This window comes from Uloborus diversus, unplaced genomic scaffold (assembly GCF_026930045.1).
Source record: "Uloborus diversus isolate 005 unplaced genomic scaffold, Udiv.v.3.1 scaffold_13, whole genome shotgun sequence".
Lineage (NCBI taxonomy): Eukaryota > Metazoa > Arthropoda > Arachnida > Araneae > Uloboridae > Uloborus > Uloborus diversus.
This window is the reverse complement of record NW_026557987.1, coordinates 6534179-6822536: the sequence shown is the minus strand read 5'-3', so window position 1 is coordinate 6822536 and position 288358 is coordinate 6534179. Positions and strand designations below refer to the sequence as shown.

General features: G+C 33.3%; 5 protein-coding genes across 5 annotated transcripts; 3 read left to right on the top strand and 2 right to left on the bottom strand.

Moving 5' to 3' along the window:
* Positions 1-56383: 56383 nt before the first annotated feature.
* LOC129232585 (protein lethal(2)essential for life-like) lies at positions 56384-59723 on the top strand. Its single transcript, XM_054866717.1, has 2 exons — positions 56384-57010; positions 59354-59723. Exons 1-2 carry the CDS (start codon positions 56691-56693, stop codon positions 59577-59579), a joined length of 546 nt encoding a protein of 181 aa, XP_054722692.1. The 5' UTR covers positions 56384-56690; the 3' UTR covers positions 59580-59723.
* Positions 59724-64813: 5090 nt separating this feature from the next.
* On the bottom strand, positions 64814-139332 carry LOC129232650 (centrosomal protein of 120 kDa-like). The gene is made up of 21 exons (XM_054866781.1): positions 139293-139332; positions 135064-135252; positions 134126-134397; positions 131563-131883; positions 125137-125328; positions 119609-119728; positions 116092-116178; positions 112390-112564; positions 110047-110281; positions 106970-107119; positions 102160-102274; positions 101207-101271; positions 94583-94691; positions 93170-93301; positions 88084-88173; positions 84676-84768; positions 81885-81997; positions 78865-78913; positions 74046-74162; positions 70476-70720; positions 64814-65296 (listed from the first exon to the last, which is right to left on the bottom strand). Exons 1-21 carry the CDS (start codon positions 139330-139332, stop codon positions 64897-64899), a joined length of 3309 nt encoding a protein of 1102 aa, XP_054722756.1. The 3' UTR covers positions 64814-64896.
* A 4521-nt stretch (positions 139333-143853) lies between these two features.
* LOC129232649 (ero1-like protein) lies at positions 143854-190585 on the top strand. The gene is made up of 14 exons (XM_054866780.1): positions 143854-144135; positions 145669-145788; positions 154623-154706; positions 156248-156304; positions 161276-161349; positions 166292-166365; positions 167177-167297; positions 167878-167924; positions 168038-168130; positions 171186-171432; positions 179071-179140; positions 182285-182371; positions 187002-187126; positions 190516-190585. Exons 1-14 carry the CDS (start codon positions 144010-144012, stop codon positions 190583-190585), a joined length of 1395 nt encoding a protein of 464 aa, XP_054722755.1. The 5' UTR covers positions 143854-144009.
* A 14813-nt stretch (positions 190586-205398) lies between these two features.
* On the bottom strand, positions 205399-223988 carry LOC129232648 (translin-associated protein X-like). The gene is made up of 5 exons (XM_054866779.1): positions 223967-223988; positions 214647-214854; positions 213866-213999; positions 211921-212030; positions 205399-206203 (listed from the first exon to the last, which is right to left on the bottom strand). Exons 1-5 carry the CDS (start codon positions 223986-223988, stop codon positions 205835-205837), a joined length of 843 nt encoding a protein of 280 aa, XP_054722754.1. The 3' UTR covers positions 205399-205834.
* A 458-nt stretch (positions 223989-224446) lies between these two features.
* LOC129232593 (V-type proton ATPase subunit D-like) lies at positions 224447-261387 on the top strand. Its single transcript, XM_054866726.1, has 7 exons — positions 224447-224579; positions 234420-234537; positions 242324-242471; positions 247024-247068; positions 249296-249466; positions 252018-252096; positions 261141-261387. The coding sequence occupies exons 1-7, from the start codon at positions 224539-224541 to the stop codon at positions 261280-261282; spliced, it is 744 nt and encodes a 247-aa protein (XP_054722701.1). The 5' UTR covers positions 224447-224538; the 3' UTR covers positions 261283-261387.
* Positions 261388-288358: the final 26971 nt, after the last annotated feature.

Below are 288358 nucleotides of genomic sequence, written 5' to 3'. Positions count from 1 at the left end.
CTTAAAAAATCCCTAGTCCTTTGAATGTAGAAACTCTTCCTTCATTTCAACCAGTTCATTATTTATCATTTAAATATTCTAGATCATGTTTGACAATTCATGAAAAAAACTTAAAGCTAATTTTTTTTTTTTTTTTTTTTTTCAAATTAGGGAAATTTATTAAGAACAAAAAATTGGAAGAAATAAACTGTAAAGTGAGAGATTCAGCTGAAAAGTGGGGAGTTTCTGGTTAAGATCAGAAGAGCTGGCAACTCTGCAATGCTATTGTTTTGCAGTCTCCAGTTTTAGAAACCAAAATGACGTACTAAGCAAAATTTTAACATTTTCTCTTCTTGTACGATAATAAAACAAAGGTAGAAATCAAAACTTCTTAAACTAAAATAAAATGCACTTTTTTTTTTCCAATTCCCAGGTAAAAGGTTTAAAAAAAAAAAAAAAACCAAGTTATTTTTTATTCTCTAAGAAAAGTGTCAAGAATAATCATTTATAATTGCTGAAAAAAAGCATTTCAAATTAGATAACGAGAACCAGAAATATCCAACCCAGAAGAAATTACCGTAAGAAATAAAGTAAAATCAAATCTAAAAACATGTGAAAAAAAATTTTTTCTGCAAAAAAATCTAAAAGATTTATTGTTAATAAATAAATAGCAAGTGACAGATTTACGATCTTGAAGTTCTAAAAAGGAGCATAAAAAATAAATTTCATTGTTCTGTCTGTCTCCGGGGGCCCCGAAACTGTAAACCTGCGACTGTAAAACAATGTGCTATCTATCACAAAGACAATATAGCGGGGGGGGGGGGGGGCGATAGGGAATGGTGATTTGCCCTGAATTGAGTTATGTTATTATCAGAGCAGGTTTCAAAAGTATTCCAACTCACAAATCTGCCCCAATATAATAACCCCTTCCTCCCCAAAAATACTAGTTAAACATGGTCTCAAGGTCATAGATCAACTTATCAGAGCTTCACAATGGATTAAGAAACCCTAAGCCCAGGGCCCAACAAACTAAACCTGGGCCTACTAAAGCAAGGCCGAAGGCCCACAATAATTTGGAGGCTGTCACTTTTAAGTCGACGCAAAATAACTTTTCCGCAGTGTCAGTACTCTAGCCCTTGCAGTCGCACTGTTTGCCCATGCCCATCACCACTAGTGCTTTTTTATATTCATTCAATAACTTAGTACTTTTATAGTTCAATAGTAAAGAGTATATTCCCCCGAAAACAAATATTCAACGGAAAAAATTGCTCATTTAGCAAATATTTTTTTTCCAATTATCAAAAGAGATTTTTTCAAATTCATAAATCATTGATTTTTCTTACTATTTTCTTTAAAATACACGATTTTGTAAGGCTATGCATAAGTTTTTCAAAAATTTGCAGCTCCTTAAAAGTATGGGGCCTCAGGCCTATGTGCTAATCAGGCCCTAAGCCCCCATCAAAATAGTTATTAAGTAATCTTGATCGCTGTAATAAAAAAAAAAAACTAATAGGTGAAATGGTTTATCTTCGTGCAGAAGCAATGCAGTTTTATGCAGTGGTTAATTCTTGTAACACTGAGCAGAGATTCTCAATTGCTTTTTGAAAGCAGACAATATATTTCAGTGCTTAAGCACAATAATAATAGCGTCGCTGTCGTACTCACAGCGACGTTTTAACTGTGTTTGGCCCATACGATTGGTCACTTGGCAAACCTTACAAAATGTTTTGGAATAGTTACCTGAGTAACATAATATAAAAATTGAGACTTAGAAAATAAGTGAGGTTATCACTGTTCTTGCGTACATTCAGTTCCCAGTACCTGCAAATTGGCCCTCGGTCCAAGTTAATAAACACGCATATGTTCAAAGTACATGCTGACTCTATTCTGTCCTATTCATTTTGTTACTTGGAAAATAATTTAGGTCTGGTTGCCACAATGACAAGCATTTTGTTTTTTGTACCATGTAATCAAATTAATAGGCAGTTTTTAAAAAAAATCAAGGAGAGTCTGTGAAAATTAAAGAAATAAATAAACCATGTTTTCGAACAACTCAATTCAATTCAATTCAATTTATTTCAATCAGGGAAATATATATACATATATATACACACATATATATATATATTTTACAAATATGCATTTCACATATAAAATAAAAAGAAATTACAAACAGAAATATATTTCTCTCAGTCGAATTGAGAATCCCTGATTGAGTAGATGGGAGTAAAGGCTATACAATAGCCTGACTAGCTCCCACCACTCAGAGAAGAGCTTAATTTAGAGCCTGTTTATAACATAATATAAAATTAACAAAAAATAAATGCATAATCATACAAAGAACACATAAACACAACACAAGTAATTCAATTAAAGTACGTCTAATTTTATAACAGAACCGAGGCATACTATTACGAATATGCTGCTTTATCCTAAATTGACTGCAGTAGAATTGAGTATAAATTTTTTAGCCTATTCTTAAACAAATTTCGATTATTAATGGTTTTTAAACAATTGGGTAAGGTGTTCCACAATCTTGGTCCGTAGGAGTTAATGCCATTAAACAATAGATTTGTTTTTGCGTTTATAGGTACAATATTTTCACGGTTTCTAGTGGGGTAGTTATGAACCAATTCACGGATTGTTACTATTTCTGAATTCAAACCATTTGTTACTAAATCATGCATAAAAATACCAACATTATATTTATAAATTTGTTCCACGGTCTTTAAAAAGCTCCTATTACTGTTACCCACAATATTATCTCTATTAATTATTTTGTGAAATCTTTTTAATAAAATATTTATTCTATTTAGATTATTTTTAGTTGTTTGGCCCCAAGCAAGAACACCATAATTGAGAACTGAATACATCAAAGAAAAATATAAAATAAACAGAACATCAACAGGAAGGAAATTAGACACAAAATTAATTAAACCTAAATTACGAGAAATCTTTTTTGAGACAAACTCAATGTGATTGTCCCACCGTAAGTTATTTTGAAGATTTACCCCCAAAAAATTTATATTCTCAACATGTTGATAAGTTTTTCCAATCAATTTTAGTTCAAAATTGTCAATTTTTTTATTTTTCCAATGAAAAACAATGTAATTAGTTTTTTCATAATTAATAAATAATTTATTGGTTAAAAACCATGTCATGACTTGCTCTAAAATTACCTGACATTTATTATATATAAGGAAACTACATCTTTTTCTCCAATAAAAACAGATGTGTCATCAGCATAAGACAGTATTAATGAGTTATTTGCAATATAGAAAATGTCGTTTAGAAAAATAATAAATAACAGTGGGCCCAAAATTGATCCTTGAGGAACACCATGAGTAACAGTAAGTAATTTCGATTTTGTATTTTTAATATAAACATATTGTTTTCTATTTCTTAAATAACTCTGGAACAATTTAAATGGCCCCCCTCTTATACCATAAAACTTTAATTTGTGCAGCAAAATATTGTGATCAATAACGTCAAAAGCTTTTGTGAGATCTAGGAAAAAACCAAGTACAATATTTTTTTTAATATCAATCTCTTTCTGAATATAATCAATTGCTCGAACTATAGCTGCTTCTGTTGATTTATTTTTAGTGAAACCATACTGGTTATTAAATAATAACTTGTTATTATAAAAGTAGTTCCAAATCCTTGTATAAATTAATTTCTCAAGAATTTTAGTAAATGTGCAAGCAATAGAAATTGGTCTATAATTTTTAATATCCTTAGGGTTACCTTTTTTTTTGAAAATGGGAACAACTTTACAAATTTTTAAATTATTAGGTATATTAAACTCAGAAAAAACATTATTAAATAATATAGTAAGTACAGGAGAAATCTCATTATTAATGTATTTTATCACTCTAGGGTGTATTCCATCATGACCTGCACTTTTTGAAGCATTCAATTTATTAATTGTCATATATATCTCAGTAGTAGTAATTTCATAAAGATAAAAGGAGTCCGACTCCTTTACCCCAAAATCAGTCCGACTCCGTCTCCACAGCCCTGGATTTTACCATGGTGAAGTAAGTAGCACGTCTGCGGCCAAAACAAACTATGCATTAAGACCTTAATCAAGCCTTGTAAAGGAAAATATTCAAAGAAATTACCATAAGAAAAGAAAAACTTATTTTAAAAATATTCAAAGAGAAAAAAAATAATCGATTTGTTTTTGTACTCTTATGGGAGGGGGAGGGGGCTTTATTTTAAACAGGAGCTCTAATGCTCAATATTTTATTTATTTTTTCTTTCTCTTTAAAGCACGAGAAAATTTACTGAAAGAGACGCCATTGGCGGAAGAAAAAAATCAGAATTCAGAAGAAACGGCCCCTTCTCTCCATTTAGATATTTGCAGCAAGAATGAAGAATTTGTAACATACCGTTCGGCAACGGAATCATTTTGTTGTTCACTACGGTTGCGTCGAGCGTGTTTACGGCGTAGTCTTTTGAAAGAGGTTGTGGTCGTTTGAAGTAATTTTGCTTTTGCATTAGTTTTGACAACTCGCAAAGGGTTTTCTTTGATTGGAGATCTGATATTTTCCCTACAACTAGCGTGTGATCCCAATATGCTTCTCACCAAGCAACAACTATCCGACTCGCCGAGCCGAAGAGCTGGCATAACAGAGAAGAAAGAGCTGTTTTATAGACAGCAATCGGCGAGCTTCATCCAGGATATCGGTCTAAAACTACAAATGTATCCTTTTTTAGTGGTATAACCTTGTTATGTGGTGATGTTGTTTTGTTTTGCAGTTTAATTTATATCTGGGATCATAAAAGATTTTACTTTTAACAGTATTTCATGTGTTTTAAAACACGTGGCGATCTCAAAGACGCCATTTTTATAGTCTAGTTTCAACTGATATTGTAATGATAGTGTTATATTTATTTAATTGTTAGCTGCATTCTTTGAAACATATTTAAAGTTCCCATTAAATAATCGCAAAGATTTAGCGTTGTAGTTTAGTCAATGTTTTACTCTAACGCGTTTGAGGAAAAAAAATGGCTATGCACCCATGAGGTCGAAAATCATATAATTAATTTTTTTGGAGTCAAGGGATGTTCTAGTAGTTGCATCAAGTAATATGCATCCTCAATCAACCTAAGATTATATTTGTATGACCCCATTTGCATTTATCCTGTAATAGTTTAGTTTTTCTGTTGAAATTCAATCATTCTTTATTAAAGCTACTGGGCAAGGGAGTAGTTAATTTAACTGCAATTACAATAACTTTTATTTGGAGTGCATTTACTGAAGTTCAAACATGGGACAAAGCTTTAATTTATTTTGAAGTGTGTTGATTTAATCAATTCCATTTCATTGTGTAACATTTCCAGTTCATAATTTTTGTATGCTCCTTAACTCTGAAACAGATCTCAATTGTGCATCAACACTGCAATCCTGTACATGCACAGGTTTTTCACCTTCCACTCTTTTACTGAAGTCGAGCGATTCGTAAGTATTTCTTCCAATTTTTTTTTATTTCAACTTTTTAACTAAAATGGTATTTAAATTTTTTTGTTATTAACTCTAAACTCTCTTCGGAGATTCTTTGTTCATTTTTATTTCGAAGCATTTTCATTCGCTTGCTTCTAAGAAAGAATAAGTTTCAGCCCCCGAAGCAGAATACCTGCCGATGTTCTGCAACATAAATTGGTTTGCCTAAAATTGTTCTGCTAGTGCTTCAAGCATTGTATACATAAGCTACCAACGTCACCTTTTCCACAAAACGGGAGTCCTAAATCAAAATCGTTTCGTACCGGATTTTTTTTTTTTTCTTTTTTCCAGATCCTATACATTTCTATAGAACCTAAACCGATTGAGACTTTCCAAAAATATTTTATATTCTTTCTAAAATGCATCAGCAAAGGTACAAAATTTTATAAAAATCCGAATCTAGGTGCCAAACCACTTTTTTTTTTTTGATTAATTTTACATAACATGAAGGAGCTTAATGTTAATAAATAAATAAATTATTAAAATAATAAATAAAATGAGTCGAGTTAGGGTAGCATATAGTTAAGCACTTCAAAACTTTCTACATAATTCTAATATTTTCAGGATGCAGAAGGATTGAAATTTCAAACAAGATACGCAATTTTCGCAATGGACATGTTTCAATCATTATTGTTTTGTTGCCATGTTTCCAAAACATACGGAGGAAGATCGAATGGGGGAAAACAAAGAAAAGGGGAACCAAAAACGCTAGAAAAGTCAGAACCTTTTCAGGTTTAAAAATGAAATTTCTGCAGAAACGGCCATTTTCTATCAATATCTTCCAACTCAAGATAGAATTTTGCACAAATCCTGCCAATTTCTTCAAAGTTCAAAGTAAATCGAAAGTTCCTGCAGATGACTTCTCGAATTCAACATTTTTCGTGAGGTTTCTGCCGAATTATTGTAATTTCTGAATGTTTTAGATTTTTTCTAATTTAAAGAAATCTGCAGGATTTGTGCAAAATTATGTCTTGAGGAGAGATATTTGCAGAAAATCTGCAGTTTCTGTGAACATTTCATAGAAAACTAGAATTTCTGCAGGAATTTTGTCTGAGTTCCTCTCACATTTCGACAGAATTGTTCTGCAGCTCAGGCATCTGTTCTGCGACGTGCGGGGTTTCAGCTCTTATTTTTTTCGTTGTAAATCAGCTGCACTATTTTTTAGTGGTATTGAAATTCGATTTGTGAGGTTTTAAAAAAACTAAATAAAATTTTAAAGGTAAGTTTTCAAAAATATAAAGATGAATTATCTGGCATAGTTAAGTAAGTGATTTGGAGAAGAGATGTTTGTCTGTCAAAATGGATAAGTTGATTCTTAAACCAGTATGAAGCTTCTGTTAATTTTTTTCCCCCATTAGTACCCCCCTTTATTACCCCTAATTAAAAGAGGTCGCCCCCCTTTTATTTAAATTGAAATCAAGCATATCTAAAAAAAGGGTAAGGAGGTTTTACTTCATAAAGTGTGTAAATTTTTAGTATGAATTAGATAAGAAAAGGTCTGCCCAGGTCACAAATATTACTAGCCGAATGCATTGATGAATAAAAAAATTAAACCAACCTTCAAGAACCTTTCTTTTTTTGTAACTTGAATATTCATTGTGTTAAAATTTTTACATTTACAGCAGTATAACTTTTTTTAGGCAAACCACACATACTTTGTTAATGGAAATTTATCGTAGTTAGCTTTGAAATTTTTTTTCGTTATGTGTTAAATTTTTTCAATTTTTCAAGAACTTTTCCACGGCTGCTCTGTTCCTGGCGATAAAAGTGGAAGATCAAGTGAGGAAGCGAGATGTGGTCATCAGCTCTGCTCAGGTCATCCAAGCTGCTCATGTGGTGTATCATAAACATGCCTCGCCCCTCGATGTCAGGACGGATGTAAGTATTATTATTGATTAAAATAATTAATTTCAATCAGTTTTTTTCTAAACAATATTATTTCATATGATGCAACCTTTTAGAAATTACAGTACTACAAAAACTAATATCCAAGTGTTTTCCTTTTTATTTTAAAAATATGCAATTAAAGTTCAAGTCGAATAAAATCGATTTATAAATATTTATCACTACTTTACATTATGATTTATTTTTTTCTGGTTAGGTTATCGTATTTAAATGAGTTTGTAATATTGGGCTAATGTAATAGGTTATTTGATTCGAGAAAAATATAAAAGCAACAAAATTTAAATTTAACATCTGAGTGTTTTCTCATACATTGAAATTACTTTGAATGTGATAAAGTTAATGTCTAGCATTTGAATTATTTTCGTATTGTAGTACTTTGCTGTAACTTTCATTCAATGTGTAAAACTATATGTTTGTTTACCAATTATAGACCATTTAAATTTGTTTGCTATTTAGCTTGTCTGTCAAGTATGCAGTGTACAGAATCCTTTTGATTTTGGGTCTTAAATCCCTTCCCCGATTTAATGTGAAATATCTTGATTTTTTTCGATGTACTCATGAATGTCTCGTAAAGTTTCCCCCCTAATTAGAAACTTAACTTTATTAAGTATAATACATAATTCAATCTACTGGCTCAAACTTTGGTGCTGCAGTTGTTAATGTATGAATTGATCAAATCAAAATTTTAGATATAAGTGTACTTTAAAAGGGGATTGCAAATAGAATGATAATATTTTTGAAAAAGTAGTTCTGGTTATAGTTTTTGTGTAGGGTCCATTTTAGCAAACACAAAGTATCCTTGGCTTATTTGTTGATTTTTTTTAGTATCTTCATTTCTGTAAATATGATGTCATGGTTCTGTTTCATTATCAAAAGTACTGATGCAAATAGTATTTACTCCCACATATTGCTTGTTTTTTTTTTCTCGAGAGCACAAATAATTTTCGATAAATGATGATTTTATGCTTTCCTGTTATGATTTCGTCTACGTGTATCAATTTTTGGCTCCATTGCTGTTGAAAACAATCATTTGTCTTCTCTTGATAATCGGAAATGTATTTTAAGATTTTGACTCAGAGATGAAGTATTCATTTAAAATTAAGCTTTCGGCCCCAAAATTATATCTGGTGGTGTTACTTGAAGTTGTTTGATTTCTTGATGACATTAACCATAATAAACTCCTTCTTTTATCATCTAACAATTTGTATGTAACACGTTTTGGTTGATCTAATGATGTGTGTTAATTGTACTCATCGAGTGCTAAACACTATATAATCTGAAAAAGAATCAATGCCATAACCTAAAATCATTTTTATTTCTTTATTCTGTGTATTCATTTATTTTTTGAGTTTTGTTGAGTTTTTATTCATTTTAAATCAGTAGAGCTATTGATTTTTGTGATATATTTTCATCACATTCCTAATTCTAACTATTATGTAAAGAGTGAAAATGAATCATGGACATGGTCTAATTTACATTATTAGAAATCATTTTACTTAATTTATATATATTTTTTAAATGTATTCATTTTTTTTTTTTTTTTTTTGCATTTTTATTCTGTAAAGCTATAGATTTTTGTGCTATATTTTTTCCCTTACTTCATTTTAGAGGTAATAAGTTTTGGTTATGAATAAAATTGGGCTTGTTTCTGGCAAAATAAATGTTGTCAGAACAGTATAAATAAAAGAAAATACTCTTCAAAATAAGAGTTGAATTTTGGACAATATGCATTTGCTGCAAAAGTGTTTGCTGCATTTGTTGGCAAAGGTTCATTTTGTCCCCCAAAGAATGCTCTAAAATGAATTAAGTAAAGAAACAACAAATAAAAAATGTTTAGAATGTTATATCTTATTATATTCCAAAAATGTCATATTTTGCCATATAAAATGTGTCAATGTCAATATATTATTATTATTATATTGCATAATTTCTTGTTGCTCTTTCTGTGTTACCAAGGTCTGTTCTGCTCTCATGTTGCAATGAAAAGGTTCAGCTTTTTCATGGCTGCATGTCGAGTCCATAAAGATAACATTCTCTGGATCTCATTCCAGCAAAGAATGAAATAAAAACTGGCCAATCGTCAGTAATAATTATCCCGTAATCAGTGAATTTAATAATGGGGCTATCGAGCCCTACTAGGCCTACCACAGTTTACCTCCCAAACGATTCGGATGTTTTTAATCCACCGAAAAGGGTGATTTGTCATGACTTCTTTCACACAGCTCTTCAAACGCCAACTCCAAGTCAAAGCTGAAGCCGGTATCTCTGACGAAAATTTGGCTCCCGTAAGAAAATATCCTTTGCATCATGAAGCTCGGCACTTTTCCGCATTCTGCTCTCCAGTCCATATTTGGGGCCAGGACTCCAAAAATATCCGATATTTTAATATATTTCGGATATTTTGATATCTATCCGATATTTTCAATCGGCACAAACTAAAGCCTTCAAAATAGTAAATGCACATCCTCAAACCGCTCTTTATCTTCTTATATTATTACAATATGTAGACTTAAAATTAAGCTTTCTTTCATTACTCATATCTAATATTTAATTTTACATTTTTATCAATTTTTAATGGAGTTAATTTAGCATATTTGCTGTTTTACTCATTTCTCTTCTTTACACAGTTGTATGATTCAGAAATAAAAAATATGCATTAGTCGTTGCACAATCATAAGACATTTTTTTTTTTCTGACCAATGTTTAATATTTAATTAGGCACTTTTAATAGGAATTACAATTGTTGCATTGCTAATATATTTATGAACATAAAATGAAAAGGAATATCACAATACTTTGTCACATTAATCATGGATTAATCTATCATAAAAATACAGTACATAACTTTTGGTTATTTTTAATAAAAATAAACGAAATTACTATGATTGATAATTTTTATATTAAAAAAACGGTTGTTGAAAAAATAAATATCGGATATATATATCGGTGAACCCGGGTTGGGGCAAACTTAACCTGGCAGCACTGTGAAGGCTACACAGCTCCTGATCACAGCATTTCAACGCAGCAAGGTTACGTTTGCTCCAACTTTCTGACAGAGACCTACTCACGCCGACCGAACAGATCGAACCGAAACTAATTCTCCCTTACTGTCTTCCAGAAACCGATGGTCTAGAGCTGCCGAAGAGCTTTAAAGGCTGAAAGCTTTTAAATCTCTTCCGATCTGCTCGACCGACTCCGAAATGATGAACCGATGGCATGCGATAGATTTGCCCATCTGAACCGAAGATAACCATGAGCTGATGATATGTGGCAGATTTGCCCGTCGGCCAAACCGATGATTGGCCACCGGCCATGATGTCATTTTCAGACTGGGTCCATCGACCAATGTGGCGATTCCCACCGCAAGTTTGAATATTGAGAAGATATTGGTGAAGTAAGTTGATTATTAATATTAATTGGAATTTGTAATTAAATTTAACATTATCGTTTTAGTCAACAGGTTAGGTATCTCAGTTCATTAAAATCTCATTACAGCGAATTCCTATTCTTTAATTTTAGCTCAAACTCTCTTTTAATTTGTACTCCGCACTTAGTTTGTCTCTAAGATGTCTCAACTATGGGTAGTAAACTTGACATACCATGGTTCCTATGCGAATGATTAGATGCAGGTTGGCGTTTTGGCTGGACAAAACCCATTTTGGCCATGGGACTGGCAAAAACCGGCAAAAACTGGATTTAGCCATCATAGAGGTGGCCAAAGCTGTATTGTATAAAAGCACACTAATATCATAGAGTTTGTATGCATAATGTTGCACATTTCAATGCATAATTAAAATAAATAAGATGTCTATTTATCATAATTGAAATAATTTTTAAAACTGATTTTTTGGTTTAAATGCAACACTTCTATTAAAATTAAAAATTGTTCACAACAAAGACAAAGGCATACTTTCCAACTCTACTGTTTTTAACGGGAGACTCCCGTTTTTTGCTTCTATCTCCCGATTTCCCGTTTTTTACGATTTTCTCCCGTTTTTGTAGTTTTTTCAGTCAATCATCAAAGAGTTTCACTTTCTTCTCAATAGTTGGCGCCCTTTTCTAGTTTACCAATGTCAGGGAATAATAATTTTTCCAATTAATAACTCATTTAGTAAAAATTAATTTTTTAGAAGCTTTCCACATTGCATGTTCGACGAGGCACGTGCTTTGCCGAAAATTGCAGCAGATTTCAATCCTTTTGCATCTTGAAATTATTTCAATTATTTTTAATGTTTGAAATTATTTTAGCATGTGCAACCCTATACCTACTTATTTTATTTGTATTTTCAATATATATTAATTTCCTTTTTTTTTTTTTTTTTTGGATTTTAGTAATTAAATTTTTGTGGCTACTTTTCTGGTAGAGACTTGAGAATGTACGAAGCTTTAAGGAAATTCACTCCTTATTATTCAGTTTTTCCTGTGCAGTATATTTTTCTTGCTGCTCCCAATTTGCTTACATCTGCAAAAAAATCCCCATTTTACTTTAAATTTAGTATTCATGTTATTAAAAAGCGTAATTTAATAATTCTGTAGCGAGGATATGTCGATGGTGAAACACCTTTATACCTCTAGTAAAATCTCCTGTTTTTTTTTCCTTCGAAGGTTGGCAAGTATGCAAAGGACACTCGTTTATTAGGACTATGTCCCAACTACGGATAGTAAACTTGACATACAGTGGTTCCTATATGAATGATTAGGCATTACATAAATGATATCACTTCTGTGACATCTTGTTCGTCCGGTCATTTTATCATGTGAATTCTGCATTGTTGTATGTTATACTAAGGACATCCAATAATTTTATTTGAATATCAGTAAAAGCAAATTGAAATCTAAATGTGCCTGGAAATTTCTGTATCTTCTTGACTGGGATGTTCAGCCCATTGCACGTCATTTTTTACATGCATTTGGAAAGTTTTCATTTGCAGCAATGCATAACTCGTTGTCTTTTGTATATAATTAATGCTTTTTGCTTAAAATTGCAGGAGTTACCACTTTTTTTACTGTCGGATCCGAACTCGTGACTTTAGAGCAGGCTGTATGGTGTACGATTGTCACATGGAGATTGTAATGCGTCTCCATCTGTGCTATAAATGAAACCAAAGTGCAGCAAACTGTTACGAGAAATGAACCTAGATCACGTGATAAAGCTACAATTGGAGAAAAACATTGTTTCAAGATATGGCTTGCTGCCACTCAACATTCAAGTCTTTTTTGAGGAAGCCAGTAATGATCTGTACTTTCCGCCATTAGAATTTGCACCAATGTAGATTGTTTTCTACTGTTATATTTTCTAGTACCGTTAAACTGCTGGCTGTATTTTCTGTAGTCTTATCACTGAACAGAGGTCTTATAATAATTTCCTTCTCATGTCAAAATTTTACCCTCAATCTTCTTAAAATTTTGCTATCAAAATTATGAGTGGAAGAAGTACAACTTTTGTCCCCATGCAATTTGCATTTTTTCTCCAACAGATAAACTTTTTTTGCGAATGTATAAAAGTTCATTCATCAACTGGCTGCTGTAGATATTTTTAAATGATATACAGTATTATTATGTATGCGACAAAATTGTGTGTATGCAAGGCCGCTACTAAAAGTTCTACTAGTATTAAACAAATCATTGTGGTCAATAAGTTGACCGCATCTCCTTTTATCTGCTATGTATTCTGTGGATATACTACTATATTTATCTGACAGTACTATGCAATTGTTGCATAAAACTGTACTATGCAGCATTGAATGGAATCCACTGAGAAATACTTGAGTAAAATTAATTGATTTCTTTGGTTCAAGTGACGTCTATCTTAGAAAAAATGGTGGTAAAAATAATAAAATTGAAAAACAATGTAATCAAGCACACTAATATGAAAATCCTTTCACTTCTGGACTATATAAATGATTTCCCCCTTTCAATTCAAACTGATATGAAAGTTTTTTATGCTTATTTTAAGTTTTTTAAAAATAGTTATTTGCTAAAATCTACTTTACAGCAGTTTTGAAGTATTGGCAATTTCCCAAAAGCAGCATATTTTAATTTACGCCCATCTGTTGCTTAATATCAACAGTATTAGTGTTGGTTGTTCATATAGCAAACGTTGTTCCTTATGGCAAAAAAGTTGCATTATTTTTGATTCTTGTTGACGTAATTAAAGTTGTTTTCTTTTCAGGTCTACAAGGATAAACAGTTCGAAGTTATTGGCTATGAAAATGCTCTACTGCAGACTTTAGGTATCTAAAAAATCTTTGTTCTTTTAGTCATTGAAAAGTAATAATGTTTCGTTAATTCCGTGTAGTGCTTTGACTCAGGGGTTTAATCATTGGTTGGTCGCCCAATGAGATTTTTTTCACTGTCGATTGGATGAAACAAATACACGTTTGCTGATCAGTTACAGTTGTTGCCAATCCCTAAGAATAACTTTGTATGCAACATTAAATTCTCTCATAAAAATGAAAATTATCCACCAAATAAATATTCAGTCATTAATAAGCGCTAAAAGTTTTGCGGAAATGTAAAAGAAGCATAATGGCAAAGTAAACAATTAAAAATAAAAAACCTCATGTCGTTGAACGTAGATGAAAGGGGAACTGAGAAATTTGACCTACGTTGAAAAGTTTCAGCTCAATGAACTGTTTTCAAATTTTTTGACCAGTTAAATGTTTAAAAGCAAAGATGACAATGAGACTCATTTCTTATCTTCAGATAATCAGGCATGCATAGCATGTGTGAGTTATTTTTAATAACCAGGAATTTTTGTGTACTTATAAACCTAGTTTCAGTTATGAAAATATTGGTGTCGGACGTAGAAATTTTTCTGACCATTAATTGAAGCAAAACTTGTTTTGGGATTTTAATTTAAGTGGTTATTTTTAATTACATATAAAGTCATTAGTTGCAGACAAGATATTTTGTAAAAATCTCCTCTCAGTTTTAAATAATATAAACTTTCAGCCAATTTGGTGTTGGAGGTAGAATTACGGAAATGCCTTACATAAAAAAATCCCAAAAGATTCAGTTTTGCAGTTAAAGTGTAATTTTCTTTTGAATATAACTCTTCTAGACAGTTCTAAGAAACATATTTATGAGGGAATATTTGAAAAATGCCACTCAAACTGCCCTTCTTAAGTGGCATAAAAAAAGTAGGAACATGTTTATAACGACCTGATTTCAAGCCTCGGAACTAATTTTGCTTTTTGCTGCATATTTTTGTTATTTCCATATACTTCAGATAATTGCCTTTCCATTGATACCAAATTTGTGGGGAAAAGATTAATTTAAAATTTTGCCACTTTTCCCCCTCTCCTGTGGAATGGCCCATTCATAAAATATTTTAAAGCTCAAGTAATTCTCAAAGTTAGTTTGCCACTTGCCAATGACCCACCGAAGTAGCTCTTGTGCAGTATTAAGCCCTATAAATTTAAACCAACACACTTCAACAAAGTAAAAATATCTATATCTTTTCCTACTATCCATGAGTTGTAGATGAAGTGGTTTAATTTAGCATTTTTACCAAGCAGTGAGGTGTTGAGCCTGAATTAGTACTTTTCCTTTAATTCCTTACTATTTGCTTGTCCATATTACTATTGCATTAGAGTGTATTTTTTAAAGAAAATTAATTTATTTCTCAAGAATGAAAATTATGAAGTATGGTCTAAATTAAAGAACCTTAATTTTTCAGGTTTTGATCTCAATATATTGCATCCTCACATGTATATTGTGCAAATGTGCAAGATTATCAAAGGTAAGTTGTGTTTCTATTTAAAACTACATCGCGTGAAATGTGATATTCCTTGTGTTGAAAGTGAAATGGGTCACCAATTTTCATTATTGTTTTTGGAGGGGTTAAATTCGGAGATAAAAATTATCAAGTTTATGTGCACTTCTATTCTATTTCAAGAGCACTATATATTATGACTTTTTTTGGGTTTGCAACTGATACAACTGTTCATTTTCATGCTTCAAATCTGATATGAAAGTTTCGTTTATTTGATGTAAATCTGATACAAATGTTCATTTTAGTGCTGATACAAATAAAAAAAAACTTCAGAGTGCTGTGGTCCCTGCATTACAAGTCTCTTCGTTATAATCATCTCCCGTTAGTGTTTCATCAAACAATCCCTCCAGAACTACTCTTATCTTTAGGCACTGCCCCTTGTAATGCCAGGGATAAGATTCTTTAGATTTTTATGTGAGAGAACCTAAGGTGAAGGGATGGGTCAAGGCAAATTATTTCCCACTTTCCCCTTTTATCTTTCTATTTGTCATGGTTAGGGTATGATGGCCGATTCTAAAGCAAAAAAAAAAAAAGATTTGCAGTTCATTCAGTTGCGGTAGCGCACTTTTGGGGGTGAAAGCACCCCCCCCCCCCCCAAGAGGCATTGGTTTTAACATAGATGCAATTATAATACTGTAGTTTATGCATATATGAAAGGGCTGTTTTGGTCTAAAAGACCCCTTCAGAAGGTATTTTTGATTTAAAAAAAACCTCCATTTCTGGCTGTGCTAGTGGATCAGTGCCTAACTGTGACACTGAATTAAACTTCATGAATTTTCAGTTGATTGTTCGAGATCTTGGATTTCTCGTCATTTAGTTTTTATTTTCTGTTTTTTTCTCCTTCCAGCCAACAGAGACCTCTCGGATGCTGCTGACGTATTGGCTACCGCTAGGTATGTTGGTTGATGTTTTATTTCCTGTTTTTTTTTTGGAATCAATTAGTATCCTTTCCTTGTATTTTATTGCATAATGGTATGATTGCTATAGGGTATTAAACAACAGAATGTACAGAATTACTTTTTAAAATCTTCCAGTTAAGCATGTGAGTTACCTGACGGAAGAGAAAACAATGACATTGTCTGACAGGCAATGTTAATGAGAAGATTAAAAATAAATAAATTAGAGCAATATGCATGGCAATAACGAGATAATTATTAAGGCTTCAAGTGAAAAAGTGGCTACTCTTTCAGAACAAACAAGTGTTCAAGGTTGCCATGCCCCAGGGAATTAAAAAAACTGGAATTATGTAAGGAATCTTGAAAATTTCCTTAATTATCTGGATAGTGCAGGGAATGCAGAATATATATACAGTAATTATCCAAATCAACAGACCCTGTTTGGATAATCAAAAAGTAGGATAATTGGTTTTATTTGGCCATACATCTTGAATTTTATGTTAATTGAATTTAGAGAGCATGAGATCAGTCATCAATATTTATTATCTGCTTAACTTTTAAGGTCCAAGTAAGAAAGGAAGAGTTTATTTTTTTTTTATTTTAATGAAAAATTAAATATAAATATTCACTCAACACACCACTGTTTCAGTTTTGATGTGAATCCTACTCTACTTTCCCTTATTTTTATTTAATTATTTTTTCCCACTGTGATGGTATTGACATTTTATTTGACTATTGCATTTATAAATGTAATTTAACTAATAACTGAAACTGTCCTTTCAAAAAAAAAAAAAAAAAAAAAAACACCAAAGAAATTGATTTAAATTTTTTAAAAGATGAGGATAACTTTTTTTTTCTTTTTTGAAAAAAAATCACAGAATACACTGGAGTCTCGACTTGTGTGCTGTGAGACCCTCATATATACTTAAACCTTTCTTGCAAAAGAAACGAAATTAATACTGTATAAAAAAACAAAAAATCCTGCTTTGTTCAACACAAAGTACTGTTGCTGTGCACATAATCAATGATCAATAGGGGAGAGAGACTTAAGTATGTTCAATACTGTACGCACAGTATACAGTAAAAACGAGGAAAAATGTCAACACATCAGCACTGTAGGGATTTTTTAAGTTATACGATTACAATGAAAAAAATTTACAATATAATGATTGATTTATTTATCTTTGTAAAATAACGGTGTTCATTTATCTTTTGCATTTATCGTAAGAGTATTTATTTATTACACTCAATATATTGAAAAATATTATACTAAGCAATATATATTTTAAAGTGTGTGTAAGTTGATGTCTTTGTGGTTTTTGCAGCTTGATCTTGACTACCATGTGTCTGCAATACAAGCCAGCCTTAATTGCGTGCGTATGCATCCACCTGGCATGCAAATGGACCGGTTGGAGAGTAAGTATTTAGTATTTCCTTCTGTTTTGTATGATAGCCCCCCCCCCCCCCATCAAAATCTTGAACGCAATTTTTGTTATATTAGGAATGGAAGTGAGAGATTTTATTACAGGATGATCTTTAGTCTGGTTACTAGAAGAAGTGTATGGGAATTTATTTTGAATGTGGGGCCCCAGTCGTGTGTTATGAGGAATTTCCAAATTTAAAGTATTGAGATCCTTATTCACAATGAGCGGTTTCGCACTTATTTAGAGAGGGGCTCGGGCCCCTTCAAATATGCCCTGAATTGTTTTGAAAAATTTATACTACTAATGCATTATGTATAATAAAGATAAACAACAAAACTTACATAAATTATATATTTGTTTAAAGATATTTATATAAATTACCTAATTAAAATGACTATACAAATTAATATTTTGCCATGTCATTTTTTTTTTTTTGAAAAAAGAAGGATATAAAGCGTCATTGAAACTCTATAGCAAAGTTGATTCATTCGAGTTGTTCATCTGTAGAATTCGAGTTCTAAATGAGGAATAGTCTTAAGATGACAGGAATAATGAAATGTGATCTCCCTTCTAGTGTCAATTAAGTGTGCAACTTAAACAATAATCTTTACATGGATCTCTGGAACAGTTCAGTCTGATTGTTATTATCTGCATTGCTCATCTAATAATATCTTTTCTTTTTTTTGCAGATTGATCCCTGTTCCCGAGGCAAAGAGTGGTATTGCTATCTTGATCCGACGGCAACATTAGACATGATTGAAAGTGAGTAAGAAATAAATAAATAATGAGCATTTTGAGTTTTTTACAGGATGCAACTATACACTGGTTGTGTATGCATTCAATTACTTTAGGAAGTTTTTAAACCATATAATATTTCAATATATTTTACCTGTGCTTGGTGAATTCAATTGGTATGTTCCAATGGTATGTTCCATGATTTTTGTTTCCATCTCCCGATTTCCCATTTTTTTTTGTCAATCATCAAAAAGTTTCACTTTCTTCTCAATAGATGGCACCCCTTTCTATTCTACCAATGTCAGGGAATAAGAATTTTTCCAATTAATACCTCATTTAGTAAAAAATAATTTTTTGGAAGCTTTCCACATTGCATGTTCAACGAAGCACGTGCTTTGCCAAAAATTACGGCAGATTTTAATCTTTTTGCATCTTGAAAATATTTCAATTATTTTGAAAGTTTAAAGTTATTTTACCATGTGCTGCCCTATGCGTACTTATTATATATATTATTTTTATTATATATTGATTTTTTTTTTCGGATTTTAGGAATTAAATTTTGGTAGCTACTTTTCTGGAAGAGACTGGGGAATGTACGAAACTTTTAGCAAGTTCACTACTTATTATTAGGTTTTTCCTTTGCAGTATGTCTTTCTTGCTGCTACCAATTAGCTTACATCTGTAAAAAATCCCCATTTAGTGGAATCTCCTGTTTTTTTTTCTTCGAAGGTTGGCAAGTATGTGTATATGTCATTGGCATAGCACAGAACTTTTCTAATGAAATAATAATAATAATTATAAATAAAAATATATTTTAGGAAATAAATAAAATAAAAAAGGGAGCTACTAAATAAAAAAAAAGGAAAGAGGGTTGAGGAAAATGGGGGGGGGGGGGGGGGCAACCCTGCTCATATCAGGAAAACTGGAATTTTACTTACTAACAAAAATAATGAAAGAGGTAAAAGATAAGACCTCAAACAGCATGAAATACTTTCAAAGACATTTTCTTCATAGGGGATCTTAAGGAGAGGAAGCTTTGAGCTTCAGTTTGGTGAGAATGATAAAGTTGTGGGAATATAACTCTGGTCTTAGTATCTTCCTGAATTAGACAGAGCTTCAGTGATTGTCATTTTGCGAAGGAATCTGTCTGAGGATGGGCTTTTTGTTTAGGCGTTTTAGTTGGTGCGGGTCACATGATTACAGGGGTGCCCACGCCCCTAAGAGACCCCGCCCACCAAAAGAGAAAAATAGCCCTAAAAATATCCCCCCTACTAAAAATTTCAACGGTGCAGTCTGCGCCATGATCCCCCTACCCACCTTTGGTGGATACCCCTGTATGATTATAATGGACAATAGTTTTGTTTACGATTTCTTTCAGTTTTCCCTTTGGGTCTCTCTTGGTGCAGTGCTCGATTAGACCAAGGGAGAATGGGATTAAAGGGTTCAGTTAATTGGAGCCTTGGTGATCTTGAGATCTTTGACCTTTCGATTTGCAGTATAACTTTGATTTAATGATTTCTTCAGTTTAATTATACTTTTCGTATTTAACTATTAAGTGTCTGTGTTCCTCGATTTAACGATATCCTTGATGTAACAATAACTTTTTCCAGTCCCTTGACAATCCTTAAATCTAGGTTATGCTCGATGTTTTCTTTCATATTTTCACCAAATACTGACGAAGATGATCTCTTCAGTCCTATTTTTTGATTCCAGGTATTCATTGTTCAGTGTGGTATATTAAAGTTAATAATTGCTTTTTAATTTCTTTTCAGCTCTCTCAAAGGACTTTCTTACCATTTTTGAAACCAGCGACGCCAAGTTCGTTAAAAGGTTCAAGAATGCCCAAGAGGTTAGTGACCTTTCAATTTTGTTATTTATTGTCCAATATGCCTTTGATGTCGCTTGTTTGTGCTGTGGGATTCTTGGAAATCTTTTCCAGGTTGAATGTTGTTGCTTTTCATTAGGGATGCACCAATTCATCAGCAGTAAACTGTAATTGCCTGTTAATTAAAATTGGCCAATTTGTTTTTGCCCTTACTATAAGGGATAATTTTTTCTGTTTTGTTTTGCTGTTTGTTTTGCTTGTATATGGCAGGTTTGGTTTCCTCTTTTATGCTTTTAATTAATTTCCTTTTCAAGAACTTTATTGAGAATTTAATTTGTAACTGAATATATCTCTGACATTAGTTTTTCAGTGATACTAAAATGTATATACACAAGCAAGCAAGAATTTCTTAAAAATTACACATTTTGTCAAACAAACAAAAGGAATGAACTGAAATGACTAACAGAAGCTTGATTTTTGGAATAGTTTTATTTGGTATCGTGATACTTTTTTCTTTTATATGTGAGAAATAGTACTTTTTTTGGAAGTAATGATAATTTTGGAATAAAACGGAAATCAAATCGTCGACCTAAAATTCATTTCTAAACCCCCACGATGCATTGTTTGCTTTCAAATTTGTCCAAACTTTGAGGATGGTTAAATGCAAGTTTGAGAGGTGTATAAGGTTGTGATATTTGAGAAGCTTAGTCTCACGTACCTTCTGTCTGCTTTGAAAATTTAGTGCCTTTACTCACGGAATGAACTAGTGATTTTTAATGATAAATGTTTGTTGAAAATTATTTTAAACGTTTCCTCCTTCTTTCAGAAAATAAACAGCCATCGGAAAAATGACGACTCGGATGTCTCCGATGGAATGCGGCAGAGTTTGGAAAACAAAACTGCTGTGAGTAAGGATGATGCTCCTGGCAGCCTCGATCCAGCTGTTCAAGCAAAAATTCCAATGGCCTCTACACAGCAGAATATGCACAACAAGATTGAGGTGGATACAGAGAATGTTTCTTGCAGACTCGATACATGTGGTGAAGAGAAAGTCCCAACTCCCCCGGTCAAGCAATCCATATCCATCTCGGATTACCGGAAGAGACTTCAGCAGAAGGGAGTCTCGGACCCACGCATCGGCAGATTGCGGAAGTCTCCCCCGAAAGGGAATCTCTCCCTCCCTCTGCCCCCCTTCTCTCGATCTCGCAAGAGGGCCCTTGGCATAAAACAGGGAACATCCAGAGAGCCGCCTTCCAAGCTTCTTAGGATGGACTGTTCCGGCAAAGACCACAGGAGTGACGAAAATACGCCTCCCAAGTCTTCGAGGGCAGTCCCTGTGCCAGCAGTCAGGGAAATCCAGTCTCTCAACTGTATATAGAATCTTACTGGTTAAGAGATGTTAAAGATGTCTCAAGAGCAAGCTCGAGGTCCTTGATGAAAGTGTGCGACTCCCCAAACACCCTCTGGAAAGGGTCTGTTGGTCTCTTTGGCGCTTGTCAATGCAAGCAACAGTCAAGACAGGAGATGAATTACAACGCCTGTAGTCAGGAAGAAGGGCCGAAAAATCCTTGCGGCAACTCAGCTTGCCGTTGCAGAGAGTCACTATGAAGACCGAACCGAAAGAACTGCGCTTAATTTTCCTTTAAGTTCTAGATGGAAAGCTGCATTATGCAACCCAACTTGGTCAAATCTCGGAGGAGTGGCTGCAGATTTTATTCATTATACGTACACCCAGGGTTCAAAAATGTCATGATATTTTGGAAAATATCTGATATATATCGGATGTTTTGATATCTATCTCATATTTTCAATTAGCACAAACTAAAGTCTTCAAAATAGTAAATGCATTCTCAAATCACTCTTTATTTTCCTACATTATAACAGGGTTCTTACTCCTCCTGAAATTTAATTTTTTCTTCTAAGGACTCTTTAAACTCCTGAATTTTTGTTTTAATCTCCTGATTTTCCCCCTCTCCTCCTGAAAATAATCTTTACTGGTAAAAGTGCTTCATCAATCTCAAAATAAAGCTTTAACAATCGCTAATTTTAGTTCAATGTTGTTAGGCGGCCGTATCAAAAATCTCGTATTATACAGAGCACTCGTTGCTTTTCGCAAAGACATGGAGAATACTGACCGGTTTCTCCGTTCAAACGTTACGTTTCATGATCGTAACACCGTCCTAGGTTTTGCGTTAACTGCTATTGAGCGTTTTTCTTTATTGCCAATTAGTAGTGCTGTCGCAATTTTGTAGTATATTTAGCATTGATAATGCATAATATACGAAGTACTGTATACTAAACATACTAAAATTCGTTCATGTTATTACTCCTGAAAATTCTGCTTTTGACTCCCGAAAACTCCTGAAATTCATTTTGTCCGGAAGAGTACGCACCTTGTTATAATTACAATTTGTAGACTTCAAATTAAGGTTTCTTTCAATATTTATGTGTAATATTTCATTTTACACATCTATCACTTTTAATGGAGTTAATTTAGCATGAGCTGTTTTACTCATTTTGCTTCTGTTAATTACTTTTACAGTTACATGATTCAGAAATAAATAATATGCCTTAGTCGGTGCACAGTCATGAGACTTTTTTTTTTTAATCTGAGCTACGTTTAATATTTAACTGGGCACTTTTAATGTGTATTAAAATTGTTACATTACTAATAATTTTATGAATATAAAAGGAATATTATGTTTCTTTGTTATATTAATGCATTAATACATTATAAAAACATAGTATATAACTTTTTGCTAATTTTTAATAAATGAACAATATTACTATGATTAATATACTTTTTGTATTGAAAATACCATAGTTAAAAAAATACATATCAAAAATATCATGATAATTTCAAAATAAATATTGGATATATATCGTGACATATATCGGCGAACCCTGCGTACACCGTAGGACTTTTCATACACAAATCGTTTTCAGCCACGATTTCTTTGTATGTTGTTCCAGCATTGTTTTGTTAGTTGAAACCTTGTATGCAAATGAAAGTTGTTCAAATAAAATTGGTATTTGTTAATGAATAACTGTTTAATGAAGTATATGCTTTGTTTAGTATACTTAAAAGGCGATATATTGCTTCTATTCGTTAAAAAAACACACACAGACACACACACACAAAAAAAAATACTACCTACAAAGAAAAAAAACGTACAAAAAAATAAATAAATTGCAAGCAGTTAAATGTTCCTAAATCAAAGGTTGGAGGTATATTCATCCATTCTGATAAACCCCATTGAACCCTTAAAATCAACACTAAATTAACTGCTTGTTTCTGCGTTTTTATACACATATTTCTTTTATTAACTTTTTCTTTTTTACAATTATCAATGTTGAATTCAAATTTTGAAAAAGAAAAAAAGGTAAATTCAAAAAATAAGTGCAGCCTCTAAAATATTTCCAATACAGATATAAATCAAAAAGAAAATCATATGCAAAAATATAAATTTGAAGGTTAGAAAAGAATTTGCAAAACATTTGGTGATATTTCAAGTACCAATAAGGGAAAAGTACTCAACTTGCATAATGGTGTACCTTTAACTTAAAAAATCCCTAGTCCTTTGAATGTAGAAACTCTTCCTTCATTTCAACCAGTTCATTATTTATCATTTAAATATTCTAGATCATGTTTGACAATTCATGAAAAAAACTTAAAGCTAATTTTTTTTTTTTTTTTTTTTTTTCAAATTAGGGAAATTTATTAAGAACAAAAAATTGGAAGAAATAAACTGTAAAGTGAGAGATTCAGCTGAAAAGTGGGGAGTTTCTGGTTAAGATCAGAAGAGCTGGCAACTCTGCAATGCTATTGTTTTGCAGTCTCCAGTTTTAGAAACCAAAATGACGTACTAAGCAAAATTTTAACATTTTCTCTTCTTGTACGATAATAAAACAAAGGTAGAAATCAAAACTTCTTAAACTAAAATAAAATGCACTTTTTTTTTCCAATTCCCAGGTAAAAGGTTTAAAAAAAAAAAAAAAACCAAGTTATTTTTTATTCTCTAAGAAAAGTGTCAAGAATAATCATTTATAATTGCTGAAAAAAAGCATTTCAAATTAGATAACGAGAACCAGAAATATCCAACCCAGAAGAAATTACCGTAAGAAATAAAGTAAAATCAAATCTAAAAACATGTGAAAAAAAATTTTTTCTGCAAAAAAATCTAAAAGATTTATTGTTAATAAATAAATAGCAAGTGACAGATTTACGATCTTGAAGTTCTAAAAAGGAGCATAAAAAATAAATTTCATTGTTCTGTCTGTCTCCGGGGGCCCCGAAACTGTAAACCTGTGACTGTAAAACAATGTGCTATCTATCACAAAGACAATATAGCGGGGGGCGATAGGGAATGGTGATTTGCCCTGAATTGAGTTATGTTATTATCAGAGCAGGTTTCAAAAGTATTCCAACTCACAAATCTGCCCCAATATAATAACCCCTTCCTCCCCAAAAATACTAGTTAAACATGGTCTCAAGGTCATAGATCAACTTATCAGAGCTTCACAATGGATTAAGAAACCCTAAGCCCAGGGCCCAACAAACTAAACCTGGGCCTACTAAAGCAAAGCACAATAATTTGGAGGCTGTCACTTTTAAGTCGACGCAAAATAACTTTTCCGCAGTGTCAGTACTCTAGCCCTTGCGGGGCTCTTTGCAGTCGCACTGTTTGCCCATGCCTATCACCACTAGTGCTTTTTTATATTCATTCAATAACTTAGTACTTTTATAGTTCAATAGTAAAGAGTATATTCCCCCGAAAACAAATACTCAACGGAAAAAATTGCTCATTTAGCAAATATTTTTTTTCCAATTATCAAAAGAGATTTTTTCAAATTCATAAATCATTGATTTTTCTTACTATTTTCTTTAAAATACACGATTTTGTAAGGCTATGCATAAGTTTTTCAAAAATTTGCAGCTCCTTAAAAGTATGGGGCCTCAGGCCTATGTGCTAATCAGGCCCTAAGCCCCCATCAAAATAATTATTAAGTAATCTTGATCGCTGTAATAAAAAAAAAACAACTAATAGGTGAAATGGTTTATCTTCGTGCAGAAGCAATGCAGTTTTATGCAGTGGTTAATTCTTGTAACACTGAGCAGAGATTCTCAATTGCTTTTTGAAAGCAGACAATATATTTCAGTGCTTAAGCACAATAATAATAGCGTCGCTGTCGTACTCACAGCGACGTTTTAACTGTGTTTGGCCCATACGATTGGTCACTTGGCAAACCTTACAAAATGTTTCGGAATAGTTACCTGAGTAACATAATATAAAAATTGAGACTTAGAAAATAAGTGAGGTTATCACTGTTCTTGCGTACATTCAGTTCCCAGTACCTGCAAATTGGCCCTCGGTCCAAGTTAATAAACACGCATATGTTCAAAGTACATGCTGACTCTATTCTGTCCTATTCATTTTGTTACTTGGAAAATAATTTAGGTCTGGTTGCCACAATGACAAGCATTTTGTTTTTTGTACCATGTAATCAAATTAATAGGCAGTTTTTAAAAAAAATCAAGGAGAGTCTGTGAAAATTAAAGAAATAAATAAACCATGTTTTCGAACAACTCAATTCAATTCAATTCAATTTATTTGAATCAGGGAAATATATATACATATATATACACACATACAGTGAAACTTCGATAAGTCGAACTTCGATGAGTCGAAAACTTCGACAAGCCGAAGTGGTTATTAATTCCCGTCCAACTGAACGAAGAATGCATGTTAATTATTTTCGATAAACCGAATTTCGTTGAGTCGAAATATTCGATGAGCCGAATTTTTCCCCCTGACCTTGTCAAATTTTCCATGCTAATGTAATTCTATAAGTTGAAATCGTTTTTTTTCTTCTAGTATGAACAAAAAGAAAAAAGCTGGCGCCACTGCATTGCATCAAAAGGCGTCTAGACCAAGTAGATCTAATAAATAGGAATTCAATATTTTGTAGGTAACCTTGTAAATGTTTTATCTTTTTTTTTCCTAAAGGTATTGTTTGCTTCATTTTTTTTTTCTTAAAAAGGAAAACCTGCACAGGGGGAAACCAAAGCTCTGACTTTGCGGAGCCCGGGACAGAAAAAAATAGAGAAAGGGGGGGGGGGGCGGTATATTTAGGACTGAAATATCCACTTTTGGGGAAAAAAGGTCGGGCGGGGACTGTTGTCTCGACAGAAGGGGTTCTTTCTCGAATTAGCGTTTTGTTCTACAAAGCTGTAAGGTCGTTCTAAATTTGCTGGTTTTCTTTATGTGTTAAAGAAAGCGTGTGATTGAGGGGCTGTCTCGCTTATCCCTCAAAGTTTAGACCTTAAAGAAATGGCTAAGAGAAAACTTAAAATTTTAAATTTGCAAGAAAAAGTTGAGCTGATCAAAGAAGTCGATTTAGGCATAGCAAAAAAGAAGGACATTTCATTGAAGTTTGGTGTGCCTCCAAGTACGCTTTCAACATTTTTAAAAAACCGAAATGTCAACCTCCAAGCGGTTGCTGACAAAAAATTTAATGCAAAAAGAAAACGCCTTAAGGATGGAAGGTATCCAGAGCTTGAAGAGGCCTTAGTAAAGTGGATGCTAGTAGCGAGAGAGAAAAATGTTCCGTTATCTGGACCAATCATACGTGAAAAAGCAGAAACTTTCGCAAAAAATATCGGCATTTCAAATTTTGAAGCTAGCGCAGGTTGGCTAGACAAATTTAAAACTCGACACAACATTGTGTACCGAACCATTTGTGGCGAAAGCGCAGTAGTGGATGAAAAAATTTGCGAAGAATGGAAAGAAAAAGTATTAAAAACTATTCTAATGGAGTACAATGAAAATGATATTTTTATTGCAGATGAGACGGGACTTTTTTTCGAATGTCTCCCTGACAAAACTTTTACTATAAAAGGTGACACATGTTCGGGTGGAAAGCGGAGCAAAGAACGCATAACTGTTATGGTAGCAAGCAATATGTCAGGCACAGAGAAGCTGCCTTTGCTTGTTATTGGTAAGGCTAAGAAGCCGAGATGCTTTAACAGCATCAAGTCTTTGCCAGTCGATTACACAAGCAATAGTAAAGCCTGGATGTCTTCAGAGGTGTTCAATTCTTGGCTTAAAAAAATAGATAATAAATTTATCTCAGCTGGAAGAAAAATTGTAATGTTTATTGATAATTGCCCTGCACATCCCAAGGCAGCGGCAAATAACTTAACTGCAATTAAATTGGAATTTCTTCCTCCGAACACAACTTCTATCATGCAGCCTATGGATCAGGGCATCAAAAAAAATTTAAAGGTTCACTACAGAAAACGTGTTGTATTAAAAATTCTACAGTGTCTGGAAGAGAATTCGGTTCCTTGCATTACTCTGCTCGACAGTCTCCGGGAACTGCGGAAAGCATGGAGTGATGTTACACAATAGACAATTGTTAACTGTTTTTAAAATGCTGGTTTTGTAAAAGATACATCTTGTTTGGAGCTAGATAATGAATCCGAAGAAGACGAAAATATGGTCGATATAAATTTTCAAAGTGAGTGGAGCGTTTTACAAAATAAAATGAACATTCCTACCGACAGAGATTTTATTGATTTTGTGTTAGTTGATGACGGAGTTTTAGTGACTGAATACCCGACAGATGAAGAAATTTTATCAAGCATAATGGAAAAAAGCGAAAAAGATTCTGGTGATGAAGAGGTAGAAGTATTTGAGCCAGTGATAAAATTACCTTCGATTCAAGATGCAAAACGAGCAGCAGATATATTGCGCGTTTTTGTAGAATCGCGTCGGAATGTTCCAGACTCTCTCTTTGACGCATTAAAAGTATCCGAAGATTATTTAGTGAAAGAACAAATATCCGCGCAAAAGCAATGTTTGATTACAGATTTTTTTAAAAAATGATACCTATGTCATTTTTGGTAAGTTAAAAAGTTGTTCATTATGCATACAAATTTAAATTTGTTTTTCAATCTACATAAATTCTTTAATTTTTACAATTATATGTTAATTATGTCATGTATGTATATAGTATCACTGGTACATTATTTTATCACTTTTTTGAGCATGTTATAAAGTTTTTGAGTTTTAGTGGTATCATTTTCTTTTTCTTCTATAGTTTTGGTTTTGTTTTCGATCAGTCGAATTTTCGATAACTCGAAATTTTTTGCGTTCTCTGCAATTTCGAGTTATCGAAGTTTCACTGTATATACACACACACACACACACACACACACATATATATATATATATATATATATATATATATATATATACATATATATACATATATATACACACATATATATATATATTTTACAAATATGCATTTCACATATAAAATAAAAAGAAATTACAAACAGAAATATATTTCTCTCAGTCGAATTGAGAATCCCTGATTGAGTAGATGGGAGTAAAGGCTATACAATAGCCTGACTAGCTCCCACCACTTAAAGAGTGGAGAGCTTAATTTAGAGCCAGTTTATAACATAATATAAAATTAACAAAAAATAAATGCATAATCATACAAAGAACACATAAACACAACACAAGTAATTCAATTAAAGTACGTCTAATTTTATAACAGAACCGAGGCATACTATTACGAATATGCTGCTTTATCCTAAATTGACTGCAGTAGAATTGAGTATAAAATTTTTTAGCCTATTCTTAAACAAATTTCGATTATTAATGGTTTTTAAACAATTGGGTAAGGTGTTCCACAATCTTGGTCCGTAGGAGTTAATGCCATTAAACAATAGATTTGTTTTTGTGTTTATAGGTACAATATTTTCACGGTTTCTAGTGGGGTAGTTATGAACCAATTCACGGATTGTTACTATTTCTGAATTCAAACCATTTGTTACTAAATCATGCATAAAAATACCAACATTATATTTATAAATTTGTTCCACGGTCTTTAAAAAGCTCCTATTACTGTTACCCACAATATTATCTCTATTAATTATTCTGTGAAATCTTTTTAATAAAATATTTATTCTATTTAGATTATTTTTAGTTGTTTGGCCCCAAGCAAGAACACCATAATTGAGAACTGAATACATCAAAGAAAAATATAAAATAAACAGAACATCAACAGGAAGGAAATTAGACACAAAATTAATTAAACCTAAATTACGAGAAATCTTTTTTGAGACAAACTCAATGTGATTGTCCCACCGTAAGTTATTTTGAAGATTTACCCCCAAAAAATTTATATTCTCAACATGTTGATAAGTTTTTCCAATCAATTTTAGTTCAAAATTGTCAATTTTTTTATTTTTCCAATGAAAAACAGTGTAATTAGTTTTTTTATAATTAATAAATAATTTATTGGTTAAAAACCATGTCATGACTTGCTCTAAAATTACCTGACATTCATTATATAAGGAAACTACATCTTTTTCTCCAATAAAAACAGATGTGTCATCAGCATACGACAGTATTAATGAGTTATTTGCAATATAGAAAATGTCGTTTAGAAAAATAATAAATAACAGTGGGCCCAAAATTGATCCTTGAGGAACACCATGAGTAACAGTAAGTAATTTCGATTTTGTATTTTTAATATAAACATATTGTTTTCTATTTCTTAAATAACTCTGGAACAATTTAAATGGCCCCCCTCTTATACCATAAAACTTTAATTTGTGCAGCAAAATATTGTGATCAATAACGTCAAAAGCTTTTGTGAGATCTAGGAAAAAACCAAGTACAATATTTTTTTTAATATCAATCTCTTTCTGAATATAATCAATTGCTCGAACTATAGCTGCTTCTGTTGATTTATTTTTAGTGAAACCATACTGGTTATTAAATAATAACTTGTTATTATAAAAGTAGTTCCAAATCCTTGTATAAATTAATTTCTCAAGAATTTTAGTAAATGTGCAAGCAATAGAAATTGGTCTATAATTTTTAATATCCTTAGGGTTACCTTTTTTTTTGAAAATGGGAACAACTTTACAAATTTTTAAATTATTAGGTATATTAAACTCAGAAAAAACATTATTAAATAATATAGTAAGTACAGGAGAAATCTCATTATTAATGTATTTTATCACTCTAGGGTGTATTCCATCATGACCTGCACTTTTTGAAGCATTCAATTTATTAATTGTCATATATATCTCAGTAGTAGTAATTTCATAAAGATAAAAGGAGTCCGACTCCTTTACCCCAAAATCAGTCCGACTCCGTCTCCACAGCCCTGGATTTTACCATGGTGCAGTAAGTAGCACGTCTGCGACCAAAACAAACTATGCATTAAGACCTTAATCAAGCCTTGTAAAGGAAAATATTCAAAGAAATTACCATAAGAAAAGAAAAACTTATTTTAAAAATATTCAAAGAGAAAAAAATAATCGATTTGTTTTTGTACTCTTATGGGAGGGGGAGGGGGCTTTATTTTAAACAGGAGCTCTAAGGCTCAATATTTTATTTATTTTTTCTTTCTCTTTAAAGCACGAGAAAATTTACTGAAAGAGACGCCATTGGCGGAAGAAAAAAATCAGAATTCAGAAGAAACGGCCCCTTCTCTCCATTTAGATATTTGCAGCAAGAATGAAGAATTTGTAACATACCGTTTGGCAACGGAATCATTTTGTTGTTCACTACGGTTGCGTCAAGGGTGTTTACGGCGTGGATCATTTGACAGAGGTTGTGGTCGTTTCAAGTCGTTAGTTTTAAAAACTCGCAAAGGGTTTTCTTTGATTGGAGATCTGATATTTTCCCTACAACTAGCCCAATATGCTTCTCACCAAGCAACAACTATCCGACTCGCCGAGCCGAAGAGCCGGCATAACAGAGAAGAAAGAGCTGTTCTACCGACAGCAATCGGCGAGCTTCATCCAGGATGTCGGTCTAAAACTGCAAATGTATCCTTTTTTATTGGTATAACCTTGTTATGTGGTGATGTTTTTTTGTTTTGCAGTTTAATTTATATCTGGGATCATAAAAGATTTTACTCTTAACAGTATTTCATGTGTTTTAAAACACGTGGCGATCTCAAAGACGCCATTTTTATAGTCTAGTTTCAACTGATATTGTAATGATAGTGTTATATTTATTTAATTGTTAGCTGCATTCTTTGAAACATATTTAAAGTTCCCATTAAATAATCGCAAAGATTTAGCGTTGTAGTTTAGTCAATGTTTCACTCTTACGCGTTTGAGGAAAAAAAAATGGCTATGCTCCCATGAGGTCGAAAATCATATAATTAATTTTTTTGGAGTCAAGGGATGTTCTAGTAGTTTGCATTTAATTGCTCAAGTAATATGCATCCTCAATCAACCTAAGATTATATTTGTATGACCCCATTTGCATTTATCCTGTAATAGTTTAGTTTTTCTGTTGAAATTCAATCATTCTTTATTAAAGCTACTGGGCAAGGGAGTAGTTAATTTAACTGCAATTACAATAACTTTTATTTGGAGTGCATTTACTGAAGTTCAAACATGGGACAAAGCTTTAATTTATTTTGAAGTGTGTTGATTTAATCAAATCCATTTCATTATGTAACATTTCCAGTTCAGAATTTTTGTATGCTCCTTAACTCTGAAACAGATCTCAATTGTGCATCAACACTGCAATCCTGTACATGCACAGGTTTTTCACCTTCCACTCTTTTACTGAAGTCGAGCGATTCGTAAGTATTTCTTCCAATTTTTTTTTATTTCAACTTTTTAACTAAAATGGTATTTAAATCATTATTAAAATCATTATATGTAGTTAATTTTGCTGTTTAAATCTTCAAAGCAGTTTGCTGCTGGTTTAAGAATATAATTTTATCATGCACCCATAGTTTGTTGTCAGTGTTACCACTTTTTTCCTAAAGAAATTTTTTTGTTATTAACTCTAAACTCTCTTCGGAGATTCTTTGTTCATTTTTATTTCGAAGCTTTTTCATTCGCTTGCTTCTAAGAAAGAATCAGTTTCAGCCCCCGAAGCAGAATACTTGCCGATGTTCTGCAGCATAAAATGGTTTGCCTAAAATTGTTCTGCTAGTGCTTCAAGCATTGTATACATAAGCTACCTTTCCACAAAACGGGAGTCCTAAATCAAAATCGTTTCATACCGGATTTTTTTTTTCCAGATCCTATGCATTTCTATAGACCCTAAACCGATTGAGACTTTCCAAAAATATTTTATATTCTTTCTAAAATGCATCAGCAAAGGTACAAAATTTCATAAAAATCCGAATCTAGGTGCCAAACCACTTTTTTTTTTGATTAATTTTACATAACATGAAGGAGCTAAATGTTAATAAATAAATAAATTATTAAAATAATAAATAAAATGAGTCGAGTTAGGGTAGCATATAGTTAAGCACTTCAAAACTTTCTACATAATTGTAATATTTTCAGGATGCAAAAGGATTGAAATTTCAAACAAGATACGCAATTTTCGCAATGGACATGTTTTAATCATTATTGTTTTGTTGCCATGTTTCCAAAACATACGGAGGAAGATCGAATGGGGGGAAAACAAAGAAAAGGGGAACCAAAAACGCTAGAAAAGTCAGAACCTTTTCAGGTTTAAAAATGAAATTTCTGCAGAAACGGCCAATTTCTACCAATATCTTCCAACTCAAGATAGAATTTTGCACAAATCCTGCCAATTTCTTCAAAGTTCAAAGTAAATCAAAAGTTCCCGCAGATGACTTGTCGAATTCAATATTTTTCGCGAGGTTTCTGCCGATTTATTGTGATTTCTGAGAATTTTAGATTTTTTCTAATTTAAAGAAATCAGCAGGATTTGTGCAAAATTCTGTCTTGAGGAAAGATATTTGCAGAAAATCTGCCGTTTCTGCAGAAATTTTGTCCGAGTTCCTCTCACATTTCGACGGAATTGTTCTGCAGCTCAGGCATCTGTTCTGCGACATACAGGGTTTCAGCTTTTTTTTCATTGTAAATCAGCTGCACTATTTTATAGTGGAAATGAAATTCGATTTGTGAGGTTTTAAAAAAACTAAATAAAATTTTAAAGGTAAGTTTTCAAAAATATAAAGATGAATTATCTGGCATAGTTAAGTGATTTGGAGAAGAGATGTTTGTCTGTCAAAATGGATAAGTTGATTCTTAAACCAGTATGAAGCTTCTGTCAATTTTTTTCCCCCATTAGTACCCTCCTTTATTATCCCTAATTAAAAGAGGTCGCCCCCCTTTTATTTAAATTGAAATCAAGCATATCTAAAAAAAGGGTAAGGAGGTTTTACTTCATAAAGTGTGTAAATTTTTAGTATGAATTAGATAAGAAAAGGTCTGCCCAGGTCACAAAGTTACTAGCCGAATGCATTGATGAATAAAAAAATTAAACCAACCTTCAAGAACCTTTCTTTTTTTGTAACTTGAATATTCATTGTGTTAAAATTTTTACATTTACAGCTGTATAACTTTTTTTAGGCAAACCACACATACTTTGTTAATGGAAATTTATCGTAGTTAGCTTTGAAATTTTTTTTCGTTATGTGTTAAATTTTCAATTTTTCCAGAGCTTTTCCACGGCTGCTCTCTTTCTGGCGATAAAAGTGGAAGATCAAGTGAGGAAGCGAGAAGTGGTCATCAGGTCTGCTCAGGTCATCCAAGCTGCTCATGTGGTCTACCATAAACATGCCTCTCCCCTCGATGTCAGGACGGATGTAAGTATTATTATTGATTAAAATAATTAATTTCAAGCAGTTTGTTTTTAGACAATATTATTTCATATGCTGCAACCTTTTATAAATTAAAGTACTACAAAAACTAATATCCAAGTGTTTTCCTTTTTGTTTAAAAAATATGCAATTAAAGTTCAAGTCGAATAAAATCGATTTATAAATATTTATCACTACTTAACATTATGATTTATTTTTCTGGTTAGGGTATCATATTTAAATGAGTTTGTAATATTGGGCTAATGTAATAGGTTATTTGATTCGAGAAAAATATAAAAGCGACAAAATTTAAATTTAATATCTGAGTGTTTTCTCTTACATTAAAATTACTTTGAATTACTGATAAAAATTATGATATTAATGAGTAGCAGTTTGAATTATTTTTGTATTGTAGTGCTATGTTGTAACTTTCATTCAATGTGTAAAAAAATATGTTTGTTTACCAATTATCGAACATTTAAATTTGTTTACTATTCAGTATGTCTGCCAAGTACAGAAATTATACAGAATATTCGGTGCATTTCTCCTTTTGAATTTAGATCTTAAATTAGTTCCCCAATTTAATGTGAAATATCTTAATTTTCTTGAAGTTTCCCCCCTTAATTAGAAACTTAACTTTATTAAGTAGGATACATAATTCAATCTACTGGTTCAAACTTTGGTGCTGCAGTTGTTAATGTATGAATTGATCAAATCAAAATTTTAGATATAAGTGTACTTTGAAAGGGGATTGCAAATAGAATGATAATATTTTTGAAAAAGTAGTTCTGGTTATAGTTTTTGTGTAGGATCCATTTTAGCAAACAAAGTATCCTTGACTTATTTGTCAATTTTTTCAAAAAAAATTATTTTCAGTATCTTCATTTCTGTAAATATGATGTCATGGTTCTGTTTCATTATCAAAAGTACTGATGCAAATAGTATTTACTCTTAAATATTGCTTATTTTTTCTCTAAAGCACAAATAATTTTCAATTAAAGCTGATTTTATGCTTTCCTGTTATGGTTTCGTCTACGTGTATCAATTTTCGACTCCATTGCTGTTGAAAACAATTATTTGTGCTCTTTTATTTTAAGATTTAGACTCAGAAATGAAGTATTCATTTAAAATTAAACTTTCAGCCCCAAAATTATATCTGGGGGTGTTACTTGAAGTTGTATGATTTCTTGATGACATTAATCATAATAAACTCCTTCTTTTTTCATCTAACAATTTGTATGCAACACGTTTTGGTTGATCTAATCGTGTGTGTTAATTGTACTCATCGAGTGCTAAACACTATATAATCTGAAAAGGAATCAATGCCATAACCTAACATCATTTTTATTTCTTTATTTTTACTGTCTGTGCATTCATTTATTTTTTGAGTTTTGTTGAGTTTTTATTCATTTTAAATCATGATTTTTGTGATACATTTTCTCCTTAATTCATTTCAATGATAATAAGTTTTTGTTGTGTTTGAGATTGAATTTTATGTGTTATTCATTCCTAATGCTTACTATTATATAGATTTTTCTGCTATATTTTTTCTCTTACTTCATTTTAGAGGTAATAAGTTTTGGTTATGTATAGAATTGTGCTTGTTTGTGGCAAAATAAATGTTGTCAGAACAGTATAATTAACAGAAAATACTCTACAAAATAACAGTTGAAATTTAGACAATATGCATTTGCTGCAAAAGTATTTGCTGCATTTGTTGGCAAAGGTTCATTTTGTCTCCCAAAAAATGCTCTAAAATGAATTATGTAAAGAAACAACAAATAAAAAAACAGAATGTAATATCTTAATTTATTACAAAAATGTCATATTTTGTCGTATAAAACGTTTATGTGTCAATGTCAATATATTATCATTATTATTGCATAATTTCTTGTTGCTCTTTCTGTGTTACCAAGGTGGGTTCTGCTCTCATGTTGCAAGGAAAAGGTTCAGCTTTTTCATGGCTGCATGTCGAGTCCATAAAAATAACATTCTCTGGATCTCTTTCCAGCAAAGAATGAAATAAAAACTGGCCAATCGTCAGTAATAATTATCCCGTAATCAGTGAATTTAATGATGGTGCTATCGAGCCCCATAGATTTTTAACCCCTCACCCTGCCGCAGAATGTCTTGAAGTGTTTTGCAAAAGCTGATTGAACGTACGAGAATCACTCCTACTTGATAACAGGATGCAGCTGATTTGTTGTCTGGACTGGCTATAGGATCGCTGACAGGATACTAGGCCTACCACAGTTTACCTCCCAAACGATTCGGATGTTTTTAATCCACCGAAAAGGGTGATTTGTCATGACTTCTTTCACACAGCTCTTCAAACGCCGACTCCAAGTCAAAGCTGAAGCGGTATCTCTGACGAAAATTTGGCTCCCGTAAGAAAATATCCTTTGCATCATGAAGCTTGGCACTTTTCCGCATTCTGCTTTCTAGTCCATATTTGGGGCCAGGATTCCAAAAATATCCGATATTTTAATATATTTCGGATATTTTGATATCTATCCGATATTTTCAATCGGCACAAACTAAAGCCTTCAAAATAGTAAATGCACATCCTCAAACCACTCTTTATCTTCTTATATTATTACAATATGTAGACTTAAAATTAAGCTTTCTTTCATTACTCATATCTAATATTTAATTTTACATTTTTATCAATTTTTAATGGAGTTAATTTAGCATATTTGCTGTTTTACTCATTTCTCTTCTTTACACAGTTGTATGATTCAGAAATAAAAAATATGCATTAGTCGTTGCACAATCATAAGACATTTTTTTTTTCTGACCAATGTTTAATATTTAATTAGGCACTTTTAATAGGAATTACAATTGTTGCATTGCTAATATATTTATGAACATAAAATGAAAAGGAATATTACAATACTTTGTCACATTAATCATGGATTAATCCATCATAAAAATACAGTACATAACTTTTGGTTACTTTTAATAAAAAATAAACGAAATTACTATGGTTGATAATTTTTATATTAAAAAAACGGTTGTTGAAAAAAAAAATATAGAAAATATCAAAATATCATGGTATTTTCAAAATAAATATCGGATATATATCGGTGAACCCGGGTTGGGGCAAACTTAACCTGGCAGCACTGTGAAGGCTACACAGCTCCTGATCACAGCATTTCAACTCAGCAAGGTTACGTTTGCTCCAACTTTCTGACAGAGACCCACTCACGCCGACCGAACAGATCGAACCGAAACTAATTCTCCCTTACTGTCTTCCAGAAACCGATGGTCTAGAGCTGCCGAAGAGCTTTAAAGGCTGAAAGCTTTTAAATCTCTTCCGATCTGCTCGACCGACTCCGAAATGATGAACCGATGGCATGCGATAGATTCGCCTGTCTGAACCGAAGATAACCATGAGCTGATGATATGTGGCAGATTTGCCTGTCGGCCAAACCGATGATTTTCCACCGGCCATGATGTCATTTTCAGACTGGGTCCATCGACCAATGTGGCGATTCCCACCGCAAGTTTGAATATTGAGAAGATATTGGTGAAGTAAGTTGATTATTAATATTAATTGGAATTTGTAATTAAATTTAACATTATCGTTTTAGTCAACAGGTTAGGTATCTCAGTTCATTAAAATCTCATTACAGCGAATTCCTATTCTTTAATTTTAACTCAAACTCTCTTTTAATTTGTACTCCCCACTTAGTACTCCACTCTAAGATGTCTCAACTATGGGTAGTGAACTTGACATACCGTGGTTCCTATGCGAATGATTAGACGCAGAGTTGGCGTTTTGGCTGGACAAAACCCATTTTGGCCATGGGACTGGTAAAAACCCGCAAGAACTGAATTTAGCCATCATAGAGGTGGCCAAAGCTGTATTGTATAAAAGCACACTAATATCATAGAGTTTGTATGCATAATGTTGCACATTTCAATGCCTAATTAAAATAAATAAGATGTCTATTTATCATAATTGAAATAATTTTTAAAACTGATTTTTTGATTTAAATGCAACACTTCTATTAAAATTAAAAATTGTTCACAACAAAGACAAAGGCATACTTGCCACCTCTACTTTTTTTAACGGGAGACTCTTTGGGAGGGTTCTTTGCTTCCATCTCCCGAATTCCCGTTTTTCACGATTTTCTCCCGTTTTTGTAGTTTTTTCAGTCAATCATCAAAGAGTTTCCCTTTTCTAGTTTACCAATGTCAGGGAATAAGAAGTTTTCCAATTAATAACTCATTTAGTAAAAATTAATTTTTTAGAAGCTTTCCACATTGCATGTTCAACGAGGCACGTGCTTTGCCGAAAATGGCAGCAGATTTCAATCCCTTTGCATCTTGAAATTATTTCAATTATTTTTAATGTTTGAAGTTATTTTAACATGTGCAACCCTATACCTACTTATTTTATTTGTATTTTCAATATATATTAATTTCCTTTTTTTTTTGGATTTTAGTAATTAAATTTTTGTGGCTACTTTTCTGGTAGAGACTTGAGAATGTACGAAGCTTTAAGGAAATTCACTCCTTATTATTTAGTTTTTCCTGTGCAGTATATTTTTCTTGCTGCTCCCAATTTGCTTACATCTGCAAAAAATCCCCATTTTACTTTAAATTTAGTATTCATGTTATTAAAAAGCGCAATTTAATAATTCTGTAGCGAGGATATGTCTATGGTGAAACACCTATATACCTCTAGTAAAATCTCCTGTTTTTTTTTCCTTCGAAGGTTAAGGACACTCGTTTATTAGGACTATGTCTCAACTACGGATAGTAAACTTGAAATACAGCGATTCCTATATGAATGATATCACTTCTGTGACATCTTGTTTGTCCGGTCATTTTATTATGTAAATACTGCATTAGTAAAAGCAAATTAAAATTAAATGTGCCTGGAAATTTCTATATCTTCTCGACTGGGATGTTCAGCCCATTGCACGTCATTTTTTACATGCATTTGGAAAGTTTTTATTTGCAGCAATGCATGACTCGTTGTCTTTTGTATATAATTAATGCTTTTTGCTTAAAATTGCAGGAGTTACCACTTTTTTTTACTATCGGATCCGAACTCGTGACTTTAGAGCAGGCTGTATGGTGCGCGATTGTCACATGGAGATTGTAATGCGTCTCCATCTGTGCTATAAATGAAACCAAAGTGCAGCAAACTGTTACGAGAAATGAACCTAGGTCACGTGATAAAGCTACAATTGGAGAAAAACATTGTATCAAGATATGGCTTGCTGCCACTCAACATTCACGTCTTTTTTAAAGAAGCCAGTAATAATCTGTACTTTCCGCCATTTCAATTTGCACCAATGTAGACTGTTTTCTACTATTATATTTTCCAGTACAGTTAAACTGCTGGCTGTATTTTCTGTAATCTTATCACTGAATGGAGGTCTTATAATAATTTCCTTCTCATGTCAAAATTTTATTCTCAATCTTCTTAAAATTTTGCCATCAAAATTATGAGTGGAAGAAGTACAACTTCTGTCCCCATGCAATTTGCATTTTCTCCCCAACAGATAAACTTTTTTTGCGATTGTATAAAAGTTCATTCATCAACTGGCTGCTGTAGATATTTTTAAATGATATACAGTATTATTATGTATGCGACAAAATTGTGTGTATGCAAGGGCACTACTAGAAGTTCTACTAGTATTAAACAAATCATTGTGGTCAATAAGTTGACCGCATCTCCTTTTATCTGCTATGTATTCTATGGATATACTACTATATTTATCTGACAGTACTATGCAATTGTTGCATAAAACTGTACTATGCAGCATTGAATGGAATCCACTGAGAAATACTTGAGTAAAATTAATTGATTTCTTTGGTTCAAGTGACGTCTGTCTTAGAAAAAATGGTGGTAAAAATAAAAAAATTGAAAAACAATGTAATCAAGCACACAAATATGAAAATCTTTTCACTTCTGGACTATATAAATGATTTCCCCCTTTCAATTCAAGCTGATATGAAAGTTTTTTATGCTTATTTTAAGTTTTTTAAAATAGTTATTTGCTAAAATCTACTTTACAGCAGTTTTGAAGTATTGGCAATTTCCCAAAAGCAGCATATTCTAATTTAGGCCCATCTGTTGCTTAATATCAACAGTATTAGTGTCGGTTGTTGTTCATATAACAAACGTTGTTCCTTATCACAAAAAAAAGTTGTCTTATTTTTGATTCTTGTTGACATAATTAAAGTTGTTTTCTTTTATTTCTTTCAGGTCTGCAAGGATAAACAGTTCGAAGTTATTGGCTATGAAAATGCTCTACTGCAGACTTTAGGTATCTAAAAAGTCTTTGTTCTTTTAGTCATTGAAAAGTAATAATGTTTCGTTAATTCTGTGTAGTGCTTTGACTCAGGGGTTTAATCATTGGTTGGTCGCCCAATGAGATTTTTTTCACTGTCGATTGGATGAAACAAATACACGTTTGCTGATCAGTTACAGCTGTTGCCAATCCCTAACTTTGTATGCAACATTAAATTCTCCCATAAAAATGAAAATTGTTCACCAAATAAATATTTGGTCATTAATAGGTGCTAAAAGTTTTGTGAAAATGTAAAAGAAGCGTAATGGCAAAGTAAACAATTAAAAATAAAAAACCTCATGGCGTTGAACGTAGATGAAAGGGGAACTGAGAAATTTGACTTACGTTGAAAAGTTTCAGTTCAATGAACTGTGTTCAAATTTTTTGACCAGTTAAATGTTTAAAAGCAAAGCTGACAATGAGCCTCATTTCTTATCTTCAGATAATCAGGCATGCATAGAATGTGTGAATTATTTTTAATAACTAGGAATTTTTGTGTACTTATAAACCTTGTTTCAGTTATGAAAATATTGGTGTCGGACGTAGAAATTTTTCTGACCATTAATTGAAGCAAAACTTGTTTTGGGATTTTAATTGAAGTGGTTATTTTTAATTACATATAAAGTCATTAGTTGCAGACAAGATATTTTGTAAAAATCTCCTCTCAGTTTTAAATAATATAAACTTTCAGCCAATTTGGTGTTGGAGGTAGAATTACGGAAATGCCTTACATAAAAAAATCCCAAAAGATTCAGTTTTGCAGTTAAAGTGTAATTTTCTTTTGAATATAACTCTTCTAGACAGTTCTAAGAAACATATTTATGAGGGAGTATTTGAAAAATGCCACTCAAACTGCCCTTCTTAAGTGGCATAAAAAAAGTAGGAACATGTTTATAACGACCTGATTTCAAGCCTCGGAACTAATTTTGCTTTTTGCTGCATATTTTTGTTATTTCCATACACTGCAGATAATTGCCTTTCCATTGATACCAAATTTGTGGGGAAAAGATTAATTTAAAATTTTGCCACTTTTCCCCCTCTCCTGTGGAATGGCCCATTCATAAAATATTTTAAAGCTCAAGTAATTCTCAAAGTTAGTTTGCCACTTGCCAATGACCCACCGAAGTAGCTCTTGTGCAGTATTAAGCCCTATAAATTTAAACCAACACACTTCAACAAAGTGTAAATATCTATCTTTTCCTACTATGCGGGAGTTGTAGATGAAGTGGTTTAATTTAGCATTTTTACCAAGCAGTGAGGTGTTAAGCCTAAATTAGTACTTTTCCTTTAATTCCTTACTATTTGCTTGTTCATACTACTATTGCATTAGAGTGCATTTTTAAATGAAAATGAATTTATTCTGCAAGAATGAAAATTATGAAATATGGTCTAAATTAAAGAACCTTAATTTTTCAGGTTTTGATCTCAATATATTACATCCTCACATGTATATTATGCAAATGTGCAAGATTATCAAAGGTAAGTTGTGTTTCTATTTGAAACTACATCGCGTGAAATGTGATATTCCTTGTGTTGAAAGTGAAATGGGTCACCCATTTTCATTATTGTTTTTTGGAGGGGTTAAATTCGGAGATAAAAACTATCAAGTTTATGTGCACTTCTATCCTATTTCAAGAGCACTCTATATTATGACTTTTTTGGGGTTAGCAACTGTTCATTTTCATGCTTCAAATCTGATATGAAAGTTTCGTTTATTTGATGTAAATCTGATACAAATGTTCATTTTAGTGCTGATACAAATAAAAAAAAAACTTCTGAGTTCTGTGGTCCCTGCATTACAAGTCTCTTTGTTATAATCATTTCCCGTTAGTGTTTCATCAAACAATCGCTCCAGAACTACTCTTATCTTTAGGCACTGCCCCTTGTAATGCCAGGGATAAGATTCTTTAGATTTTTATGTGAGAACCTAAGGTGAAGGGGTGGGTCAAGGCAAATTATTTCCCACTTTCCCCTTTTATCTTTCTATTTGTCATGGTTAGGGTATGATGGCCGATTCTAAAGCAAAAAAAAAAAAAAAGGTTTGCAGTTCATTCAGTTGCGGTAGCGCACTTTTGGGGGTGAAAGCACCCCCCCCCCAAGAGGCATTGGTTTTAACATAGATGCAATTATAATACTGTAGTTTATGCATATATGAAAGGGCTGTTTTGGTCTAAAAGACCCCTTCAGAAGGTATTTTTGATTTTAAAAAAACCTCCATTTCTGGCTGCAGGCCGAGGAGTCGGTCACCTTTCTCACCTTTAGTCACCTTTTGAAAATTTGGTTACTTTTAGTCACCTTTTGCAACTTTTGTCACCTTTCTCACCTTTCTTGAAATGTGTCTTAGGAATTTTTATTTTTAAATAATTAAATCTTTGAAAAGTATCTGAATGATAGCTTTAAAAGTGAAATTAATTAAAAAAATAGCTTTAAATATGCCCCCCCCCCCCACCTTGTTGTAAGAAAAATAGCTATGCTACCGGGAAATCAGGGAATTTTTTTTATAGCTTGCAATTGCACCCTATGAGCAGAACCAGTCTTTCTATCCCTTCTACAGATGGACTTGCTCCTTATTTTCGGGAATGTATGCTAAAAGAAGCGTGTTTATCCTATTATACTTTGAGCTGTGATGAAACTACCAATGTCAAAGACAAAAAAGAACTGCAACGAATAATAAAATATTGGTCTGAAAGCCAATGTTGCATCACAACAAGGCATCTCAAAATTTTTTCTTGGGCAAGGCAGTTGGTGAAATTTCTATTGAGAAGCTATGTGAAGCATTTACGGAGAGCAATTATCCATGAATAAATGTCTCATGCTTTCCTCAGATGGTTCTTATGTTAATAAAAAGGTTTTTAGGTGTTTGACACTATTATCCTTGAGACACGAGAAAACAGCCTAATAAATATTGGTACTTGCAGTATTCATACAATGCATAATGCGTATGTCAAAGCATTGCAGTATTTAGGTGAAGAAGCATCTGAACTTAGTACTTATAGCTATTTTGATGGTTGGCCTTCCTGTTAGGAGGACTTCGAAGATGTGCAAGCTCGACTAAATACACCTCATCGCAAGTTCCTGAAACACACAACTACCCATTGGCTTACTCTTGGACCTGCAGCAAACAGAATACTGGAACAGTGGGATACTCTTCAGTATTATTTTTTTAAACATGTGCCTTTAAAAAAGAATTCAGCTCTGCAATGCAGGTCATATAAAGCTGTTGCAAATGTTTTTAAAAGACCTTCTGTAAAAGCTGAGCTGCATTTTATCATTTCATCTGCTGATTTGTTTATGCAGTTCACGAAACACTTTCAATGCCAAGCGCCTATGATACATAAATTGTACCAAGAAATAGAGACCATTGTTCAGACTTTTATGGCTCGGGTTATAAAAGCCTCTGCTATAAAGAAAGTTTTTTTTCAAACGTAGACACGGATGAACTGTTTGCAGTTGGTAACAGACTACCTTTGAAGATCTCGTTGTTAGTGGGGAAGGTGACAGATGAACTGTCAAAACTGAAAGAAAATGAAAAGGTTATGTTTTTAAGAGCTGTTAAAAAGCATTGTCTGACTGCATGCAAGTATGTAATAGAAAAAAGTTGCATATCAAACAGGTTACTGAAAAGTTTTAAATTTTTGGATCCAAAAGAGAGAAGTAAATCTAGAAGCTGTAAGGATTTGATAAAGGTCTCCAAAATCATGCCTCTTAATGTTCCACTCGATAGGGTGCAAGATGAATAGAAACTTTTGCAGCTGGAAAAAGATGATGAAGCATCCGAAAACAAAACCATTGATATCTACTGGCAGCTGCTCATTTCAAAAAAGGACTCAACTTCCAATGATCTAAAGTTTCCTAATGTTTCTAAGGTGATAAAAGCTTCACTTGCATTATCACATGGTAATGCTGACATTGAAAGACGATTTTCCATTTCAAAGCACCTTTTTGGTGAAAATGAAAATAAAACAGCAAGGACTGAAAGATTTTTAAGCAGCATAGAGTAGGTGGGGGTAAAGCCCCGCATGGGGTAAAAACCCGCACCGACACTTTAAGTTGATCACCTTAGAGTAAGAAATTTACTTCTAGGTGGTGGATTTGTCCTATGGAAACCTATTGATCAATGAATTTTTGTCTTGACTAGGCACTCCAGAGACGAGAAAGGGGGATAAATCTGTTTTTTACTACTTTGATCTAACTTTTCTAATATATTATTTAAACGTTGTAAAATGTAGAATTTGAAAAGAAGAATCAATGAATTACATGTTAATACTGGTACATTAAAGCTTCACCTTCGCGTGAAAACAGTTATTCTAATGGCTGCTTAAAAGCAACATGGGGCATTTTTCAAAAAGTGACAAAATAAGGAAAATCCCCGCAGTTGTTTTGGGGTAAAACCCCGCATCTCCAAAAAGTCGAGGATTCTCTCCACTCGGCTTAAAATTGTCTCTTTTTTGAAATATTATTAATATCATTGTTTAGCATGTGTTTTGTACAGCTTATTCATCTTAAAAAATTTATTGTTGGTGGACTCATGAAGTTTTAATTTGGATAAGATTTGTTAGGTAAAATCTTACATTCATTTCAATTCGAATGTGCTTTCATTAATGTAAAAATTTCTTTTTTTTTCTTGAACATTTACGTACGTTTAATTTTTTGTTCTAGTACCTTCAGAAGAAAAACAATTCAGAACCATGATAAACGTCGAGCTTAATGAAGCATGTAACTTAATTGCAGGCACCTCTCCTTTCTGTATGGTAGACATTAAAGTTCGGTTCAAAAATATAGATTGAAATCATCTCTGAAAAAGGGAACAAAAGCTTGGTACTTCGAAAAAGAAACAAATTTCCCTATAATTTCGAGTGAAACTGTAGAGAAAAACTCGGAAGCTTATCCCTGCACAATGTGGTCAAGATAACTTCAATATGACTAGAAGGATGAGATTATGTGGAGGGTTTTTTTTTTACATAAAACACCTAGAAGCTTGCAAATGTTCTGAGACACAGGAAGAGTTATTGGAAATGAAGGCATTATAAATAAATTAACGTAACCTCAGCAGGACACGGTTCCATCCACGACGCAATAACATTTTTAGAAAACTCAACCTAGTGTACTGTTAACTTAAAGCACTGGGTACTAGATATTCAATTAAATTATAGCTTCAGACATTTAAATTATTTTTTATACAATGCAGCTGTCATTTTTTTCCAGGTAATTAATGCTCTTTTTGTGGAAAAGAAAATATTTTCATGAAAAAGTTAAAAAAAAATTAAACGTGTGAGATATTTAAGTTTGGTACTGCTGAATAACAATAAACCAATGGTTCAAGGAGGTTTTTCAAATGTTTTTATCAAGCAGTCACCCTTTTTATTCACATTCATCTTGAGTGGGGTAAAGATCCGCATTGCGGGGTTTTACCCCATTTTGTGGGCCAAAACCCCGCAATTTTGTTTTCCCGCTAAATTGTAATTTTCTCAATTATTACTAATCAGACGTAGATAAAATTTGGAAGGATTACAGGTAACAATCCACGCAGTGACTCTAATTTGAAAAAATGGGAAAATATGCCCATTATTGACCATGGTGGTATAAAAACTGAAAATTGCGGGGTTTTACCCTCACCTACCCTACTTATAGTTAAAGACTCTGTAAAAGAATATCTCATTTGCTTTCTTTACAAATTGGTCCAGAAATGATTAAATGTGCACAGCAAGCACACGCAAATTATACTACATACATGGAGAAATATAAAAGGAAAAAGGATTTGAAATCGAAACAGAAGCAAAAAGAAGAGCAAAAAAGAAAGGATTGTGAAGAAGAAACTAAGAAAATGGAAAACAATTAAAACATGTATTGAAAGTGAAACTAGAAATCTTTACAAAAAGCATATAGGCTATTTTGGTAAAAGTCAGTAAAAAGGGATAGTCCTTTTCTGTTTTTTGAGTTCTTAACAAATTGCTTTTGGTCACCTTTTAGTTACTTTTTTGTCACCTTTTAGTCACCTTTGTTTTCAAATTTGTCACCTTTCTCACTTTTTTCAAAGGCCATCAGCAGTCCTCGGCCTGTGGCTGTGCTAGTGGATCAGTGCCTAACTGTGACACTGAATTAAACTTCATGAATTTTCGGTTGATTGTTCGAGATCTTGGATTTCTCGTCATTTAGTTTTTATTTTCTGTTTTTTTCTCCTTCCAGCCAACAGAGACCTCTCGGATGCTGCTGACGTATTGGCTACCGCTAGGTATGTTGGTTGATGTTTTATATTTCCTGTTTTTTTTTTGGAATCAATTAGTATCCTTTCCTTGTATTTTATTGCATAATGGTATGATTGCTATAGGGTATTAAACAACAGAATGTACAGAATTACTTTTTAAAATCTTCCAGTTAAGCATGTGAGTTACCTGACGGAAGAGAAAACAATGACATTGTCTGACAGGCAATGTTAATGAGAAGATTAAAAATAAATAAATTAGAGCAATATGCATGGCAATAACGAGATAATTATTAAGGCTTCAAGTGAAAAAGTGGCTACTCTTTCAGAACAAACAAGTGTTCAAGGTTGCCATGCCCCAGGGAATTAAAAAAACTGGAATTATGTAAGGAATCTTGAAAATTTCCTTAATTATCTGGATAGTGCAGGGAATGCAGAATATATATACAGTAATTATCCAAATCAACAGGGACCAGACCCTGTTTGGATAATCAAAAAGTAGGATAATTGGTTTTATTTGGCCATACATCTTGAAATTTATGTGAATTGAATTTAGAGAGCATGAGATCAGTCATCAATATTTATTATCTGCTTAACTTTTAAGGTCCAAGTAAGAAAGGAAGAGTTTATTTTTATTTTTATTTTAATGAAAAATTAAATATAAATATTCACTCAACACACCACTGTTTCAGTTTTGATGTGAATCCTACTCTACTTTCCCTTATTTTTATTTAATTATTTTTTCCCACTGTGATGGTATTGACATTTTATTTGACTATTGCATTTATAAATGTAATTTAACTAATAACTGAAACTGTCCTTTCAAAAAAAAAAAAAAAAACACCAAAGAAATTGATTTAAATTTTTTAAAAGATGAGGATAACTTTTTTTTTCTTTTTTGAAAAAAAATCACAGAATACACTGGAGTCTCGACTTGTGTGCTGTGAGACCCTCATATATACTTAAACCTTTCTTGCAAAAGAAACAAAATTAATACTGTATAAAAAAACAAAAAATCCTGCGTTGTTCAACACAAAGTACTGTTGCTGTGCACATAATCAATGATCAATAGGGGAGAGAGACTTAAGTATGTTCAATACTGTACGCACAGTATACAGTAAGAACGAGGAAAAATGTCAACACATCAGCACTGTAGGGATTTTTTAAGTTATACGATTACAATGAAAAAAATTTACAATATAATGATTGATTTATTTATCTTTGTAAAATAACGGTGTTCATTTATCTTTTGCATTTATTGTAAGAGTATTTATTTATTACACTCAATATATTGAAAAATATTATACTAAGCAATATATATTTTAAAGTGTGTATGATAATTTGATGTCTTTGTGGTTTTTGCAGCTTTATCTTGACTACCATGTGTCTGCAATACAAGCCAGCCTTAATTGCGTGCGTATGCATCCACCTGGCATGCAAATGGACCGGTTGGAGAGTAAGTATTTAGTATTTCCTTCTGTTTTGTATGATAGCCCCCCCCCCCCCCCATCAAAATCTTGAACGCAATTTTTGTTATATTAGGAATGGAAGTGAGAGATTTTATTACAGGATGATCTTTAGTCTGGTTACTAGAAGAAGTGTATGGGAATTTATTTTGAATGTGGGGCCCCAGTCGTGTGTTATGAGGAATTTCCAAATTTAAAGTATTGAGATTCTTATTCACAATGAGCGGTTTTGCACTTATTTAGAGAGGGGCTCGGGCCCCTTCAAATATGCCCTTTGTTCAAATATGCCCTGAATTGTTTTGAAAAATTTATACTACTAATGCATTATGTATAATAAAGATAAACAACAAAACTTACATAAATTATATATTTGTTTAAAGATATTTATATAAATTACCTAATTAAAATGACTATACAAATTAATATTTTGCCATGTCATTTTTTTTTTTTTTTTGAAAAAAGAAGGATATAAAGCGTCATTGAAACTCTATAGCAAAGTTGATTCATTCGAGTTGTTCATCTGTAGAATTCGAGTTCTAAATGAGGAATAGTCTTAAGATGACAGGAATAATGAAATGTGATCTCCCTTCTAGTGTCAATTAAGTGTGCAACTTGAACAATAATCTTTACATGGATCTCTGGAACAGTTCAGTCTGATTGTTATTATCTGCATTGCTCATCTAATAATCTCTTTTCTTTTTTTTGCAGATTGATCCCTGTTCCCGAGGCAAAGAGTGGTATTGCTATCTTGATCCGACGGCAACATTAGACATGATTGAAAGTGAGTAAGAAATAAATAAATAATGAGCATTTTGAGTTTTTTACAGGATGCAACTATACACTGGTTGTGTATGCATTCAATTACTTTAGGAAGTTTTTAAACCATATAATATTTCAATATATTTTACCTGTGCTTGGTGAATTCAATTGGTATGTTCCAATGAGGAATATTTTTACTTCCGCGAATGCCCGAAACCGATTGAACTGTTGAAACTCATCTTTAATTGACTGAGATCAATCAAATATTTTATTTTGTTTGACTCTGTTTATATTTTATAACATGTATTTATTTAGTTTGTGTGTATACATACTTGCCAACTCTACTGTTTTTAATGGGAGACTTCCGTTTTTTGTTTCCATCTCCCGATTTCCCATTTTTTTTTGTCAATCATCAAAAAGTTTCACTTTCTTCTCAATAGATGGCACCCCTTTCTATTCTACCAATGTCAGGGAATAAGAATTTTTCCAATTAATACCTCATTTAGTAAAAAATAATTTTTTGGAAGCTTTCCACATTGCATGTTCAACGAAGCACGTGCTTTGCCAAAAATTACGGCAGATTTTAATCTTTTTGCATCTTGAAAATATTTCAATTATTTTGAAAGTTTAAAGTTATTTTACCATGTGCTGCCCTATGCGTACTTATTATATATATTATTTTTATTATATATTGATTTTTTTTTTTTTTTCGGATTTTAGGAATTAAATTTTGGTAGCTACTTTTCTGGAAGAGACTGGGGAATGTACGAAACTTTTAGCAAGTTCACTACTTATTATTAGGTTTTTCCTTTGCAGTATGTCTTTCTTGCTGCTACCAATTAGCTTACATCTGTAAAAAATCCCCATTTAGTGGAATCTCCTGTTTTTTTTTCTTCGAAGGTTGGCAAGTATGTGTATATGTCATTGGCATAGCACAGAACTTTTCTAATGAAATAATAATAATAATTATAAATAAAAATATATTTTAGGAAATAAATAAAATAAAAAAGGGAGCTACTAAATAAAAAAAAAGGAAAGAGGGTTGAGGAAAATGGGGGGGGGGGGCAACCCTGCTCATATCAGGAAAACTGGAATTTTACTTACTAACAAAAATAATGAAAGAGGTAAAAGATAAGACCTCAAACAGCATTAAATACTTTCAAAGACATTTTCTTCATAGGGGATCTTAAGGAGAGGAAGCTTTGAGCTTCAGTTTGGTGAGAATGCTAAAGAAGTGGGAATATAACTCTGGTCTTAGTATCTTCCTGAATTAGACAGAGCTTCAGTGATTGTCATTTTGTGCAGGAATCTGTCCGAGGATGGGCTTTTTGTTTAGGCGTTTTAGTTGGTGCGGGTCACATGATTACAGGGGTGCCCACGCCCCTAAGAGACCCCGCCCACCAAAAGAGAAAAATAGCCCTAAAAATATCCCCCCTACTAAAAATTTCAACGGTGCAGTCTGCGGCATGACCTTTGGTGGATACCCCTGTATAATTATAGTGGACAATAGTTTTGTTTACGATTTCTCCCAGTTTTCCCTTTGGGTCTCTCTTGGTGCAGTGCTCCATTAGACCACGGGAGAATGGAATTAAAGGGTTCAGTCAATTGGAAGAGGAGCACCTTGGTGATCTTGAGATCTTTGACCTTTTTATTTGCAGTATAACTTTGATTTAACGATTTCTTCAATTTAATGATACATTTCACTTGTCCGTATTTAACTATTAAGTGTCTATACTCCTCGATTTAACGGTATCCTTGATGTAACAATAACTTTTTCCAGTCCCTTGACAATCCTTAAATCTAGGTTATACTCGATGTTTTCTTTCATATTTTCACCAAATACTGACGAAGATGATCTCTTCAGTCCTATTTTTTGATTCCAGGTATTCATTGTTCAGTGTGGTATATTAAAGTTAATAATTGCTTTTTAATTTCTTTTCAGCTCTCTCACAGGATTTTCTTACCATTTTTGAAACCAGTGATGCCAAGTTCGTTAAAAGGTTCAAGAATGCCCAACAGGTTAGTGACCTTTCAATTTTGTTATTTATTGTCCAATATGCCTTTGATGTCGCTTGTTTGTGCTGTGGGATTCTTGGAAATCTTTTCCAGGTTGAATGTTGTTGCTTTTCATTAGGGATGCACCAATTAATCAGCCATAAACTGTAATTGCCTGTTAATTAAAATTGGCCAATTTGTTTTTGCCCTTACTGTAAGGGATAATTTTTTCTGTTTTGTTTTGCTGTTTGTTTTGCTTGTATATGGCAGGTTTGGTTTCCTCTTTTATGCTTTTAATTAATTTCCTTTTCAAGAACTTTATTGAGAATTTAATTTGTAACTGAATATATCTCTGACATTAGTTTTACAGTGATACTAAAATGTATATACTCAAGCAAGCAAGAATTTCTTAAAAATTACACATTTTGTCAAACAAGCAAAAGGCATGAACTGAAATGACTAACTGAAGCTTGATTTTTGGAATTTTTTTTTTTTTTTTTTTTGGTATCGTGATATTTTTTTTTTCATATGTAAGAAATAGAATTTTTTGGAAATAATTATTATTTCGGAATAAAACGGAAATCAAATCGTCGACCTAAAATTCATTTCTAAACCCCCACAATGCATTGTTTTCTTTCAAATCTGTCCAAAATTGAGGATGGTTAAAAGCAAGTTTGAGAGGTGTATAAGGTTGTGATATTTGAGAAGCTTAGTCTCACGTACCTTCTGTCTGCTTTGAAAATTTAGTGCCTTTACTCACGGAATGAACTAGTGATTTTTAATGATAAATGTTTGTTGAAAATTATTTTAAACGTTTCCTTCTTCTTTCAGAAAATAAACAGCCATCGGAAAAATGATGACTGGGATGTCTCCGATGGAATGCGGCAGAGTTTGGAGAACAAAACTGCTGTGAGCGGGGAAGATGCTCCTGGCAGCCTCGATCCAGCTGTTCAAGCAAAAATTCCAATGGCCTCTACACAGCAGAATATGCACAACAAGATTGAGGTGGATACAGAGAATGTTTCTTGCAGACTCGATACATGTGGTGAAGAGAAAGTCCCAACTCCCCCGGTCAAGCAATCCATATCCATCTCGGATTACCGGAAGAGACTTCAGCAGAAGGGAGTCTCAGACCCACGCATCGGCAGATTGCGGAAATCTCCCCCGCAAGGGAATCTCTCCCTCCCTCTGCCCCCCTTCTCTCGATCTCGCAAGAGGGCCCTCGGCACAAAAGAGGGAACATCCACAGAGCTGCCTTCCAAGCTGCGCAGGATGGACTGTTCTGGCCACAGCAGTGACGAAAATACGCCTCCCAAGTCTACGAGGGCAGCCCCTCTGCCAACAGTCAAAGAAATTCAGTCTCTGAGCTGTTTATAGGATCTTCCTGTTAATAGAGGTTAAAGATGTCTCGGGTTCCTTGATGAAAGTGCAACTCCCCAAACACCCTCTGGAAAGGGTCTGTTGGTCTCATTTGCTGCCTGTCAGTGAAAGCTGCATTCAAGACAGGAGATGAATTGCAATGCCTGAAGTCAAGAATAAGGGCCGCAGAATCCTTGCTGCAACTCAGCTTGCCGTCGCAGAGAGTCGGTACCAAGACCAACTACGCTTTAGAACTGCAAAGAGAACTGCGCTTTATTTTCCTTTAAGGGGTCACAGTACCTTTCCAACATTTTTATTTTTTTAAGTAAATTTTATATTTCTTTGAAACCATAACATGCATACTTATTTCTTAATCAATAATTTATTTCAAAATTTAAAAATATTGCCTACTTTTTTAAAAAATTGAAGAAAATTTCAATTTTTTGAAATCCCTAAGGCTTTTTTATTTTTGCACTAATTAATTTTTTTTTTGCTAAACAATCACTATAATCATCTCTAAAAATCTGTGCATTCAATTGCGTATGAGTTTATTAGAAAATTTTCTGTGATTAATTATGTAAAAAATCAAAGTTTTTTTTTAAAATTAGTTTTTAAAGTTTTAACATGCTCTAAACATTTGAGTGATTTATAAAATGCTTACCCAATGCACAGTTTTGTCAAATATGTTAACCCAGTTGCAAAAAGTATTACTTTAAAGCTGTATCTTTAATAGAAAAAAATCTTTAGGGATTCTATTGACACAAAAACACAAAAATACCATCATCGAGAAAAAAGTTTAAAGTTTTTCTTTTGCAGAAGAACACATAGCGAGCACGGCCTAAAACCACTCATAACTTTTTAAATATTTGAACTAAGGCAATGAAACTTTTTCCCTGTGTTCAGAATATTTAGTTTAGTTTTGAAATAAGCAATAAAATTTTTTTTGATCGTTACATCATTTTTGAGGTAATGTAACCCCTTAAGTTCTAAACGGAAAGATGCATATCAAGCCCCATCCTGGTCTAATCTCGGAGGAGTGGCTGCAGGTGTTATTGATTATGCGATATGCATACACCATAGAATGTTTCGTCCATGAACCGTTTTTAGCCATGATTTCTTTGTCTGTTGTTCCAGCCTTGTTTTGTTAGTTGAAACCTTGTATGTAAATGAAAGTTGTTCAAATAAAATTGGTATTTGTTAATGGAAAACTGTGTTATGCTTATTATGAAGTATATTAGTATATATGCTTTGTTTAGTAAACTTAAAAAGCAAAATATTGCTTCTATTAGTTAAAGAAAAAAAAAACGCACAAAAAAGTACTCTACCTACAAACAAAAAACCTGCAAAAATATAAATTGCAAGCAGTTAAATGTTCCTAAATCAAAAGTTGGAGGTATAGTCATCTGTTCTGATAAACTATTCTCTCCCCATTAAACCCTTAAAATCAACAATGTAAATTAACTGCTTGTTTCAGTGAAAGAGGAGGCAACAAAAAAGTTTTTTTTTCTTAGTGTTACTATTCAAAGTTAACTCAAAATAATGAAGCAATTTAAACGATGTGTTGCAGTTTTTGTTTCATACTTCAACATCTATTTTAATAAATATTTAGCAATTTAATTCCACCTTTGATCCTGATACATTTTATTTAGCCAAATTTGTTTTACTTATCTTCAATACATTTTGATGGAGAATACAAGGCTAGTAGTAGCAAAATGATTTCAGGGCGGAAATCTAAATAGCGCATGAAAATTTAGGATGATGTTTTTACTGTACTAATTTTGTTCACATATTTCTTTTGTCAACTTCTTTTTTACAATTATCAATGTTGAATTCAAATTTTGAAAAAAAAAAGGTAAATTCAAAAAATAAGTAATACTGCCTACAAAGAAAAAAACGTACAAAATAAATAAATAAATAAATTGCAAGCAGTTAAATGTTCCTAAATCAAAAGTTGGAGGTATATTCATCCATTCTGATAAACCCCATTGAACCCTAAAATCAACACTAAATTAACTGCTTGTTTCTGCGTTTTTATACACATATTTCTTTTATTAACTTTTTCTTTTTTACAATTATCAATGTTGAATTCAAATTTTGAAAAAGAAAAAAAGGTAAATTCAAAAAATAAGTGCAGCCTCTAAAATATTTCCAATACAGATATAAATCAAAAAGAAAATCATGTGCAAAAATATAAATTTTAATTTGAAGGTAAGAAAAGAATTTGCAAAACATTTGGTTATATTTCAAGTACCAATAAGGGAATAGTACTCAATTTGCATAATATGTACCTTTAATTAAAAATCTGTCTAGTCTTTGGAGTGTATGAAACTTCCTTCATTTCAACCAGTTCATCATTTACCATTTAAATATTCTAGATCATGTTTTACAATACACAAAAAAACTTTAATCTTTTTTTTTTTTTTAATTTGGGAAGAAATAAACTGTAAAATGTGAGATTCAGCTGATAATGGGGGGGGGGGGGATTTTGATTAATGTCAGATGAGCTGGCAACTCTACAATGCTATTGTTTTGTAGAGAACAAAGTCGTGCCCTAAGCAAATTTTTAACATTTTCTCTTGTTCAATAATGAAACAAAGGTAGAAAACAAAACTTTTTAAACTAAAATAAAATGCACATTTTTTTTCCAATTCCAGGGCAAAAGGTTTAATTAAAAACAAAATCAAGATACTTTTTATTCTCTAAGGAAAGTGCCCAGGATAATCATTTATAATTGCTGAAAAAAAAAACATTTCAAATTAGATGATGACAGGAACAAGAAATATTCAATCCAGAAGAAAAAGAAAAGAAGACTGTAAGAAAATATATTTTCTGCATATAATAAATATAAAGCAAGTGGCGAATTTTCAATCATGCATTTCCAAAAAGGAACATAAAAATAAATTTCATTGTTCTGTTTCTCTCCAGGGGGCTCCAAAAATGTAAATCTATCGCTGAAAAACAATGAATCTCGTGACTAGCTATCTAACTATTACAAAGATAATATAGTGTGGCTCTGATAAGTTGGGCTGTGACCTTGAAAATGTTTACCTCCTTTTTTTTTGGGGGGGGGGGGGGGGGTAGAGAAAGGTGATTTGCCCTGAGTTCAGTCGTGTTATTATCGTAGTAGTTTTTCAAAAGTACTCCAACTCAAATCTGTCCCAATACAATATCCCTTCCTCCCGAGAAATAGTTAAACTTTGTCAAGGTCATTATCAGAGCTACACTGGATTAAGAAACGTGGGGCCCAGGGCTCGACTAACTAACCCAAGGCCTACTAAAGCGAGGCCCAAGGCCCACTACAATTTGAGGCCCTCACTAATTCTATTGCTTTGAAGTCAGCGTAAAATAATGTTTAACTTTCCTGCAGTGTCAGTACTAGCCCTTGCAGGGATTTTTGCAGTCGCACTGTTTGCCCATGCCTATCACCACTAGTGCTTTTTTATACTCATTCAATAACTTAATACTTTTATAGTTCAATAGTAAAGGGTATAAATGACCCCCTAAAACAAATATTCAAAGGAAAAAATTGGTCATTTAGCAGTTTTTTTTTTCCAACTATGAAAAAAGTAAGAAAAAAAAACGTCAAAAAGGCACAAATTGCAGATTACAGCAGACACTTATTTCGGCGTTACAAGGAAGCCTTTTTCAATGCAAAAAGTAATGAGCTTATGGATGAAAAGACGTCTTTTCATCCATAAGCTCATTACTTTTTGTGCTTTTAAAAACATTAATGACCATTAAACTCTTGTGAATATCATTTCAAAACTGCTTTTTTTTTTTTTTTTTCCCCCCAGTTTGATTTTTTTTTTTTTTGTTTTTTTTTTGTTTTGGAGAAATCTATTTTTGGAACAATTTGGGTAAGTTAAAATAAAAATAATTTCGATCATCTTATCTGAACCACCATGGTTTGCACTATTTTTCATCTCTAATCATGAAGTTAAAAGTGCTGAATACTACCCAAATAAACATTTTATACAAGTAATGAATTGAAAAAGTAGTAACAAATAAAAGGAATTAGTAGAAGAATTTAATAAAATAAAACAGCAAATGAAGTAATGATTTGATATTACTATTATTTTTTATTACAGATATATTCAATTAATGATAGAAAAAAGGTTATATATTCATTATGGGCATCCTTAAAATGTTGGACTCTGAAGACTATTCTGTAATCAGGCGCCTAGCCTGATAATGTCAACAGTAATACTACATGCAAAAATTTACTCTAAAAAAACTTTAACTGGGGTTTTTACAAAGAAAACTCCCATTTCGAAGTGTCCTATTTAAATTTTAAAAAAATGTGAAAAACTTGTAATTTCAATGGTAATGGATGAGGAAAACGAGTAAGTAGTTACAGAGCTCAAAAGAATTAAAAGTTATTCCCTCGTGTGTGGTATTTTTAAAAAGAGAATAGCAATTTATTTTTATTTGAAATCTTTGTAGTTTTAAGAAAAACGAACTAAAAACGCTTAAGCAAAATTATTTTATTTGCCAAAAGAGCGATAAAGTTCAACTTCCACGCCAGAGCGCGCCAAATCGACACTAGATTTGGCGCGCTTAAAGAGACAACCACGCCAAGAGGCTTCCCGGCAAACCCTCCGACCAATCGGAAGCGATGGAAACCTCTGGAAAGCTCGCGAAGCGCTCGGAAACATCTAGAAGCGCACGTTTTCCGAATTAAATACCCTGGCGCTCGTCCGCCGCTTCAGTTTGGATTTGGACAGCTGGACGAACTCGTGTACGCTATATTCGACTTCATTTGAGCTTTTGAGCTAGTTTCGAGAAATTATTTTGCTATTTGACTCTATCGAAGGCTCGTGTCACTTCGCCATTTTGACTTGGTGCTGTGAGATACAATTTCACTGAAAACACTTCGCTATTCGACTGTTTTTTGAGACCAAATTTCGCTGTTTGAAAACTTAGTCGTCAAAATGTTTTCACCTGCAGCCAGTTTATTGTTGAACCTCCTGGACGACAGCGATTATTCCCCCTACGGCCACGGTGGATATGGATACCTGAACCCTCCCCACGCCCACCTGAGTATCATCCGGCCCAAACGTCAAGAATCTTGTTCTTCGGGGGCCGTCGCCGCCAAATCCGACCCCTCGACCTACCAGGTGATGTTGAATGTGAAGCAGTTCAGCCCCAACGAGATTGAAGTGAAAATTGTTGACAATTTCGTCGTCATCCATGGCAAGCACGAGGAGCATGCCGACGAACATGGGTTCGTGTCCCGGGAATTCACCAGGAGGTAGGTTATTTTCATTGCATTCATACAACTCGAGAGAATTATTTTGTTTTGCCCTTCAAGCTTCAAAAATTCCCGGGTTTTGATGCTTTTTCTCGAAATTCTTCAATTGATAAATATCTCGCGAAATTGCATCGAAACGAAGTTCTGATGTAGTTTGAATCGAAATGAATAATTAACTGGTGTTTAGAAGCATTCTAGATATAAAGAATTCGAAAGAAGATCTTTGAAAAGATACTACAATATAGTTAGAACAAATTTACCACCAATATAACTATGTATTGACTCTCATGCTTAGAAAAGATACCAAAAATCATTGAGGAACGCATGGGCCCCATATTCAAAATTGTGAGGGGGGGGGGGGGGCTCGGATATTTTAACCATGGTTTAGCATGATATTTCTCCCATTAAAACCAATTTCAGGACAGATTCGAGTGTTAAAATTTGACTTTTTTTAATAACTAAGTCATTAATGGCTGGAGAAGAAATGTTTTTACATTTTTGCAAAGAAAAAGTACTAAAAGCAAGAAAGTTCTAATTTCTAAGGAGGTGCTCGAGCCCCCCCCCCTGCTCCCCTATATGGGCGCCCTTGAAGGAACGTAATAAAAACTTAAGAGTAAACGTCCTCCAAAGTAAATGTCATGCCTGTGTAAGATTTTTTGGCAAATTTGTCACATTAATATTTGAAAAGCAGCTGGCTCCAGAACCTGTTGCTGGTCGTTGCATTTGTATATTTTTATTGTGGGACAGTGCAGGCTTGTTTGGTTAAAACAAAGTGGTTTTTTTTTCTTCAAACACTAATTGTTTCCATTAAGTTTACATATGATCAGATGATGTAATATCCAATTTATGCATAGTAACCAGCAAAGCTTAAGAAATAAATGACAGATTAATTTGCAAACTTTTTTTAAAATTTAACTCTAATTTGGGGAATTTTTTATTTTTTTCGTAAATGTACCTAATCTTATTAGGAACATAAAAATAAGGCAGACTAACAGTTTCCATGAAATTAGTTGGAGAAAGAATCAAAGTAGTTTTTCTTTGTTTCATTTTTCTTTCGTTTCGCTTATACATTTCAAAAAAGCCCAAAAACATTTCAGCCAAACTTTTATTTTAGTACTAATTTGCTTCATTACTTAAAATGTATAGCAATAAATCATGTATTATTTACAAAATCTGTGGTGTATAGTAATCTAAACTCTGTAGAATACTTAAGCTGCTAGAGAATGAGAGACTTTTATCCGAGACTTTTTATGAGAGACTTATAATTAAAATGATTTTTTAAATGTGAGGAAATTGTATTCCTTACACCAGGAGAAATAATTTATACAAAGGAAAACAATGATTTTCTTGAAGTCTACTTTCCTATTTATATAATGTAAGTTCAGACACATTAGGTACATTATTAACATGGTCTAACTTTTTTATAATCTTGAAACAAAATATATGTTGATATTTAAATAGCATAATGTACAACACTTGTGTTTCATTTGTGGAAGTGCAAAATACTTTTTATACTTAGAATACTTAATTTTAATTTCACTTTTATTGAAAAATTTTCGTAGAAAGCTATAATTATGGAGAAATTTGCTTAAATTTTATTCTAGGGTATTTATAGTTATGTGTTAATTCTCATTTTAAATTTCTTTGATTATTCATTTGCTTAAAGGTTAACTTATTAAACTTGTGGTAATGTTTTAGTTCAAGATTTTCAAAAAATATTTCCCTTATAGAAAGCTTTATTTGTAAGGAAATGAAAATAAGATTTTACTTTCAATTATTTAATCATGGAGTAGTTATGTCAGGGGTTCAAGTGGACTCTAAATTCCCTGAAGCTCCACCCAACCGTAAAAACTCTTCAAATATGAAGACAAACATTAAAGTTTGTTTTTAAAATATATTTCAGTTTTAGAATGTTGCCGGGCCGAGATACTCGAATGGGAACCCGTAATTGTAAATTTGGGATCACAATTGCCCTCGAGTTAGGTTTAAATGTGAATATTAAAAATTCATAATTGGTTCGGTGATATTTCGATGATTGGGAAACTGGCGCAATAGCCTCACTTTTAGCATAAAATAACTTTATTTTGGTAACCCTGCTGATTTATAATAACCCTAATGTGAATAGATGTTTCCGATCTCTTTGTTTCGCAAAGAAAAATGTCTCTCGCGCTGGAGCCAAAAATTGACACCAGCGAAGAAAGATTCCCAATTATCGAAATATCCCTGATGGTTCGTTTTACAAATGGTGTTTAAACCCAATTTAAAAACAGCATTTTTGTTTTTCAAAAACTTGAGTTTTTTACCAACCCTGAGATTGTTTTTCTAAATTTTTCCCCTCTTCAGGTACCAATTGCCAGACGATGTGGAGCCTCAAACTGTGAAGTCCTCTTTGAGCCAGGACGGTGTCTTGACCATCAAAGCTCCCAGAAGGCTTCCAGAACCGGTCAAGAACGAAAGAGTGGTCCCCATTATCCTCCAAAAATCCGTTCTTCAAGAGCAGAGGGCGGCCGATAGGGCCCAGGAGAGGGCAGAGCAGGAAATGGAAGTGCAGCAGGAAGAGAAAAAATGAACTTGTTTAGTGACTTTTTTGAATTAATTAGTTTTTCCAAGTGATTTATGTTTTTCTCTTGTTCATTTGTTTAAATCCACCGGATTCGTTCGTTCGCCAAGATATCCAGAGCTTAGACTTATGTGTAAGTGCTCTGTTTATGTGATTATGTATTCATTTTTAGTTTCATAATAAATGTCAAATTTGTTAATGTGTTGCATTTTTCCTCAAACTTTAATTTTTTTTCTGACATTCTTGGTCATTCAGACATAGCCTTTATTAAATTTAAAGTTTAATACTTTAGTCATGCCATAATTTTTCAATGTATTAATGTGACATAAGTTTTCAACATTTAAATTACTTTCTGAAGTTCTCCTGGTATTTCTTCCAATAACCTAAATATTTTAACAGGAATTCTATTTTATTCAGTATGTTTAGAAATTAAAGTTGTAATACTAGAGTCAAAATAGATGCGTAAAAGAAAATTAAACTTAAATAGATTTTTATGTAAAACTATCTTATAAATAGTAAAATTGATTAAACTTAATATTTCTTCTAAAATCCTAATTTGTTCAGTATTTTCTTAAACTCATTCAGGTTTGAAATAGCCAAAATCAAACAAACTTTTTAGACGATCTCATCGCCTCAAAGCAACAGTAGAATTTCTTACTGCTCTGAGGTGATAATGTATTGAATTTAATCTTGACTGGATAGATTAGAATACTTTATATTTGATGTGTAACTATATTTAATAATAAAATGCAATTCATTTAGGTAAATGGAGCTTCTTTCTGACAAATACTTAAAATTATAAGCAAAAAAAATATTTTTTGAGCAACAATTTTGGAATAGCTATGAAAACAATATTTAGTAGCTAGAAATAAAGTTTGGGGTTCTGATGTGATATGGCGAAGATGCCGGAACTGTCGAATAGTCACTGACATTTCACAATAAAAACATAATATTTTCTCTTTCTGAAAAATTATTTAACTGTAATTCAGACATATTAGTTGAGCTAATTAAAATTTAATAGGTTTGAATGAAAATGTAAGAATTTATTTTAGTTTAACTAATTTATATTAAAAGAATGGTGGGCTTTATACGTATAAAATTGGTTTAAAAAGTAACCAACTGTTAAAATTACCTACCATTATCTTAATTTAATCTAAATGTCCTTGTATATCAAAAATTGTCTTCTATTGAGAGAAGATAAGTTAACCACCATTCATTGATTAATTATAATTTATATTTTTTACTTTTTATTTTTTATTTATAATTAACTTTCTTTGCCAGCAAGAAATATTCATTAAATGAGCTAACATTTCTTAGAAACACAGAACTCCTTAAAGTTTCTTATAACTTTTGACACTGAATCTGCAAACGGATGGTGGGGTGGAAAGGTTTTAGAAAAATCAATGCAGCCTATGTAGTTTAGCATAAGATAAGAGTATTTTATCCCAGAGTTCGTACTCAATTTCACAAATAAAGTGAAGGAGTAAAATGAGATTTTGAAGGAGTACTAATGGGTTGTCATTAAATGTCATACTTTTCTTCAACATATTTGACCAACTTCCCCTTACAAAGTGTCACACATCAATTTACTCCTCTTGTCACTGTCGTATTTTTTATAAGCATATCGTTACAATAACTGTGATGTCACAACTTTGTCCCCCTTGTCACAATTTGGACCGGCTAGGCTGGTCCTAGGTCTCGTTGACACCTCTTCCGGTAAGCTGTTCAAAGTGCTTACTAAAGTAGTAGTTTTTCTTTATTTCCAGGTTAGCCTGAGATTTGAATAGCTTAAAACAATGACCCCTCGTCCTGATTTCGGTGCAAAATTTAATCCATTAACATCGTTCATTTTGATAAATTTAAACAACTGAATCATGTCCCCTCTGATCCTCCTTTGCTCCAGGCCATACATATTGAGTCTGGTATCATAATCTAAATCTGAAAGTCCCCTTACAGAGTTCATACTCAGTTTCAGAAATAAAATGAAGGAGTTTTAAGGGAGCAAAATGAGATTTTGAAGGAGTACTAATGGAGTGTCATTAAATGATGTCACACTTTTTCAATATATTTGACCATCAGCATCCTTTATCACAAAGTGTCACACTTCACCCCAAACTTCTCCTCTTGTCACGTCATATTTTTTACAAACACACTGTTACAATAACTGTGTGATGTCACTTTTTGTCACCCTCTCTCTTTCCCTTGTCACAATTTCATGAGCCCGTCTCCTCCTCAAGGCATGTGGATGACCCTTTTTACAATATTATAACTGCAATTAACTAAACAATTGTTTTTAACGCAATCACTTAATGTAGTACATTTACTTATGTAGTTTTAAAAATTTAAATAATAATTAGACAACTTGACTTTTGCTGCTGAGAGTGTGGTGAAGGAAAAAACAATAATCATAAAACTTGAAAAAATAGCCAAGCACCATTTAAGCATGGTTTACTTCACTTATGAAATGTCTTAGTCTTCTAAGAAAAATTTCACCTTCAACTTCTATGAATTAACTATGATCAATTTGTAAATCGAAAAAAATAAGTGCGCGAAATTACTACATTAAAATCGCCTATGTGACGAAGTTAGTTGTCAATCGAAGTATTTTAAGTTTCTGTTATAGAGGAAGATTATGTAGTCTTGAACTAAAAAAAGAAGGAGTTTTGAAGGAGTTAGAACCAAAATGAAGGAGTTTGAAGGGCCCTTCAAAATTTTTTTATAAATGAAGGAGTTTTGAAGGAGCGTACGAACCCTGCCTTACTAGTCTAGTTGCCTTCTTTGAACCCTTTCCAATGCACAAATATCTTTCCTTAAATTAGGGCGACTAAAAATGAACAGCATACTCTAAATGGGGTCTCAAAAGTACTTGGCCTAAGTGCTACTCGGTATGTCTCTAAATGTAGGAAATGCAGTTTCAGGCCGATCATTTCGAATTTTTCTTGAGGCGGTTGCAAGGGGCCACAATGCTTATACTTGATGCAAACTTCATCAGAAAAAACAAAATCACATCTACTTCTGCTAATGCATTGCCCCTTTGCAGAGAGGACTGGCAAATGGTATAATGTATTAATTTTTTCAAATAAATAACTGTTAAACAAATGCTGACATGAGATTAGCAATGTTTAAAAAAATGTTAAAACATTACTGCCAAGTAAAATAAATGGGGTCGTTTCCAAAATTTTAAAAGTATTTTTTTTTTCTGAAAGAGGTCTTAGTACCCTTAGCCTACTTTTTCCTGTGAAAATGAAAGAACCCATATGGTAGTGGTACCCCCCCCCCCCCAAGAGCAAGGGCGCAGCCCCTAAATATCGTAAAGATTCCCCCAAAAGTGAAAATTACCCCTCAAATCAACTCCCCTAAAAATATCAATGGCGCAGACTGCGCCATGACCCCCCCTCCCAGGGGGAACCCCAGCCTATGCTTTTTTCATTTCACACTCTAACTTGAATCTGGTTATTTTCTAATTATTTCAACTATTTATCCAGCTCCATTAAGAAGTAAATAAAAGGAATTTCCTTTTGTTTTCCTTGAAAGTTTTTGGTTTAAAATGTGAACTTTGATTTTTTGTAGCAAAAGAAGAAAAAAAAAACATTTGCATAATGACTATTAATATAAGTAAAGGAAGAGGAAGCAGATCCTAACATTTCATCTGATGGTAAAACAGTGATCTTCTTTCAATTTTGTTTGCTTCAGTTTGTTTCAATTTTGTTTGCAACATAAAAATTAAAAAATGTAACAGTTACTTAAATTTTCCTACTTATTATGCTCTTGATTCTTCAACTCATTGATGGATGCCTCGGAGAAGTACGCCTTTAGCTTTTTGCTCAGTAAAACAGATTTAACAAATGAGTTGAGCAAAAACATTCAGCTATTTTGTCTTTGACCCATCACATGTATAATTCTAAAATATAGGCTGATTATAATAATTAAAGTTCTAATTTCAAAACTACCAGTCAAAATGACTTCCCATTGGATTTATTTTGATTGGCGAAAGAAAAAATTCCGATGGCCTCACAACTGCTCTGGTGAAATAACAAGTCATTCTGACCAGCATTTTTTTTAATTAGAGCATTTGTAAAATCTCAACTTTAACTGCAATCCTGGGCTAGCTAAAAAACATCATGACAATAAGATTTAAAAAAAAAAAAAAACCCTCTCATTCTGTGGCAAGGAGGAAAACGGATCTCTTTCGAAAATAATTATCGAAAGATGAGGATGGGATCTATGCACAAATAATACTGCTTTGGCTTTGTTGATGTGCACATTCAGTTCCCTAATATGACAATCCTGTTCTATGTACATTCCACCCCCAATAGAAAATTTTCAATGGGTGTTGCAAAATGACAAACATGTAATTCCTCAGCAAAAAAATACGATAAAGATGGTTAAAAATAACCATCAACACAAAGTGTAGAAAGGCATAATAGAGGGAGTGTTACAGAAGTGGATGTAATCGGATTTCGAAATGTAAAATATTGGGACCAGTGTATAAAAGCAGCTGAGCAGCGTAAAATTTAAGGCTCATGTACAAAAGTCGGCAGGTATTATATGGATGCCTCACTCGCCAAATCTATTCACTCCGTAAAACAAAAAGTCCAGAAAAGTGATGAAGAAGATAGTGTTATCCATCGGAGTGAATGCGCCCTTGTGTTACGTTTTCTGTCATCACTTGGTCAGAAATGTACCAAACCAAAAGTTTAACATAAATTCGCACACTATTAAAGCAGAAATAAGTAATTTTTTTAAAGTGGAATTAATCGATTTGGCAATTAAGGCATCCATATGTCAGCGAAATGGAAATTTTTTTTGCATTTCCCAATTAATATTTAGCGAAAGATAGCGATGGGATACAAATAAGAGTGGCAGAAATCTCTTTACTTGGTGGCCATCTTGATCTTGTCAATGTGTCGACCCCTGCCAAGGGCTGTGTGTACATTCCAGTCCCCATAGAAATTTTCCTATGAGGATTGCAACGATAAGCATGCAAGACATCAGGAAAAAAAATAAATAAATAAATAAATGTAAGAAGGATTAAAAATAACCATCAACACAAAGTTGTTTTTGTCTAAGAGGTAGAAAAGCACAGCGGACACGAAAGAGGGGGTGTTACGGAAGCGGATGCAATTGGATTTCGAAACTTAAAATATCGGGAGGAGCCCATAAAAGCTGCATACATTTCAAGCCTCATGCATCAACCAGTGATGATATCAGTGAAATAAAAAACCACTCTCACTCCATGGCAAGGAGGAAGACGCATCTCCCCCATAAATATTTATTGGAAGATGACGATGGGATCTATTTACAAATAATACTGACTGAGACCTCTTCACTTGGTGGCCATCTTGGCCTTGTCGATGTGCACGTTCAGGTCCCTGATGAGCCGGTCCTGCTCCGAGTACATCCCCGCCCTGAGGAGCGTGTCCTTCTTCGCCAGCAGCTGACGCACGTGGACGTTCGACGTCGTGTTGCCGTTCATGTCCGACGAGTCCCTGATCGGCTTAGACGGGGACTCCGCGACGCAGTCAGCGTCGTCGGGCGTCATCTCGCCGTTTGGCTTGTAGGGGGAGAGTTTGGCACCGGGGTTGGCGTTGGGTTTGGCTTCCGTCGCGTTGGAGTCGAGGTGAGGGCCGACGTCGCCGGTGGGAGTCATTCGGACGTCGCTCGTCACGGAGGGAGGCCTCCTTTCCGGGATTTTCCCGTTTTCCGGCGAGACCACGGATTTCAGGCTGCGGATGAAATGAAGGGAAAAAAATTAAAAAAATTAATTTGAATTTTAGCTTCTTGAATTCAAATTATGTTTTTTACAATCACGAGTGTGTGTATGTAGGGGTGTGTGTTTGTGCCCAGGCATGAGTGTTTGGGTATGTGTGTGTGTGTATAGGAATTTGTATGTATGCGTGTGTGTTTGTGTCTGTATGCAGGCATGAGTGTGTGTGTAGGTGTGTGTATGTATGCGTGTGTGTTCGTGTCTGTGTGCAGGCATGAGTGTGTGTGCATGTGTGTGTAGGTGTGTGCGTGTATGCCTGCATGAGTGTGTGTGTAGGCGTATATGTGTTTGTGTGTATGTAGGGGTGTGTGTTTGTGCTCAGGCATGTGTGTGTGTGTATAGGAATTTGTATGTGTGTGTTTGTGTCTGTATGCAGGCATGAGTGTGTGTGTGTGTATGTATGCGTGTGTGTTTGTGTCTGTATGCAGGCATGAGTGTGTGTGTATGTAGGGGTGTGTGTTTGTGCTCAGGCATGTGTGTGTGTGTGTGTATAGGAATTTGTATGTGTGTGTTTGTGTCTGTATGCAGGCATGAGTGTGTGTGTGTGTAGGTGTGTGTTTGTATGCATGTGTGTGTTTGTGTCTGTATGCAGGCATGAGTGTGTGTGTGTGTGTGTGTGTAGGTGTGTGTATGTATGCATGTGTGTGTGTGTGCAGGCATGAGTGTGTAGGTGTGTGCGTGTGTGTTTGTGTGCCGGCATGAGTGTGCGTGTAGACGTATATGTGTGTAGGCATATATGTGTGTTTGTGTGTGTGTATGTATGTATGCGTGTGTGTTTGTGCTCAGGCATGTGTGTGTGTGTATAGGAATTTGTATGTGTGTGTTTGTGTCTGTATGCAGGCATGAGTGTGTGTGTGTGTAGGTATGTGTATGTATGCGTGTGTGTGTGTGTGTCTGTGTGCAGGCATGAGTGTGTAGGTGTGTGCGTGTGTGTTTGTGTGCCGGCATGAGTGTGTGTGTAGACGTATATGTGTGTAGGCATATATGTGTGTTTGTGTGTGTGTGTATGTATGCGTGTAAGTGTAGGACATGGATGCAACCTGGAGACGACTTTCGCTAGAGGAGCCGGTTGACAGTGATGCTGCAGAGGAAGGTGGCGGGAAAATAAAATGATAGCACATCAAAACAGTCAAATGAGAACAATAAGCAATCGTGATTGCTCAAAAAAGAATCAAAATGACGTGTCTTCTGCAACAATTAAATAAAGCATAATGCAATACAAGGTGTGTACCATTGAGAAGAGATAAAATAGAGCGAGTGAAGACTTTCATTCACGAAACCAATAGCCCAAGTCACGTGATAGATTTTAAAGTAAAGCATTGGGAGAAATCAAGTTTCTTTTGCTCGTTTAACGCAAAACGTGCCAACCATTCGTCGTTGTTGAGTCATGTGACTTTGAGTCCTCGGGTCGGCTTTTGCTAAGCTAATGATTGAACTTGCTCCTTCATTTTAATAACTGCTCTAAGGTGTGTACTGATAAAGAGACTTCATCAGATAAAGATATCTTTTATTTCAAGTCTTATTTAATAGAATTTTTTTTTCTTATTAGTACAACATTGCCACTAACATTGAAAGCTGAAAATGGCATCTATGAAAGCAAAACTAGATGGCAACAAGGGGGCTGTCGAGAGTCAAAAGTCAAGAAAAAGGTTTTTATTTTCTAATCAATAGAAAGAAAAAGTTAAGCATTTGATCTCTTCCTATGAGTCTATAAACAATACGTAGCAATAAAAAATGCTGTTTGTGATTTCAGCTTTAAAAAAAAAAAAGTATCCAAGGAGAGTTTGATAAAGGAAAAGTATAGGTTATAAGGCAAAATTAAAAAAATTGGAGAATTTTACAGCCAAAATTAGAATGTACATTTTAGTACTTTACCGAAACAAGATTAATGCTCAACTATTCAGAAAAAAAAAGTTGCAGGAAGCTTCTTTTTAACCCCCAACACACAAAGAAAGGGGGTTATAAGTTTGACGTATCTGTGTGTCTGTCTGTGGCACTCTAGTGCCTAAACTTATGGACTGATTTTGAAAGAAAAAAAACTTTGTTCGAAAGGAAAGTTGATCGAGAGTGTTCTTAGCTAGGTTGCATCTTTGGATGACATTCATTAACGAAGATATTCATTAAAAACCTCTAAAAGGTTTTTTTTGCGATTTTTGCAGTGAAAACATAGTTAGAAATTTTAAAATTCAATACCAAAATAAAGAGAATTTTCTTCCGGGTCTGATACAACGTGTTTGGAACTTCCATGCTACATAGAATTCGAATTATAACGTTTTTCTTAAAAGCAGATTTCAATAACGGCTAAGCCTTAATTCATGTGATTGATAACCGGATTCATTGTCGGCCGGCAAGGAAATAAAACGCAATGATTTGAAATTTGTATCTGTTGCCAGTTTCTATTTAATAGCAAATAAAATACCTGTCATTGATTTTTAATAATACAGTAAAGCATGTAAAGTTGACTGCTATTTTAGGGCACAGAATTAGATCTATACCATATAATTCAACCTCTATGAGTTGGCCACCTGTTTAAAACGACCACTAAAGTGCACCGCAAGTAGTCAACTTACACAAGTTTCACTGTATAAGGCTTTTAAAAGGATTTTCAATTTTCCATCTTGATTCTACAGTTGCGACTTAGTCGGGTTTTTTAAAATTTTATCCTTGCCTGTTGCTCTTTTGCACCTCAACAGTATAAGCTGCTCATAGTGATGTGGATCGGGTAAATACCCAGCGGGTAGGTAAATATTTTTTGGGTATTTACCCAAGGCCTGGGTAAATACCCAAAAACTGGGTATTTTACAAAAAAATGCAAAAAGTGAATGAGATTTTTTTTTTAAATCTAAATATGAAATAATTGGTAAAACTTAATGAAATTATGAAAGAAACATATCGTGAACCAAAAAATCTTTCTTTTCAATGCCATAATTGGAGAAGATATTTGCTTTTTTTTTCTTCTTTTTTTTGTAACCAGTTAAGCTTTTTACTTTTTGTAGAATGGCTTTTTATATGTGAAATTCGGCTATCAACATTGATTAGGCATATCCAACACATTTAATGTGAATATCATATTAGCTTGCTGATTTGTTTCACACAATAATTCTTTAAATATGTGATCAAAATACAAATTTTAGGGAAAAATTAATTGTTCTGTATATGGTTATTTATACAAGGTGTTCTGTTTTAACCTGCAAAGACCTTTATTTTTGCAATCGTTAGTCCTATATGCATACTTCCAATTGCAAAAATCTTCAAAATCAGATGCAGAGTAAAGATATTGAAAGGTTGAAGCAAAAATAAAAATGAGTCGAAAACCACAAAATTTAACTTTTTATACGGCCCTAGGTCCCCTAACTTATATTTAGAGAAATGATCTGCATTTAAAACTTACTGACACAAAAAAACTTGACATTTGTGCAATCAAAACTCAAGGAGATATTCCATTTGAAAGTTTTAAGGGACCATGCAGAAGATGAGATTAGAACTTATTACCCTTTCAGAAGAATGATAGGTTGGCAAAGTAAAAAACACAAGGTATTTACATTTTTCATTTCTATTCAAAAGTTCATGCAAATGTTACGCCGTGATACGCAAAACACGCTGCAAAACCTTGAACAATTCGAAAAACCACACTCTGCACGCATATATTTTTGTATCAACACTCATTAACTGCTATATTTTCCCTCAAAAGATGTTACTGAGGGCGAGTGTAAAGTGGTGTAAGTCACATAACGCTGCGTTTCATATCTCAGTGAATATTGGTCGTACTAATGTCAAACTTTTTTTGTAATTGTTTTTCAACAGAGATTATCTTATATCTTTAAACGAGCAATTCTTGTGGGTATATATATATTTCTTATCTCGGAAACGGCTCTAACGATTTGGATGAAATTTTGGATTTAATTGTAGTTTAGCATTCTAAGTTCATCCACATCAGTGTTTTTTCTGTAAAAACGCGATTTTTTACAAAAAAACGTTTTTTAAAACAAAGTCAAATTGAGTTAAGCCTTGAAGTAAATTGTGAATTGACGCATCAGGCAGACGATTTGCAACCATAACAATGAAAATGTGTCTCTTCTCGCTTTAAAATTTCAAACTTGCTTATGGTTGCCAGGTTTGGCTGATATTGGCCATTTTGGCTAATTTCAAATACACTTGGCTGAAAACAAATTCAAAAGCATTATGCAAGTCGACGTAATGCTTTTTTTCTTTTTTAAGTGAAACTATTGCTCGACCATCCTATTTTATTTTATTTATTTATTTTCTTTTTACACTTCAAATAGCTTAACATGTTTTTTAAATCACGCATCTAAATTTTATTTCGAAGAAGTGTATGTCTTGAGATTGTTTATGTTTTGTTAAGACAGTTGTTATCATTTGTTGGAATGGTTTGTGGATCATCCGTTTTGATGGATATCATGCTGTATGTAGTATTTTCTGGAGTAAAAACTAAAAGTACTTATTCAAAAAGAAAATCTCGATTGGGATAAAATCGTGAAACGCATCATAGTATGAAAGGAAGTATTCGGTTAAAAACCGATTTCACCACAGCAAAACTAAAGTCAAAATATTTTAATTACTGACAAGAAAATTGTATAGTGGAAACAAACGTAACAGATAGTTTAAAGCAAAATGTTGATTTAATTACATTCAGAATCTTCTTTGCTTGGTACTTTAGTGTTAGAAGAAGGTAGTGCTTAATTTTTCGTTAACGTGAAGCTTTTCAAGTATATTTGGAAAAGTATTGAACCTTAAAAAAAACACGGGTTGACAAAAAATAATTCTTTTAAAGCCGAGCGAGGCTCGGTCGTCCAGGTACTTTCCCTAAATATAAGTCAGAGGACCTGGGGCCCGTGTAAAAAGTCAAAATTTGTATTTTTTTTTATTTTTACTTCAAATTTTCAATATCTTAAGTCTGCATCTGATTTTGAACATTTTTGCAATTAGAAGTATGCATCTAGGACTGACGGTTGCAAAAATAGAGGTCTTTGAAGGTTAAAACAAAACACCCTGTATATATACATAGTGGAATACTTACAGAAAAGTATTTTAGTTAAATATAAATTTTTGAAATAAATACCCTGGGTATTTACCCCTAAAAATAAATACATAGGTATTTTACATCACTAGCTGCTCACCTTTCGACCTTCTCCTGCACCATCCCCCGTATCTCCTCGTCCATCCGGGAGATGCTCCTCTCCTCTGCGGCGAGGAGCTTCCTCCTCAGGGCCAGGATCTCCTCGTCCCTCCTGGCCAGCTCCACCCGCTCCATCATGTGCAGTTTCTGCTGCAGTCCGGAAACCTGTCGCACGGTCTGCCCCCACTGCACCTTGTACTTCTGCTTGGAGGCGATGGCCAGCTCCAGCTTGTGCTGCAGTTCCGCCTGAGGGATATAAGGGGTCACATTACCTCAAAGACACTTTTTTTAATTAATTTTTTTTTGTTTTTCTCTGAAACTATAACATGCATACCTATTTTGCAATCAACAATTAATTTTCAAAATTTTAAAATAATCCCCACTTTTTTTAAAAGTTAAAGCAAGTTGGCCACAAAACTTGGCGACCAAAAGACTGGCGATATGTGGCCAAGTCTCTGCCAAATGATAACACCACTTGAGTTTACATAGTTTACATTGAAATTAACTAGAGACGTACCGAGTAGCACTTTGGCCGAGTACCAAGTACTTGGCCTTTCATTACTCGGCCGAGTACCGAGTTACCGAGTACTCGGCCTTTCATTACTCGGCCAAGTACCGAGTTACCGAGTACTCGGCCTTTCATTACTCGGCCAAGTACCGAGTTACCGAGTACTCGGCCGAGTTACCAAGTACCATTCATGTTTTAAAAAAACCCAACGACACACAGGTGATGAATTTTGAACTTATTGGAATAGTACTATAGACCTCCTTGTCTATATGACAGTTTTTAAAACTAAATTCCTGCTGAAATTTAATTACGCATTATTTAAAAAATTTTGTTTATGTCAAAAATTTTACAAAAAAAAAAATATTTTTAAAATTAAAAATAAATAAATAAAAGGTATGATTAATCAAGTTGGAATTAAAACAAATTATACCAATCTATTATAGTTCTAGTCCGCCAAACATAAATAATTTTTAAAAGCAAATAAAACAAATGTGCTGGAACACTGCAGACACGTGTTTCTGCATTACAAGGAACGTCTTTTCCAGCGCATAAAATGTGAGCTAAAGAATGTAAAGACTTTCGACAGAAGAATCCGACTTTTGGCGGATGCCTTTAAATCCACGAGCTCCCATTTTGTGCATCGAAAAAGGAATTCCTTGTAATGCCAAAACACGTGTCTGCACTGTGCTTTTAACATTGTTTTATTTCCATTTATTTTTTAAGCAAAGATATTTTTATATTTTTTATAACTAATTTTTGTTTGTAGCAAAAATCCATTTTTAGTATAAAAATTCCATATTTTCTACATTTACTTTTTTGGCACAATTTTTAATAAGTTTTATAAACTTTGGGGACATTAAAATAAAGACTAATTCCATTGAAGCATTACAAACTTCATTATTCTCAAAATTTAAATTTGACTTGTAAATGATTGCAGAAAATTATATATGCTTGCCCCTTTTTTATGAATTTTAATATCTGTCTTTGACAATATTCATTTTTTGCAACTACTCGGTATTGGCCGAGTATCTGATCAAAATTGGGCCCAGTACCGAGTACTCGGCAAATTGGCCGAGTACCGAGTAGTTACCGAGTAATCGGTACGTCTCTAAAATTAACAATGATTTCCCCCCCAAAAAGGGGCAAAAGACCCCTTTTGGAGCATCCGAATGCAACCAAAAAGGGAGGTGCACAACTAGAACTTACTAAGAGTCTATGTATCAAAGTTCAACTTTCTAGGACATACCCTTCTTGAGTTATGCCACATACATACGCATGTACACACATACATACAGACGTCACAAAAAAACGCGTTGTAATTAACTAGGGAATTATCAAAATGGATAATTCGCATGTCTATACGATCTTAGGCACTTAAACGCCTGTGGTCGGGTCGAAAAAAAAAAAACTCAGCATTCATTTGGAGGCGAGTAAAAAGGAAATTATGGTTGATTTTTGAGTGAAATTTTTTTCTCAAATAAAATATTTCCTTTTTTGTAAAAGGAAGTAAAAACTAAAATTTTTTAAAAATCCCTGAGGTTTTTTTTTGTTTTTGCACTAAAAAAAGATTTCTGCTAAGTCCATTCATTGCTTGTATATTTATTAGAAAATTTTCTGTGATTAATTATGTTACAAAATTATAATTCTTAAAAAAAAATGTTTTTAAAGGCATAACATGCTCTAAACATTTGAGAAATATATAAATTGCTTATCCAATGCACAGTTTTCTTAAATATATTTTCTTGACTGCAAAAAGTATCACTTTAAAGCTGTATCTTTAACAGAAAAAAAATCCTTAAAGATTTTAATAAAATGAAGAAAAAAAAAAAGATTATCAAGAAAAAGCAATTTAACGGTTTTCTTTTTGCATAAGAACACATAGTGAGCATAACCACTCTTAACTTTTTAAATATTTGTATTAAAGTGCTGAAACTTTCCTGTGTTCGAAATAATTTTTAGTAATAAAACTTGATTAGTATGTTCATTAGAGTTCTAGCAGTCAAATATAATTTGGGCGTTTACCAAGTCAAAGGAGTTTTGCATTTATGGATTCCACTTTGCAGATTTAAAAATCAGAGACACAAGCTCCCAACTCACTATGGTCAACGACTCTCTCAGCCCGAGAAAAAACAATGTGATAAACCAAAAACATATCATTTTTACACGAGGAATATAAAATTTAAAAAAAAAAAAGAGATTAAGCAGTAAACTCTCAATTATATGTGAAATTGGGTGGCTTAAGTGCCGCGGATAATAAAAACCGTGGATAAATCTCAAAAAGGCTAAAGTGAGGGACAAATAAGGTAAAAATTAACTTCCTCAAAAACTTAGCTGCATTGATGCATAATACAGTGAAAACTGTGTAAGTTGACCACTTGTGGTTCAGTGCTTTAGTGGTCAACTTATAGAGGTTGAATTATATGATGTAGCTCTAATTCTGTGCCTGAAAATAGCGGTCAACTTAAGACAGGTGGTGAATTTACAAGGGTGGTCAACTTTACAGGTTTTACTGTACTTTCTACAAAGAGTAAAAATATATACAGTACAGTAAAAATATTTCAAATTTTTTGCACAGCAGAACTTAACAACAATAAAGAACAAGAACGTACAATGAAGAACGCAAAATAAATAAAGAAAACAAAAACAGCCGAGTTTAAATTTACAATTTTTCGACAAAATTCGGCTATTGGGATTTGCTTTTCTGCTGTGAAAATACATGTTCCCGATATCGATTGACTCGCGGATAATCGAGAGTTTACTGTGCACTCAAACGAAAGAGTTAGTTAACTTCATCTTTCTTATTTTATTAATTTCTTAAAAGTATTTTAATATCTGTTGTCATTGTTCGGAAAGGAAATTTTGTATGTTTTTTTCTTTTATTTAAGCCTGATTGTGGAATATACGTCACTTGACACAATTTTTATTTTCAAGATAGGCCAGGCAAAGCCGGGCAACGCAGTTAGTTATTTTTATAGGAGGAATATAAAATAATTTAAAAAGAGACATAACATAAACATGCTTACAATAAAAGACTATACACCCAGACAAACAGAAAGCACCAACCTTTTCCATGCTGAGGATATTGACTTCCGTCCTCAAGTTCAAGTCCTCCGGGTCTTTGTTGATTTTAGATTTCAGAGACTCTCTTTGCTCTTGAACTTCCCTCTCCAGCTCTTTAATCTGAAACAAAAGGTGAACATTCAGAATGCTGGTGGCTTTATATATTTTCCAGTTGGAACTTAATCTATACATATCAGTTAAGCAAGCAAGAACTTACAAAACTTTGGAAATAAACATGAAAAATCTCTACATAGGATAAAATGTCTCCAAAAAGCGTCTGTGTGTTTGAATTCACAAAACTCGAGAACTACCCGGCCGATTTCCCTGAAACTTTCACAGTTTATACCTGTTAGATTTTTAATTTAAACTTTCACAAAAAGTGAAAGAATCGCTTAATTTAAAAAAAAAAATCATTAAAAATACGTTTTTGCATCATGCAGAATCAAACCTTTTTCGATGTAAACATTGTATCACGTTGTGACGTCATTCGTGCGATCGATTGCAATAACTCAGTCAAATGAATGAACTTTTGGGTGAACCGAGTCACCAGTTCATTGTATCTTATAACCGCGAGTTTATTTTTTTGATTGAGTTACTTTTTGATTGGCAACATATCTTTAACTTTCTTGCATTGGCAACACATCTTGTATTTTGCATATTCTTAATTTGAAAGCCATGTGAAGACTTTAAATACTTCGAGCGATCTTTTTCGCTCTCTCTCTCGCCTCACATAGCCGCAATGTGTTGCACATAGTAAATCATCGTGATTTCGTGATGTCTGCCAGTGCTCTTTACTCCTGGCAGGGCGTAATACAACGTGATGTCAATTTTAAAGTTATAAAACGCCTTTAGGCCAATTTTTGTGTATTACGGTAATGCCATATATTCCTTGGAATCGGCATGTTCGTAAACTTAATGTTTCGTTGTATATTAGCGGCTAATATTTGTTTATTTTTCTAAATGATTTTTTAAATATCAATGAAGATGTTGTTCGTCAACTTTAGAAATCCTTTGAGGATAATAAATACAGATTTTCCTTGAGGAAAAATGCTTCACATGTTTTTCTTTTTCTCCAACTTCAGGCTGTGGACATTTTTTTTTGCAAGTTCACTTCTACTAGCGGTGTAGTAAGTCTAAATTTCACTACACTTAATGCTCACAATACCTTTAAGTTCGGAAAAGGTTTGCAGACCAGTTTGAAAAAAAAAATCGATGAATTGTTCTTTTTTTATTTCAATTTAGGCCCAATTTTCACATACATTCCAGAATATGGAGGTGAAAATTACTTGCACATATTAATATATATCGTTGGAAAGAGTAGAATTTTCCGCATTCTATGCAATTTGTTTCGATGCGCTAACTCTAACTTAATTACAGCGGGAGTTATTTACGTTTTTAGCTCGAATTTGATTAGGCTTAGTTGAAATTTAGGCACTACTTTCTTCATTAAATCCATCAATAAAAAGTGAAGGAATCGTCCCACAGTTTTCTTTTCGACTCCATTGGAAAGAGCTGCTTTTTCTACTCCAGATCTAACTCGACCTATGGTCGAAAGTTTAATCCTCTATCTCCATTAGAAAAAAAGTCACAAGCGAGTTAAATGAAGCTCAAAAATCTTTTCTATTCAAGTTTTTAACCATTTTATTTTCGCGTTTCCACAGTAACGCTTTTTGAACCCATTGTTTATTTCCATCTTTCTCATTTTCAACTAAACTAAACCGTGCAACTAAAAAGTTCGGGAACTACTGATATAAAAGAAACTATCCTCATATGTATAATAGATAATGATAGAGTAACCCGCGTGTTTCAACAATGAAACTCACGCCACGGCATGATCATTTGATAATATGTTTCAGTAGAGTTTAACATGCAGGGAAAGGCTTTATAGTGACAAGGCTGAACTCGATCCGGTCACTTCACTGTTTTACCGGTAAGACCGTGTCATTTCAGGGGAATGAAGAAGCGAAAAAGCGATTGAAAACTAACACTATCCACTATAGTTGGGGTTAAAATTTCAATCATCAAAATACCACCAAACTGGCAATGGCTTCGTTAAAATGTATCAGAAGGGAACTAATTTTCACCCGTTATACCTTGACGGGCAACTTTCTAGTAAGAACAGAAAGATTAAAATTCAAGGATAAAAATCTTAATATTTAAAAGCTAGAACCATGTAAAAAGGCCATGGGTAATAAAAACACAAAGATTAAAATTCAAGACCATATAACGTCGGTGGCGATGGAGCATTTCTCCCCCCCCCCCAAAGCGACCAAAAAAATCAGGCTAAAAAAAAAAGCTCTAATACTCAGGCCGAGGACTGCTGATGGCCTTTGAAAAAAGTGAGAAAGGTGACAAATTTGAAAACAAAGGTGACTAAAAGGTGACAAAAAAGTAACTAAAAGGTGACCAAAAGCAATTTGTTAAGAACTCAAAAAACAAAAGATTATCCCTTTTTACTGACTTTTACCAAAATAGCCCTATATGCTTTTTGTAAAGATTTCTTGACAATTTTGGAAATGAATATTATAGGGCTAGAAGTAGCGAAATAAAAATTTTAAGACATTTTCAAAAAACTTTCAGTGTAAACTCTATGTAACCTTTCTTTAACTGTAAGTATGCTGTTTAAAAATCTTTCTGTCTTATTTTCACCAAAAAGGTGATTTGAAATGGAAAATTGTCTTTTAATGTCAGCATTACCATGTGATAATGAAAGTGAATCTTTTATCACCTTAGAAACATTAGGAAACTTTAGATCGTTGGAAGTTGAGTCTTTTTTTGAAATGTGCTGCTGCCAGTAGTTATTAGTTATCAATGGTTTTGTTTTCGGATGCTTCATCATCTTTTTCCAGCTGCAAAGGTTTCATTCATCTTGCAACCTATCGAGTGGAACATTAAAGGGCATAATTTTGGCAACCTAACCTTTATCAAATCCTTACAGCTTCTAGATTTACTTCTCTCTTTTGGATCCAAAAATTTAAAACTTTTCAGTAACCTGTATGATATGCATCTTTTTTCTATTACATATTTGCATGCAGTCACACAATGCTTTTAAGCAGCTTTTAAAAACGTAACCTTTTTATTTTCTTTCAGTTTTGACAGTTCATCTGTCACCTCCCCACTAACAACGAGATCTTCAAGAGGTACTCTATTACCTACTGCAAACAGTTCATCCGTGTCTACGTTTGAAAAATCAACTTTCTTTATAACAGAGGCTTTTATAACTCGAGCCATAAAAGTCTGAACAATGGTCTCTATTTCTTGGTATAATTTATGTATCACAGGCACTTGGCATTGAAAGCGTTTCGTGAACTGCATAAACAAATCACCAGATGAAAAGATAAAATGCAGTTCAGCTTTTATAGAAGGTCTTTTTGAAACATTTGCAACAGCTTTATATGATCTGCATTGGATAGCTGAATTATTTTTTAAAGGCACATGTTTAAAAAAATAATACTGAAGAGCATCCCACTGTTCCAGTAGTCTGTTTGCTGAAGGTCCAAGGGTAAGTCAACAGGTACTTGTGTGTTTCAGGAACTTGTGATGAGGTGGATTTAGTTGAGCTTGCATTTCTTCGAAGTCCTCCTAACGGGAAGGCCAACCATCAAAATAGCTATAAGTACTAAGAAGAAGTTCAGATGCTTCTTCACCTAAATACTGCAATGCTTTGACATTTGCATTATGCATTGTATGAACACTGCAAGTACCAATATTTATTAGATTTTTTTCTCGTGTCTCAAGGATAATAGTGCCAAACAACCTAAAAACTTTTTTATTAACGAAAACGCACCAAACTGTCTCCGAGACGCACCAAAAAAGGAAATGTTAAGAAATTTTTACACAGACCAAGTTTACTTCGCATTTGCGCAGCAAAAATAGAACCCGAACCATTTCTGTGCAAACACAAAGTGAAACTATAAACACAAACCAAAACTTTTCTTTATTCTGCGCTCAAAGAAGACATTGAGGCACGCCTCCTTAACACATCACCCCTTTTTCAAATTGAACCGCTCGTGGGTGCTTAGTCGCGGCTTTAGAGGTCAGTAAAAGTAAAACAAGCAAGTAACGCGCTTGGCTCTAGAGATGAGCGTGAGATTTAGAGACTCCAGATGACGTCACTTGTTAAACACAGAAGACAGCTTGCATTCGATGACCGCTCACTCAACAAAGTGTGCAGAAACAAATTGCGCAGCTGAACTTTAGTCGAACAATGCTCTATGGCCAGAAACACAATAGGAAACAAAATGGCGTTTAGACGAGACTTGCGGAAAACGCGTCTGACGGCCGAAGGGGGGATAGAAAGACTGGTTCTGCTCATAGGGTGCAATTGCAAGCAATAAAAAAATTCCCCGATTTCCCGGTAGCGTAGCTATTTCTCTTAAACAACAACAAGGTAGGAGGGGGGCATGTTTAATGCTTACTTTTTTAATTAATTTCACTGTTAAAGCTATCATTCATACTTTTCAAGGATTTAATTATTTTTAAAAAAAATTCTTAAGACACATTTCAAGAAAGGTGAGAAAGGTGACAAAAGTTGCAAAAGGTGACTAAAAGTAACCAAATTTTTAAAAGGTGACTAAAGGTGAGAAAGGTGACTGACTCCTCGGCCTGTAATACTTGAAAATGTGAAAAAGAGTAGTTAGACAAACACAAAATCGATTAGGTGATGAAATATATTACTTGAAAAGACGATAATATTCATAGAGTTTCACGAAGGGGGGGGGGGGATTTAGACCTGGGGACCACTCTCTTCTATGTTTGTGCCAAAATCAGACTTTCTATGAGATTTTCGAATTTTCAATGCAAAAATGATTTTTATGCATACCTGACGAACAAGAGAGCTGTTTTGCTTTTGGAGATCTTCTACTTTGAGCCTGGAATAAAAATTTAAGATTTCAGGTCAACATTTTTGTGAATGTTTGATCATAATAATTTAAGTCTCTGAAACATTTTTTCAAAAATTAAATGTAGACAGGTGTATATTTCAATACAAAAAAAATTTCGATTTATTTTGTACCTTAAACCGATAAAATAATTAGTATCTACAAGAATGTGGTTCGGGATTTTAGCTTCATAAGTCTCTTTTTTCTTCCTGGTAGTTGAAAATGCTTATTTTTATCAAATTAATCCCCCACCCCCTTGTATTGGAAAAATTTCAGGACTTTAAGGAAATATTTATTTATTTCATATTAAATAGCAACTAAACCATACCAAGTTTCAAAAGTTTTCATATTTGTATTTTATTTGTTTAATTTTTCATTAAGATTGAAAATCACAACACAAAATGCATCTATCAATTGGTCAATATTTGTATCACCATCATAATAATAACCTCTGACTGCAATGTAGGTTTCAAAATAATGCTTTGAATACTTAGAGCCTGTCTCCCTGTCATTTTTGTGAAACTAATTGCTTTTACTTCATCACAAGCTGCATTGCCCGGCTTTGCACGGTCTACCTTGAAAGTAAACGTTTTGTCAAGTGACGCATGTTCAACAATCAGGCTTGAATAAGAGAAAAAAAAAAAAAAATCCCTACAAAATAACATTCTCAAAGAAAGAAAACGGTAAATCAAAAGTTCCCGAAAAAAATTAAAGGCTGTAAATAGAACTAAAATCCTTTTTTAAAAAAAGAAAGATAAATTGCGAAATAATAATCAAAAAGGGAAATTTTTACCTCAATACAAAGTGGCAACCTTCAGAACGTTAATTTAAAATGGGATCGTGTATACAACACTTTTCCGATTTAACATTTCTGTTCTGTTAGGCTTAGCAGTGCTTTTTAATTTTTTCCAGTTGATTTTACAGCCTTTTTTTTTTTTTTTGGAAATTCGGAGGAAGTGTGTTTTCTATGTGTGCTTTTCGCGGGCTTTCGAATGGGACCTGAATCAAAGAAATCGGATAATTATTTCCGGTAGAAAGAGCCATTAAATGGCATTTTCGGGCCCTAAAATTAAAATTTGAACGGTTCCAAACTTTTTTGGCGTTTGAAAACCCCCTAGGTTCCTTCTCGGGTGCCCAAGTACCTACCTCCCTGCCAAATTTGGTCGAGATACGAGGTAAACTGGATTTGTATAGAGAACATACATACACATATATGTATTCTTTGTTTTATTTATATAGATTAGTCCAAATGTTGAAATAATTTTTAAAATTGTATCTTAAAAATAGGTATTTGAAGTTCTTTTTTTTTCTGTATCTGTCAAAAGTACTTTTATAATAAATTGTTTACTGCAAATAGTACAACAATCAAAACAAAAATACTCTTGTTAAACAAAAGCAGTCTTAGACTTATTCACCAGAAAAAAATACAGTCAACCCTCGTTTATCGCGGTTAATTCATTCCAGACTTTACCGCGATAACTGAATTTCCGCGAAGTAGGATTCTGCATTTATAAACTAGAAATTTTCCTTATTAGAGTACATAAAACTTACTTACGACTATTTAAATAGGTTTCTAAGACAGAGCACTCTAGAGAGACATGAAACAGCACCCTTAGCCATCATTAAATTTGTAGTTTTCAATATATTGCACAAAATAAAACACTAGACTAAAAAGATATCACGTTGTTAATTATTTGAAAATAAACTACACACACACTTGTAATTCTTACACACAAATCTATGAAAATAGCTCAACTTGTTTGATGATGAATTGATCGTATGAGCCCCCGTTTTTCCTCAACATTCATCCTCATCAAAAGGTATTACGTATACAACTCAAAAAGCTAGTAAATTGTTAAACACCATATACACTAGAGATGTATTTATCCCTTAGTAATAATACAGTGATTTATACTTTCCAGTCAGTGCTTAACAGTTAAAATGAAATAGCGATTCCCTTCGGTGAGTTTGTTATACCTCCACTCCCTCAACTAGTGCAACTACAGCCCCTCAAAAGAGCTCACCTTACTTAAAAGACATACTTTGTTATTCTTTTGTAATAAAATGTTTACACGAGCACACAAAAAAGGTTAATTACTATATTTGGAAAAAAATGAAAAAAAGAAACTAGAAAAAACTGCAATGTAGTGAAGCCGCGAAAGTCGAAGCGTGAAGTAGCGAGGGACGACTGTATATACTTTCTTTAAGAATTAAAAACTTCCCAGATTTTTTACAGAAAACAAAAATTGGCTAGACATTTCCAGGATATATCCAGGTTTGCAGGTAGGTAGACAACCTATTTTGACATTTTGTAGCAAGTCACTGCCCCAAGCCAAGGCTAAGGCAGAAGTACATAAAATACACCGCCAGCTCAGTTATTCCATCTGAGGACTGCAGTTTCGTGCTTTTTAGCACTCATCAGCCCGGAATAGGAATCACATGAGCTGGAGGCGAAAAACCTCTTAAGGGAGCCAAGAGAGCCAAACAAACTGGTAGCTAATGCAGAATTAGCAAACCAAAGATTGATGGCAAACCACAAAACACCATGCTTTGCCATCAATCTTTGAGTTGAACCACACCATTGCTGCGGTCGCTCATTTGGTTTGCTAATTCTGCATTAGCTACCAGTTTGTTTGGCTCTCTTGGCTCCCTTAAGAGGTTTTTCGCCTCCAGCTCTATTCCGGGCTGATGAGTGCTAAAAAGCACGAAACTGCAGTCCTCGGATGGAATTACTGAGCTGGTGGTGTATTCTATGTACTATTTTGACATGTTTTTAAAAAAATTTACTTGACTTTAATTTTCTGTTGTTTCTACACATTACCTACACTCTGAATGTTCCCAGATTTTTTTAAACTGCAGGAAAAAAATCACGCAGCGTGAATTTAGATTTAATGAAGCTATTTTTTCGGTTGTTTCATTTCATGAAAAAATGCTTTCCGGATTGAGACAAACAAATATTTACCTCTCCAGAGTCAGCAGTTCGTTAAACTCCATTTTGAGGGCATCCATCCTATTCTTCGTGTCCCTCTGCTTTTGTTCCTGTTGCCTATTGATCTCTTGGAGTCTCGCAGAAAGCTTCAAAGAAAGAACAAAGAACATAAAAATTTTGATTTATAATAATTGAACTATCTTTTTAAAGTTTAGCTTCGACATTAAGTACAAGGTTGTTAATACTTTTTACCTCTACCTAGAGTTTGTTCTAATAAACTTATGGCATTGACAATTGGGAAAGATGTTATATAGTAGACCCTCGTTTTATGCGGGGGGTTACGTTCCACGGAAATGGCGCGTAAATCGAAACATTCTATTGATGACTAACTGTATAAATGGTTCAATGTGTAGTTATATCGACTTTTATGCACAACATGCATAAAGAAAATATAAATTAATTTCGTGTTCTGTTTATAAAGAGGAGCTGACTATGACAGTCTTTTGGCAGCCATTAAGAATTTTTCTCTAATTCTTTGCAGAGCATTAACGCATCCATGATCACTTGCATCATTTCCACGATAGAATCTTCCTTCACTAACAAATCAGAAAGATCATTTCTACTGTCTAGAAATGGCTCAAAATATTCAATGTGAACGTTTCTGGTTGTGCGACACCGATGTCGGTATCCTGGTTGGTTTTGTCCTCCTTTGTCACTCCTAAAAGCTCTTCTTCCGGTGAGTTGTGAACTGTGTGAGTTTAATAACTTTGCTTTTGGAAAGAGCTCTGGAACCCATCGCATAAAATGCCTCCAGTGGCTCAAGCTCGATGATTAGCACGCCAAAATGCAGTTGATTATGTGTAATCTGCAATCTTTAGGAGTTTGGATTTTGAAAGAGGGGAAAATGTTATCTGTTTGCATTATAGCATCCGCGTGAAACCGAAACTCATCTGTGTAAAATAAAATAAAGGTGTCAAATCTTAAACAGCTCATAATCGAAACCACGTAAAATAAACCTACTTAAAACGAGGATCAACTGTATAGACAAAAGGGAAAAAGAAATATGCAATGAGAAACTACCCTCGTTCAAATTTTCTTACCACTCGATAAGAGTTTTTTGCTCCTTTACCAATTACAATTTCGATTGGCAAGCTGCTCCATTTGATAGAAAAGACCTTTCGCGACACTACTGAAAAAATGCCACAGTATGCTTTGACCATGTGGTTAAAGCAAATGGCAGGCACAATGAATAAAGCCTGATAAAATAAATTTTTTTGTTTATAAATTGTTTGTGTTTTTTTTTCTCTCTTTCACATTGCAGTAAGAATTTACACTACCCTATTTTCCCAAGACCATGATTGCTTAGAATCTGCAGATCTTAAAATCGGGCGAAAGAAAAAACTGGCAATAAACAAAGTTGACTTTGATTTCACATACAACTTTAGCAATTAAACTAAAAACCTGAAGAAGAAATCATTTTCAAGCTATAACCAAAATGAATCTAAAAAATAAGGATTTCTCCTTGAAATCCTGATTATCGTAAGCTAGTTACTTTCCGACAAAGAGTAAAGACGAAGGCACTAAGCCTGTAATCAATCCAAACCAGAACTGGATATAAGGGGAGGGTCGGGGGGCTATGACTCCCCCCCAAATCGTCCACAATAGTATACGTCCACCATTGTGTTCAAGCATTTGATGAATAAAATGAACAATAAAATGAACAATTCCAGTAATCTTTTCCATCCCCTTTTTTAAAGTAAATATCTGAAATAGTGCTTCTTTTTATTGCTTATGAAACTAATTAGTGCCTTATAGTGCTACTTTGCCTTATTCCTGTCTGATTTGATGCTTTTTATTGATCCCCCAAGTAGTTTGGGAAATTTTAGAACCAAAACCATTGTAAGTTCATTTGTGAGGAATTCTTCAGCATAACTTCCACTAAAATGGTGGTCCAAATGGTAAGTGCAAATGGAAACCTGTCTGGTTGTTCATTTTAAATAGTCTGATTCGCCTAAAAGGAAAATTCCGGATACGTCAAATAAATTACCCTACAGGCAAAGAAGCAGTCTCTATTAGTCGGTGCTGCTGTAAATTGAGGTTCAACACTTTAACACTGAGAAAAAAAAAAGACTGATAATCTGCGGCAGCTTATAACCCACACTTCATTATTTTTACAATTTTTCAAGATATTACACAGATTATGAACAGGAAACTACAGTAATATAATTCAGTAATGGTATTTTCTTCATAGTCTATATGAGATGGACACCAATTTTCAATTATTTATGTCTATTAGAAGAAGCTCTGTACAAAGCATACAAAATTACATAACTTTAGCTCATTCGTTTTTGTCTGAAGTTTTAAACAAACTACAGTTATTTTTATTATTAATAGGGATTCTCAACACATGAGAATTTGCAGAGCTATCTATCGTACAATTACAAAGAATAGACATTTTAAGAGTTTCTAACTCAAGCTCAATGAGCTCAGTGGCAGACCATGATAAATGAAAAACAAGCAGGGATGTAAGATTTTTGGAAGTGGAAAAACATTTTCCCCCCTCTTTTTTTTTTCTTTTCTTTTCACTTCTTCTTATTTTTTTTTTTTTTTTTTGAAAAATAGAAAAATTAATTTTTTGACAAACAAAAGTGGGGCTTCCTTTTAGAGATATTACTTCTTAAATCATTTTAAAATGTGTATAATTCATTTTTTTTTGATAGTTCATGCTTTAAAAAAACTTTGTAGATACTCCCCCCTACTCCCAGTAGAAATTAGAATTTTAAATTTACAATTTAAAGTTTATTTTTACAAAATGAATTTTTACTTCTGCATCCTGTGAAGCCAACTGCTTTTCTTTAATCTCTGCATCTTTCAACGTAGCATTGAGTTTCACCTCCAACTTTTGGCACTCTTGTAGCTGGAACAATAAAATTTTTAATCACTCACTCATTATTCAATAAAAAGATAGATCGAAAATGAAATAGAAAACAGCTCCAATAGATGAACTAAAATAACAAGAATAGGGACTTTGCATTTCTCTAAAAATTTAATACATTCAATACAATTTTAAAAGTATATTTGATACTGTGAAGCATAGCCTTCAATTTTACACTAATACCTCAAAAACAAAAATCTGAAATTGTGTTTTTATAGTCTACAGTCAAAACAATAATCAGTTCCATTTTGAATAAATTTAAATTTTAATAGTATAAGTTGTGTATAGTGCCATGCTAAGGGTAAACGTCGTATCTGCAGGCGAGTTAAAATTGAGAAATTACAGTTTAAATTTTTGCGCCTCCATGTATTTGATTCAGATGCAACTTTTTCAAATAAGAGAAAAAAAATATATTTGCATTTAGGTAAAATATGTAACAACGAACCACCTGGTGGACCATAACTCAATTTTGATAAAAACTACAGATATGACTTTTGTGCTTAGCACAGCAGTATAGAAAATATTCTGAAAACATGGTGGCAAATATAATAACATGTTTTCTTCTTCAGAACAAGAAAAATAACTTATTCTCATAACCGTGAAACATGTGCATGCTGTTTTATGGTTCCTTTGTGTTAACCAACGTTAGATTGGCCAATGTATTCAGTCAACACAAAACTAATTATTTTACTTTTAAAAATATTATCTTTTAAGAAAAGAAGACATACTTCATATTACAGCACTGACATAATAAATATCTTGATATTTTTAAAAACAGCCATGAGATGATACAATTGAAAAAAAAAAATTGGAAAATAAAGGCAAAATTCAAATTTAAAAATCGTTCCTGAAGCAAAGTTAGCCAAAAGTAAATAAATAAATAAATACATGATAAATTATAAAATTTATATTACAGTATAAGACCATTATAACACCGACCTGTATAACGCAATTCTCTATAAACCGCACAACTTTTGAGAAGTAAAGAATAGATTTTGAAGTTTAAAAAATCCCTCTGTTTTGCTTTGCAAAAATAAAAATGGTTAGGCCAATTAAATTTTGAAAGTTTTTCATCTTTCCATCTTATTTCAAAGATTTAAAAATAAAAATTAGTACTCATAGTAAACAGAAAATACGAGATGGCTCTTAAAAATACAGCTGTTATGAAAATCATGAAGCTAGCAGAAGTGCAGGATTTTGATTGTGGAACATATTTATTTGTGAATAACTCATTGTAATATTGGTGCTTTAATACTCATTGCAGATAAAACTCATTCTGAAGTGCTAATCTATAGATATATTCTGAATGTTAGTTTCAAAATTTGTGAAATGATCTATATAATGCAAAAACCTGTATAACGCCTGTATAACGCAAAAGTTCTGGTCCCAAGGTGTGCGATATAATGGTCTTCTACTGTATTCAGAAAGTCTCAAAAATTACATGCCTGATGTACCCATCTCATGTAAAAATTCAAATTGGCCATTCCTTTACCTGTGTTATATCCCTCGATAGGGAGGTGAATAATTAATCAAAAAATTATTTAAAAATAAATAAGTAATTTATTGAAGAATCACTCATGTTCATGCCCCTTTATGCACTCAAATCGACAAACAATATTACATTTATTTCAGCATAGGTCGATTATTAAAATTAAATATTATTTAGGTAAAGTAGATTTGTGAATTATTATGAGGAAATATTAATCATGCTTTCATTTAAATAATTTTCCTTTTAATGCTGTACACTCAACACTCTTTAGAGAATGACCTCCTGTGAGTGAGACTTTTCTCTTACAGCAAAAGTTGTATGAAGTCCCATTTGATATTAAACAGAACAATCAAACTGAACTGTTAATTCTCTAATATAACGTTCCAAACTAAATTTCACCATTTTTGTAATTCTCGAAATATTTACTGCAGCTTAGTCAACTTATTGGAGTGTCATTTAAAAGAATATGCAGCGTAATGTAAAAAAATTTTTAATGTGCAAAATCATTACACTTTGTCCTTTTGATCCCAGATAATGGATTTATTGTCTCCCGAGAAGCGAAATATAACGAGGGGCTCATGTGTTTTGTTCTCTTTTTCAGATGAGTTTATATCCTCATGTCACAGATACAAATCAAAGAGATTGTCTTACAGACATTTCTAAGTGCAAGTTTCATGCTTCATTTACCGTAAAATTTTAAAAGTACCCCCCCCCCCCATTTTCAAAACAAAACTTGTTGATTTCAGAAGGGGGGGGGGGGTTATAATCGAGATTTTTCGGAAAAATTAGCCAAAATAATTGTTTTTAGTAGTATTATTTTTAGAGTACAGAAAAGAAATAATAAGTAAGTAAGAGTTAATATTAATGAAGAGAGAGAAATTAATTAATAAAAACCTGTCATAATTTTCTAGTAGTAATAAAGTGCATGAGGGGGCCATTTTTTTTTCGAAAGAAAGGATTTTGCGCATTAAGTTGGCAAAACCCCTATAATTTATCGCTTGAAAATTCATTATATACTGAATGTAATAAGGTTACAGTAAAAGAAGCAAAATCTTAATGTTGTTTCAGAATAGAAGCAAAAATCGCAATCACGGCCGCAAATTCGTTATGAAGATCGTAATTTCGAAAACTGAGCTTTACAAAGTTCACGAACACAAATACAGACATCTCTCACTCGATTTAGTAAAATTTAAATTTCTGATGATCCTAAACTCGTTCAATTACATTATTTCTCCTTTTAATATGGTTATTTTTAAGTTTTGCGCTACTTTTTAAGCAACACGTTTCCAAAATGGAGTCACGTTTTCAAAATGGCGCCGTGTTGAAGATCGTTCAGTTTCACTAGTCAGAACAAAAATGTTCCTTCCAAAATGAATTAAAAGCAGTACAATCGTATAAATTTCTTTTGTAATACATATGAACAAAAAAAAAAGGCGCCCTTGCATCAAAAGGAGTCTAGACATTTTGGAAGAATAAACCGAGGAGACCATTTTTTTTTCTTTTTTTTCAAACCATTGTGTTTTCTTTCTTTCTTTTTTTTAGAAAAGCAAAACTGCACATGAAGGGGGAAACTAAACCTTTGTAAATGCCTTCCAAATAAAGCAGAAAATGTTATCCTTCTTTTTTTGGAGGGAGTGGCAAATGAAGATGATCGGAAAATTTTCAGGTGAAGGGAAGGGGGGTATATTCAGGATTTTAAAGTGAATTCACTTTCCACAAAAAGGGGGGGGGGGCTATGATCGATAGGGGGGTTACTTTCGGGATTTTACAGTATGTCATTTTTGTCCGTTTCATTTTCAGGTGCTTACTTTTCTCTGCAGCATCAGCTCTCGTTCCATATCTCTCTGCTTCCATTCGGTAGTGAGAACAGAAAGATACTGCATTTCTTTGTCTTTCAGCTGGAAAAAAGCAAATCAAACTTGACACAAGAGTAACACATTTGCAGTTTTGAGACTAACAAGTACTTTAGAACAAGTAGAAAGAGTAACAAGCACAGGGTTCGTACTCTATTTGGATGAAAAAATTCCATGACTTTTCCAAGACTTTTTCATGACCTCATTACACAAAGAGAATAGCACTATTTAATCTCAAACTTGCTAATTTTTGGAAATGAGCATTATCAAAACGTTTACATGGAATGCCACAGTCTCATTGAAGCACTTACTCATAATGAAAAAAAAGTAAGTGTACACTTAAAAAACTAAACTATTCTTATTTGTCTTCATCATAAATTTAAGTAAAGTTAAAATGCAGTGGAACAAATATGGTGATGCTTAAATGTCTGATATTTTTTTTATAAACAGGCAGAATGATATTGAATGGGGCAAAGGTTGAATGAGTCATCACTAAGTTTTAATAAATTTGCTTCTAAAGTTGCCTTTTAGTGTCAACAGTGCATTTAATCATCCACATGACAGTATTTTGGTTCTTTAAAGTAAAACCACATAGTTTTGTTTTTTATGTTTCTAAACCACATCTTTATTGAAAAAACCATTCAGCTATGAATCAATCTTTTGTTTCAAAAGTATACTTGTTTTGTTTACTTCTTTGCACATTTTCAAATGCATATAAATTATTAGGTTCAGAAATTCCAGAACATGTTTGATTAATGACATTGAACGTAGCAGTGGGTGGCATGGATTAGTTTTGCAGCCGGTATGTCGGACACTACTGTTTTAGAGAATTATAATTCCTCTTTTTCTGTATTCTATCGCCTGACTAAATATCTTTATTTTCTCAAACCTTCAACAAATTAAGATAAACTCTGATAAATTTAATAATAAAGTTCCTATGAGTGATGGAATCGAACTCGGATGCAATTGAATTGCATTTTTTTTGAATGGGCGGGGCAAAACTAAGAACGTAAATTTTGCTACTACAGAATATGAAACATAAGAAATGCTGAAAATAACAGCAAATTAAAAATAAGTGATGTCCAAGCAGTAAAATCACATTGCATAAAAAGGCAAGCGGCTGCTATAGAAGTGGATGCAATGAGATTTCAAAATTCAGATTTGATTTTGGGATCGTTCAATTTTCCACTTTTAATAGCTTTTATGAGCTATACTGTTAAATCACTCAAGATTTCTAATGCTCCCTCAGTTACTGTTACTTTCTCTTTGTTCAGGACATTTTTCCATGACTTGAAATTAATTTCCATGACTTTCAATGAAAATTTCAATTTTCCATGACTTTTCCAGGTCTGAAATTGGCTTATTTTTTTCCCATGACTTTCCAGGATTTCCATGACCCGTACGAACCCTGCAAGCAACTAAAATTAAAAATTTTAAAACCCCCCGACTGGGTCGCAAATGTAGAATCAAGAAGGAAAATTGAAAATCCTTTTAAAAGCCTTATACTATTAATATCAATGACAAGTATTTTATTTGTCAACAAATAGAAACTGGCAGCAGATAAAAATTTAAAATGATTGCTTTTAATTTCCTTGTCGGCCAACAATGAATTCGGTTGCTAATCACTGAAAAAAAGGCTTAGCCTTACTTAAAATCTGCTTTAAAAAGCGTTATAATTTGAATCCTATACAACATGGAAGTTCCAAACACATTCTATCAGACGCGGAAAATAAAACTCTTTATTTTGGCACCAAATTAAAAAATTTTTAAACATATTTTCACTGCAAAAATTGTGAAACCTTTTAGAGGTCTTTAATTAATATCTTCGCTAATTAGGGTCATCTGAAGACGCAACCTAGCTAAGAACACTCTCGATCAACTCTCCTTTCAAACAAAAAAAAGTTTTTCAAAAACGGTCCATCCGTTTAGGCGCTGGAACGCCACAGACAGATACAAACCAGGGTTGACTGAATTGGACCCAATTGGGTTGGACCCAATGGGTTTTTTTTTGAAAAAACCCATTATTTAGCCCACTTTTGGGTTTTTTAAATTTTTTGAGAAGTTTTTTAAAACATTAATTAATTTAAATACTTTTACAATTAAAACTTCTTTTTTATTTGTTCTTCATCACAGACAATGAACACAAAAAAATGAATTTTGAACTTTAATAGTATTTCTTAACTCTTAACAGCATTAAAAAAATACTTCAAAGATTTCAAATAAATGTATTTAACTTTTTTCTTTAACTGGACAATAAATAACTCAAATTATCTTGACCGAATCCTGTCACGTCTGATTTTCTCAATATTTGTAGATTGTACAGAGGAAATTAATTTAGTTAAAAGGCTTTCATGTGAATTATTTTCTGCTAACCAACGCGTCACAAATCTTGAATAAACACAAGGTATATTTTTTTAGAAATTAACAGATTTTTCAAACGGTCAACAGAAAACAGAACAGGATGTACAGTATTTTCATTATCTTCGAAAAAGTTTAATATTTCTTACTCTGTACACAGAACACAGAAGTAGAAAAACAGGCGACATAAAATTCAAAGAAATGTCTTGATTAAGCTGGAATTCAGTAAAAAGGGATTTAAACTACTTGAGGTTCTACAGTAGTTTTGCATAACAAAATGAAATACAATAAAGTAAAATGCAAAAAAAAATGTAGTAATTAAAAACAAACAATAGATTTTATCACTCGAGAAGTGACTTTGCATAAACTGTTGGTAATAATGAAAATTAAAAAATCTGAAACTTCACCATTTTTGGGTTTTTTCATCTTTTATACTTTTCTTCAGAAAACGCTGAATTTTAACTAGTTTTCCAGCTTTTTTTACCCGAAGACAATTTTTGCACTTTGTCCCTATACTCATGCTACAAGTACCCCACATTTTCCCTAAAAAAGACAAAAAAAACCACATTTATTTTAAAAAACCCAACTTTAGTTGGGTTTTTTTTTGGGTTTTATTTAAAAAAACCCAAAAAACCCTGGGTCCATGGGCTTTTTTAAAAAAACCCGGGTTTTTGCCAACCCTGATACAAACAGAGACACGTCACCCCCTTCCTTTGTGTGTTGGGGGTTAAAAATGGATCTCACTTGGGGAAAAAGTGAAGGGGTTTCCTTGTAACCCTCACTCTAATTTCTAATACACTTTATTCCTTGCACTGTATCACAGCTGCCGAACTCAAAATTAAAAAAATTGCGTCACTGAGAATACCAAGACTAAAATAGGAGAGGGAAATTAATCACCTAAATAGACACCTCTGATATCTAGTTTTAATTTGTATTGCTTTGTATCTTTTCCTATTGAAAAAATATAAAAAAAAAAATAACAGGCCTTAACTAACTTCAATTTATGCTGATTTCAACAGATATATGCAAAACCCTTTTTCCACACAAAAAATAAATAAAAAAATTTGTAAAGAAAAAAAGCTTTAAATGGGAAAAATATAAAATACTGCAAATGAACAATTGAGCAATTAAGAGCTCATTCGCTTAAATTTAGTACAATCCCCATCAAACTACTATAATTTAATAACTTAAATTCAGTTTTAAAAGAAAAATTAACTGCTAAAATAAAAAATAAAATAAGCTGGATTAAGGTGACATACGTTTAAAAAATAATCTCAACTTTCACACTAATTGAAATGTTTACAAGGTGCACAACCATTGAAATCTCAAACACCGAGTGCAATATTTGGCAAGCACGTGCTGTGTGGCAAGTTTACAAAAATGGATTTTTACCAAATGAGTTGCTAATTATGAAAATTCATCTTAATGAATCTATATCTTAAATAAATTCATCTACAGAATTTGACACCTGCTTTTCAAAACAAAATTTTATTTGAAGAGAATAGGATTTTTCAGGGGGAAAAAAACTGATTTCTAGAGTATAAATAAAATAAAGAGCAACTTTGGAAAAAATCTAATATTTAGAAACTGTGAACTATATGCTTCACAGAAACAAACTGGCAAACAAATACTGTTGCTAACATAACTTTTTAGAAATATATATATATATATATATATATATATATATATATATATATATATATATAAAAGCATTATTGTACCGAAAAACTTTTATACTAGCAAGTAAAACTAATTTTAATGCACATGAATAAAATTCAACCCAGATTTAAGAGTTACTGTATTTTCAGGAATAAGCGCCACAGCGAATACAAGAAAAAAAGGAAAAAAAACTGCCAGTACTTTGCATATACCGGGTAAGGCGGATACAGTCTTTTTCTTTCAAGTTAAAAAAATCCAAGTTTAAAAAAACGTTGAAAATGTACCAATAGATGGCACCACATCGTCCTGCTTCCGGCAGGAAGCTCAACATAACGATCAAAGTATAAAAAGTACATCAGTCACGTTAAAAAAAAAGTCAGTTTCAATATTCTTTTCTAACATAAAACGTTTTTAGATGTTCACAATTTTTTTTATTTTGCTTCTGATTTCTATATAATTAACAATGTTACTATTAATAATGATTAACTGATTTCAAATGTCGAAATAAGCAGTAACAACGGCTTTTTAAATCAAATCGGCGAAAAAATATACTTCCAACATAGTTCTATATCTTTCAAGAACCTTATCCGTTATTGTTCGGTATTCGAACGTCGACTATGTCGTTTCTACGTCGATCGATATTTTTGTGCTACTTGGGCCAGAATTTGACATTGGCAAGGCATTGAGGAGAAGGTCCGCATCTCTCGCTCTGGATAACCAACAAATATCTCTTCCCAAGTTAAAAAAATTATATTTACAGTATAGAATACATAGTTTCGTTAATCAAAAATATTTCTTTCATTTGCATTTTATTCTTTACTACTGATTGTGCTTTTAAGTTGTTTAATGTTGGGTTCGGCACTAATGGCCGGTGTGGCGCTTACACCTGAAAATAGGGTACACACTATAAGGCCCAGTGTCACTAACATACCGAAAAATATAAGGAACTAAGTAAATTGTCTAGTGTTATAAGGCACGAAAATTAAATGACGCCTTTGACATAAGTGAGAGTGTAAGACATTACCTGCGCTCTGAAAATTTCTCTCTGCCTCTCCTGCCACAGTTCCAGCTCCAGCGCTGCCTGTAGCCTCTCGTCCTGGGTCAGCCCATTCTGCCTCAAGAGGGGAATTTCAAAGTGGGGGGTGAAATTCTGAGCCTGAAATCCAGAGATACCATTTGCTAACTAAGTCACATAACATTTCAAAATTTTCCTACAGTACTGTATATTTAAATTTGTTATAAAAGGTAGAAGAATTGCACTGAATGAGAGTTGGGACTGAATGGGCTACGGGTAGTTAGTTTTAACCCTATGTGAACCATAAGCTTTGCTGTAGAGTATGGAAAAGGAATAATGTTAAGTTTTCAAAAAAAAAACCAGTAGATTGATCCCACAAAAATGACAATTTTTAAGTCACTTTATATGAGCCAAGTGCAATACATTTTTAAATTCATTTAAGATATTTTCGTTTTTTGCAATTACAACTGCCACAACACATGAACTTTAATCATTTTGATCCAATGTTTAAAAAGTTATTCAAATGAAGTTTCTTATCGTTATATCTGAACCATTAAAGTAGTCATCCATTAAAATAATGAATATATATATATCGTCGCCTCAGAGCAACAGTAAGATATCTTAGTGTTATTTCTGGGATTCGATATCTTACTGTTGCTCTGAGGCGACGGTATATATGTTCTCATTAAAGGGTGTTAAAAGAAAATGAAATCAGTTAAATGAATTGATCAAAACTTGCAGCCATTTCCACTTGACTCGAGAAATCCAAAAGCCGAGTCGACAAAAATATCATTCTGTCTCGAAGCAAAAAAGGCATAAAAATTAAAAAGTATAGCAATGAAAATTATTTTCTTGTTTTGTATTTCATATTTTAATTATTAACGATGAAATGCAACAAAAAATATGTCAGTTTTAGTACAAATAATTTCACTGCGGCCACAAAAACTTTTTTTCTCCATCAAACATGTCATTCCATCATGCAAGGAATTGACCAAAACATTAAAGCTAAAAGTTCCCAAGTTTTCTTCAAATAAATACCATTTTATCACACAAACAGAAACAGGGGCGGATACAGATTGCCATTTTAGGGGGGGGGGGTCACATGGAAGAATGACACCCCTCCCCTGAATGAACCTATGGGTATGAAACATTTCTAAAACAGCTTGGGGGTCAATAAAAAGAACCAAATCAGTCAATAAGGCACTTAGTAAAGCATAAAGTTACTAATTAACTTCATTAAATAATGAAAGGAAGTAATATTTTAAATATTTACTTTTAAAAATAATTAATTGAAAAGATCACTGAACTCGTTTGCATTTTATTCACAAACTATTTGAACACAATGTGGACGGATAATATTGTTGACGGTTTAGTGGGGTGGTCATGACCCCCCATGACCCTCCCCTGGAACTAAACACTCACTTGAGGGAAACACGGAATGTTCGGCTGGTTGGAATGGCGGTCACAGAGAACAGAGGTGGGGCCGAAGTCGATCAATGTCATCGCGGCATAGATTTCACCGATTTCATACCTGAAAGTATAAACTCCACAATTAATATTAAAAATATTTAAGTGCTGAATAAAGAAACAAAAAACCAAATTTGGTCACATTATTCAATACTTTCAGCAAATGTGAATAGAAATCTCAATTTTTACTTTACTTTCATACTCTGTCTTGTCAAATGCAATGCTGTTAGTAATGCAAAATAGGCGGGTATTTATTTTTACAGGGGTGATTGTGAGTTCATCAAAAAATACCTGAAAGTTTCAAAGCGAGAACGGGGGGGGGGGGGGGTAATCACTTAAGTAAATCCCTATTACTTAAGTGCACCTTTGCCATAGTATTAAATAGTTCTGAGTCAAAATATTGTGTGTACGTTTGATTAAATTTTTAATGGGTTACAAAGTTACTTTTGAGCTGGTGTTATACAAATTATCTTGACATTCGTCCATCTTAAGGGATAGGTGTCCATCTTAAGGCTCTTGCAGGTATACTTGATGAGTGTTATATAATTAAAAAAAAATTGCGGAGGTAGGGAGATAAAAGCATAACAAAAAAAAAACATAATTCCGGTATTTTCGGACATGAAAATACCGGAAATACGTCCGAAAATACCGGAAATTCGGTAAAATACCGAAACACAATCACCCGTTTTTAAGAGTGATTGCCAAAAAGGGTGCTGAACAGGATATTTATTTTCCCAAGTACTCTTTCCACAAAATATCCATATCCTCATATGTATAATAGCCGCCGATCGAGTGACACGCAAGTTTCAACACTGAGACTTGCGCCATGACCATTTGATAATGTGTTTTGGTCATGTTTAACATGCAGGGAAAGGCTTTATTGTGACAAGGTTGATCTGGATCCGGTCACTTCATTGTTTTACTGGTGAGACTGAAGAAATGATAAAACGGTCACCATCGAACGCTACCTACTGGAGTGAGGGTTACCATTTCAAGTATCAAACTATCACCAAACATGCAATGGCTTCGTTCAAATGTAGAAGCAATTTTCACCTGTTATACCCAGGGTTGGCCGGATTGGACACAATTGGGTTGGACCCAATGGGTTTTTTTGAAAAAACCCATTTAAAAAAACCCATTATTTAGCCCACTTTTGGGTTTTTTAAAATTTTGTGGAACTTTTTAAAAAAAAATAATTAATTTAATTTTTTTACAATTTAAACTTCTTTTTTATTTCTTCTTCACAATAGGCAATGGACATAAAAAATGAATTTTGAACTTTAATAGTTTTTCGTAACTCTTAAGGGCATTGAAAAATGCTTCAAAGATTTTAAATAAATATATTCAACTTTTTCCTTCAACTGGTCAATAAGGAACTCAAATTATCTTGACTAAGTCCTGTCCCGTCAGATTTTCTCGGTATTTGCAGATTGAACAGAGGAAACTACTCTAGCTAAAAGGCTCTCATGTGGATTATTTTCTGCAAACCAACACGTCACAAAACTCGAATAAACAAGGTATATTTTTTAGAAATTAACAGGTTTTACAAATGGTCGGACAGAAAACGGAATATTATGTACAGTATTTTCATTATCTTACGAAAAAGTTTAATATTTCTTACTCTGTACACAGAAATAGAAAAACAGGCAACATAAAATTCAAAGAAATGTCTTGATTAAGCTGGAATTCAGTAAAAAGGGATTTAAACTACTTGAGGTTCTACAGTAGTTTTGCATAACAAAATGAAATACAATCAAGTAAAATAAAAAAAAAAAATGTCGCAATAAAAAACGAACAAATAAACAATAGATTTTATCACTGAAGAAGTAACTTTGCCTTAACTGCTGGTAATCATGGAAACTAAAAAAATCTGAAACTTTACCATTCTTGAATTTTGTCGTCTTTTATACCCTTCTTCAGAAAACGCTGAATTTTCCAGCTTTTTTTATCAAGACAATTTTTGTGCTTTGTCCATATACTTATGCTACAATATGCTACGAGTACCCCACCTTTCCCGTAAAAAAAGACAAAAAACCCACATTTCTTTTAAAAAACCCAGCTTTAGTTGGGTTTTATTTAAAAAAAACCCTGGGTCCATGGGCTTTTTTAAAAAAACCCCGGGTTTTTGCCAACCCTGGTTATACCTTGACGGGCAATTTTCAAGTTTATGGATGATATGATATTGCATGTATATATTCAATACATTGATAGCAAAAAAAAAAAAGTTAAACCATTTTAACCTCTCTGACAATTTTTTAACTTCATAAACATTGATCAGTTTTCCTCCAACTCCATAGCCATAATAAAACTATTCGCAATTGTAAAACTGAGCAAACTGATCTCTTCTACTCATGCTCAGACTGCACAAAAATCTAGTCTGAAGTTCTCTTGAAATTTTTCCATTGAATGCAAAGAACAACTTCATTCATTTTTTAACGAAAAAAATTATATCAATTTTATTTTATATTGTTTTGAAAAGAAAAAAATGTCCAGATTGATGAGAAGCTATGACACATGTTGAAAATAGATTTGCATGAGGATTTATACCTAGATCTTGATTAGCCTGAGAACAGAACAGGATGCTATACCCTTTTACAGAGGACTTTTAAATGTTCCAACTTCAAAAGATTTACCTCAGTAAACTAAACATTTATGGGATATAATGGCCATGAGATAAGCAGAAGAATGTGCAGGAAAAATAAAAAGGGCGTAAACAAGTCTAAAGTAGCATTGCAAATTAACTTGATGCGCAGAAGAACGAAACATATGCCTGTAAAGTCAGCAGAAGTTTTAAAAAATCAATGGCCAAATATATTAAGTAGCAAAACAAACAAACAAACAAAAAAAAAAAAAAAAAAAAAAAAAAATGCTAATTTTACTTTGAAATAATAATTACTATTAAAATGCCTATCACAAAAGCAAAAATTATTTCATGTTTTACTTGACTGACATCTTTATTTATTCATTTATTTTTTGTAAATTCAATCAGAAAACATGAGGTTAATCAAATGTCAAAAAACTTTTGCATTTTCAAAGTTCTCTCTTTTTTTAAAGTTAAATATAAATATTCAGTCACCGTGGTATCATTTCAGACTCAGAACTCGGGTAAATACTCAAAAAATATTTACCTACTTACTGAGTACTATCCAATCCACATCACTAAATGCGGTTAAGAACTTTTTAAAGGAATAACTTTTTTTTTACAAAATTATTTTGCACTTTTATGCTTCATTATGAAAAAGTCTCCTTTTAAATCTAAATTTAAAGAAATATTTTGAATATGATTTAGTTGACATAATTTCTTTTTTCTTTCAATGTAACTTAAGTTAAAAGTTAACTGTCAAGTCAAAAGATAAAAAAACTTTCCTTAAATTTAGTAATCATGCTTTACAAGATGGTATAATATTTATTCTCAGCAAGTTCAATCAGATTACAACACGTTTAAATCGATTTTGATTTGTTTTTTTTGAATTGATTGCTTTTACATTTTTTACAACTCCTTGAATTTTCCCAATATGATATTTTTAATTAAAATCCTAAAAATAACACAAGTACATTTCAGGCATTAACAAGTTAAAAAAAAATGTTTTGTCACAATGTGAAGATTATACTTTTCACTTCAGAAAAAACCAGAACAGAAAATAAAATGCAAAGTCAGATTCCAAAAATGAAACCTGATAATTAATTAAAAATAAACTGTGATTTTTAAAAATAAAATTAATTTTTTCAATGATTGGAATTTTTTCTTTAGCTTTTTAGCTATTGTTAAAGATACCTTTATACTTAACAACTTATAACTGATAAAATGCTCAGTTGAACATACTGTACTTAAATGTGAATTCATTCAGTGCAAAAGCAGCAGGTGCGCAGTTCTTTATAATGATAACTCTGACATAAACAGCCACTACTTACCATTGTTATCTCTAATTTCTACATAATAATTGTTAGTGGTCCCATTATTTAAGCAACATTTCTGAAAACTAAAATGTTATGACAGATTTACAAACAGGAAGTTACAAGAAGAAATCATTAATAAAAATTAAATGAGAATTTAGATTATTTGTTAACAGAGATTTCTTATTCACAGAAGACAGGAGCTAGAATATTATGCCTTTAAGAATTGAATGTATAAATTTGTGCTGGCAAAATAAGATAATGAAAAGTTTTTTCGCACAAAATTGCAGATTGATTACTGCAAACATGTGTTTCGAGGTTAAAGGAACCCCCTGTTTCAATGCAGCTAAGTGTGAGGTTTAGGATGAAGACAAAGCTGTCATTTTGTAGTATTAAAAACCCCTTGAACCTAATTTCCTTAAAATCCCGAAACCAGGGTTGCCACTCAATTTCGGAAAAAAAAAATTCCCCGTGTTTTCCCTGTACGAAAATGAAACATTACAAACAACCGAACACTGATGTTTGAAAAAGAACATTAATATCTTGATAATTTTACCATAAAAAATAAATAAATAAATAAATAAATAAATAAACAAATGAAAATAAATAAGAATCATTACTTGGACCTAAAAGTGTAAAAGTTAATAGAACAATGAATATTGACGACTCATTTAATACACTCTAAATTAAACTAGCATGAAATTGAAGATACATATTAAATAAAACAATAATTATTTTTATGATCAAAATTATCATATTTAATTTTAAAAAAAGAAACAAAGTTATAATTTTTATTTTACTTTATTTCTGAACTTCATTAATATAATCATTGTTATTATTACTTTTGATTTATTTATTTTTTGGTATTTTATATATTTGAGCATTGATGTTCGCTACATCAGTTTAAAAAAAAAAATTAATTTCCCTGCACTTTCCAGGTTTTTGAGGAAAATTTAAAAATTCCCTGAATTTTCCCTGTTTTTTTTTTAGCTCCCTGTGTTTTCCCTGTTTCTTCTGGTTTCCCTGTGGCGTGGCAACCCTGGAAACATAAGTCTGCAGTAATCTACAATTTTGTGTGGTAAAATGCTATATCATATTTTATTATGCTTTTGTTTCATATGGTAATGTAGCTGATTTTTTATATAAAACAGAATATATTTTAAAGAATTGCACAAGGAAGAGTTTATAAGTTTAGTAAGTGTAACTAATCATTTTATAATAATGTTATTTAAGGAGGCTTATAGATCTTAAATCAAAACTGCAAAGTTAGAGAAAACCCAAAAAAAAAAAAAAAAAAAAAAAAATACAATAGGACCTCCATATATCAAAGTAGCAAATTTCCAGGAAAAAATTCGATATATAGAAATTTTGATTTGTGGAAACAATCTTATTTTATCCTAAAAATCTCCTAAAACATTAAAAAATTAAAGCTAATTTTCATGTACAAAACCCAATTTCTAATTTAAACAATCATCGGATTAAATGAAAGTTAATAATTAAAAAATTACAGAAATTACATTTTTGCGCTTTCATACATCTTCATCCTGCGACAATTTAACTTGATCCGCAACATTAGGGATTTTCGTCTTGACAATGTAATTGAGAGAAAAGTAAAAATCCAATCCACTCAACTTGAATGATTTTTACTGAAGCGAAAAAGACTGGGATAATCAACAGACAAAAGGGATAACTTGAAACTGATTTTACAGTGTTACTGGTTACAACTAAGATTTGAAATAAACTTGAGGGAATTGAAGAACTCCAGAACGGAACAACGACCTATCTACACACCCCTCAACCACAGATTCCTTATGAGTTTCGTAACAACCTTTAGTGAACATAATTTCCAAAACCTTTATTTTTCATGAGACAAACAGTCTAAAGAGGAAAAAAAAAATACGGATGTCTCAAAAAAAAAAAAAAAAAATTAAATTCGATATGTAGAGATTTTTTCGATATATAGAAACAATTTTTCTATGTAATGAACATGGAAATTTGCTGGGATTTCGATATATAGAAAATTTCAATATGTGAAAGTTCAATATAATGGAGATTCAACTGTTTTACAAAATCAAAAGGCGCCACAAAAGTCACTTTTTCTGTTCTGTTTTTCTGATAGCAGAGCATAAGAGAAGCATAACTGAAAGCACACCGATATTTTTAAGAGAATGGGTTGGCCATCTTAGAAGCCAAAAGCATTTATTTATAAGTCTGCTTATTTGAAGACGTTATAAAATATCGACACTAGAAACATGTTTGCTTGGAAGAAAAGTTCTGCAACAGTTGCACATAGTGAAGACCGGAAATGTAACATGAAACCAGGGGTGCAAGTTAAATTTTCTGAAAATAATGTGAAGTTTTCGGAAGCTGGACCCCCTCCCTTCTCCTCCATAAACACTCTTCAAATATGCATACAAAAATTATTTGCAAAAAAAACATTGTAAAAGTGTTTTTTTTTTGTTTTTTTTTTTGACAAAATTTTTCAGTTTTAGAATGTTGCCAGAACAAAATTTTTGGAAACCCAAAATTTTCGGAAACTTCAGATCACAACCCCCCTTGCATGAAACCATTGGGATGGTATTTACAGGTCTTGCAATGTTAATGTCAATTATTAAAATACATTTCCCACTTAAAAACATATATGTAGTCTGCTAGTTTAGAAATACATAAAAGAAACGCATTTACCCTTCGGGTGATGTGACGACTACCTTGCAGGAGCACATCCGGCACATACCTTGCTTTTTTTCCACCTGTTGGACAGAATTTGTGCAATGAGTTCCAAAAGGCAGAATGAACAACACAAGATAAAAAAGGGAATTGCCTACTTCTTGTAAAATAACCCTCCAAACAAAACATTAAACGTGTGGAATAAAATCAAAAATGCATGCAATAAAAATGGAGACACGCCGAAATTATTACCCAAATAGTGTAGAACGTCAAAAAAACCCCAACATATTCCCATTGAGTTTTAATAACTTGTTCGACAATTGCTAATACATTTCGTGAGTAATTTCATACAATAGGGGTCAGAATGGGGATTTCGAAAAATTTAGGGTACGATTTTGAGAAAAATTAACACTTGTGTTAACTTCTGGTTAGAATTGCAGTCCCCCTCCCTCTTGATGAAAAAAAGTTTTTTTTCCTTTATGTAAAATCAGGAGCTATCTCTAAGCTTGTTTTATCACAAAATATATGTGTATTGCTAATAGTTTTTTCCCGGTTTCCAGAGTTTTGCACTGAATTTCCTCTTTACACCAGATGAAAAAGAAGATGTCACACATAAAGGTTTGTACAGCTTTGACAAAAAAAGAAAAAAATCTTAGCTTAAAATAAGTCTGAAAACTTTTCTGCCGTATTTTCGAGATTGTACTGTACACACAGTTAGTGCACATTATACAATTTGTGACTAATATTTTCTCTAAAGAGCAGTTCACAAATATTATTATAAGTAATATTTATTTTAATTTCATTTGAGAATCTTAATTTAACTCCACTTTTGAATTAAAGCAACGTTTAAAACTTGACTTAGTTGAATTAAGATTTAACAGAGCCTTAATTTTTTTAAATGGTAAAGAAGGAAAAGTAGGAATAAAAACAAAACTACTAAAAAAAAAACTCTAGCATAAACGACAGCCTACCGTTGTGGACTGTGCTGGAGCATCCAGAACTTGGAACAAATTCACGCGTGCTGTACCCACAGGTTGTTCTTGGCTTCCTTTCTTCCGATGCAAAACTTCTAACAAAAGTGGAGTCCTGTAGAAAAAGAAAGAGAAAAATTAGTCCACACATCACAGCAAAACGTCAAAAAAAAAAAAAAAAGTGAGAGAGAAATAGAGATATTAGTTAACAAAAGTAAAAACAGGAAAATATGGGGCAACGTGAAACGATAAAATGTTTTACTCAGTTTGCAGTGGCATTTTTCTGAAAGTATTTTAATTAGGTTATTATCATACATGTCCTCAATATCATATAGAAAATAGTGACCTCTGAAAATCATGATATATGATGCTACAAACCATTTTCAAAAGTTGATACTGATAATGCAAAATTTCAAGGAAGATAAAAAACGTTTGCTATTATAAAATGAATAAGTCATTGTTATGATTATTTAACGTTAATCGAGACCAACTGATATGCAAATGGGGATGCAAATGTTGCTATTATGTTTAAAAAGATATGTATCTAGGAAAATAAACATTGAAAAATCGACATTTTTTATCCTTAATCCCCCCCCCCCCGAAAAAAACCCTGGAAGTCGTTACATAAAGCTGTTGAAAAAAAAAACCCTAATTTTAATTTCTTTCTCACACATGAATAATTATGCAAATACTACGAATAAATTAAAATACCTATGAGATACTTTTATCTCAAAGTATCATAAATCAATCGTATTAAGCACCCATAATAGTTTCAATGAGCAGTTATACTGCAAGCCTTCAAATCTTTTTACGTGAAAGTTCCATTTACAATTTTTTGAGTCCTATGTTACTCATATATGCATACCAGTGTTGGGCATTAATCAACTATTTTTTCAATTGCCTTGTTATTTGACTAAAAAAGTAATTGCAATTAAACTACTAATCGCACTTTGCAATTAATTTAATTGGATTAATGTATGTTAATCGTTTCTCACAATTAAAACAATTGCAATTAATTTTTTTAAATTGTTTTATGAAACAATTTAAACTAACAATTAACTTTATGTATCAATAGGTACAGCGCAGGGTACAGAGTCCAAAGTATTTTTCCATTTTCGTATTTTCGTTCAGTGCCGATTGCTTGCTCGCCGCATGAACTAGTCTCATCTATGCTAGCTTTTTCCACACGTAAATGTTTGTGTTTTAATTAAGCGTTTTAAGTTTGTGTAAATCATTGTTTTAGTTTAACCCATAACAGGGGAGGTGAGAAATAAGGACATAATAACAGGGGACGTGAGGTCTCAGAGACCGTTCTGTTTTTATTTTATTTTATTTTTTTTTTAAAATCATGTACTAATTAAGATACATTTCTGAAATTTCTCTCAGATGTTATTTTGACATTTATTAATAAAAAAAAAATTAGGAAAAAAATGTTTTTTGAATTTGTAATTGAAATATACATTTTCTGAGGAAATTTCGCTGGAGCCATAAGATTTTTTGAGAAACGTCATATGCTGCACTAAATAATTTATTGCTCGTAATAAAGTTACTGTTGAACATTGATCTTTTATTAGTTGCTAACATGTGTATTTAAATAGATAGTAATATGGTACCCTTCCAGTGTCCATGTCCCAGGTAGACCTATAGCCTGTACAATATATTATACAAAAAAGAATTTTTTTTAAAAAGTTAGTTTTGATTAAAATTCACAAAACAATCGACACACAACAATCGTTAATTGTAGCAAACTACAATTAACAATTAATTAATTGTTTACTGTAGTAAACTACAATTAACAACTAATTAATTGTTAATTGTAATTTTCCACAATTACAATTGATCAATTGTTAATCTTTAATTGATTATGCAATTAAAATTTGCCCAACTCTGAGTCATATACACACACACGTTTCCTTTTTTTCACAGGAACCCTTCCAAAGCCACAGCTGCGAACCAAACATAGGAGCAGTCAAACTCAGGAGGAAAAAAAACATCTCTTCCACCGGAAAGGATTTAATCTTAAGAACACAGCTGGATCAGTTAATCAGGGTGGTGAAGGTGTTCTTGTGTGAGGGTGCATACCAGCATCAGGACTTGGAAATTTAGAATTTTTAGAAGAAATAATGAGTCATGCTGTTCATTTAAATATTTTTAAAAACAATTTTAAACTATTCGCCCAGAATTTGGTAATCGGAAACAACTTTGTTTTTATCAAGATAACGATAAGAAGTACACGTTTGCGTTTGGTGCCTCAAAAATTGTCCTTAAACTTAGAAATATCTCCTCAATCGCCAGATTTAAACTTAATGGAGCATGTTTGGAAATATCTGGCGGCTAGATTACGAAAATACACCATTGAAACTAAAAGCGAAATAGAAACAGTAAGACTCGAAGAGCGGCTGAACACTTACTCAGAAATTGCACAAAAAAGAAAGAAAAAACAATGAAATCTATTCCCAGACGTTTAAAAGCTGTTGTTGATACTGCATGATATTCTACTAAATAATGACTTAGTAAAAAGTTAGATTATTTACTAATTTTTTGAGCTTTTTTCACAGTGTACGAAGACTTTTGTGAGATAAAATTTCCAGCACATTTTGGTTTTTGATTTTTTAAAAATCAAGTTTGAATGTTTTATTAAAATTTTTCATGTAGTTTTGTTAAAAATAGATCATAGATCTTGAAATTAAATACTAGAGACGTACCGAGTACTCGGTAACTACTCGGTACTCGGCCTACTCGGCCAATTTGCCGAGTACTCGGTACTCGGCCAAATTTTGATCAGATACTCGGCCAATACCGAGTAGTTGCAAAAAATTGAATATTGTCCAAGACAGATATTAAAATTTATAAAAAAACGCAATCACATATAATATTCTGCAATCATTTACAATTTAAATTTAAATTTTGAGAGTAATGAAGTTTGTAATGCTTCAAGGGAATAAATCTTTATTTTAATGTCCCCAAAGTTAATAAAACTTATTTATTAAAAATTGTGCAAAAAAGTAAGTATAGAAAATATGGAATTTTTATATTAAAAATCAATTTTTGCTACAAACAAAAATTAGTTATAAGAAATATAAAAATACCTTTGCTTAAAAAATAAAAGGAAATAAAACAACGTTAAAAGCACAGTGCAGACACGTGTTTTGGCATTACAAGTAATTCCTTATTCAATGCACAAAATGCGAGCTCGTTTAAAGGCATCCGACAGAAATCGGATTCTTTTGTCGAATGTCTTTACAGTCTTTAGCTAACATTTTATGCACTGAAAAAGATGTTCCTTGTAACGCAGAAACACGTGTCTGCAGCGTTCCTGCACATTTGTTTTATTTGCTTTTAAAAATTATTTATTTTTGACGGACGATAATAGATTAGTACAATTTGTTTTAATTCCAACTTGATTAATCATACCTTTTTTTATTTATTTTTAATTTTTAATTTAAAAAATAGTTTTTTTGTAAAATTTTTGTCAAATATATATATATATATATATATAAACAATTTTTTTTAAATAATGCATAATTAAATTTCAGCAGGAATTTAGTTTTAAAAACTATTATATGGACATGGAGGTCTATACTACTATTCCAATAAGCTCAAAATTCATCACATGTGTGTCGGGGGTTCTTCTCAAAACATAATTGGTACTTGGTAACTCGGCCGAGTAGTGAAAGGCCGAGTACTCGGTACTCGGCCAAAGTGCTACTCGGTACGTCTCTATTAAATACCTATTCCGAAATATTAATTCTAACCAATGCATGGGGCCTATTTCATTGAAAGTCACAGGTGTACAAACACTTTTGGGAGCCACTGTATGCATACGCATACAACTTGAGACAGGGTTGGCTTTTTGCAGGCAGAAACTAGTTTTTGCCGTGCCAGTGGCAGAAACTGGTTATAACCGGTAAAAACCGGCAGAAACTGGCACAAACTTAAAAGTGTCTTTAATAACTGAAGTAATTTGTAAATGATATTTGTTTAGGTGAACTAAAAAATTAAACATCATTTCATCATTTAAAAAAAGAACATCCAATGCTAGTACCTTTGATTTAGTTCAGAAAGGGAACTTTTCAATTGTCGATGCTCATAGTATTTGGATTAATTTAACAAGGGATAAAAAATCATAGGGAGGTGCTTAGGAAAGAGGAGTTACTGATTGTAATTTTCTCACTTATCTGCTTCCTCTAAATTGTTTGCGATTGAAATTATCATGTCCTGTGCTTCAAGAAGAAAGTTTCCGAATTTTACTTGCCTAGATTTTGTGCCTAATGTCACAGCTTTGCAAAACAAATTGTCGCCATTTCTCAACACTTATTTTTCCAGTCAAATTTTTACCATAACCCCAGTTACTACATGGTGGACCAGTTATACAATAGATGAAAGTTTCACAAACATCGCTTGCTCCTTGATGCTAGCTCTTCTATTTCAAGAATATTCTCAAGTTTCTCATTGATGCATATTAAATTGAGAACCTGTTTAGATTTTTGAAACCACCTTTTCTAAGAAGCAATTACAGAGTCCAAACAATGAAACATTTGATTTTGAATTGTGATAATTTTGTAATAAAATTACAGTGCTTTGATTAACAATCAATTATTTTTTCCATGCATGTTCTGTTGTATATCAAGAATTAATTTTTCATTTTGTGAGTTTTTGCCAGTTTCTGCCACAAATCTGGCAGAAAGTGGTTTTTGCCATGCCGGTTTGAACCGGTTTCTACCAGTGGTTTTAACCACCTTGGCAGAAACTCGCCAACCCTGACTTGAGAGGGAAAAAAAAACGTCTCTTCCAGCGGGAAGACACTCACTCCCAGAAGGTGGACTTGAGGAGGGCAAAGGTGGTGGCAAAGTTGAAGGCACAGTAGCCGTGGGGGATGGACACTTGGCTCTTGGGGTGCACTTCCATGTCGGGATGAGTCACCATGGACGTCGTTGTTCCGAAGAACGGATACGAGTACCTGAAACGGGAAATAATTAATAATTTTATGAATCAGGGTTTGACAATATATATCAGACAATATCTATCATGATACAGTAGAAGACCGTTATAACGCCGACCTGTATAACGCAATTCTCTATAAACCGCAGTACTTTTTAGAAGTAAACAATAGGTTTTGAAGTTTAAAAAATCCCTCCGTTTTGCTTTGCAAACATAAAAATGGTCAGGCAAATAATATTTTGAAAGTTTTTCATCTTTCCATCTTAATTCAAAGCTTTTAAATTGAAAATTAGTAATCATAATAAACAAAAAATACCAGATGGCACTTTAAAATGGAGCTGTTATGCAAACCATGAAGCTGGCAGAAGTGCAGGATTTTGATTGTGAAACATATTTGTGAATAACTAATTGTAATATTGGCGCTTTAATACTCATTGCAGATAAAACTCATTCTGAAGTGCTAATCTATAGATATATTTTGAATATTAGTTTCAAAATTTGTGAAATGATCTGTATAACGCAAAAGCTCTGGTCCCAAGGTGTGCGTTATAACGGTCTTCTACTGTATATATCCTCCCTAAATTCAATAATTCCTAAATAAAAAAATATATCTTTGTAAAAACCAAAATAGAGTGCAAAGCAATCTTCAGCGGTTGGTGAGCACTAGCAAACAGGGAGTGGAGCCCCATACAGTGGAAAACGTTTAACAAGAAACAGAAAGGACCGAAATTTTTTTCGTTTTAAATGAATTTCATGTTAAAAGATTTATGTTTAAGTGTGCAGTACGCAGTCCGGATCGCTATACCAGTTTGCGTGAACCGATTTTTCATGTTAAGCGTTTCTGTGTTAAACATATTTCACCGTAAATTCAGTAAGTTACCGCCCTATAGCCAAGGCTAAGGCAGAAATATCAGAAATAAACCGCCAGCTCAGTCATTCCAGCCAAGGACTACAGTTTCATGCTTATTAGCTCTCATCATTCTGCATTAGCTACCAGTTTGTTTGGCACTCTTGGAGGTTTTCCATCTCAGGCTCAGTCACTCCTATGCCGGGCTGATGAGTGCTAATAAGCACGAAACTGCAGTCCTCGGCTGGAAGTGACTGAGCTGTTGCGATTTGAATTAATTTTTTCCATGTTTTCTCATGAAAATGCGGGGGACGAATCGGCAATGCCGTTTTCTTGCCGATTCGTCAGTGTGACGTCACACATGTTTTGATGCAGCGCTATCATTTTCTTTTCTTATAAATGCTTGTGTCTTCAGTTATAATGGCGAGTTGACCATTTAAATAACATGTTTGTGCATGAAGTTCATATTGAACATGATTTTAATGTTTGAATTTACAAATAAAACTAAATGCTTTTAAATATCTGCCCTGTTTTATTTTTCTACTGCGTAAATCTCTACAAGTGTATTTCATATATTTCTCCCTTAGCCCTGACTATAGGGCAGTAACTTACTGAATATACCATGCCTTGTCTTCAATATTCGAGTTGAACCGAACCATTGCTTCTGGTCACTCGTCTGGTCAGTGCTCATTCTGTATTAGCTACCAGTTTGTTTCGCACTCTTGGCTTCCTTAAGAGGTTTTCCACCTCCAGCTCAGTCACTCCTACGCCGGGCTGATGAGCGCTAATATGCACGAAACTGTAGTCCTCGGCTGGAATTGACTGAGCTGGTGGTGTATTTCATATATTTCTGCTTTAGCCTTGGCTGTAGGGCTGTAACTTACTGAATAAACCTGCTTTGCCTTCAATATTCCAGTTGAACCAAGGCATATTTAAATGGGGTTTTTTTTGGGCAATTGCCCACACAGTCAAATAAAATTGGCCCCACAGTCAGATAAAATTGTCCACCTACATTTTCCTAAATTTTTCCATTGGTTATGTGTTTCTATATATTTTTTATTTTTCTGTAAAAAAATGGAAGAGTGACCCCTAACTGTTCTCACAAGCAAAAGTTTTTTATATAAATAAAACTATTAAACAACAATGTCTCACACTCCAAAACTCATAGATGGCAGCACGTAACCGGCCCCATGTGTCCGGTATAAAGCTTGTAGTGGGTGGTCATTTGAAGTATTCGTTTTTACGCTCTCTTTTATATTCTGTGTTGCAGTTGTATTCGATCGAGTATGCAAGTATGAGTGCTAAAAGAAAATCACAGCAGCAAATTTCTATTTAAGATGCATTTTTTGGTGAACCTAAGAAAAAGAAACTAGATTCAAATGGTTAATTCAACTAACGATTATTCAACTAACATGAACTGCGCATTTACAATCCCCCCCCCCCATTCCGAGGAAGTTGGAATTGCCCACACAGTCAAATTTCCTACAGCCAGGGCTAAGGCAGAAATACATGAAATACACTGCCAGCTTGCCTTCAATCTTCGAGTTGAACCAAACCTTTGCTTCTGGTCACTCGTCTGGTCAGTGCTAATTCTGCATTAGCTACCAGTTTGTTTGGCCCTCTTGGCTTCCTTATGAGGTTTTCCACCTCCAGCTCAGTCACTTTCCTACGCCGGGCTGATGAGCGCTATTAAGCACGAAACTGCAGTCCTCGGCTGGAATTGACTGAGCTGGCGGTGTATTTCATTTATAGCGAGTGGTTAACACAGATGACTTACCCTGAATTCCTCACATTTGATATTTGTGAAATTTGAAAAAAACCGTCTAACGCTTTTAGCAAGATTGCATGTGCAACATATCGTTATTAAGAGAATTCCAAACTTTTTTTAAGTGACCCAAACTGCAGTAAATGACACTTAGTATTCCTACTTTCCTATACCGGGCTGATGAGTGCTAATAAGCACGAAACTGCAGTCCTCGGCTGCAATTGACTGAGCTGGCGGTGTATTTCCGATATTTCACTGTAGTTGAATTTAAAAAAAGCTCTACCATTTTCGTACTCTGCGACAACAATTCTCCTTCTCGGTGTGCGACACGTACCTGATGAACAGATGAATGGGATGGGCCAATCGGGTGGCTTGGAAATTGCGCAGGTCCAGGTTGAAGGAGAAATGCCTGGCGCTTCCATCTCCCTGAACAGGAATAGAAGCAGGACGTCCAGTGATGTCACCATTCCCTGGGGGAGTGCTGTCTGCGGAATGGTTGCAGGGGATGACATCAGGGTCGCCGGAGCCGTTGACCAAGGAATGGTTCGACTCCTTGTGGAGCTGATACTCTGCAATACAGGACAAAACATTCACTCGAATTAGTTTTCGAAGCATTCAACTCGCAGTTTTGGCATCAAATGATAGCTTACCAAATGTTAGTCAAAAATGTATATTAGAGACGTACCGAGTACTAAGTAACTACTCGGCACTCGGCCAATTTGCCAAGTACTCATTACTCGGCCAAATTTTGATCAGATACTCGGCCAATACCGTGTAGTTGTAAAAAAAGGAATATACAAATACAAAAGTGGAGACCAGCAACAGGCTCTGGGCCCAGCTAGGCTGGTCCTAGTCCATTTACAATCCCCAGTGAAGATCAATAGCCCTCTTAAAACTGTCTACTCCTTTGCTCATGACCACCTCTTCCGGTAAGCTGTTCCGAGGTTCCACTACCCTGCTAAAATAATCATTTTTCCTAGTATCCATGTTAGCCTGAGGTTTAAACAGCTTAAAACAATGACCCCTCGTCCTGTTTTCGGTGCTAAACTTCAGCCCCGTAACATCTTCCATTTTAATAAATTTAAACAACTGAATCATGTCCCCTCGGTCTCTTCTTTGTTCGAGACTGTACATTTTTAGCCTTCTAAGCCTGGAATCGTAGTCTAAGTGAGAAAGTCCATTTATTATCCTTGTAGCTCGCCTTTGAACCCTTTCCAATACATTAATGTCTTTCTTAAGATAAGGAGACCAAAACTGAAATGTTATTCAGAAATGTATACTGGAGACGTACCGAGTACTCAGTAACTACTCAGTACTCTGCATCCTTGGCCAATTTGCCGAGTACCCGGTACTCGGCCAAATTTTGATCAGATCCTCGGCCAATACCGTGTAGTTGTAAAAAATGGAATATTGTTAAGGCAGATTTTAGAATTAATGAAGGAGTGCAACCATATAATATACTGCAATCATTTACAATTCAAATTTACAAGTCAAATTTAAATTAAAATCTGCCCTTAATTAAACCCCCAAGACCCTGTCAGAAAATAGCAAAGTACAAAGCAGAATCAGCTTTCATTTACTTAAAACCTAAGCACAAATGCTTTTGTTGAAACTTTTTAAACTGTAAACTCTGACAAACCGCTCGAAAATAATGTTAGCAACAAAAAAGAAAAAAACATTAAGTAAAATGCCTTGCACCTACAACATTAAAATTCCCGTGATAAAACGGAAATTTTACAATTTTAGCAATTTAAAATGCTTAGATTTTGTAAAAAATTTCAAACTGAGAAAACAACTTTTAAAAAACATAAAATTATTATTAAAAAAAAAAATTTGTAATTACAATACTTTCTACACAAAGTAAAATAGTGCAGCAGAATTATTTAAACACCTTTTTATTTCACTCATATTGATCACAGGGCATATTTAAATGGGTTTTTTTTGGGCAATTGCCCACACAGTCAAATAAAATTGGCCCCACAGTCAAATAAAATTTCCCACCTACATTTTCCTAAATTTTTCCATCGGTTATGTGTTTCTATATATTTTTCATTTTTCTGTAAAAAAATGGAAGCGTGATCCCTAACCGCTCCCACAAGCAAAAGTTTTTTGAATAAATAAAACTATTAAACAACGATGTATCGCACTCCATAACTCATAGATGGCAGCACTTACACGTAAACAGAGTTGTGGAACATAAACTGCACATTTACACCCCCCCCCCTTCCGAGGAAGTTGGAGTTGCCCACACAGTCAAATTTCCTTAAAATATGCCCTGATTGATCAGATTGTTTCAAGACTTTTCTGAAATATCTTACCGGTGGGGCATTCCACAGTATTTTTGACATTTATGTAGAGTCCGTAACATGACCTTTTTTGCCATAACTTTTTAGTTTACCGTTTGATTTGCAAATTATTTTAATTTGAGCTGGTGTGTTGGTAGGAAAAGATAAAAAAAAAAAAAATATGCTAATCCAACAGTAAATTAAAAAGTTATGGCAAAAAAGGTCACGTTACGGACTCTACATAAATGTCAAAAATACCTTGCAATGCCCCTGGTGCAGATTACATTTTAAGCAAAAAAAAAAAAAAAATGCTAAATCAATCTTTGTATTTATTTCTATGTACCAAGTTCCCTTAAGAATGCATAGAGATTCAAAACTTAGTTGTGACGAACCTTTCTGTGGGTCTCTTTGGTTTTCTTGCACGTCAGAACTCTTCACGTTCGTTTTCTCAAAACACTTGTTGTTCTGATTGCACTTCGGGTGTGCTTGGAATGGTTGTGGGTTCTTTCCCTCGTTCTCTTCTTTAACCGGAGTGGAATCTTTCGCATCTTCATTTTGCTCTTCAGGCTGAACAGGTAAAAAAAACTCAAAATTAACTTCATTATCGTAAGATAAATAAATACCTTTGTGCTAAACAGGTAAGAAAAAACAACGTTAAAAAAAGCACAAATTTGCCAATTACAGCAGACACGTGTTTCGGCGTGCTTTAAAAATTCGCTTGAAAGAGCATCAAAATTATGTGAAAAAACAACAATTAAATAAGTCTAGAATTGTCCCACATTGTTGGGATTTGAATCACTCTTTTGATTTTAATTCCTTATCAGATTATCCGAAAATGCCCCAATTCATCAGATCTTGACTTTTGGGAATACTTTCATATTTTGAGGAACAGTTCTAACTTAGTTGACGATCTTTGTGCAGTTCCATATTTTTCCAACATTTGGCTCCCATATCTTTAACACTGTCATTTCCACATCCCCCCTTTTTTCCCATTCATTTTTATCTCTCTTCTTTTGTTTATTTTTACCCTTTCTGTCTTGGTTGACACCCCCCCCCCTCCCTTTCTTTTCTTTATCTTTATTTTTCCTTTTTTCAAATATTTTTGTTTCTGTTTATTTTATTTCGTGGTGTTTTTTCTTCCATTCAGCTTTTCCTTTCTTGCGATTCACGGTTACCAACATTTTTTTCTTTTTATTTAAGCTTCCGCTTAATCTTTGTTCAATGAATTCTTCCTTTCTGGGTTTACTGTACCTAAGAGAAAGCTCTTGGCCTTTGCTTGCATTCCTATTGGTTCCTGATCAGTTTATAATTTTCTCATCGGTGTTTGGCTAATCCGCTATTTTTATCTTTAAAGCTGCATGCTTATCTGCTCTTGGCTTTTGTCGGATATCTTTTCATCCATAGGCTCATTACTTTTTGCATTGAAAAAGGCATTCCCTTGTAACGCCGAAACACGTGTCTGCTGTAATTGGCAAATTTCTGCTTTTTTTTAACGCTGTTTTTTCTTACTTCATTATCGTAGTCTGACCAAAAACCCACAACTCAAGTACAGGCCAGTGATTTTGAATTTTTCCAGGGAGGTGGGGGCAAAGGGTGTGTGCTCAATGTAAATATTACTGAAAAACAACAAAACCACACCTACTTACAGCATCACCATGCATGCCGGAAAACTTAAATTTACCGGCATGCCGGAAAATTCGAATTTTCCCGCATTGCCGGATAATTTGAGGTTTATTTTGCAACAACATAAAGGTAAATTTCCCCATTTAGTTCCAATCAGAAAGCAAATCACTTTAAGGAAAAAATGAATAAATCCCGAAAGTAACCTTCTTTCAAAAAAAAAAAATTGTATTGCACATCATATGTGCTTGTTATTTATGGTAGGTAGCTTGTTATTTATTGTTATTAATGGATTTAATTATATGCCAATAAAGTAATCAATTCAGAAGCAATCATCGTAACTGCAATTTGTTCATATTTAAAAAAAAAATTGTTTTAGGTTATATCCCTTGTTTTTTTCCAGCATGCCAGATAATGAGGGGTAATATGATAAACTGATGACTTGACTTGAATTAAAGAAATCTTGAAAAAAAAATTATTTGAAGAAATTTAAAATCAACAAAATCCACAAATATATTCTTGTTTAGATTCAGTGTTGAAATTGATTTGTTAAATTTACTAACAGTACTAACTTTATAATTACTATTATTTTTCATTGTTTTTGGCAACAATTACAGAGCAGAAGTATTTTAATTTTACAATTACTAATATTTTTTATTAGTTTTTGAAATATTAAAAAAACTACTATGTCAACCGTCACACAAAAAGGATGTGGATCAGAATTTCAAGCCCGTTAATAAAAATTTACATAAAAAAAAATCTAAGAAAGTATTAACTGTTTCATTAATAACTAGCATTTGATACATGACAATAAAAACATTTTTACTTTAAAAACACTGGTAGAACATTTGTTGTTCTGCTTAGGGTACGCATATGCATTTATGAGGATTTTTATAACGACACAATGTGACTGCAAATATTAAAAATAAAAAAAAAGCTTTATCTTTATTTTTAGGGGCACAACATGCTTATTTTATTACATTTTGGTTGCAAAAAAAAAAAAAAAAACCTTAAGGCTCTTTTAAAAACGGTAAAACATTGTCTGTTGCAACTATCCAAAAGCAGGACAACAGCAAAATATTTTTTGATTCTAATTTTCCACTTTTTAAACTTTATTTTATAACTAGTGGTACCCGCACGGCTTTGCTCGTAATAGAAAAATTAAAAGGTCTTTTGGTTCGCCTGTATATTTACAAATAATCTATGGTGAATTTTCTTGCCAATTGGCTTGTACCCATGTTACGATTCCACGATATGATAATTTCGTAATTCACTCGTCCATCTTATGATAATTTTGTTCTTAAAATTGGAATAGAAAAAGAACCACATCGAATTTTCAAATAATGACTTCGAGGTGCACACCCCAAAGGGTGATACAAACTAATTTTGTGCCAAATTTCATGAAAATCGGCCGAACGGACTAGGCGCTATGCGCATAACAGACATCCTGCAGACATCCTCCGGACAGAGAGACTTTCAGCTTTATTATTAGTGAAGATTAAAAATATGTAACTAAAGGAATGTACAGAATATCGTATTTTGCCGAATACATAATACTCTGTTTTTATTTCATGTTATTTTAAAAAAGAAAATGCATATCTATTTCGTGTCATAAATGTATTTGCACTTAACATTCTAAATTTACCTACATAAAGTATAATTACAGTGAAACATCGTTTATACGTTTCTCTTTTATACTTTTTTATCAATTATACGTTTTTAAAATGGGTCCCTGCAACGTCTAATACACATTAACCAATACTTATTATACGTTTTTTCGTTTGTACGCTTTTTCATACAGTCCCTTCGAAAACGTATAAACAGTGCTTCACTGTACAGTAGAAGACCGTTATAACGCACACCTTGGGACCAGAGCTTTTGCGTTATACAGGTTTTTGCATTATATAGATCATTTCACAAATTTTGAAACTAATATTCGGAATATATATATATATTAGCACTTCAGAATGAGTTCTATCTGCAATAAGTAATAAAGCACCAATATTACAATTATTTATTCACAAATAAATATGTTTCATAGTCAAAAGAAAGTCATTATTCTGCACTTCATAGTTCGCATAACAGCTGCATTTTCAAAAGTCATCAGATATTTTCTGTTTACTATGAGTACAAATTTTAAATTTAAAAGCTTTGAATTAAGGTGGAAAGATGAAAAACTTGCAAAATTTCATTTTCCTAACCATTTTTATGTTTGCAAAGCAAAACAGAGGAATTTTTTAAGCTTCCAAAACCTATTGTTCACTTCTGAAAATTTGTGCAGTTGGTTTATAGAGAATTGCGTTATATAGGTCGGCGTTATAATGGTCTTCTACTGTATTACTTTGAAATAAATAAAAAATAAAATGAATCATTCCAAAAACAAAAGCAAACATAATGGATGACTAAATGAAAAGGGGACGAGTGGGATCGCGTCATAATGACTTGCACACAAGAAAAAATACTCCAAAACTCACTTTATCAACCTGAAGAACGACGGTCACTCCCACAAAGGGCGAAAGGTCATCCCCTCCTAATCGAGAAGTCTTCTCAGTGGCGGAGATCTGGTCAAAAAAGTTTTTCAAGAAATTTTCAACACTAGATACAAAACACAGGAAAACTATTTAAATACTGTTAAAACTATTTAAAAAAAATTAATTGAAAAAAAAAAAAAGAATTAAAAAAAAATCAGCTTTAGGAAAATTAGAGACGTACCAAGTAGCACTTTGGCCGAGTAGCCGAATACCGAGTACTCGGCCTTTCATTACTCGGCCGAGTACCGAGTACTCGGCCGAGTTACCAAGTACCGATTATGTTTTAAGAAGAAGCACCGACACACATGTGATGAATTTTGAACTTATTGGAATAGTTGTATAGACCTCCTTGTCCATATAACAGTTTTTAAAACTGAATTCCTGCTGAAATTTAATTACGCATTATTTTAAAAATTTTGTTTATGTCAAAAATTTTACAAAAAAATTATTTTTAAAATTAAAAATAAATAAATAAAAGGTACGATTAATCAAGTTGGAATTAAAACAAATTATACCAATCTATTATAGTTCTAGTCCGCCAAACATAAATAATTTTTAAAAGCAAATAAAACAAATGTGCAGGAACACTGCAGACCACGTGTTTCTGCCCCCCCCCCCCCAAGTTACAAGGAACGTCTTTTTCAGCGCATAAAATGTGAGCTAAATAATGTAAAGACGTTCGACAGAAGAATCCGACTTTTGGCGGATGCCTTTAAATCCACGAGCTCCCATTTTGTGCATTGAAAAAGGAATTCCTTGTAATGCCAAAACACATGTCTGCACTGTGCTTTTAACATTGTTTTATTTCCATTTATTTTTTAAGCAAAGGTATTTTTATATTTCTTATAACTAATTTTTGTTTGTAGCAAAAATCCATTTTTAATATAAAAATTCCATATTTTCTACATTTACTTTTTTTGCACATTTTTAATAAATAAGTTTTATTAACTTTGGGGACATTAAAATAAAGACTAATTTCATTGAAGCATTACAAACTTCATTATTCTCAAAATTTAAATTTGACTTGTATAAATGATTGCAGAAAATTATATATGCTTGCGCTTTTTTATAAATTTTAATATCTGTCTTGGACAATATTAAATTTTTTGCAACTACTCGGTATTGGCCGAGTATCTGATCAAAATTGGGCCGAGTACCAAGTAGTTATCGAGTACTCGGTACGTCTCTAAGGAAAACATATTTAAATCAGAACTGTATGTACCAATTGGAGTCTAGACTGCTCACAGGACCGGCTAGATGTAAACTAAAACAAATACATCAGTATGAAAAGATGTGGATCGAAAACATGTAAGTCTCATGGAGCCCCTGAGAGGTCTTTGTGGAACCCTGGGGTTCCACGGAACACAATTTAAGAAATGCTGGTCTACTGGACAGCAAGTGATCTTTTTATTTTCCGAATCAAAATAACATTTTTTATGATCGAATATGACAGAGGTAGAATTATTTCCTTTTTCATGAAAGTTGTTACAAAAATGCATCCAAAACGCCAAAAGGTCGCCAGGTAAATATGTGGGACACGTCCTTTCTTCCTTCTCTACTCATTATAATTTCAAATTTAATTCCTACTCATTTTAAATACTTCCATTTTAGAATTCTTCCTACTGATTTTAGTTAGGCAGTCAAGACTATATTTATACCAAGAAAACCTTAAAAGTAAAATTATTGACAAAAAATTAAATTTTTTGAAAATTCTCCTGAAATAAAACTTATTTTTAAAACAAGACTGAAATATGTCTTTGTTTAAACTGTCCTGTTCAGGGTTTGCCGATATATATCAGTCAATATATATCAGTTGATATATGTCAGGATATATATCCGATATTTATTTTGAAAATATCATGATATTTTCAATAGTTTTTTTTTTTTTTTCAACTAAAGCATTTTCAATACAAAAAAATATATTAATCATTGTAATATTGTTCATTTATTATTAAAAATAACCAAAAAGTTATGTACTATATTTATATGATGCATTTATACATCATTGATGTAACAAATTAACACAATATTCCTTTTTTATTTTATATTCATAAAATGATTAGTAATGTAACAATTTTAATTCATATTAAAAGTGCCTCATTAAATATTAAATGTTGGTCAGAAAAACAGAAAATGTCTGATGACTGTGCACGGACTAAAGCATATTTTTTATTTCTGAATCATGTAACTGTGTAAAAGCGGCTAACAGAAGAAAAATTAGTACAACTTTTAATACAGTAGAGAATCAATTATCCGGGAAGTGCGGGACCATCGCTATCCCGGATATCTGAATTTCCCGGTTTTCTGGATCGCTAAAAAGCGCTATTGGCCGATTGTTTGTAAAACTAAAATGACTATAATAAATAGTTATGCATATTAAATAAGAAGAAAACAGTTCAGAAATGCCCTTAAATATTGAAATATTAAAAAACTAATAGTGAAAGAATAATTTCAACACCAAAAAACTTAAGTCATTCATAATACCTAAGACCCTCACATTCTGTTTGGAAAAGAAAAAAAAATCTACCACTTTTCGATGTTTTTAAAGAAAGAAAATGAAGGGAGGGCATAAAATAAGTTTTTAAATCTAAATGTGCGATTTTTGTACTATAGTGTAAAAAAAAAAATCGTGATTACGGTAGTTATTGATAACCAATACTTTTGCATTTCGTTAATATTAACAGAATTTTGACTTATGAGTTCTTACAGCCTCATAAGTCTTGCGTCTTTTCACGATCAACTAACTAGCCAGAAAATTCGCCAATTTGGTTTTCGACGTTTCCCGCACTTTCGCGACGTCACTTACGTCAAACGCCTTAAATTATAGGCCATTCAATAAAATACTGCATTAGATTAGAATTATTTAAAAATTAATGCGCAATATTCATTTCCTTAGCTTTCAGTTACAATAAAAGACAAAAATTTCAAGAGTTACGAATATACATTTTATCAAGAAAATATTTCGGAAATTTTGCTCAGCATAAAGAAAAACCACTTGAAGTTGGTGTTAGCAAACATCCCTAGTTATACTTGGGTAATATGGTGTTTATTAAGAAATTATTCATATTCTTTTTTGTATTAAAAAAAAGCCTAATTTTTTCGAAAATTGCCAAAAATGCTTATTTTTAAAAAATGGTGGGAAGAATTGGGAAGAAGTTGCCGGTTTTCTGGTTTCCTGGTTTTTTAGTTCCCGGATAAAAGGTTCTTTACTGTACAAAATAAACTCCATTAAAATTTTTAAAAAATTTAAATGAAATATTAGATATAAATAATGAAAGAAGCATTAATTTTAAGTTTACATATTATAATAACAAACTAAGAAAATAAAGAATGATTTGAGGATTCATTTACTATTTTGAAGGCTTCAGTTTGCGCTGATTGAAAATATCGGATCCATATGTATCAAAATATCGGACATATTCGATATTTTCGAACCCTGGTCCTGTTATTCGTCACTTACTTGTACGCTTCCTTCGATGCACAAAGGTTCTTCATCTATGTTATGCCTGTTGACGCAGGAAAATGGTTCCAAGGGAATCTGACCGGAACCCAGAGAGACATCCCCGCAGCACAAAATGATCTGTAACAAAAAAAACTCCTATTTCACTGATGCAGCTACACAAATCATATACAGGGGGCATCCCTCGTATAAAACGGTTAATTCGTTCCACGTAGTATCGAAACAGTGTTATAAGAAACTTTTTTCAAAATATCATTTTTACTTATTTTTAATACTAATTATGTATGTGCATGAGAAAAATTAGGTTAAGATGTATCTTCGTGTTACATCAAAACCGTGTTCCGTGTTATATCGAAACCGTGTTATACGAGACTTAGAAATAATGCAAATCAAGGGATGTGTTCTGTGTTATATCAAAACTGTGTTATATCAAATCGTGTTATACAAGACTTAGAAATAATGCAAATCAAAGGATGTGTACCATGTTATATCGAAACCGTGTTCTGTGTTAAATCAAAACCGTGTTATAAGAGACTTAGAAATATTGCAAATCAAGGGATGTGTACGTGTTGTACGAGACTTCGAAACAATGTAAATCAAGGTATGTGTACCGTGTTGTATCGAAACCAAGTTTCATAAAAAAAAGTAAAGTATTAGTTATTAGCAAAAATTAACAGAATGTATTAAACAAAAATGAAATTCCATCTTTTTTAAACATAACTTTAGTGTTATATCAAAACAATGAAGTATTAAATTTAAGTTTCGTTCCGTGTCATATCGAAACCGTGTTATAATAATCGCAAATTTGGTACTGTGTAATATTGAAACCGTGTTGTAGAACTACCCTGTTATATGAGGGACGCCTGTACTCCATCACCATAATACACAATATTAGCAATAAGAACTTGTTAGTTGCATTTTGTGATCAAAATTTTCATTTCTGTGCCCAGATTTTCAAACCATAGAGCCAAAATTTATTCTGAGCCCTTTGAGAGCCATAAAATTTTAAGAAGTGGGTTTACTTGTTCATCTAGACATAGACTTGACAGTTATTTTATTATTATTTTTTTTGCAGAGAGTGTGTATCCATTTCTTCACACCTAGGGTAGTCAGAGAAACGTGTGAATGATGCAAGCAAAAAGGAGTTTGAATCTTTTAAAACAATATGAATGCATTTTTCAAGGAAAATGAAGAAAAATGGTTCACTCTTTTAAAGCTAATTAAAAATTTTACAATCTTTAAAAAACTTCCATTTTAGAGTTCAAAACTTATGAAATTGTACTTTGTTTGTATAATATATTTTTACAACTTTCACCTCCCTCCATTCCCCCCCCCCCCCCCACCACAGCTGAATTGAATTGGTAAAAAATAACATAGACTATACTGCTGTGGGCAAGTAAGGGCAATAACTGCAAATGTTCCTGTTTTTTGCATTTCTGTCATGGATTGTACGTTAGCTTAATTGCACAAGCTTGCTTACTTGGTTTCTGCTAAAAAAAAAGTCTAATTCCAATCTTTCAATATCGTTAGAACAGAATCTAAAACAAGTTTTTTCAAATGTCTTGAAACTGTCGTTTACCCGCCCACTGCAGTAGACCTAGGGCCTGATTTAAGTGTAAGCCCGTGAAGCACGGGCTTTGGGGCCCCTTAAAATTTTTTTTTTTTCATAATGAATGTTTTCATTTGTTTGCACTAATAACTTTGCTGGCTCTGTTTTTAAAAGGTTTATGAGTTCCAAGGAAAACTCTCTCCCATAGAGTGAGAAAACTATCTGGAGTGACATTTAACGTAGAATGAGACCACTCAGACCTCATTTATCATCATTGTTAGTACAGAGCTCACTATGATTAGGAGATTAGGACCGGATTTGGCCCCGGGGCAACGAAGGAGTGGAGGCCCCTAATCAGGGTTCGAAAAGATCATCATATTTTCGAAAATATCTGATACTTTGATATATATCCGAATATTTTGATATATATGTATACAGTAGAAGACCCTTATAACGCACACCTTGGGACCAGAGCTTTTGCGTTAAACAGGTTTTTGCATTATATAGATCATTTCACAAATTTTGAAACTAATATTCAGAATATATCTATATATTAGCACTTCAGAATGAGTTTTATCTGCAATGAGTATTAAAGCACCAATATTGCAATGAGTTATTCACAAAAAATATGTTTCACAATCAAAATCCTGCACTTCTGCAAGCTTCGTGGTTTGCATAACAGCTGCATTTTCAAGAGCCATCTGGTATTTTCTGTTTACTATGAGTACTCATTTTCAATTTAAAAGCTTTGAAATAAGATGGAAAGATGAAAAACTTTCAAGATTTAATTTGCCTAACAATTTTTATTTTTGCAAAGCAAAACAGAGGGAATTTTTAAGCTTAAAAACCTATTGTTTACTTCTGAAAAGTAGTGCGGTTTATAGAGAATTGCGTTATACAGGTCGGCGTTATAACTTTCTTCTACTGTATATCCGATATTTTCGATTTAAAAAATTTCCATTCAAGTCATTTCGTCAGATAATTTTTAAATTTTTGAGCTCAAGAAGCGAGAAGTTGTAAGGATGACCTGCAAAGTTAACCGTTTTTCGGATTTTTTTTTTACTTACTTTATTTCTCTTTAACTCATAGGTACAAATTACAAATTAAATGAATTAAAAAAATATATATATATTGCCACTGAAATGTTCGATCAAATAAAAAATTGATAGTAAATGGATACTTGCAATCAGGGCTTTCTGATATATCGATAATAATATTATTTTTGTGCAAGCATTCTTTGTAGAAATACAAAAAAAAAAAGTCTGGGAGAAAAAACGTAAAATTTGCTGACCCGTGAAAGTTAGGATAGTTTGTAAAAAATTTATTGTGTGTGGCCTCCACAAAAAAGGGGGGGCCTTTTTTGTGGAGGCCCCGGAGCAGTAGCCCCGCGTGCCCTCCCCTAAATCCGGCCCTGACTATGACTGCTCAAGGCATTTATTTTGCTTCCGTTGATTTACAATATTTCAAGACGTTTAAATCTTTTGTAATTGTTTACTTATGTAACTTCCAAATTACAAATACATTGATTCAAAAATGAAACAGCTTCAGAGCTTCCTTTCCAAGGATAATTTGGGGACATTTGAAAAAGAATTAAAAAACACGTAACAAAAGACAAAAAGATGCGCAAGATCAAGCAAGTTCTTCGGTTCTGTGAGTCAAGGGGGCCCCCTACAGGTTTGTTGTGCTTGCAGTCCTGAAATTTCTAAATTGAGTCCTAGTATGCACATACAATCATTTCCTGTCAAACAAAAAAATTTTTGCAAGTTTTTTCGAAAAAGTCTCGTTTTAGGGGCATAGGCGCCCATATGGGGAGGCAAGTGGGGGCTCGAGCTCCCCTTTTGAAATTAAAACTTCTTTGCTTTTAGTACATTTTTCTCGCAAAAATGTAAAAAAAATTTCTTCTCCAGCCATTTTTATGAATAAGTTATTACCAATGTCAAATTTTAATAGCTCTAATCTGTACTGAAAGTGGTTTCCATGGGCAAAACATCTGAGCCCCACGCCTTAAAATCTTGCAAATGGGAGTCCAAGTTTAAGGAGCTAAAATAGGTTCTACACTCAGGGCCGGATTTATGGGAGGGAAGGCGGGGCTACTGCCCCGGGGCCTCCACAACAAAAGGGTCCCCCACAATAAAATTTTTACAAACTATCCTAACTCTCACGGGTCAGCAAATTTTACGTTTCTTCTCCCAGACTTTTTTTTTTTGTATTTCTACAAAGAATGCTTGCACAAAAATAAAATTATTATCGATATATCAGAAAGCCCTGATTGCAAGCATCCATTTACTATCAACATTTTATTTTATCGAGCATTGCAGTGGCAATATACTTTTTTTTATTTTCATTTAATTTGTACCTATGAGTTAAAGAAAAATAAAGTAAGTAAAAAAAAATCCGAAAAACGGTTAACTTTTCAGTTTTATCCTTACAACTTCTCACTTCTTGAGCTCAAAAATTTAAAAATTATTTGACGGAATGACTTGAATGGAAATTTTTTAACGAAAATATCTATTGAACACGTCGATTTTCTCCCGCTTCCCCCTTTCTTTCACATTTTTTAATAATAATAATGAATTCTGAACTAATCATTAAAAATCTGTTATAATTTTCTATTAGCAATAGATTGCATGGGGGCCCTCTTTTTTTTTATTTTTTAACCAAAGAAAGGATTTGGCCCTTGAAGTTGGTGAAACCCCTATAATATATCAAAGTATCGGATATTTTTGAAAATATGACGATCTTTTCGAACCTTGATTAGAGGCCTCCACTCCTTTGTTGCCCTGGGGTCTCCACACTTCCAAATCCGGCCCTGTCTACACTAAACGAAAATTTGAACAAGGTTGCGACAGGAACTGTGAAAAAAAGTTCCCTGACTTTTCCCTGATTTCCCTGATTAAGTTCACCAAATTTCCCTGATTTACGTTACCAATGATAATGGTTTTCTTTCTTTGCTCTACTTGAAATCCATTGTATGTTTTTATAAAATGCAGTATTTTAAACGTTTTAAGTTGGGTAAAGTTGTTGAATTAAAGATATATTTTAAAAAGATGCTACTTTTTTAATAAAATGGTTAAAAAAATATATCAAGTCAATTTTTTTGGAAAAAACCCTAAAAAACAGTACTTTAAATTTTTCTAAATGGAAAGATTATAGAAAATTAAAAATTTACTTCCAGAAACCACTTAGCATAAGAATTTTAAGAAACTATTAAAGTCACTCTTAAAAAAATATGTGCATTTATGATAGAACTAAAACGTAATTGAAATTATTTCGAACTAAATTTTCAAAGTTATTTTTATTGAAAGTTCAATTTTAGCAATTAAGTTAAAAACAAGAAGAAGTAATAACTTTTAAACTTTTATCAGTATCAATTCAAAAACCAAAGATTTCTTCTTGAAATCGTGATTACAGTACGGTAATTACTTCGAGACAATGGGATAAAGGCAAAGGAGCTGAGGCATTAATGACGGCTTCCTCTTTGCCTGTACGGTTGTTTATTTTACGTCGCATTGAAAGCGTGAAAGGAAATTTCAAGCTAGGTAAAATAAACAACAGCAGACACAGAAGCAATCTTAGGAAGTTCGTCCTGTGGTTAATAAGTAAGATTCAATACTTTGACGTTGAGGAAAAAAGATGCAAAAATATGTGGCAGTGTATAATCGCACCTCATTAATTTTACTTTTCTATTGAACAGATAATTGGCAGAAAATGAGTGTAGGGAATTAAAGAACTTAATTTTGTAAAGCAAAAAAAAAAAAAATCTCTTCATAAAATCAATTTTCCCTGATTTTTGTTATTTTTTCGAAATTCCCTGATATTTCCCTGACTTTTCCCTGATTAATAAACTTCCCTGACTTTTCCCTGATCTCCCTGATCTGTCGCCACCCTGTTGAAGCTGCTCATCACCCAGAACCCTCACTCGAGGCTCGCAGTTCAAATAGCGAGCGAGCTGACATTTTCACTGAAGAATTGAACTCACCTCTAGGGAGGGGTGCTCTTCAAAGTACTCGGCGAGTACCTTGGGAGAGCTGGAGATCCTGACGGATGCCCTCTCGGCAAGAAAATCCGGATTCGAGAGGCTGGGGAACTTTTCCGTCATCACGTCGTTGTCGAACAGCGAGTAGTAGAAGTAGAACCCCTTCGAAGACTTCAGCATCGCAGGGGGGGCCAGCTGGAAGGTATTTCAATCGAGTCAATATGTTTTCAATTTTGGTAGACATTCATCATAAAAACAGTTGAAGTTTCATGCAAAAATGACTAGGACTGTGCAGAAAATGTTTTTAGTGCCAACATTTTCCCCAATTTATAAGAAAATTTCCTCAAAATTTTACAATATATATTTTATGTTTCGGATAAAAATTCATTCCTATTGCTATAGGTATAAATAACTTTGGAAGAAAAAAAAACAATTGCATCTTTAAAACTAATAGAATGAACTGGTAACTTGTAGAACTAGGTATCTAAGAACAGTGTTGCCAGATTGGGGGAAATCTGGTGCTCTCTGGGGAAATTTTGGGGAAATGGGTTTTGAGGGGAATTCTTTGGGGAAAAATTTTTTTCCTTAGGGAAAACCTGGGAGAAAAAAAACCTTGAGAAAAAAATTTTTTTTTTCGTATCTAAATTCGCGTCAAGAAGTAGTGGGAACATTGTTTGTATAAAACAGCGTTGGGTTAGCTTTGCTCAACTTTATGGAAGACAGCTGGAAGACAAACATTGCATCACAATCCAGCCACTTTTGTTTCTGTTTTGGTAGATATTCATCATAGAAACAGTTGAATATCCAGGGGCCAATCCAGGATATTTTTCTCGCTACCTATTTTTGTGAAAGTATTGCATCATTCTATTTTTGTGAAAGTTTTTTTTTCTTTTTTTATCAGCATTGTTTTTGTAAACTTTTAGAGGTATCCTAATTTTTGTAAAAGAGAAGTAGAAAAAGGGAAATTTTATTTGGAAAAGTGTAAATGTCAACTAGTATTATTTTTAACAGGTTTTGTTTTTTGGGGAGGGGGGGGCAGCTAAAAGCCTAAGAAGTACCAAAAATACCATTGTAATTTCAGCTTAATGGGCTATGTACTGTGTACAATATTGGAAATTATGTACAAAAACGGTTCCCCAAAACATGTTAAAAGATTGCGATAATATTGCATAAATACACTTTGGCGAGAAACAGCTAAAAATTAGTTAAAATACCACACAAAGGATGCTATTTAAGCAATTGTTCATATAAACCTGCTTAGAATTTTATGTTATGAGTCAATTTTGTTTTAAACAGAGAAACAAATTTTATATTTTAAAATGCAAATTTTTGTGAAATTTTCGATGTTTTTGTGAAGCTACTTGATTTTATTACTTGATTTTTGTGAAAGTACTATTTCAAAACAAGATTTTTGTGAAGGTACCGAAAAACGGTAGCAAAACCAGCCTATATTGGGCCATGAAGTTTCACGCAAAAATAACTAGGACTGCGCAGAAAATGTTTTTAGTGCCAGCATTTCTCCCAATCTATTAGAAAATTTCCCCAAAATTTTACAATATGTTTTATGTTTCAGATAAAAATTCATTCCTATTACTATAGGTATAAATAATTCTGGGAAAAAAAATTGCAGCTTTAAAACTAATAGAATGAACTGGTAACTTGCAGAACTAGGTATCTAAGAAGTAAATTATGCAAATACATGCAAGTTTTAATCAAAATCTCCTATCTAATATTTATTATTAAAGGTAAATTAATATCCAACAAATAGTTAATGAAAATATAAAGAGTGGTGATGCAAAAGAAAACGCATTCAAAAGACACTTGGGAAAAAAATCAGAAAATTAAAAATTAAAAACAAATTGAATTTGCAAAATGAGGTCGTTTCCAAAATTTTAAAAGTATTTTTTTCTGAAAGAACATGCTAGAAAACATAGGATCTGACCATTTTTAAAATAATTTGTTTAATTTTAATATTAAAAAAAATTACTTAAATCGGTGCATTTTCATCATTTACACTTCTGTCCGATGACATCCCAAATGATGAAATGGCATTCCGTGTTGCCATTTTCACAGAGCAAAATATTTAATTTGCATCTTTACTCACTTGTATTGGCAACAATAAGGGTTGATAGCAAGCATAGAGAGCAATTTTAATTCGCTGCTTGATTATCATAATGTGGAATCGCGGTAGAAAGATATGCCAAGGAGCATCCTTTGTGCTCCTTGGCATATCTTTCTACCACGATGTCATCAAGACCACGCCTTGTTTGAAAAATTAGACAGCTCAAAAAATTAATCAAAAAATAACTGTTGGGAAAATAAAAGAATTTTCTGGGTCCATGTTTTTTTTTTTCTTATTCTATCACTTTCATACTTTAGACTGAAGGAAACAACCCCATTGTGATCAAAAAAGTTGAAAAATGGCACGCTTTTGAGGTGTTTGATGAAAATGTTATTTTTTCTCCCACTTCTTGCAATGAGAAAAATAGTTTTACAAATGATAAATAATATCATCCAACAGTTAAGTTCATGTACAGGATAATTGAACAAAGAATATTCACACAAATTTTCAGAACAATTGGTTCAAAATTCTTTGAGCTAGAATGCCCACCAGCTGAAAAAAAGTAATTTCGAGAAAAACGCGTTTAAAAAAAAAAATGCCGTGAACGTTCTCGAATCTCCACAGTCACTTTAAGTGCTCATTGCATCGCCACTAATTGGAATTTTTCACTCAAGTTTTGGCAACATATTCTTGAATAGTTTTGCTAATATTTTATGACAAAAAAGTGTAGTTTTTGACCAGTCTAAACTGGTTTCCTCTCTTAATGATAGGACTAGCTGCGTTGGCCGGCTTTGCACGGTCTACCTCGAAACTAAAAGTTATGTCAAGTGACACGTGTTCAACAATCAGGCTTAAAAAAAAAACAGAAAAAGTTTTACGGCAGATGGCGGAACAATAACCAAAACGGAAACATTTTAAATCACCCGACTACAGGAAAAGCCTCAACCCAGAATTTTATTAGTACATATCCGAGAAAAAAATGGCAACAGATTTTTCTTCTCAATAATTTTCCTCACGCTACAAATTTATTAAAAGCATTGTTATGGAAAGTTGAGTTGAAACACAGAATAATAATTTGAATGGAGGAAAGCCTTCGAAAAATAGGGATTTTTAGTCGAAATCTAAGTGTCATAATTAATAGTTTTTAATTGATATCTCCGCTCATTATTATCAGAGGACTGTGTTAAATAGCCAAACATAAAAACGGGAAAATGACGAATCTATCGATAACTTGTGCAATTGTCAATTCACTGGCGTTATGGAGAAATAACTCGTACATACATACAGAGGCGGCGAGTGGGGCTGACAAGTCCGGAGGCAAAGTTTTTTTAGGAAGTTGAAGACTATTTTAGACTATCTTGAGGGACTAAGAGCAGGGGGGGGGGTCTGATGCTCCTTCGCCTAAATGTTTTGGAATTGCAGTTTTAAAACCGACGTTTTTGTAGAGTTGGTCAACGTTTGAGGAACGGAAAGAAGTTTCCAGGGTTGTCCCTGTATTTCTTTTCTTTTTTCAACAAAGTCTAATTACCAATAATAATAATAAAAACGAAGAAGTTTGGACTGTCTTTGGTAATGTAAGGGTTAGGAAGGCTCTTCCCTGAAAAAATCTAAAACTGATGCCTTAACCCATTAATGCCTAGCGTCCCTTTTTAGGGACGGTCCAAAAATTGTGTCTCAATTTCCCAAAAGTAAACATTTCAACTCAATAATTGTGCTCATTTATTACTTTAGTATTGTTTCAATTCGTTACTAGCAGACGGCAGCACATAATCGTTATAAAGTGTGTTCTGTAACCATTTTGTTATGATCTTCGTGAAGAATTTCATTGTTCACAATGCAAGAACAAAAAAGTAAGTTTTCAAAATTTTTAACAAGTAAATCAATTTGTATTTGATACATATGTTACTTTGATCAATATTTCAGTTTACCTTTTCTTGCATTTTTGTAGATTTAAAAAATTTTATGGATTTTATAGCAATTTAAGAGCGTCCCTAAAAAGGGACGCTAGGCAGTAAAAACTGCATTGTTGAATCGTTGCTAGTTTCTTGCTTAGAATTCATAATTGGCCTCAGAAGAAGTTATTAAATGTTTTTAGACTAAAAAATAGGCAATATGTTTTATTTTTAAAAATTAAAAAGACTAATTAATAATAAAACTACCTTTTTTTAAGATATTTCAGTAACAATTTTTTCTGCAATTTCAAAAAATACTTAGGTAAATTTGAAAAGCTAACTGTTTCAAAAATTAACTTCTTTGAAACCTGAGTTATTTTTTGACATTAATAATCTTCAGTAACTCATTGAGATTTTCTCATTGTTTTGTCTGACTTTGAAGAAGCCTTAGCACTTCTGGAACAGCTCTCTGATGATAAAGAATTCAAGGAGGCTGATATATGCATTTGTCCACCTTCACAAGTTAGTGAAATTACTGACGAATACAGTGGGCTGGATGACTCAGTTGATGTTAATCAATTATCAGGTCAACAGTTGAAATCTTCTGCTACAATGACCATTAGAAAAGTTAATCAGGGTAAGGTAGTATGTGTTGGAGATAGTCAGTCAAGTGACAGTGATGATGTTGAGCAGCATCTTCCAAGCAAACGCAGAAAAATAAAGAAAAAAAATACAGAAAGAAATTGGGTTAAGAAAGATATATCCATCAATAAAAAAAAATAATGTATGGAATGTGGAAACACCAAGCTTTTTGAATGTTGAATGGACACCAGTGTCAATATTTGAAGAGTTTTTTACAGATGAAATACTGGATGAATTTGTTTTTCAGAGCACCCTCTATGCTCGACAAAAAAACAATACATACTCTTCTATAACGCAAGAGGAGCTGCGTTTATTCTTGGCTATCCTATTAACAAGTGGATATGCATGCTTGCCGCAGCGGAGACTCTACTGGAGTCCATCAACTGATGTCAACGACATAGCAATTAGTTCTGCAATGAGTAGAAATCGATTTGAGCAAATTATGCAGTATTTACATTTTGCTGACACCAAACTCAACAAAAATGACAAAGTCGGAAAGTTTTTTTTTCCAAGTATTAAATCGTCGGCAAAAAAATATTTGTCGTTGAAAAAGCATGTACCCTCTGATGCCTAGCGTCCCTTTTTAGGGACAATTTTTCTGTTATTAATAAAACATTTATTTTTTGCATTGGATTTTTTAAATTATTTTTCCTGTCTATTAAACACTATTTGCAATCCGTAAACAAAAAATCTTTGAAAAAAAAATGTCAGGCATTAATGGGTTAAAGACGCAAATTAAAAGCCATCTTTAGCAAACTTAGCAAAGGGTTTGGGGTTCACTCCCAGATATTTTGCAAAGTTTAAAACATTTTTTAACCATCTTTTAAAAGGTGATTTCAGACTTCTTTTTTATTGACTTAAAGAGGAACGAAAGGGTTTGGAGGTTCTCCTAGTTTTTTTCTTTTTTTTCAACTGATGAAATCCTAAGAACTCAGTTTTAACTTCAGAAAAAGATGTCCAGATTTTTTTTTTTTTGTAAATGGGTTTGTGTCGTTCAGTCAAAAGTAGTACTTTTTTTCGCTGAAACTGATAGAATAAGCAAAAAAAAAAAAAAAAAAAACATGGACCCAGAAAATACTTTCATTTTCCCAACAGTTATTTTTAAATTCATTTTTGAAAATGTACGATTTTTCAAACAAGGCGTAGTCTAGATGACGTCACAAATGATGCACTTTGCCGCATATTTCTCTATCGCGTTTCCACGTTACGATAATCAAGAAGCGAATTAAAAATTGCGCGGTATGCTTGCTATCAACCCTATCGTTGCCAATACAAGTGAGTAAAGATGCAAATTAAATATTTTGTTCTGTGAATGGCATTTCATCATTTGTTATGTCATCGGCAGAAGTATAAACAATGAAAGCATATAGCCCTTGCTAATGGGCGGTAATTTACTGAATTTATGTAATGTTTTAAAAATATTAATTTTAAACAAATGATTTAAAAAATGGTCAGATCCTATTTTTTTGAGCATGCTCTTTCAGAAAAAAATACTTTTAAAATTTTGGAAACGACCCCATTGAAGTATTAAAAACGCAGTTTTACACTATCTGGGGGAGGAGGCTCTTCTCCTGAATATTTTCCATCAAACTGGAGTGTTTATAAAGCAAATGTAGGTCATTTGCGAATTTAATGGAAGGTGTGAGTGCGCTCGGAGGTTTTCTCCCGGAAAATTTTCAAAATTGAAGATTTAAAACTGAAATTCCAAACATTATTTGGCGAAATTTGGGTAATCTCACCCAGAATGTTTTGAAATTAAAATCTCAACCTTGAGGCAATCTTTGACGATACATAGATACATACGCTCAGCTTTCGATTGTATAATACACTCACCTTGTTGAGGTTGGCGGCGAAAGCCAGGGTGACGGAGAAGACGAACTTCTGGCTGCAGAACTCCGGCGGCCCGATCTGGTAGCAGCCGGCGTGGGAGAGGAGCACCGGCTTCAGCCTGGCGCCATTTTGGGGGGTGCCCCCCTGGGACTTGGCCCTCTGGACCACCGGCGCCCTGGCGGAGGACGACTTCCTGCCGCCGTCCTCCGCTATGGAGTTCCGCTTGGACACGTCCTCCGCCACCCTCTCCAGGTAGAGGCAGAGCAGGACCTCGGGCTTCTCCTTCTGGTACTTGGAGTTCAGCATCGGGTACCACTTCGGACTCTGGAAAGAGGAGTTCTATGTCACCTGGCACAAAGCTGGCAACCAAACAAGCTGAACTCTATGCAAAAACTCAACTTTAAACAATATAGTGAACTTAATGAGACTAATTTAAAAAAAATTATATAATTTGAATTTTGACATCTTGAATTCAAATTATGTTTTTCGCAATCACGAGTGTGTGTGTGTTTGTGTGTGGGGGGTATGCGTGTTTGTGTGTAGGGGGTATGCGTGTTTGTGTATAGGGGGTTTGTGTATGTGGGCATGTGTGTTTGTGTCTGTGTGCTGGCATAAGTGTGTGGGTAGTTGTGTGTATGAATGTGTGTGGGGGGTATGTGTAAGTGTGTGTAGGTATATATGTGTGTGTATGTGTAAGTGTCTATATGTATGCGTGTGCATATGTGTTTGCGAATGTGTGTGTAGGTGTATGCGTGTGAATATGTTTGTGTGTGTGTATGCATGTGTGTTTGTGTGTGGGGGGGGTATGTGTGTTTGTGTGTGGGGGTATGTGTGTTTATGTGTAGGGGCTATGTGTGTTTGTGTGTAGGGGGTATGTGTATGTGGGCATGTGTGTTTCTGTCTGTGTGCTGGCATAAGTGTGTGGGGGGGGGGGTATGTGTAAGTATGTGTAGGTATATATGTGTGTGTATGTGTAAGTGTCTATATGTATGTGTGTGCGTATGTGTTTGCGAATGTGTGTGTAGGTGTATGTGTGTGAATGTGTTTGTGTATGTGTGCGTGTGTAGTTGTATGTATGTGCGTGTGTAGGACATAGATGCAACCTGGAGACGGTGATGCTGCAGAGGGTGCTGGCAGGAAAATAAAATGATAGGACATCAAAACAGTCAAGTGAGAACAATAAGCAATCATGATTGCTCAACTAGGAATGCTTTAATAACAATAACAAAGACGAAGAAATTTTGAGTGAAATAAAAACTATAATGAGTAGAATTAAGATAGCAAATGTCAAAACAACTTATGGTCATTCTTTTTCCTTTTTTTTTCAAGGATTAACCCAAGCAGATTTTACATTAAAAAAACAGGTGTTTCGTGTCCATTCCCGGAAATTCAGGAAAAACTCCTGTGAACTTTAATAGCAAAACTACATCTAAATGCAAAATTTCCAGGTGACTCATTCCCATCATTTAAGATTGATATGAAATAAAAATAGCACAACATTTTACACTGTAAATATAATACTCAGGATAAGTACGGGTACAAATTGGCCATAACATTGACATCTTTATTACCTCATCCAAATGACTATTTCTTTTCTTACGGATTTGCCCTGTATTATCTATTCTAGAAAATCACCAATCATAATAGGACGGGTGCAAACTTGGCCCATTCCTTTCCATTTGCCGAAACGAGAAACCAGACCGAGTAGATTCAGTAAATTACCGCCCATTAGCCAGGGCCTAAAGCAGAAATACATGAAATACACCGCCAGCTCAGTCATTTCCAGCCGAAGACTGCAGTTTCGTGCTAATTGGCACTCATCAGCCCGGCATAGGAAAGTGACTGAGCTGGAGGTGGAATACCTCTTAAGGAAGCCAAGAGTGCCAAACAAACTGGTAGCTAATACAGAATTAGCACTGACCAGATGAGTGACCGAAGCAATGGTTCGGTTCGACTCGAATTTTGAAGGCAAGGCAGGTATATTCAGTAAGTTACCGCTCTATAGCCAGGGCTAAGGCAGAAATACGTACTGAATATACCTGCCTTGCCTTCAATATTCGAGTCGAACCGAACCATTGCTTCGGTCACTCATCTGGTCAGTGCTAATTCTGTATTAGCTACCAGTTTGTTTGGCACTCTTGGCTTCCTTAAGAGGTTTTCCATCTCCAGCTCAGTCACTTTCCTATGCCGGGCTGATGAGTGCGAAACTGCAGTCCGCGGCTGGAATTGGCTGAGCTGTTGGTGTATTTCATGTAGAGAGTGCCAAACAAACTGGTAGCTAACATAGAATTAGCACTGACCAGACGAGTGACCGAAGCAATGGTTCGGTTCAACTCGAATATTGAAGGCAAGGCATGGTATATTCAGTAAATAACTGCCCATTAGCCAGGGCTAAAGCAGAAATACATGAAATACACCGCCAGTATAGTCCCATCTCATTTTAATTGGGAAATCATAACTTGCATTCAAAAAATCAAAATTCAAATGAAAACTGGACATTCATTTTTTAAGAATAATAATTATTTTGCAATGCTGGAAAAGGGATCCTTTCATGAATGTCACCCACCTGCAGTTTCTCCTGCGCCAGGCGTATGTCGAGGATCATGTACCCGATGGTCTCCTTCTTGGGGGAGTCCAGGTCCAGGGCGTACCACTGCAGCTTGATGGGGGAGCGCTGTAGTCGGTGCATCTGTAGTCCCTTCTTGTCCACCTCCCAAGCGAGCTCGGTGCTGAAGTGGGGGCGCATCACGTGGGGGGCCGGGTCGGTGGACATCACCTCCCCGTCAAACTTGGCCTCCACCACCAGGTACCGGTCGTGGCGGACGGGGAAGTTCTTGCCTGGAAAGAGGAAGGTCACCGGACTTAACACCCAGTGACTTTTTCTTGGGGGGTCGATTGCTCAAAAACTAAAGTAGCCGAAATTTTATTTTTAAGGATTTCAAATTACAGTGGAGCACCGTTTATACGTTTTTGAAGGGACTGTATGAAAAAGCGTACAAACGAAAAAACGAATAATAGATATAAGTTAATGTGTATTAGACTTTACAGGGACCAATTTTAAAAACGTATGATTGATAAAGACGTATAAAAGAGAAACGTATAAACGGTGCTTCACTGTATCTGAATTCAGAAAATTGTGGAATTTTGCTCAGAAGAAGAACATATTTCTAATTTATTAATCTTTTGATACTATGGTAACAAACATTTGTTGAAAGAACATCAATTCATCACGAGATTAAAAATTAAGAACCGCTTTCGCTTGGTTCATGACTGGTTACTGGTCGTGGTGAACAGGAAAATTCTCTCCTGAGGGGAGAGAGAGGAAGGTCACCAGACTTAACACCCCGTGACTTTTTCTTGGGGGACTGATTGCTCAAAAACTAAAGTAGCCGAAATTTCCTTTTTCAGGAATTCAAATAATCTGAATTTGGAAAATCGTGGAATTTTGCTCATAAGAACAAAATTTTTCTGATTCATTAATCTTTTGATTGTATGGTAATAAACATGTGTTCAGCTTGATGGGGGAGCGCTGCAGCCGGTGCATCTGCAGCCCCTTCTTGTCCACCTCCCAAGCCAGCTCGGTGCTGAAGTGGGGGCGCATCACGTGGGGGGCCGGGTCGGTGGACATCACCTCCCCGTCGAACTTGGCCTCCACCACCAGATACCGGTCATGGCGGACGGGGAAGTTCTTGCCTGGAAAGAGGAAGGTCACCGGACTTAACACCCCGTGACTTTTTCTTGGGGGACTGATTGCTCAAGAACTAAAGTGGCCGAAATTTTATTTTTAAGGAATTCAAATTTCTAATTTATTATCTTTTAATTCCTAAGGTAACAAACATTTGTTGAAAAAATATCAGTTCATCACGAGGTTAAAAACTAAGAACCACTTTCTCTTGGTTCATGATGGGTTACTCAAATAATTTAATCGGTTCCCCATCAAACTTGGCCTCCACCACCAGGCACCGGTCGTGGCGGACGGGGATTTTCTTGCCTGGGGGGAGAGAGAGAGGGAGGTCACCGGACTTAACACCCCGTGACTTTTTCTTTGGGGACTGATTGCTCAAAAACCAAAGTAGCTAAAATTTCATTTTCAAGAAAATCAGATAATCTGAATTCATAAAATTGTGGAATTTCGCTCATTAGAAAATGTTTCCAATTTATTAATCTTTTGTTTCTAAACGTGTGTTGGAAAGAGTATCCATTTATCACTGGATTAACTATTAAGAACAGCTTCCTCCTGGTTTATTCATGAGCAGATGCTTAAAAGATTAACTACTTGCTTTTTGTAAGAAACATAATAAACTAACAATTCAAACTCAAAGTGTAGCAAAATTAGGTCGCAAATCAAAACTGAGACTTAACTGCATAAAGATTTCTCATTATGAGCTCAACTCAACATACTGGCCCGGGGCCTCCACGACAAAGAGGCCCCCACAATGAAAGTTTTACAAAATATCCTAACTTTCACGGGTCAGCAAATTTTACGTTTTTTTCTCCCAGACATTTTTATTTATTTATTTTTTGTATTTCTACAAAGAATATTTGCACAAAAATATTATTATTATCGATATATCAGAAAGCCCTCATTCCAAGCATCCATTTACTATCAATTTTTTATTTGATCAAGCATTTCAGTGACAATATATTATTTTTACTTCCTTTTACAAAAAAGGAAATATTGTATTCGCGAAAAAATTTCACTCAAAAATCGGTCATTATTTCCATTTTGCTCACCCCCGAATGAATGTTGATTTTTGTTTTTTAACCCGACCACACGTGGATATATGCCTAGGAACGTACAGACATCCGAAATATCCATTTTGACGACCCCCGAGTTAATTACAACGACTTTTCTCGTGACGTCTGTCTGTACGTATGTATGTCGCATAACTCAAGAACGGAATGTCCTAGAAAGTTGAAATTTGGTACTTGGAATCCTAGTGGGGTCTAGTTGAGCACCTTCCTTTTTGGTTGCACTCGGATGCTCCAAAGGTGGTCTTTTGCCCCTTTTTGTTGGGGGAAATCATTGTTAATTTTGATGTAAACTCAAGTGGTATTATAATTTGGCGGACACTTGGCGATATATCGCCAGTCTTTTGGTCGCCAAGTTTTTGTCGCCAACTTGGCGATTATTTTTTATTTTATTATTATTTTTTTAATCTGGTTTCAATTTGGCAGCTGTTGGAGATATTTAGAGTGTAAACTATTGAATCACATTAAAACTGCCAATAAAGAGAAAATGACATTAAGTTAGAGTAAAAGTCATGTGATCAGCTCGTTTTTAATTCATTTAATTTATAATTTGTACCTATGAGTTAAAGAGAAATAAAGTAAAAAAAAAATCGAAAAATGATTAACTTTGCAGGTCATCCTTACAACTTCTCGCTTCTTGAGCTCAAAAATTTAAAAATTATTTGACGAAACTGTTGGCATAAATTAAAGTTAAGTTTAAAATCCAGAAGTTAAGATATTTAAACTAAGCCAACCTTAACTGGCCGTGTAATGTCAAGTTGGAGACAAGCAAAAAACATGTTTCAGAAAAATACATTTATTAAATATGACTAGAATAACATCCCCATAAAATACAACCCCAAAATATCATAACAAAAGTGGTTCCAAAATATAAAGAAAAATGTCACCAAGATGTCGATGCAGTCACTTGCCACTCCGAAGGATCAGGTAGAAAACTCACAAAAGGTCCGCCGAATCACACTTCAGGAATGTCCGAATGAAAAGCACCATTACACAATTCGTAGATCGGTGAACATCACAGGTAGACACATGGAACTCACATCCCCGACATTTTAATTGGCTGGACACAACACAACAGGTTCTTCACCTGGATTCACTAATTCCAGGACTTTGGAATATTAAACATCACATACCACAAAAACCCCCGCTAGCATCGCGGGGAAAAACCCCCCCCACGTGAGCCGGGCTAGGCTTCACTATCAGAACCAACCACTGGGGATCGTTGAAAGAAGAAAAAACGAGAGTCGAGAGTTCGCTGCCACTCGCCACAATATATATGTTTTATCAACCAATGAGATTCCATGCCTCGATGACGTCACCACACTAACTTCTACTTCGACCATCACTCATTTGCATATTCCACTACCGCGAATCTTCGTACTCCTCTCCATAGCACGTGCGGTCAACAAGTGGAATTAATTCGAGTCGATCAGGTGACAACTCAACTTTTCTGAATCGACACATCGAGACATGCAATCTCCGATGGTTTCAGTAAACAGTCGCCATTAATTATGGCGTGGGGGAATCGTCGATTGAAGTGTTAGCACCAACTAGTTGACAGGTTCTACTTTTACCAGACTGGGCTTAAAGTAGGTACACTTAACTTTAAATTATTTTCTTTAAATTATCGGCTGTGGACCGAGAATAAAAACTAAATAAAATAAAATAATATTTTATGCTAACAGAAACGAATTGAATGGGAATTTTTTGAATCTAAAATATTGTATATATACATATATCAAAATATTCAGATATATATCAAAGCATCGGATATTTTCGAAAATAGGATAATTTTTTCGAACCCTGATTGGACCCTCCACACTTCCAAATCCAACCCTGAGAACTAGAGACGTACCGAGTACTCGGTAAATACTCGGTACTCGGCCAGTTTGCCGAGTACTCGGTACTCGGCCAAATTCTGATCAGATACTCGGCCAATACCCAGTAGTTGCAAAAAATTTAATATTGCCCGAGACAGATATTAAAATTTATAGAAAAAAGAGCAAGTATTATATTCCGCAATCATTTACAATTAAAATTTATAAGTAAAATTTTAAATTTTGAGAATAATGAAGTTTAATGCTTCAATAGAATAGATCTTTATTTTAATGTCCCCAAAGTTGATAAAACTTATTTATGTAAAATTATGCAAAAAAAAAGTATAGAAAATATGGAATTTTTATATTAAAAATGGATTTTTGTTACAAACAAAAATTAGTTATTAAAAATTATGAAAATACCTTTGCTTAAAAAATAAAACAACGTTAAAAGCACAGTGCAGGAACACTGCAGACACGTGTTTTGGCATTACAAGGAATACCTTTTTCAATGCACCACATGGGACCTCGTGGATATAAAGGCATCCGACAAAAGTCGGATTTTTTTGTTGAATGTCTTTACATTCTTTAGCACACATGTTATGCACTGAAAAAGACGTTCCTTGTGGGGGGGGGGGGTCAGAAACACATGTCTGCAGTGTTCCTGCACATTTGTTGTATTAATATTATTTATGTTTGGCGGACTAAAACTATAACTGATTGGCATAAATTTGTTTTAATTCCAACTTAATTAATCATACCTTTTATTTATTTATTTTTAATTTTATAAATAATTTTTTTGTAAAATTGTTGACACAAACAAAATTGTTTATATAATGCGTAAATTGAATTTCAGCAGGAATTTAGTTTTAAAAACTATTATATGGACAAGGAGGTCTATACTACTATTCCAATAAGTTCATAATTCATCACATGTGCGTCGGTGGTTCATCATAAAACATAATTGGTACTTGATAACTCGCTGAGTAATGAAAGGCCGAGTACTCGGTACTCGGCCAAAGTGCTACTCGGTACGTCTCTACTGAGAACGGTTGTATTTTGGGAAAAATCGTAACACATCATATAACACTGCACAAATATTTAAAACATTAAGGGTTTTTAAAGGATTACATTGAATCAAGATTCTTATTCTCAAATACTTACCCTCAAGAACAGAGACCACAATGACATAATTAGTACCCATTATATCACGGCATCATGCAGTTTCAAGGCTGAAATATAAGAACAATGAATTCAATATCAGGGCCCAATATAGGCTGATTTTGCTACCGTTTTTCGGTACCTTCACAAAAATCTTGTTTTGAAATCGGTACTTTCACAAAAATCAAGTAATAAAATCAGGTAGCTTCACAAAAACAGCGAAAATTTCACAAAAATTCACATTTTAAAATATAAAATTTGTTTCTCTGTTTAAAACAAAATTTACTCATAACATAAAATTCTAAGCAGGTTTATATGAACAATCGCTTAAATAGCAACCTTTTTGTGGTATTTTAACTCATTTTTAGCTGTTTCTCGCCAAAGTGTATTTATGCAATATTATCGCAATCTTTCAACATGTTTTGGGGAACCGTTTTTCTCATAATTTCCAATACTGTATACAGTATATAGCCCATTAAGCTGAAATTACGATGGTATTTTTGGTACTTCTTAGGTTTTTAGCTCCCCCCCCCCTCCCCATAAAACAAAACCTGTCATAAAAATAATACTAGCTGACATTTACACTTTTCAAAATAAAATTTCACTTGTTCTACTTCTCTTTTACAAAAATTAGGATGCCTCTAAAAGTTCACAAAAACAATGCTGATAAAAAAAAAACTTTAACAAAAATAGAATGATGCAATACTTTCACAAAAACAGGTAGCGAGAAAAATATCCTGGATTGACCCCTGAATATGGAAAAAAAAAAAAAAACTTTTAAAGTAGAGTAAAAAAATGCATGATTTTAGTGAATCTGCAAAAATAACAGAACTGCACAAAAATGACAACTACTACTGACATTACATATTTTGTGAACAACTTCCTCTTCCCAGAGAAGTATGGGTCTGGTCATAAAGGAGGAATGAATTTTGCTCCAGTTTATTCAAAATCAAAAGGGAGGTAAATTTCACCCCTCCTAAGAATTTTTGATTGTGCAATTTGTGTCATGAAATTCAAAAAAAAAACTTTATATTTCTTTGTATTTTTTCAAATAATAAAAGAGGCTTTCTTTTCTTTGAGAGAAGGGAAAGGACATAAAATTTTATTTTCACCGATGTCAATACAGTAGAAGACCATAATAACGCCAACCTATATAACGCAATTCTCTATAAACTGCACAACTTTTCAGAAGTAAACAATAGGTTTTCGAAGTTTAAAAAATCCCTCGGTTTTGCTTTGCAAACATAAAAATGGTTAGGCAAATTAAATTTTGAAAGTTTTTCATCTTTCCATCTTATTTCAAAGCTTTTAAATTTAAAATTTGTACTCATAGTAAACAGAAAATACCAGATGGCTCTTGAAAATGCAGCTGTTATGCAAACCATGAAGCTAGCAGAAGTGCAGGAATTTGATTGTGAAGCATATTTATTTGTGAATAACTAATTGTAATATTGGTACTTTAATACCCATTGCAGATAAAACTCATTCTGAAGTGCTAATATATAGATATATTCTGAATGTTAGTTTCAAAATTTGTAAATGATCTATACATATAGATATGCAAAAACCTGTGTAATGCAAAAGCTCTGGTCCCAAGGTGTGCGTTACAACGGTCTTCTATTGTAATACCAAAAATGAAAAGTGATAAAATTAGTTTTTACTGTGTATAGCTTAATCCGAACTGACAGGCGATTCAGATTTTCCAAATTAAGGAAAGCATAAATTAAATAAAAGAACCTATAAATTTAACCAGGGTACATAAACTGAAATTCAAACTGCAATTTTAATTAAAGAAAATGAAATGTAAAACTGCAAAGGAAAAAACTAAGTTTCGAGTATTTAGATTATATTGTACCTCCAATAGCCAAATTAATTTCTTGCTTTTTTAAGGAATTTGGTATAACTTTGATATACCCCCCAAAAAATGACCCGCCAAATCTGGCACTTCCTACAGACCATTTAGGGTTGCTGTTTCTTATTTTGGTGTTGCCAATTAAGGTTTTTTTCAGCTTTTAGGTTTTTATTGTTTCCAAATTTAATATTTTCTTGTATTTTGTACCATTTTTTGAGTTTTTTTTTTCTTTTTTAAGTTTTTTAGTGCCATTTCACTTCTTCGCCAATTCTTAGTGAAATGATCAAGCAGATTTCTGATTTACTGTATTTTGCTGCAAATCTGGTTGTATTTTCCAATTACATTTTTTTTCTATTAATTATTTTTATCTTTTAGCTTTCAATATGCCTACTGTATGTAGTGTTGTTGAAAAGTTTCAGGGAATTTTGAGCCATAAAACAGGTATTTTGCTTGGCGAGAAAAAAAGGTAGCCAAATTTCCGATTTGGGGGGGTATATCAAAGTAGTTCCAGGAATTTTATTGGTTTTTATAAAGCTTTATTTTCATTGTGACAGAAGAAAAAAAAAGTTTTTGGACACCAAGTTTGGCGAATAATTCTGGAAAAGTGCCAAACAGAAAGTCCAGTTATCACTCAGGTCCGTCTTTTCAAAATTTTCCACAGGGAAGGCACATATTGAGGGCAAAAAAACAAAATAAGAACCACAAATAAAAAATACATTGTTTCCAAGATCATTGCAGGGAAAGGGGACTTTGTTCCTCTAAATGACGGGTCTGAAATCGGGTTCACAATTATATTTTCAATAAAATTAAAAAAAAAAAACTGCTTAGGATTTAAATTCCTCATAAACAGGCTTTACAAAATAATGGACAAATACAACACTTACAATATGAAAATTGTTTTATCCAATGAGTTATTTACATCAGTTGGAACGGAGTTAGATGTCATGTACTGTTAGCGCTCACAGTAACTTGCACAAAATTTATTATATTTACATTCGAAACAAACTATACAAATTGCAATAAAAAGTCAAACACTTTTAACACATGTTAAGCACCAGAAAAAAGAAACAGAAACGTCCAAACTATATTAAATTTTTTTCCAAAAATTTTTGACAAGCAAAACAGAAACATTTGTGTATCATCGGAACTTCAAATAGTTGTTGCCAACTAAATGTAGAAAAATATCAAATTTAATATCTTTTTTGAGACTAGGGTTCAATACTGAATTATTGAGCAATCACGATTGCTTATTGCTTTCATTTGACTGTTTTTGGCGTCCTATCATTTTATTTTTACACCGCCACCCTCCGCACCATCACCGTCGACCGGCTCCTTACGATGCTGCTTCTATAGCTGAAGCTAGAGTCCCTAGGGACTCTAGCGAAAGCCGTCTCCAGGTTGCATCCATGTCCTACACACGCGCGCATACATACATACACTACACTACACACATACGCACGCACACACACAAACACATACACCTACACACACATACACACAACTACCCACACATTCATGCCTGCACACAGACACAAACACATATGCCTACAAACACATACACCACACGTACACATACACACACGCATACATACAGACACCTACACATACACACAACTACCCACACATTCATGCCTGAACACAGACACAAACACATATGACTACACACACATACACATACTCCCTACACACAAACATACATACCCCCCACACACAAACACACACCCGTGATTGCTACAAACATAATTTGAATTCAAGATGTCAAAATTCAATTTTTTTTTCTTGTATTTTAAAGTATTCAGCTGTAAACTATTCCAAATAAGAAAACTCAGCACCATCACCGGATCGAACAGTTAATGAGAATTTAGAACTAGTCCAGGAGCTAATAGCTACCTGGTGCTATAGCACCCCCAGAGGTATTGTTTCACCTGGAGGACTTTGAGACTACGAGCCTATTTAACGTCGCCCAGTTCCCTTTAATGACGACGGTGGATCTTCGACCATCGTGGTTCGAACTCAGGACCCTCCGGACCCGAATCCGACACTCTACCGATCGGGCTACCACGGCCCTATCTTAACATCCATAGGAGACTACAACGATACCTCTGGGGGTGCTAGCACCAGGTAGCTATTAGCTCCTGGTCAAGTTCTAAATTCATCTTCTTAACTGTTCGATCCGGTAATGGTGCTGCCTTCTATCGGTATATAAAATAATGGAGGCAAGGCACTTAGTATGCAGTCCTCGATATAAATACAGTTGTAGTCAGTTGTGACTCTGAATAGGAATAGAAATACTGAATTATATTGTATTTTAAAGTATTCAGCTGTAAACTATTCCAAATAAGAAAACTCAGATAAAACAGGAACGAACACTGCTGTTAGTAATTGGTTAGTCACCGGTTGACCGGTGAGGTTCGTCGAACGCAAGCATAAAGGTAGGAACCGAAATCCCCTGTTCTGTTTGGAAGAGTCTATTCCGATTTCCGATTCCCAGTCACAACTGACTACAACTGTATTTATGTCGAGGACTGCATACTAAGTGCCTTGCCTCCATTATTTTTTCAACCGATAGATGGCAGCACCATCACCGGATCGTACAGTTAAAAGTGTCTACTCCACCTTCGACTTTTCTCTTGCGTCATTTTTTATTAAAAGGAAGTGAGGTGACGTGATCCCTGACAACCGTTGAGAGCAGTCTGCTGTTGTAATGCCGGAATGACACGTCTTGTTATGACGAAAAAACACATCAGCTGGTGCAAACCCGGGAATTCACATGTGTCTGTCAATCATTTTGACGTGCTAAAATGCTTTTCAAAGACTTAAGGCATTCCAAGTAACGTTTCTGGGCAATGAGCATTTTGTGTACTGAAAATGTTTACATTACTGAGTATTCAAAAAGTTCAGGGACTTCCTCTACTTTATGCATTTTCGGTTTTGTTTCAGTCTTTGGCATATTGTAGTTTTGAGCCCGAATCTTCCGGTGGCTGTTTCTGCAAAGTATGTAATGATTTTGTATAAAACCTACTTTCATAAATTAAGATTTGCGCAATCGGTGTTATACTTTCAAACAGGGAACTAGGAAATTTCGGGGATATTTCGATAATTGGGAATCGGGCGCTGTCGTCTCATTTTTGGCGCAAATAATTATATTTTGGTAACCCTGCTGTTTTATAGTTACCCTATGTGTATAGATGGTTTCCTGTCTCTTTGTTTAGATTTGCAAAGAAACATATCTCTGGTGCAGGCACTGGAGCCAAAAATTGACGCCAATGACAAAAGATCGCCAGATTCCCAATTATCGAAATATCCCCGAAATTTCTATTTTACTTCATTCATGCAGTGCACTATTGTCATTTCTAACTTTTACTCGGATGTTTCCAACAAAAGTATATCCAAGCGTTGTTCTGAATTAGGCAATTTAAATGCCGAGATCTAGAAATAATAGGTCCGTTTTTTCAAAATAAGTCTAGTACTCATTTCAAAGCTAAGTTATACAACAAATTGCTTGAAAATGATTTGCAGTGTATATTGCAATCTTTTCAAAACCATTCTTTAAAGATGCAACAGGTGTTGTCAATTGCACTTCCTCTTGCTGTTCAATTTTCTATATTCTTCGGTTTGGTCCATATTACCTTTGGCTTTAGGGTTCAAAAAATGTTTCCGATTGTAAATTTCATTTCATTTAAAGAGAATGGAACCATTGGTTTTGTTTCTAGCAAAATGGATTAGGGGAAATTTGAGAGACCAGTTTCATGATAAACACGGTCCCCCCCCCCCCTTCACAAATTTAATTTCTAAATAGTAAAAGCAGCTTCTTCACAAAATTTCATTTGTAAAACCACCTCTTTCTATCTTGTAAACTGAATCGACTCTACCGAAAACAAGACTATTTTTATTTCTAAAAAAAAAATAAGTCATTCAGATTGTTACGTTTAGAGATAAATGGATTTCGTTGTGATTGCCAAAAATTCTCTTTATAATGTGAAAAGATGTTTTTTTTCACAAAATAATGCATGAGATTATACCCAAATATAAGGGGAAATAAAATATTTTTTTTAACCAAAAATTAAGAAAGTTCACAAAATAGTTCTTTTTTTTATTTATTTATTTTTTTTGTTGCAAAATGCAAACCTTAAAATATAAACCTGAATTGACACTTGATTGTTATGTCTTGTCATGAGATTTAAGGAAAATTGAAAAAAAAAAAATAAACTAAACATCTGAGTGTTTTCTTTTACATTAAAATTGCTCTGAATGGGATAATATTATTGTGCAAGAATTCGAATTAACTTTGTACTATGGTGGTCTACTATACCTTTCACTCATTGTATAAGAAATATGTGTTTATTCACCAAACTGTCTAATATATTTATATTTGGTTGCCAAATATTAAAATATTCGGCTGAACCGGCAATATACAGAATACTGAATGACTAATTAATCGTCAATGTTAATGCCACTTCATATGATTTTTTGCATATATTTTAATATTGAAAACACTTGCTTTTCATTTTGTTCTCTTTATTTTAGCTCGAAGGTAGAATTGACGACTGCTCTTGCAACATTGATACTGTGGATCATTTCAACAATATAAGACTCTATCCGATTTTGAAGAGCCTCCTGGTATCAGATTTTTTTCGGTACATCAAGGTGAGATCTCGGCCGACTACATAGTTTTTTGTCATTTTAACATTGATATTAAAATTTTAGTATGAAAAAATCCTTTAGCAAAATCTTAATAGTTGCCTTTTATAGAATGTACATAGGGTCAGACGGGGCAATTTATGGGTCAAAATACCCGTAACGTCTTAATATTTTCTAAAGTATAAAAAATAAAATGATTTAATTTGATATGGAGTGAGCTTACACAGTTTAGAAATTATTCAAATAATCCCTTTACCTAAAATTACATTATTAGTTATTTTATTAAAATTAAATGAGTGACCAGGAATTACCCCGGATTGAGGCAATTATGGGTCATACATGGGGCAAATATGGGTCACTCCTTTTTTAAAGTAATCCTTGTCAAAAGTTTACTTTAAAAAAGGGGTAAGTGTTTAACTATATTCTAAATTATCATTTCTTAGCCCACTAGGAGACTTTTTAATGACAAAAAGTTTTATGTTAAAGAAATAATACATTGTAATTGAAATAATTTGATATTACTCATACTAGTCGGCTACAATTGGCTATTGATCTTTGCTCTAAGCGCACAATTCAATGAAGAAATTTCTTTAATAGTTAAATAATAGTTGTTAGTCTTTAATAGTTGTATCATCATTCATGTGTCTATCAACTGTAAGGATTTTTCTTTTCAGTTTCAATTAACTAGACTGAAAAGTTCAGTCAAATTTTTCAAATTACAGTGGAGCATCAAAAATCCGCACAAATTGGGAGAAGTCAGTGGTTGGAAGTAGCGCGCTACAAGTAGCGACGCTACTGTAGTAGCTACATTTTTTAGTAATTTGTAGTGTAGCGCACTACTTTTTAAAAAAAGTAGAGTAGCGAGTAGTTCGCTACAAAAAAATGTAGTTTGTAGCAATTTCTGGAAACTACTTTTGAATAAAGTTTCAAAAAAAACGCATTTTTAAACGAATATGACTAGTGCAAGTCTTACGCAAGTAAAACTCGCACCTATCAGATTCGTAAGACTGAAAAATACGAGCTGACCTCTGACATATTACTTTGACGCCATACGTTGCATCTGTTTGACGCCATTAGTTTGTTTGGCATAGAAACTTTCATTTTCCCAATATTCGCCTTGAATAGAGCATGGCTTAGAAAGAAAGAAACGATTTTTTTCCGTTTCATGAAAACTTTGCCCGTTAAGCAAAAAGCTTTCGGCATCAATGCCATTTGCACATGCAGTCGAACCTCAACTTACGAGAGGGATGCGTTTCAAACTTTAGATAAACAGTTCGCTTATGCGAAATTATATTTCATCAACTTCATATTTAGAAAGAAAAAAATGCTGAGCGGCGATTTGTACGTCAACAATCTGATGTTTCGACAAGTACGGTGCGGGAAATTTTGGCTTTCAGGGATGCTAAAGGGAAATTCCATTCACGAAACTAATATTTAGTACCCAAGAAACAAGATGATATAAGCCGTGCGCTTCCGCCCCGAAAATTTTCGTGTTGCGGGTGAGGAATTCGCGTCAACTGCAAAATGCGTTTCTCGAGTTAAACTCGCTATATAGACATTTCGCGTTAGTCGAATTGCGTTGTAGCCGGAGTCCACTGTTGTTTAAAATTGCTCTTTGAAGTAAAGTAAGTATTTTTAGTTATGTTTCATGTTTCGGATAATTAGTAGCACCGTTTGAAATATTTTTCCTTTTTTTTTTCTTTTTCACTGATAGAGTATTAATATATTAACATATTAAAAGTCAATGAGATGGGTTCGGAACCCTAGCTTGAAGCTCAAAAGAAATTAATTCCTACGAAATATAAGTTCCTTCAAAATTAACACATATAATGAAAATTAAAGTTTCTCTTTTGTTTAAAAGATTCTTTTCATCATCTAAATCATTTTCCTGTATATGTATGTCTATGTAAAATTTAAATCGAATTTCATCTCAATTTCAATTAGCCGAGTTACACTTCTTGAATGAAATGCTACTTACTGTCAGGAAAGGATTAAAAATTTGAAGGTTGAATTCCTTCCACTTCTTAATCCTTTCTTGCAGGGAATATTCGTGCAAATGGTAAAAAATGTTTGGATTGACGAATCGTTTCAGTAAAGGAAAGAAAGAATAAAAAACTTATTGCAATATTCCATGTTCAAATGAGCCAATATATAATCTGAACATTTTTTAAATTTTTTCATTCAATCCTCAAATGGTGTGTATGTGTATGTTATTTATTTATTTATTTTTTAAAAAGTAGCGAAGTAGCGACTACATTTCAAAAGTAGTTTGTAGTTGTTACATTTTGAAAAAAATAGCTGTAGTTGTAGTTAACTACATTTGTGTCAAAGTAGTTGTAGTTGTAGTTCGCTACAAAAGAAATGTAGTTTTTCCAACCACTGGGAGAAGTGGTTGTGCAGATTTTTGATTTTGCGGATTTCAGGTCACTAAGGAAATAGGTGGGAGTTGTACCTTTAAATTGGAAAAATAAAAACAACAAGGAATAAAAATATAATAGTTACATTATTTTACATTATTTAATATATACAAGTTTACAAATCATTAGCTATTTACATTTTGAAAACATTTCAGAAATTGTAGCTTGTTTCATATTTTTTGATAGTTTAAGCTTAAGTCTTTTTTGTATGCTGTACAGCATTAGAAGTTCTTGCTCCGACACAATATCTTGTTGTTTAAAAAATTCCAGGTAGTGTTCTCCTACCTGCACACCCTCCGAGATTAGAATTTTTTTAGATTCTGCCTCTCTTTCATCCTCATCATTTAAAAAATTAAGTTTTGGGGAAAATCGAAGCGGATTTTGGATGTTGGTGGATTTCAGGGTGGCGGATTTTTGATGCTCCACTGTACTTCTAGAAATGTCTCACTTGAACAAACTAAAATTTCCGACACCTTGTTCCAGAATATTCATTTCTGCTTTTTCTTTGTCTAAAATTGAAGTTACTTTCCAATTGTAGAATATGTTGCTTATCATCATACACAGCAAAGTACATCTGATTTTCAAGTACAGAATGAATTCGGTTATAGCACCATCTTTAAACATTTTTATGACAGGATTGTTTTTGCAATTGTGTCATTGCAAATTCTTCCCTCTTTTTGTTGTTGTTATAGACAATTCCAAAATAAGCTCGTTTTGCATTTAAACGCTGTTTATATCAGCTTGTTGAGGTACTTTTATTTTTTTGCAAGCAGGGTTTTTCTCATTGACTACATTTGTGAATTTGGTTTCTATTGTAGTTAAAATATAGACAAACAAGTTTGATTTGTTATAACTGTCAAATTTGTCTCCTTGTTTGGTACTAAAGTGATTTACAGTCAACTCCCGCTACAACACAATTCGACTTACGCGAAATGGCTATAACGCGATTTTTTCCTCAGTAAAAAATTTATGACCTAAGGCGAATTAATCGCCAGCAACACGAAAAATTTTTTCCAAAAAAATTGCAAATCGTGGTGCCTAAGTATCGACTTTATTATTGGCTACTAAAAAATTTTTTTTTTCGCAAATAAATCTTCTTTCCTTTAGCATCACTGACAGATGAAGTTCCCACAGCGTAGTAATCTGAACATCGCTCTGTGAGTGCATACAAATAACACTCCTCATGTTCCATTTATTTTTTTCATTCTGAGTGCGAAAGTTGATGAAATGTAATGACACCTAAAGCCGCTGTTTTATCTAAATTAAGGTAACATGACAATTGGAAATGAGTGACTCTTCCATACGCACAATTAAAAGTCAAGAAAAGGAAATCTGTAAAAGTTCGCCGAGTAGTGTCTAAGCAAAACGCAAAAATGAAGAAAATGGAAGCTGCTCTTGTATTGTAAATTAAAGAAACCTGGAAGCGAAGTGTTACCATAGATGGAAACGTTATAAAAGAATTAGCGATTCAACTAAATTTGTCGAATAATGGTTTGATCAGGCAGCATAAATCATCACCTTTTTTATTTTTTAAGTTACAAATATACCGGATCTACTGTACAGTACACTATATAGTGAATTATTTTATTAGTATACAGTACATGCCGTACCAGTTTATTTTATGTCCCTCTTTCTCATTGATCATTGATTTTGCATCGTAACAGTATTTTATGTCGAACAAAACAGCTTTTAAAAAAATACCAATAACGTTCCGTATGATTCCGTTCTTGATGTAAGAAATGATAATGTATAGTTAAGGAATGGTTTAAAACAGTTTGAGGTGGTGTTTACAAGCGTGTTAAATAATTGGGTATGTTTATAAACGTTTTTACGCATACCCTTTTTCACAACGCGAAATTTCAACTTACGCGAGAGGTCTTGGAACGCATCCCTTGCGTAAGTCGGGACTCGACTGTACACTAATTTGTTGTTTATTTTGCTTCTTGGTGTGTGCCATAATTGCATGCTGACGTAAATTATCTTCAAAGCTGAAATTGACTTGCTAGCCAAAAGGGCATGATACTTAGCAGCAATTGAAGATGATAAAATATCTAATGTTGCACCTGGAGCATTAAAATTTCTTTTAAGAGGGAGTTTGACACAGAAAAGGATAAGTTGCAGTTAATACTTATATTATTCATGTAGAAACAAATACGAAAAATATCAGAAAATATACTGACCCAGAATTACCCCTATAAACTAGGGGCATACATTTATGCTAACTTTTTTTTAAGAGAAGGAAAAATGTATGTAGGTATGAAAAAGCTTAGACAATTTGCTATTAAAAAACAGCACCAACAAAATTATTCTTTCAACAGTGTTTCTCCAACACAAAAAAATCGCGATTTTCTGAGACAATCTTTTATGAAGATGTTTTTATAGAAGTGTGAAAACTATTTTTTTCTATTATTTACTTCACTGTTACATTGTTTTTGATCTTGGTATAGGAAAGTTGAATGTATAAGAATAACTTAGCATAATTTAGTTTTTTTGCAAAAACATTTTTTAACAGTAAAAAGTTGGTGACCATTATTTACTCCAGAAAGAGAGTGACCCATAATTCCCCCGTGTGACCCTGATTATATTTGTGACAAATTGATACATTTTATTTGTCTCCAATGCAAAAAATATATTAAGCATAATTTTTTTTTTCAGAAACAAATTTAGATAAATTTAGCATCAGCAAATATTCCATTTAACTTTCTTTCGTTATTCCATTTAGAGCAGGATTTTTGCTGGGTAGTTTCAACACATTTTTTGTAATGATTTCAAAATGTACCTAATTATGATTTGGCTTTGAAGCTTAAATGTTTTGTTTGCTTAGGCTGGCGGAGAATTGGTTGACATTTAGACGGTTATCATGTACAATCAGCTGAAGTTGAATCAATATTCAAAACTAATTTGTAATGAAGCAAAGGTGAACCTATAAAAGGAGAGTTTCACGATCCGATTGTTCGGACCTGGATTTCCAATGACTGAAAGCTGTTTATTTAATGCAGTTGTCAAAGAAAGCTTGAGTTTGTAGCTTTGTGCATAGATTTGTACTTCAATTTGTGGAAAACCCAAATTGAGTTAATCAAAAAATTTTTAGTGTTTCAAGGACATGGGGGGTTTTTAGTTCATTCAGTGGAAAATGTTGCACAGGAGTAAAATCCAAACCTAAAATTTTAAATTATATAATTTTTCAAGATTTGAAAAAAAAAAAAAAAAAGTAAGATATAGATGTAATACATTTTACATTACAGTTTGATATCACCTCATGTCATTAGTATATGGTCAATGATATTTGAAATATTTTAATTTGTTCATTAGCGTAATTTTAAAATGCAAACTTTTAAAGCACAAATTATTAATATCTTTTGTAAATAAATAGTCCACAATGTGGAAAATAATTCCATTATTGGATAACTAATTACTTGTGTGAACTGTAAATGCAATAGCAATCAAGTAACATTATTTATGCATATACAGTAGAATACGCTTATAATGCCGACCTATATACCGCAATTCTTTATAAAATGCACAACTTTTCAGACGTAAACAATAAGTTTTGAACTTTAAAAAAAAGGCTTGATTCCACCTTGGACAAACATAAGAATTCCAAGGAAAATTAAATTTTTAAATACTTTTTCATCTTTCCAGCTTAATTCAAAGCTTTTAAGTTAAAAGTAGTATTCATAGGGGGGGAGGGAGGGGAGTCAGATTGCTCTACAAAATACAGCTGTTAATCAAGCCAGAAGTGCAGGATAATTCATTTTTTTAATTGTGAAACCTACTTTTTTATTTCGTAATTAGTGCTTTAGTACTCAATGCAGTTAGAACTTATTCCTAAAAGCAAATATAAAGGCATATTCTGAATATCAGTTTTAAAATTTGGAAATTGATCTATATAATCTAAAAACTTGTGTAATGCAAAAGCTCTGGTTCCAAAGTATGCATTATAATGGTTGTCTTCACATTGGTGTTTGTTATTTAAACAACTTAAAAATTGTTTAATAACACAAGTCTGTGATACAATGAAACCTGTGTATAACAATACTGTCTGTAACGATAACCAGTCTATTACCATATTTTTTTAGGTCCCAACAGTATCGTTGTACACAGGTTTTATTGTAGTTTCATCGTTGAGTTTTATGTTTTTACTTTCTTCTATATCTAATATATAGAAGAAAGTATTGGATTGGTGCAAGTTTTGGAATTTCGAATTTTGACGGATTCGAACGTTTTGAGGTGTGCTGAGTCCATTTCGACCATTTTTGGAAAATGTCTGTCTGTCTCTGTGTGTGTGTGTATGTGTGTGTGTATGTATGTATGTGTGTGTGTATGTATGTGTGTCACGTCTGTGTGTGACCAGTTTTTTGTGGCCGCTCTACAACAAAAACTACCGCATGAAATCGAACGAAATTTAGTACACATATGTGCCCCTATGTGAACTTGTGCCCATTAGTTTTTGGCGCGAATTCCTCCAAGGGGGGTGGAGCAATGGGACGTTTTTCGAGTTACGCGTGCTTGCTATTCCTCGGGAAGTTACTGGCGGAATCAAACAAAATTTGGTCCATATGTTGGTATTAACAGGAACAGGTGCTGATTCAATTTTGGTGTCAATAACTCAAACGGGGGTTGAGCTGTAGAACGTTTTTTGTCGTCCATTGTGACTGCTGTATCTCAAGAAATAATGAACGGAATGAAAGAAAAATTTATCGGCAAGTAGCCCTTAGTGGGTGTAAGAGCTGATTTTAGTTTTGTGTCAACAGCTAAAAGGGGGGTAGCGCAATCACCCGTTCTTTTTTTTCCATTTTGAGTGCCCTATCTCAAGAAGTAATGCTACGTTCTGGTTGAAATTTGGAATATATGTGAATCCATACGTAAACAGGCTTTGGTTCTATTTTGACGCCGATCGCTCCAAGAGGTGTTGATTTCTTTTTTTTTGCGAATAAAAATATTTTTATTAATGCAACAATAAGAAAGATAAATCGTAATAGATTGTCGTCTGCGTATTTCTCGTGATTTTAATTGTATGGAAATGATAGGAAATAGTATCTCAATGATTTAAAATTTTTGACTGTTGCCATCTTATGTTTGTTAACAAATAAAATATTTGCAATTAATTCAAGCAAGGCTTTTAAAATAACTTTCAATTTTCGCTCTTTGCTTTGCTTTTGCAATAATTCAGACATTGGGATGGTCGTCAAGTCTTTGCATGTGTCATTTTGTTTTTGTTGGGAATATTGCTTCCTCGTCAAGCATGGGGAGGGATCAGAATTATAAGAAAGATATAGAAGAAAGTGAAGAAAGAAAAACTTGCAAACCAAAAGACTGCCGATATATCGCCAAATGTTCGCCAAATTGTAACATCACTTGAGTTTACATCGAAATTAATGATTTCCCCCCATAAAGGTACAAAAGACCCCCTTAGAAATACCCGAATGCAACCAAAAGGGGAGGTGCACAACTAGACACCCACTAGGAGTCTATGTACCAAATTTCAACTTTCTAGGACATGCCGCTCTTGAGTTATGCGACATATATACGCTCATACATACATAGGTACATACAGACATCACAAGAAAACTCGTAACTAACTCGGAAATCGTCAAAATGGATATTTCGCGTGTCGATATGTTCTTAGGCACTTATCCACGTGTGGTCGAGTCTAAAAAAAATTAACATTTATTCGGGGGTGAGCAAAATGGAAATTAAGGTTGATTTTTGAGTGAAAATTTTTTCACGAATACAATACTTCCTTTTTTTCAAAAGGAAGTAAAAATTATTGACAAAAAATTAGAATGCTTAATTTAGAATGCTTAGCTGAAGCAAAAAAAATTTTAGACTGCTCTATGGGCTTGGAAGACTTAGACTGTAAATTCCCATTTGGATGATTTTTCATTAAAAAAATTGCATGGTTGTGAGATTTCATCAGGTTGTTTACAAAATGTAATGGAGTAATTAAAAAAAAAAGCTTCATGGAGAGAATGTAGAAGAGAGAAAAACGTGAGCTACACATGAAACTGCTTTCAGACAGCCAGTAAAATTATTAATTTTTTTCGTACTTCATAGTTAAAGGTGGATGAAAAAGAAAAGTGTTTCGCACAGGTATGAGATACATCATAAAAATTTTTTTTGGTGAAACAATTTAAAAATGTATAAAAGGAAAAAATTTCGAATATTTCTGTGTTAATTTTCATTTGAAATTCAGGCCAATTTTACTACCATTTTTTAGCTCTGGAACAAAAATCGAACTAGTGTAATTGGTACTTTCGCAAAAGTAATGTAAGAAAACCACCATCTTCATAAAAAATAAGCTTAAAAATCAGCAGATTCACTAATACAATTTTTAAAAAATTTCTTCTTACGCAAAGACTGAGATAAACTAAAGTCCAGTGTTTATTAAAATAGTTTTTTTCCCTCCATTCTTTTCTCCAGGTGAATCTCAACAGAGCCTGCCCTTTCTGGCCTGATGATGGGCGTTGTGCCATGCGAGATTGTTCCGTTCAGATGTGTTCCGAGGTATTGTTCTTTGTATTCCATTCCGTACTTGTGAAAAGATTTCTTTTAAAGGGTCTAAGGACCTTTAATCTTCAGAATTTTCGATTTTCTGGAAAAAATATATGCTATGCATAGTTTAATTTTGAACAATTTGATACCTTATTTATTACCATACGCCAAAAACTTTTCCAGTTATTGTAAAAATGCGTAAACTTTCCCCGTAGAGATTTATGTTAACAGCAGCTGTTTAAGCCTCTTTTTCTCAGGTGCCGGTTTCTTCGGTTTTCTCGTTTTGCGCGCATGATATCTCAGAAAGTTTCTTATATATTTCCGTAAAACTTTTCATGCATGTTTGTCTGATACATCTTAACGATCTAAACCTGAACTTCAACTAAAAAATTAAAGTTAATATTTAAAAAAAAATATTTTTTTACCCAAAATTTTGTAAATTTTCGATTTTAACTTACCAAATTTCAAAAAAATAAATAAATAATTTAAAAAAAATAAAATAAATTTAGGTTCAGGTCATAAATATAAACCAGATAAACATACATTAAAAGTTTTACGGACATATATAAGAAACTTTCTCAAATATCATGCGCGCAAAACGAGAAAACCGAAGAAACCGGCACCTGAGAAAAAGAGGCTTAAACAGCTACTTTTAACATAAATCTCTATGGGGAAAGTTTAGGCATTTTTACAATAACTCGAAAAGTTTTTGGCGTATGGTAATAAATAAGGTATCAAATTGTTCAGAATTAAACTGTGCATAACATATATTTTTTCCAGAAAGTCAAAAATTTTGAAGTTTAAAAGGGGTTACAGTACCTCCAAAAAGATGAAACGATCAAAAATTTTTTTATTGCTTATTTCAAACCTAAAACCTATTCTGAACACAGGGAAAAGTTTCATTGCTTTAGTTCAAATATTTCAAAAGTTATGAATGGTTTTAGGCCATGCTCGCTATGTGTTCTTCTGCAAAAGAAAAACTTTAAACTGCTTTTTCTCGATGATGGTATTTTTGTGTTTTCATGTCATTAGAATTCCTAAGGATTTTTTTTCTATTAAAGATACAGCTTTAAAGTAATACTTTTTGCAATTGGGATAACACATTTGACGAAACTGTGCATTGGATAAGCATTTTATAAATTACTCTAATGTTTAGAGCATGTTAAACCTTTAAAAACCAATTTAAAAAAAAAAAATTTTGATTTTTTACATAATTAATCACAGAAAATTTTCTAATAAACTCATAAGCAAATGAATGCACAGATGTTTAGAGATGATTATAGTGATCGTTTAGCAAAAAAAAATTTTTAGTTAGTGCAAAAATAAAAAAGCCTTAGAGATTTCAAAAAATTGAAATTTTCTTTAATTGTTTGAATTTTTTAAAAAAGTAGGCAATATTTTTAAATTTTGAAAATAAATTATTGAGTAAGAAGTTCATGCATGTTATGGTTTCAAAGAAATATAAAGTTTACTTAAATTTTAAAAAAATGTTTGAAAGGTTTGAAAGGTGACCCCTTAAAATCCGTTTCTCTTACTTGATATTTTATTTACAGGAACAAATTCCTCCTGGTTTAAAAGGACATGAACAGTTCTTGGCTGAAGCTAAAAAGGTAGGATATTCCTTGTATTTAAATGCAAGACAAACATTTAACAACATCCCCAAAGCAAGATACTACTAAATTTGCAACAAACGTCGCAGAACAGATGCCTGAGCTGCAGAACAATTCTGTTCAAATGTGAGAGGAAAACTGACAAATGTTCTGCAGAAAATCTTCCGAAACTGTAGTGCAGAAAATCTTCCAAAACCGCAGTGCAGAAAATCTTCCGAAACCGCAGTGCAGAAAATCTTCCGAAACCGCAGTGCAGAAAATCTGCAGAAACCGCAGTGCAGAAAATCTTCCAAAACCGCAGTGCAGGAAATCTGCAGAAACCGCAGTGCAGAAAATCTGCAGAAACCGCAGTGCAGAAAATCTGCAGAAACCGCAGTGCAGAAAATCTGCAGAAACCGCAGTGCAGAAAATCTGCAGAAACCGCAGTGCAGAAAATCTGCAGAAACCGCAGTGCAGAAAATCTGCAGAAACCACAGTGCCAAATCTGCAAAAACTTCTATGCCAAAAATCTGCAAAAACTTCTGTGCCAAAAATCTGTAGAAACTGCAGTGCAGAAAATCTGTAGAAACTGTAGATTTTCTACAAATATCTTCCAACTCAAGGTAGAATTTTTCGGAAATTCTGCAGATTTCTTAAAATTGGAAGAAAATCTAAAATTCTCGATTTACGATAATTTGGCAGAAAGCTCGCAATGTTGACTTCGATAAGTCCTCTGTAGGACTTTCCCAACGGATCTTCATTCTCTGTGCCATACAGGTATGTTTTGGCGACATGCCAACATTGAAACAAGTCCATCGCCGGAAATTGCGTGTCTCGTTTGAGATTTAAATCAATTTGCATCCTGAAAAATTTTCAATTATTTAGAAAGTTTTGAACTGTTTTATTATATGCTCAACTCATTTTATTTATTATCTCAGTAATTTCTTTATTTAGTACCATTATTTTAATTGCTTCTTCATGCCATGTAAAATTAACCAAAAAATTGTGGTTTGATACCTAGGCTCGGGTTTTTATGAAATTTTGTATCTTTGCTCTTTCTATGCATTTTAGAAAGCATATAAAATATTTTTTGGAGAATCTCAATCGGTTTAGGTTTCACACCTTGTTAAAGTTTTTTGATTTTATAGTTTTCACTAATTTTCCAAATTCAGTGCTTTTTAATTAGTCATTCGGTTGAATGCTGTGATGTTTCCTGAAATATCTCATTTCCGCTGAAATAAATAGCAACAGTCTAGTTAAAAAAAAAAAAATATCTGAAACAATTTTGACTTTTGGCACCTAATTTGGGGATAATGTCACGTTTTTTTTTGCATACAATGCTTGAAGTACTTGCAGAGTATGGACGGATATAAGGGAGGGGCGATCGCCCCCTCCTTGAGCCAAGAAACTAGTACTTTCTTCAAGTATATTTTCGGCATTAAAGTTTCAAAAACGTAATTTTACATAATCTTTGATAGTGTTAGAAGAAAGGGATCTATTCCCCGTAATTCTTCCGGAATTGAAGTTTTAAAAAAGCAATCGTAGCCCATCTCTTATTATTCTGCGAATAGGGACTAGAACTTTCAATAGAATTTTTTTTTGAAATTGAAGTTCTAAAATCTCAATTTTAGACGATCTTAGATGATAATTAGGGATAGGTTCAAAGGCTCACCCTGGATATGTTATAAAAGAAACACAACTATAGGACACCTTTGTTTACATAAGGGTAAGTGATGGGGTTCACTCTTTTGAAAGTTTTAAGAGATTGAAGTTCCAAAGAGTGAACAGTAAAAAACAATCGCCCCCTCCTTGAACATTTTCTAAATCTGCCCTTGTTGCAGAACATTTTTGATCAAATGCTTTTATGTTACAGAACATTGTAAAGTATTCTGCTTTGGGGAACAACATGCAATATACCAACAGCACGGTTATGTCATTCAGTGAAGCTGAGAGTGCCAATAAACTGGTAGTTAAAATGAATTTAGCATGCAAGTGAGAGTCCGCAAACAATGGTCCAACTCGCAAATTGAAGACAAAGGTTAAGTAATAAGTTACTGCCCTTAAGCCAGGGCTAAGGCAGAACTTCATGCAATGTACAGCTTTGCCTTCAATTAACAAGTTGAACCGCATCAGTGCTGCAGACTCTTGCTGGTGTGCTAAATAAATTTTAGCTACCAATTTGTTTGCTCTCTTAACTTCAATGAAATGACATCTGCTTCAGTCTCGACAACAAGTCCATAACGACTGACAAGTCCATAACGAGGACAAAACTACATGATATCTCTGGATGACACAAGGGCGGATTCAGAAATTTCTCAAGGGAGGGGCGATAGATTTTTATTACGTACTTTTTACTATGTGTACTGATTTCAAAAACTGATCACAAAGGTTTGGAACTGTGTCTTAGTTCCAAAACAGTTCCGGGATATGGTCCCAAACCTAAACCTCTCTGTCTCCTAACATCGTCTAAATTTGAGTTTTTTGAACTTCATTTTTCAAAAATGATCTGTGGAGGATCCCTCAAGGGAGGGACGATCGCCCCTCCCTTGTATCCGTCCTTGAGATGACATAACAGAGCTGTTGGTCTATTGAGATGGTATCCAACATGTGGTCCCAGGGCCACATGTGACCCGAGAAGCTGACCCGTGCAGTGGTGTATTCTGCTGTGTGCAGGTCAAGGGCAGCAACTGCTAATTTTTCATTTTTTTTTACAGTTTTGTCATCTGTTGTACATCATCTTTATTGTACAAGCTCGCTTATTTGGTTTCCGCTGAAAGAACCGTGCCAAAAAAAGTCTGATTCTAACATTTTTCTATTGTTAGTATTGAATCCATCACACATTTCTTCAAATATCTCAAAAACTCATTTCTGCAGATACCAGGGCATATTTTAAGGAAATTTGACTGTGTGGGCAACTCCAACTTCCTCGGAAGGGGGAGATTGTAAATGTGCAGTTTATGTTAGTTGAATACTCGTCAAAAAAGAGTTGGGGTGTGAAAATCGGAATTAGGGAAATTATTGCTAATGGTCATTTTGTTCGATAGGAAAAGAGTGTAAAGAACATAAACGCTGTGACTCAGTGTTTAAAACAGTTCAAACAGTCACTGAGTTTGAATTTTTTTAATTTCATTCATTATAATGCAACCATTCATTTTTATTTTAATGCAACCATCTATGAGTTTTGGAGTGCGAGACATCATTGTTTAATAGTTTTATTTATTAAAAAAAATTTTGCTTGTGGGAACGGTTAGGGGTCACGCTTCCATTTTTTGCAGAAAAATAAAAAATATATAGAAACACATAAGTGATGGAAAAATTTATTAAAATAGGTGGGCAATTTTATTATTTGACTGTGTGGGCAATTGCCCCAAAAAAACCCATTAAAATATGCCCTGGCAGATACGGCCATTTATCTGCACACGGGAGTATTGTTCACTGTTTCGAATCAAAATCCAAGAGTCAAAGTTTCAAATCAAAAATCACCGATATCGCTATTTGCAGCCAATAATCAGGAGTAAGTTTCTGGAAATCAGACGCAACTAATAAAATAAGCATCGAGTAACGATCAATACAGTTCTAGGTTTGCAAATGTCTTTCCTTTTCTATGTTTTCCTATGCTACTGTGAAAATATTTTGAAATTTTGTATGCTTTCTGGCTTTTCCAATAATAATTTTTAAAATACCCTTTGGGGGTGGTGGGGGGCTCTTGCGTAAAAAAAGTTAGGCACCACATTGTATGCAATTCTGCATTAGCCCTGACTTAAGGGTGGCATAAACCAGAGCCGTATACAAGGGGGGAGGTTCTTAGGGTTCAACCCCCCCCCCCTCCCGAAAAGTTAAGTTTGACGTTTAAATGTTCATTTATATTTAAAAATTTCCAAAAAATATTGTTCCAAAACTCAAATGTCTTTCATATGTGTATTAATTGCATAAAAAGCTTTCATAAGAGATAAACGGACGACTTAAACATTAGCACAAATAGCGTAAAGCTCTGCATGAAAGTTTTAAAACCCTCCCCGAAATTATTTACTAGTTGTGTGTGTGCGGCCCTGGCTTTTAACATTTATATTTACTGCTTTGTTTATGCTTACCATTATTTCTGATAAATTACTGCTTGAACATTTGATCCTTAATTTTCTAACAAACTACCTGGGTTATTAAATTTCAAAGAATGAGTAAATAAATGTTTCCATAAAGTAAAGTTCAGAATCATTTTTCATGTTTTTAATATCCAATGAAAATTCTGCTAAACGGTTATTGTTTGGCATTGGCACCAATCTTGTAATAAATTTGGCTTTAACAATAGGACAGATGTTTTAAAGAGGTTTAAGACATTCCGTAAATAAAGGGTTAAATTACTGTTAATGATTATACACACATACAAAACTATTTTTTTTTTTATTTATTATTTTGGAGATTACTAATATTTTAAGCCCAAAGTAATTCTATTGTAAGATGATACAAATCTCAACACAATGTCATTTTTACTCCATGGTTTTTAATGTAAATGCCCAATTAGATGCCTATTATTGTATTTTTAAGTTAGATTGAATCTTTGTAACTATGTGCTGCAAACGTTACAAATTATATCTCCAGTTTTTCTTTGTTTTGCTATTTAGTGCTGCAGTTAATTCAGCCAACTGGTCTAAATTGTCAGTCATTGATGATTAACTTTTATGGCCCAAACTAACTGATTTCGTCTCAAATAAAGCAGTCAAGTTACGGGGTCAAATGTTGGATTTTCTTCCAATTTTTTTGCTATATATCCTTATTCAACAAAACTTTTTATATTGCTCTGCTTAGCACAATATTTTTACTGAATCCAGTACCTTTGATTTATTTTTAAGAATTAAAACTTGGGTTTTTTTTCTTTTGATTTTGACATCTAGAAAACTTATTTCATGCATCATCGATCACCCTCATGATTGGCTTGAACATTTTTATTTGTAAAACTAAATTTTCGTTTCATTAGTCATAGAGTTCTCTTTTTAGCTTTCAAGGCCAGAAAATGCAAATACATGTGATGAAAATTTTGATGGACTCGGCGCTGTGAACGAAACGATCAGGTAACTGTTATGATTGAAGTTACTTTTCATTTGTCACATTTATTTGTTAATTTTACTTCATTTATTTATTTTTTGAATTACACTTTTAATAACTAAATGAGAAAGTGCCAACACATTGAACTTTTCATGAAACTTCTCATCATCTCACTCAGTAATCAACACCACCTTTTAGCAGGGCATATTTTAAGGAAATTTGACTGTGTGGACAACTGCAAATTCCTCCAAAGGGGGGAGGGGATCGTAAATGTGCAGTTTATGTCAGTTGAATAATCGTAAAAAAAGCGTCGGGGTGTGAAAATTGGAATTAGGGAAATTATTGCTAATGGTCGTTTTGTTCGATAGGAAAAGAGTGGAAAGAACATAAACGCTGTGACTCAGCATTTAAAATAGTTCAAACAGTCATTGAGTTTTTGAATTTTTTTAATTTCATTCATTATAATAAAACCATTCATTTTCATTTTAATACAACCATCTATAAGTTTTGGAGTGCAAGACATCGTTGTTTAATAGTTTTATTTATTTAAAAAACTTTTGCTTGTGGGAACGGTTAGGGGTCACGCTTCCATTTTTTTACAGAAAAATAAAAAATATATAGAAATACATAACCGATGGAAAAATTTAGGAAGATGTAGATGGGTAATTTTATTTGACTGTGTGGGCAATTGCCGAAAAAACCCGCATTAAAAATATGCCCTGCCTTTCAAGGTTTGTACGGGTCATGGAAATCCTGGAAAGTCATGGGGAAAAAAATAAACAGATTCCAGACCTGGAAAAGTCATGGAAAATTAATATTTTCATTAAAAGTCATGGAAATGTATTTCAAGTCATGGAAAAATGTCTTGGGCAGTAGAAAGTAACAGAAGCTAAAAGAACATTAGAAATCTTCAGTGATTTAACACTATTGCATGTAAAGGCTATTTACACTGAAAAACTGAACCATCCCAAAAACAAATCTAAGTTTTGGAATCCTATTGCATCTGCTTCTGTAACAGCCGTCTGTCTTGTTTTGTTGTGTGGTTTTACTGCTGGGACATTACTTATTTGGAAGTCACTATTATTTTCAGTGTTTCTTATATTTTATGTTTTTTTGCCACTCCCACTCAAAAAGTATAATTCAATTCCATCCGAGTTCGTTTCAACTACTCATGAAAATCATTATTAAACTTGTCAGCGTTTATCTTAATTTGTTGAAGGCTTTAGAAAATAAACATTTAGTCAGGCGATAGAACAAAGAAATAGGGAATTCTAATACTTTAAAAAATGAATTTCCTGAAAAAGAAGGCTTTACTTCAATGAACGAAAATACTGTCAAGTTACATAGATTATTAGATACGCTGTTGACACCAAAGGGCAATTTTTTTATGAAGTAAATTTATTTTTGAAAACTCAGTAATGACTCATTCAACCTTTGTCCCATTCATTAATATTCTGTCCCATTTATTACTATTGTGCTCTGTTAAATATTTAGTAATTTAAACATCTATATATTGCATTCACTATATTTTTACCTTACTTAAATTAAAAAGATAAATAAGAATAGTTATTAGTTTCTGTACTATGTGCTGATGTTTTTTCAGTCACAAGTAAATGCTTTGATAACTTAGTGGCATTCACATAATAGTTTTGCTAATACCCACTGCAGAAAACTGGCAAGCAGTACTGTTCTCTTTGTATGACAAGGTCATGAAAATTTTTATGAAGTCATGAAAAAGTCATGGAATTTTTTCGACAAAATAGCGTAAGAGCCCTGACCTTTGTTATGAGTGAGATTCTATCAATTTGATATCCGACTTTATTATTGTTTTCCTTGAAGCTCGTTATTATTACTATTACATGTGCTACTCATTATCACTAAGTAGTTGTTTTTGCCATCTGGGGAATCAAATCAATATGTAGAATGCAGGGTGATTTTCAATGAACCAGACTAACAGCCATTTTGATGTACATACTTGATAAATCAAAGGCATATTTTGTATTTTGGGGATTTCCTCTTATGCAGTTTCACGTTTCATTCAATTGAATTCAAAATGCAATTTTACTGCTTGTAGTAAGTTGTTTATGTTCCTTGGCACAATTTATTGGTTATTTCATATAATCTCTACTTTCAGAAATTTGAGTAACACCTATTAGCCTGCATGACTGGGGTTCTACTATATAAAACTTTTATCAAAGAATTGTATGGGACCAGCTGTAGAATTTGTAACACATTCAAACTTGTTTTTGTACAGTGGATAGGAACCACACACAAAAAAAAAAGGCCTAAAACTTAGCAAGTAGCCATAAAAAGTAGCTTTGGCTGCATAATTAAAAGATTTTTTTAATGTGGTGGATAGGGTCTGCATAGAAGGTCTCGTGCAGTAAATAACTACAAACCTTGCGAAATAACTAGAAATTGCTTCTTTAAACGAATTCAAAATACAATAGCTACCGTATTTTCTTGCGTATTATCCGCGGGTGGCCTGTAATCCGCAGGTCCTAAAATCGGCCTGAAAAAAAAAGCTTCGTATAATCCACGTATAATATGATGTAAAAAGATAAAGTTTGAATTTAACATACCATTTGAGCAACTAAACTAAAAACATGAAAAAGTAATTACTTTGAAGGCATAATCAAAATTAATCTGAAATATAATGATTTCTTCTTGAAATCTAGATTATAGTACTAGCTAATTACTTGAAAAACAAAGAGTCAAGACAAAGGAGCAAATGGTCTAATCTTGTGCAAATGGCTACCTATTTCACTGTAATGTTGCTTATTTTACATGACCTGAATCGCCAGGAGGAACATTCAAGCAAGGTGCTTAGAATCTCGGCAAACAGTTTTTAAAAAATTATTCTCGTATGAGGCAGAGAGAAGCAAAGAGATGTCAGTAGACATTTTCAAGTTTTGATTAAAACGCATTTAAAGATTACATCCTAGGTAGGCTTTCATTTAATTTTTTTTCCTAAGTCATGCTGTATAGCAGCAACTACCAGGGCTACTAGTACCATCTCTTGCCAGTGTTGCCAGATGGTCAAATCCAGATTTCCCCAACTCCCTTCCAATTTTTCCCCAAAAAGCGATGTTTTCTACCAAATTCAAAAATTATTTTTCCACTAATATTTTCAGAAAATGAATAGACTTCCTCTAATATTTTTGTGTCTTGAAAAATTTTTTTTCCCCCAAATTGCCAAATTTTCTTAAAAAATTCCCCAACTTTTTTTTTCTTCCCATTATCGCTTTTTTTTGTCTTTTTTATCAATATCTTTATTTATCTGTACTAATAATAAAGCTGAAAGTCTGTCTGGATATCTCTCTGTCTGTCAGGATCTCTGTGACGCGCATAGCCCCTAGACCGTTTGGCCGATTTTCATGAAATTTGGCACAAAATTAGTAGCATGGGGGTGTGCACCTTTAAGCGATTTTTCAAAAATTCGATTTTGTTCTTTTTCTATTCTAATTTTAAGAACATTTTCCAGAGCAAAATTATCATAAGATGGACGAGTAAATTACCAAGCTATCATAACGTGGAACCGTAATGTGGGCAAGCCAATTGGCGAGAAATTCACCCTGCATTATTTGTAAATATACAGGGTAACCGAAAGACCTTTTAATTTTCTACTACGGGCAAAGCCATGCAAGTGCCACTAGTCATAAATACAAGCGCCTGACCGAGAGATGAGAAATAGCCAAATGTTTTTTTTTTCTACTTGCATTTACTATTGTTACTTACTTATTATGTACTACTTACTTATTATGTACATTTAAACTATGATTTTTGTATATATGTATCCAAGAACATTCCTTATCGCACTTATTTTTCACGCATCAACTAGTTATTCACGCAGAACATTAATGCGAAATCCGTAGCATAATATTCCACATAATACGAAATGCGAATTCCATAAAGTTGAGCAAAGCTAAACCAACGCTGTTTGATACAAACAATGTAACTACTACTTCTTGATGCGAATCTAAATACGAAAAAAAATCTTTTTTCCTTGAGTTTTTTCCCCAGGTTTTCCCCAAGAAAAAATTTTTTCCCCAAAGAATTCCCCTCAAAACCCATTTCCCCAAAATTTCCCCAGAGAGCACTAGATTTCCCCAAAATGGGGAAATTTCCCCCAATCTGGCAACATTCTCTTGCCCCAAGACAGAGGAGAGGTTCACCTACCATGTGTACTGGTTATCTCCAAATTTTTAATTTTGCCACTTGCATCCCTTTGCTTCTCACTGCCTCATTTAAAAATACAGTAAAACCTGTAAAATTGACCACCCTTTGCTTCTCACTGCATCATATGTTCTCATTTTACACATGCAAAACTTTTCAAAATGTCTAACCATCATCTTTTGGAGTATAAAAATATGCAAACTTTCTTGTGGTAAATGGGTTCGAAATCACTTTTGTCGCTCGAAGATGCCTTGCACTCTTTTTACGGATAACTTCATCAATAATGTCCTAAATTGAATGGAAATGTCATATACTGCAAACAAAAAAAAAGTTTGAGTGTATGAGTAACTCTTTTGGGTAGACCAAGATAGTGTAAATGAGCTTGCTTGAATAACCTTGGGAGTCGACCTAAAAGTCGATAGAAGTTGGCATTCATAGTACCTCAGACTTTGAGTATTTACATGATCACCCTTACAGCCCCATATATCTTAGAATTAAAATTTTATCTCACTGAAAACCTTTTCCATTCCACTAAAACATCATGTTTTAAAGAATAGTAAAAATGAACTTGTTGTTTTTTTTTTAATTTGAATATTTGCAAACAGCAACAAACTCATTGCCTGTTTTTATGCAGTTACCGTTTTCATTAAGAATTAATGTTCAATGCTTTTGATTTTATTGCAAATGCTTCGTTTAAATTTAAACGAGGTCAGAAATAGGTTTTCTAGAAATAACAAGTATTTGAAGTTCTACAGTCATTCATGTAATCAAGTTGTTCTTTCTTTTGTTTAGTGATGAAAACTATGAAGGATTCGAGCGATGGCAAAGACATGATGATGCTATTGACACGTTTTGTGAAATGGATGGTGAGTTCAATCTGTGATCCTCTTATAGTCATCAGCTGTTCAATGTTTGAAGTTTCTAATTTATTGTCTGGGGCCAGTTTGCTTTGACTTTCGGCCAGCTGATTGTCATTCATTGTGTTGTGAAAGTATTGATCCAAAAGTTTCATTCTTAAAATGTTTTTTTTTTTTAATTTCTTTTGAAGAGCACATTTGGTGTAATGTGAAGAGATTGCATCTAAGATGTTGCAAATGAACATTGTCTTATTGCATCTAAGATGTTGCAAATGAACATTGTTCTTTTCCTTAAATTCAAAGTTGTTTAATTTCAAATTTCAAGTTCTAATAAGATTCTATTTTGATAGGTTTGATGCTAATATAAGATCTAAGACTTTCACAGCTGGTGTCAACAATAGAATTTTTTTCTTAGTTTATAGGCCATAGTCTATCTGGCATATTTTTTCTTTTCTCAAGAATCTTCAGTACTTTTTTCAACTCTACATTTCTTCTCCTACCCCCCCCCCCCCCAGAAAAGCTATAAAAATTCAGAAATGTCAAAAATAACTTGAACAGAAGCAAAGATGTTCCAAAAATCATCTTAAGATTCAAGTGTTTGAGGATGCCTCTATCATAATGTCCTCTTAAAACTAAATACGATACTCCTCCTTCTCGAAGCAGTAGTTTGGACCAGACCAGTGAAGATTAAGATCAGAATCATACAAACCAGATTAAGCTCCCCCTCCCCTCGCCCTCAAAAAAATATATGTTTCATACAGATAATTTATCATATTACAATGATATATTAGATTATCCACAACAACTTTTTCTATTCTAGACGAAACTTCTGCCGAAGTCCAGTATGTGGACCTGCTGCTGAATCCAGAGCGGTACACTGGGTACAAGGGTAGCTCTGCCCATAGAATTTGGAACAGTATTTATAGAGAGAATTGCTTCAAGTATGTATGGTTTCCTGTTTTTTGTGTTTAACTGTATTCCTAGAACATTGGAGATATTTAGTCAAAATTCATTTTGGGGTTTTTCTGTAATGAACAGCGCGGTCATTATATTAAAATAGAGGTGAAGGCAATGTCATTCTTTTTAATGATCCGTTTATCAGAGGACCGTTCAACTTTTCAACCCATACAACTGAGGAGTTTACTTTCAAAACGGATTATATTAGAGACGTACCGAGTACTCAGTAACTACTCGGTACTCTGCCTACCAAAGTACTACTGTATACTGCCAAATTTTGATCAGATACTCGGCCAATACCGAGTAGTTGCAAAAAATTGAATATTGTCCAAAACAGATATTAAAATTTATAAAAAAGCGCAAGCATATTTAATATTCTGCAATCATTTATAATTCAAATTTACAAGTCGAAATTTAAATTTTGAGAATAATGAAGTTTGTAATGCTTCAATGGCATAAATCTTTATTTTAAAGTCCCCATAGTTACTAAAACTTATTATAAATTGTGCAAAAGGGTTCACAATTCAGCAACTGATTTTCAGTTTTGACTTGTAATGCTTCTAGATTCGGAGAGGGCTACGGACCTTACACGACTTCAAAGAATTTAAATGGTATGTTGACGTTTTTATATTTTGTGCATTTGAGTTTTTTTTAATGCTTTAAGATACGATTTGAATCAATTTGCTAACTGTATTTTACATTTTTGTGTTTTTAAATCTTTCAGCTATGTGCCTGGAGAAACGAGCTTTTTATCGAGCCATTTCAGGTCTGCACTCTAGTATAAGCATTCACTTGTGCGCACAATACTACACAAAAGGTATGCATACACCCCGTTTGAACTCCTGGTTTTTAAATGAATATTTTTTGTATGTTGGAATTACTTGTATTTTCGGTTACTATTGACACGTTTCAGATCATACAAGAATTAAAATTAGGAGAATTAATTTTAATTCTTTAATTCTTTCTTTAAAGAAATAAATCAATATTAAACAATAGCAGCGTGTAATGCTATTGTTTAATATTGATTTATCTTTTTTGCTAACCAACCCTCCTAATCATTTGATTTTCAATTAGTTCATATTAAAATAATGTTAGTGTTTAATTCTGGGCTGACTTTTAATGGGATGGTTTCCTTCAGTCAAAAGTCATTGAAATGGATAGAATGGGCAAAAAAATTTACATGGACCCAGAAAATACTTTCATTTACCCAACAGTTATTTTTTAATTCCTTTTTTTTAAATGTCCGATTTTTCAAACAAGGCGTGGTCTTGATGACGTCACAAATGATGTGATTTGGTGCATCTTTCTACTATGTTTCCACGTTATGATAATCAAGCAGCGAATTAAAATTGCGCTCTACGCTTGCTATCAACCCTATCGTTGCCAATACACGTGAGTAAAGATGCGAATGAAATATTTTGTTCTGTGAATGGGCAACATTGAATGGCATTTCATCATTTGTGATGTCACACGACAGAAGTGTAAACAATGAAAGCACACTGATTTTAGTAATTTTCTAAAAATATCAAACTTAAATAAATTATTCAAGAAATGGTCAGATGCTATGTTTTTAAGCATGCTTTTTTAGACAAACATACTTTTAAAATATACGAAACAACCCCATTAAAAGAGTAAAAATGTAAGAGGCAATGTTAATTTAGCACCAGTTAAGTGTTCTCAGATGTATAAGGATTCTTTTTTTTTAATCTCAAAGTTGTGAGAATATACTATGGATTTTCATGTTTTCAAAACAGGTGAATATTTGTACTGTGTGTACAATAAATTAATGTTAGGAAAGGCACTTAATTATAAAAAAGTAATGCATTTTATTTAACATACAATTTATATCTCTAACTCTCCAATCATTATCTTAATTCCAAACTTCATCTATATTTGTTGCCACTCATTAATTATTATTTGTTTGGCACGTTATGGTTATTATTATAACAATTATATCTTAATTAGATGACTAATTCTGTGACTTAAATAAATCTAATTAATATTTTCTTTCTTTAAAAATTGGCATAGCACTGTTACAAATATTAGCCACGAATTATTTTGCACTGAAAGTTCTTCATTAGTACTGTAAGCACACATTGCGAACTTTTAATCTTTTAGAACTTACATGCCGTACGTGTCTGCAGTTTTGTTGTGAAAATATATTTTTAATTAGTAATCTCTGTTAATTGTAAATTTCATATGCACCAAAAAGATCTAAATTTAAGGCATTATTAATTTGTTAATCTATAAAATTTAGCATTACAAAAATGATACCCAACTCTATCAGGGGTGCAACCAGAAAATGTTTTTAAGGGGGGGGGGCACAATTTTTTTTTCACAATACTCTATCAGCGTTCGCTCTCTCTCTTTACATCAATATATATTTATTATTATTAATATTATTTAGTAAAATTCCTTAAAATTGCATAAGTTTCACAATTTATTCAAAAACTGTTGCAAAAACATTAATTGTTCTTATGCTAGAATTGAAATCACGTTAAGAATAAACTTTAAAGTACTTGAAACAACAGTATGGTGGTAAGATGTTCAAATTAATAAATGGAAATCAATACTTGTTATTACTTTGTTTACTATATTAATGAAATAAATCAAAATGCACACGAATTTTTATCACCAAAAACACTAAACTATTCACATTTTTAAGATCATTCAAGGAAAGAGAAAAAAAGGAACACCTTAAAATGGCATGAAATCACTTAAAAATACAACAAAATAGTCAATAAAATCCCTGACACTTGATGAGTCCTAAATATCCACAGTACGCTTATAAAATTGTCTTATTGTCTACAACACAAAGTTTAACCGTTGTTGTTTCTTGGTTAGTTCTTCAACAACTTCATCTGGTTGTACAACTATATCTTTGTTGATACAAAGCTGTGCTAATCCATTTAAGCGTTCTTGCATCATTGTGCTTCTTAAATAGAACTTGAGACGGCGCAGTGTTGAAAACGATCGCTCCGCAGTAGCAGAAGAAATAGGCAGTCTTATGAACGATGAGTTCCTAACTACAGAAAAAATAAATGTCGAAAAGGAGAGAGGGGGAAGTTTTAAATGACCTCTCGTCGTCCCTGCTCACTTTGGAACCACTTTATTTTCTCAAAGAGCGTTCGTCTTCGTTCCATAAAAAAAAATTATTTTTAAAAATTGTTCAAATTAGTGTTCTGGGGGGGGGGGGGGGCACGGGCCATGTGCCCCCCTCCCCCCTCTGGTTGCGCCCCTGAACTCTATCGTACGTTACACATAGATAGATAGTTTTGTGTTAATGTTCTGAGACTTAGTTTCCTGACAATTATCTTTAAAAAATGTGGATGAATACAGATACAAATGTGACCCGCTAGGCTGGTCCTTAATCAGTTTATTAGTCCCCAATGAAGACCAATGCCCCTGTTAAAGCTATCGACCCCCTTACTCATTACTGCCTTTTCCAATAAGTCCTTCCAAGTGCCCTCGACCCCACTCAAGTAATTTTTTTCCTCATATCCAGGTTATTTGAAAGGTTTAAAACAATGACCCCTCGTCCTGCTTTCTGTGCAAAAACTTAACCCCTTAACATCTTTCATTTTGATAAATTTAAACAACTGAATCATGTCCCCTCTGACTCTCCTTTGCTCCAGGGTATACGTGTTAAGACTTTTGACCCTGGTATCATAATCTAAGCCCTCCTCACTACCCCATTAGTCTTTTGAACCCTTTCCAATAAAGAAATCTTCTTAAGGAGACCAAAGCTGAATACTAGTTGGGTGTGAAATAATCGAAGTGTAATTGTAAAAAGATTTGAATTGCTATGATTTTTCTTTACCTCAGTTTCATGCAATAACTTCGATTACACAGATTTCAAAATTCCTTCGCAGCCAAAGATTGCTTCGGCAAAGGTGCTTGGGGGCCCAATGTCCAAGAGTTTCATCGGCGCTTCGCTCCCGAGCTGACCAATGGCGAGGGACCACACTGGCTGAAGAATTTGTATTTCGTATACTTGCTGGAACTTCGTGCCATCGCCAAAGCGGCCCCATACTTCGAGAACGAGCTTTTTTACACGGGTAACGACGAAGCCGATCGGGAAGTCAGACAGGCCATTAAAAAACTCGTAGAAGTGGCAAAGTGAGTATATGCTTTTTAATTGCAAGCGTTATTGCAACGGCACCAGTAACAGATATGCTTAACACCAGGGGCGGATCTAGAGGGGGGCTATAGGGGCCATGGCCCCTCCCAAAGCCTTGTGATTGTAGGATTTTTTTTTAAGAAAAAGATCAAAAATATTATGAGAAAATAACAAAATTTAACGCATGTTTTTTACATTATAAGAAATTTAGGCCTTAACTGGGAGAGAAATTATCTCTCTCCTAGAAAAAGAACTATTTGTTACAAATCCTGTAAAAAGTAATTATTGTAGTAACGTAACCTGTAAATAGTTTCCCGTAATGAATATACAATCCCCTTTTCATTCGGCTAAAGTATACAACCCCCTATTCTTTTTTCCTTATTTCATTCACTGATTTTATCAAGTGTAGTTGTAGAACGTTGTAGCATTTTCTGGAATCTTTGAGAGATTTCTATTCGGTGTGTATATAAACCGTTAGCGATGGATAAAAAGTTAGTTTCGATTGAGAATTTGTACTGAGAGTGTGTATTAGCTCTGTTTATAGCGAGGCATTTCGCTGTGTTGTTTTCGTATTTGGAAGTAAATACGTGTGTAAACGTCGAGTTTACGGTGTTGTGTGATAATTGCTTAATTGCTGATGAATAATTTAGCAGTTGTTGACGCTCTTTCCTGTACATAGTGTAAATAAACTTCCTGTATTTTTTTTAAATCAAGAACTGTGTCATCCTTTCAAGAAAGTTGGAAGCCGCACCGAATCCGTTACATATTATTTCCAAAATTTTATTCTTCGTTTACATCATATCTAGATTCCAACTTTAGACACTTGGACGTTCTCTAAATGATGTTGTCCTCAGAGTCACCTATTGCTCACGAGACCAAAGAGAGCCTAAATTTGCGTATTTATGGCTTTAATTTCGAAATTTTTCGGAGGGAGAGCTCACAAATCCTCCATCGCTTTCTCTAATACAGTAAAACCTGTAAAGTTGACCACCTGTCTAAGTTGACCGCTTTTGTCAGGAACGGAATTTGTCCTACCTTATATAATGAGGGAAAACCTCGGTAACTTGACCACCTCTCTATCTTGACCACCTGTCTATCTTGACCACTAATCTACACCAGCTTTGGTTTGGAGTATTTTAAAAAACCCTTTGTATGTTGACCACTTGGCAAAAGCATTAGATTGAATTAAAAGTTTAATCAGTTATGCATCAAATAAGCAACCAGAAATTTAAAATAATAATAATAATAATAATGATAATGAATATTCATGTTTCTATCGAAAAACATTGGGCTTATGTTAAGTCCTAGAAAATGCGCCAAACTTCATTAAGGAGTTATTTTGTTGAAAAGTAGATTACCATTGTTACAAATGTACAAGAAAAAATCAAATGAAGAATTTAAGTCACTTTTGACTTGTTATGAATTTTTAGGAATTGTTAATGTCAAGTAAGTAGTTTTTCATAAGCAATGAGACTTTTTTTTTTCTTTGATTGATTTACAGACATTTTAAATTTGTATGATAATTTATGCGTCATTCTGGTATATAATCTCTAGAAATATTTACAAACATTTTACTTATTGTTTTAAAGTAATGTTAAACAATGAAAGTGAGTTTAAAGTATTCCAATTAGTTAAAAAATGAATGCATGAGGGGAGAAATGACAAAAAAAAAAGTTTTTGTTATACTACCCTCTATAAGTTGACCACCTGTCTAAGTTGACCACCAAAGTACTGCACCGCAAGTGGTCAACTTACACTGGTTTCACTGTACGTGCAAAAATAGCTTAAAATTAGATTTTTCGAGCGTCTAAGGTAAAATATTAAGGAAAAGGGGATTCCAAACACCCTCACTCTCCCTTTAGAATCATTCATTTTAATAATGTTCCTTGAGAGTTTGTTCAAAAATTTTGGATGCCCCCTCCCAAAATGATCGGCTAGATCCGCCACTGCACCCACGGAGGGGGCTAGGGGGCTTAAGGTATCCGACTGCGTTCGAAGACATTTTTTTGAAAAATAACCTGGACACTTTTTTAAATGTTATTTTTTAACTACATATGTTTCGAAACTATGAAAAAAATGTAAAAACAAGCTTTTAAAATATTATTTTTTAAAAAAATGGATAAATTTGAAGAAAAATAGCGAGAAAACGTGTCTTACGCTAACAGCTATGGACAAAATTTGGTTCTAATCACACACAAACCCTTGTAGTAATACATTTGTATGACATTAATGTGTGTTTTGCTCTAAAAGTTTTATTTTATTTTATTTTTTAAAGTACTGAAATATAGCCGAACAAAGTTCCTATACTGGTATTTTTTTCGTAAACAAACGCATTTGTTTAAACTTATCCGCATGAAAATATTACTTAAAAATGAAATTCAGCTTAGCTTTTAGAGGAAAACATCAAGCATATTACAAAGAACGATCTCAGAAAATTTCACATCAATATTCGAATAACTTTTTGAGATATCATTGTTACAGTAGACAGCTTTCTTCAAAAATATCGTTCTTCAGAAAACGCGTTTAAATGCAACTTCCATTCTGGAGTTCAGTGTAAGACTCTGTAATAATACAGCTATAACTCCAGTTGTAATTCACGTAGAGTAAAAACTAAGACAGTTTTGGAAAGCTAATGAATCAGACTACAAAATGAAATCATAAAAACAATTACGAATATTTCATCGAAAATGTCGATTTTAACGCAGTCGGATACCTTAAGCTCCTCCCAGAGATCAGAAGGAATTCAGAAATGGCCTTGGACCCCCTTGATCAACCAAAGAGAAGGCCCCAAATCGTATTTTTTGGCCTTTAATTTTAGAAATTATACAAAATGGTTGGAAATTGCTCCTGTTAAAATTACGGTTGCTGTAAAATTCTTTTCTCGGTAGACTTTTCTCTCTACAAACGGGTCAACCTCTTTCAAAAAATAATAATTGCTGCAGCTTTATTTATTCAATGTTTCTTCTTAATTTGAGCCTAATTAGGTTGGTGTGTATCTTTTAGGATTCAAATTTAAACTGATTTTGTAGTTCGATAGATAGAGTACTGAGAATAGGAAAGAGCAATTTCATTCTCCCCTAAAATTCTATAAAGTCGATATATGATTAAAATAAAAACTGTAATAAAACTTTCCTAGCACGAAATTATTTTAAAAAAAATCTACATAAGACTGGGAGGAGTTGAAAAAACACTGATTTTGCCTCTCTCTTCGCGTATCAGATATCCTTTAAAAAATTCTAGCCCCTCCCAAGAAAAAATCCTGAGTGTGCCACTGCTTGAGACAAACTGTTTTTCTGTCATGCAACTATGTCTCATCTAACGTTTGGCTGCCTTCTTTATCCTCTGAATCAGTTAGTTTTATTTTTATATGCGCAATTCCAAAAAAAACGTCCGACCCCCAGTAACAGACGCCTTTAAAATCTGATGGAACCCAGTAACAGATAAGATGGGGAAGGGATGAGTCATGGGCAAAATTCCTTTCTTCTCTTCAAAATGTGCAAAAGTTCTTTATTTTTAGAACTAAAGCCTTATTAACAAGGTTCAAAAATATCGCGACATTTTCGAAAATATCCGATATTTTGATATATATGAGATATTTTGATATCTATCCGATATTTTCAATCAACACCAACTAAAGCCTTCAAAATAGCAATGCATCCTAAAATCACTTTTTTTTTCTGATATTATTATTACAAATATGTAGATTTAAAATTAAGGCTTCTTTCAATATTTATATCTAATATTTCATTTAACATTTGCTGTTTTACACATTTTTTTTTCTGTTAGCTATTTTACACAGTTATATGATCCATCAGAAATAAATAATATGTATTAGTTGGTACATAGTCATACGACATTTTCTTTTTTCTGACCAACGTTTAATATTTAATTAGGTACTTATAATATGAATTAAAATTGTTACATTACAAATAATAAAAATTAATGTGAATTAAAAAAGGAATATTATTACTTTGCAATATTAATGATGTACATAACGATGTATTCATTAATGATGTACATCATTAATGATGTATTAATGATGTACATTAATGATGATACATAACTTCATTTGTATTGATAAATGTACAATATTACAATGATTAATATAATTTTTACATTGAAAATACCATAATTGAAAAAATAAATATCAAAATATAATATTTTCAAAATAAATATTGGATATATATCGGCGAACTCTACTTATTATCTTCAAATGAACATGAAACACCAACTGATTTCATGATGGCTGTTCATAACCTTCCACCACTGCCTTGTAAATACCAATTGGCTCTTGAAATTCACTCTGATAACACCACAGGGTGGCGACAGATCAGGGAGATCAGGGAAAAGTCAGGGAACTTTATTAATCAGGGGAAAATCAGGAAAATATCAGGGAATTTTGAAAAAATAACAAAAAATCAGGGAAAATTGATTTTATGAAGGAAAAAAAATGTTTTTTTTTTTTGCTTTACAAAATTAAATACTCTAATTCCCTACGCATTTTCCGCCAATTATCTGTTCGAAAAAAGTAAAATTAATGAGGTGTGATTATACACTGCCCCATATTTGTGCATCTTTTTTCCTCAACGTCAAAGTATTGAATCTTACTTATTAACCACAGGATGAACTTATTAAGATTGCTTCTGTGTGTGTTAGGTTGTTTATTTTACCTAGCTTGAAATTTCCTTTTACGCTTTCAATGCTACGTAAAATAAACAACCATACAGGCAAAGAGGAAGGCTTCATTAATGCCTTAGCTCCTTTGCCTTTATTCCGTTGTCTCGAAGTAATTAGCGTACTGTAATCACGATTTCAAGAAGAAATCTTTGGTTTTTAAATTAATACTATAAAAGCTTAAAAGTTATTACTTCTTTGGGTTTTTAATTTAATTGCTAAAATAGAACTTTCAATTAAAAGAACTTTATTTTTTGCCGTTATACTATTTGTTGTCACCGCAGATTATAAAGGTTTTCTTTTCTTCAGACTTAAGTAATTTTTTAATTTTATAACCAAGTTGTATTCTTTTATATATTTTGATATTAACTAATTGCTTTTTTTTTCTTGCATTCAAAGTTGTTTGTTACAAAAGCAATCTAAGATTTTTTTTCGTTACATACTGAAATCATTTGAAATGGAGTTAACTTGTGTACTTAAGTAAATATCTTTATTTTTTTATTGTTAAAATGCTGTATTCATTTATTAAAACCTATATTTTAGATTAGAGAAAAGCTTCTTATGAATGGATATCAAATGGTTTCATCTGTTTTGCATAAATATGTCAATTAGTTAGATAAGAATAACTACATTACTTCTATTTTTTTCACTATTGTTATTCTTGCAACAATTATTATACTGTTTGAAAACTTAGTTCAAAATAATTTATATTACTTTTTAGTTCTATCATAAATACACATATGTTTTTACGAGTAATTTTAATAGTTTCTTAAATTTCTTATGCTAAGTGGGTTTCTGGAAGTGAAGTTTTTTTTTTTTTTTTTTAATTTTCTATAATCTTTCCATGTATAAAAATTTAATATACTGTTTTGTTCGTTTTTCTTTCCTTCCAAAAAAAATTGTCTTGTTGTTTTTATTTTTTTTTTTATTTTTAACCATGTTATTAAAAAAGTAGCATCTTTTTAAAATATATCTCTAGTTCAACAACTTTACACAACTTAAAACGTTTAAAATACTGCATTTAATACAAACATACAATGGATTTCAAGTAGAGCAAAGAAAGAAAACCATTATCATTGGTAACGTAAATCAGGGAAATTTGGTGAACTTAATCAGGGAAAAGTCAGGGAACTTTTTTTCACAGTTCCTGTCGCCACCCTGCACCAGATGGTTGCACCCTATTCATGTGTCGCAGCAACATGAGTTTTACCCGTCAAAAACTCTTATTATTTAAATCCAAACTTGCGACTGTCTGTTACTGGATCCTTTTCTTTTACTGGCGCCGTTACCCTTTATCCCATTACTCCAAATTCTCATTTATCCCAACTAACTGGGACCGATGGCTGTCTGGGTAATCGAAAATCCGAATAAGCTTGGGGCAGAGCTTCCTCATAATTTCCAAAAATTTCAGTCTTCAGAAAATTTTACTGAGTCCACTATCACAGTTTAAATGCTTTTTAACTAAATTTTCAATGTTACTGCTAAAATGTCTCTTTTCATCGTCGTCTATTTTCCTTTCAAACAGTTTTCCTGCTTAAGTTTCTCTTACAAATCCCCTGAAGGAGACCATACCCTATAAATATCATGGTTGGCCGGATTGGACCTAATTGGGTTGGACCCAATGGGTTTTTTTTTTGAAAAAACCCATTTAAAAACCCCCATTATTTAGCCCACTTTTGGGTTTTTTTAAATTTTCTGAGAAATTTAGAAAAAAAAAATTTAAATACTTTCACAATTTAAACTTTTTTATATTTTTTCAGCACAGACAGTGGACATTAAAAATGAATTTTGAACTTTAATAGTATTTCCTAATGTAATGTAATTCCTCTTAACGGCATTAAAAAGAATACTTCAAAAATTTTAAATAAATATATTTAACTGTTATTTATTGACCAGTTAAAGATAACTATTGAATAAATAAATCAAATTATCTTGACTAAGTCCTGTCGTGTGTGATTTTCTCAATATTTGTAGAGGAAACTACTTTAGCTAAAAGACTTTCATGTGAATTTTTTCTGCAAACCAACACGTCACTAATCTTGATTAAACAAGGTATGTTTTTTTAGAAATTAACAGGTTTTACAAACAGTTGGACAGAAAACAAAATAGGATGTACAGTAGTTGCATTATCTTATGAAAGAGTTTAGTATTTGTTACTCTATACACAGAAATAGAAAAACAGGCAACATAAAATTCAAAGAAATGTCTTGATTTAGCTGGCATTCAGTAAAAAGGGATTTAAACTACTTGAGGTTCTACAGTAGTTTTGCATGACAAAATGAAACACAATAAAGTAAAATGCAAAAAAAAGGAGTAATTAAAAACGAACAATAGATTTTATCACTCGAGAAGTAACTTTGCCTTAACTGTTGGTATTCATGGAAACTAAAAAATCTGAAACTTCACCATTCTTGGGTTTTGTCGTCTTTTATACTTTTCTTCAGAAAACACTGAATTTTCCAGCTTTTTTTACCCCAAGACAATTTCTGTACTTTGTCCATATACTTAAGCTACAATATGCTACAAGTACCCTACATTTTCCTTAAAAAAAGACAAAACAAACCACATTTCTTTTAAAAAATCCAGCTTTAGTTGGATTTTTCAGGTTTTATTTAAAAAAAACCTGGGTATACGGGCTTTTTAAAAAAACCCCAGGTTTTTGCCAACCCTGGTAAACATAGATGTTTTTATAGATTTGAATGATAAAAATGTGTAAAAAAAGAAGTATGGAACACAATCTTTTCATAAATCTCAGATTTAGGAGTGTTATTGCACTAACAAATTGTTATCTAAATTTGCAATTAGCTCTTAAATGATTCATAAAGTTCATATTTTTATTATTCATTCAATTTTATTATCAATAATGTGATTTTAAATTCTGATTTGTATCAGCAGTAAAGGTATGATCATTTTTATTGCTCACTGCTTAATGATTTGTTTATTCTTTTTTTCCCCCCTTTTAGATCGTTTCCTGACCATTTTAATGAAAATGTCATGTTTTCGGGGAATGACAAAGAAACCAGAAAATTGAAGGTATTTGATTTGTGTACTTGCTGAAATAGGATTGATTTTTTTATTGTTATTATTATTATTTGTTTTTTTAATGCATGAGTTTGAACCATAATAAAATATTTTTTTAGATATACATTTCTTAAAAACGTTCTTAGAAATGCAGAACAGTGAGTTATTTAAAGAATGTTATTTGAAACTAGCGGCTTTTAACAACTGTTTGGTTCATGTAATATACAGGGTGTTCCGTTTTAACCTGCAAGACCTTTATTTTCGTAACCATTAGTCCTAGATGCATATTTCCAATTGCAAAAATGTTCCAAATCAGATGCAGAGTTAAGATATTGAAAGTTTGAAGTAAAAATGAGTTAAAAAAATACAAAATTTAACTTTTTATATGAGCCCCAGGATCCCTAACTAATATTTAGAGAAATAATTTCCATTGAAAACTATTACTGACACAAAAACTTGACATTTGTGCCACCAAAACTCAAGGAGATATTCCATTTCAAAGTTTTAAGGGACCATACAGAAGATGAGATTGGAACTTATCGCCCTTTTAGAAGAATGACAGGTCATCAAAGTAAGAAAAACAAGGTATTTATTTTTTTCATTGTTATTCAAAAAGAAATGCGAATGTTATGCTGTGATATGCAAACACACACTGCAAAACCTCGAACAATTTGAAAAACCACTCTCTATGCACGCATATAATTTTAAACGCTTGTCCCCCCAAAAGGTGTTATTGACAGCGAGTGAAAAGTGGTCTAAATCACAAAAGGCTGCGTTTCATATCTAGGTGAATATTGGTCGCACTAATTTCAAACTTTTTGTGTTGGAATTATTTTTTAACGGAGATTATTTCCCTAAACATAAGTTAGGGGACCAGGGGCCCGTATAAAAAGTTTAAGTTTGTATTTTATGACTCATCATTATTTTTACTTCAAACTTACAATAACTTAACTCTGCATCTGATTTTGAACATTTTTGCAACTGGAAGTTTACATCTAGGACTAACGGTTGCAAAAATAAAGGTCTTGCAGGTTAAAACAAAACACCCTGCATACATCTTGCCTTTGATGTGCTACTGACACAAGAACAAGTGTACCAACATAGCAAAAATTATACAATTTTAAAAGAAAGCAAGGTTTAAAATTATGTTAATCATTGTCATTTACTACTGCCCGGAAGTGAAAATGATAAAAATGTTCATTTTATCGCTTTCAGTGTAAACGAATTAAAATTATCCTTCTGTCACCAGAAATAATTTTATTCCTACCACTCGTAACCTAACTAAGGCACGAATCTGTACATCATGACGTGACTAACCCAAGTTCAAAAATGGTGATTTTTAGGTTATTATTGCAGAATGTAGAATCCTATTACGCATTGCTGCACAGTCCAAGTAGGCCTGGGAAGGTCTGTATACAAGTGGACGGGGGGAATCCCCCCCCCCACCAAAAAGTACAGTTTGACATTTGATGAACTGTCAAATGAATGCTTTGCTTACCTGCCACAAGAAATAGACTAACATGTGATACAAAGTTGTCTGATAGATTTTCTACTCTCAAAAGCGAGAAACTAGGAATCCCTTTTGCCTCTTTTTAATTTGAGAAGTCTTGTAATGAATGAGAAATCAAAACAAACTCTGAAACATAAAAAGACACCCCTGTGATAAATTGTTTTGGGTACCATTTTTCACCTCCCCCTCCCCTTCTTACTCTTGTCACCATTTTTTATGAAGTTAAAAAAAAAAAAAAGAAAGGAAGTGTTTGTTTGCGAAGAGGTTTTTAAGAAACTCTTAAAATCCAGTGTTAACTTTTTCTTAAAACGAAATTTGAAAACTTCATTGTGTTCTCTCTCCTGGAGTTAACTTTTACAGTCTAAAAAAAAATGGTACCATCACTGTCCACTGAATCCCCCCACTTCAGAGAAAAACAAAGATTATACTGATATGCTATCAAGAAGGATTTTTTTTTTTTTTGATCAAAATAATTTTAGTCCGGTAGTGATACAAAAGTCTTATATTTCGAAGATTTTCTTTTTGCCTGCAGTAACAGATTAAAACCATAATGGAAAATACATTTTTTTCCCACAGTACCCCTCCGTAGCTACGCCACTGTCTGTGCCTCAGAGCCAGACTAACATAAGTCACATGATCGCTACTGTACAGGAGAGAGAGAAGACATTTGCATGGTAGGCATACAATGGTTCTGACATACTCTCTTTAAACACTGGTAAATAATTAGTTTTTTAGTTTAAGGAGTTACATTTATATGTCCGGTGTGGATTCTACGTACAATGCACTAATATTTTTGGACTTGCGTTAGTCTGGCTCTGAGGTACAAAAATCTATATAAATAAAACAAAGAATATATGTGTGTGTGTGTGTGTTACCTATACAAATCCAGTTTTCGTCGGATCTGGACCAAATTTGGCAGGGAGGTACTTAAGCACCCGAGAAAAAACATGGAGGGGGGGGTCAGGGTCAAAAGCCAAAAAGTAATGAACCGTTCAAATTTTAATTTTTTAGGGCCCGAAAATGGCACCACATGGCTTTTTCTACCTGAAATAATGATCCCATTTGTTTGATTTTGGCGCCATTCAAAAACCCAAGAAAAATACCCATGAGGTTTATTCATTTCCTTCCAATTGCAAAGCAAAAAGGCTGCTAAATCACCGGGAAAAAATTAAGGAGCATCATTAAGTTTAATGGAATGGAAATTTTAAGTCGAAACTTTATCCTTTGCGCGATCTCATTTTAAATTAGTGTGAATCAAGTTTCAGAAGGCTGCCCCTTTTTTTCTCGACCGCGACAAAATAAAATTTTGTTTTTGTTTTGAGGTAAAAATTGCTCTTTTTGATTATTACTTGGCGATTTATCTTCTTTCCTTTTTTTTGTACCTCCAGCAGAAGATAACCAGGAAAATTGCGTTTAAGTTGTTGGGGAATTTTTGATTTAACGTTTTCTTTCTTTCAGAATGATTGTTTGGACGGGAAGTTTGACATTTTTCCCCCTCTAATTGAAGCCTGATTGTTGAACATGCGTCACTTGACATAACTTTTGTTTTCGAGGTAGACCGTGCAAAGCTGGGCAATGCAGCTAGTATTAAAATAAGTGATGATTACAATGAGAGTTTCCCTTATATCCTTTGAATTTATTTTCAGGAGGAGTTCCGTTTACATTTCCTGAATATTTCCAGGATCATGGATTGCGTGGGATGCGATAAATGCCGACTATGGGGCAAGATACAGGTAAAATGAATTTAAAGTTCATGTGCATGCAGTTTTTTGTCCGTTCTTTTTTCATGACATCAGCAGATCATGACCAAGTAGATCTTGAAAAATCTTTTTTTTTTACCTGAGAAGAAATTTTAATCAGCAGAATCAAATTATAAAGGAAATAGTTTTTTTTTTACACTACTGTGCTACGAAATTGATTGGATTTTCATTTAAATTGGTTTCTTGTCATAATATAAGTTTGGTCGAATTGAACATTATGAATGAAATTAGTTATTACTGATTTAGTTTCCATTGTTTCATTCGGTTTTTTTTTTATCAGCAATGTATGTAATATCATATTCAATAGATAACATGCATTAAATACTTGAAATATTTCTTTCTTTCGACAGAACCGACAAAATATAAAACTTTTTGTTCATTTCTTCATTTTAAAAATTTTGCAAGTCTAGATGCAGCATTAACCTTTGAATTTTAGCAACACAGTTTTAGGTCTAGCTTTTGGTGGGAAATTGAGCATTTAAGGAAAGTCAAAAATTCGATTTTTTGATTTTTATATACTTTGAAACTCCATTTCAGAACCTTTTTAATGATACAAACTTCTTGATCGTGCTCATAATAGAAGTAAGTTCAAATAAGCTTTTAAAAAATGTAAGACCTATTTTGATGAGGTATGATTTTCCCCTTTAAATGGAATATCTCGAAATGGTATTTTTGAAACTAAATGTTCTTTTTTCTCAGAAACTAAATTGTGTTAGGCTTTGAAATTTTTACCACCTGATCCGTACATCTAATTGCATATACTGAAGTAAATTTTTTCCCATATTCGAAAAACATTTTTTTATAGAGCTAATTTTGTGTTGCGAAATGGTATTTTTTGAAAACAATGCAGTGACTTTTTTAAAAAAGCTAAGCTTTCTTTCTGTGAAATTTTACTTCAGTATAGCATACCTGCCAAGCCTTCCGGATTTCCCGGAAGTTTTACGGATTTTTATGTCCTTTTCCGTTTTTCCGGTTATGAGCAAAATCTTCCGGATTTTTCACGTTTTGTAGGAAAAAAATAGTAGTTCGCCAATTTTGGCGCTAACGATTCTTTTGCGGAATGCGGCACCGCGTTTTAGGTCAAGTAGCCAAGGAAAGGTTGCCGTAGGAGAATGGCACGAGAAGAAGCGAGGCAAGATTATGACGTCACGGAGTGATACAGCGCATGACTTCATCGGGATCCAATCAAAGCAAGCGTCGCGCCTGGCAACTAGGGGCACAATTTCGGCGCCGATTATCTTCTTGTTCTCTCAGTTCGAGCTGTTTCTGCTTTGTTCTTTTTTTAAAATGAGTACCAAATGTTATTTCCGAACTTTTAAAGAAAGCAATAACAGTAATATTTACTAAACGAAAGTAAGTTCAATTGATTTGAAATTTGTAACTAATATATTGTTGAATGTAAAGAGGATAGGGGTGCTGTTTGATTTTATTTTGCGTTAAAATCTTGTGGATAAAAATAAAAAAATCTTCCGGATTTTTTTTCTCGGAGGTTGGCAGGTATGGTATAGAGAAGAGTCTACTTAAGGTACAGAAAAAATTTCATAGTTGTATCTTTAATAGACTTTTAGAAAAAGGTACATGAACCTGTGCAAATTAACATTGATGGTATAGGGGGTACTCAGGGCCAGATTTGGAAGTGTGGAAGCCCCGAATCAGGGTTCGAAAAGATCATCCTATTTTCGAAAATATCCAATACTTTGATACATATCCGAATATTTTGATATACAGTCGACGCTCGATATAACGACCATCTCCGTCCCAGAGAAAAAGGTCTTTATAACGAGTGGTCGTTATAAGAGGTACAATTTTTTAAAATATACACAGTCATCATGCAAGCCCCGTTGTTCCATAAAAAAATGGTACTTTTTCAAACATTCCAGTTTATGCCCAAATTATTTTTATCGTAGGAATTTTTAGAAAAATCGTGTGCAAAATACTATAACAGGATATTAAAGAACTTTTAAAGTAGAAAATACAGGGAGGAAAATGTTACACACTTACAAATCTGCTACTACTACTGCTACCACTACACTTTCTGAAGATAAAACCAGAAACAGACGTTTGTCTTTTTAGCAGACGTGATTTTTGCAAAACATTATTTTCCGTTTCAGATATAGGAGATAAATTATGTTCTTTTTTTTTTTTTTGCTTTTCAAAGAAACATGTAAAAGTCCCTCGAGAACCCCAAATCTTGAAAACCACTAGATTCAAACACCAAACTACCAACACGTCTGTCAACTCCCTTTTCTTAGCAATCTGGAAATTTCTGGTAATCCCCCCCCCCCCTCTCAAAGTTAGATTTGACATTGAAAGCTTCAGGAAGATGTCCGTAAACAATAATCAAGGTCATTTCAAGCTACAAATTTGTTTTATTGGAAAGAACTCCAGAAATAGCGTCCGCTGAATTCGATCGTTGTATTGGATTAAACGATACAGAACGGTCGCTGTAACGAAGGCAATTTAACGTAGAGTTCATAGGAACAAAGTTGGGACTTTTCCAGTGGTCGTTATAATGGGACAGTCTTTATAATGTGTGGTCGTTATAACGAGCGTCGATTGTATATGCATAAATCCGATATTTTTGATCAGCACTTTAATAGCAAATACATCCTGAAGTTACTGCTATTTATTTTTTTACATTATTATTATTATAGTTTATAGGGGAGAAAAAATGTAAAATTTGCTGACCCGTGAAAGTTAGGATATTTCGTAAAAATTTTATTGTGGGGGGCCCCTTTGATATGGAGGCTCCGGGGCAGTAGCCTCACCTGCCCTCCCCTAAATCCAGCCCTGCTGACTCTTCTTAAATGAAACTAGCTGGCATTTTACATATTTATTTAATTTGGTACAAGGATCAGAAAAGCGTCACACAAAATTTGCTACAGTGCAATAAAAATGATCCATTTCTCCAACTGCATCAAGTAGATTGCAACCCTCAAAATGAGCCATATATTGAGGGCCTTTTGACAAGGCTTGGAGCATTAACAACTAGCGTTCAAATTTCTTTTGTTAACTTACATTTATTTTGTTACTGGGTCGTTTCACTGTATTTTTGACATTTACGTAGAGTCTGTAACGTGACCTTTTTTTTTTGCCGTGACTTTTTAATTTACTATTTGATTTGCAAATTACAGTAGAAGACCGTTATAATGCACACTTTGGGACCAGAGCTTTTGCGTTATACAGGATTTTGCATTACATAGATCATTTCACAAATTTTGAAACTAATATTCAGAATATAACTATTCAGAATGAGTTTTATCTGCAATGAGTATTAAAGCACCAATATTACAATTAATCATCTTTACTAATAATAAAGCTGAAAGTCCCTCTGTCTGTCAGGATCTCTGTGACACGCATAGCGCCTAAACCGTTCGGTCGATTTTCATGAAATTCGGCACAAAGTTAGTTTGTAGCATGGGGGTGTGCACCTCGAAGCGATGTTTCGAAAATTCGATGCGGTTCTTTTTCTATTCCAATTGTAAGAACATTTTCCCATGCAAAATTATCATTAGAGGGACGAGTAAATTACGAAATTATCATAACGGAACCGTAACATGGGCACAAGCCAATTGGCGAGAAAATTCACCACACATTATTTGTAAATATACAGACCTTTTAATTTTTTACTACGGGCAAAGCCGTTCGGGTACCACTAGTTCACAAATAAATATGTTTCACAATCAAAAGAAAGTGAACTATCCTGCCCTTCTGCTAGCTTCATGGTTTGTATAACAGCTGCATTTTCAAGAGCCATCTGATATTTTCTTTTCACTGTGAACACTAATTTTCATTTTAAAACTTTGAATTAAGATGGAAAGATGGAAAACTATTTTAAAATTTAATTTGCCTAACCATTTTTATGTTTGCAAAGCAAAGCAGAGGGAGTTTTTGAACTTTAAAACCTATTGTTTACTTCTGAAAAGTAGTGCAGTTTATAGAGAATTGCATTATATTTTATACTAGTGATACCCGCACGGCTTTGCCCGTAATAGAAAAATTAAAAGATCTTTTGGTTCGCCTGTATATTTACAAATAATGTATGGTGAATTTTCTTGCCAGTTGGCTTGTACCCATCTTACGGTTCCACGTTATGATAATTTCGTCATTGACTCGTCCATCTTATGAAATTTTTTTTCTTAAAATTGGAATAGAAAAAGAACCACATCGAATTTTCGAAACATCGCTTCGAGGTGCACACCCCCATGCTACAAACTAACTTTGTGCCAAATTTCATGAAAATCGGCCGAACGGTCTAGGCGCTATGCGCGTCACAGACATCCAGACAGAGAGACTTTGAGCTTTATTATTAGTAAAAAGATAAAGATAAAGATAGGTCGCCGTTATAACAGTCTTCTACTGTATTTTAATTTGAGTTGGTGTGTTGGTGGGAAAAGCTCAAAAGAAAATAATATGATAATAAAATAGTAAATTAAAAAGTTATGGCAAAAAAAAAGGTCACGTTACAGACTCTACGTAAATGTCAAAAATACCGTGAAATGACGCTACTTTCAAAACGTAGCTGCAATCCTTGACCGTAGATAATAACTTTCCAGAAATAAATTCATTTCTGTTTATTTGTGATTATCTTTTCTGCGTGCAGGTGCAAGGCTTGGGAACGGCTTTCAAGATACTGTTTTCGAAAGATCTGTCGACGAACTACGTGAACAGGAAACAGTTCCGTCTGTCCCGCTCGGAGATCGTCTCCCTGTTCAATGCATTCGGAAGGTGAGGTTCACAAATATTGCTCTCACATTGAAACTTTGAAATTTGAAGTACCTGTAAGTGCTGTGACTAGTGATGTGGATCTGGTAAATACCCAGCAGGTAGGTAAATATTTTTTGGGTATTTACCCAAGGCCTGGGTAAATACCCAAAAAGTGGGTATTGTCCCAAGCACGTTTTATATTTATTCAGAGGTACTTTTGCGCAGGGACTTCCGACATTTATCCAAATTTGCCCATGACATCTAGTTTTGTAATTATGAGAATGTGAATGTTCTGTGTTTATGTTACTTGCAGTGTTGATTTTGATCATATAGCAATTTTTTTCACTAGAAAATAGAACATAAAAATCACAGCAGTCAGATTTTAAATCAGCAGTCATATTAGTTTTCTACAAAAATATAGACAGCCGTAAGCTGCAACCACCCCACGTACAATGATGCTCTGCGATAAGTGATGTGGATAGGGTAAATACCCAGTGGGTGGGTAAATATTTTTTGGGTATTTACCCAGGTACCCAAAGCTTGGGTAAATACCCAAAAACTGGGTATTTTACAAAAAAAAAAAAAAAAAAATGCAAAAAGTGAATAAGATTTTTTAAATCCAAGTACGAAATAATTGGTAAAACTGGTACATACAGATGTATTGCACAGTTTATAATATTTTTTATTGAAACACTTCATGAAATTATGAAAGAAACATATCGTGAACCAAAGAATCTTTCTTTTCAATGTCATAATTGGAGAAATATAAGCAATTCAATGATGAACTCCAGGATTTCAAAATCACAATCTAGGTTAGTCATATCCAAAGTGAAGTTAAAAAAAAAGAAAGCGTGTTTGGAAGAATAAACTGAAAAGTTATTAAGGCTATGATGTTATTTATTTATTTTATTGCTGTTTAAGTGATAATGTGGCAAATATAGAAACAGTTTTCACATTAATAAGCAAAAAAAAATATATATTGTTTTCTGTTGCCTTGCTCATTTGCATTTGCTCCCCAGTACTTCATGATTCAAACTATTTTTAATACACTCAATTAGTGATGTAGGGTGGGAAGGTGAATATTTTTTGGGGTATTTATTCGAAGGCAGGGTAAATCCCCTCGTAATTGCGCATTTTGCAAAAAAAAAAAAAAAAAATTAAGTGGTAGCGGGATTGGTATTGAAATAGGGGGGGGGGGGATTCTTCGTCCGCAGGGGTCAAAGTGGTCCTATATTTCCTATATTTTCAAAAAAAGTATGAAAATCGTCCTATATTTCCTATATTTTTATCCAATTTATTTCTTTAAAACAACAGTAAACAAACTATCTGACTTCGGATTTTTCGTCCAAAGTACGTGTGTGCAAACGAATTTCAAATTAAAAAACACAACTCACTAAATCCTGCAACAGGCATCTTCTCTCATTGGCCACAGCAATATGACATCACTGTAGTGGGTGGAGTTTCGAGAACGAATTCTGAAGTTGGTTTTAGAATTTTACGTTTGGCAACAGCAGTTTGTTTTGTTTTCCAGTGTGGTTTTTTTGGTTTTGTTTTCGTGTTTTTTTTTTTTTTTTTGGTTTTTGTTTTCGCGGTTATATTTTTGTGTTCAGTGCATTTTCTAATTGGAATGTTATCAATGTCTTTTTGCAATCTTTTCCTTTTGTGGAATTTTATAGAACAAAATATCTGTATGTTTGTGCTACAAAGCATTGGTTATTTCCTGTTAGTTCTAAACACAAAGATGGTTTTTATTTATTTATATAAGCTATGTTTGTGACACTATCCCTGTAAAAATTCTGAGTTGCTGTGTTAATTATCAATAAATTTCCCTTTGTTCTTTTTCTTTTCTTTTTTTTTTATCTACAAAGTACACTTTTTTCAAAAATTATTCTTTTAACTACAGGAAAGTCATTTCAGGTGTAAGTTATAATTTTGTTTGAAGGTTTTTTTTTAAACAAAATCATTGATAAGAATAAATAAATAATATGTATGTATTACTTCTTTTTTCATAGCGAAACTATTCATATAATGTGTCCTATATTTGTCCTATATTTTTTGTGGAAAATGTCCTATATGTGACAAGTCGATCACTTCTACCCCTGCGTCCGCGATTTTCACAAGACCCGTAGTCAGAGCATTAATTGTCAAAAGAAGCAAAACAATGCAATTTCTCTGCTTATAACTTCATGCATTGGCAAAGGTATGCCTCTTTATCCTCCTGAATGCATAGGTAATTTGTATGTGGTGTACAGTAGACCCTCGTTTTACGCTGGTTTATTTTACGCAGTTTAAGATTTGGCACCTTTATTTTATTTTACGCGGATGGGTTTCAGTTTTATGCGGATGGGGCAATGCAAACTGATAAAATTTTCCCTTCTTTCAAAATCCAAACTCCTGAAGATTGCAAATTATGCGTAATCAACTGCATTTTGGCGTGCTAATGATCGAGCTTGGGCCACTGGAGATATTTTATGCGACTGATTCCAGAGCTCTTTCCAGAAGTATAGTTATTAAACTCACACAGTTCAGAACTCAGTGGAAGAAGAGCTTTCAGGAGTGACAAAGGAGGACAAAAGCAACGAGGATACCGACATCGGTGACACACAACCAAAAACGTTCACATTGAACATTTTGAGCCATTTCTAGACAATAGAAATGATCTTTCTTGATTTGTTAGTGAAGGAAGATTCTATCGTGGAAATGATGCAAGTGGTCATGGATGCGTTCATGCTCTGCAAAGAATCGCAGAGAAAAATTCTTAATGACTGCCAAAAGACTTTCATAGCCAGCTCCTTTTTATAAACAGGACATGGAATTAATTTGTTTTTTTCGTGCATGTTGTGCATAAAAGTCGATATAAGTACACATTTAACTTATTATACAATGAGTCATCACTAGAATGAAGTAATTTGTTATCTACGGAACCAAACCCCTATTTTAACACTAGTCAGGGGCGATTGTGTTCCGGTATTTTACCGAATTTCCGGTATTTTCGGACGTATTTCCGGTATTTTTATGTCCGAAAATACCGGAATTATGTTTTTTTTTGTTATGCTTTTATCTCGCTACCTCCACATTTTTTTAAAATCATATAATACTCATCAAATATACCTGCAAATGCCTTAAGATGGACACCTATCCCTTAAGACGGACAAATGTCAAGATAATTTGTATAACACCAACTCGTAACTTTGTAATCCATTAAAAATTTAATCAAATGCACTCACAATATTTTGACTCAGAACTATTTAACACTATGGCAAAGGTCCACTTAAGTAATAGGGACCAAAGATTCCCCCCCCCCCGTTCTCGCTTTGAAACGGTCTGTTATATTATCATTACTTTCTTCATTAATTGGGTCGTTTAATACTCACTTACCATTCTTATTAACAAATGTTCTATCCTTACAGGTTGTCAAACAGCATACATCAGTTGGAAATTTTCCGGACATTGCTGAACCACACCCACGACGAACTATAACGCATGTCATGTAGCGGATTCACTTTTGTCTCTGAAAATACTCTTTTTATACCTCGGTCAACGTAGCGGACAAAATGTGGATGCAGTGCAATGACGTACTAGGAAGTGTTTGACGGCGTGTTGACTGGAGAAAAGTATTTGTACTGCTGTACAACACTTCTGATGATACTGAATACAGTAGAATACCGTTATAATGCCGACCTATATAACGCATTTCTCTATAAACCGCACAACTTTTCTGAAGCAAACAATAGGTTTTGAGGTTTAAGAAATCCCTCTGTTTTGCCTTGCAAACATAAAAATTGTTAGGAAAATTAAATTCTGAATCAGTTTTTCATCTTTTCATTTTAATTCAAAGCTTTTAAATGAAAATTAGCATTCACAGTAAAATGAAAATACCAGATGGTTCTTGAAAATGCAGCTGTTATGCAAACCATGAAGCTAGCAGAAGTGCATTATATTTCACTTTCTTGTAATAAAGAAACATATTTATTTGTGAATGACTCATTGTATAATTAGTGCTTTAATACTCACTAGAGATAAAACTCATTCTGAAGTGCTAATATATAGATATATTTTGAATATTAGTTTAAAAATTTGTGAAATGACCTATATAACACAAAAACTCTGGTCACAAGGTGTGCATTATAGCGGTCTTCTACTGTATATTTAAAATGGCTTATTCTGTTCTGTTACAGGGTTTGTATGTTATTAAAATGGGGAGGATGGATATAAACTCAAATAATATTATGACCCCCCCCCCCCCTCCAGAAGCCTTTTCTTCAAGACACATTTCTTACCTTAGTATGGTAATATCTACCTCAAAGCCAGACAAACGTTGCATTATCACAACTTTACAGGAGAACGTTAAAACCTTGTCAACAGCTTCAATATATTCCCTCAATTGGCGGCATTTTGTGACGCCCAGCTGTGCTAACGTGTTTAATTTTAACGGCAACCCTTGTATCAGCTTGGAACCAAACCAAAACACACTTGGCGAATTATCACGGATAAAAATGGCGCCAACCCAGGCAAGAAAATGAAGCTATTCCGGGACTTACTCTTAAAACACAGGTAAATAATTATAAATGATTTTTTTTTAAATTGAAATACAAAGTCATGTCTCCATGCGGAACAGAATTCTACCAACAATACAGTAAAGTAATAACCTGAAAATTGGCATTAGTCTGACTCCGAGCTGAAGATACGTACATGTGTAAGAACTGTTATATCCCTGCCCTATGAATAAAATTCTGGTTTGTTATGACAAACTGCAATAGTGGCTGAGGAATTTGAAAGATATAAATTCTACAGATGTCTTCAGTTCTGAAGGCCATTTAGTTGACATTTTAACTCTTGACTCTGAGGATAAAAGGCTCCTGTTACCAGTGCCAGAACTTTTCCAATCTCAAAAATTTATTACTTAGCCAATTTTTGTGAGTTAAGCCAAAATAATATTGAATGGCATAAACAAAGGAAGTAATGAAAATTGCAATAAATAAATTAATTAAAAGGTAAAATTAGGAAAATATTAAATGGTAACAATGCTCTTGTATGGAATTTGAATTACTTGGGGAGGGGAGGTTGTGTCACAGTCAAATCCCATTTTAGTGACATGTGCTACATCAAAAATCTCTCTTTGGCCAAAACTTGGTTAATCCCCAACTCAAGTTTCATAGGCTCAAAGTCAACAGTCGTATAACAAAATATTGCTACAGTAAAATGATTTCGCTGGAACATTGGACTTTATTAAAATGGGATTGTACTGTATAATTGCTGTTTTGTGGTTATATATGCATACAAATGTCTTTGCTATTCAATTTCAGAAGATATAAACCCTGTAACAGCAGAATTTGAGAAGAAAATACTTATTTTTTGTACGATCGTAAAAAATAATCCTTTCGTTTTATGTCAGCTGTGTTATTTTATCTTGCAAATTTTATTGAGTGTTTCACTGCAAATAATCATTTAACTTTTCTCAAACTGTGTACTGGAAGGTTTTATGCTCGTATTTAGTTCCTACTTTTAAAATGAAATTTCTTAACAGGCAAAATAAAATTATTGTTGTTATAATCATTGCTGGCATACGTTGATTAAAAGTTAATGTTATTTTTCTCTTATATGTTTTTATTTATTTATTCTGTATTATAAAATTATATGTATGTTGAATGTCATTTGTAAAAGTTTACGTAATTTATTTGTTTCTGTGATGAGATATTGATAATTTATAAATCAAATGCATTCATCTTAAATAGTGAGTTGTCCCTATTGGTCATATTGTATAGTATGGCTTTGATAAATTAGGTCATGACCTTGACAATGTTTACTTTTTGGGGAGTTCAGTGAAAAAAAAGGACATGTTATTGGCTCATGTTTCATTACAAAACAACTGCAAAAGTAACCGATGCCAATGGGATTGTTTCCTTCAGTCAAAAGTGCTACTTTTAGTCACTGAAATTGATAGAATACGCAAAAAAAAAAAAAAAAAAAAAAAAAAAAAAAAAAAAAAAACCAGGGACCCAGAAAATACTTTCATTTCCCCAACAGTTATTTTTTAATTAATTTTTCTAAATGTCTGATTTTGAAAATAAGGCGTGGTCTTTATGATGTCAAAAATGATGTACTTAGTTGAATCTTTCTATCGTATTTCCATGTTATGATAATCAAGAAGCGAATTAAATAGTTCGCTCTACGCTTGCTATCAATCCTATCGTTGCCAATACATGCGAGTAAAGATGCAAATTAAATATTTTGCTCTGAATGGCATTTCATCATTTGTGATGTCATCCGGCAGAAGCACAAACAATGAAAGCGCACCAATTTAAGTAGTTTTTTAAAAATATTAAACTTTAACAAATTATGTAAAAAATGGTTAGATCGGATGTTTTTAAACATGTTCTTTAAGAAAAATAAAAATACTTTTAAAATTTTGGAAACAACCCCATTGCCAATTTCCCTTCTCCATTGGCGTAAAACAAAGTTAACTTGTCAAAGTCACGACTAAGCATATCGTAGTCACACTATACACTTTACGCATTTATTATATTGAGTTATTTTGCATGTTTTGTTTTGATGTCTGAACTCTCCACACACTGGAAAATATAATGACATAAATCTATATTTTAACTTGCATAACTATTTTTCTCCAAATATTTTCTTTCGGCTATCGCTAGTAAATTATGTGATTTTAAATTATAAAACATATATTTTTGAAAATGATTGTAATATCTATTCAAATTTTAAGAAACTTTAAATTTAGTTTTTTTTTTTTTTTAAATGATATTCCTATGCATGAAATGATTAAGCATGAACTTCATGATATCAGTAACATTTTAAATTAAATTAACTCTGTCATTTTAAACTCTGGACTAAAGTTAGTTAAAAGCAAAAAATACAAATGTAGTTGGAAATGTTTTAGCGTAACAAAAGCTATATGTTTTCAACTTTCTTTTTCCTTGTAATAAGCATCTGCCTCAGTGTGTTTCTTGCATTATAAAGCGCTAACAATATTGCAGTGTTCCATTTTTGCCCTTAAATTTTATGTTTAAAACTACCCAAAAACCTGCACATATTTTATTATTTAAAAAAAAATAGAATTTTTAAAAAATACTAAGAACTTTTCATAATACACTCAAAAGGACAAAATAACTTTTATGAGTCAGAAAGACAATAAATAAATATTCCTGTAGTTTTCAATTATTCCAAGAAAAAGACTTCTTAAACAAAGAAAAGTGCGGCTCAAGACATGAAGAGAATGTTTTATCATTACCTAGCTTTCAATCATAAATTTGAGTTTTGAAACATGCATATTTTTCTTATTGGGAAAATTTAGTTTGAAGTGACTTGAGCACACTTTTCTTTGTTTGTGGTGTCATTTTCTTGGAATTTTCAAAAATACAGGAATTCTTAAATTGTCCCTTCTGACCCAGAAAAGTTATTTTGTCCTTTTGAGTGCATTATGAAAAGTGCTTAGTATTTTTTAAAAATTCTGTTATTTTATCCTTTTTAGTGTAAATGTATTTCAGAAATAGAATTTTACCATTACAAAATTTCACCTCTTTTTTTCATATAAATGCTTTATACGTGTCTAGTACTTTAAGCATTTGGCACTAAAAATGAATTTTATTCCTCTGTAGGATTTGTTTCTATGCTTATTTAATTAGAACCATTTAAATATTAAAGGTTGGCGAAACTAATTCATATTTAACAACATACAAGTTAGTTGTTATTAACAGTGATGTTCTCATTTATTTTTTTGAGGGTATACTCTCGATAATAAATTACGCACAATATGTGTATGCGATCATATACGTAATATGTCATTGAATGAAATTTTTTTAAGCTTGAGGGTATACGCTATATCTCTAAAAAATGCTTGAGAGTATACGGCGTATATGCCCTATGGGAACACCGCTGGTTATAAAGATCCTAATATGTGTCTTAAATTAGCCTCGATTTCGATTATTGGCATACTAGATGAGGATAAAAATCCTAAGAAAGCGAATATAGTGGGTAAATTTCATGCTTGCTCCAGAGAAGCCTTGTTTCAAAATCTTTATTATGATTACTACAGGGCTGCCAACTGCTCCACATTTCGCGGAGTTGCTCCGCAAAAATCGCGAAACTTCGCAGCTCCACAACGAAGTTCTTTTGCTCCGCATTTCCCGGCCGAAAGTTTTCAAGTTCAAATTTTGCTATTTTATCATAACAAACAGAAAAAATTGAGAAATTATAGATGTTTATACTCAAAGATTGCAATAGTGTTTAAAGCTGTTTTATTAATTTAAAAATAGTTATTTTTATACTTGTGTTTAAAATGATTAATTAAAACTATAAAATAGTTTTTTATAGGTGGTTTCAGTTCTTTTTATTGTTTTTTTAAAAAATGCGGAACTGCTCCGTCAAATTTTAAATTGTTCCTCAAAATCACCACGGATGTACTCAAATTGTTTCTCCGAGGTTGGCAACCCTGTTACTATTAACGTTGCTGTTGCTAGGCAACAAAATTTGTAACAATGGATTTTATATTTAAACATTTTTTTGGAAAAATTACATGAAATTTGCTGTTTTCCATCCTAACCGAAATAATAATTTTATTTTAAAATTTAAATTTTTCAATGTTAAGTTGTACCTTAAGGTTAAGCAAATCATTTAGTGAAATCCCGAAGTCTCTAAGTGGTCTAGTTGCTGAGATATAAGCAAAAGATAAGCCTCAGATTTCTCCGTGAGAATCAGACCAAGTATAATAATAGTGCTTAAAAATGCATAATTTTTAATAAAATTTCTTTTAAAATGCGTTTTCAAATGTCTTACAGACATGCAGATTCAAGCTTTCCAATAGATTTAATTTATTGAAATCCCTTTTATCTTATTGCTATATTGTTTAATATAACAGGGATAAAATTTAGAGCAATAATAAACTTTGATCATAAAAACTTAGCATCAGTACAGGATACTCATACAGGCATCTCTTGTTTGGCACAGCACTTGTACAACATGTTTTTGATATTACATGGAACGTAATTTGCGGTTTCGATATCACACGGTATAAAAGTTGAATTTAATATTCACACAGTTTTGTTATAATGGGATTTAAAAAAATTGAATTTCATTTTTAATTCACTTTTAAAAGATTGAAAATAACATTAAAATACAGGGTGAGTCAAAATGAATATAGCGATTACAAACGACTATAACTACTTAATGGAAAAAAATATATCAATAAGATTTACACAGAATGTAGACGGAAGTTCAAAATTTCGTGTGCGTATCTCAGAGATTTTCTATGTGTCTTCCCTTGGTCACACTGACAATATCTGAGCGGTAGTCCATTTCACGCCATACGTTCTGAAGCATTTGTGTAGTAACTGATGCAAGCACATTACAAATGCAAACTTTCAGTTCTTCAATTGTTTTGTTCAAGGGAAGTACAAACACCCTCTTTCACATAACCCCATAGAAAGAAATCACAGGGTGTCAAGTCCGGAGATCTCGGTGGCCAAGAGCAAAAGACATCGTCGGCAGCTCGTATGTTGTTCACATTTGGAGGTTCTTGATTGTACCGCTGACGAAATTTTCTCTGAACTGTGATAACAGAATGACAACTGTTAAATTCAAACACGCAGAATGCTTTCTGCAAGGGATTAGCCATTTCCACAGATAAGACACAGCATTGAACAAATTTCTTCTCGTTGCGAAGTTCATTTTACGTAAAAAAATTTTGAAGTTCTGTCTACATTATGTGTAAATCTTATCGATAAATTTTTTTCATTAAATAGTTATAGCCGTTTGTAATCTCTATATTTGTTTTGACTCCCCCTGTACAATAATAATAATCATTTTTAAAAAGTAAAATAACTTAATGGGCAAATTTGCCCATAAATAACTTTTGGCAAGTCAGCGTTTGCCCAAATTTAGCAAATGCTGAATTTCAAAAAATGTAGCAACAGAACAATTATATTTATTTTATTTTACATATATTCTCGTTGTGTTGTTGCTCATACTGCTGCAGAAAACCACTGATTTTCTTTGTGACAGCATGCGTTTTGTTCTTTGTAAATGAATTTGATTCGAGAATGAACATGGACAGTTTCTTTCAGTTAATCGAATGGTTTTACTTTCTTTTATTATATGTGTATACTAAATTTTAAATTACTGACCAATTTTTTAAACGTTTTTCGGAAAGACGAATGTAAAGTTTATGAAGAATATTTTGTTTTTGAAGATTTTATTTATTGTTACTTTGTTTTATATAGGATTTAAGAGCCAATCTTTTAGATGAATGAATCCTTTAATAAAACTTTTTTCGAGATTTTGAGTAAAAAATTAATGTTGAATATCTTCAAATAAGTGATGAAAAATAAGGCGTAATTAAAAATCCAATTTTATTTACATAGAAGATGTACAGTTATAATCAAAGAATATAATCTCGTCTGTAATTTTTAATGCACTTAAAATACTCCCTCCCCCTCTCAGTTGTATATTGTGCAGTGAAAATGAATAATGATTGACATATTAAAAGTACAATTTCTTCTACTATTTTGTAACAAAGAATCATAATGAAATGACTACTTAAAAATTGTTTTCTGGAAAAAAAAAACATATCAAATGTTGAAAATAAATTTTTATATAATTGAATGTTTTCTTCTTGTTTCACATCATTTTCCTCATTATTAAGTGTGCTTTAAAATATAATTTCCAATGATTTATTTTTTTTTATTATTATAACTAGAAAATAACTAATGTATGAAGCGTGAAAATTGCTTCTACATTTGAACGATGCCATTGCCTGTTTTGTGATATTTTGAAAGGTGAAACTCTAACCCTAACTCGAGTGGATTAACCATTAACTCCAGTAGATAGCGTTCACTGTTGACTGCTTTTTTGTTTCTTCATTCCCCTAAAATGACTGTCTTAACAGGGTTCGAAAATATCATGATATTTTCGAAAATGTCCGATATTTTGTTATATATCGGATATTTTGATATCTATCCGATATTTTCAATGAGCACAAACTAGCCTTCAAAATAGTAAATGCATCTCCAAATCACTTTTTTTTTTTTGTATTATTACAATTTATCGACTTAAAATATAGGTTTCTTTCATTGGTTGTATTTGATATTTCATTTCAACTATTAATCAATTTTAATGGACTAAATTTAGCTTTAGCTGTTTTACTCATTTTTCTTTTGTATGCTACTTTTACACAGATATGATCTTTAATAATAATAAAGCTGAAAGTCTGTCTGTCAGGATCTCTGTGACGCGCATAGCGCCTAGACCGTTCAGCCGATTTTCATGAAATTTGGCACAAAGTTAGTTTGTAGCATGTGTGTGTGCATCTCGAAGCGATGTTTCGGAAATTCGATGTGGTTCTTTTTCTATTCCAATTTTAAGAACAAAATTATCATAAGATGGACGAGTAAATTACGAAATTATCATAACGTGGAACCGTAACATGGGCACAAGCCAATTGGCGAGAAGATTCACCATACATTATTTGAAAATATACAGGCAAACCAAAAGACCTTTTAATTTTTCTATTACGAGCAAAACCGTAACACATGCATAGGTCAAAGTCTGTGCACAGTCATAAGCCATTTTTTTTCTGACCAATTAATGAGGCACTTTTAATGTGAATTAAAATTGTTACATCACTCATAATTTTATGAATATAAAATATAAGTAAAAAAAGAATATTATATTACTTTGTTATGTGAATGATGTATTAATACATTATAAAAATATAGTACATAACTTTTGGTTATTGCTAACAATAAATGAACAAGAACTATGATTAATATAATTTTTATATTGAAAATACCGTAGTTGAAAAAATAAATATCAAAATATCATGATATTTTCAAAAGAAATATCGACTGATATATATCGGCACATCCTGGTCTTACCAATAAAACAGTTAAGTTACTGGATCCAGTTCAGCTCAGTCAAAAAATAAATCATTTCCCAGCCTGTCGAACACTACCAAAAATATTATCAAATTATCATGCCGTGGCGCGGGTTTCATTGTTGATGACGTCGGGAGCGTTACTCGATCATTTGCTATTATATATATGAGGATTATTTACTTATTCTTTTTTTTTTTTTTTGTGCAGCAACAAATTATTCACAAAACTAAATGATTGATATAATAACTATTGATATAATAACTACTGGAAAGATAATTTAACTGATTATCTGGATGTTTTTAATTTATATGTAGAACTTTATAGCATTAGGAAAATAATTTGATTAGCCTAATTTCATAATAAATTTTTAGTTTAGTGATTATTACAAAAACTCCAAGGAAAAAAAAAAAGAGAATGTTATTCTTTTGTTCAACAAAAATTTTACAAAAGAGTTAAAAATAAGAATGTTCTAAATGCATAAAGTAAGTTGATTCGTGAAACGAAACAAAGAACTTGTGGTACGACAATTGATGTGAAGATAATTTAATTGTTAGAACATTTTTAAGGTAGCATGGAGAAATTTTGAGTATGGAAATTTGTGATCAACCTATCTTCAGAATAACATTACAGTATAGCAATGATTAAAAAAAAAAAAAAATAATAATAAAAACTTTTTTCGTATGTTAGACAAGCAATGAATCAAATGTTAGAATTAAATGCCAGAACTTTTCAGTAAAACTTAATAAAATATGTTTATAATTTAATTTCAAAAATTGAATAAACAAATGAGCAAGCAAAAAAAGTAATAATGAAACTGTACATAAAGATTATTCAAACTTAATTTTGCATAAAATTGTTTCCTTCTCATTTCTGTTTTCTATCATTCGGGTGACCTGATTTACAAAGCCAGATGGAAAAAGCATTTTTTGTACAAAAATAACCATTTTTACAAAAATAACCATGATGTAGACATGTTTAACTTGCAATAAAAATACAGTAGAGAACCAATTATCCGGGAAGTTCGGGACCATAGTTATCCCGTATATCTGAATTTCCCGGTTTTCTGGATCGCTAAAAAGAGCTTTTGGCTGAATGTTTATAAAACTTAAATTATTACTATAATAAATAGTAATACTATTAAAATAAGAAAAAAACAGTTCAGAAATGCTTAACAATATCGAAACATTAAAAACTACTAGGGAGAGAATAATTTAAACACCAAAAACCTTAAGTTATTTAATAAGACCTGAGATCCTAATATTCATTTTGAAAAGGAAAGAAAAACACCACTTTTCGATGTTTTAAAATGAATGAGCATGAAGGGAAAGGCAAGAAACAAGTTCTTAAATGTAAATATGCGATTCTTCTACTATAGTGTATGAGAGAATTTGTTTTCATGAACGCGTCCCCCCCCCCACACACTTTTTATAAAGGTTTGGTGTTAGATAACTATTGCTTTTGCCATTAGGTTAATACCAATTGAAATTTAATTTATGAGTTCCTACAGCCTTATTACAGTTTTGCGTTTAACGATTTCTTGATTCCACCATAACTTCCGGAAAACTCGAGAATCGCGGTGTTTCACGCGCTTTTGTGACGTCGCTTCCGCTCTAAATAGTTTTAATTAAAGGCCATTCAATAAAATATTGCATTATAATGTGACAATATTTATTTCTTTACTTTTCAGTCGGAATAAAACACAAAAATTTCAGACTTACGTGTGTACTTTTTAGTTTAAGAAAATATTCTGGAAATTTTTCCCTGCGTTAAAGACAACCCCTTTTTGTGAACATTTTCCCGAGTTATAGATGAGTAATATGGTATTTATTAAGAAACCGCTCATTTTCTTTTAGGTATTTTGAAAAAAAAAAAAAACTTAATTTTTCAAAAATTGCCGAAAATGCGTATTTTTTTAAAAAAGGAGGGAAAATCGGCAAAAGGTTGCCGGTTTTCTGGGTTCCCGATTTTTTGGTTCCCGGAAAAAAGGTTCTGCACTGTAGTGCAAGCAATATTTTAATTGGTTAGAACATTGAAAAAATACAAATTGAATTGAGAAAAAAAGGAATTTTGATATCATTATAATAAAAATATCTCTTTTATGTGGATAATTGTGTGCCGTACCAGATCTCTCGCAATCCACGAGTGTCTCCCCTCCCCTGGATGAACAATTTTTATTTGCCATGAAAACAAGTTATTCGATGTTTCTTTTTGCATACTTTTATATAAATTTAATGAAAACTGAAATATTAAAAAAAGATATAAGTGTGTTGAATAAATTAAATATATACATAGTATATACTCCAATAATAATATATAAATATATACTCCAATTTAATGTCATTTCTCCATTACTGGCAGTTTTAATGTGATTCAATAGTTTACTCTCTAAATATCACCAACAGTGGCCAAATTAAAATCAGAATTAAAAAAAAAAAATCGCCAAGTTGGCGACAAAACTTGGCAAAAAAATCACTGGCGATATATATCGCCAAATGTCCGCCAAATTATAGCACCACTCGAGTTTACATCGAAATTAACAATGATTTCCCCCCAAAAAAGTAAAAAAGACCCCTTTAGAAACACCCGAATGCAACCGAAAGGGGAGGTGCACAACTAGACCTCACTAAAAGTCTATGTACCAAATTTCAACTTTCTAGGACATACCGTTCTTGAGTTATGCAACATACATACATACGTACATACAAATGTCACGAGAAAACGCGTTGTAATTAACTCGGGGATCGTCAAAATGGATATTACGCGTGTCTATATGTTCTTAGGCCCTTATCCTAGTGTGGTCGAGTCAGAAAAAAAAACTCAACATTCATTCGGGGGTGAGTAAAATGGAAATGAAGGCCGATTTTTGAGTGAAATTTTTTTTTCGCGAATATAAGAAGTAACAATGTACATAGCACAAATGACAGATTATTGCAGGTACGTGTTTCGGAGTTGCAAGGAACGCCTTTTTCAATGCAAAAGAAATGAGCTCGTGAATAAAAAGACAGCTGACAAAAAAAAAAGTCTGTTTTAAATTCTTATTTTTTAAAAAGTTGACTTGTTAATAAAATAAATAGTTATTTCAAAGTAAAATAAGTAGTTGTTAAAGCAGTTTGACAACTGAAATTTTTTAATCCCCGACACAAAGGAAGTGGGTTATAAGTTTGACGTATCTGTGTGTCTGTCTGTGGCACTCTAGTGCCTAAACGGATGGACCGATTTTGAAATTTTTGCGATTCTTGTAGTTCCTTTTTGCGATTTTTGTAGTGAAAACATAGTTAAAAATTTTCAAATTCAATACCAAAATAAAGAGAATTTTTCTCCTCGCCTGATAGAATGTGTTTGGAACTTCCATGTTTCATAGAATTTGAATTATAACGTTTTTTAAAAGCAGATTTTAATAACGGCTCAGCCTTTATGCACGCGTTTGACAAACGAATTCATTGTTTGCCGACAAGGAAATTAAACGCATGATTTAAAATTCTTATTTATTGCCAGTTTCTATTAAATAGCAAATAAAATACAAATAAAAAAATAAATATAAATAAAAATTGACATTGATTTTTGATAATAGAAGGCTTTTAAAAGGATTTTCAATTTTTGCTTTTGATTTTACAGTTGTGACTCAGTCAGGGTTTTTTTTAAAAATTTTTATAAACTTATTTAAAAAAATTTTTTTAAGTTACAGAGCTAAATATGCCACGCTTGTTATTGTGCCCAGAAAAATGGCGTCATGGACTTCAGTGATATAAGAAATAGCCGAATGGATTTTGTAAAAATAGAAATAAGGGGACACATCCAGCAGCACTTTCAGCACTGTTATAATATCCAGTCAAGTTTGTTTTTGTAAAAAAAGTACTTCTGTTATTACACTAAGTACGTTTGTGAAAGAGTTTCACCATTATATATTTTTCACATTTTTGAAAAGAAGTTTCAGAGCTAAATATTTTTTTGAGAAAAAACTTCGTATATTTTTCTTTACAAATTTCAACCTGATCGACAAAGGTTGAGGAATGCTGCTGTAAACTAGGGTGGTTCAAAAAAACATTTTTTCATCTAGAGTCTTAGACACCCCCTATTTTTCTTATCTTTTTTTAACACTTACTAATAGTATTATGCTGTAAAAGTTTTAGCTTCTTACTCAAATTTTAAGAGGGTGCCCAATGATCCCTTCCTTTAGCATTAGCTGTAGCATAAAAAAGGCCACAAATTTAAGAACAGTTCGTTTCCCCAGCTTTTTTTTTTTTTTTTGTAAATAATTATTTATTGCAATGTATATGCATATTCTTCTTCTTCACCAGCACAACAGCCTGGTGCAGGCCAAGGCTTTCTCCGTCTGCTTCCTTAAGGCGGTATGACACATTGCCGGGTTTCTCCACCTGTTCACTTCCAAAATTTCTAGGCCCTTCTCAACACCAGCCAGCCACCTTGTTGCTGGTCTTCCCCTTCTCCTTGTACCCTCAATCTTTGAAAAAGTAAGCTTTTTAACGGGGTCCAGATCTGCACGCCTAAATACGTGCCCCAGCCATCTGATTCTGTTGGCTTTAATTACTCTTAAGATGTTAGGTTGTCTGAATTTATGGTATACTTCAAAGTTGTATAAACTTCTCCAAGCATCGTTTTCCTTTACTGCTCCAAAAAGTGACGGAAGGATCTTTCTTTCAAAAACGAGAAGTCTGTTTTCCTCTGTTTTATTAATTGCCCATGTCTCACTACAGTATAAAATGATCGGTCTTATGAGGGTTTTGTATCGGTTCATTTTTGTATTAATGGAAAGGAGCTTAGATCTTAATTGGCTCTTTAAGCCAAAGTAGCATCTATTTGCCATCAAAATTCGATTTCCAATTTCAACTTTAAACTCATTCTTACTGGAAATAAGCCTACCCAAGTATTTGAACTGGGCGACTCCTTCAAAAGTATAGTTTCCAATATTAAGTGGCTGCACATCATGTATTCTAGGTATATGCATATTGCTTGTGTATATTACAATATGTAGCATTGTTTTTTCAGTTCAATGTACTTTTTAATCCCCCCCTCCCCATACAGATGTAGTTTGGGGGAGGGAGCTGAGCACCCTCTTTCAATTGAAATAGGAAGCTAAAACTCTTCCAGTATATTACTATCCACAAGTGTAAAAATATTGAGGGTTGTCCTGGTAGTACAAGAAACTTTTTTTTTTTTACATGTATGCTTTTTTTGGTCTCCTTATCTTAAGAAAGATATTAATGTATTGGAAAGGGTTCAGAGGCGGGCTACAAGGCTAATAAATGGACGTTCTCATTTAGACTACGATTCCAGATCAGAAGGCAAAAAATGTACAGTCTCGAGCAAAGAAGAGACCGAGGGGACAGGATTCAGTTGTTTAAATTCATCAAAATAAAAGATGTTACGGGGCTGAAGTTTAGCACTGAAAACTGGACGAGGGGTCATTGTTTTAAGCTATTTAAATCTCAGGCTAACATGGATACTAGGAAAAATGATTAATTCAGCAGGGTAGTGGAACCTCGGAACAGCTTACCAGAAGAGGTGGTCATGAGCAAGGGAGTTGATAGTTTCAGGAGGGCCATTGATCTTCACTGGGGATTGTCTGGGGACTAGGACCAGCCTAGCTGAGCCCAGAGCCTGTTACTGGTCGTCACTTTTGTATTTGTATTTTTTGAACCACCCTACTGTAGAACATTCACGATAAAAAAAAGGTTCAAATATCACAGTCCGGCACCTCCTCCTCGTTGGAAAAGAAATCGGCCAGCATGTGCTTGGGGACTTCCGTGCCCCTGATCCTTATCGCGTAGCAAGCACTCTCCACCTTCTGGAGGCTTCAAAGGCAGGCGACAAGGCTAATAAGTGGACTTTCCCACTTAGATTATGATTCCAGGCTTAGAAGGCTAAAAATGTACAGTCTTGAGCAAAGAAGAGACCGAGGGGACATGATTCAGCTGTTTGAATTTATCAAAATGAAAGATGTTAGTGGACTGAAGTTTAGCACTCAAAACAGGACAAGGGGTCATTGTTTTAAGCTACTTAAATCTCGGGCTAACATGGATATTAGGAAAAATGATTATTTTAGCAGGGTAGTGGAACCTTGGAACAGCAGGAAGAGGTGGTAATGAGCAAGGGAGTAGATAGTTTTAAGAGGGCCATTGATCTTCACTGGGGATTGTAAATGGACTAGGACCAGCCTAGCTGGGCCCAGAGCCTGTTACTGGTCGTCACTTTTATATTTGTATTTTTTGAACCACCCTACTGTAGAACATTCACAACAAAAGAATGATTCAAATATCACAGTCCGGCACCTCCTCCTCGTTGGAAAAGAAATCGGCCAGCATGTGCTTGGGGACTTCCGTGCCCCTGATCCTTATCGCGTAGCAAGCACTCTCCACCTTCTGGAGGCTTCAAAGGCAGGCGACAAGGCTAATAAGTGGACTTTCCCACTTAGATTATGATTCCAGGCTTAGAAGGCTAAAAATGTACAGTCTTGAGCAAAGAAGAGACCGAGGGGACATGATTCAGCTGTTTGAATTTATCAAAATGAAAGATGTTAGTGGACTGAAGTTTAGCACTCAAAACAGGACAAGGGGTCATTGTTTTAAGCTACTTAAATCTCGGGCTAACATGGATATTAGGAAAAATGATTATTTTAGCAGGGTAGTGGAACCTTGGAACAGCAGGAAGAGGTGGTAATGAGCAAGGGAGTAGATAGTTTTAAGAGGGCCATTGATCTTCACTGGGGATTGTAAATGGACTAGGACCAGCCTAGCTGGGCCCAGAGCGTGTTACTGGTCGTCACTTTTATATTTATTTTTTAAACCACCCTACTGTAGAACATTCACCACAAAAGAATGATTCAAATATCGCAGTCCGGCACCTCCTCCTCGTTGGAAAAGAAATCGGCCAGCATGTGCTTGGGGACTTCCGTGCCCCTGATCCTTATCGCGTAGCAAGCACTCTCCACCTTCTGGAGGCTGCACTTGAGGGTGAAGAACTTCCTCTTGAGCTCCTTGGAGTGGTTGGCGTGGATCAGGAATGCATCGTGGATGTCCTGTAGGACCACGCACAACTTGAAAGGTTCCTCGATGTCTCCGGCACCCACGCTGTTGATGCATTTCCTCATCAGTTCTCCAGTGAGATCTGCTATACCCAGGACGAAATCCAGGGGAAAGAGGAAGGAAGAGAGGGGGAGGTCGGCTTTCAGGGGGGCTTCCCCGGGGGTGTCCTGGAAGAAATTCAGGGGTATAAGTGACCGACTTGTCACATATAGGACATTTTCCACAAAAAATATAGGACACATTATATGAATAATTTTGCTATGAAAAAAGAAATAATACATATCATATATTATTCAGTTATTCTTATCAATGATTTTGTTTAAAAAAAAACCTCAAACAAAATACCTTACATCTATAATGACTTTCCTGTAGTTGAAAGAATAATTTTTGAAAAAAATGTACTTTATAGACTAAATAACTAAACAAAATTTGAACAAAGATAATTTTTATTTTTCTTCCTCACTCATGACCCAAGTACTAGTTCCACTGCTCTTAGATTTTATATCTAAACTGAACCCTTTACCACTTGTATTAAGAACAAACAGAGCTTGAGAAGGATCCTTCTGACGTTTTTCAGAGTTTTCTTTATGCCTGAATGTTTTAGCATGCTGCCTCAATTGCGAAAATCCACTATTGCTTATTATATGGGCACTGAACAGTTGCAAAAATGGCAAAAAGCGGTAAAATCATATTTTTCTTTAGTGCACCATGCACCAAAATTTGTAGAATTAATGTCCTCCTGGTTCAACAACTCCACACGAAATGTTGTTAAGCGATGCGATTTCGCCATTATAATTCCACTTATTACAACAAACTATGTTTTAACATTATAAGAAACTAACCATTCCACGATCCCAAAATTCCACAAAAAGAAAAGATTGCAAAAAGAAAATTAAAACATTCCGATCAGAAAATGCACTGAACTCAAAAATATACCAACAAAAACGAAAACCATGACGGAAAACAAAACAAACGGCTGTTGCCGCCCCCCCCCCCCCCAAATGCAAAATTCTAAAACAACTTCAGCATTAGTTCTCGAAACTCCACCCACTATAGAGTGACGTCACATTGCTGTAGCCAATGAGAGAAGATGCTAGTTGCAGAATTTAGTCAGTTGAGTTTTAATTTGAAATTCGTTTGGGCACGTACTTTAAGAGAAAAATCCGATGCCAGAAAGTTTACTTACCGTTATTTTCAAAAGATATATATGGTATAAAAATGGAATATAGGAAATATAGGACATTTTTGAAAAATATAGGAAATATAGGACGATTTTGATGCTTTTTTTGAAAATGTAGGATATATATAGGACTACTTCGACCCCTGGAAATTGGAAACATTTAGTCTTCATGGGCGGTTTCTGCCGAGGCGGTTAAAGCCGAGGAGAGAAACTGGTCAAAACCGGCACACAGTGTTTTGATTAATACAAGCTAGGTGGACAAAAGGCAAGTTCAGAATTCATCATTTCAATTCCACAAAATTAAAGTGTTCCTAAATTCACATGATTTTATTGTTCAAGATGGATATTATTTATACGGGTAAGTGTTTTTTTTCTCTAATTTAATTGCTCTATCTGATAATTAAACAATATTTTTAAAAAAGTTAAGATTAAAGAAGGAGTTTTTGCTCGTTTAAAACCTTTCAAGTGATGGTAATGATTTTAACCGTTTGTGCCCGGGCTTAATTTTCTGTATATAGTAGCTGCACTTTTCCCTTTATTAATAAGGCATATTATAGTCAGCACACTCGAGTAAAACATTTCTTTTTCTCTAGAGTACTTTCTTTCGAGTAGGGATTTTTTTGAAAAATGATTGAAGCACCCAAAGCTTTAGTCAAAAAAAAAAAAAAAAAGGTTGTACTCGAGTGTGCTGACTATAATACGTCTTATTATTAATAGGAAAGCTGTAGCTACTATATACAGAAAATTTAGCCTGGGTACAAATGGGTACAAGTCATTGCCATCACTTGAAAGTTCTGGAACAAGCAAAAAATCCGTCGTTCATTTAAAAAATTTTTTTACCATTGTTTAACTATCAGATAGATTAATTAAATTAGGGATAAAAAGCACTTACTAGTATAAGAAATATCCATCTTGAACAATCAAATAATATGAAATTAGGAACACTTTAGTTTTGTGTGATGAAATGATGTCTGGAACTCAACTGATTTACCTTATTACAAACGGATACATACCTTTGAACCTTATTACTCATGTGACAGAAGGGAGTTAATAACAAAGACCTCATACATAAACAAATAACAAAGTACCATGTTTTGGTTTATTTTTTGCATTATCCCAACACCAAAGTTTAGAATTTTGAATTTGACTTTTGTCCACCTAGCTTGTACTAATCGAAACGCTGTGCGGCATGGTAAAAAAATCTTTCTGCCACATGTACAGCATGTTTCAAAAATAATGACCCAATTTCAAAAAATCATAAATATTCAGATTTTAATCCGTTTCATTAAATTAAAGCATGGTTAGAATGGGAAAAATCACGAGTTTCATGAAGTTGCCGACAGATAGTGCTAAATTTTCTCTTTCTTTGCCTGCCATTTGAATGTTTGTGAAAATGGTGACTGCACGACAAAAATCATACTGTATTCTACGCTTCGCGAAGTGAGAGTCCGTAACGACTGTTCAGCGGGATTTTCGTCGAGAATACCCTGGTGTTGAACCTTTTCCCCCGAAAAGCATTAGAAGATGGTATAAGCAATTCAAAATTTGACTACCTTGCAGACATATGCTGTACATCCAAAGATGGACATATTGAGCCCCTTTAATTTTGTAATGTAAAAAAACTTTATTATTATCCATATAATATAAAATTAACCTGAATCGTCAATTTTCAATAGTTTTCATAATGTACGCATTTCAAATCAGGTCATTCTTTTTGAAGCACCCTGTATAGCAGAAACTCACAAAATAAACAAAGTAATACATACATAGTTAATGAGGAACAGTAGAAATTGCAGCGGAAGAACAATTGAATGTAAACCAAAGTAAATCCTTTTCACAATATTATCACTATTCAAATTCAAGAAGATTCTCTTACAATCCAGGAGAACTAACAGGCATTGCACAAATGTGACAAGCAGCAACAGGCTCTGGGCCAAGCTAGGCTGCTCCTAGTGAGTTTATGAGTCCACATTGAAGATCAATGGCCCTCTTAACAGGTGTCTGGCCAGAGGAAATTTGGGTCCGTTAATGGACCTTTCACAAAAACCCGATCAACCAAAACGGACCCTTCACAAAATTCTGATAAACAAGAACAGATCTTTCACAAATTGTTTATTGAAACAGCAAATCTTAAATCAAAATAAGGCATATTTCCCGTGTATAAAACCAATAATTTTTGGAACTTTTTTTTAAGTTCTTATACAAAACTAGCATTCCCGTACCTGGCATTGCTCGGGTAATGGAATTAGCAGGGGTTAACAGTGCTTGGTGCACCTAGTTTCGAAAATCCCCTACAATAATTCCTCATAACCTATAACTTTTTCTAATTTGGGGAGGATCCCGGGTACCCTGGACTCCTTATATATATACGCCTTTGTCCTTAACCGATCTTTAACTGTTATTAACGATTCTTTTAAAGTATTGATTATCTTTGCAAACACAGGTCATCCACATTTTATTGTTATACCTATATTTAAGCTATAACTTCTTTGTATACAACATTTTTAGTTTTTTTTTCTGGTGCTGAAATTATTAAGCTGCTTGATAAACTGACTTTGGAGAAAGCTACATAACATTGGTCGTGTGAAAAAAAAGTCTTGTCTTAAATCGATCCCTGCTACTTTTAATGTCTGTCCTTTTGACTTATTAACGGTTATTGCAAAAGCAAACTTTAACAGGAAACTGCACTCTTCTAAATTCAAAAGGATAGTCCACCTGTGATGATGTTCTTAAAAACTTCGTTTCTAGTTTTGAAAAAATAAAAGCAAAAGACAGAAACATTATTATTTGACTTGAGAAAAGCCTCGAAGAATCACGTGAGAAACAAAAAAAAATCGTCACTCTTGTGATGCTCTTGCAAGCGATAAAATAACTACTACTGCCAAATAAATATAATGCTTGTTTGTTTCTTCGAAAGAAATTAACAGCTGAAAGTCAGTTTGGTTTTGAATAATTTTGCTTGTTTGTTTTATCACAGCTATTTAGCAGCAGTGTTGTTACAAACTTCTCTGAAAAGGCTTGATCAGCACTTTGCCTCCTAAGTACATTTCTCCCCGCTCCCATGAATTAATAAACAATAAATGAACTTAGAACTTCAAAAGGATTAAAGGGGTTGAGAAAAAATGAGATCACTTCAGATAAGGTTACCAACTTCAAAATTATCGCCACTTAGCATTTCACCAGCTTGGCAATATTTGCGTTTCTTTGGTGCAATGTGTAACTCTTATTTTGGGAGACAATTACATGGGTTTGATTTTTTCGATGCTAACAATTACGTTTAATTTTAAATTAACTCTTTTATTTACCATTTTTTCCTTTAGATGCCTACATTTTGAAAAGTGCAATCTTTTTGCATCCGATATGAGAATCATATTTTATTCTTTTAAGCTAACTTTGCTTTATTAGGATACAAATATAAGAAAAGTCTCTCTATTTTTGTTACAACGCTTATGTCAAGTTTTTAAAGCGAAATTACATTGTCTAGTATGAGTCAAAAATTAAAATGCTGAATGGTGGTTTAATTTTATTTTTACTTCAGCTGTGTCGATAAATATTAATGATATGCTTATCATAGGCCTCTAAAATGCGATTCTGAAATAATTTTATCAAAAATATTTCTTTTACATGCTGTTTTTATACTTTTGATGCCTTCATTTTGAGGAATGCAAAAATTAAACAGAAAAAAAAAAAAAAAAACTGAAGGTAGTAAAAAGTGACTCTCTTAAAAGGTATAATATCTATATTTAAGGAACATTATTATACATAGCATTTTAGATCATTTTAATACATTTAGTTGCGAATCCAGGTGTTAGGGTGAAAATACTCCATATTGGTGGAATCATAGACTAATAATAAGAGTAGACCGAGCTTTCTCATTCTTGCTGATGAAGAAAATTGGTTCATAGATGTATCATGTGACTGGTGGAAGGGCTTGGCGAAGACTTTGGCAGCATGGTTGCTAGATGGCAGCATTATCTACAGTTTGGCACTCGTCATGTATTTTACGACAATGTGTTTTCATTAAAAAAAACTTCCAGATGCAGATATTGAACTGTTTTTCTTTTAGTTATGCATTAATTTGACATTAGTAATAGTTTTTGATCAGTTTTCGGTAACTTTTATTTCATTTGGAGCTGTCAGCGTTGGCGTGAACGAAATGGCGTAAACGTTTTGCGTTAACGCAAAAATGTACTATAATCGTATCTTAAATTGAAATTGTAGGTAAAAATCTTACCGTTTGCCGATTCTTTTTGGGAGCTTGCATCTTTAATTGCTTAGAGAGTTATTAAAATTGACTAAAGAAAATGCACAGTTGTATCTAAACGAAAAACTCACTATATTAACAAAATATTTACAACTTAGAATAACAAATTTACAAATCGGACTCGGAATATTCCGCGTTCCATCAATTCTATTTATTTTATTTCTCGCGGTCGTAGATCGTCTGCTACGATCAATGCCCGCTGTTGCTAGGATATCCACCAGTCACATGGTTTGGTTTATGAGCAGCAAAAGGGTTGCCATAGCTCGGTCTACTCTTATTATTAGTCTATGGGTGGAATCCATTAGCATTTCTGTTTTTATAGATTTACTTTCAATAGCATTTCAAAAAGCACAAAGTAAGTAACAAGATTTTACCACATTTAAAAAAAAATTTCCGGTGCAATATAAAAACATTAATTAAATAATTTAACATTCACTTACTTTCGCTATTATGTGCGAAAAGTTTGGATTGCAGACTTCATCAATGTGAATCAAACTTCCATTTTTTAGATAGTGGTAGAAAGACACAGCTTCAACAAATTCCTGCAACCCTATAAGTAAATTTTAACAAATCATCAGATGAAAGAACATCATACAGATATGGGTCATTCTTGAAAAAGTGTAACTTTTCTGTCACATGGCTTTTACAGTAAAAAGGTACAAATACAAATACAAAAGCGACGACCAGCAACAGGCTCTGGGCCCAGCTAGACTGGTCCTAGTCAATTTACAATCCCCAGTGAAGATCAATGGCTCTCTTAAAACTATCTACTCCCTTGCTCATTACCACCTCTTTCGGTAAACTGTTCCAAGGTTCCACTACCCTGCTAAAATAATAATTTTTCCTAATATCCGTGTTAGCCTGAGATTTAAATAGCTTAAAGCAATGACCCCTCGTCCTGTTTTCAGTGCTAAACTTCAGCCCCGTAACATCTTTCATTCTAATAAATTTAAACAGCTGAATCATGTCCCCTCGGTCTCTTCTTTGCTCGAGACTGTACATTTTTAGCCTTCTGAGCCTGGGATCATAGTCTAAGTGGGAAAGTCCACTTATTAGCCTTGTAGCCCGCCTTTGAACCCTTTCCAATACATTAATGTCTTTCTTAAGATAAGGAGACCAAAACTGAACAGCATACTCCAAATGGGGTCCTACCAAACTTCTATATAAGGGCAGAAGAACTTCTTTAGATTTGTTTGAAATAGATCTATTGATAAACCCAAGCATCTTATTGGCCTTGTTACTAGCAATGCTGTACTGTTGGCTAAACTTTAAATAAAACGTTAATAATAAAAATTAAATAAATTAAGGAACGATTCATTTAATGATGATTTTTATTTTCATCAAAATTATATCTATTTAAACCTGCCAACAATTTTTTGATAACAATTTTTATTTTAGTATATTTTTGGTTCACAACATGTGAATTCTCACCTCCGTGGCATGTCACACACCTTCTGTGACTGGTTATGTTGCTTAATAACTCAGTTGATTTAAAGTATATTTAAATTTATTTATTATTTATTTTACAAGTGTCACAAATACTAATTGCTTAGGTATATTTAATTTTTTAATATTGTGTAATACTTTTTTTCCCCCACATAATGCTTTTTTCTCAACCATCTCTATTCATAAATTGGAAAAGTAACAGCTTGGTAGTTTTCATGAAAAAGAAATATTCATGACCACTACTGGGAAAAAATACTCATAAATAGTGCAGTCTTTGGGATATTATTAAAAGCATTGAATTGTGCCTTTATTGGTGTCTATTATGGATGTCTGAGCAATTATTCAAAAAATTTTCTTAGTGGGGTTCTGGCATTTGTCACTTGAATAAACAGGAATTCTGGACCATCTCTGGAAAAATTATGTCAATGCAGCTAGCATATCTGATAAGCTGCATAATTGAGCTGGCAACTCTAGCATATGCAGCTAGCTTGGGGCAAGTCACATATTTTTGTGGGCAGGTAAACCGCAGTAGCTACAAAAATGACTTTTATACATTTGAAGAAAACGGTTTTTGATTTCCAACAAACTATAGTAAAATGTTAGAATTGGACACTCTTCCATGTTTTATTTTCAGGAGGAACCAAATACAATAAAGCTGAAGTAAAATAGATGACGAAAATACAAAAAAAAAAAAAAAAAAAAAACATTGGCAGGTGCAAATTATTGGAAATAAAAAGAGAATGAAATTGGGAAGTAGTTGCATGAATGAAAATGAATGAGTCATCATTGGATGAATTTGCATTCTATTATGTGTTTATTACAAACTTGTGTTATAAAAATACAACAGAAAATTCCTCAAACCAGACAGAACTGATCTGTCAGCAGATTTCAAAGCATTGATCCACACCATAAATGAGTTCGATGAAATATAGATTTTACCTGGACTGAAAGCCCTCAAGAACTGGTACACCTCAGGTTTTGTGAGTTCCGATGCAATGGCGTCGATGACATCGTGCATCAAGGTGTTGAGACGAACCTCGGCTTCATGCAAGATTTCTTCTTTATCCGAAGAGCTGGAACAGAAATTTATTTCTCATCAATTGTTGGAAATCTCGATGAGTTTTCTATGTTATCAATAAGTAAAATGCAAATGAAACATTTATTTGGCAGAGCAAAAGAAAAGTTAAACATCATTAAATACAAAAATGAGGACCAGCAAGGGGTTCTTCCGGGACTAGCTAGGTTGGTCCTCATCAGAGGAATAAACATCATTTCAGAGAAGACTTGGAATTCTGAATTAACCTTTAACATAAGAGATATTAAGAAAAATAATTTCACCAAACTACATTTTTAAAATGAAAGCACCTTCTTCTATTCAAATTAGGGAGCACCCTGCCTGTTTTAGATCTAGAAGAAATACTATAACACATTTCCAAAATAAATTTCCATGATTTTTAGAAGCTCCTCTTGATTGTCGAATTAATTTCCTTAATTATTTAGCATCATAAGAAATAAATTACAACAATGAAAACACAGCAACTTTTTACTTCCTTTTACAAAAAAGGAAGTATTGTATTCACAAAAAAAATTTATTTGAGCAACTGACAACAGTTAAGAACAGTAGAAAAAAATCATTAACAATAAACATCAAAGACTTTTTCTGTCATTTTTGATATTTTTACAACTTCCTTAACTTTCGAGAGAAATCGGCGGAACACACCTCATGACACGATGCAAAAGGAATATGATGCGCTTGCTCTCGATGGTCAGATCCCTGCTCTTCTTGACCAGCCTCTCGTACTTGTCGTACTTGGCGTCCAACTCGCACTGGTAGCTCTGGAACACTCTTGCCACATGGGAGGCATTCTCCGGAAGGGGGGTTGCTTTCTTCTCTTCGTCTGGGATTTTGCGTTTCCGCTGAGGACGCCCTGCACGCCACACAAAGCAAATGATCAAATTAAAATCAAAAAAAATTTAAAATTAATTTGAATTTTGACATCTTGAATTCAAATTATGTTTTTCGCAATCACGAGTGTGTGTATGTAGGCGTGTGTGTTTGTGGGTGGGGGGGTATGTGTATGTGGTGTGTTGGCATGTGTGTTTGTGTCTGTGTGCAGGCATGAATGTGTGGGTAGTTGTGTATGTGTGTGTGGGGGGGGGATGTGTATGTGTGTGTAGGCATATGTGTTTGTGTCTGCGTGCAGGCATGAGTGTGTGGGTAGTTGTGTGTATGTGTGTGTAGGCATATGTGTTTGTGTCTGTGTGCAGGCATGAATGTGTGGGTAGTTGTGTGTATGTGTGTGTAGGCATATGTGTTTGTGTATGTAGGCGTGTGTGTTTGTGTGTGGGGTATGGGTGTTTGTGTGTAGGCATGTGTGTTTGTGTGTAGGGGTTATGTGTGTTTGTGTGTAGGGCATATGTGTATGTGTGTGTTGTGCTTGTGTGCTGGCATAAGTGTGTGGGTAGTTGTGTATATGAATGTGTGTGGGGGGAGGTATGTGTATGTGTGTGTAGGCATATGTGTTTGTGTGTGTGCAGGCATGAATGTGTGGGTAGTTGTGTGTATATGTGTGTATGTTTTTGAGTGTGTGTATGTAGGCGTGTGTGTTTGTGTGTGGGGTATGGGTGTTTGTGTGTAGGGGGTATGTGTATGTGTGTGTAGGCATGTTTGATTGTGTCTGTCTGCTGGCATAAGTGTGTGGGTAATTGGGTGTATGAATGTGTGTGTCCGGGGGGTATGTGTGTTTGTGTGTAGGCATATGTGTTTGTGTCTGTGTGCTGGTATGAGTCTGTGGGTAGGTGTTTGTGTAGGTGTCTGTTTGTATGCGTACATGTGTATGTGTTTGTGTATGTGTGTGTAGGTGTATGTATGTATATATATGTGTGTGTGTAGGATATGGATCAACCTGGAGGCAGTTTTCGCTAGAGGAGCAGCATCATGAGGAGCCCGTCGACGGTGATGCTGCAGAGGATGCTGGTGGGAAAATAAAATGATAGCACATCAAAACAGTCAAATGAAAGCAATAAGCAATCGTGATTGCTCCATAAATTTTGAAATGTAAAAGTCTGCTGTTAGAACAGTTAAACATCCCCGAGTTTTTTTATTTAGTTGTACCATGGTTCGTACTTAATTTCAGAAATAAAATGGAGTTTTGAAGGAGTAAAATGAGATTTTGAAGGAGTACTAATTTGCTGTCATTAAATGATGTCGCACTTTTTACTTCCTTTTTCAAAAAAGGAAGTATTGTATTCGCAAAAAAATTTTCACTCAAAAATTGGCCTTCATTTCCATTTTTTTCACCCCCGAATGAATGTTGAGTTTTTTTTTTCCGACCGCACCATATACGTGGATATGTGTCTAGGAACCTACAGACACCCGAAATATCCATTTTGACGACCCACGAGTTAATTACAACGAATTTTCTCGTGACGTCTGTATGTACGTATGTATTGAAGAGGATTTTCGCCCCTTCTTCTTTGTCATATTTTTCATGTATCACTTTTAGAAGGGAGAGAATTGAAGAGACTACGTTCATTCACAACACACACAAACTAATTTATTTTCTATATACGGAAACAGTATACATGATGGGCAGCCAATTTGCCCTTTATCCCGAATAGCGGTCGAGAGATATCCATAAATTTATCCCGCTATTCGATCAGGAGATTTTTTTTTGCAGTCATGCCTTCATAGCTGACTATAGCCATATGAACTCAGGCGCTCTCATGCATCTGCGCAGAAGTCAATCGCGTAAAGCCCCATTGCGCAATTATGGAGATCCCGAGTTATTAATCTTGGGATCCCTGTCAAGTTTTACGCAATGTAACCACGTGGAGCATATAATTTCTTACATGTATGTATGTGCGTATGTGTGTATGCATCTCGCATAACTCAAAAACGGTATGCCCTAGAAAGTTGAAATTTGGTATGAAGATTCCTAATGGGGTCTAGTTGTGCACCTTCAATTTTGGTAGCATTCGGATGTTCCTAAGGGGGTCTTTTGCCCCTTTTTGGGGGGAAATCATTATTAATTTCGATGTAAACTCAAGTGGAGTTATAATTTGTCGGATACTTGGCGATACATTGCCAGTCTTTTGGTCGCCGAGTTTTGTCGCCAACTTGGCGACAAATTTGGCGTTGTTATTTTTTTTTGAGCAATCACGATTGCTTATTGCTTTCATTTGACTGTTTTTGACATTCCTTTGATTTTTCCCACCGCCACCCTCTGCACCATCACCGTGGACAGGCGGGCTCCTCACGATGCTGCTCCTATAGCGAAAGCCGTCTCCAGGTTGCATCCATGTCCTACACACACACATACATACATACAGACACTTACACATATACACACACAAAAACCTACACACACACAAACACATACACACTTTCATGCCTGCACACAGACACAAACACACAAACACACATACATACAGACACTTACACATATACACACACACACACACTCACACACAAACACACATACATACAGACACTTACACATATACACACACAAAACTACCCACACTTTCATGCCTGCACACAGACACAAACACACAAACACACATACATACAGACACTTACACATACACACACACACACACTCACACACAAACACACATACATACAGACACTTACACATATACACACACAAAACTACCCACACTTTCATGCCTGCACACAGACACAAACACACATGCCTACACACACATACCCCATACGTGCATACATACACAACTACGCACACACACACACACACATACATACAGACACACATATACACACACAAAACTACCCTTTCATGCCTGCACACAGACACAAACACACATGCCTACACACACATACCCCATACACACAAACACACATATCCCCCCCCCCACACACACTCGTGATTGCGAAAAACATAATTTGAATTCAAGATGTCAAAATTCAAATTAATTTTTCTTTTTTTAATTTGGTTTCAATATGGCCTCTGTTGGTGATATTTAGAAAGTAAACAATTGAATCACATTAAAAGTGCCAATAATGAGGAAATGACATTAAATTGGAGTAAAAGGAAGTCATGTGATGCACACATCATTGACACCCTTGCTCCTTTGTCACTAAGTGTCACACTTCACCTTACTCCTCCTCTTGTCGCATGTCATATTTTTTATAAACAAACTGTTACAATAACTGTGTGATGTAATAACTGCCCCGAGTCAAATTTCATGAACCCGTCTCCTCCTCAAGGCGTGACATCACTTGTATTTTCCTGCGTATTATCCGCGGCGGCCTATAATCCGCAGGTCCTAAAATCTGCCTGAAGAAAAAAAAAAGCTTCGTATAATCCGCGGATAATACGATGTAAAAAGATCAAGTTTGAATTTAACATAACATTTGAGCAACTAGACTAAAAACGTGAAAAAGTAATTACTTTGAAGGCATAATCAAAATTAATCTGAAATATAATTTAAAATATAATGATTTCTTCTTGAAATCATGATTATAGTACGCTAATTACAAATACAAAAGTGACGACCAGCAACAGGCTCTGGGCCCAGCTAGACTGGTCCTAGTCCATTTACAATCCCCAGTGAAGATCAATGGCCCTCTTAAAACTATCTACTCCCTTGCTCATGACCACCTCTTCCGGTAAGCTGTTCCCAGGTTCCACTACCCTGCTAAAATAATCATTTTTCCTAACATCCATGTTAGCCTGTGATTTGAATAGCTTAAAACAATGACCCCTTGTCCTGTTTTCAGTGCTAAACTTTAGCCCCGTAACATCTTTCGTTTTAATAAATTTAAACAGCTGAATCATGTCCCCTCGGTCTCTTCTTTGCTCAAGACTACATTTTTAGCCTTCTAAGCCTGGAATCATAATCTAAGTGGGAAAGTCCATTTATTAGCCTTGTAGCCCGCCTTTGAACCCTTTCCAATACATTAATGTCTTTCTTAAGATAAGGAGACCAAAACTGAACAGCATACTCCAAATGGGTCTTACCAAACTTCTATATAAGGGCAGAAGAAGAACTTACTACGTAGTAATTCTACAAGAATTACTTGAAAAACAAAGAGTCAAGACAAAGGAGCAAACGGTCCTATGCAAATGGCTACCTATTTCACTGTAATCTTGCTTATTTTACATGACCTGAATCGCCAAGAAGAACATTCAAGCATTGTAAAATAACCGACATACAGGCAGGCAGCGAAGAAGAACATGCACGCTTCTTAAAATAAACAACATTCAGGCGGCGTATGGTTTGAATCGGTGAATCCTACTGTAAAAAATATTGAGGTTCAATGGGTTGGTGTTAAGGGGGGAAAAAATCAGATAATCCGCACCTCATAAACTTTGCCTTTTTTAGCAGATAATCTGCGGATTATTACGCAAGAAAATACGGTAGATGACCCTTTTTACAATATCATAACTGTGATTTACTAAACAATTGTGTTTTTTAACACAATCACTTAATATAGTTCATCTACTTATGCATTTTTAAACATTTAAATAATAATTGGACAACCTGACTTTTGCTGCTGATTCAATTTTCTAAATCACATCTTTATGAAAAAAATAAATATTACTACAGTGGAACCTCAATAAGTAGTCGACCGGTTAAGTGGTCACTCCGCTTAAGTGGTCGTTTTTCTTTGGTCCCGAAAAGGTCTCATTCACAGTAATGTAAAATGACCCTCCTTTACTGGTCACCAAATTTAATTTTACCTGCTTAACTAGTCACTCAAAAGTTGTTTCCTAAAATTCCTTTTCCTTATCGGATCTTAGAAAATAGTGTCGGACTCAGTTGAAAGGCTGTTTGATATTAATTTTTCCTTGAAATCTCGATATTTCGGTTCTGGTCCTTCAAAGCATAATTCTTGCTGTGATTGCCAAGTGCTGAGAATATGAATCTAACTCCTTCCAGCAAGACAGACGAAATCTAATACCTGGAGAAAGTAAGTCAGTATTTAAGATCCGTTCACTGGGAACAAAAAACACAAAATTTAAAGCTTGATGTACGTTAGAAGAGATCGTTCTTTTCCTTAAGCAACAACTTCATCAGTCGACATTGAAGGATTGTATTGATGTACCGTAACTACATTAAAATAAGTTGTTGTTTTTAAGTAATGTATAAGTAAGAGAAAACAAAACAAAGTAACTATCATTAGTATTTTCCCCCTTTTTAAAATTTTTACTAATTTATAAACATTGATTGCATAAGCTATTGTTTTCTCCCAGAATTCTACTGCTATTCATGAATATTTGTAAGACTTTTTTTTTTCTTATTTCCCACTCCACATAAGTAGTCACTCCGCATAAGTGGTCAAAAATTTTTGGTCCCTTGAGTGACAACTTAACGAGGTTTTACTGTACATTAAAATTGCCCTTGAGAAAAATTTCAGTTTTTGATAGAAGTACTTTAAGTTACTGTCATAGAGAAAGATTCTGTACTCTTGAAGTAAAAAAGAAGGAGTTTTGAAGGAGTTAAAACCAAAATGAAGGAGTTTGAAGGGCGCTTCAAAAAAATTTCCAAAATGAAGGAGTGTTGGAGGAGTTTTGAAGGAGCGTACGAACCTTGTTGTACTGTCCAGGGGTGACAGCTAATTTTCCCATAGACTAATAATAAGAGTAGACCGAGCTTTCTCATTCTTGCTGATAAAGAAAATTGGTTCATAGATGTATCATGTGACTAGTGGAAGGGCTTGGCGAAGACTTTGGCAGCATGGTTGCTAGATGGCAGCATTATCTATAGTTTGGCACTCGACATGTATTTTAAGACAATGTGTTTTCATTAAAAGAAACTTCCAGGTGCAGAGATTGAACTGTTTTTCTTTTAGTTATGCATTATTTTGACATTAGTAATAGTTTTTGATCCGTTTTCGGTAACTTTTATTTCATTTGGAGCTGTCAGCGTTGGCGTGAACGAAATGGCGTAAACGTTTTGCGTTAACGCAAAAATGTACTAATCGGTATCTTAAATTGAAACTGTAGGTAAAAATCTTACCGTTTGCTGATTCCTCTTGGTCGCTTGCATCTTTTATTGCTTAGAGAGTTATTGAAATGGACTAAAGAAAATGCACAATACTATTTAAACGAAAAACTCACTATATTAACAAAATATTTACAACTTAGAATAACAAATTTACAAATTGGACTCCATAAAAGATCATTCTTCCGTGTTCCATCAATTCTATTTATTTTATTTCGCGCTGGCGTTGATCGTCTGCTACGATTAACGCCCGCTGTTGCTAGGATATCCACCAGTCACATGGTTTGGTTTATGAGCAGCAAAAGGGTTGCCATAGCTCGGTCTACTCTTATTATTAGTCTATGAATTTTCCCTTTAGCAGCAGTCTGTTGTTACTAAAGGGGGAAACCTTAGAGCAGAATGAAAATGGAGAGAGCAAGTCCAATCATTGGCTTAGCAAAAGCTGACCCAAGGACCCCAAGTCACGTGACTCAACAACAACAAACAGTTGCCACGTTTTGCGTGAAACTAGTGAAGGAGAGCTGATTTCTTCCAATGCTTTGCTTTAAAATCTGTCACATGACTTGGGGTCTTGGTTTTATGAATGAAAGTCTTCACTCCATTTTATTTCTTCTCAATCTGGGAAACCAGTTTAGGAGGCCGAAAATTTAGTGTTTTTTGAGATTTTTTTTAAACAAGGAAGAAATAATCAAAATTTCTTTAAACTTTGAGAATATTTTATTCGTCTTTTGAAGCACACATTTGATTTTTTTCAAGTCATTTCCACCAGAATGAGTGGAGTTAGAAGCTGCTGTCTATAGGCAGTTGCCATCAGAGCTTGTTGCTGTGAGCATTACCGAAACCAATTTTTGTAATCAATTTGCAATCATCAATTTATTTTTTCTCGTTAACAACATATTTCCTTAGAATATGAACATAATTGCGATAAAAAAAATTGAAAATTGCACATTTTTGAGGTGTTTGATTATGATGTTATGTTTTTCTACCACTTTTCTCATTTCCTACATTATTATTATTATTTTTTTTTGTTATTAATAATATCATCAAAGAGTTAGGTTCATTCAGTGTATAATTGAATAAAGAATATTCACACAAATTTTCTGAACGATTGTTCAAACACTTTTTGAGCTGGAATGCACACCAGCTGAAAAAGAGTTGTTGAGAGAAAAACGCTTTTGACAAAAATGCTGTGAACGTTTTCAAAACTCCACAGTCACTTTAAGTGCTGTTGGAACTAATAGGAATCTTTCACTGAAATTTTGCCAACATATTTTTAAATAGCTTTACTAACATTTTATAACATAAAGAAAAAAGTGAATTTTTTGCCGGTCTAAACTGGTTCTTCAGTAAACAAAAATGAGAAGTATCTGTAGATAAATTAAAAAAATAAATAAATAAATAAATAAAAATTAATTTGAATTTTGACATCTGGAATTCAAATTATGTTTTCGCAATCACGAGTGTGTGTGTGTATGTAGGCATGTGTATTTATATGTGTGTGTGTGGGGGGGGGGTTAGTGTATATGTGTGTAAGCATGTGTGTTTGTGTCTGTGTGCAGGTATGAGTGTGCGGGTAGTTTTCTGTATGAGTGTTTGTGTGTGGTGGGGAATGTGTATGTGTTGTAGGCATATGTATTTGTGTCTGTGCAGGCATGAGTGCGATGAGTGTGTGTATGTGTCTGTATGTATGTGTAGGTGTCTGTATGTATGCGTGTGCATGTGTTTGAGTGTATGTATTTGTGTTTGTATATGTGTGTGTAGGTGTATGTACAGTCAGACCTCCATATATCGAAGTAGCAAGTTGCCGAAAAAATTTCGATATGTAGAAATTTCGATATATAGAAAAAAATCCTATTTTATCATAAAAATCTCCTAAAACATTAAAATTAAAGCTAATTTTCGGGCATGAAACCTAATTTCTAATTTATATGAGCATTGGATTAAACGAAAGTTAATAATTGAAAAATTAACAGAAATTACATTTTTGTGCCTTCATACATCTTCATTCATTGGCAGTTCAACTTGATCCATAACATTAGGGGGATTTTCGTTTTAACAATGTGCTCGAGAGAAAAGTAAAAATCAATCTACTTAACTTGAATGATTTTTACTGAAGCTAAAAAGACTACGAATGATAATCAACAGACAAAAAGGATAACTTGAAAACTAATTTTACAGTGTTGGTGGTTACAACTAAGATTTGAAATAAACTCGAGGGAATTTAAGAACTCCAGAACGGAACAACGACCTATCTACACCCCTCAAACTCAGATTTCTTATGAGTTTCTTAGCAACCTTTAGTAAACATAATGTTCTCCCCTAACCTTCATTTTTCATGAGATAAAAAGTCTTAAGAGGAAAAAAAAATCTACGAATGTCTCGAAAAATATTTCGATATATAGAGATTTTTTCGATATATAGAAACAATTTTTCTATGTAATGAACATTGAAATTTGCTGGGATTTTGATATATAGAAAATTTCGATGTGTGGAAGTTCGATATATGGAGGCTCGACTGTATTTGTGTGTGCGCACATGTGTGTGTGTAGTTGTGTATGTATGCGTGTGTGTGTAGCATATGGACGCAACCTGGAGACGGTTTTCGCTATAGGAGCAGCATCGTGAGAAGCTGGTCGACGGTGGTGCTGGCAGAGGGTGCTGGCGGGAAAATAAAATGATAGCACATCAAAACAATCAACTGAGAACAATAAGCAATCGTGATTGCTCAAAAAAAACTTGGTGAATGAAAGAATTGTCGCACTTTTCAGTATTTTTTTTTCCTATCTCAATTGATACCTCTATGCTGAATCATGGCTTTCAAAGAATTGTATGTGTTTCTAAAATTCAATTTAACGTTGGGAATAAATTTAAAATTTATGAAAAACAGCAAAGCAAACTTATTTTTATGACTTATTTATAGTTTATATTGCTTCATCCTAAAGACGTGAATGTTTTTATTGAACAAAGGCGGTTAGCATTCTACACACAACAAAAGACGAGTACAAAAATTTGTTCTCATATTCTTCAATTCGGGGAGAAATTTTTGTAAAGATAATAATTTCTTTTTACCCTTATGGCTGGAATCGTTCATAGTAAACGAGATTTCTGTCTATACCAAAAACAGTGTTCGAAACCGAAACACATGAAATTTAAATGTAAACAAAAAGCAAAAGTAAGTAAAGAGCGGGTTGAGAGGTACGACAAAAGGGGTGATTCCTGGAATCGCCCACTTACTCACCAAATGGCGATAGTGCGCCAAATCTAGTGATGTCTGAGGCGTGTGATTGGTTGAAATTGCGCCAACTCGTCACGCGCCAGCGTGAAGAGTTGGCAATTTTTGGAAATTGCGCCAAGCAGGGGGCGATTCCAGACTCGCACCCGACAAAAGTTTGGCACTTTTTGTTTTGGTAACTCATTCAATCGAATATTCTGATTCTTTTTTTTAAAGGATTTAAGATATCATTAAAAATGTTTTCAAACAAACATGTGTTTAGAATTTTGCGACTATTTTTATTTTTTATCCTTAACTGATAGTTATTTTAACTGCAACCGGGACAAAAGCAAAACAGTGCAGTCAGCAGCAGTCACCTGATTTTACAATTTTGTCAACTTTTCGCTCTCTTCGTAAATAAATCTTAATAATGAGTGGCAAAGATACGATTGCTGTGTTTCCTTCTCGAATGTGAGAGCTAGTCGAATGTGTTTTTGTCTATTTCTTGTATTTTTCCGAAAAATGAATCTTCTTTTTTCGTCAGAGAATCGACTCTTTCCAAAAGTTGGTTCTAGTAAACAACTGTAGCGAGCTTAATTAGTCATGTTGGAATCCATTACATTTCTGAGAAATGCTGTTATGCAAATATATTCTCTGTGTTAATTTATGCTTTCTGAGAATTTTTTTTTTTTTTTTCAAATGCGCACTTTCTACCTGTTAATTCCCCAAAAGAAAAAAAGAATGACCAAACATTTTTTTTTTCGGGGGAGGGGAATAGTTTTTGTCTTTGATTTTGTTCAAAGAACATTTATCGTTAGGAAACTAAGCAATAATTACACAATATGCTAAATAGTTAGGTGATATAGTGAGGGGTGATTGTGTTCCGGTATTTTACCAAATTTCCGGTATTTTCGGACGTATTTCCGGTATTTTTATGTCCGAAAATACCGGAATTATGTTTTTTTGTTATGCTTTTATCTCTCTACCTCTGCCATTTTTTAAAAATTATATAATACTCATCATATATACCTGCAAGAGCCTTAAGATGGACACCTATCCCTTAAGACGGACAAATGTCAAGATAATTTTGGATAACACCAGCTCAAAAGTAACTTTGTAACCCATTAAAAACTTAATCAAATGTACACACACTATTTTGACTCTGACTATTGAACTATTTAATACTATGGCATAGGTGCACTTAAGTAATAGGGGCCAAAGATTACCCCCCCCCCCCCCCCGTTCTCGCTTTGAAACTTTCAGGTATTTTTTGATGAACACACAATCACCCCTGGATATAGTATTAATGAATAAATGTAGAAACATTTATCTGAATCTCAAACTAACCTGGAAATAAGGAAAAACTACTACTTTAGTAGGGTTGTGGGCACTTGGAACCAGGGTTGGCAAAAACCCGGGGTTTTTTTAAAAAAAGCCCATAGACCCAGGGTTTTTTTGGTTTTTTTTAAATAAAACCCAACAAAAAACCAATTAAATTTGGGTTTTTTGAAAGAAATGTGTTTTTTTTTTTCTTTTTTTAGGGAAAATGTGGGGGGTACTTATAGAATATTGTAGCATAAGTATATGGACAAAGTGCAAAAATTGTCTTCGGGTAAAAAAAGCTGGAAAACGAGTTAAAATTCAGCGTTTTCTGGAGAAAAATATAAAAGACGAAAAAACCCAAGAATGGTGAAGTTTCAGATTTTTTAATTTTCATTATTACCAACAGTTAAGGTAAAGTTACTTCTCGAGTGATAAAATCTATTGTACGTTTTTAATTACTACATTTTTTTTTTGCATTTTACTTAATTGTATTTTATTTTGTTATGTAAAACTACTGTAGAACCTCAAGTAGTTTAAATCCCTTTTTACTGAATTCCAGCTTAATCAAGATATTTCTTTGAACTTTATGTTGCATGTTTTTCTATTTCTGTGTATACAGAGTAAGAAATATTAAACTTTTTCGTAAGATAATGAAAATACTGTACCTGTTCTGTTTTCTGTCGACCGTTTGAAAAATCTGTTTATTTCTAAAAAATATACCTTGTGTTTATTCGAGATTTGTGATGTGTTGGTTCGCAGAAAATAATTCACCTGAAAGCCTTTTAACTACATTAGTTTCCTCTGTACAATCTACAAATATTGAGAAAATCAGACGTGACAGGACTTGGTCAAGATAATTTGAGTTATTTATTGACCAGTTAAAGAAAAAAGTTAAATACATTTATTTAAAATCTGAAGTTTTTTTTTAATGTCGTTAAGAGTTAAGAAATACTATTCAAGTTCAAAATTCATTTTTTATGTTCATTGTCTGTGGTGAAGAACAAATAAAAAAGAAGTTTAAATTATAAAAGTATTTAAATTAATTAATTTTTTAAAAAACTTCTCAGAAAATTTTAAAAAACCCAAAAGTGGGTTAAATAATGGGTTTTTTTAAATGGGTTTTTTCAAAAAAACCCATTGGGTCCAATTCGGCCAACCCTGCTTGGAACAGCTTACCGGAAGAGGTGGTGATGAGCAAAGGGGTGGATAGCTTTAAGAGGGCCATTGATTTTCATTGGGGACTCATAAATTGACTAGGACCAGCCTAACTGGGCCCAGAGCCTGTGGCTGGTCGTCACATTTGTATATTTGAATCAACATTTGCTGAATTTTTATTTCAATTCGAACTCTTGCAGATTCCAAGTAAAATTGGAGGCAAAATGCATGAGAGACATATTCCACAACGCGATTAAGTAACTGCCCAAATTTTAATCAGATAAGTTTTAAATATTTTAATGCAGGGTTGGGTTTTGGACTGTCCAAAACTGGTTTAGGACAGGACAGGTGGTTTTTATCGTCCGAAACTGTCTTAAACTGTCCAAAACTATGCTAAAGCTAAAGGGGTGTAATCTAATCAATTTGTATTTACTACAATATTTGTAATGCATAAATATAAATATTAATGAGGTTTAATTAATGAGTATTTGATAATACTTTTCTCCAAAATGTTCATTTATAAAATATTTTACTTTAAATAATATGCCAATAACTCTATCACATGAAAACTTCCTTTTAACAGTTGGTAGAGTCATGAAAGGAAATTCACACTGCTACCAAGACAACTAATTTCACTTCCATTTATAACTCAAAGGAATGTTATTAAATTTTGGACAATATTTTTAAAAAAGCTTCATTTTTTTAATGGTTTTTGCAAATAAATTTTGCCTGATGTTTTAATGAAAATTATTTTTTAAATCATAGATTAAAGAACAATAAATTAATGATTAAACACAACTTATATTTTAAAACTTGTGCTATTATTTTTTAGTTCATATTTTTAATATAATACATTCTGTAACTACAAAAAATTTTCATTTATTGCATTTAAGTCAATATTTGCACTATGTTTTGAACACTTTCTTTCGACACATGCATAAATGTCGAAAAATTTGGTTTATGGAAACGAAAAAGAGAAAAAATCATGCATACAAATTGAAATACTTAAATTCTACTTAACTAGATTAAAATCTGCTGTATATATAAGCTATATATATATATTTATACTTCAATGTTCACATTAAATAAATATATTAAATAGTCAACAGAAAAACAAAAAATAAAACATAATTTTGACACATTTTGTTTTGTTTTTGATATTTTCTCACAGAATATGGTTTTTCAAAAAATAGTTTTGGACACAAGGGTTTTGAACCAGATGGTAAAAACCTTGCCAACCCTGCTTTCATTTGCACACATGCACAAGCAAATTTGGTTACTATTATGAAAAATAATAATAATAATAATAATAAATAAATAAATAAAATAAACTCATGCATACAAATTTAAATTTAAATCAAGAATTCAACTTCTGTAAGTAGATTAAAATCAGCGGCATAAATAAGTTGTATGTTCACATTGAATAAATGTTCAATATAAAACTTTACTTTGATGCATTTTATTCTGTTTTTGATGTTTTCTCACAAAATACAATTTTTCTAAAAATATGGTTTTGGACACAAGGATTTTGGACAGGACGGTAAAAACCAGGGTTTTTACCGTGGTTTTTACCATAGTGTCCAAAACCTTTCCAACCCTGTTTTAATAATTTTGATCCATCTTTGAAGGAGTTGCTGGGGGACCTACCCCATCGGCAATTTGTACTCCTTCCTCCCGGAGATTGGATTCTCCTTTTTAAATTAATGTTTCTGTGATCAAAATGTGATTTTGTCCTTTTCTTGTTGTTCAAGTTTTTTTGTCAGCATATTGCTTCATATGTCGTTTAAATGTGTTTAATGTCTACATGTTTTTTATTACTTATTTTTAACTTCTCATGTTTATACCTTTCTCTTGAAAACGCGCTTACTGTTACCATATCCTGACTTTATATTTACAAATACAAATACAAAAGTGACGACCAGCAACAGGCTCTGGGCCCAGCTAGACTGGTCCTAGTCCATTTACAATCCCCAGTGAAGATCAATGGCCCTCTTAAAACTGTCTACTCCTTTGCTCATGACCACCTCTTCCGGTAAGCTGTTCCGAGGTTCCACTACCCTGCTAAAATAATCATTTTTCCTAATATCCATGTTAGCCTGAGATTTAAATAGCTTAAAACAATGACCCCTCGTCCTGTTTTCAGTGCTAAACTTTAGCCCCGTAACATCTTTCGTTTTAATAAATTTAAACAGCTGAATCATGTCCCCTCGGTCTCTTCTTTGCTCAAGACTGTACATTTTTAACCTTCTAAGCCTGGAATCATAGTCTAAACGAGAAAGTCCATTTATTAGCCTTGTAGCCCGCCTTTGAACCCTTTCCAATACATTAATGTCTTTCTTAAGATAAGGAGACCAAAACTGAACAGCATACTCCAAATGGGGTCTTACCAAATATTTATGCATATAATTTATTCTAAAAAATCGTTTGGAGCAATATCGCCCTCATGGGCTCTTGTGCCATAAAAAATGAATAAACCAACCAACCACAACGCGAATTGTTAACATCCTAAAGCTCGCAAAGTTTTGCAACGCTAAAAAGTTTTTTTTTAATTCTGACAAGTGTATTTGTAATTTTTGTGTCTCAACTGGAAATGGGAATGATCGGAGAAAAATGGGAATTTTGGGGAGCAAAAAGGATTTTTCCCGAACGGGTTTAATTCGGTTCAGGGGGGGGGGGGGGGGGAATGAAAATTTTGAAACTTCTAGCTCAAAATTATGCATTTAAAACATTTTCATACTTTTTTAGTTGACTTAAAAAAAAAAAAGTTTCAATTTTTTTTTAATAGTTTTTTTTTTTTTTAAATGTTTAGTTTACTACATGGAAACATTAACTTTATTATTACAAGCTCCAAGATAATATTTCCCTGTATGCCAAAATATTAATTTGTTGTGTTTTTATAGTACGGCTGATTTTTGATTTGACTAATTTGGATAATTTTTAGCATTCTAAACAAATAAAGCTCCTGTTTTTCTTTTTCCTTTTTAACAATAAAAGTTTTGTAGCTCTGTTTTTAAGTAAAATATTGTTTTTCTTACAAGTAACTTTTTGTGCCACTTTGCTGACCCCTGTGGTATTAGTGAAATACAAGCTTTTGCTTGTATTACATAGAAAAAATGCTATTTGGGTAAAATCCTCCTAACGAGCCCATAAACAACATGTTTTCACCTTTTTGTATTTTTCAGTGTGTTGTAAATAATGAAAGTTGCATGCAGAACTTTTTTTTCTGCAGAAAGGAACGTGCCTTTCAAAAAGGTTTTCCATCCCTGGTATAGCAACCAAAAGAGTTAAAAAGAAAAACAATTCTGCAAACACGCCCTTGGAGCAATTTTCATGATTTAACAGTTTTAGACAATCTTTGGTAATGTTAGTGGGAAAAGTCTTCTCCCCTTTTAAATCGTTATAGAAATTTATCAGGGTTCATGATTTTTTTAATTTTTTTTTTTTAATGAAAAAAATCTGATTTTTTTAAAATTTAAATCAGATTTTTTTTTAAATGTTCAAAAATTTGTAGATATTAATTACTTTACTATTTGTAAACATAATATCTATATATATATAAATGAATGTTTGTCTGTATGTCATCCATGAACTCAAAAACTACCCGGCAGATTCGGCTGAAACTTTCACCGTTTGTTATTTTTGGTACTGGGAATGTTTATAGACCAGTTCGAAAAAAATTCGATGGATAGTTCCTTTTTTATTCCAATTTAAGTCACTATCCATTGGATAAATTCGAATAAAATTATCGGCTGCAGAAATTAATTCGCGTGAAAGATCTCATTGATAAGAAGCCATTTTTCTTGAGTTTGAACAAATAAATTCTTTCTTTATTGTTTTATGGCTTTTCACGCAACGGGGGGATTAAAACTTTTTCTATTTGATATTTTTAGCGATGGATTGATCTCGCAAACTGCGTGAGTACAAAATTTGAGTAGAGTCACGGCTTCACTTGATTATTATGAAAATTGCTATATATATGTATTTTTCCACGGAGAAGGTGCATAATAGGCTCATTGAAGCCACTCGCCACCAGGTGGCACTGCAGAGTAGCAACTTCTGCCCCGTTCAACCGATTGTCATGAAAATCAGTATAATGATGTATTTTTTTGTTAGCGTAGCAATGCGCGTCGGGTACAGCTAGTATTTTATGAAATAGATGAATCCATTGAACTTACTTTTAAAAATTAAGATAAGTTGTCTAACTATTCAATAATATTTTAAGATTCATAAATACGTTATAATGCTTAGATAAGATGTGATTTTGGTTTTGCTTTGCTTAAAGATAAGGTTTCCATTCATAGATTAATAATAAGAATAGACCGAGCTATGGCAACCCTTTTGCTGCTCATAAACCAAACCATGTGACTGGTGGATATCCTAGCAACAGCGGGCGTTGATCGTAGCAGACGATCTACGACCGCGAGAAATAAAATAAATAGAATTGATGGAACACGGAAGAATGATCTTTTAGGGAGTCCGATTTGTAAATTTGTTATTCTAAGTTGTAAATATTTTGTTAATATAGTGAGTTTTTCGTTTAGAAAGTATTGTGCATTTTCTTTAGTCAATTTCAATAACTCTCTAAGCAATTAAATATTCAAGCGCCCAAAAAGAATCGGCAAACGGTAAGATTTTTACCTACAATTTCAATTTAAGATACCGGTAAGTACATTTTTGCGTTAACGCAAAACGTTTGCGCCATTAAGTTTACGCCAACGCTGACGTAGTAGTTCCGAATGAAATAAAAGTTACTGAAAACTGTGACCAAAAACTATTACTAGTGTCAAAATAATGCATAACTAAAAAAAAAAACTGTTCAATCTCTGCACTTGGAAAATTTTTTTTAATGAAAACACATTGTCTTAAAATACATGTCGAGTGTCAAACTATAGATAATGCTGCCATCTAGCAACCATGCTGCCAAAGTCTTCGCCAAGCCCTTCCACTAGTCAGGTGATACATCTATGAACCAATTTTCTTCATCAGCAAGAATGAAAAAGCTCGGTCTACTCTTATTATTAGTGTATGTTTCCATTATCATGTGTGTTTTTAGTGTAAAATAATGTGTTGAACAATTACTTTTCTGAACTACATTAGTCATGGTTTATGAGAAAAACTCCAAATTTTTATTTTGTTCTAAACTGTAATTTTGAGTAAAAGCAATAGAGTGAAAATCTGTTATACACACAGAAAGAGGGATCTATGTAGTTTTACCAGCTGAAGTTAAGATATTATTTATACTAGCGATAGTATTTATGCATAATTATGCAATGTAGTTAAATTTAGAGCAATACATTCTAAAAATATAAAATTAATTTATAAAAGTAAAATCAACTGATTTTTATTAATGATTTTGTTAAAATAATTACTAAATTCAAATCAATATATTTAAATCAATGATTTTTTTAAATAAATCATTTGATTTATATCATGATTTTAATCTCGATTTAAATCAAGTTGATTTAAATCAACGAACCCTGGTACAGTGAAACCTGTGTAAGTTGACCACTTGTGGTGCAGTACTTAGGTGGTCAACTTAGACAGGTGGTCAACTTATAAAGGGGGTAATGATTTTTTTTTTTTTTTTGGAATTCTTGCACCATGACACCTTTTGTAATTCTTGCAATCGACACCTACTCTTTCTGTTTAACTCACTTTCATTGTTTAGCATTACTTTTAAACAATAATTTAAGATGTTATTCAAATATTTTTAGAGATTATTTTCCCAGAATGATGTATAATGTGTCGTGCAAATTTAAAATTTCAGTAAATTGATCAAAAAAAGTCTTATTGTTTATGAAAAGTTACTCATTTTATATTAATAGTTCCTAAAAATTTATAGCTAATCAAAAATTACAAATTTTTCGCTTAACAACAGAAGAAAAACAAGTTTGGAGAATAAAAGGGTTCTTAGTAGTTTTCCCATGTGGTTAAACTCAAAAGGAGGTTTAGTTACGCTGCTGTTTCATTTAGTTGGTAAAATGCTGGTCTGGCATCAGAAATATTCTTGGAAAGTTTAAAATAATAATAATAATTAAAAAATAATAATTTGCTAAATAAAATTTTAAAAAATAAACCAAGTGGTCAACTTACAAAGGGTTTTTTACAATACTCCAATCCAAACTTGGCGTTCATTAGTGGTCAAGATAGACAGGTGGTCAAGATAGAGAGGTGGTCAAGTTACAGAGGTTTTCCTTCGTTATATAAGATAGGACTAATTCCGTTCCTGACAAAAGCGGTCAACATAGACAGGTGGTCAACTTACAAAGGTGGTCAACTTTACAGGTTTTACGTATTTGTTTATCTTACCTGAAAATGTATTAAACTATTTTTTTTCCTATTAACGGTTCAAATACCTCCCTTCCCGAAAAAAAGGGACCATCATGGTGGATCGCAACCACATTTTCTATTTAAAAAGTGCCACTTTAATGGAATGAAAGTGCCGCTTTTTTGGTCTTGGGGGGGGGGGGGAACACTAAACTTGGTTCTTTTTTATTTAGTGACAAATTTTCTACCTTTACTAGCTGCTTTGCACGGCCCACCCCGAAAATAAAAGTTATGTCAAGGCTTGAACGAAAAAAAGAATCGGTAAGATTTTGTGGTAGATGGCAGAAAAATATCCAAAAAAAGAAACATTTAAAATCCCCCGATTACAGGAGAAGCCTTTAAAACAAAGCCTAGAATTTTATTTGCTCATATTCGAGACACAAAATGGCAACGGATGTTTCATTTGATTTTCTTCACGCTACAAATTTTAATAAAAGCATTGTTAAGGAAAGTTGAGTTGAAGCACTGAATAATAATTTGAATGGAGGAAAGCCTTCGAAAAATAAGGATTTTATGTCGAATTCTAAGTTCCATTGTTAATAGTTTTTAATTGATATCTTTGCTCATTATTATCGGAGGACTATGGTAAATAGCCAAACATGAAGACGGGGAAAAATACGGATCCATCAATACCTGGTTTGATGGTTAGTTCACTGGCGTTCGGGAGAAGTAGATAGATACATATGCTCAGTTTTTAACATGGTCGCCACACTTCCGTCCAAGGGACGGAATTCCGTCTTTTCAAAAATTTCGGCCATCGGATTTTTTTCCTCATGTTCAAAATGATTTTCATAGATGAAACAAATCTTTACTTTTGAATCTCTCACTCTCAAAAAAGGTCTTATTCTTCTGATTACAAAAAACTGGCCCATCTGCTAAAGTTAAAAAGATAAACTGGTTTTTTTCCCCCAAAAAAATAATTAAATAAGTCACTCAATCTGTTGATTTCAACCATCCTTATCTTAATCTGGAAAATTTTATTAAAGTTTTTATCACAATGCATCTTATAGCCAAGAATTTCATACCTGAATTTTTTTATTTACTATTTTTTTTTGCATGAAATATGAACTATTTATCTGAAGCTTTTTTTTCTGCAGTAACAAATAGTAAGTTTTTTTTATTGTATTTTATTATTAAGTTCTTTTTCTGCTTTTACCTCCTAAAAATCTTGGACAATGATATGTTATTTTTTTAATTGGGTTTTAATTTTTACTTAATCTTACAATTTGGTTTTACTATATAGTTACAGCATCAAAAATTAGCATTATATATGTCTAAAACATCAAACAAACTAAGCGCTAACATTTTGGTGTCGCGAAATGGAGCCACGCGCTTTTCAGTCCTGTCCAATTTTTAGAGTGGCACCCATGTTTTAATTATATAAGATTCAGGGAGTCTAAAATTTTTGCTTCATTAATTAATTTATTTTCTGCGACTTCAATGCAAATTTATTTGCAAGTGCCATTGCTGCTTTCAATGTAATTAATGATCTTTAATTTTTCCCAGGGCCATGACCCTGATGAAGGGTCGTCTGAAGGCCGCCCAGAAAGGACACGGCCTGCTCAAGAGGAAGGCCGATGCTCTGCAAATGAGGTTCAGGCAAATTTTGAAAAAAATCGTCGATGTAAGTATTTTAGTGATTGACTGGTTTTAAATGTTTTCTAATGGGGCTGAGTGTTGCAAAACATAAATCACAACCAAATTACTCTTTGGTTTTTTTTCCATTAAAGGAGTGAGGTGTTCAAAGCTGAAGTGGATCAAGTCCAAGAACAACTTGATCCACTTCTACTCTGAGCACCTCATCTTCTTTACTAATAATAAAGCTGAAAGTCTCTCTGTCCGGAGGATGTCTAGATGTCTGGATGTCTGTAGGATATCTGTAGGATGTCTGTGACGCGCATAGTGCCTAAACCGTTCGGCCGATTTTCATGAAATTGGGCACAAAGTCAGTATGTAGCATGGGGGTGTGCACCTCGAAGCGATGTTTTGAAAATTCGATGAGGTTCTTTTTCTATTCCAATTTTAAGAAAAAAACTATCATAAGATGGACGAGTAAATTGCGAAATTATCATAACGTGGAACCGTAACATGGGCACAAGCCAATTGGCGAGATACGAAATTAACATAACGTGGAACCGTAACATGGGTACAAGCCAATTGGCGAGAAAATTCACCATACATTATTTGTAAATATACAGGCGAACCAAAAGACCTTTTAATTTTCTATTACGGGCAAAGCCGTGCAGGTACCACTAGTTTTGCATAAAGCGCTTAACGCTCTTATTGGATAAAATCCTTCATGGGCTTTGTCAACTTTAACTCTGAGTGCCTCGCATATATATTGTAACGGATCCGTTGCGGCCTCCAACTTTCTTGAAAGGACGACACAGTTCCTGATTAAAAACACAGGAAATTTATTTACACTATGTACAGGAAAGAGCGTCAACAACTGCTAAATTAATCATCAGCAATTAAGCAATTATCACACAACACCGTAAACTCAACGGTTACACACGTATTTACTTCCAAATACGAAAAACAACACAGCGAAATGCCTCGCTATAAACAGAGCTAATACACTCTCAGTACGAATTCTCAATCGAAACTAAACTCTTTATCATGCAGGACGCTTTTTATAAACATCGAAAAGAGAGCTCTCAAATATTCCACAAGATTCCAAATGCTTCTCGAAAATCGTAGACCGTTATTTTATTTCTTTCATTCACAAACCTTATCAATGAAAAATAGGGCACCGTATACTTCAGCCGAATGTATAGGGGTTGTATATTCATTACGGGAAACTATTTACAGGTTACGTTACTACAATAATTACTATTTACAGAATTTGTAACAATATAATCACTTGTTGACTTATTTACTTTTTGCCTTGATACAATTATTTATTACTTGATACAATTATTCAGCGAATGATGAATGATTATTCATTTATCAGCGAATTGAAATGTGATCGCTTGAGAGTTACCAGCTATAGCAGTGATTAAAATGACATTTTGATCACCGCTCCTTTTTTTCTATTTTCACATTTTAATGAATCTTTCAATCCTTTTTAATGACTGAATATAGTTATTTGGTGGATTACAGTCGGACCTCCATATATCGAAGTAGCAAATTGCCGGAAAAAAATTTGATATATAGAAATTTCGATACATAGAAACAATCTGTTTTTATCATAAAAATATCCTAAGACATTAAAATTAAAGCTAATTTTCGTGCATGGAACCCAATTTTTAATTTTTACGAGCATCGGATTAAAAAGTTAAGAATTAAAAAATGAACAGAAATTATACTTTTGTGTCTTCACACATCTTCATTTTTCGTCAATTCAACGATCCGTAATATTAGGGTATTTTCGTTTTGACAATGTGATCGAGAGAAAAAGAAAAAAACCACAATCTACTTAACCTGAATGATTTTTATTGAAGTTAAAAGACTAAAAATGATAATCAACAGACAAAAGGGATAACTTGAAACTGATTTTACAGTGTTACTGGTAATAAGATTTGAAATGAACTTGACGGAATTCAAGAACTCCAGAACGGAACAGCGACATATCTACACACCTCTCAGCCCCAGATTCCATATGAGTTTCATAGCAACCTTTAATGAACATAATATTCTCCCCTAACCTTCATTTTTCATAAGACAAACAGTCTGAAGTGGAAAAAAACATACGAATGTCTCGAAAAAAATTTCGCTATATAGAGACTTTTTCGATAAATAGAAACAATTTTTCTATGTAATGAACATGGAAACGTGCTGCAATTTTGATATATAGAAAATTTTGATATGTGGAAGTTCGATATATGGAGGTCCGACTGTACTTTGTTTTTATGGGAGAGATTTTGATATTGTTTTTTTAATCCTGGTGTTCCCTCAAATATTCATTCTCCAATTACAGCCCTGCATATTCATATTATTTCTGAATTGTAGTTACCTTTGAACAATACATGACAAAATTTGGCAGCATTTCACAACAAGCTGATGTTTATTTGGTCATCGCTTGACTTCAGCTGTAATTTTCTTCATCAAAATACAATGTTTGATGAGAATAAAATTCTGTTTCATCTATTCTTTTGAAAGTAGCAACAGTTGAACTTTTGACTAACGGTCAGATTCGTATGAAGTTTTGCCAAATATCGTTTGAAGGTTAAGCAGTATCCAGAAGTCAAATGAGTATGTAAACAGTTTCAGAATAATATGCAATTAAGAATTAAAAATCCAAGCAGATTTTTGGATTAGAGGTTATTGTGTATTTTAGAATTTTGCAGATTTTTGGGCTTAAAATAAGTCTTTTTTTTTTGAGTTATTAAAGCTGAATAGTAATGCAAGCAGAATAGACAAAACTCACAATAACAATTTTTCACTTCTACTAGCTGTGTCGCCCGGCTTTGCACGGTCCAACTCGAAAATAAAAATTATGTCAATTGACGCGAGTTCAACACTCAGGCTTGAACCAAAAAAAGCGGCAGATTGCGGGAAAAAACCCCTAAAAGTAAACATTTTAAATCCCCTGATTACAGGAAAAGCCTCAAAACAAAAACAAGAATTTTACCTGTTCATATTCGAAAAAAAAAATGGCAACAGATCTTTCTTCTCAATGATTTTCTTCACGTTATACATTTTAATAAGCATTGTTGCGGAAAGTTGAGATGAAACACTGAATAATTATTTGAATGGAGGAAAGCCTTCGAAAAATAGGGATTTTATGTCGAAATCTAAGTGTTATAATTAATAGTTTTCAATGGATATCTCCGCTCATTATTATCAGAGGATCATGTTAAATAGCCAAGCATGAAGACAGGAAGATGACAAATCCATCGATACCCGGTTCGATGGTCAGTTCACTGTCATTCGGGAGAAGAAGCTTGGACATACGTAGATACATACATAGGTACATACTCTCAGTTTTTAATTATGTAAGATATTACAACTAGTGGTACCCGCACGCCCAATGGCAGAAACACTGCGACATTGTCGCGGATAACAAAACTTTATCGCGCATAGTTTTATCCGCAAAAACAAATAAATAAAAAAGTGTTGTCCGCAAAAAAAAAAAAAAAAAACTCCACAGCTCTTGGACATTTATTTGCACAAACACACACACACACGTTAGTGTGTTCGCTGCACATATAAACCAAAGCAAAACGAATCTTTTTCAAATTGTTTATTGAAAAGCAAATCTAAATTCAAAAATACACACATTTCTGTTTAAAAAAACTACACTTCTGTGCAAGTAATAAATAACTTATAGTGCCAAACATAGTGAATAATTTTACTTGTTTCATCATATCGTTAGCAGTGCTGTTAAACTTCTCTGAAAGTGCAGTGTCAGGACTTTTTCCGCCCCCTCCCTAATGACTAAAAAAAAAAAAAAAAGAAATCATTTATCAGTGAATTGAAACGTGATCGCTTCAAACAAAGTTACAAGCTATATAATTGTCATTTAGGGTATGGTGTTAAACCTTTACTCATCCCATTTTTTCCCCCCGACTCTGAATTTTCAGTGAATGTCAGTGAATATTAATAATATTCATTATGCAGACTTGTTGAATGGTAATTCTAAAATTATTTTACTTTAATCAACTTTTTTATTTACTACTTTTATACTTTTAATACCTTCACTTTGAAAAATGCAATCTGTTTGCATCCGATATGAGAATCAAATTTTTACTTTTTTTTTTCAAGCTAACTTCGCTTTATATGGAGGCAAATAAATGAAAAATCTTTTGAAAATTTTAAAACGAAATTCCATTTTTGTTTGAGTCAAAAATTTAAATGCTGAAAATAGATGGTTTAAGTTTAGTTTTGCTTCAACTGTGTCGACAAAGTTTTATGATATGTTTATCATAGGCCTCTAAAATGCAACTCTTAACTAATTTTTAAAAAATATTTTTTTTATGATCCGTTTTAATCCCTTTGGGGCCCTCACTTTGAGAATTGCGATCTCTTTGCATCCGCTATGATAATCGGATTTTTCGAATTTATGATGTTTAGTACGTTTTAATAGGTAAACAAATAAAACTTCCTTTTATTTTTATTAAAATCACGAAATTTAGTTTTTACAGATTTTTAAGAGTTTCAAAGAGTTGAATTCAGTTAACATTTTTGCATGCCCACCAAGGACAGGGGAACGGGGGGTCATCAGATTGCACCGTTGAAACATTTTGGTGAATGGGGGGGGGGGGGTTGTAATTTAAGAAAGATTTTGGTCTCGATATGGGGTGGGGGTTCTCGTTCTTGAGGGGGGATGCTTCATAGAATTTAGGGAGGTGCACCATAGTCTTTGGGGGGGGGGGCGGTCACTTCCTGCCAGGTTTCAAATAAAATTATTTTAAAAAGACATTTTTTTTTTAAAATTGAAACATAGCGCAAATTTTGCAAACAGATTATGAAGTTCTAAAAGCTTGTCGCAGACAGCTACGAAACTTTTTGCCACTGCGCCTTTGAATGACTTTGCCTGTAGCAGAAAAACAAAAGGTCTTTTGGTTCGCCTGTATATTTACAAATAATGTATGGTGAATTTCTCACCAATTGACTTGCCCATGTTACAGTTCCACGTTATGATAACTTGGTAAGTTACTCGTCCATCTTACGATAATTCTGCCGGGGAAAATGTCCTTAAATTTGGAATAGAAAAAGAACAAAATCGAATTTTCAAAACATCGCTTCGAGGTGCACACCTCCATGCTACAAACTAACTTTGTGCCAAATTTCATGAAAATCAGCCGAACGGTCTAGGTACTGTGCACGTCAGAGATTCCAGGGCCCAATACAGGCTGATTTTGCTACCGTTTTTCGGTACCTTCACAAAAATCTTGTATTGAAATGGGTACTTTCACAAAAATTAAGTAATAAAATCAGGTAGCTTCACAAAAACAGCGAAAATTTCACAAAAATTCGCATTTTAAAATATAAAATTTGTTTCTCTGTTTAAAACAAAATTGACTCATAACATAAAATTCTAAGCAGGTTTATATGAACAATCGCTTAAATAGCAACCTTTTTGTGGTATTTTAACTCATTTTTAGCTGTTTCTCGCCAAAGTGTATTATGCAATATTGTCGCAATCTTTTAACATGTTTTGGGGAACCTTTTTTCTCATCATTTCCAATATTGTACACAGTACATAGCCCATTAAGCTGAAATTACGATGGTATTTTTCGTACTTCTTAAGTTTTCAGCTCCCCCCCCCCCCAAAAAAAAAACCTGTTAAAAATAATACTAGATGACATTTACACTTTTTGAACTAAAATTTCACTTGTTCTACTGCTCTTTTACAAAAATTAGGATGCCTCTAAAAGTTCACAAAAACAATGCTGATAAAAAAAAAAAACTTTCACAAAAATAGAATGATGCAATACTTTCACAAAAATAGGTAGCAAGAAAAAAAATCCTGGATTGGCACCTGGATTCAGACATCCAGACAGACTTTCAGCTTTATTATTAGTAAAGATTATTTAGACAAAAAATACTGAATATTAACAATGTGTGCAGTGAAAACTATGATAAGAACTAAAGAACCTGAAAATTTTAGTTGAGCTAAAGAATTGTAATCTATTTTTAAATTTTAGTTTTTTTTTAAAAATTAGTAATTTAAAATTTTTAGTTTTTTTAAAAAATTAGTAATTTAAAAAAATAGTAAAATTTAAAAAAAAGTTTTTTTAAAAAAAATTTAAAATTTTTAAAAAAAATATAAGTAATTATTCAGTCTTGTTTCAAAACAAAACTTAGTTTCCTTTAAAATATTAGGATATTTGTCTCCTAGTGCTGAACAATTTTTTAAAAAAATGAGTGAATTTTAGGTTGTTGATTTTTTTGGCACTCTACTGTGCATCAGAAAAAGTTTAGTAGAAATCATATGTGATTTTTTTTGGGGGGGGGGGGGGGGGGAGGAATTATCAGAAAGTGGAACATGCCAAATTAGCAAAAAATATTTCCCATCTCTGAAATATCTGATGTGATTTTTGCTGCCCATACTTTAATTTTACATTTTAAAGGAATTTTTCATGTTGATGCTTTGTTTTTATTTACTTGGCAGATTATTTCATATTTTAATATCTTAATTTAACCATTTGGCGAATTATTTTCATTTAAATGTAACTTTTAGTCCAATTTCATGGATCGTTATTTTAAAAATGAATTTTTTAATTTTACTCCGGCAATATCGATTTTGACAATATTTAAGGAGCAGGTTAGTGCTTTGTTTTGACTAGTCAAGGGGGGGGGGATTTTGAAAACACCAAGTGTTCCATTTTGTGGTAAAATTCCTTCACATCTTTCCCTTTAATGTGTAATATTCGCATTATTTTTGCACCATTAGAAAAAAAAAATCCTCATGATATTATTTATCATTATTATGGATATTATATATTTTGATTATATATCATATATTTATATATTATATATTTTGATAAAAAATCCCCATGAGTAGAAAAGTGTGCTTATATCTGTTTTGCATTGTCATAATTTTTGGTACAAACATATTTAGTGTTCAATTTAAAGCGCACCAGTGATGTTGTTTGAGGACCGGTACATATTCATGTTGACTGGTCTGAAGGAAGGTCGGATTTTTTTATTAATTTCTAACGCTGGATATATATCAAAATATCAGATAGTTTGGATATACAGTCGGACCTCCATATATCGAACTTCCACATATCAAAATTTTCTATATATCGAAATCCCAGCAAATTTCTATGTTCCCTAATCGAAAAAGTCTCTATATATCGAAATTTTTTTCGAGACATTCGTAGGTTTTTTTCCACTTTAGACTGTTTGTCTTATGAAAAATGAAGGTTAGCAGAGAAAACTATAGTCACTAAAGGTTGTTACGAAACTCATAAGGAATATGGGGTTCAGGGGTGTGTAGATAGGGTCGTTGTTCCGTTCTGGAGTTTTTACATTCCCTCAAGTTTATTTCAAATCTTAGTTGCAACTAGTAACACTAAAATCAGTTTCAAGTCATCCCTTTTGTCTGTTGATTATCGTTCCTGGTCGTTTTAGCTGCAGTAAAAATCATTCAAGTTAAGTAGATTGATTTTTTACTTTTCTCTCGATTACATTGTTAAAACGAAAATCCCCTAATGTTGCGGATCAAGTTGAATTGAAGAAGAATGAAGATGTATGAAGGAGCAAAAATGTAATTTCTGTTAATTTTTCAGTTATTAACTTTTGTTTAATCCGATGCTCGTATCAATTAGAAATTGGGTTTCATGCACGAAAATTAACTTTAATTTTAATGTTTTAGGATATTTTTATGATAAAATACGATTGTTTCTATATATCGAATTTTTTTCCGGCAATTTGCTACTTCGATATATGGAGGTCCGACTGTATATCGAAAATATCACGATATTTTGGAACCCTGACTGAAAGTATTGTTGTTTCAGACCAAGTCCCTGATGGGGGATGTGATGAAGGAGGCCGCCTTCTCTCTGGCGGAGGCCAAGTTCACCACCGGTGATTTCAACCACATTGTCCTCCAGAATGTCACCAAAGCCCAGATCAAGGTGCGGAGCAAGAAAGACAACGTCGCCGGTGAGATCATTAGCTTCCTTTTTTGGGAGAAATAGTCTGGTTCTGGTCATCTCTTCTAGTCATCTGATTCTAGTCGTATTTATAATGTTCCCAATCATGCCGTGAAATTTTGTGTCTTTTTTTTTCTACAAGGTTCTACATAATTTAATTGACTGCTCAGATATTGTCAATTCGATACATCTTGCTGCCCCAAGTAGGACTCTTAGGAGTCATTCTTCTTTTAAAAATATTTTTACCAGACGGAACTATGTTGATAATTTTTGCCTTTTTAAATTTTACAAACTTTTTAACATTTATTGTCATGATTTAGATATCTTTAACTTGACATTTTACAATTTTAAGTCTTTATGTTTTAATATTTTAAATGCATAGTTTTTTATTCTATATTATTGATGCCACTGTAACTGGATTCTTTCTGTAGGGTGCAATACTTTTAATAAATAAATAAATAAATAAATAATAAATCTCTTTGCAAGAGGGGATCCAGTAAATTTTCAATTAGGGGACGATTTTTGTTAAGTACTCTTTTCTACATTCCCTTACTTTCTTCCCCCTAACTTCATGAGAGCTCATCTAAAATTACTTTTTTTTTTTTACTTCGATCTCTGCAAATTCCCAGAGGAGGGCTCTAAACCCCATCCCATACCTCAACGTAATCAGAAGTGTCCTACGGGACACTTCTGACTCTGGCACTTCTGGACTTCAATTTCGAAAAAATTTCAGAGAAGAGAGACCGAACTGCCTCTAATATTATTTAAGATAGTCTAAAATGCAGTTTTGAGAGCTACAGTTTTCGAAAAAAATTCCCATATAAAGTTCAAATCCCTACCCTTAAAAGACCTTTTTGAGATGGGCGACAATCTGTGTTCAAGAGTTCGATTCTGAAAAAATTCCCTGGGAGAGCCCCTTTCTCCTAACATCATGTAAGATCATCTAAAACTGCTTGTAGAGTTTCAGAATCAAAAATAAGCCTGTATCTCGACTCTAGGATCACTCCCATTGTCCCTTCCTTGTATCCAGTCTTGCTCTTTTGGTTGTTGCTGAAATAGCTGCTAGATCCTGTGAACACTGCTTGAAATAAAAAGATTCATTTTCAAATGCTGGAAACGTTCAAATATATGTTTAGTCCTTGAATTTTATGAACTATTTTTTTAAAAGGTACATTAAAACACTTATTTTATTTATTTATTTATTATTATTATTATTTTACTGCTTTTTTCCCTGGAGTTTATTTGATTCGCCACTGTGCCAAATGCGATAAAATTGTAAATTCGGCAAAAAGTGTCATAATTTGGCGAATTTGTGGGCAAACAGAAAAATCTCAAAAAATTCCACAGAAAGCATATCCCTCATTATCCTCAAAAGATTATCAAAAATTAAGAAATACTTTATTCTCTGATTAAGTATTCCTATTCAAAAAAATTCATTAAAATCAGTTAAAGTTAATCTTTGGCTAAGACTTTTGAAATCCGGTTAACACTTTTAAACTTTGGCTAATTTACTGGTTTTACTTTCATTTGCGAAGAAAAGATTCTAAGTCATGTGACAGATTTTAAAGCAATGCATTGGAAGAAATCAGATTTCTCTCTTTAATTTCATGCGAAATGTGTGGACCATTCATCGTTGTTGAGTCACATGACTTGGTGTCTTTCTCTCCGCTTTTTCTAAGCCAATGATTAGACTTGCTATCTCCATTTACTAATTCCTGCTCTAAGATTTTAACATATACTACCTTAAACCTCCTCATTTTATTTTTTATGTTGATGGTTTAGTTATTTTTGCATCTTTGAAAATTTTGATTTAAGCTATTCATTGATTGACCACTGCATCAGTGCCACTATTTACCAAACCCAGCTTCAAATATTTACACTCTGATACACATGTGACTAAAGATGATGTTTTTGTTTACAAACTTTGGTTGCACATGAAAGACTTGAAAATCATGGCTTGTATAACACAAACAAGTATTGGGAAAATATCTCATTGTTTCCTCAGAGGAACAAGAAACGAAACTAACAATTTGTTTTTACGACAGGAAAATAATTGTTAACTAATAATGTAAAGATGATTATCTTATTGAGCCAGATATGTACAGGATTTTTTTTCTGCCTTTCCCCATTACTTTCCTAGTATATCCATTTCCTCAGTTAAGAAGAAAAAACGCATTACTTCTTTAGAGTAAAAATTTTTTAAATAATTTTTTGTGAAATCTATTTTTTTTTTTTAATAAAAATTTTGTGCTATTTCTATCAAAGTTTGATGATCTAAATGAAATCAGGAAAAAAAAAGTAAATCAAAATGCTGATAAGGTTGGTCATTTTACCGGAAAAATGTTTTTTTTTTTTTTTTGACGGGAGAGTGGAAAAAACTGGAGAAAACCTGGTAAAATCTGCAAAAATTGGAAAAATTGGCTGTGTTATGAAAATGTACAAATTTATGTTTCATATTAATCTTCCTCATTTAATTTACCTCTTCAAATTTTTATTACTCTGATAGCATTGCCAGAATGCATTACTTATCTGTTAAAAATTTACTAAAAGATAAGAATTTGTAATTTAATAGTTATGACAATTTAATAATTTAAATCAAAGTCAGTTATTTTATTGTTTTTTACTCTCCACTTTCTTTCGTTGTGCATTCTTAGTATTAATTAGAAAAGCATTTTTACAAGGTTGTGAATTACTGTTTTACTAATGCCATTGAATATTTTAAGTTTGAAAACATTAAAATGATTAGAATATAGTTAAAATTACTATAATATTGAGCTAGCTACATCCATTCTCCATAAATAAAGCATATCTATATTCTGCCCACTTTGGCAAGCATTCGCAAAAATATTTTTGCCAGGACAGTTTTTACCGTTTTTGTTCCACCTTTAGCAAAAGAGTGCCAATCCTAATTTTTAAAAAAATTACTTATCTTAAATTTTATTACTTAAAGAATTAGACTTACAAAAATAGTTACTATGTTACTTTGTAACATGCTGTATCGGCGATTTCAAATGATTTCTTATCCGACTATATGCAGATTTTTCTGTTAATAAATTAATGTAGTTAATAATAAAATTGATAACTAAAGTAATTTGTCTGCAGTGTAGTAATATCATTCCTGCACCTTAATTAACAGAATTTATTTCAACTTTCTTTATAAATCTATTTTCCCCATTTTTGCCATAGGGCCATTCCACTGTCACGTGCGGGACAAAAATATGCTTGCATTTCATTAACATTTTGTCATATCTCTTGATATTTTTTTTATGAAACAGGGGTAAGCAATTTTTTTAATCTTTACATTGAGTACAAAGATACTCCTGACACAATTATATTTTTGTTAAACAATTTTGTTATTTAAAATAAAATTTATTGACATGTGTCATGTGCGGGACATCCAAAGTCAACCTCTCTGAACTTGCTTATGCATAAGCTAATATTTTTGCTTTATTAATACAGTAGAAGACCGTTGTAATGCACACCTTGGGAACAGAGCTTTTGCGTTATTACAGGTTATTGCGTTATATAGATCGTTTCATAAATTTTGACACTAACATTCAGAATATATCTATACATTAGCCCTTCAGAATGAGTTTTATCTGCAATGAGTATTAAAGTACCAATATTACAATGAGTTATTCACCAATAAATATGCTTCACAATCAAAATCCTGCACTTCTGCTAGCTTCATGGTTTGCATCACAGCTGCATATTTAAGAGCCATCTGGTATTTTCTGTTTGCTATGAGTACTCATTTTCAATTTAAAAGCTTTGAAATAAGATGGAAAGATGAAAAACTTTCAAAATTTAATTTGCCTAACAATTTTTGTTTGCGAAGTAAATCAGAGGTATTTTTTAAGCTTCCAAAACCTATTGTTTACTTCTGAAAAGTAGTGCGGTTTATAGAGAATTGCGTTATATAGGTCGGCGTTATAATGGTCTTCTACTGTAGAGCAATGACAAAACAAATTGTAGATTTTGAAAGCTATGGTTCCAACGTAACGGAAACATTCCTCGTTAGTTTAGAAATAATTATCTGAGCCATTGAAAAAAAATATGTATGTGCCCATTCCATTCAAAATGGCCATTTTGTCCCGCACGTGACAGTCCTATATTTAATAAAAAAGAAATAATTTTTGAAGAAAGTTTTTGCTTAAGAAGTCACACATGCGTTTGTGATTTCTTAAGCAACAAAATTTTATTCATCATCCTTTTAAATTATTATTTTTCATGAAATATATGAAGCATCACAATCGGGACAAAACGTTTTTCCGTCGAATGGCCCCGCGGCTTTTTTTTTTTCCACTGTCCTGGCAAAAATATCTTGTTTCCGGCAAAATGTCCAGCCCTGTGTTGCTCTGGTGTACGATGGCAGAAAATTTATCATAATTCAATAGAGGATTATGGGTTGTGTCACTCCATCGATCGAATGACATGCACTTAAGTTGTTAAATATTGCTTCGTATTTATAACAGTTAATTGCATAAAAATGCCCTGTGTGAGATGTTCTTTTTGCAGAGATAAAGTTGATGATATGAAATAAAATTTTCCCGTTCTTCCAGGTGTCAATCTCCCAGTTTTCGAGAGCTTCCAGAACGGAGTCGATAGTAAGTGTTGCATTATTTCTTTGTTTACTTCTTCAAAAAAAAAAAAATCCCTTAAATTCTGATATAAAAATAAAGTGATTTATTTGTTTTAAAGCAGCAGAGTGAAGAACTTTCAATCAAAACCTTTTTATTGAACATAAAACAAAACTTGCTTCTTGCAAGATACAGCACGGAACACACATTAGTGAAAAAACAAAAACGTGGCTGAAAACCAACAATATTGTAATTGCAGCTACATGTACAGCCAACACCTGATTGGTCCATTGACATCCTTTTTAAATTAGCTTCTAGCTCTTGACCAATCACATGTTGGCAACAGTTAAGATACTGAATATCTAATTTTGAATCAAGAAATACAGTAGACCCTCGTTTTACACAGGGGTTACGTTCCATGGAAATACTGCGTAAATTGAAAACGCGTAAATTGAGACCTAATACTAGTGTTAAAATAGGGGTTTAGTTCCGTAGATAACAAAATACTTCATTCTAGTGGTGACTAATTGTGTAATAAGTTTAATGTGTACTTATATCAGGGTTCGTACGGGTCATAGAAATCCTGGAAAGTCATGGGAAAAAAAATAAGCAAATTTCAGACCTGGAAAAGTCATGGAAAATTGAAATTTTCAGTCTAAGTCATGGAAATTTATTTTCAGTCATGGAAAAATGTTCTGGGAAAAAGTAACAGTAGCTAAAAACAGTATTAGAAATCTTGAGTGATTTAGTACTGCACCATGAAAGCTATTTAAACTGGAAAATTGAACAATGTCAAAAAACATTGCATCCCAGTTCATTTCCATCACTCCTAAATCTTTATTTTAAGATTTATCAGAGGTTTTGGACAATCTTTAGTCATGCGATAGAATACAAAAATAGGGGAATTCTAATGCTCAAAAACAGTAGTGTCCAATATACAGCCCGCAAAATTAATCCATGAGACCCACTGGTACGTTCAGTGTCATTATTCAAACATGTTCTGGAATTTCTGAAAATATTAATTTATATGCATTTGAAAATGTACAAATAAGTAAACAAATACATTTAAATCAAAAGATTTATTTACTATGAAATGTTTTTATTATTATTTTTTTTTAAATAAATATTTGGTTTAGAAACATGAATTTACTAAAGAATGTGGCTTTATTATAAAGAACCAAAAAATTGTCAAGTTGACATCAAAAGGCAACTTTTGAAGCAAATTTATTGAAACATAGTTATGATTCATTCAACCTTTTCCCCAATCATTATCATTCTGCCTCTTTATAAAAAAAATGGTCGACATTTAAGCATCATTCACTGTAGCTTTACTTAACTTAAACTTATATGATGAAAACAGGTAAGAATTATTCAGTTTTTTAGGTGTACACTGATATTTTTTCAATCAGATAGGGGCATTCACATAGAAATTTTGCTAATGCTCATTTCCCAAAAAAAAAAAGGGCAAGTTTGATATTAAATGGTACTATTTTCTTCATGTAACAAGGTCATGAAAAAGTCCTGGAAAAGTTCTGGAATTTTTTCATCTAAATAGAGTATGGACCCTGTTATATCGACCTTTATGCACAACATGCATAAAGAAAACATAAATTAATTTCGTGTTCAGTTTATAAAGAGGAGCTGGCTATGATAGTCTTTCGGCAGTCATTAAGAATTTTTCTCTGTAATGCTTTTGCAGACTTTTCATAAACAAATCAGAAAGATCATTTTTTTATCTAGGAATGGCTCAAAATTTTCAATGTGAACGTTTTTGATTGTGTGTCGCTGATGTCGGTATCCTCGTTGGTTTTGCCTTCTTTATCACTCCTAAAAGCTCTTATTCCAGTGAGTTCTGAACTGTGTGAGTTTAATAACTTTATTTCTTGAAAGAGCTTTGGAACCCATCACATAAAATGTCTCTGGTGGCCCTAACTCGATGATTAGCACTCCAAAGTGTAGTTGATTACGTGTAATCTGCAATCTTTAGGAGTTTGGATTTTGAAAGAGGGGAAAATGTTATCTGTTTGCATTACCGCATCAGCGTAAAACCGAAACTCATCTGCGTAAAGTAAAATAAAGGTGTCAAACCTTAAACAGCATATAATCGAAACCGCATAAAATGAACCCGCGTAAAACGAGGGTCTACTGTACTTATTCTTTTATATTTCTCTTTAATAGATAATTAAATAGTTTCCTTTTTATTTATTTACATGAAAGAATACTCCACAAATTCTTTACTCTCTTTAATTTTCAGCTTACGAGTTGGCGGGCCTGGCCAGGGGTGGCCAGCAGTTGGCGAAGCTGAAGAAGAACTTTGCCAAAGCGGTGCATTTGCTGGTGGACTTGGCGTCGCTACAGACGTCCTTCATCACCTTGGACGAAGTCATCAAGGTCACCAATCGCAGAGTGAATGCCCTCGAGCATGGTGAATTCATTTCTTTGAATCCTTTGTTTAGTATAACCGAAATGTAATATTTTTATTTTCTACTCAAAATGTGGAACGGTTATTTGTTTAATTTTAAGTTTCGTGATTTCAACAGTGGCTTATCATAAGTATGCTTAAAATTTATTCCTCTCAGTCAGCTGATAAGTAACCCACTCTCTCGCAGATTGGAAACTGAAAATGGTAGATATGTTCATAGTGGTTCAAAATTCATGCTGGTTTGCACAAAGTTGGGGTTTTGATGCCAAAAACCTGTTTTTGACGTGTCATGTCAAAAATTATTTATCAAATACGGTTCTTATTGACATTTTTTATGAACGCGTAAGATTTCCTCATGCTGAAAATTATTTAGCTATGACTAACCCATCATATCAATCAAGTTAATTGAAAATTAAATTAATAAATTTAATTAAAATAAGTTTATTATTTTTCAATTTAATTAAGTTGTTGTACTGTAAAAGTAGTTATGGATATTAAAACTGCTAAGTACAGTTTTTAAAGTAGTTAGGTTCCATTTTTTTTAATAACGAACTAAAACAATGGCGTTGTTTCCTTCAGTCAAAAGTAGTACTTTTAGTCACTGAAATTGATAGAATAAGCAAAAAAAAATAACATGGACCCAGAATTTTTTTTCATTTTCCCAACAGTTATTTTTAAATTAATTTTTTAATCAAGAATCGAACTAAAATTGTGTTCTATACTCGCTATTAACCCCATCGTTGCCATTACACTTAAGTAAAGATGCGAATTAAATATTTGGCTCTGTGAATGGCAACACTAAATAGCCTTTCATCATTTTTGATATCATTGGCAAGATTCGTAAACAATGAAAGCACACCGATTTAAGTAATTTTTTTTAAAATACTAAACTTAAACAAATTATTTAAAAATGGTCGGATCCTATGTTTTTAAGCATGCTCTTTCAGAAAAGAATATTTTTAAAATTTTGGAAACGACCTCATTAGTTACAAGTAATTTTATCAATTAAAAACTCCTATGTCAGGATTTATCTGTATCTTTTTTTTTTCTTTTGAGTAAAAGTAAAGCTGTGTTGATCAGTGTTCAACAATTAATTTATAGAGTATCGAAATATTTTTGACAACATTTTTTTATTTGCTTTTTCTTTAAATATTCTTTGTTCATAAATAAGCTAATATTTTCCTGAATTGACTTATTTCATTGAAGTTTTTAATAACTTGTGAAGCTGAATCAGTGTCATTTCCTGGAAGTGACATTCATCATGTCTCAGCAAACGTATGGTGGAAAGGTTTTTAGAAAAACCAATATAGCTCTTGCATTTTAGCATCATTTGAGTGGATTTTTTTCAGTTTTAGAGGGTTAGCAAAAACCCGGGTTTTTTTTTTAAAAAGCCCATGGACCCAGGGTTTTTTGGGTTTTTTTAAATAAAAGCCAAAAAAAAACCCAACTAAATCTGGGTTTTTTAAAAAGAAATTTGCGTTTTTTGTCTTTTTTTCTAGGGAAAATGTGGGGTACTTGTAGCATATTGTAGCGTAAGTATATGTACAAAGCACAAAAATCGTCTTGGGGTAAAAAAAGCTGGAAAATTCAGCATTTTCTGAAGAAAAGTATAAAAGATGATGAAACCCAAGAATGGTGACGTTTTAGATTTTTTAATTTTCATTATTACAAACAGTTAAGGTAAAGTTACTTCTCAAGTGATAAAATCTATTGTACGTTTTTAATTACTACATTTTTTTTTGCATTTTACTTTATTGTATTTCATTTTGTTATGCAAAACTACTGTAGAACCTCAAGTAGTTTAAATCCCTTTTTACGAAATTCCAGCTTAATCAAGACATTTCTTTGAATTTTATGTTTCCTGTTTTTCTATTTCTGTGTACAGAGTAAGAAATACTAAACTTTTTGTAAGATAATGAAAATACTGTACCCGTTCTGTTTTCTGTCCGACCGTTTGTAAAACCTGTTAATTTCTAAAAATATACCTTGTTTATTCGAGATTTGTGACGTGTTGGTTTGCAGAAAATAATTCACACGAAAGCCTTTTAACTAGAGTAGTTTCCTCTGTACAATCTACAAATATTGAGAAAATCAGACGAGACAGGACTCAGTCAAGATAATTTGAGTTATTTATTGAACAGTTAAAGAAATAAGTTAAATATATTTATTTAAAACCTTTGAAGTATTTTTTAATGCCGTTAAGAGTTAAGAAATAATGTCCATTGTCTGTGGTGAAGAACAAATGAAAAAGAAGTTTAAATTGTGAAAGTATTTTAATTAATTAATTTTTTTTAACTATTCAGAAAATTAAAAAAAACCCCAAAAGTGGGCTAAATAATGGGTTTATTTAAATGGATTTTTTCAAAAAAAACCCCCATTGGGTCCAATCTGGCCAACCCTGGTTTTAGATTGATCCTTTCCAAACTTAAAAACATGAACTCGGTGTACAAAAAGCTTCAGAACTGGTATTTTGTTATCTCATGCTTGAGGGGAAAAGGATTTAGAGTTGCAATAAAATTCTAATGTTGACTAAATCTATCCTCTTGTTTTGCAGTTGTGATTCCCAAGATTGAGAGGACCATCGCATATATCACTTCCGAGCTGGACGAGAGAGAAAGAGAAGAATTTTATAGGTAAGGCACCCAAAGTGTTAAGGGGTCACAGTGGCTTTCAAGCAATTTCTTTTAATTTATATAAATTTTATATTTCTTTGAAACCATAACATGCATACTTATTTCGTAATCAATCATTTATTTTCAAAATTTAAAAACATTGCCTACTTTTTTGAAAATTCAAAAAATTGAGGAAAATTTCAACTGTTTAAAATCCCTAAGGCTTTTTTTTTTTTTTTGCACTCATTTAAAAAACGTTTTTTGCAAAACGATCACTGTAATCATCTCTAAAAATCTGTGCCTTCATTTGCTTATGAGTTTATTAGAACATTTTCTGTGATTAATTATGTAAAATATCAAAGTTTTTTTTCAAAAAAATTGGTTTTTAAAGGTTTAACATGCTCTAAACATTAGAGTCATTTATAAAATGCTTATCCAATGCACATTTTTGTCAAATATGTTATCCCAATTGCAAAAAAAAAATTATTTATAGCTGTATCTTTAAAAGAAAAAAATCCTTCGGGATTCTAATGACATGAAAACACAAAAAAAAAACATCATCGAGAAAAAGCAATTTGAAGTTTTTCTTTTGCATAAGAACACATGGCGAGCATGACCAAAAACCACTCATGACTTTTTAAATATTTGAGCTAAAGCAATGAAACTTTTCCCCTGTGTGCAGAATAGGTTTTTAGTTTTGAAATAAGCAATAAAAAAAATTTTGATCGTTTCATCATTTTTGAGGTACTGTAACCCCTTAATCTCTCAAAGCTCTAAAATATATAACTCCACAAATGCAAATGAAATATAACCGGGTCATTCTCACAGAAACGGTCATTTTCGTGTCCTTTAGGGTGGTTCAAAACTACATGTTAAAAAAAAGCTTCTCCTAGATACCAGGACACCCCTCAATATTTTTTAGACTTGTGGATAGCAATATGCTGAAAGAATTTTAGCTACATATTTCAACTGAAAGGGGGTGCTCAACCCCCTCCCCCAAACTTCATCAGTATGGGGAGGGGGGGGTTAAAAAAATGCATCAAACTGAAAAAACAATGCTACGTATTATAATATACACGAGTAATATGCATATACAGTGCAATAAATTAATTATTTGCAAAAAAAAAAAAAAACAGCTGGGAAAATGAAACGTTTCTAAATTTGTGGCATTTTCTATGCTACGGCTTTTGTTAAATGAAGGGATCATTGAGCACCCTCTGAATAGTTGAGTGGGAACAGGGGTGCCCATCCCCCCAAGTTCAATGGCGCAAATCCCCCCCCCCCCCAATTTTCCTGAACTCCTCCCCCCCTTTTTTGTTTTTAGCTCTTTTTTTATTTTATTTATTTTTTAAAATTTTTATTATTTTTTCTTTTTAATATATTTTTTATTTATTTGTTTTTTTAAATACTTTTTATTTATTTATGTATTTTATTATTTTTAATTATTATTATTATTTCATTAGAAAATTTTGATTTTTTTATTAGAAAACAGAATAAAATAAATATTAATTTAAATTAAAAATAAATCAATATATACATAAATAAAAAGCAGTTTTAAAAATCCTCCCCCCCCCCAAAAAAAAAAATTTTGATGGCCCAACTTGCGCCATAATCTCCCCTTGTGGGCACCCCTGAGTAGGAAGCTAAAACTTTTACTGCATAATACTATTGGTAAGTCTAAGAAAAGGGAAAGGAAGGGGTCTTCTACTCCAGCTCAAAAAAGTTTTTTTTAACCACCCTAATTCCCTTGTTATAATGTACGAATGCTTTATGACTCTATACATATTTTTAGGGGTGTTATATACTTTTCAGGATAGAATTAAACAAGATCGTTACTAAGATCGTAATAAAATTAGAATTTAACATCAGTTTTAGTTTTTGTTTATAGTTCTATTGCACAATAGCCATTGTTTTTTTCTTCAAATTTCTATTACTTCACTGTTAAAAACTAACTAAAAGATATTACAATTTTTTTAATAGTTATGACTGTTTGATAGTTGAAACCTAAGTTAGTGACTTATTTTAATATTGTTAACTCTCTGCTTTCTTATGTATTAATTTTAAAAAATGAATTTTAGTAAAATTTCTACATTTATTTTAATTGTCGTTAATGTTAGTCTAAAGTTCCCAAATGTCATCCCTGTTATTCTAAGCAAATAATGAGTTCACATTTTTGCGTTTTTTATTTGAAATTGTTGAATTTCAGTTAAAAAAAAATTTAATATTAAATTTTCATTGAAAATTAGTTGGCGTAACCAGTTTGTCCCCAGCATTTGTTGTCATTCTCTCACAACAGTTAATTTCCTTCCCAGAATTACGACAAAATAATTTTTTTTCAGCATAAGGTTTACTAATTTACAGCCGAAAACCCCAAAAATATTGCAACGTCTTTGCGTCTTTAACTTGTCGGAAATCATTACTCAGAGTTGACTGTCTGGCCATTGATTACGTGGAAAGGCTAATATCCGGTTTATAGGCAGAAATGGTCATATCTATTAGCTTATAGGGCTCTTAGTTGGTTTGTTTCAGATGTGCACTTTTGCCTCTCTATTATTTAGCCTTAGTTTTGTAAAAATCAAAATTTGCTCACTGCAACATTTTTTAAATCTAAAGTATATTCGATCTATATTCTCACGGCAAAAATTAATTTATTTATTTACAACGAAGTTTAGAGCTTACCATTTTGCTTTTACGTTCCTGAACGAAATGAAAATATTTCATTTTCTTTTTGTTGTTTCCATGGTAACTATTTTTGTTTCCCCTTATTTTATTTTTGAGAATGCAATAAATGAATAAGGCTACTCTAGTGACATTATAGAACGCGTGCATCAAAAGCCCATCGTTATTTTCTCTTCTCCCCTGCTAGACTCATTCAGACGGAATCGTCTTTACCTGGCAGATTGCCAAATGACATACAATCCGTCGTCAAACAGTATATGAATGCATAAACTTGAGAAGGGTTTTTTGTATCCGTCATTTCCTCAAATCTATTTTTACAGAAAAATAAAGTGATGCATGAAAGCTGAATAATCACTTCCTCGTTTGATAATATTTGTTTGCAAATAAGCTCAAGCTTCAATTAGGTATAACTACTATAGTAGAATCCAATTTTAATGAATGCATCATTGTGAGGGACCTCTGTCACCTCTTTTTGAAATAGAATCTAACCCGTGTGCTAGTCTTTGCTTTCGAGAACAGACAGTAATTGTAAAAGTAGATTACTCTCTTTTTTTTTTTTTTGTTATTCTGTGATTTACTCAACACTTACTGTCTGACCACGGATTGTATGGAAAGACAAACATCCTTTTTACAGCCGGAAATGGACGAAACTATTATTTTTTATCGATGCCAGCTTTTGCAGAAGCAGAGTCTCATTCAAATGAGCGGAATACGCACATCAAATTTTTACTTTTCCCCCTCATTCACATAGATTCGTCTTATCTGGACGTTTGGAAATTCCATGCAATCCTTGGTTGGACAGTAATCCATTTATTGAATGCTTAGAGCAAATTAACTTTGCTACATAAATAGACATAAAAAAAGTTTGCTTACTGTATACAGTCGGACCTCCATACATCGAAGTAGCAAATTGCTGGAAAAAAATTCGATATATGGAAATTTCGATATATGGAAACGATTTTATTTTATCATAAAAATCTCCTAAAACATTAAAATTAAAGCTCATTTTCGTGTATGAAACCTAATTTCAAATTTATACGAGCATCGGATTAAACGAAAGTTAATAATTAAAAATATAACAGAAATTACATTTTTGCGCCTTCATTCATCTTCATTCTTCGGCCATTCAACTTGATCCGCAACATGAGGGGAGTTTCGTTTTGACAATGTAATCGAGAGAAAAGTAAAAAATCTACTTAACTGGAATGATTTTTACTGCAGCTAAAACGACCAGGAACGATAATCAACAGACAAAAGACTTGAAACTGATTTTACAATGTTACTGGTTCAGACATGCCGATCGCTACGGATTATCCGTAGTTACTACGGAAAATTTTTTAAAAAGTAAGTTAACTACGAATTACGGAAAAAGCCCTTTTCTTTACGGAAAATTTTTGTGACATCAACAAACGCTAAATGCGATGAAAAAAAAAAAAATTTGGCGGTCGCCAAAGCGAGCGAGTACTGACGATTATGGATGTCTGCAGTCGCAGACAATGGGAGATGGAGAAATGGCGACGGTAGAAAGCAAAAGAATCCGGTTCTAACCGGAAATTCTCCGCTCCACGTTGGGTGATATTTGCAGCAACCCTGCTTTATGAGAGAAGGAGAGATAAGAATTTCTGCAGGCATTGCATTTTTCGTTCGCTTGCTCCTTGCTTCGCACGTGTTTGTTGTGTCTTTAGTCTCTGGTGTTTCTTTTTTCTCATTTGTTTATTTTCTTTAATGGATGGAAACAAACGATCGACGTCCCCTCTTCCCGAGAGTCGGGCTAAAAAAAAAAAGTTGTCAGAAATTCAGAGAAGTTTTTAGTAATTCAGAGAAGCTTTTAGTTTCCTTGCTTGGAAAAATCTAAAATATCGGAAAATATGGCGTTTTGTACGATTTGTACAAAAAACTTCAGTTTGGCGCACGGCGGCCGCGACGATTGTCGGCGGCACGTTTCAGCAAAGTCGCATATTGAAAACTCCAAGGCGGTGCAGAACACCAAAGCAGTCTCTACTTTCTTCAGAAAAAAAGATGAACTTGGAAGTCATCAAAGCAGAGTGTCTTTTCACTCGTTTTTTGATTGAGCATAATTTGCCCATTGCTACTGCAGACCATTCTAAACAGCTGTTTAAGGAAATGTTCCCGGACTCAAAAATAGTGCAGCAATTCACTTGCTCTCGGACTAAATGTTCGAAGATTATAAAAAACATGGCTCAGCATTCTGTTGCACAAACCGCTTCCGTTTGCAAAACACAGCCATTTTCCATAAGCACCGATGGCAGTAACGACTGTGGAGATAAGAAGCTATATCCTCTTCTTATGACATTTTTTAATGAGCGGTCTGGAAAAGTGACTACAGAACTGTTATCCCTTCTAGACTGTACTGATAACACAGGTAAAGGAATTTTTGATATTATAAATGATAATTTAAAGCAAAAGGATCTAACTTTGGACAATTGCATCAGCTTTAGTGCTGACAATGCATATACTATGATAGGGGAAAAAAAAGGTGTCGCATCTTTTTTTTCATCAGAAAATTCCTCGATTGTAATAAGAGGCTGCCCATGCCACCTTTTACATATTGCTGCGAAAAAAGCATCTTCAATGTTTGAGGTGGATATACAACTGTTTCTAACAGATATATATTTCTTTTTGGACAAAAGCTCCAAAAGAAAACACAATTTCAGAATGCAACAAGAACTGTGTGGCCTAGAAAAACCACATAAAATACTAAAGTACACGTCAACAAGATGGCTTTCGCTGTTAAATTGTGTGGATCGAATTTTGGAGCAGTGGGAGCCCCTGAAAGGTTTTTTTTCCGATGAAACAAATAACAGTTCAAACAATAAAAGATTCCAACAAGTGCAACAGGCCTTCAACAATCCCATGTTTAAACTAGTTCTCCTATTTCTCCAGAGCACCCTTCCATTATTTATTAAAGTTAACCTTCTTCTCCAGCAAGAGGAACCTCTCATACACAAATTAAGAAGAAATTTGCAACAATTATTTTTTGACCTATTGGTAAGATTTGTCAAGCCATCTGTTGTTTCAGATAATAGCACAGAATTTGATTTTTCAAACAAAAATTACATGAAAAAATCCCTACAAAAGGAAGATGAAAACATTGTCGTTAAGACAAAGATATTTCGTGCAGAAAGTAAATTTTCCAAGCAAGATGCTGAAGTATTTTACACTCAAGTTAGAGATTTTTACACGACAGCTCTTTCCTATATTTCAGAAAAGTTGTTAGGAGAACTTGAATTTTTAAAACATGCTGAGATAGTCGATGTATCAATCAGAGACAAAATTTCATTTTGTTCTGTGATTTGGATGGTAAATCGTTTCCCATTTCTGATTCCATCTACAGCGCTCGATGATTTGGAAAATGAATTCGTTCATTATCAAGCAGATAAATTTGAATCTATTCACCTTACTAAAAGAATAGATGAAATTTGGAATGAAATTTCACAGCTAAAAGATTGCAATGGAGCTGTGAAGTATAAATTTTTGTCTTCAATTATGTATGCAATTTTGTCTGTACCACATTCAAATGCTTCTAGTGAACGACTTTTTAGTTTGGTTCGAAAAAATCATACAGAGTTTCGCCCAAATTTGAGCACTGAAGTATTGGAACCTCTTTTGGTGCAGAAGTTAGATGTTTTCTTCTCAAGAGGCATGTTTTGAGAAAAAATTCTCAAAGGAAGAATTGATGTCAGCAAAGCAAGGCGCAACTGTATCTTCTTCCACTTGTAGCTAATTCAAAGGAAACATGGACCGTGAGTTCCAGTCTAAACTAGAAAAGGACTTTTTTTTTTTAGTTTGTATGAAAACTTTATTTGTTTTTTTTTCTTTTTTCTTCAAGTTGTTTAAATTTTTAAGAATGATTTTTGTTGGGGAAAAAAACAATCGAAGGAGGAATTAAAGTCGGCACAGCATGGTTTAACTATCTTCTCTTTGGCTTGCAACAGATTTCTAGAATTCATGGACTCTGATTAAAAAGTTCAATTGCTTCATCTTTTTTTTTCCTTTAAAGACTTTGCTTTAAATGTGTTTTAAAATATCTTGTAAAAATAAGCTGTATTAAGAACAGTCATCCTCATGTGAAAAAGGTATGTCATTTAAAAAATTTATATTAACTTTTGATATTAGTTCTGTACATATGAATAAATATTTTGAAAATTGCTTTAAGCTTTTCTGCCATAGCACACAACATTACTTAAGTCGATTCATAGTATTTAATATTAGATTCATGAATGCTCTTGATACAAAAAGGTAATCATACTTGCATTAAGCAGTGAAGAAATTCAAATTATTATTCAGTGTATATTTAATTCCATAATTTCCTCTTATAATCTTGATGAACAAGTTTACTTGGTGTCATACATATAACCTTTTAATTTTCGTCGTCGCTATATATTTGACTTTCTACTTTTGTCATAGCGTTTGTCGGGCATTGTAAACTACTGATAAGCACTGAAAACTACTGAAAATTTTTTGAACTTCTACTGAAAGCTTGAATAAGAGAGTGGCATCTCTGCTGGTTACAACTAAGATAGTATTTGAAATAAACTTGAGGGAATTTAAGAACTCTAGAACGAAACAACGACCCATCTATACACCCCTCAACATCAGATTCCTTATGAGTTTCGTAGCAACCTTTAGTGAACATCATTTTCTCCCCTAACCTTCATTTTTAATGAGACAAACAGCCTAAAGAAGAAAAAAAATCTACGAATGTCTCGAGAAAAATTTCGATATATAGAGATTTTTTCGATATATAGAAACAATTTTTCTATGTAATGAACATTGAAATGTGCTGGGATTTCGATATATAGAGAATTTCGATATGTGGAGGTCCGACTGTATTTCTAGTTCAAGAATTTCTTCCATCTTTCTTTGATTTATTTTTGTTTTGATTTGCTGTCAATTATACAGGGTGCTGCAAAAGGTATGCCCTCATTTTGGAGAGCAATAAATGAAATACTATAAGATGTAGAGGATTGGAATTTTTTTTATTACTTTTGGTACTTCAAACAGTTTTTTTTTTACATTAACGTTTAAAAACAATATATGCAAGATGGCCACCTCCAGTAGCAATGCACTGATATAGTCGATTTTGGAAGCTTCTGGCTGCGTTTTGGCACATCTGAATCGGAATGGCGTTCACCTCTTCAACGATTCTCCTTTTCAGTTGTTGTTGGGTATGGGCATCGTCCCCATTGTTCCAAAAAACAAAATCACATCTTATCTAAACATTATAGTGTATTTATAAATCTAAAAAAAAATATTGAACAGTTCGAGAACTTCTCCTCATTTTAAGAGTAAGCTGAATGAATCCATGTGTATTGTATCTCTACATAGTATAGAATGAAGTCTCCAAAAAGCGTCTGTGTGTTTGAACTCGCAAAACTCGAGATCTACCCGGCCGATTGCGCTGAAATTTTCACACTTTGTTCCTTTAAGTCCCGAGAAGGTTTGCAGACGAGTTTGAAAACAATTCGATGAGTAGTTCTTTTTTTTATTCCAATTTAGGCCCAATTTTCACATAAATTCCCGAATATGGGGGTGAAAAATGACTTGCACATATTAATATTACATATCGTTGGAAAGGGTTGAATTTTCTGAGTTCTACGCAATTTGTTTCAATGCTCTATCTTAATTGCGGTAGGAATTATTTGCGTTTTTAGCTTGAATTGTTTTAGGCTTAACTGAAATTTAGGCACTACTTCCTTCATTAAATCTATCAATAAAAAGTGAAGGAATTGTCCCACAGTTTTCTTTTTGGCGCCATTGGAAAAAGCTGCTTTTTTTTACTCCAGATCTAACTCGACCTATAGTCGAAAGTTTAACTCTCTATCTTCATTAGAAAAAAAGTTACAAGCGAATTAAATGAAGTTCAAAAATCTGTTCTCTTATTCAAGTTTTCAACCATTTTATTTTCCGTTTCCACGGTAACGCTTTTTGAATCCATTGTTTATTTCCATCTTTCTCATTTTCAATTCTTTAACTTATTTTACTTTGTGTTTCCATGGTTACGCTTTTCAAATCTATCTTTCTCATTTAAATTTCTTAAAAATATTTTAATATCTGTCATTGTTCAGAGGGGAAATTTTGCATGATGGTTTTTTTCTTCTTTTATTTAAGCTTGATTGTTGACTATACGTCACTTGACACAATTTTCATTTTCAAAGTAGACCGGGCAACGCAGCTAGTGAAATATATTATGTTTCTAAATGTAAAGTAATTAATATCTACAAATTTTTGAAGATTAAAAAAAAAAAAAAAATTTTTTTTGCTTTCTTTATTAAAAATTTTAAAAAAAAAATCACAACCCCTGCTTTTCATCCACTACTCCTGTTATAAATGACAATGTCTTCCTCATCACTTTCTCTCGCTAGGTTAAAGAAAATTCAAGGCAAGAAGAAGGTGATGCGAGACGAAAACGAAAAACGCAAGGAAGCCCTCAAGGCAGCTGGGGTGGAAGTAGACTCTGCCCCCAACATACTCGAAGGGGACAACGACGAAGATCTGCTGTTTTGAGTTTAAGAAGCATTCGTAATCAGCCCATCGGGTGATATATAATCGAGAAAACTATTTGAAATATTCCAGTGTTCAATTCCTATAATCGAATAATGAATTACACTTTTTTTTCGCAGACATTTTTTATCGATGTAGAAATTATTTATCGTTATTACTGTCCAGGGTTCGCCGATATATATCGGTCGATATATATCACGATATATGTCTGATATTTATTTTTAAAATATCATGATATTTTGATATTTTGGATGTTTATTTTTTCAACGACGGTATTTTCATTAAAAAAAGTATATTAATCGTAGTAATAGTGTTTATTTATTATTAAAAATAAACAAAGAGTTATGTACTATATTGTTATAACATATTAATGCAGTAATATAACAAATTTTTATTTTATATTCATAAAATTATTAGTAATGTAAAGATTTTGATCCATATTAAAAGTGCCTCATTAAATATTAAACATTGGTCAGAGAAAAAGAAAATGTCTTATGACTACACACCGACTGATGCATATCTTTTATTTCTGAATCACATAACTGTGTAAAACTAGGTAACAAGAAAAATGAGAAAAACAGCTAATGTTAAATTTACACCATTAAAACTGATAACAATTTTAAATGAAATATTAGATATAGATAATGAAAGAAACTTTAATTTTAAATCTATGTATTGTAATAACACTATAAGAAAATAAAGAGTGATTTGAGGATGTATTTAATATTTTGAGTTTGTGTAAGAAAAAAAAAACAAAAAAAAACAGGAGCTTTATTTGTTTAGAACTCCAAAAATTATCTAAGTTAGTCAAATAAAAAATCAGCCGTTACAGTGTCAATAAGAAAAGTAACAAATTAATCTTTTGGCAAACAGGAAAATATTATCTTGGAGCTTGCATATACAATGTAAATATTTTTATGTGGTATACTAAACATTAAAAAAAAAATGTTGGTCAGAAAAAAGACAATATCTTATGACTGCACGGACTAATGCATAGTTTTTATTTCTGGATCATGTAACTGTAAACCAGCTAACAGAAGAAAAATGGTTAAACAGCTAATGCTGAATTGATAAAAATTTTAAATGAAATATTAGATATAAATAATGAAAGAAGACTTAATTTTAAGTCTACTTATTATAATAACAATATAATAAAATAAAGAGTGATTTGAGGATTAATTTAGTATCTTGAAGACTTTAGTTTGTGTTGGTTGAAAATATCGGATAGATATCAAAACATCCAATATATATCAAAATATCAGATATTTTCAAAACATGATATTTTCGAACCCTGCTACTGTTCTTGTTGTTATACAGTCTGCATTTTGATTTTAGCGTTGCAAATGGCGCAAAAATATGAACCGGCGTCGAAATGTGTCGTAACATAAAAAACCGTAATTTCTGTCGCTCCTTCTGAATTGTAAAAAGGTAGATGAATATATTGCTGTTAGATTGTTATAAAATTATGTATATGTTGTCGATTTTGTTCTGTAAACTCTGTGAATAAATGCTATTTAATGAGTTTTTAAAAGCTTGACTCTCCAATTAGGTCTGGTTTTGTCATTGTTTACATCTTTTGTTACTTATTTTGTAAACGTACATAGAAAGAAAAATATTAGTACTTTCAAAATATTAAAAAATATGATTTGTAATGGAAAGGGGGGGGGGCAGGTGTGAACATTAGGGTGGTTGAAAAATACATCTGAAAATAAAGTTTCTCCTAGATCAGCGTTTCTTAAATTTTTTGATCAGTGGAACCCTTTTAAATCAGGGTTAGCAAAAACCCGGGTTTTTTTTAAAAAGCCCATGGACCCAGGGTTTTTTGGGTTTTTTTAAATAAAACCCAAAAAAACCCAACTAAAGTTGGGTTTTTTAAAAGAAATGTGTTTTTTTTTGTCTTTCTTTAGGGAAAATGTGGGGTACTTGTAGCATATTGTAGCATAAGTATATGGACAAAGTGCAAAGATTATCTTCGGGTAAAAAGCTCGAAACCTAGTTCAAATTCAGAGTTTTATGTAGAAAAGTATAAAAGACGAAAAAACCCAAGAATGTTTAAGTTTCAGATTTTTTAATTTTCATTATTACCAACAGTTAAGGCAAAGTTACTTCTCGAGTGATAAAACCTATTGTTCGTTTTTTAATTACTACATTTTTTTTTTTTTTTTGCATTTTACTTTATAGTATTTCATTTTGTTATGCAAAACTACTGTAGAACCTCAATTAGTTTAAATCCCTTTTTACTGAATTCCAGCTTAATCAAGACATTTTTTTGAATTTTATGTTGCCTGTTTTTCTATTTCTGTACAGGGTAAGAAATATTAAACTTTTTTGTAAAATAATGAAAATACTGTACCTGTTCTGTTTTTTGTCGACCGTTTGAAAAATCTGTTTATTTCTAAAAAATATACCTTGTGTTTATTCGAGATTTGTGACGTGTTGGTTAGCAGAAAATAATTTGCATGAAAGCCTTTTAACTAGATTAGTTTCTTCTGTACAATCTACAAATATTGAGAAAATCAGACGTGACAGGACTTGGTCAAGATAATTTGAGTCATTTATTGACCAGTTAAAGAAAAAAGTTAAATACATTTATTTAAAATCTTTGAAGTATATTTTTAATGCCGTTAAGAGTTAAGAAATACTATTAAAGCTCAAAATCCATTTTTCATGTTCATTGCCTGTGGTGAAGAACAAATAAAAAAGAAGTTTAAATTGTGAAAGTATTTAAATTAATTAATTTTTTAAAAAAATTTCACAAAATTTTAAAAAACCCAAAAGTGGGCTAAATAATGGGTTTTTTTGAATGGGTTTTTTCAAAAAAAAACCCATTGGGTCCAACCCAATTGGGTCCAATTCGGCCAACCCTGTTTTAAATGCTCAATTTTCTTGTGGAACCCTTAGCTTTTTTTCAATAGTTTGCAGTGGCATAGCCAAGGTTCTGTTGGAGAGGGAGCCAGGTTCTTATCTCAAAGAGACTATCACAACTATTTGTCATTAAATTGATAATGAAATTTACCCTTAAAGCTAAATTTTTTCTTCAAAAATTGGGCAGTTGAATTTTTACGTCATTATTAATGAATTGATCTTCTTCCAAAAATTCGAGAAACAGACTCAAAAAGCGGGACCAAGATTTCCTCCCACAAAATCAATGTTCCATTTTAATTTTTTGAAATAACATGAAAAAAAGCATAAAACAAGTTCTTATTACTTTCTTTAAGCACGTGAATAGATCATCGCTATCATTTTTCATTCTGCCATTAGTATTAAACTTAGAAAAGTGGAGGGGTAAACTCCCTTTACTGTTGAAAGGGGGAGGGCAATCACCCCCCCCTGCCCCCTCGTACGAGCCCCTATGCGTATTTGTGATTCTAATTTTTAAATGGGATAAATAACTTCAGAATTTATGCATGAGTTATATGATTAAAATATTTTCTTAGTTAAGGAAAGAAATACTGATGTGTTTTATCTACAACTAGCTGCGTTGCCCGGTCTACCTTGAAAATAAAAATTGTGTCAAGTGACGTATATTCAACAATCAAGCGTAAAAAAATAAATAATAAAAAAAAAAACATCATGATTTCCTTTCCAAACAATGACGACGGATATTAAAATACTTTTAAGAAATTAAATCCTGAAAGATGGATTTAAAATGCGTAACCATGGAAACACAAAATGAAATAAGTTTAAGGAATTAAAATGCGAAAGAAAATGGTTCACAATTTGAATGGAATCGAGATTTCTTAAACTTGATTTTAAAGGGCTTGTCACTTTTTTTCCTTTCGAGATGAAAGCTTATTTTTTCGATCAAAGGTCGAGTTAGATCTGGAGTTAAAAAGGTCGCTTTTTCCAATGCTGTCAAAAAGAAAACTGTAGGACAATTCCTTCACTTTTTATTGATGGATTTAATGAAGAAAGTAGTGCCTAAATTTCAGCTAAGCCTGACAAAATTCGAGTTAAAAACGTAAAAAACTCCCGCCTCAATTAAGTTAGAGCGTTGGAACAAATTGCGTAGAACGCGGAAAATTCTTCTCTTTCCAACGATATATGATATTACTATTTGCGAGTCATTTTTCACCCCCATCATCGGGAATTTATGTGAAAATTGGGCCTAAATTGGAATGAAAAAAGAACTATTCCTCGAATTGTTTTCGAACTGGTCTGCAAACCTTCTCAGGACTTAAAGGAACAAATTGTGGAAATTTCAGCGCAATCGGCCGGGTAGTTCTCGAGTTTTGCGAGTTCAAACAAACAGACGCTTTTTGGAGACTTCATTTTATACTATGTAGAGATAATGTTAATAGTTCACTGAAATTTACAAAGAAAAAGTTTTCAAAACTTAAAAGTCTCTTACTTTACAGCAATTTTTAAAGTTATTTATAAACCAGAGACTTTGATGTCGCTGTATGTTATGTTGACTTAAATTGGTCCGTACTTGTTAAAGGTTAAAATTGTTCTTGCAACTGCTGCCATATGTACTGGGAGAGACTTGACGTTAAATCCCGGTTATCACAAATTTGCCATTTCAACTGCGCTTGCGCGCGGACTTAGCTTTTTGGGCTTTCTGTTTTAAGATTTCGTGTTGCTTGTTTATATTTAGGTTGAGCGAGAGTCCCACCAAATTAATGAATGCGATTAGACTATTTTCACAGCGACTTCGTGACAGATTATATGAAACTACGGATATGAATAACTGATAATCTTAAGAGAAAAATGACATTTCAAAATTTATTAGTTTGGAAATATTTATTTAACATAAATGTAAAACACGTTGTGTACTTCAAAAATGATTGGAATATTAGTACAGAAATCCGTCTTTTGGGGATATTTTACGTTAGGCGTAAACAACTTAGTATTACACATTTTTATTTAGGTTGAGGGTTCGGCTTTGTATTAGAAGTGACGCTGGAATTCTAGTACGCTCTTCTGAGCTTAAAAATTTGGTCCTGAAAAGGGACAGACGATTCAGACACCGAATCCATTAATAATTAAGACGCAAAATTCAATCTTTACCGAGGCCTAAAAACTAAATCAGAAAAAACTTTGATTCCTAATTTTTATCTCTTGCCATCTCATATGTATTACCAAATTTAAAATGTTTGTAATTAATTTAGCAAGAGTTTTGAAATCAGCTAAGTCCGCGCGCAAGCGCAGTTGAAATGGCAAATTTGTGATAACCGGGATTTAACGTCAAATCTGGGAGAGTGGCTAGTCCTCCCATAAGTTTTTCAACATTGAAGTCACTTTTAAACTATTTTTGGTTATGTTATGGGGTCAGTAGCTTCTTCCGGAATTTTTTCGAAATTGAAAAGGTACAATATCGGGCGACAAATGAAATTACAGACCCCGTTCCAAGACACCTCGCGTAAGTCGGAATTTCGCGTCGTGGAACAAGGTATGTTTAGTAATTTTTTACAAGCATACCCAATTTTTTCAGACGTTTGTAAACACTCCTCATATACTTTCAAACCATTTATTAACTATAAATTGCAGCATCGTTTACAAAGAACGGAACACGCCTCTTTCTAGCCCCTTTAATCCACAATCAGGGGTGATTGTGTTCTGGTATTTTACCGAATTTCCGGTATTTTCGGACATATTTCCGGTATTTTTATGTCCGAAAATACCGGAATTACGTTTTTTTTTGTTATGCTTTTACCTCCCTACCTCCACATTTTTTAAAAATTATATAATACTCATCAAATATACCTGCAAGTGCCTTAAGATGGACACCTATCCCTTAAGATGGACAAATGTCAAGATAATTTGTATAACACCAACTCGTAACTTTGTAATCCATTAAAAATTTAATCAAATGTACACACAATATTTTGACTCAGAACTTATTTAATACTGTGGCAAAGGTGCACTTAAGTAATAGGGACCAAAGATTCCCCCCCCCCCCCGCACCCACCCCCCTGTTCTCGCTTTGAAACTTTCAGGTATTTTTTGATGAACTCGCAATCACCCCTGTATGCAAGAGCAGCTTCCATTTTCATGATGTTAGTGTTTGGCTTCGACACTACTCTGAGCTTCAGTATTGAAACTTAATTTATAACTTTTACGGATTTCCTTTTCTTGATTTTTAATTATCCGAATTGAAGATTCACTCATACCTAATTTTCGCGCTACTTTTGATGCACTTTTTAAGTGTTCAAGCATGTCCAGAATTTTGACCTTTTCTTTAATCGTCAAAAACTTTCTCTTCCCGTCTTTGGAAACTTTAGTTGAAAGAAAACGTTTGGGTGCCATTCAGTTTTATAAACGTTCATATGTAGAATGAAAAAAACTGAATGAAGAATGCCGAGTGGGTATTTGTATAATCGAAAGCAAAGCGATGTTTAGACTAGTACATTGGGTGAACTTCCTGTTTCAGTGATTCCAAAGGGATGAAAGTCCATTCACGAAACCGATATTTAGTGTCGATGAAGCCCATATTCACACTCCGCGATTCTTTTCCAAAAAATTTCGCGCTGCAGTCGTGGAATTTGCGTTAGCAAAAAAAAAAAAAAAAAATATTTACTCAGGAAAAACTCGCGTTGTAGCCATTTGGCGTAAGTCGGATCGCGTTGTAGCGGGATCCGACTGTATTCCTATAGTGGCAAACCCTGATGCTCGGATTAGTTACGAAAGTAAAAGTAAATTTATTTTTAATTTTGGGAAAGCTTTTTTATCCCAAACTAGCTGTACCCGACGCGCGTTGCTACGCCAACAAAAAAAATACATCATTATACTGATTTTCATGACAATCGGTTGAACGGTGCAGAAGTTGCTACTCTGCAGTGCCACCTGGTGGCGAGTGGCTTCAATGAGCACCTTCTCCGTGGAAAAATACATATATATAGCCATTTTCATAAGAATCGGTCCAGGTATCTTATGAATTATTATTTAGTGCGGATCCCTATCATCAGAGTGTATTACTACTTGTAGTTTCTAGTTTTTGATACTTAGTTTTGGTTGCTGCATTAGTTTGAGAATCCAGATAGGAAGGAATAGCTAGGTAGTGAAAAATGTAAGAACACGTTATGCGTTTACAACGAGTGGTTCCGTGTGTTTTTTGTTCTATAGAGAAAGCCAAAACTGGGGATAAATATCCTGGAAGGTAGATTTCAAAGTGCAGCATGATCCCTTACGAAAATGGTTGATAGAGATTAATAGAATTCTATAGAAAATTATATAGAAGTCTATAAGAAAGTTCCTATAGAAATTATTTCTATATAATTCTACAGATATCCATATAGAACTTGAGAATGAAGTTTCTATAGAGAATTTCTTCTATAAAGTCCTATAGAAACTGCTATAGAATTTGAGCATAAGGTTTTTATAGATAATAAATTCTATGAAATTCTATAGAATTTGATCAGAAAACTTCCCTTACTGTAGAATTTTGTAAAAAGTTGAGAATTCGTTCATTTTGTTTGCAATTATAGTTTTCATTAGTGTTTATATAATACTTCTAGTTTGGAAAGGCTAAAAAGCCCTAATTAATTACGAAGTTTAATCCCTAAAATGAAATGGTTTAATTCCAAATTAATCTATTTAATTTTAAAAATAATTGTTTTAACAATTATTATGTTTATCCTTTCAAGCATTTATATTCGTAAGATGACAAGCTGCGTAGTGGTGTCGAAGCAGAGACGACTCTCGCACGACCTTATGGCATTGTCCTTTATCCGGAGATGTCGGAAGTGGTGTTGAAACGCCATATCCATATATAGGGGGGGAGCAAGTGGGGGCTAAGGCCCCCTCCCCCCTTAGAAATTAGAACTCTATTCAGGGGTGATTGTGAATTCATCAAAAAATACCTGTAAGTTTCAAAGCGAGAATGGGGGGGGGGGTAATCTTTGGCCCCTAATTCTTAAGTGCAGCTTTGCCATAGTTTTAAATAGTTCTGAGTCAAAATATTGCGTGCACATTTAATTAAATTTTTAATGGATTACAAAGATACTTTTGAGCTGGTGTTATACAAATTATCTTGACCTTTGTCCATCTTAAGTTATAGTTGTCCATCTTAAGGCTCTTGCCTTGATTTTGATTAGTATTATATAATTTAAAATAAATTGCGGAGGTAGGGAGATAAAAGCATAACGAAAAAAGAACATAATTCCGGTATTTTCAGACATGAAAATACCGGAAATACGTCCGGAAATTCGGTAAAATACCGGACCACAATCACCCCTGTCTATTAAAAATGTCAAATTTTAATAACTCTAAACTGTACTGAAATCTATGGGGAATTGCTAAAACTTGCTAAACCATTCAGAAAATATCTGAAATCCCCCCTTCCCTTAAAATTTTGCATATGGGCGCCCATGAACGTCAACTCCATATTTCGAAGGGGAAAAACCTGGGTTTCAAATGAAAAGACTTATTTAAAAGTCATCTTATGCTTTTCAATTTTTCTTTTTCTTAGAAAATTTAAACGAACCTCCGAACAGAAGTCGGCTGACCCCCAGGAGGTCAGCAGACTACAGTTTGGGAAGCTATGACTAGAAGAAAGGAACTAAATGTGATACATTCGAAATCTGTTGTCCCCCCTCCCTCCCAAGCCGACTAACCCACTTCGATCGATTACAATTGGAAATGTTTAAAGGGTCTAAGGACCTTTAACCTTCAAAATTTTTGACTTTCTGGAAAAAATATATGTTATGCATATTTTAATTCTGAACAATTTGATACCTTATTTATTACTATACGCAAAAAACTTTTCAAGTTATCGTAAAAACGCGTAAACTTTCCCCAAAGAGATGTATGTTAACAGCAGCTGTTTAAGCCTCTTTTTCTCAGGTGCCGGTTTCTTCGGTTTTCTCATTTTGCGCGCATGATATCTCAGAAAGTTTCTTATATATTTCCGTAAAACTTTTCATGCATGTTTGTCTAGTTTATTTTTATGATCTGAACCTAAATTTTAACTGAAAATTAAAGTTAATATTTAAAAATAAAAGCATTTTTTTCCACAATTTTAGAAATTTTCGATACTACCTTATGAAATTTCAAAAAAATAAATAAACAATTTACAAAACAATAACTAAATTTAGGTTCAGGGCATAAATATAAACCAGACAAACAAGTATGAAAAGTTTTACGGAAATATATAAGAAACTTTTTGAGATATCATGCGCGCAAAACGGGAAAATCGAAGAAACCGGCAACTGAGAAAAAGACGCTTAAAGAGCTGCTGTAAACATAAATCTCTACGGGGAGAGGTTACGCATTTTTACGATAACGTGAAAAGTTTTTTGCGTATAGTAATAAATAAGGTATCAAATTGTTCAAAATTAAAATATGCATAACATATATTTTTTCCAGAAAGTCAAAAATTTTGAAGGTTAAGGGTCCTTAGACCCCTCAAGTGGTCCTGTCCTGGTAGAGGTTACATGGTCACCCCTATTATCGTAGTAAATTGTGTTTCTTAATGGCTCAATGTAGTTTATAAGTAAAACAAGTTGTTGATTGTTCTAGAATGCCAATTTTATGTAAGTGTCGAGTTCAAAAAAGAAAGTTCCGCTCTATACAGCCATTTTTTTCCCTGTGATTTGATAATGCTTGAAAGATGGACTGTGGTGCAATGCGGCCATGATTAGCGTTATTCGGGTTTCTTTGACCTTATTGAGACAAGGGGGGATTGGCTAGGGGATATATGCTTCTACACTGCACAGATGTGCACGAATTATGCTCGAGAATGTCCACAAAAATAAACTAAATTAAAAGACTTTTAAACGTGACGGTTCATCGTTTCCCTTTACATTAAAGTAAATATGGAAGCTTTTGAATTTATCAAATGGGGTCAAATACAATTTATTGACAATGAAAAATTGTCTTTTTTACAATTTGAAAAGTTTTTTCAGAGTTGGCCTTATTGAAGTGGAGATCCAAGTTTCTAATAGGATCGATTCGCCTCTTTTGTTTAAACTGCTGATTAACGTACGGTAAACGCGGGCTGCTTTGACACACATTTTGGAACTTTTCTCGTCGTTTCTCAATATTTTTGTAACTGTTCATATTTCCAAGCTGTGTAAACTTTTTTACGCATCTAGAGTTCTTTTAATTTCATTTTTGAATAGTGATCAGTTTATTTTCAAGTATTATTACCCTTTATAGTTTCTTACTTAGACCAATGTTACCCTTGCGTTTGAGTTTCTTTATGTAACGAACGATTTGTTATAAACAATTTTATTTTTAAAAAAAATTAAAAGCGTGTGTGCAATATAGCTAGCCAACTCCCTTTTGGTACTAAAGTAGGGGAATGTGGGTGGCAAAGTTTAAAGTGAGTGAGCTTATTCGAAATGAACAAATGGGAAATTTGTTTTGAAAATTAAGGAAAGAACATTGTATTTTTTTAATTAAACACGCATTGAAACTTTATATTTATTTTTTGGCCGTAAATTTGTGCCTTCAAGAAAAAAAAAAGAGTGGAACATTTTTATCTTTTTCCATGGGGCAAAGTGAAAAATAAAATGTTTATCTAATGAAATCCTTTATCTTCGACCATAAAAAATACTTTTGATCAAATTCTACTGTAAATAAAATTTTGAATGATTAAATAAAAAGATACTGAAACAATGAACGAATAGTTAAATAAAAAAAATAATATATGAATAAAAATAAGAGTAAGTAAAAGAGCAAATGAATAAGAAAACAAGTGAATGAATGAATAAATAGAAGTGAATTACTAAACCAAGGAATGGAAATGAATTAACTAATAAATGAACACGTGTAAGTAATTTAGTAAGTGATTGGGTGAGTAAAACAAAATAAACTATTTCCCTCTGCCCCATCCGCATTGCTCCACATGTCCTTGACTAATTGTACAAACTATTTAAAATGCAAATAAGCTTAGCATTAACTAAATAACTAGCGCAATGGTATTAGAAGGCCTCAATTAATATTTATAATGTTAATAATAAGAACTTTATCATATTATAATAAAAAATAATTTTTGACTTTCCGCAAAATATTAGTGTGGAGCACGAGACAATAAATATAAAATTCAAGAAATTTGGAATTCTTGATTCTATGAGAAATTTTTTATAGTGGGTTTGTAATGCAGCTTATGTATGCAAGCGTTTTAGACGCAAAAAATGTCATTACCATGCATTGTTTTTAAGGTAGGCGAACACCCTTATTTTCGAAAAGAATCGATTATGAGATTTTGAAAAATTCAGACAGCCCCAATGTTCATCTTTCTAAATCCGCAATTATTTTTTAAATCGCTGAAATATTTACAAAAAACTAGAATGAATTTACTAAACTCGATTACACTGCTAAAAACTGAAATTTACTTTTTCTTTCTTGATTTTCTTATAACCACGTTTTCAAGTTTATATTTTCGCCAACAGCCTTATCGAAAAAAGGAGTCACTCTAAAGATTTGAAACAAACATGGTAATTGAACACATTACGGTGACATAAACCTCAAAAAGTTAATGGGCATTAAATATGCGTTTTATTTTTTCAATAATGATCAATTAAACTTAGACGGCAAAAAACACGTTTAATTTTCACGAATTTACCCATAAAACCTGTTTTTAGTTCATTATTTCTAAATCAGATTGTCATATCACTCCCTGGTACCTCAGGAAGAGATAGACACAAAACGTTTTAAAAATAATAGTGAATGCACTGGAAGTGTTAAGGTAATGGTAGTTTTTTGTTAAAAATATGGCTTTTTTTATTAAAAAAACCTATCGAAATTTTTTTAACAAATAAGTAGTGAAAATGTTATATTTATGTCATATTTAATAATCGTATAAGGTTTTAAAAAGGTGCATTAAATATTGAAGAAAAAAATATTTAGAGTGTTCGCCTACCTTAAGAAAATCTTAACTAATAATAAAGCTGAAAGTCTCTCTGTCCGGAGGATGTCTGTGACGCGCATAGCGCCTAGTCCGTTCGGCCGATTTTCATGAAATTTGGCAAAAGTTAGTTTGTTGCATGGGAGTGTGCACCTCGAAGCGATTTTTCGAAAATTCGATGTGGTTCCTTTTCTATTCCAATTTTAAGAAAAAAAAATATCATAAGATGGACGAGTAAATTACGAAATTATCATAACGTGGAACCGTAACATGGGCACAAGTCAATTGGCGAGAAAAGTCACCATACATTTGTAAATATACAGGCGAACCAAAAGACCTTTTCATTTTTCTATTACGGGCGAAGCCGTGCGGGTACCACTAGTATAAAATAAAGAAACGAAAAACTTTGCCTCACTGTAACCCACGCGCTAAAAGTAGAGTAAATATTTCACCATTTCACTTTGCCCCACGTTCTCCTACTTTAATGATGCAATGAAACTTACTCTAAATTTAATCGATATCATCTCAGAATTCTCAAAGAATTCTTCATATCAAGATTTCGATTTAGTTTTATAAACAGTTTTTGTTGGAGGGATTTTGCTCGCGTTTTGCGCAACTAGTGTTATTTATTTACTGTGCCACATACAGCTCAAACAGATCTTACAGCGTTTTCCTTTTGAACGACTCTGGAAACAAACGGGGGATGAGATCTGTCTTTAGCGTGAAACTTTATACGAGGCGTGTTTTTAAAGTAAGTTCCGTTTTGATATAAAAAAAGAACGAGTACAGATAGAGCAAAGAAATTTATTGCACAAAAATCTACCACCCTTACGCTATTTTTCGACATTGCTCCCGTGATTTTCCAAGCATTTGTCATAGCGTGGTACAGGTTTTTGCATACCTATTCGTACAAAGTTACCGCCCGTTTAGTCAACCATGAGGACTCTTACAGGGCTTTGGCTGGGCGTTTTTGAACATCCTCTGGTCTGCCCTCACCTCACTCGCAGCATCTTTCATTTGTTTCGGCATCTAAAGTCTTTCCTAGGTGGTCTGTGGCACAACAGCAATAATGAGCTCAGAGAACATGTTATCCCATGGCTGACTACACAGGCGGCAATTTTCTATGAATAGGTATACAAAAACCTGTACCACGCTATGACAAATGTTTGGAAAATCACGGGAGCAATGTCAAAAAATAGCGTAAGGATGGTAGATTTTTGTGCAATAAATTTCTTTGCTCTATCTGTACTCGTTCTTTTTTTATATCAAAACGGAACTTACTTTAAAAATACGCCTCGTAGAAATGCCGCATGTGGGAAAACTGGTTGTTCTCAACTTGGATGTGGTAGAAACATGGATTCTTGTGTGGGGTAACCGTTTTGAAACTGATATCAATTTTGGGGTACATTTGGAAACGGAAGACGCTCCCGGAACAAGTTTCGAATTCGAAGATTAAAACGTTTCATTTTATGCTATCATTGAAAACAGTATGTAGAAGGAAGCGGTCGCTACTCAGTCGGTATTTTTTTCTTCATTGTTATCTTAATGGCACAGTTTTAGAATATCTTTTAAAATTACCAGTATGTAAAGGGCGGCTGTTCTGAGATCCTCCTTCAAAAGCTTTTTTCAACTGAAGTCCTAAAAAGGCAAATCAGGTTGATGTTAATGCCGTTAAGAGAAGTTACAGGGTTCAGGGACTATTCTCAGGACACTTCTTCGCATTGAAGTTTTAAAAACGCAATTTTAACAGTCACACATTACGGAAGTCCTTCGAAATGTTTCGAAGTTGAAGGACTAATAAGCACTTTAAGGCCATGTTTGATGACGTTTTATGACGGAAAAACCATATCAGTGCTGGCTGATAAATGGAGGCTGTAAACACCCTCTTCATCCATTAGTAGGAGTACCCAGTTTTATCTTGTGTTGCTATCGTGTGATTTTTAAATTAGAACCGTAACGGAAATCAAAAATACAAGCCTGGAGGATCAAAAACATCGGCAGAACACCATTTATGTCATAGCTGAATTCTAAGCCGTGTTCCACTAGTTTCGCGTCCACACATCTCCGAATCCTCTAAACTTCGCAAGTGATATGCGAGAACTTGGCTTAGAATTACGCTGCGTTTCGATATGGATGTAGAGCCTAAAAACTTAATAGGCCAACTAGGCTGTGGCCTAGGGGCCCCTAAACGGTTGAAATTACTTTAGTCTATGGCTAAAATTGGTTCAGCCAACGGCTAAAGGAATACAGTTTGAATACAGGGGCCCCAAAAAAAGGATTTGGCCTAGGGCCCCTCGATGTTTCAATCGTGCCCTGTATAGATGGTGTTCTTCCGATGTTTATGACTCTTCAGAGTTCAAGGTATAGACCGGGATCTGAAGGGGGTTGAGCATACATGGAAAGGCTGACGCAATATTATTTATGATTATTGTTACAGGCACGATGGTGATTATGAAACCACATGTCGTCACCCCCCTGGGTGGTCGACAACCCCGGGGGAGGGGGGAAAGCAGTGGGGGGAGCATCAAAATTTCAGTGGAACGTTAAAGAAAATGTGAATAGTCTCTTATCCAGAGAAGTCCTGCAATGGCAATATCTTCAATAGCGACTGCAAAACAGCAAAAGAAAACCAAAAAAAAAAAAATATTTAACCTGGGAAACGTTAGCTCAAAAGTGATATTAGTACAGATAAAAATCATTCCCATACAATTAGCCCAGTGCTAGGTTAAGTTGATCAGAATGGTTCACTGAAGCAAAGTGAGAGGTCCGATTTCGTGAGTGTAATTGAAAATGATACTTCTTGCAGCAAAACTCTAGAAGAAGCACTCTATTTTAAGAACAAAGTTCAAGTTATCAATGGAATGACTATGGTCCATAATGTCCCAAACACTACTTTCAAATGCAGCAAAGTTTTTGCAGGTCTCCAAATAAAAAATAATAAAATTTTCTCTCCAATACTCAAATTACACGAATGGACCTTAAACACGATCGGTACATCTCACTGACGTTTTCATAACTTAAAAACCAGAAGTTCAGGAAAGTCTCCTTCCCTTATGAAAAAATCACTATGTACCAAACCAGTGGTTTCGTGTCTTAGCCATTCCCAAAAATAAAAAGAACCTTTAAAAGTACATTTCAGACTATGTAATATGTAACATATCCGTTCCTGCATCCAATCAGCTTCTGGTGCCTGGTAACTCTGAAAACGAAAATGAATATTATTTAAAATCTGAGAGTCAAGTAATAAATTTCTCTGAAATGCCCGAGTCCAACCAGGACGAAGCACGCAACAGAATCTATCTTCCTAATTCCTACATATGATTCAGTGCAAAATAGGGGAAAAAGTAACTAATAGTTTATAGATCAGAAACTAATGAATTCTTATTGGCAATCTTTGTTAAAGGACAGAGGTTGCCATTTCATGTGCTGGTGTTGTGGAAAGGAAAAGAGCTTTAGGATGGCATCTATCTTCAGGAGCACTTACGGAAAAAAACATCTAAAATTTTACAAGCTTTTGATGCATTTTCCGACTGCGATTTAACAAGTAAAATAGGAACAAAAAAGTATGCTTTCACTTTACCAAAAAAGTCGGAAACTGTTTTTTGCACACTAGAGTTATCATTAAAACAATATCTGAGTGCTTCAGAATTTCAACTGTTAGAAGCTGTATTATAAAAAAAATTGTCAAGAAAATAGGTATTTCTTGCGAATGCAACCATTACACACAATAATTTCTTATCATTTCCATCAGAAATAAATATAATATCAGCTCTCTACCATGCTCCTGCAATTCTTCCCAACATGTGCTAAGAAGTATTGCTCTATTGTAGAAGTAGTACTATTGAATCAATTCCCCTGTACCTTAGCAGTGCCTTTAGATGTAACCAAGTTTGGGTTTCACTTGGATGAAAATAAAACAATAGAGTCCCACACCTTATAATGCAGCCAGTGTTACCAGAGAGTTTAATTCCACTCTGCGCAGGCAAGAACTGTAAATAATCTTGTAAATGTTTTATTAATAATTCATCTTGCTGTAAATACTGTGCTATTAAGGCTAAAGCAAAAACCCATAAATTACAAAATACTCGGAAGAGAACGATTCAACAGAACAATTACAAGTCAACAAAAGAGAGTATGATCCAGCTTTCAGAATTTCTGATATATTAATGCTTTATGTATGCATATTAATATTCTGCAATTATTTTTTAATACGCATTATTTTACTAATTTTATTTAATTAGTTTTTTTAAAACTTTAGTGTATAATTTTATATTTATATTAATTTTCATAAAAGCTCAAAGATGCTTCCAATGTTTTATATTTATTTAGAACATATTATTTCTTGTATCATTGTTCTTTGTTGGGTAAATTATAAAAAATAATATCCGCAAAACAATATACGCAATATTCTTTTGTGCAAATTGAAAATATAAATTAACAAAAATAAATTAAAATTATATTTGATATGATACTACTGTGGGCCTGGTTCCCTAGTTCCTCTCAAATTTAAAGCAGTATATAACAAAATTAAAGCCATAGTTGAATACTTTGCAATTAGAATAAGTTTGTAAACTGAAGAATGAATAGTTCGTCATAAGGATAATAAGGCTATTTTTTTTTCTCCTTAGCATACTGCCGTTTTGTTCAATGCGCTAACTTAGGCAGTGCTTGCATTTTCTATTTCGCTTTTTAACGCTCACGTTGGTAATAATTAAGTAGTTTTAAACAAACTGAATAATGAAGTTTCACGTTTTATTGATTCCTTAAACGGTTAAATAATTTAAAAAAAGAACTTATCTTTCAAAAAAAAGCTTTTCGTATTTTATTCAAAATTTTTGCATGGCTGCTAAAAAAGGAATTTTAACTAAAAACCAACAAAGATAGGACCATAAACATGTTTAGGTTTTTCAAGCCCTTGTTCTGTTGCATCTTTTGCCACTTTTTTCAGTGTTTTATTTCAAATAGTTCGCGAGTTATGAGTGTTTTAGCAAACGGCTTCCCCCACTGCTTTCCCCCTACCCCGGGGTTGTCGACCATCCAGGGGGGCGAAGACATGTGGTTTCATAATCACTATAGTGCCTGTGACATTAATCAGAAATAATTTTGCGTCAGGTCTTCCATGCATGCTCAAAATACCCCTTCAGATCCTGAACTATAATGCAAATCGTGTTCGAGCTTGCTACTGTCATTTTGTTTTTCAATGCGTTAGCAGTACTTAAATGATTTTGACAAACTGAATAACGATATTTTGGACTTTATTTGAAAAAAAAATCAAACAATTTGGATTTGGAATTTATTTTGGTCAAAAAAAGTTTGTTTTGCGCATTTTGTTCAAAAATTTTGCTTGTTTGCGAAAAATGGAATTTTACTCAGAAACCAACAAAGATAGGTCCATAATCATATTTAGCTTTTATGAAGCCCTTGTTTTGTTGCGTCGATTGCCACTTTTTTCAATGTTTTATCTTAAATAGTTCGCGAGTTATGAGTGTTTTAGAAAACGGCTCCCCCACTGCTTTCCCCCCTCCCCCGGGGTTGTCGACCACCCAGGGGGGCGACGACATGTGGTTTCATAATCACCATCGTACCTGTAACAATAATCAGAAATAATATTGCGTCAGCCTTTCCATGCATGCTCAACCCCCTTCAGATCCTGGACTACCCTACCTTTTCCTACCTGATAATGTTCATAGAAAAAACAAATTTTGTTTTAGTGCTGACATCTGTTGGATGTGTGTAAGACTTTAAATTTTCCCGAGAATTTCAACAGAAAATATTTTTTTTTAGTGCTGCCATCTATTAGATGTGAGTACGACTTTAAATTAACCCGCAAATTCTCAACCTATGATCAGTCCGAGAGTTTTCTTGTACGAATTCCAACTTTAAGACATTTAGTATACCTTGTATTTGAAAACGATGAGCAGAGTTAAGAGGAGCTTAAGGGAGTTAACTTCTGCTTGATAGCTCAATTCTCCACCCCCTTAACAAAACCAATGAAAAATTCATTTCAGAGCTTAAATGCTTTCTACTTCTATGACTTTATATGTATAGTAGCGATACTCGCCATAAATGTGGTAAAATTTCAAGGCAGATACACTTTCGCTTTTGTCACTGCTTTCATAATATTTAACGATTTCAAAAACATGAAGTTATACAATAGCTATATAATGTTAAACAATCTGTATAATATTTATCATTCGAAACTCGCTATTGATACCATAACACTGCAAATGGTAATGAAGGGGGAGGACTTCTAATCAACTTATTGAGAATGAGAAAGAAACATTCAAAAACAAACAAAATTCACGCTGTTGAGTTGATAAAAGAAAATTTGGTCACTTAGGTGAAATGGGATCGTTTCCGAAATTTAAAAGTATTTTTTTACTGAAGGAGCATGATTAAAAACATAGGATTTAACCAGTTTTTAAAATCAATTGGCAAAGTTTAATATTTGCAACAGTTATTTTAAACGGTGCAATTTCATTGTTTGCGTTTCTGCACATGACATCACAAATGATGAAACGCCATCCACTGATGTCATTTGCACAGAGCGCAATATTTAATTCGCATTTTTAACTCACGTGTACTGGCAAAGATATGGTGGATAGCAAGCGTAAAGCGCGACATGTAATTCACTTCTTGATTATCATAACGTGGAAACGCGGTAGACAGCAAGCGTAAGCATACAGTGCGCCAGTGGAGATGTGCCAAAGTTGGGCTCATAAAGCACGCCAGTGGAGATGAGCCCATTTGTGACGTCATAAAGACCACGCCTTGTTTTCAAAATCGGACATTCTAAAAAATTAATTAAAAATCAAGCGTTGGAAAAATGAGTTCACTCCATGTTTTTTTTTTTTTTTAGCAATCACGATTGCTTATTGTTCTCACTTGACTGTTTTTGACGTTCCTTTGATTTTTCTCACCGCCACCCTCCGCAGCATCACCGCCGACGGGCTCCTCACGATACTGCTCCCCTAGCGAAAACCGTCTCCAGGTTGCATCCATGTCCTACACACATGCGCATACATACACAACTACACACACGCACACACATACAAACACAACACACACAAACACATACACACACGCATACCATACAGACACCCACACATACACACACATACACACAACTACCCACACATTCATGCCTGCACACAGACACAAACACATATGCCTACACACACATACACATACCCCCCCACACACACATTCATACACACAACTACCCACACACTTATGCCAGCACACAGACACAAGCACACATGCCTACACACACACACACACATATCCCGTACACACAAACACATACCCCCACACCCAAACACACACGCCTACATACACACACTCGTGATTGCGAAAAACATAATTTGAATGCAAAATGTCAAAATTCAATTTTTTTTTTTTTTTTTTTTTGCTTATTATATCAATTTCAGTGACTAAAAGTAGTACTTTTAGCTGAAGGAAGCAACTCAATTGGCAACAACTAGCGAAGCCTTTAGTGTTTTTTTAAACTATTATATAACATTTTAATTTAAATGAAGTTGTAACTGCCCTTAATGACCTCTTTTATTTACTTGGATGTTTATTTTCACTTTTAACTTAAGTTTTCGAGAACTGTTCTTTTTCCGTTGGCGGATTTGTTCTACTTTTAATGGCTTAAATTGAATATTTTCTGAAATATTACTTTTCATTTATTAGTCCTGTTTCAAGGCTTGCAGGGTAAAACGCCGAATCTATCTCTGTATAAAAGAACACTAAGACAAAAAAAAAAAAAAAAAAAATACATTGCTTCATCTGATAAGTAGTTTCTACGTAGGTTTGATGACACATAAACCACAAATTACTAAACGAAAACTATCAATATAATCGCTGCGTTGGAGTCACTTTTTTTGGCGACATTTTTCGTCAAGTCTCGTCAAGTGTTTGTTGTGTTGCGTTTTCGTTGTCCTTTTCAGCTTCTGTTCCCATTTTACGACTAGATTTTTTAAAAATTGTTTCTGTCGTCAATAAACGTCGCCAAGCTGAAGAGCAGCCAATTATATTATCAAGTGACGCGGGAGCGTCCCGCTCGCCAAGCAAAACAAATATTCGCCACCAATGAAAACTAAAGAAGACGCGACTAAGGTGACACTACAGAACAAGTTAGGTTTTTGACACCTCTGTATCTGCCCCATGAATCACCCGAAGCTAATCCTTGTATGTATGCATCACATCACTTCAATTTCCCCCCCCCCCCATTATTGGCAATTTTAATGTGATTCAATAATTAGTTCTCTAAATTTAACCAACAGCGGTCAAACTGTAACCAGATTTTTAAAAAAAGAAAAAGAAAATTTGCCAAATTTGTCGCCAAGTTGGCTACAAATTTTGGCGACCAAAAGACTGGCGATACATCGCCTTGAGTTAGCATCGAAATTACCAATGATTTCTCCCGAAAAAGGTGCAAAAGACCCCTTTAGAAACACCCGAATGCAATCAAAATAGAGGTGCACAACTAGACCCCACTGGGAGTCTACGTACTAAATTTCAACTTTCTAGGACATACCGTTCTTGAGTTATGCGACATACTTACGCACATCCGTACATACGCAAATACATACGTACATACAGACGTCACGAGAAAACTCTTAATTAACTCGGGAATCATCAAAATGGATATTTCGGGCGTCTATACGTTCTTAGGTATATATGCACATGTGGTCGGGTCGAAAAAAAACTCAACATTCATTCGCGGGCGAGCAAAATGGAAATTAGCAAGCTTTAGATTCTAGCAAGCAAGCTAGAAATATTTATTCACTTTTTATTTCAGCATATATGCAGCGCTGTCCCTTTCCTCCCAGCGTTCCATTCCCATTGCCCTCGCGACCGCAAGGTTCCCAAAGGGTTTGGTTTATTGACAACATACATTTCGAGTTCGTGTACTTGGTCACACAGGACCCGTTTATGAACTCACGTCCCATATGACAGATAGCACAATACAGGCACATAGTGTAGGACAGAATTTAACAGCACAGAGAAGGAAGTTACAACCAGGGTAACGGGCGGGAATCGAACCCACCACCTCGGGATTACTGCAATGACGTGCCAACCAACTGCGCTACCGAGGCCCCTCCCAAAGGGATCCAAAACTGCACATGAAAAATGTTTACGTTGTGTGAAGAGGCCCCAAAAATAGATTGCGACTGGTCCCCGAATGTAGGGATCCGACACTGACTTGGACTGGAAAAAAAAAACTAGGTAAAAAAGTTGAGATCCGTATCTGTATCCGCGGATCTACACTATCAACGATCCGGCAAATCACTCAATTAAAAGATACTAGTGATACCCGCACGGCTTTGCTCGTAATAGAAAAATCAAAAGGTCTTTTGGTTCGCCTGTATATTTACAAATAATGTATGGCGAATTTTCTCGCCAATTGGCTTGTGCCCATCAGGGCTGTGGAGTCGGAGTCGGAGTCGAAGAGTCGGAGTCGGACTGATTTTGGAATAAAGGAGTCGGAGTCGTTGGAAAACATGCCGACTCCGACTCCGGGCTTCTTTTTTTCTTTCCTTTTCACTGACTCTCCTTGCATTTTTTAAAAATTGATTACCAATTGGTTCGATTACATGTATAAAAAGATACTAATGAGAAAATAACTGCCATTATGGCAATCAGCTAGCTTGAATGCTTACCGAACTTTCTGTAGCCGTCCCCTAGTTTGCTTGCTTTTTAACTTAACTAATAGCAACTGTCAGCAAACGGTTTTGTTGAATAACATTTTCAAGTAATCACTTTCAAATAAAAATAGAAACATAGTGTTTTGTTCTATCTCAGTTTAAAATAGTAAAAGAAACGTAACAAATTAGTAAGTCGACGCCTGTAGCTATGGTTGAAACGTTTAAGTGTGATCGGCAAATTCAAAGAAGTTCTGGCTCGAAAGCACGAATCCAAAAGATTCGATGAAATAATCTAATGTTTTTTTCTTTATTAAGACTATTTCTGTAAGCTTGGTTCTCACTAAAAAGTATGTAACAAAATAAGTGTAAAAAATTTCTTGATTACAACACTCAAGAATTGCAGTTAATCTTAAAATCTTCATATTTAGGTTAATTTAAAAGCAGCCAATAAAATTTAAATTAAAAATTTAGCGAAGAAGAAATATAGGTATAGTAAAAGCTATTCGTACAAATTTGTATACCGCCGCGTTTTGTGTAAAATTAGCTCCTGACGCATATGTGCCATATTTTCGTTGAAATTTTATTGATGAAATATAATTTAAAATATATCCGTGAAAATTTTCAGAATTAAAGTATTTATATTTTTTATAAACTCTGAAATTAACTTTGGGTGTCATCTACTAGATGGATGTCACCAGGGGCAAACCACTCCCTCTCAAGAACTTGGATTTAGAAAAAAAGTTTTTTTTCTCTCAAGTTACAGCTTTCAAAAATTGAAAGCACACGATTTGATCAATATATATTTGTTAAACATTAAAGGGGGGCAAATTACAGATAATCATTTTCAAAATTTTTAAAAGGGATTTTTAAGTCATCTCACTTTTTAACTCGTAACTATTGGAATGTTTGATTTTTAAATTGAATTTCTAACGTTGTATGACGTCTTGGGTTTACAATAAAAAACAAAATGCTAAATTTTCATAAAAAGGAATTAATATTTCAATCTCTGTTAAGAGGTTTTCCCCCTTCCCTTGAATGGAGAGAGGGAGTTTAAAAAATACAATTAAAAAATTTTAAAAAAAATCCGGAGTCGGAGTCGGAGTCGAGCGTTTCAAAATCCAGGAGTCGGAGTCGGGGTCGGAGTCGGCTATTTTCCTTCCGACTCCGCAGTCCTGGTGCCCATGTTACGGATCCACGTTATGATAATTTCGTATCTCGCCAACTGGATTGTGGTCATATTACGGTTCCACGTTATGATCATTTCGTAATTTACTCGTCCATCTTATGATGGTTATGTTCTTAAAATTGGAGTAGAAAAAGAACCACAGCGAATTTTCGAAAAATCGCTTCGAGGTGCACATTTTCATGCTACAAACTAACTTTGTGCCAAATTTCATGAAAATCGGCAGAACGGTCCAGGCGCTATTCGCGTCACAGAGATCCTGACAGACAGAGATCCGGACAGAGAGAGATTCTGACAGACAGGGAGACTTTCAGCTTTATTATTAGTAAAGATAAAGATAAAGACAACCAAATTTGTATTCATTGCGGAAATTACACGCTTTTATCAGAGCTTATTGCTTCACTGTATAGTACAATTGGAAAGGGGGGCGGGGCACCGAATAAATTTCTTACCCTTAGTCCTCAAAGGTCACAATCACGATCTGCTTAATGTTGCTCTCGGGTGACGATTTTTTGGGATACTTTAACGAATTTTCACATTTCAGTTTAGACTTGCAGTTTGCACTTCTGTATTTTACGAATTTCTAATAACTTACCGACTAGTAAAAAAATGTAAAACGCAGTTTTCAAGGTATACCTTTTCACATTTTTTGGATCGGGACAAGGGATTCCTTGATTTTTGAAGATTCTTGATTTTTTCCAGTCCTATTCGTTGATTTTTCAAGCATAAAGGAATTTATTTAGTTCTCCCAATAAAGTTTATTTTCTTCAAAATAATTTTTTTACTGATTTCGAGTAATTTTGGAGACGTTATTTGTTAAATTCTGGTATTTTTAGAAAAGAAAAACAGTTGATCCAAAATAGTGAAATTGTTTGCATTGGATAAAGAATGTTTAATTACTAATCAAATTTAAAATGGCTTGCTTGCAGTATTTTTTTCTTCCCTTCGGTATCAGTATTATTTTATTCTTAAATCAACTATTTTCGCAGCTTTAGTTAATTTATAAATGGTAGCTATTTTTCTTTTGTGTAAGGATCATTACGTGATTATGAGCGAAGCAATAAAATATTATTCCCAGAAAATTAGCTGCGCTGAAGCGTCTCATCCCAGAAAATAACTTAACACGAAAATGAATCGCTAAAAAAATAAAAAATGTCAAAAGCATCTGTGTGCGGAGTAAAAATATCTTTGAACTTAAAATAAAAACAAATTTCGGAGTATAGGGAATCGCAGTGAGAAAAGTAAATTTACTGCAGAGGCAGACAGGAAATTTATTCAAAGAGCTAAAGCTAACAGCAAAAGGAAAGAAATGCTTAAAACATTGACTACAACTTTACTTTGAAAAGTTCGCAAATGAAACATATCAGCTGAAAATATCTCATTCATAACTATCATGCAATTACTTTTATACAAGACAATTTTTTAACTGAGTGTTATATTTAAGTAATAATTGTTCAAATATTTCCAAGTTTAATAATGAGTAGTTCGAATTTTTGGAAATTGTTGTAGATTTGCATCCTTATAATGAACTCTATAGAACTCATGAACCTACATCCAAACCATTTACACAGAATCTACTCAACCAATTTTCACAAAATTTGAAATGCAGATTATTTCCGTCGGCGCTTAATCGATTTATGTGGAAAAAATAATTCATACTCCACCGAAAAGCTTGTGATCTTTACATGGTTTGTGGAAATTTCTAGTGGAAGAATGAATGCCATGTCGTTTCAGTAATTTAGTCGAAGGTCGAAAAAGTTGAGCCTCTTCCCACAATTCATTTTATTACTTCTTCCTCTGCTTATTCGGAAAATAATAGTTAGAGACCTTTACTCAAACCTGATTTTTTATCAAATATTTAAGTGACTAATTTTGAATTAATAGAAGGTACCCTTGAAGGATCTCCGTAGATCCCCGGAGTTCCTCGGAACACAATTTAAGAAACGCTGATCTAATATTACACTTTGTTTTACGTCTCAAGTGTCATAAATCTCGCGCTTAATTTGAAACAGCGACGCCGATTTTAAAAAGCAGCAAGCATTTCCGCTGCAATAGTTTTAACGACTTCTAGCTGATAGACGCAACCACCCGAACAGGCACTCAAAACCTGAACTGATGTTTTGAAAACCAGCGCTCTATCCACGACGGGGCCATTCATTAATGTCATAAGGATGATTTTTGGCAATGCTTGTTCCCCCCCTCCTCCCCATGTCAGGATACATGAGATTTTTTAAATCCTTCTCCCCTATTCTTGCGTAAGATTTCATTTCGTTTTTCAAAATAATTAAATTTTGTTACAAAAGAGGATCACTCACACTAAAACTCCCAGTTTGATGCAAATCAAAGATTTTTATTTTCAAATATATTATATGATGAAATACTAAATTAAAAATAAAACATGCCATACATAGTGCGATTCTTTTATTATATTTTACACTTTGGTTTTACAAATAGGCCAATAGTATAGTAACTAACTAAAGAAAGACAGTACTTTGGCATGAATTACTAGAGGTACTTTTTGCCTTACCTAATGTAGAAATCAACGTTAGAATACAAGAGCTACGTAACTTGTGCATGCTCGCTATTCTATTTCCCAGTAACTAGTTCCATTGCAACACATTGATGTTATTATAAAGATAAAATGTAGCACAGTTGGAATTACAATGTGGTTATTCAGGTACGTCATTTTGAATTTTACCTGGAAGGTGGGGGGGGGGGGGAGTAAAGGGTGTCCACTCAATGCAGATTTCATAGGAGAACAACAAATATCACGGCCCTCTAGTATGAAAAATCATCAACTACTCAAAGCCAAGAGGACAATGGACCCCCCTAAAGGGGTGGGCTTGTGCTTATTACATAAACATTGACTCAGTTCGGAGATATTTTCAGACCTTGTTCAACTATGTTAAAAAAATTTGAAAATAGTATGCTGGGTTGGCTGGATGCAAAAAAGTATCAAAACTCTCTCTAAAATAGGGATGCAGTCGGAAGGGGAGATGATATTGATACCCCAGAGCCCTTAATCCAAGTCATCTTGCCAAACGTAGGATGTTTATGTTACCGTTAAAGTATAAAATCCGTTATTTTATAGAATACCTATTTCATAGAATAATTATTGATCGTGTCCGTTAAAGCATAAAACTCTCTTGTATTTCATGGTTTAACTAGTTATTTCATAGAATAACGATCTGCAGCCCGTTTAAGTGTAAAATAATCTATATCATATATCTTGCACGACAAATACATTTACTTTCCACCCCTGTGTTACCCCCAAAATGTTCGTGAATTCCAAGTGTCATTTCCTTGTTGTAAGAAATGATTTTATGGTACGTTTCCATAAAGACCATTTATACGCTGCATAAATTAGATAAATTGCTTCTTTTTCATTTCAATTGTCTATCCTTCGTTTATTTAGAGCATGCCTAGTTATTTCATTTTAGATAAATTGTTTATTTTACACTTTAACTGTCTCTCATTAGTTAATTTATAGAACACCTAGTTATTTCATAGAATAACTAGTTAAAGTGTCAAATTAATAACATATTACACACTTTAGCGGACACGATCAGTTTTACTTCATGGAATAACTAGGTATTCTATTAAATAACTGCATTATATACTTTAATGGTAACATTAACATACTTGTAACGAAGGTATAAAAGCCCCTCCTCACATCAAAAGGAAGAAATTCTGATGACGCTACAGCTCTAGTGATTTTGAAAACTGTTTGACTTTCGGTGCAGATATTTCCAAAATCATTAATCACAAAACTGTTAAAATTCATTTTAGATTCAGGCAACATATTCATTAAAGATTTCGAAACAATGCTAATTTTCTCGATACAGAACAGGGCTTTACAAAAATGACTAAACACAAGGTATTCCATGGAGTTAAACATAGATTGATCGGAAAAATATTCTACTACATTAAAGGTTTTGAGACGATATCGAAGTATTGAGTTCTTGGTCTTGGGAACACAAGAGTTTATTTTCTCGAAAAATCCGTTTTCGTTCGCGAAAATGAAGCATTTAAACACGGCTGATAACCTTTTTATTAAATTTCTCCAAACTTTAAAATTGACATACCGATACATGGCACTTGAAGCATTTTCCTCATAAATCCTTCGAAAGAGCAAATGTCTCCATTTTTGAAAGGGCGTCCAGGTTTTTCGCAGCATTCTCTCTGTTGGTAACTTTACAATATAATAAAATACTTGACTAGCTGCAAAGTAATATTTAACTAAATGTTAAAAAACCCGCGGTATTCAAGTTGGCCGCCATTGACGAATTTGTGGATCTGTTTACAGTTACCTGTTGCCAATCGAAGGAACACAGAAATGCAGCCTCTTCTTACATGTGACAGTTTGCATGGGGGGGGGGGGGAGGATATTTGGGGACATACCTTTGTATTGGGGGGTAGATATCATAGTCGAAAGAATTTTTGTTGAACTAA

Coding starts and splice junctions, on each gene's coding strand:
- LOC129232585 (XM_054866717.1), top strand. CDS start 56,691: ATGTTTTCACCTGCAGCCAGTTTATTGTTGAACCTCCTGGACGACAGC. Junction 57,011..59,353: donor TCCCGGGAATTCACCAGGAG/GTAGGTTATTTT, acceptor TCCCCTCTTCAG/GTACCAATTGCCAGACGATG.
- LOC129232650 (XM_054866781.1), bottom strand. CDS start 139,332: ATGGGTACTAATTATGTCATTGTGGTCTCTGTTCTTGAGG. Junction 125,329..131,562: donor TCGCCGCCAACCTCAACAAG/GTGAGTGTATTA, acceptor AATACCTTCCAG/CTGGCCCCCCCTGCGATGCT. Junction 65,297..70,475: donor GTGCAGGAGAAGGTCGAAAG/GTGAGCAGCTAG, acceptor TTTCATCCGCAG/CCTGAAATCCGTGGTCTCGC.
- LOC129232649 (XM_054866780.1), top strand. CDS start 144,010: ATGTTTACATTACTGAGTATTCAAAAAGTTCAGGGACTTCCTCTACTT. Junction 168,131..171,185: donor CGCACAATACTACACAAAAG/GTATGCATACAC, acceptor ATTCCTTCGCAG/CCAAAGATTGCTTCGGCAAA. Junction 179,141..182,284: donor AAGAAACCAGAAAATTGAAG/GTATTTGATTTG, acceptor ATTTATTTTCAG/GAGGAGTTCCGTTTACATTT.
- LOC129232648 (XM_054866779.1), bottom strand. CDS start 223,988: ATGAACGATTCCAGCCATAAGG. Junction 212,031..213,865: donor CTTGAGGGCTTTCAGTCCAG/GTAAAATCTATA, acceptor ATTTACTTATAG/GGTTGCAGGAATTTGTTGAA. Junction 206,204..211,920: donor TTTCGCACATAATAGCGAAA/GTAAGTGAATGT, acceptor AATTTCTTCCAG/GACACCCCCGGGGAAGCCCC.
- LOC129232593 (XM_054866726.1), top strand. CDS start 224,539: ATGAGTGGCAAAGATACGATTGCTGTGTTTCCTTCTCGAAT. Junction 234,538..242,323: donor TTTTGAAAAAAATCGTCGAT/GTAAGTATTTTA, acceptor TTGTTGTTTCAG/ACCAAGTCCCTGATGGGGGA. Junction 242,472..247,023: donor CAAGAAAGACAACGTCGCCG/GTGAGATCATTA, acceptor CCGTTCTTCCAG/GTGTCAATCTCCCAGTTTTC.